The following is a 288,358-nucleotide window of genomic DNA, read 5'->3' on the forward strand; positions in this document are numbered from 1 at the left end:
TTTTCTCTGGAGTTTTTCCTCAGTGGATGTGAGGGTCTAAGGACAGAGGATGTTGTTATGATGCTGTGTAAAGACCTTTGAGACAAACTGTTTGTAAAAATGGATAATAAACTTGCCTTGTCTTTCCTTACAGCCTATAGTTGATTACATAGTTAACATTAGCCTTGGCTAACATTAGTGTTGAGCTAACTCAATATAATAAGCCAAAAGCTAAACAGACAATGTATATTGTGTTATGAGAGCACAGAGAAATTAAAATTCAACTGGACCAGAACATGCATGCTTCCAGTCCTTAGACTTGAGTCTTTTGTAACCTAAGTGAGAACAACTCAACTCATGACCTTTTGTTTCCCACCTGTTTTCACTCTTTTCTCACTGGCCTCCAGGGCTGTGATCAAAACACAACTAGACATAGACACACTTTGTGAGACACTGCAGTACACAGAGGAAATTGAGAAAACACACATGGAGCCCCAAACATATATTATCTGATTTTAATATGGTGCTCTCATTAGTTTTTATTTTATTCTTAAAAGAAAACAGTTTAGATAATTGCCTCTCAGGGACTCTGTACCGTGTTAATCCCTCACTTGAGTTGGAATCTACGTCATCCCCTAAAATGAAGTTTGCCTGATACATTGCTCCACTATGTGCAGTCAGAATGCAGTGTTAGTGTGTTTCATGTCATTTGCAAGCACAAGTAAAGACAGAACTTACTGCAATCAGCCCCTTGCACAAAGTATGTGTTTATAAATCAGCATGGAGAAAGATACATGCACAATGCAGACAAGATGAGAGCAACAGAACAGCTAGCAGCTGGTGCTGTGGCCAGTCTGTCTGCTATCAGGAGGGAAGAAGGAAGGAGTGTGATATGCACACTGACAAAGGAATGCTAGTTTTTCCTTGTTGAGTAGTACAGACTGCTAGTTGACTTTTGTCTTTCACCTCTAATCTACAGTATGATCGCTACGTAATAGATATGCCCAAATAGCAAAGATTATCTGTAGGGTTTGAAAATAAAATCCAGGCATTAGCCTACTGCACAATGCAACACATTTAATATTTTTTTTTCTTACTTAAATGTCCATTGGACCATTTTTAATAAACCAGATTTCATTATCTCCTACAACACATTCTATTATAAACTGAACCATTTTTAAAGAGGAGCTTTAATTAGTTTCTGAATCCTCCCCTTTCCTGCACTCTGTATTTTCTTGTGCATAAATGGTCTACAAATATGCAGGGCTCAAAGTAGCCTATGGACATAACTGTCATGGGGGAAAATCTGAAAAAACAGACTGTAAAGAAAGGTGGATGCAGGATGTGAAACTCACACTAACTCTCACCTAATCCAAAAATGGACAAAGAGGTGGAACATGTTTGGAGCTGAGACTTATATATAATGTAAAAAAAAACAATATGGCTTCATATCATTGTTGCACAGATGATACGCAACTTCATCTCTTTATTAATCCAGACGACCTCAGCAGCAGTGACACTCTGCACAACTGTCTTGCTGCTATTAAGTACTGGATGTCACTGATGTTTCCTTTAGAAAAAGCATTTCTGCCACAAATATGACTACAAACAGGATTCTTCAGTGTATTGGAAGCTTTGACAATTAGCTTAAAAAGGTTGAAACATGTAGAGAACAAAGCATTTTCTTTTGTAATGGTTTCATGTCCATCTAGACAAATGTATTTTCCAAAAGAAAGTGGAGAAACAACATCCCTGTTTGTGGATGGGCAGCTGGAAGTCCGAGCTGGAACCCATTGGAACAAGGTCAACACTGGTGTTACACTGTGGAAAAACAAACACGCACACATCTGAAGCATTAATAAATTTTATTTCAGGTAAAACAACATTAAACAACATTTACAGAAGGACATTACATCTTCCATAATAACATTACATACAGGTTGTAACAAATAATGTAACAGCTACTCTAGTGTATACTATATTGTTTCACTTGACGAAGTGACTGATGACACTTCTGTTTTCCAAACCACATGTCAAATGATGTATTTTCAGTGAAGCATACAAAAAAATAAATAAATTGTGAGAGAAGTATTGTTAAAAAAAATTGCAAACATTAGATTTGTTGTTCACACACTGGATCCAACCTATATGCCTTCTACCAATACCACTTCTGTCCACATGATAAACAATGTCAAAAATAGATGCCTTATATTTATATTCATCATATATGTATATTCATACATGATTTCTATTAAGGGAACAATGTCCATTTGCAACCCTGTATACAAACATAGTGGAAGCATCACTGTTTCACTTCATTCAAGGCGTGTCACCTTATCAATTTCCACCTTTGATATCTACATTGATATTGTCATATTCCCGTCACAGTGCTCAATGTGCCATCCACCATGTTGTTCCTTCACTGGACTTTGATTAGAAATATATGAACAACATTCAAGTCTGAGCAGAGCACCTCAGGAACTCTGCCCACACAGGACTCCTAAGTTTTATACAAGACTGTGGGCTGCCAACGCTCCACAGACATGAGAGTGTTTGGGGGGTGGGGGAGCGGGGGGCATACCAAAAATAATTATATTGAGCTGGTAATACTGCTTGCAATCCCTTAAAGCCACACGAGGCTGGACACAGTTCAATGGTATTTACTATCTTCTGTCATGCCGCTTTACTGGCATTACCCACCCACCCCCATTTTTTTTTCTTCCTGCTGTACAATCACAGCGGGGGGATGACACTGAAAAGCCACAAGATAACTAACTTCAAGTACAGCATTTCTACAAATTCTCCTCACTCTGTTTTAAATGTTCAAACCGGGGGCCATATTGTTCTGCACTGTATCAGGCAGAGTAGGATACAAGTGCATAAAAGTGACCATGCACGCTGGAATGTAATGCTTTACTTTTTTTTTTGTTAAAGTGCATTTTCCAAACAACATTGGGGAGGTTTTAGCACATGATGATTTCGTGTTGTTGCCCACAGCCACTTTGCTTTTTAAAGCCAAACAACAAACTTAAATTCCTTCCTTTTTCTTTAACAGTAGGTTTGGATTTTGTGCCATATTGCTTGATGTTATGGTTCAATGTGATGAAGAAGTCATCCCCTCATGAAGCAACTACACTGTAGAAGATAGTGGGCAAAATCCACAGCCACTGTTCTATGGGAAGACTAATAAAAAAAATCTATAGCCAAGTTTCCTTCCGGTAATTTTGAAAAATACATGGCTATATGCCGATTATGTTTATTTCTGCAAGTCAGGGTGAAAGGATATCTCTTAGCTTCATTTCATACTGTAGCTACATGTTGCTAATTCAACCTCAGTTTAGTGTGTCCTGCCTGTGTCCAATTAGTCAAGTCAAAGTGTTTTAGTTTTTGGCCGTTACAGGGGAAAAAAAGATGCAAACAAAAACTCACAATGTTATATACACCCTTTTAGAAAAAAAATGTTTAGAAATGTGGGGAAAGTCAAAGGTTGAGTAGCTGCAATGTTTCTGGTGTAACAGCTCTGTGCTGGGCAGATGACAACTGTTGTTGTGCACTATGAAAGATGGAAGAGGGGTGAGAAGTTCACCCAGGTGTTGAGTTTACATCTACAGTATATTATACTGTTCAGAGCCAGACATCAGCATCTGCCTGCTTCCCTCTTCAGCCGCCACACAGACCCACACTGCTCTGGCAGAAAGGAGCGTCACCACGGCGACAGCTTTAGTACATGCAGATGAAGATAAAGATTTAACCTGTCTGACCCAGACTGCTGAAACCTAAGACCAGATGTATTTCAGCAGAGACGTGCTTACAGTGCAGTCATTCTATGAAAGTGTCACTTCCTGATGGGAATGGAGCAGAGGAACGATGACATCATAGAAACCCTTCTGAGAACGTGACAAACTACAAAGCAAATGTCAGCTGCAGGGAGGCGAGGAGGGCCTACTGGAGCTGATAGGACCACATACAGGCAAGACATCTATATACGTGTGTGTGTGTGTGTGTGTAGTAGGGTTGCAAAATCCTGGGAATTTTCAAAGTTTCCATGTGAATTAACGGGAATATATGGGAATAAATGGGAATAAATCCGAAATTTACAAAATTGAAGGTTGGCCATTAATAAATAATTAGTAATATTTTACTCAAAATTCATGTTTTTGTTGTTCAGTAAAATAATTGATTGTTCATACAAGAATTAAAACTTAATAAAGTTCTACTCACAAATAAATCTGTTGAAATGTCATATTTTTTAATTGTATTATTTTGCATGGATGTCTGCGTATGACAAAACAACATTTACATTTATGTTGGGATATGATACATGTTTGTTTACATTACCCTCAATTTCCAGTTAATTCCCATAAATTCCCAATAATTGCTATAAATTCCCATAATTCCCATGGAAAGTTTCCAATTTGGAATATCTCCAAAATTCCCCAGCTTAACTTCCCATGGAAAGGTTCTGGAAATTTACCGGAAATTTACTGGAAATTTTCCACCCCTTTGCAACCTTAGTGTGCAGCAATATAAGTGTCCACAGTTCCCGATGCTCAGTGGTTTTACAGTTGCAGCCTTGTCTCATTAGCTGATCAACAGTGTCGGGCCAATATTATAGTTTCAGTTGATATCAAAGAGGAAGCTATTGTGTTGATAGTACTTCACAATTATTAACATAATATGTCTAAGCTGAGATATTCAGATAATATTCACACAAAACATCAAAAGAAAACAGTATAAACATCTCTGCAGATGTAACATCATAAACCACTGTCATGGTGTCAGAGACAGCTTCAAACACGTACAACATGTAGGATGCAGAGGGGCATCGTGTTGGTGGTGGTGGAGGGGCTGATCAAAGTTATTCACCACCTAAATCACACACAGACACACACACACACACACACAGCACAGCACAGCACTTATCCCTACAGTTGCCCAATTCATTAGATGAAAAGCCACAGATTGGACATCTGCCTGATGGACTGAACAGAAAGCTGCAGTTGTTGACACACATCAGCTGATTGTGGCCAGGAAGGAGGATTGTCATGGCCACGCAGCCTATTGCCTTACTGTTTTCACCTTTTGTACATTAGCTCATTTACATGGATGGAAGCACCAATGCTTAGCTATTGCCCGTGTTCGATACACTCACACTCACACATACACACACTCGCTTACAGCTGTTGTCCATTACACTATTGCAACTATGTTCCTCTGCACACCGGTTGCTGCTGTCCCCCTGTTGTGGTGCGTGTGCACCGTCAACATCGCATCATTTGTGTCAGATGCAACACACAAGTCGCATCAGCCACATCTGGTTCCATCATGGAGGTCCTTTGGACATTTAAAGGGGAATTCTTATTACTACTATCTTGCAATTTTGGCCATCACTCCAACAGATGAAGAAACATTCCAGTAAGAAAATGTTAATGTCAGTGGAGGTTGATTCATGCATGTGTCATTAAGCGTTGTGTGAACATGCAGCCCAGTGGCCAAGGACTTGAAACTGAGACGATGTTACCAGAATGACAAAGCTTTTCTGGTTTAAAGGTTTGACAGAATAATCTACTCATGATTTAAAAACTTACTGTACAAAGAATCATCATCATCTGCAACTCCTATCTTTGACAATGGAGTCTGTTTTATATTTCTATTCAACAAGGTACAGCAGTGGTGTCTTGGTGTTTTCCTGCAGTACCTGCGATGGCCACTGGGAGGGAAACGGCAGCAAGGCTCAAACAGGAATAGTGTTTCTGTAAAGATGCCTGTAAACGGTTCTGTGAGCCTTGACAAAGAAGGAACATCGTGTAGGAAGCAGGTACAGGAAGTTGAGATAACATGTGAACATAAAGGAGTTTCTGTGCATGTTACAGCCTGGTTTTACATGTTGCCCTTCATCTCAGCGATGTGACATGTCAAAGTTTTGATACCTGATGGGAATGATGGTCAAAGCTACAAAACCAGGCCGGGAAAAACACATTTCCTTTGCTAATGTTCAAACATGTGATTCTAACCTGTCCAGGCCACTGGCAAATAAAGAGAAACAGCTGACTTCATTAAGAACTACTAGCTACTATTTACTGCTAAGATACTAGATGTGCACTTTACTTGTTAACTCTGATATGAAAATGGTGACAGTCGCCTGACAAACACCACAGTCAGTCAGCTGCTGCCATGTCCCAGTTATTATCACTATCATAGCTTCAACCTGTAAAGCAGATGCAAATGAGCCACTTCTCAACAGCTGCAGCAAGCACCAAGAGGATATGTCCCACCACCGGAGAGCCCTCCATTATTATTATTATTATTATTGATGTTTGCAGTTCCACAAATTAACCTCATTAAAAAGAAAATCCCGCTCCTCTGAGCTGACTGGAGTGTTTTTGTGTCATCGATGTGTCTTTGCTCGTACAGATGTGTGTTTGTTGCGTGTCCTGGCTGAGCAGAAAAGTGGTGAGTGGTGAAGTAATATTAAAACTGTCCATTATATAGTTTCTAGATACATACAAATATACATTCTTAAATAGGAGGCTAGTTACGAACACAAGACACAATATGTACCAATAAAAGTCCTTTTGTTTATACTGTGACAATGATATATGAGTTATTGGAACCTTATAAAAAGTAAACAAAATTTGCAAATGATAGACTGAAATCTTACACACCCCTCATAATCGCTCTCTCTCACACACACATACGCACACGCACGCACGCACACGCATGCACAGCACACACACGTACGCACACACACGTATCTTGAAGGTAATAAATAAAGAGAACTGTGGCTCTTTCATTTGTCTGGATCCTCAAGCTCAGCATCTTCTTCTTCTTCTTTTTTTTTTTTTTTTACAACAGCCACCTGAAACACACAAAGAGAAAAAACACAACCTGTCAGTAACAATCCAGACATTCAGCAATGTAACATCATGTCCCTGCAGCTGGAAACCAACAGCTGGCTGATGCTGCTCTACAATAACATGACTTGATGAAATCACACAATTCCAGGAAGATGTTCATTTGGTTATAGGCAGAATTTTGGGTTATGGTGTATCCAAGTCTTGTACATTATTATATCTTGGTGTCATTACGGAAAATGTTGTGTTGAAAGATGATAGATACATATTGAAAATTATGTTAGTGGCCTGTAAAAAGGCAATTACAAGAAAATGGTACAAGACAGACCCACTGTCACAGGAAGATTGGTTGAAAGTTATGGAGGAAATACATATTATGGAACAACTGACTTATAAAATAAGGACTCAAGAGGATCAATGCTGCCGGAAGTGGGAGAAATGGACTGAATACATAAAAACGACAGGACAAGGACCATCACATTGACATTGAAAAAGGATCAAACTGTAGAAGCATGGTGATCCAACATGTTCTTTTTCACATTTTTGTTTTTTTATTTGTTTCACCCCACCCCCTTCCCCCTTGTATAATGGTAAATGGTCTGTATTTATATAGCGCTTTACTATACCTTAACGATACCCAAAGTGCTTTACAGTACATCGCATTCACCCATTCACACACATTCACACACTGATGGCGGAAGCTGCCATGCAAGGCGCTAACCACGACCCATCAGGAGCAAGGTGGGTAAGGTGTCTTGCCCAAGGACACTACGGCAGCAACCGGGACAGAGCGGATTCAAACCGCCAACCCTCTGATCATTGGACGACCCGCTCTACCACCTGAGCCACTGCCGCCCCAATGTTTATGCACTGCTAAAGAAAAACAATAAAAAGAAAGTATAAAAAAAAAAAAAATGACTTGATGATGTACTAGAACATTAGTTACAGTGCTGATAATCATTACACCCCATGATGTTTTGCTCTCATGTCCAGTTAACGGAATAAGTGACTATTTAGGATACAATATATAAAATAATAACAATATTAAATTCTATTTTTATGTTATTGTTATGTTTTTCAGCAGGCAAGGCAGGTTTATTTGCATCAAGTCACTGAAATGAGCTCCACCTCTATCTGTAACATCAAAGTAATAAAGCACAAATGATTATAAAAATTCATGGATATAGTACAAATACATTCTTCTAAAGTGCGACTAACAAGAACTTTTGCTCTTTGTAGATGAAAACATTTTGCAGCTTTCGCTTTGAATCTTGAGTGCAGGATTTTCCACAATCTGGTATCACAACTTGTAATAAATGTACAGCAGATAGAAGCACAGACAGAGTGGAGGAATGGGAAGGTAAAGATGAGGATGGAGTTGGGAGAGAGAAGGATAAAAGGAATAGCTGGGTAGAGGACAGGGAGGAGGAGAGGAAGAAGCAGGGGAATGAGGGGAGGAGTGAGCAGAAAGAAGGAGGAGTAAAGGAAGAAGGAGGGAACTGTGGATTGATGAATAATGCATCTCCTCTCTTCTACCACTGCTTCATATTCCGTCTCCCTCCTTCTGTCCCAGTGGAAGCAGCTCTGCACGCAGCACAAATCTAAAGTGATGGATGACGAGCATCTCATTGATCTGCTGCTGCTGTAGCTACAGGATCTGTGTGTGTGTGCATACATCCATGTACATGTGCAGCTGGATTGTGAACCCAAGGTGAAATCTGAAGCAGGAGGAATGATGAACATTGTATAATGAGTCAGCTGTGTTTATGAAGAACAGGTCAGAGAGAGGACTCCACAGACACATGTGTCTGTGGTTCAAACTAAAACTACAAGTCAAAGTCTCTCAACCTACAGGTCTGTTCCCTTGCCCCCCCACTTCTCAAAATGACTGGAAAAAATATTCTAGAGAAGACCTGATGATGACTTCATTATAAAAACAGAATGCATGTCAGAGCTGGTAGGAAAAGAAGAAGAGAAAATTAATGTGCAGCTAAAAAAAGCCAGAGCTGATATCAAGACAAATTTATGCATCAGAGTTATTATAGTCCACAGATACACAGTGTCCAGCATTGGGACCACTGTTGTTCATTATATATCTATATCTAAACACTACTGTATGTGCAGATGATAACTTTTAGATGCAGTGAAAAAAGAACCGAAAAGGTCAAAAGGTTTGTTTGAGGAGATTAAAACAGATTGAAATGAAGAAGATAAACTCCTAGTGAGGAAAAAGGAACAGTGACTGATATGAAACTATCATTTATGAAATAAATCACATAGAAATGATGTCTTGGCTCAAATATCAAAACCAGTTGCCATAATGTGTAAAGTCATAGATCTTCATGATACACATAACACCGTTCCTGTGAAGGACCACAGCGTCAACTCACTATCAAGGTCAAGGACAAGGTCACTGTAGCAGAGCAGCAGTGTGTGTGTGTGTGTGTGTGTGTGTGTGTGTGTGTGTGAGGAGATACACTAACTATCTACACTGTTATACAGCACAAAAGCTAACAAGGATTTCACAGTTTTTATGGGATGTGATGTTGCTACCAAAAGATGTAGGTTTCCACCGTGTGTATGTGTGTGTGTGTGTGTGTGTGTGTGTGTGTGTGTGTGTGTGTGTGTGTGTGTGTGTGTTTGTCAGGGGATTCCACTTGGAAAGCAGATGGAGCTGGTGGGTGGGTTTTGTGAGGAGGATTTAGCAGGCGTGGCCAGCTGCTGGTCGTCCTTTGACAGAGCCAGACTCACCCCCCTCCCCCTCAAAAAAGACAACAAAATCCTTAAAATGCGGTGTCTTGAGACTGAGCAGATACACAACAATAGAAAAGTAACCGTGCTAAGAAAAGCAACACAACCATCTGCTATAGCACGATGCAACAACGGTTGCATTTGATTCTCAGTTGCATGTGTTTTGACAACAATTTCAAAAATGAACAGATTTATTACAATGATATTAAACCTTCAGGAGGTGTTTTATACATGTATATGTCTCTGGTCTGGTCTTTGTGTTGAAGCTTGCTGACAGTGTTATGAACAAAAATTCAAGTCCAGTAAAATGCTACAAATACACATTTCTTTTAATTCTGTCCTTTTTTTATTTTATTTTTTACATTCATATAGATTAAAAATGTCCACTTATATGCAGACGACACTGTAATTTACTGCTCTGTGCTACTGATGAAAACTGTTATTATATTTACAGCCAACCTTAATGTTGTACAGCACAGAATAAATTATTTATAAATAAATTGATTATGATTGTGTTCTAATCTACTATCTGAAAGACAGAAAAAGCTTCAGTTCAAAACTTTTTTAATATTAAAAAACAACTACTTCTTGATGATGCACATGATTGTCTTCAGAAAAGAATGTCTCCTTCCTCAGTCCAACTGTTCTCCACTGTGTTTTCCAGTCATGCCTTTTACTGTTTGGTTCAATAATTCACTAAATCACTAAACCAAGATTTCTCTCTTCCTCAACTTTGTGCTTTGATGCAAAACACTGATGTGCACGAGGACGGTGAGACAGAGAAGAACAGAATGAAATAACATTCAGGATGCTGACCGGTGGACGTGCTCCAGTTTCAGTCATCTATCTATTATAAATCAGCTCTTTTCTTCAAGCAGACACCCAGACACACATCTCTCCCTGTTTTCTGACCGATCAAAGAGCGATCGCTATCAGGAGCAACACTGGTGGAAACATTAATAAGCCCCAGATGGGCGACATGAGCTCTGCAGACAGCTGTGCAGACAGTAGATCAGTAACTGTTCAGTTTGAGGAAGGTGAAATCCTGTTTCTGTCACATTGTCTTTCCAGCCAGCAGAGCTGTCAGGATCTGTGGTGGTGGAAGGTGGTGGACTGCAGCTGTCCTGTCTGATCCTTATATTACATATCACTCACTGAACACCCTCAATCAGGAGCTACTATTAGCTCTTTTGTAACAGCCCTGTATGCAGATACAAACAGTAGCTGGATCTAATTTACATAATTGTTTTCCATATTTTTTTAAAGGGATAGTTCAACATTTTGGCAAATTGGCCCATTGCCATAATCGCTATAGTCATAGCAGTAGGTTCGGTGTAAGCTATTTTTAGAACAGCGGAGCGGAGCGGCAGGCTGCTCAGAGCTATGCTATGGAGGCTAAGGGAATTTCTTGGTTTCCCTCATCAAACTCATCAAATACACAATCCAACAACTCAAAAATGCTCTGGTGGACAAGTTGTGACCTGCACATTCACCACGCTATGAGATAATAACACAACGTTACCAGACAGAGTTGTTTTAGAGGGAAATTCATGCAAAACCGCTGATGCGCGTTCAGGGACAGTTTTTCAGCAAGCAGACTCTGTATTTACCCTGTATTTACCTCAAAAACGGCTCAGTTTCATAACGTTCCATTATTATCTCATAGCGTGGTGATTGTGCAGGTCACAACTTGTCCACGAAAGCGTTTTGGAGTTTTGGGATTTTGTATTTGATGAGTTTGATGAGGGAAACCAAGAAATTCCTTTAGCCTCCGTAGCATAGCTCTGAGCAGCTCACGGCTCTGCTCCACCGTTCTAAAAACAGCTTACACCGACAATTAAAGGTAATGAACCTACTGCTATGACTATAGCGATTATGGCAATGGGCCTATTTGCCAAAATGTTGAACTATCCCTTTAAGGTGAGACACTACAGATATCACCATAACTTCCCAAGTTTATTACTTACATTAAGACAATTTTTTTGTGTTACAAGTTTTGTCAAATTTTACGTTTAAATATGTAAATGAGGCAATATCTAATAAAATACGCGCTAATTTGCATACATTTCCAGAACCAAAATCTGAACAATGGATAAAACCACTTTCAAAATTTTTGTTTTATTTTGTTGACATATTAGAGTCAGAAGTTTTTACAGAGGAGGATTTTGGATATCTCTTTTTATCACTCTGTAAATGAGAAAATACTGTCACCAAAAAATTTTTTAGTAATAAAATGTTGTATAAATCAGACTGTGAATGACATATCAACAATCCCCTCTGTAAAAACCTTTAGAATATAGACAGGAATAAAACTGGAAGCTTTGGTGTCTGTAAGTGCTGCTGAAGTGGAGATTTCTAGCTCAGAGTCTGAGGAAGAACTCATTTAGAGAAAACAGCCTTTAAAGACTTGTATTGGAAAATGCCATAGATTGTTAATTGTCAATCGTACTTGTTGCTGATACAAAGGAAATGACAAAAAGACAAAATGAAGTGAAATAAAAACCTTGGGTGGATCTTCTACCATTTCTTTCTACTATTCTGAAAGAAGACATGTTAAAGGACAATTCCGGGCAAATTCAACTCTGGGGTGTATTTTCCTAACATTTTAGGTCTAAAAGAAGCAATCCGAAGATTTTCAGTTCAATTGCTCCTGTTTTGCGGTAGCTGCATCTGTCCCCGCATCGCCATAGCAGCGATGAATGGAGCAGATTGAAGTTCTACTGCTTAGGCTGTTTCCAGCCCTCAAAGCCGCAATTTTTTTTTCCACAGACAGCGTCAGATGGCGACTCAAACATGCACCCAGAAGTTTATTTACTTCAAGCAAGCCGGCATGTTTGTAAAACTAGATCTAATTCAAAGTCTCCCAGAGTCTCGCGCGAGACCCAAGTTGCCGTGCTCGGTGTGTTCAGGTGCAGTGGGAAAGCTACGCTGCGGAACTTGCATCCGCTCCCATTCATCGCTGCCGTGGCGATGCGGGGACAGACACAACCACCGCAAAACAGGAGCAATTAAACTGAAAATCTTCAGATTCCTTCTTTTAGACCTAAAATGTTAGGAAAATACAGCCCCGAGTTGAATTTCCCTGGAATTGTCCTTTAAGGAAGAAAAATAGCATCAATGTTTTTACCTGTAGGAAATCCAAACCTTCCTCTAGAAGTGGACTTAATAAACAGCGTCTCCAGTGAGCTGTGACCAGGTGTGTACTGTCTCTACAGTAAACTCCTCATTAACAGGAGCAGGGAGGTCATTAAACGCTACAGCTGACCGTTTCCAGAGATCTGACACCGCTTGTTGGCCTTTTGGATTTCCTACAATACTCACTAAGTGTTTGATAAAAAGCCATTAACAAATAGGCTGCTTAGGTTTATTTGACAAGGAGAGCACCTTGTTTGCTCTGGATTCTCAGGTAATCCAGTCTGGATTTGCTCCTGGCTCTGGGGCTCTAGTGCTCGCACTAAACCCTGTAGAAAGTCTCTAACAGCCCAGTGACACAGAGAGGAACGAGACAACAGAAGGATGGAGACATTTAGAAATGCAACTTCATCAACAAGCAAATATCTATTCAGAAATAATATTTCTCATAACTTCATCTTTTGATGTTTTAGCTGATCTTTAGAAGACTGCAAGTCTACGTCACCAACACATTTTTTATGTCATATATCAGATGTTGTATTTGCAGCTGCTTTGCAGATATCACTTTGAAATATAAGCACCACTAATTTGGAATTATATATTTATACAGATATTTATGATGTGTATTTAGGGTATATATTTATATAGGTGTATTATATTATTTAGGATTGATATAATTATTATGTGTGTATATAGTATATGGTATATATTTATATAGGTATTATGTATTATGTAGTAGTTACAAACTGAAGAATAGTTAAAAAAGGGTGGGAAATTAAAAAGTTTCTTACTTCTTCCTACTCCTTTTTCGAACAATATGCTGTGTTTTGTTATGTCTTGGCTCTATTTTTATTTTATTTTTCTTTATTTTGTATGTACAAATAGTTACATATATTTTTTTATACATGTTCGAAAATAAAAATACATTCATTCATATACTTTTAAGAAATGAAATACAATTTTTATTGTGTTTTCATAAATTTTCTTTCTATCTATCTATCTATCTATCTATCTATCTATCTATCTATCTATCTATCTATCTATCTATCTATCTATCTATCTATCTATCTATCTATCTATCTATCTATCTATCTATCGAAATAGTAGACTAGAGGGTCAGAACCAATGGTGGATGGATAATTCCATTGTAGTAAGAGGAGAGTGGTGGTGGTGGGGGGGGGGGGGGGGGGGGGGGGGGCTCTGCTCACTGACCTCCACTTCAGCCACTTTAGCTGGGAAAGTTGTTTTAGCTTCACACTCACGGCTCACAGCCTTAACGCGGCGTTTTTTGAACAGCAGCGCAGTAGGCCGCCTTCGCCTCGCGCTGCACATGCTGGGTTAACATCAGCTACATGACTGACTCTGATTTGCTTTTTCAAGGCTGGCTGCAATATTGTGTTTGGATTTAAGATGTCAGAGTCGCTACGATAACTCAGGGTGATTACGTTTGACCAACTGTCATGACAGAGCTGCTCCTCCCTCTATGTTCCACATCCAGGCAGCACGGAGAGGGAACATGAACAGTCAGCTCCACAGCTCTCAGACCTGCCACTTCTCTCCTCTGACACGCACACACACACACACTTTCTTCTTGGGCCAGAGTTTCTGAATATGAGTCTTTAACGCAAATGTAAACACACATGCACACACGCACACAGACACACACACACACACACACACACACACACACACACACACACACACACACACACACACACACACACACACACTGTTCTGTAGCAGACAGCCTACACTATGCTGTTATTCATGTGTTTCCTATTACTCCATGTCCTGGCAGATCTCTCTCTGTTTCTCCACAGTCAGCAGTTAATATCTGGAACCACCCAACCAACTCTGCACAGCCACATCAACTCTGCACATCCACAGCCATACATTCAACACATAAGCACTAACTCAGCAGAGTTTGCAGCTGTGAAAGTCCTAGTGCAGGTGTAAGATGAGCACAGATTCCTGCTGCTGTTGTCATGATACTGATACTAAAATTAGACCGTCGTCCTGTCCTCATTAACCCTAATTTGTCTAAAGAGAAAAATGGGCCACGTTGTTTTCTTGTTTGTTTCTGACAATAGATTACTTAATTTGTAACATTTATGTCTCTAAATCTTTGATGTGATGTGCAGGGATCTGATACTTTGACAGGTAACATGTGACCTGATCCATCAAAATGAGTCACAGTGACCCAAATTTCAAAGTTGAGATTTTGGTGCCAATGGAAAGATTAGAAAATAAGCTTTAAAATGATACCATAGTCAAAGTCATACATTTGATGGTTTTCGAGATGTGGCCATTTGAATTACGATCTTTCACTCTCTTATTCTGTTCTAAAACCTGAGAAAATTGCAGTTAAAGTTTTTCCCAGTGACTCTGGCATCTGTTCCTGTACCACGTGATTACACGCACCCTATACGGCCCCTTGTTGTCATAGATGCACCATTCAATGACCGTCGGAAAGCGGAGAATCCCGCAATTCAGATGCAGTTTGCAGCTCGTCTCTATCATGAACGGTTCAGAAGATATTTCATGTTTTGCACCGAAGCAACGCTCATTTTCAGAGGGTTTAATTTGCAAGTCAACTTTAATCGTCATTTACGTGCCTTTTCTCAATTATCTGGACTGTGAAACTTTGGGAGATTGTTTTTGAATGTCATTGCTTTGAAATTAGGGTACATTTTTTTTTTTTTTTTTGCTATGGGTTTTCCAAATTATCAGCTGATTATCTAAAAATAGAACGTTGCGACATCCGACTCATTTTGATAGAACGGGTCACTGCTACATTGTCTAGTACAGTGGTTCTCAAAGAACAGAGATCTTTGAGGCTGTGTGACTGTTCTGTGTTTCTGTGATGAAAAACATCTACGAGCAAAAATCTCACCAAATTGGGACCTTGATGTGATAAAGTTTGAGAACCGAGGTCTTGTAATTCCAATAATTACTGACCACTATGTGAGAAAAAGCAGAGACTAATGATGAATCCACGAAGGAGAATGTGAATCTCTCTCCTTGTTGCATTGTCCTGTGTGAAATGTCCTCCTCCAGTCCAACACTTGGCTCCTGAACCAGACTTTCTGCTGGTTGGACTCACATCATAGATGACATCTATATGAAATGTGTATTTTCTGCAGGAATTCTCCCATAAAAGTCAGAGTGTTGAGTGATTCCTACAGATCTGTGTTGCTGGCAGGGTAGACGAGGTTCTGACATTCCCCTTCAGCCCCAGAGCGCTGATCTGCAGTGACATTATGACCCACTTTAAAAAACATAGTGAGTTACAATCTCACTCCGAGTGTAGTTAAAGCGTAATCTGCACCATCCCTCAGCTCAGCCCTGTTCTGTTGTGAGGAGTAATGAGTGCACACCGAGGGTCAAAGAGTGGAAATGTTCTCGTCCACCAGCTTTCAAACACACCCATTTGCTTTGGGTTCGCCAGTTTCCCACTCCATAAATCCTTACTTGGGGGGGGGTTAGGGTTATGTTTTTCTTGTCTGAGCCCTGGCTGACTTCCCCCTCACTGGAGTTTATGTAAGGTGATGGAAACACTGTGGAGAGGGTGGAGCATGCAGATTAGAAGGAATACAGAGTTAGGATGTGACGGGGAAAGCAAAAATAAAGGAGAAGTGCATTTGTAAAGTGAAAAGTTAGAGATTTAAAGACAGAGGATGAGGAGGAAAATCTACAGCAGAGGAGTCACCTGCCACTCTCACCCAGGTGTTCCTGCTAGGGTCATTTCTGCAGCATCTACAAACCAGCAACACCTTAAAGGGATAGTTCAAAATTTTTGGTAAATTGGCCCATTGCCATAATCCCTATAGTCATAGCAGTAGGTTCGTTACCTTTAATTGTCTGTGCAAACTGTTTTTAGAATGGCGGAGCAGAGCCATGAGCTGTTTAGAGCAGGGGTGCCAAACTCAAATATGCTGCCAGAATTTATAAATTGGTACAAGTCGAGGGTGGGACTGGTTGTTGTTTATTGAGAACTTATTGAAATTACCAATTAGCACATACAGTATTGAACCTAAAACTAACAAAGCCTGTAAGTTATTGCATATAAAACAACATTAATCATTAAATAAAAAATTAAAAAATCAGTTGCATTCATTTCTAATGACTCCATCTGCAGCTTTCCATCATTTTTAATAAATGATGCACATGATTAACCATCAACCAATATCAAGAACTTTGACTGATAAATAGGCTACTATCGATTAATATATATTTTTTAGCTTCTATGACGTCAACTTATGGGAGCTTGCTGACACATGCAGTCATATCAGTCATTCATTTCACAGCAAGAAGTTACACAGGAGGACATATGAATTAAGCACTCGCGGGCCTTGAGATTGACACATGTGGCTTAGAGCTACGCTAGAGGCTCATGGGATTTCTTGGTTTCCCTCATCAAACTCATCAAATACACAATCCAACAACTCCGCAACGCTCTGGTGGACAAGTTGTGAGCTGCACATTCACCACACTATGAGATAATAACGGAAAGTTCATGCAAAACCACTGATGCACGTTCCTGTCAGGGGCAGTTTTTCGGCAAGAAGTCTCTGCATTTGTCTTGAAAACAACTCTGTCTGGTAACGTTGTGTTATTATCTCATAGCGTGGTGAATGTGCAGGTCACAACTTGTCCACCAGAGCGTTGTGGAGTTGTTGGATTGTGTATTTGATGAGTTTGATGAGGGAAACCAAGAAATCCCATGAGCCTCCGTAGCGTAGCTCTGAGCAGCTCACGGCTCTGCTCCACCGTTCTAAAAACGGTACTCCTAAAACTATAGGGATTATGGCAATGGGCCAAAATGTTGAACTATCCCGTTAAGAACATGTTAATAAAAAGATTAAGGCAATACCCTGTTGTTTGAGTCAGAGTGTGTGTGTGTGTGTGTGTGTGGGTGGTGTGTGTGTGGGTGGGGGGTGGGGGGGAGGGGTCAGGAGAGCATGGAAACTGAGCTGGATATTACAGCTGGGAAAAAGCAGGTTGTATAGAAACAGAAACTTTTTCTTATGGGCTAATGCAGAGTGTTTAGCTGTGTGTTTTGATCCTTCTCTGGTACACAGCGCAGCATGGGAACGTTTGTCTCTGTAGGGAGGGCATTCTCAGCACAGTGTAAATCAGCCTCAGTACAATGCAGCTTTAATGAAAGGTGTGGGCTTATGTTTCAGTCCAAGGCTCTGTGCTGTGTGTTATCTGAGCAGTGGAGCTGCTGTCCTGTTGCAGTCTGGGTGTGTTTGCTTCTCTCTGTAAGACTATGTTGACAACACAGAGAGTCAGTCGGCTGACACCACCTTAACCCCCCCCCCACCCCCCCCCCCCCCCCCCCCCCCCCCCCCCCCCCCCCCACCCCTTCCCCACCTATCTCTGGAAGATGGTGGTGTTGGAGGAAAACTGCAGTGCACTTCTCTCCAGACTTTTATTTCAAAGCCCACTGACAACAACTCAGTATCTATCACAGATAATAGATCTTTTAAAGGGATAGTTCACCCAAAATTCAAATTTCACTCATTATCTACTCACCCTCATGTCAACTAAGAGCTGTGAGAATTTTCAGAGTCCTCCGTCCCTTCTCTGAGTTACGGGGGGGTCTGCGCAGCAGTATTTGTCCATGGATACCAACTTTCTTCGTCCAAGAAGACACACCAAAAAACATCCAAATACCTCCATAGTGCTCGTCTGTAATGTCCCTCTTGTATTGAAGCCCCGGCATGAGAAATTGTTCCGAAAAAAATTAAATAAGTCTATGTTTTAAGCTTGTTTGTAGCGGAAGCTCCCAGTGTCTCAGTTCACTGCTCTTCCTGTGTCAGTGCTGACCGGCGGAACAATTTCTCATGTTGGGGCTTCAATACAAGAGGGACATTACAGACGAGCAGTATGGAGGTATTTGGATGTTTTTTGGTGTGTCTTTTTGGACGAAGAAAGTTGGTATCCATTGACAACCATTATATGGACAAATACTGCTGCGCGGACCCCCCCGTAACTCAGAGAAGGGACGGAGGACTCTGAAAATTCTCACAGCTCTTAGTCGACATGAGGGTGAGAAGATAATGAGTGAAATTTGAATTTTGGGTGAACTATCCCTTCAAATGTTATTCTGTAACTGAATGAAATATAAAATATGAGAAACAAGCTAATTGGTATTGTTGTGGGTTGCTTATGTAAGTTGCATTACAACATCAAGACACAACCTAACAGTATGGACTAGTTGTTTAGTTCTAATCCCATATATACATGTGTGTATAGGATTGAGGACTATAGAATGATATTTGAAAACTTAGTGTACTATTTAGATGGTTTCTCTGGAAATGACTTACTGTAGCTTATGGGATGCTGTTATTCTATACTGTATATTTGTATCAGAGAGAGGAGATACTAACTAAAGAGAAAACGTGAAGGCAAGACTCAGCAAGTGATCCACTGCCTGTAGACCTGAAATCTGGATCTTACCAACTTGGAAACAAATCCTAACTGGAATCAGGTTTCAAAAACCAGCTATATTATCCAATTTTGCACATAGTCCACACAAATAAAGCCTCTAATACTATACTATCAGTTTATGTTAAAGTCATTTCATGAAAAATGGCAGAGTTCCTTCTGTTATAAGCCGATCCTGATTTGGACGGCAACTGGGGGAGAGAAAAGCAGTTTGGAAACTTAATTACATGTTCGGGTGTTTCATTTGAGGGCAGTTAGCTTTGTTGAGCCAGCTGAGCGTTGGCCAAGCCTGTGGCAAAAGGCTCTATTAAATTCATCATAATTCCCACGACAGCTTCAGCAGTTGTTTCAGGTTGTTTGCGAGGACAATCCGTGTGTGGTGTGTGTCTCTCAGAAAACGTGTGCCAAGAAAAACAGTAACAAGACAAAGTCTGAAGTTCTGCTAGTGTTCATCACGTCCTGCAAGATTAAAAGACTGGCCAGACCCAACAACAGCTGATCTTTTAGCCAGAACCTTACCATGATCGCGAGGTTTATGGAACTGGATCTGAGTCTGTCCTTGAAATTTCTCTTTGTAAGTGGAAATTGGGGATGATGACCATCCACTTTATTACATTTGATAGGCGATGGAAAGTGATGAAATTATCCAAAAAGTGTGTGCACAGGAAATGTCTAATTCTGCCCATTAGATGGACATAGTTTTTGCATTGGAACTTTTAACTTGGAGATGGTGCAAGATGAGCAGTCAGGAGGTTTGGCTAATGGGTGGACTCAGGGGCAGAGTGGGGCACCAAAATCTACCAGGAAAATTCTGACCGCACCGGCCCACCATCGGTTGATAACTTTCACAGTGATAGGCTAACGCATTTACCATTTCCCATGAGGCTTTGCGCCATTCTACATTAATTTAAGAACAAACAAACAAATTAAATTGCTGGTTATTTTATATTTGTGGTCATGAAAGTTCTGTAACATCTGAACAAAAATAATTAGATAAAGATAGGAGGCTAAACAAAAATCATTTAGTAGGCTGGATTGATTAGTGTCTGATTCACTATCGCAACCATGAGTGAGATGTAGAGAGACACGAAGTGGTATAAATAATGGTTGGACTTCCATTTTGAGTATTGAAGTAGAGCTTGGAGATTTTCACGGGGATATGTGCGATTATCCATTAGTTTTAACTCATGAACGCCACACGGCCGCGCAGGGCAGCTTGTGGGCCGGTTCACTTGAGCTCTCCCGGTCGTCCCGATGGCCACTCCGCCCCTGGGTGGACTAAATGTTGGACTGGACAAGGTTTTGGCAAAGGCAATAAAAAAGGACAGGATGTATGTATCTGGTGAACGTTGTGGTTTGACCTCAGAGTAGATGCTGCTGAGCATCAGTGAATCTAATGAAGTGGATGTTTCAGGTTCTCAGGAGGTAGTGGTACCTCTGGATCTGCTCCACTGCCCTATCAGTCAATTCAATCATGGTAAAAGTGATGGTTCATTCATTGTCTGAGAGGAACAGAGGGACTTTATTATGGATCTGAGCCTATGATCACATCGCATCTCCATTTCCATTGCAAAACACTGATGAACCAATGGGAGACGGGTTGATCAGTGCCTTTGCTAGCAAGGACGTGAAGACATTTACCAACCTTTACCAAAAAAACAAAACAAAACAAAATGTTAAAAACAACCTAGTCAATACTGTTGAGTTACAGTGCCTTGGCTCTAGAACAAAGATTGATTCAGACTGATCCATCTACACTCCAAAAAAGCATCTGCCTGCTCTTCATAACATCATCTAGGGAAGAATTAAGTGCTTTTCTATGAGCATTTAAAACATTAAAGCCTGGACTGTGTATCAACACTGCACAGTTTGATCTCTTTGACAGGCTATTTATACAGGAAGGCTTAAACCCTCACCCAGCTGAGGCTCCCAACGAGGACATCCACACACCACGCTACAGCTAGCCTAATCTTTAGCAAAGTCAATCTGTCATGAAAATGATTGTCAAAAAAGAGGTTTGTATGACTTTAAAAGCCTGTTTTCCACCCTGCTCAATCTCTTTTTCATTGTCAAAAACATTTCCTGCATTTAGACATGAAATCCCCTCATGCCCAGTGGCAGCTGACCTCATATCAGCGGTGTAGGAGTCATGTGAAGGGACACTGCAGGACAGGTTCATGAAGTTTGGTGGGAGGGTAATATGGAGGGAAACATCCCAAAACAGTCTTTGTCTGTGCTGGTAGAAAACATCATGTGTCTGATGCTTACAATGTTCTTCCCCTCCACAAGAGAAAACCAAATTAACCTAATTGGCTGCCGTCATATTTTTAGCTAAACTATGCAAGAGCGTGTTTGTCTGAGGTTAAAAATTACTCCAGGGTAAAACATTAGACTCTTAACTTCTGACATATTGATTTGAGGGACATTCTGTACAGGGACTTGGGTAAATCTTTGCTAGATAAGAAGACAGTCTAAAGGTCTAAAGAGTATAGAGACAGGGATTAGAGGCTTGTGGTTTTTTAGATCAGAACTTGTAGTGCTGCTGAAGGAACTCACTAATTCTGACAAGAGGAAAACAAATAACATCATCAAATATTTATACTCAATTGAAGACTTTGCAAATTCAAATTAAGACAAGTTAATATTTCATAAGGCCTGGTAAATCTGAATGCAAGAGGTTTAATTCTTTTTCAGGCTGTGCAGGGACAATTTATAGCGCTGAGAACCCAGCATGTTGGAAAAGAAGTAAGCAATTTCCAAACCAGAAAATCACACACTCGACTTGTACACAACAAGTATCAAGATCTGTTGGTTCCCTGGGGTCATATTTTTGTTTTAATGGGAATAAACCCTCTTGATTTTGCTGAACTAATAATCATTAGTTCCACTACTGCAAAACCTGTAAGAGCAAAATTATCTAAATGTTTCACCCTGCACCAAAATTCTTCTTATTTTGCATTTCATGAATAGATTAAAGTCCTATCCCCAGCTACAGCTACTTAGTGGAAACACTTTGGTTCCTTTCTTTGACCTGCTCGTGTTCAAGCTCAGTGTTCTTGTATCTTCATATCGCCAGCTTAATTTGCTTCAAGTCAGCACTAGCATCAGCTGGACAAGGTGGACATTTTGCCGTCCAACTTCTGCCACTTTTATTATGAGAATGGGTTAAAACACAATGATGCTTTCTTGGTACCATAAAGCTTTGAGATGTCTGTGGAGAGAACAGTCTTCCTGCAGCCAGCAGCCTGGGTGGACGGCCAACTGAAGAGCCAAAAGACCAGTAGCTTCATTTTGAGCTCTTGAGCTATATACTGTATATATACAGTATACATACTGTATATATACAGTATGTATATATATATATATATATATATATATATATATATATGCAGTTCTCCCACAAGATTAAAAAATTTAAAAAGGCAAATAGCCTATTAACTGTCTTGATGTCCACTTTTTCTCTTATTGATTTGTTTTTATTTGCTTTTTATTTTTATTTCATTTATTTTTCTTTATCTTTATTTTGTATTACAGTATTATTTTAATCTTGTATATATTTTCATACCTGTAACTTTCTTCGTATAACATTTGAGGTGTGCTTCTCACTCACAAGTTTATTTTCATTATTTAATTTATTTATTTAATTTATTTTTTCATATTGGCAGCACGATGGGGATGGGTGGGGGGAAAGAAAATAAGAAAAATGTTGTATGTTGAATATCTGTGATCAATGTTCATTTCTTCAAATAAAAACATGTTTAAAAAAAATATTTATATATATACACACACACACACACACATATATACACATATATATGTGTGTGTATACCTTGTATACCTTGAGGCAACAAGTGCAGGATCAGATCATTGCAGTGGTGTTTTGGCAAATGTGGTGTCGCTTTCCTGTGAATTATAGCTGCTCCTGAAAAGACTGGGTGTTGCCCATGGAACATGGTTCCCATATCTTATTCCAGGGAATGTTTCTTTGGAAAGCCACCCTGACATTCTGTATTGTCCGGCTGCCTGGAGATAGTATCTACAAGCTGTTTTTCAACACAAACACTAATTATTTGTATAAAAACTATGAGAACTACTGTGTAAAGCTGGATTCTGGACTGAAACAATACGAGGTTAAATGAGCCACTGCAGCAGTTATAGAGCTGTAAATTCAATCAAGACTGAACTCAGTAAACAATATACAACAGCAGCCACATTTCCATTATTACCATTCATGGGCCTGCAAGCATGAATCCAACACTAAACAGGCTTTCTAAGCATGTTAGTCTTACTCCATCCCAGAGAAGGGGCTGCTGTTGGTGGCTGTGAAAGCTGCTTTATTGAGGCCTAAACGGCTGCATTTAGTGACAAAATCAGCTTGAACATACCATTCTATTTCTGTACATTCTCCTCTCTCTTCCTAATGGGATTATAGGGAAATAGAGACAGAGGGGCCACGGCACATGAAGCAAATTTAGGTGTTTAGGATGAGGGAGTGAATGTGAGTAAGATCTGCATAAATCCATGCGTGTGACTGTCATACATTCGCATACTTGCTTCCGTCTGGTGTAGCATTGTGTGTGTTTCTGCATCCACACATGGGCCTGCATTAAAATTCATCATCAGTGGGTGAACCTGGGGCTCTGTGCAAACATCCACTTCTACAAGGAAACCAGCTGCACATGTGTTCACCCAACGGGGCTGATAGGGCGTCTGCAGCACTGTGCATGCTCAATATGTTGTATAATTAGAAATGTAGGGAGGTAGAAGCAAATCACCATTTTAAAAGGTCGGGTTAGAGCTCCACAAACCAACTATGAGGAAGTGTCTTCCAGAGGAATGATGCTCATTGCTCCAACAGACTTTATTAGAGGGACTCAGTGGCACCGTGACAGCTTCCCACTCAATTTGTCACTCACTTATATATTTACATATTCAGTCCAGCGGATTATACTGTACAAGCTGTACAAATAGTGGCTCTCTGGCTGCGCGCTGCATGGCCTCCAAGTTCACACAGGGTTCAGACACACTGTGGTCTGGAGCAGCCTAAACAATAACAAATAAAAGCAAGACACGCTACCGAGGCACCGGAATGCCCGTGAATATATCCACACAGGGAACAATTCTATTGGCCGGTACGTTTGCATTGCCCAATAAATGGTGTGGTCTGGCTATTCAACAACCATCTCCCTGAAAAACTGGTGTTTTTCTTCAGTAAGAGAAGGTCAGTAATCCAGCAGGAAACACCACAGCACACTCTAACATGCTGCCATCAACACCCTCACATGTTCTCCCCACAGAAAACAGCTACTGGATTTACATTACATTCATGTTCTGTCCTTATTAGATTTTCTCAAGGAGAGGAGAGAGAGAGATGGGATGGGGATGGTCATTATAACTCGCTATGTAATTAGGCAGCCTACCCCTCCTCCTCCTCACCAGCTGTACATTCCATAATCCATATTCAATTGCAGCACTGACACAGACACAGAGCTATGGAGAGCAGAGAGCAGCACTGGCAGGGCTCAGCCCTCGGTGCTGGCCTCGGTGCCGGCCTCGGGGCTGGCTGTTGTGGGGTGTTTGGAATGATTTGGAAGGGTAGGGACTGTAATTTGAAGGACCACTGGTTTGGATAATGAGCTCTGTGTTCCTCTCGGTTACAGATAGAAACACAGGCAAACACAAAAACAACCAAATGAGAGGCTGAAAAAGCTGCTCTCCATCCAGATCCTGGCTGCTTGTATCTGACCTCCTCCTCCTCCTCCGACCGTACCAGGGAACACACTGTTACAATTAAAGAGGGGAAATTTAAGGCATGTGATTCTTTTATAAATTCTTCATCTTTTGTCCTTACATGGTTTCTGCAGGAGATAAGTTCAACGCGCTGCTGCTGTTTGGCCTCCGGTTTACAATTCTGTGTGATGAAGATTTAGTTCAGCACCACCCCCTCTGGAGAAGACTATTGTCAAGTGTATTAATTAGCCTATTTTGTGTAAGTATAACGATCTGCATAGTTTAGTTAATTTACAGGGTATGCATGAGAACGATGGAGAAGGATTGCAGAGGTGGAAATCTGCTTGGGAAATTTGTTTCATATTTACATAATTATTTAGAAGCTCCTGCTGATGCTGAAACTGAAATGTTAGGCTTTAATTTATTCCAAAAGGCTTGTGTTTGCTCAGGGATTGAGCGCAGGGACTCAGCTGGTTAATCAAGCATATGTATAATTCATTTTCCAGGCATGGGGTCTGGCACTGAGGCTGTTAAGATGAGCATTTCTAAATGTAATATTTTCACTTTCTCCCACTGAAGTTGGAGCCATTTACTCTAAAGACTTGGACTATATCAACAGTGCCCGACCTAAACAACATGTAATGGGAGGATTTTCCAGAAGACGAGGATATGGCTGCACCCTTCTCCTCCTGCCTGCTGCTTCATCTCCAACCCCCCCGCTGGGCCCCCACCAGTCACTCTGAGGCTACTTACACAAACAATTAGAAGATATTTTTGGTTTCCAAAAAGGAAAAAAATATCAGTCAGTAATTGTGCCTTCTGTTAGAGCAGTCATTCTGCTTCAAGCCTACAGCTCTAAGACACACACACACACACACTGAGCTGGGACTGAGGAGTGAATAATCCCTCATGGTCCATGACAAACCACCAGAGATCCCATTTACACTTAAAAAAAACTAATTACCACACAGCAGTGGTGCAGTGTGCAGGAAGAGGAACTGTACACTGGGCCGTCACTGATAACAGCTCAGACACACACACACCAGCTACTGAGCAGCTGTCCATATTCAATCAACATTAGGATAAAAAAATACCTGTCACTTCATTTTCAATTCCTGAATGAAGAAAATTAATTTCATTTTCTTTGTTGGATGGTGGTTCAGCTTGTGCAGTGATGGTTTGGACACAATAAGTGATGGAAAGGTCAGCAGCAGTATGGCCACATCTACATGAAACAACCATGTCACCTACATATCACACTCATATGTGACGACTTCTCATCACATGAACATGGTCACACACTGTCAGCTCAACCGTTTATGTTTTCAGTAGATGTGTGTGTGATGCTGGAAGGGAGAGGTGTGAAACATGGGTGAACATGTGTCAACAAGGTGGGAACAGATAGGCTACAGAGTGAACTTTTAAAGGGATAGCTCACCCAAAATTGAAATTGGCTCCTCCGTGGCTTCTCTGAGTTACAGGGGGTCTCGGCGTAACAGTGCATGTCCATATGACGGTTAAAAATGGATACCAACTGTCTTCGTAACAAAAAGACACACCAAAAAACATCCAAATACCTCCATGCTGCTCGTATGTAATGTCCGTCTTGTATTGAAGCCCCGAAATGCGAAATTGTCCCGAAAAAAGCTTGTTTTGTAGCAGAAGCTTCTCGAAGCTCCTCTTCCCGGTTCGTCAAATTTGGACGAACTGGGAAGAGGAGCTTCCGCTACAAACAAGCTTGAAATATAGACTTATTTAATTTTTTTCGGGACAATTTCACATTTCGGGGCTTCAATACAAGACGGACATTACATACGAGCAAGCATGGAGGTATTTGGATGTTTTTTGGTGTGTCTTTTTGTTACGAAGACAGTTGGTATCCATTTGCAACCGTTATATGGACATGCACTGCTACGCCGAGACCCCCTGTAACTCAGAGAAGCCACGGAGGACTCTGAAACTTCTCCCAGCCCTTAGTCCACATGAGGGGGAGTAGATAATGAGTGAAATTTCAATTTTAGGTGAACTATCCCTTTAAATTAAACCTGAGCTGTTTAAGGATTTTATACAAAATAGTTCCTGTTTTATGTTAATATAAAAATGAAACATTTATTGGAGGATATCTGAAAAGGCCTGCAACCTAATAAGCTGACTTCTTTCATATTTAAAAGAGCTATTTATAAATGTTGCTATTACTTTTGCTCTTCTCTCCATCGTGTCTCTAACCAACGACTCACTGCAGCCTCCAGTTTGTCCTGGAGATGTAGCTATTATCATCTCTTCAAGTATTAAAACAACAGTCGCTGAAACTCAAGTGACAATCACCAACACCTGCTAGGAAAACATGTTCAGCAGCAAAGAGAACTTACCAATACAAAATACACATTTAAAACACATTCTTTGCTAGTCTGATAGTCACAATGAATTGACCTAAAAGAATGTTGGACAGTTTTTCTTTTCAGCAGTTGTTTCTATCTTCCATATATGTCACACTACTGTAAGTGACATGTTTAATAACTGTTTAATGATGTTATCCATCTGATGTATTTAATCATCTGATTTAACATTCGTTGAAATAGTGCATCGGCTGAAAAAACCCCACCTCCTATGTCCTAGCTACGGACGCCATGATGGACAGCAAAAGAACAGTGAACGTCAATTTAATTCAATGGGTGGCGGGCGCGTTATAGTTTTGTGACATACCATGGTTGTAGGGTTTCCCCTCCTCTTCCACTGAGCTGGTTCCAGTGCTGGTTCGGAGCCAGAGCCTGACTAGCACCGGGTCTTTGCTTTTCCACCGCTTAAGAACCGGTTATTGGTTCTTAAAACTGGTCCCAAGCATCAACTCCTTGCTGGTCTAGAGCTAAGAACCGGGGGCTGGCCACTGGCAGCGGGGTTACATGAGCAACAGGACCAGTGCGAAGATATACAGACACGTTATTGATGCTGTTTTAAGTTAGTTTATCTACAGTGTATAGTTGATGTAAACACAGTTGAAGCTAACTAGCTGAGCTACATGCTGTAGCTAACAACAGCTAACTCTCGTATTACACATAGCACCGTCACAACGTAGTCGCCACCGGCCGATCGCGGCGATTACAACGAAGACGGCTTCCTGTTTTCTTTTATTTTTCAGCCGAGTTTAATCAGAGAATGATCACTAATTATACAGACGTCGGGTCAGGACTTCAACACCCACGGGTCGGACCAGGTTTTAATTTCCAGGTCTGTTAACTGTAGTTACAGTAGCAGCAGCTGCTGTATGGGGAGTGTGGCACTGACTTGATGTTACTGTAGCTCCTTAGCTACAAGTGGAAAAGCAAACACAGAAAACTGAGATATTCTACGGCGAGTAACAAAAAAACAAACTGAATATTGCAACGGATGAGTAGATATTCTATTTTAAATAAGTGATAATGCTGTGAGGTTGTAATGTGAAGTGATCGAGCCACATTGTTGGACGGCACCCATACAGTCTATAGACAGTACATTATCACTGAGTACATTATCACCTCTCACGTCACGTGATAATTGTGACGTAGCTGCAATGGGTCAATATGTTCTACAGTACAGCACATTCACAAAATATTCAATTTGTTGACATTGTTTCACACTGGTGTTTCATGTATTCACATCCTCCAGTCGACGGTCTTTACATGAGCCTGTGGCAGCAGGGGAGAGAGCCAGGCAGTGGAGGCTGAGCCGGTGCAGAAGAAGTGTTAATCTGCATTAAAAGAAGCCGAGCTACTCGGAGGCATAGCATGTGAAAAAAATGCTAACTATTCTCTCCTTGGATCAGGAAGTCAGCTAAGCAAATAAACAGGGTAATAACATAACGGCATAATCAGATTACCCTAGATGGAAAAAAAAAGAAAAGTAGGCCTGGTGGGTTTTTAGCTGCAACGGGGTGAGGACGGTAAAGGGTTAATAAGCTGCCAAACAACCCTGGGCTTCACTGGAGCCTGGACTGTGCTGTGTGGGACCCAGAGCAGGTCTGGATGGGGGGGGGGGGCTGGACCTCCCTGTGTCCCACTGGGACAAAGACGGCTCCACCTCCCCCCATTATACCACTCCTCTCTCTCAGAGTGCTGGGGCTTTATGTCTGTCTCCCAGGTAACACACACACACGGTTGCAGAAAGACAGACAGACATGCATGCACACTCACACACTCACTCACACACACACACACACACACACACACACACACACACACACACACACACACACACACACACACACACACACACACACACACACACACACACACACACACACATACACACCAATAGGGTGAACAGGGGACCTGTCGGGCCAAGCTGCCAAGAGGGGTCTTATGTTTACACTTATTTTGAAAAAACAAACATGGAATATAAAATTGACTTTTAAGGTCTTTTACCATAATATTACTGAAAATGTGACTTTTAATTATTTTTTAAAGAAATTGCCAAGAGGGGACTTGGATCTCTGAGCGACATTTACCTATCAAAGAGTGGACCTCCACATACTGCAGTGGAGCTGTCTGCACCCATTCATTCACCTAACGACCCATTCATTCACCTAATGAGTCCTTGTTCACAACAATGACTTTCTCAGTTTCTTTCAAAAATGGATAATATAACTTTAGAGTTAACATTACTTATTTTAAAGTCTCTGTAGTACAAATTGTATATAAATATATAATCATGGCCACATTTGAGAGTGAATATTTTTTATTGAATTGCATGCAGTTCAGAAGTAACATGACTGCATGCACTAATATCAAGTTCTGCAGTATAAGCAACAACATTTACTTTAAACCGGCTTTAATATAGATTAATTCTTTTTTCTTAACAAAGATAATTTGCTCGTCCGTCTTTACTCATCCATAAATGCGTTGCCTCTGTCATTCTTAGCAGTCCAAGAGGGGATCTACTATCATCTCAATTTTAAATAGTCAAAATGCTGTAGACATTTGGTTTCAACCAATTAATAGGAAATAGGAATGCATTTTATTTATTGTTTCGCATTGCAGAAAAAAGGTCCACACTTGGTTCATATGGAATGACAGGGGTCCACTGTTGGCTGGTACATAATGACACAGGTTCCCACTTAGTTAGCATGGAGTGACATACACACTCCATCATGTATGAATATGAAAGAAATAAGCAAAAGTGATCATTCTTAAGATATTTATTTTTCATCAAAACTTAACACAAACATTTCTAATAAAGTAGCACCAATAATGTTTTCATTATTTTTAAATGTAGGGTGTACTACTGCAACACACATTTCTACAGTCTATTCATTTTTCCCCTACAAGAGTTTTATACTCCTTGACTGCATTTTTGTTATAGGAAAAAATATTTGAATTAAAACTAAGGGTTTTAGGTCATTTTAATGTACTTGCATAATGAATCTGTATTTATGAGGATGTATTTTATTTACTGTTTTACATTACAGAAAAAGGTCCACACTTGGTTTATATGGAATGACAGAGGTCCACTGTTGGTTGGTACGGAGTGACACACACACTCCAGCATGGGTGGATAAGCAGAAATGAGATAAATTGCTAAGTTTTAAGATACATTTTTAATCTAAATTTAATACAAACATTTGTAACTATTAATACACACAACACACACACACAAACACATGCAAACACACATATTTAAACTAAAGTAGCACTGGTGAAGTTGTCATTGTAGTTTTTTTAAAACATGGAATGTACTGTGAAAACTCAATGGCAACCTATCAAGATACTTAAGGGAATATTTCAGTTATTGACATTTATGGCTCAACAATAAAACATGTATGGGAAAATAAAGGAGGCGCTGGGGGGTCATCAGTTTGTCTGAGATACAAGGGATAATTCTTCTAGAGGATGGATTAACCTCAGTCAGTACGTTTACATGACACTTGAAAAAACCGAATTATTGCCTTAATCCGACTATAACTGGACAACTGAAGTGCATGTAAACACCTTAGTCCGACTGAAATCGGAGTTGAGAACTCCGATTAAGACACCCAGATAATGCGATTGGAATTCGGTTTTCTCCGTCATGTATACACCTTACTCGGAGTATAACTGGACAACGCATGAGCGCATGCTCCACAACCGTAGAGACGGCACCAAGTGGAGCAGAGAAGCCGCCCGAACCCCGCAAAGTAAAGAAAAAAACCCAACATCAGCACCGATTCAATGCATTTCACACAGCGCGACCAGCAAGAGTGTTTTATTAAAAAAAAGAGAGAGAGAGAGAGAGAAAGGAAGCCCGTATCCTATTCTCAGCGCACATCCAGCCCAGACTGGCGCGTCTGGTCGGGAACTGCAGTTGAGAATTTATTATTAAGCTTACTAAATTGTTTATATTCAGTTTTTTTACGAGGTGACAGAAAAGTCAACAGGACAGGCGGCGTATTAACCGGCTGAAGCAACGGGTGACGCCGCATGCGGGGGCGGACCCCGTCAGTTATTCAATTTTTTCAGTTGCATGTATATTGAGACAAGGACAGAAGTCCGATTAGACGCCAAAATCGAATTTTGAGCATAGCTCGATTAAGCTCTGCATGTAAACGTACTAAGTAATATGATATACCACTGCAACACACCTTTCTACAGTCTGTCAAGTTTTTGACTTAATGAAGTTTCATACTCCTTGACTGCATTGTTGTCATGGGAAAACTACTTTAAATAACTAAACTCAGGATTCAACATGGTCTGATGGCCCAGAGCCACAAAGTGTTATTCTGTAGTCACCTAATGTCCCATATAGATGAAGCTCTGTGGTGGCCACCTATTGTCACTCTTCTACTTTTTAACAGCACATGGTTTCAATCAATTTTAATGTACTTGCATTCTAAATCTATATTAATAGGGATGCATTTTACTTATTGTTTTACATTGCAGAAAAAAAAGGTCCACACTTGGTTTATATGGAATGACAGGGGTCCACTCTTGGTTGGTGCATAATGACACCCACTAAGTGCCCACTTAGTTAGCATGGAGTGACATACACACTCCATCATGTATGAATAAGAAAGAAATAAGCAAAAGTGATCATCCGTAAGAGAAATGTTTCATCACAGCTCCACGTTACACTTGTTCCAGGCTCTGCCCGTCGTTTTTCTCTAGAAATAGAAACTTTTTCCAACTTTTTTTTTTATCTCTGTGTAGCGATCGCACTCGTCTTCTCCTTCTATTTCACTTCTTGCTCTGATCTACAGTCTCATTCGTTCTACACATCCCAGAAACCCCAAAATTACTCACAGTGTGGGAGACAGCGTCCCCATTTACCAGCCGCAGAAAACTGCGTTTGACGTATACAGTATGTACGTCAATGGCACTCAATGAGTTAAGTGGGAGGTACACAATAAATCTAATTCTAATCAAATTTATTTTGAAAACAAATAGTAGAATGGCAATCTGATTCAGTGAATTTGTTACACATTTGGGTTGCTTCCTAATGATTTTTTGATGTTTTAGTACCCAGCTAAACACAACAACAAGTGTGTATATTCCTTACTATCTACATTATGTATGTGCCTTGTAGGCACTTTACTTGCAGTGTTTTATAAATCTGAATATTTTTTGTCACATCACATCTACCCCGACACTTTAGAGCGCTTCTGTCTCTGTCTTCTGACCTGAACACGGCATGTGTTGTTTGGGTTAGAAACATGCACATTTGCAAAGGAAAAAAAGCAAAATCGATAAGCGGAATCATTAAGCAGGCACGCACACAATCCCAAGGAAATGATCACGTGGGAACCAGTTCTGAAGAGGAACCGGTTCTCAATTCCCACCCATAGACTTCAGTCCATGATGTGGACACAAAAGCATTCCTCTACATTGAAGTAGTGAAGTCATCAACACTCATGTATTTCACAGATCCTAAATCCTGGTACACACATAAAGATTCTCTAAATTTCAACCAATTTTTTATCTGTGAAAGACCCCACACGTGAAGATAAAAAATCTGTGATTGAACAGTTTTGATCGTATTGTGTGTGGTGTGCTGTGATATTCCAAACACAACACACCACGCACATTAAGATTTTTCGGAGTCGTGACCCTCCGGTCAGAAAACTCAGAAAGAGATCAGTATTGTTGTACTCTTTCGGGTCTATTTCCGGAATGGACAATGAGAGCGATGTAATTTTTTTAAATGAAAGCGGGACACTTCAGCCTTTACAACGATACCATCTGTGTGTGTCTGTGGCTTCGGAGGCCGAGCAGTAAAGCGGCTGTGAGCGGCGGTCACATGATCATTTAAACATGGCTGCTCTATTGCTGGCTGTTGCTGGCTATGATCGCTACCGTCTTTGCTATCGGCTATCAGGAAATCTCCCGTGTATGCGTGAATGTCTGTGTGAACCTCATGTAATGCCAGGGCTGCACCGTGGCTCTCTGTGGGATTACCGGTGTTGTGTCGAGAAGTGGCTTGCTGCGAGCAGCATGCAGAGCTTGGCACTTCTCAGCACAACACCAGCTTTCCACATGCAAGATGACTTTTGATTTGTAAATATTGAACATGTTTAATATTTACGATTATCAATTCAGCGCCGAACGTTTTCTGAGGCGATTGTTGTGAGAATTGTGACTCTTAACACACCACACACTACAAGAGAATCTCATAAAATAATCTTAAAACCTTAGGATAATCGGCCGATTTTTGTCTTTGGTCGGAAGGGGGAAGATCGGGGCAAAATCAGCCCGATTATCTTTATGTGTGTGGTAGGCTTAACTCTACCTCCACTCTCCACTCTAAATGTGGAACTGGCTGAGAAGTGAGTGAAGTGAGTGAGGGCTTTAAATCTGTGCCAGACGACTTGTGTCAGTCCTTGACTGTCGGCAGTGTGGGGGATGGTTTCTTGTAGCTGACGATGGTCGTTAGCAACTCTGAAGGGCAACCTGGAAAAGACTAGCATCCCTCAGCCAAGATCTTATATCCAAATCAGACTAACAGACAGTGGAATTCCCCAGTCCTAGGTTGGCCATGTGCTACACACCTATGGACTTCTGTGGCAACTGTAAAGAGTGGGTGTCCCAGCAATAATCCACCCTGTCAAGTCTTTGATGAGTTTTGTAAAGGTGTGTGATGCCTTGTGATCAGTATAATATTTTGTCAGCCTTTATATGGTCAACCATGGTGTGCCAGTAGAAATGTTTCTGAAATTAGGATTTATCAGATTTCCAGAGATACAGGGGATAAATCAGCTATAGTGGATGGAATAACTCCAAAATACCCACTGTTGAACTACTGCAACACACATTTTTACTTACCAAACTATTAGCTCTACTGGAGTTCATGTATACCTGTCTGCATATTTTTGGTCCACAACAAAAGTTAAAACTAAAACTAAATTTGTGTTCTTTTTCCTTCTGTATATTACACACTGTATCACATAGTCATACACATCTATAGATGAAATTGGTGTATGAATTGAAACCTAATTTAAAGTTGTCAAAAGGTACAGGATTGGCACAGGGTCAGAGAGTTTATATTAAGTGGGAAGTACACAATAAAAGCTGTATTCAGTTCACACTGGTGCTCAGCAGAAATGGGTCTGGTTGCTTTCAGGATGTGTAGATTGTACATTCAACAATCCCATATTACCTTATTCATAGCATCTGAAGTGGATTATAAACAAATTCAATTAATTGTGTTCAGAAGATGGTAAAACATTATCTAATTTATTTATATTTTTAAGTAATTAATTTGTTATTTTGGTTGTTTCCTAATGATTTTCTTTCGTTTCAGTACTAGTCCGGGAGCCATGGGGTTGAACCTTGTTTCGTCTGATAAAGTTTTTTTCTCTGCTGTTTCTTGTAGCTGGGGGGTTCCTCTTCAAAATCCAAGAGGGTGCCTGGTGATATCCCTTGAGCATTTTTAAATATTAACCCTTTGATGCCCAAAGCGCCAAAATCCCAGTATAAATACTGTAAGCCCCGATTTAGTTACTACAAATAGTCATGAGTGTATGATATTTGGTAGGGAGTATCATGAAACATAAGGGAAAGTAAAAAAATAATTTTCTGGGATCTGCTGCCATGCTATTAAAAAAAATCACCCACAATTTCTCCAGAAAGACAAAAAAATTACTGTCCGCACGACAAATTCTTGTCAAAAATGACATTTTTCTCAAACATCACTGCTTCACATGTATATAGAAAACTTCCCAAGTTTGTAAGCTTCAATTTGTGCCCAGGATGACCTTTCTATCTCAAAAGTTGCACTTGCTATGGCTGGAAATTGTCACTATACCCCAGATCAAACAAAACGGAATGTTTGGTCTGATGGTCATTCCAAGTGTCACTTTCCATGGTTAATGAAGAAATCGGAATGTCAAAAGGTCAACAGAGATTGAGGGTATGTATTAGGCTAGGTTTTTATTTTGACTCTGATTTATTTTATTATTATTATTATTATTATTATTATTATTATTATTATTATTATTATTATTATTATTATTATTATTATTATTATTATTATTAATATTATTATTCATGTATTTAATTATTTAGATTTGATTCTGCAAAGGCAATGCCTACAGATACACCACATTTTTAGATATACATGTAACCAAGTCCGTAATATTAACCATTTTATCAGTGACAGGGTGATTAAATTGTTTAATATTTTTGGTGAATTGACAGTTTATGCAGGTACCACATCTAAAATTACAAGTCTGCTGTGTTTGTGACTTTAGGCTGGTATGCTTTGACTATTCTGTCCTTTATATTTCTTCCTCTTTTAAAAGTGACCATGGGTGCGTCAGAAAAGTCCTTTTTAAAGATGAGTCATTTTGGAGAATATGCCAATGTTTTAAAATTACACTTTTAATATTTTTAGTGTTGGGTGTGAATGTAGTGCAGAATACAAGGCTCGGTTCAGATTTTGTTGATTTCTTTGTTTGTAGGTATGCATCTCTGCCTTTTAGGTCTACCTTTGTTTCTGCATTCACTAGCCAATCTTCTGTATAATTCCTCTCTCTAAATTTAGTGAGCATCTCATCTTTACTTTTGTTATACTGTTCTGGGACAGCACAAATTTGTTTTAGTCTGACAAGTTGACTAAATGGCGGACTTCTTTTTGAGAGGAATTGGATGAAAACTTGCAGCATGAAGAAGTGCGTTGCGATCTGTAGGTTTTTGGTAGAGAGAGGAAGAGAGGACATTGTCTTTTTTAGTCACATTAATATCAAGGAAGCTGATTTCTTCAAGGCCTCTAATTAAGGGTGAATTTTTTAAACCTGCAAAACTGTCATTCAAAAACTGTAAAAACTCTAGGAGGGTAGATATAGGCCCTTTCCATGCACCTTGTGGGTTGGTGAAGTTGCGCCAGAGACCACTCTGTACTTCAATAACTCTCTTTTGCTCAGGCATCTGCGTGGCATTTAATACCAACAACAATTACGCTCTCTTGAGCATCCCACATGGAAGCATGCACACAACATTGTGCATGTGTGGCAGGACAGTAGCCAGGGCGCATGACCGTCAACTGTCACATCTCTAGTCCTCTTTTCACAAGCACGTCCTTGTGCTCCATGCAGGCTGCCACCCATCAGGAATCCATGGACCCACCACTGGTGCTACATGGATCCTGCCAACAACGCTAGAATGTGGCAGGATGAAGGAGGTCCCGGGCGGGGTTTGAACCCCAGTCTCCCGGGTAAGAGTCATGTGCGATGACCATATCCCTTTGGTCGAATGGTCAGCACGCATGACTCCTTACCTGGGAGACTGGGGTTCAAAACCCGCCCAGGACCTCCTTCATCCTGCCACACATGGCAAACCATGCACTTTACAGCTGCACTTCTTGGAGTTGCATGGGGTTTTACTCTTGCAGCCACACCTGATCATCTCTAGAATGTAGTCTGGGACAAGTTTGACATCTTCTCGTAGATGGGCTGGGATCAGTGACCTGTTGCATGAATCTTTTTTTATCCAAATTCCTCTGGGTTCAGTGGTGACATACAGGTTTATATTGAGATTTCTGATCACAATGCTACGTATCTCCCGATCCGTTACCTCCGGTCCTACATCGATCCCGCCCCCTTAATTCATGCCTTGTTCCTCAGTTCTGTCATGAATTTGCTGCCTCAACTGCTGGCCCTCAGCAAGAAAGGAGATCTGATTTCAATATTGAGGATTTCGTCCATGTTTTTAACAGTTCTTGTACCAGGATCTTAGACACCATAGCACCTGTCAGGGTTAAAAGATCAAAATCCTCCCATTTACCATGGCTAAATGAGGACCTTAGGATTCTGAAGAGGCAGTGTAGAAGATCTGAAAGAAGGTGGAAGAAAGACAAACTCAGTGTTTCCCTGGCATCCCTAAGATAGCTGATGCTCCTTTATCAACACAGAGTCAATGAAGCCAGAACCAATTACTTCTTCAATCCCACTGCCAGACAAGGACACAACCCCAGGACTCTTTAAACTATGAATTCTCTAACCCAGCCTCCTCCTAATGAACCTTGTGACTCCTCCTCCGAGAGATACGAAGAATTCTTAATGTATTTTACCAACAAAACAGTAAAAATCTGGCAGCACCTCGGAAATGTAGCCATGGAAACTGAGGCTGATGTTGGCCCTTTTCGACGCCCAACTCTTACCCACTTTGGTGAAGTTTCTCTGTTCAGATGCAGTTGAGAACCACCTGCTCCCTAGACTGTATCCCTGCATCAGTTGGTCCTGATATTTTAACTTATTATAAATTGCTCACTATCCACTGGTATTTTTCCATCTTCCTTTGAACATGCCACTGTTCACCCTGCTCACCAGGTGACCTTGGTGCTCTGGAAAATTTTAGACCCATTTCTAAGTTGCCAAAGATTTAAGAGAAAATTGTATACAACTAAATTCTTTTATAAACCAGAATGATATGTTCGAGAAATTTCAATCCGGTTACCATGCCCATCATAGCACGGAGGCCGCTCTGGTCCAAGTCACAAATGACCTTATGCTTGCAGTTGATTCTGGAAGGTACTCCATCCTAATCCTCCTTGACCTAAGCTCAGCTTTTGACACAGTTGACCATAATGTGCTTTTAACCAATTTGAAAAATGTAGTTGGTGTCAGTGATGCGGCTGTGGACTGGTTCACTATACTTTTATTTATTTGGGAGGGACAATGCATGCTAATGAACATTTCTTCACTAGGAATAAGATATAAGCAAGCCAGAGTGTAGCCAAAGGCTAATTTCCACCCGTTGTCCCCAAGAACATTAACAGGTAGCTCCTTCTCCATTAGACTTGGCGAGGCCTCCTCTTCTCACTCTCCCCTCCTCTGCAGAATCCCCCAAGGGTCAATTCTTGGTCCCCTTTTATTCACTATTTATATGCTCCCCCTCTGACAAATTATCTGCAAGTTACACAACATTAATTTCCATTGTTACGCAGATGACACACAGCTCTAAGTCCCATTAAGTCCCGGATCTTCCAATGTCCTGTGGTAGTCATGTGTGCTGACCATTCGACCAAAGGGACATCCCTGTAGCCAAGAAGCCAGGGCACATGATCAATTGGAGGCATAGTGACAGGACCATCAATTGTCACAGTCCCATGCATTCTATCCTGCCTAGCTGAGATCAAATACTGGATGTCCTGTAATTTTAAATGGCTCCAAAACAGAAGTTCTTTTAATCACTCCTCCTACCCTGCTAACACAACAAACCTCCTGTCAAATCTGGATTCATGATTAGAGAACATTCAGAAGGAAGCTTGAAACCTGGGCGTAATAATTGACTCCGAGCTGTCCTTTGACACTCAGGTAACCAAAGTGCTACAGTCATGCTTCGCACAGTTGAGACAGCTCTCCAGGATTACTGTAAATTTTTTCTTTCCCCCTCAGACCTAGAGAAAGTCCTCCACGCTTTTATTTCTTCTAGGCTCGACTATTGTAATGCACTCTATTCAGGTTTTAGCAGGCAAAATTTACAGAGACTCCAACTGATACAAAAGGCGGCAGCCAGGCTTTTGACAGGTTCTAAAAGAAAAAACAAGCATATCACTCTTGCAGCCCTTCACTGGCTACCTGTGAGTTTTAGGATAGATTTTAAGATTTTGTTGCTTGTTTTTAAAGCCCTAAATGGTCAGGCTACAGCATACATATCTGAACTTGTATCTCCCTATGAGCCTGATCGCTGCCTGAGATCGTCCAGCAAGGGCCTACTTGTTGTCCCAAAATCCCGTCTTATCTCAAAGGGTGACCGAACATTTGCAGTCCGTGCTCCCCAACTTTGGAACTCTCTCCCCTTGGATCTCAGGCAGGCAACCTCAGTATCTTCTTTTAAATCCCTTCTTAAAACTCACTTTTATCGATTGGCCTTCCCTTTTCCTACTGTAACTTGATTGTATAATATTTGCTGCTAATTTTATTGTACTCGTTTTTAAATTGTTATATTTCCATTTGCTTACTATTGTTGTAAATATGAAGCACTTTGTAATTTTAATTTCGATAAGTGCTATAGACAATTATATTATTAATATTATTACTTCACCACAACATTGCCTGAAAGTGGGGCCTCTTAACATTCTCAAGAAGGCCTCTTTTGCTGGTGGGAGAGCAGCTAGGTTTGGAGCAGACATATGTCCTTTTCCATTCTTTTCCCCCCAGACAAATAGCCTTGTGTGTGACCATGCTGTGTGTGTCTATGCTCTCCTTTATGCCATAACAGGCAGAGATGAAGGCAATGGCTTAGTCGAGGACTTGCTGGAATGGTGCATCTATGTTACCAATGGCTGATAGCTCGTACCCAGCTTTTAGGACATCACTGGCATTCCCCATGGAGACTTAATGCAAATCTAAAAAAAAATCTAAATCTTAATGCGAATTTGTAAAGCAAAGTCCACACTGAAGAAGTCACTCCAGGTTAAAGTCTACAAGAGGAATGCTGGTGATGCAGATGTCACTGTCATTGATGGATCAGCACTTCTTTGGACCAAATAAACCTGCCACCAGCACTGAACCCAGAGGAATTTGGATAAAAAAAAAGATTCATGCAACAGGCCACTGATCCCAACCCATCTACCAGAAGATGCCAAACTTGTCCCAGACTACATTCTAGAGATGATCAGGTGTGGCTGCAAGAGTAAAACCCCATGCAACTGCATGGAAAGGTTTCCATGTGGGATGCTCAAGAGAGCGTTATTGTTGTTGGTAATAAACGCCACGCAGATGCTTGAGTAAAAGAGAGTTATTTGCATTGTCTTTGCAGAATCAAATCAAAATAATTAAATACATGAATAATAATAATAATAATAATAATAATAATAATAATAATAATAATAATAATAATAATAATAATAATAATAATAATAATATAAATCAGAATCAAAATAAAAACCTAATACAATCTCTGTTGACCTTTTGACATTCAGATTTCTCCATTAACCATTGGAAAGTGACACTTGGAATGACCATCAGACCAAACATTCCGTTTAGTTTGATCTGGGGTATAGTGACAATTTCCAGCCATAGCAAGTGCAACTTTTGAGATAGAAAGGTCATCATGGGCACAAATTGAAGCTTACAAACTTGGGAAGTTTTCTATATACATGTGAAGCAGTGATGTTTGAGATAAAGTGGCAGAAAAATGTCATTTTTGACAAGAATTTGTTGTACGGACAGTAATTTTTTTGTCTTTCTGGAGAAATTGTGGGTGATTTTTTTAAATAGCATGGCAGCAGGTCCCAGAAACTTATTTTTTTACTTTCCCCTATGTTTCATGATACTCCCTACCAAATATCATACAATCATGACTATTTGTAGTAACTAAATAAGGGCTTACATTATTTTTACTGGGATTTTGGCGCTTTGGGCATCAAAGGGTTAATATTTAAAAATGCTCAAGGGATATCACCGGGCACCCTCTTGGATTTTGAAGAGGAACCCCCCAGCTACAAGAAACAGCAGAGAAAAAAACTTTATCAGACGAAACAAGGTTCATCAAAAAATCAGGCTTTGGCTCCCGGACTATACCCAGCTAAACACAAGTGTGTATATTCCTTATTATCTAGGTATAACCTTGTGCATGTTGTAGTAAGCAATGTGACTTCATTACATTTACACACAGTTTTCTAAGTAGAGTTGAACATTTTTAATGGGGTTTCAGTCTATGATGTGGGCACAAAACATTCCTCTACGTTTAAGTAGTTAAGTCACCAGCACTCATGTATTTCACAGATCCTAACTTTAAGGTAGAGTTGTTGAACTGGGATCTGAGAAGTGAGTGAATGGAGTGAGAGCGGAGTGAGTGCCAGATGACCTGTGTCAGTCCTTGAGTGTGGGCAGTGTGGGGGATGGTTTGTCGTAGCTGACGATGGTCGTTAGGTATTTTCAGGTTGGGCTTCAGAGTTTCTACCTTCTTTCAGCCAACATCTTATATCCAAATCAGACCGACTGAGACACAGGTATTCCCAGGTCTTAGGTTGGCCATGTGCTACTACGCACCTATGGCCTTTGGTGATTCAACTTCTGTGGCAACTGTAAAGAGTGGGTGTACCAGCAATATTCCATTTTGTCTAAAGAATTGTCAGTTCTTTGATGAGTTTTGTGAAGGTGTGTAATTACCTGTTATAATATTCTGTGACAGGGCCTTTATATGAGCCACCATTGTCTGCTAGTAGTAATGCTGTCTGAGAACAACAATTAACATGGAATAAGAAATTCGGATTCATCAGATTGTCATGGATACAGGGAATATGTCAGTGTGTGGACGGAATAACCCCCCAAAAAACCCTGTTAAACTACTCATTAAAAGGTATTTAGAAAATCAAGGGAAATAAAGGAACGCATAAATATAAAAACACATGCAAAGCCTTACAAAGCCTTGTAAAGGACAATTAGGACACAGCAAGAACTATATTCCTCAGACACGGTCCACACCACTGTCAACTTTTTTTATTTGTGTTGCAGCAGTTCAACATTGAGCTATTTGGGGTTATTCCATCCACACAATGCCTTATCCCTTGTATCTTTGGTAATCTGATGAATCCTAATTTCTTGTGCCATGTTAAGTAAGATGTTGTTCCCAGACAACATTTCTGGCAGAGAATGGTAGCTCATAAAAATGCTCTGTGACTCTATATTGCATGTACCCATGTTTCAGTCAGTCTGTTTTGAATGTAAGTAAGTGGAGTGAAATGCACACTCCATCATGTATGAATAAGAAAGAAATAAGCAAAAGTGATCATCCTTAAGAGAAATTTTTCATCAAAACTTAACACAAACATTTCTAATAAAGTAGCTCAGATAAATACAGTGGGGCCAGGCCGTTAAGTGCTTTAAAAACAAACATTAAAAGTTTAAAATCAATTCTGTAAGGGACAGGGAGCCAGTGAAGGGAGTTAAGAACAGGAGTAATGTGCTCATGTCTATTAGTGTTAGTTAAAAGACGGGCAGCAGCGCTTTGGACAAGTTGGAGGCGACTGAGCGAAGACTGGGAGACGCCAACATAAAGTGCATTGCAATAGTCCAATCTAGAACTGAAACATTTTGACTGTGTGAATGTGTGTGGCAATAGTTTAACATAGGGATCCTCTCAATGAATTATCCCTTGTATCTCTGACAAACTGATAATCCCCCATTCCCTCTGTATTTTCCCATATCAAATTGTTGTATATCAGTACCTCTTTGATGGTTTACTTGTACATAATATATCATCGTAGGTTGCCATTGAGTTTTCACAGTACACCCCACATAAAAAAACACGACATTACCGTTGCTACTTCATTATAAATGTTTGTATTAAGTTTTGATGAAAGTTTTGAGCTTTTGAGGTTAATCCATCCTCTAGAAGAATTATCCCTTGTATCTCAGACAAACTGATGACCCCCCAGCTCCTCTTTTATTTTCCCATACATGTTTTATTGTTGAGCCATAAATGTCAATAACTGAAATATTCCCTTAAGTATCATGGAAGGTTGCCATTGAGTTTTCACAGTAACTAACCCTAACCCCATGTTTAAAAACAAAACTACAATTACAACTTTACCAGTGCTACTTAAGTTGAAATATGTGTGTTTGCATGTGTTTGTGTGTGTTGTGTGTATTAATAGTTACAAATGTTTGTATTAAATTTAGATTTAAAATGTATCTTAAAACTCAGCAATTTCTCTCCTTTCTGCTTTGCTGGAGTGTGTATGTCACTCCGCACCAACCAACAGTGGACCCCTGTCATTCCATATAAACCAAGTGTGGACCTTTTTCTGTAATGTAAAACAGTAAATAAAATACATCCTCATAAATACAGATTCATGATGCAAGTACATTAAAATGACCTAAAACCCTGAGTTTTAATTCAAATATTTTTCCTATAACAACAATGCAGTCAAGGAGTATAAAACTCTTGTAGGGGAAAAAATAATAGACTGTAGATATGTGTGTTGCAGTAGTACACCCTACATTTAAAAATAATTACAACATTATTGGTGCTACTTTATTAGAAATGTTTGTGTTAAGTTTTGATGAAAAATTTATCTTACGGATGATCACTTTTGCTTATTTCTTTCTTATTCATACATGATGGAGTGTGTATTTCACTCCATGCTAACTAAGTGGGCACTTGTATCATTATGCACCAACCAACAGTGGACCCCTGTCATTCTATATAAACCAAGTGTGGACCTTTTTCTAAAACGTAAATCAACAAATAATTCCTATACAGATTTATGACGCAAATAGATTAAAATTAATTGAAATCACATGCATTTAAAAAGTAAAAGTCTGACAATAGGTGCCCCCAACAGGGCTTTATCTATATGAGATGTACGTGGCCAAAAAGTAACTTTTTGTGGCTCTGAGCCATCAGGCCATGTCAAACTGTGTTTTCCCATGACAATAATGCAGTTAAGTAGTATAAAACACCAGTACAGTGAAAAATTAATAGACTGTAGAAATGTGTCTGGCAATAGTTTAACATAGGGACTTTGTGAGATTAATCCTCTCAATGAATTATCCCTTGTATCTCTGACAAACTGATGATCTCCCAAACCCTCTGTATTTTCCCCAACGATAACAAATTGCTGTGCCAATACTTTAATATCAGTTACTCTTTGATGGTTTACTTCTACATAATATATCATCATAGGTTGCCATTGAGTTTTCTGTAATATAAAACATTAAATAAAATACATCCTTATGAATACAGATTTATGATGCAAGTACATTAAGATTACCCTAAATCCTAAAACCCTCTCTTAAAAAATTTATAGACTGTAGAAATGTGTGTTGCAGTAGTACATCCTACATTTTAAAAATAATTACAACATTATTGGTGCTACTCATTATACATTTTTGTGTTAAGTTTTGATGAAAGTTTTCTCTTAAAAACTATCACTTCACACTCACATGATGGAGTGTGTATGTCACCATGCTAACTAAGTGGGGTCGTGTGTCATTATGCACCAACCAACAGTGGACGCCTGTCATTCCATATAAACCAAGTGTGGACCTTTTTCTGCAATGTAAGTCAACTAATAATTCCTATACAGATTGAGAACACATGTATATTGTAAAATTGAAACCCTGTGCTTAAAAAAACTGGACAAGCAACAATAGCAAGGTCAATTATTTTTTAATGTTTAATCAGAATTCAACAGAAATGATCTAAATTACCATTTTATTTAAAATTTTGTTATGGGTGATCAATTTTTTCAATATTTTAAAATGTCTATTATACCTAATACAGTGTTGAGTTTAAACTTAAGGCATCCATGAAAACAGAACCTTTATATTTTGTTACAAAGAATAACAAATTATGTTTCAAGGTACTGGTTTGTTCACTAAGGAGCCTGTTTGATAGCCTCTCTACAGTCTGAAAGGCTGCCGGGGCTGCAAGTCGTTCACACTATGGAGTGTAAGAAACGACGTGTGTGAATGAGTCGTTAAAAACCCTGCTCCAGCCTGCCGGGGCACTGCTGAATATGGTATTTTACACACACACACACACTCAGGTCCCCTCTTGGCTAAAGTTAAAAAAATTAACCAGAAGGTTTTTCACATGATTTTTAGTTGATTTAAAGCATGTCCAAGAGGGGACCTACAAAAAGTCCCCTGTTGGCTGCTTGGTCCCCTGTTGGTGAATGTGTAACGACGCCGATGTCCCCTCTTAGATAGGTACAACAGTGCACACACACACACACACACACACACACACACACACACACACACACACACACACACACACACACACACACACACACATATAGTTAACAACAGGCCCTGCAGTGCAGAAAGCGTAGGGCCTTGTTAGCCAACAACCAGGCGTGAAATCACTGCACCGTACTCCCACCACGATGAGTCAATCTATACCTCCTGTTTCTCTTTGTTCATGCCTGTGTGTGTGTGTGTGTGTGTGTGTGTGTGTGTGTGTGTGTGTGTGTGTGTGTGTGTGTGTGTGTGTGTGTGTGTGTGTGTGTGTGTGCGTGCGTTGAAGATGAGTGTGTTTGCTGGTTTCCCTCCAGGCCATGCAGAGCTCTATCTTTGACTGGGTTTGCTGTCTTTTGTTTAGATTCCTCTATAGCTTGGCTCTGACACACACCTCATGCTGTGCATCCTAAACACAATATCAGAGGATTAAGTTAACTTTCCCGACTTTAAATGAGAAGGTCTTTATTGAGAACATTTCCACACACCTGTTCCCGTGCACTACTTGAATCCGAGCATCTAACAGCTGAGTGAACATGTCTAGAATCTGAAAACAAATGGTTTATTATGGGTTTTCTCATATTGATAGATGATCATCAGGCTTTTGGAAGATAAACAAGATGAAAGCCAGTTAATTCTTCCTTTTTTTAACTTTGATATGTTTGGATCATTCTATCCCATGGTTCTACTTCTATAGCTTCTTTCATTTTCTTCAAAGTATGAGAGTCTAAAGACATCTTCAGTTCGCTAGCTGCTAACCAGTTAGCTGCTAAACTAACTTCCCTGGAACGCAACACTAAACCCCTCACTGAGGGTTTCTTTCATCACTCAGTCTGGATTTCCAACCATTCATAACTAACAGTATTAGTTAATAAGTATGTAATGGAAATAAACTTTCTTAGCATTAAAATTTGCTTCATAACACTCAGTTTTAGCTGTAATATCATCTGTTTAAGAAAAAGTAGCTCTCTATTTGATTGGTTTCAGTCTGACAGGTGAGTGAGGTTTAAAGGGATAGTTTAACATTTTGGCAAATTGGCCCATTGCCATAATCCCTATAGTTTTAGGAATAGGTTTGTTACCTTTATTTGTCGGTGTAAGCTATTTTTAGAACGCTCAGAGGTACGCTACAGAGGCTCATGGGATTTCTTGGTTTCCCTCATCAAATACACAATCCAACAACTCCAAAACGCTCCGTAGCGTAGCTCTGAGCAACTTGCCGCTTGGCTCAGCCGCTCTAAAAACATCTTGCACCGACAATTAAGGTAACAAATCTACTGCTATGACTATAGGGATTATGGCAATGGGCCAATTTGCCAAAATGTTGAACTATCCCTTTAAAGGTCTACGAGACAGTGATATTAGAGGAGTTTCAGCACTGGAAACCATACCAGTGTTATTTTACCTCTCCTCTTCTCTCTGGAGTTCTAATAACAACAGGGTGGTTTGTATTGGTTTGCGAGTCTCTCTCCTGATCGAGTGTTTTCTGAGTGCATGGCCCCGTCATTCCCAGGTAATGGGTATTAACTTATTGTAGCTTGGTAAAACACACAATACCAATGTTGTTTGGTCAAATGGTCAAATTAGACTTAAATGTTTAGGTCAAAATAGAAAAGGTTGGATGAAGGGTAAAGTTTCATTTTGACATCACAAAGTGAAAAAAAGTATCTTCTAGCATTTCTAATCAAACTACACATGTATGTGCCTTTTTAAAATATGGGGGCTTAAAGGGATAGTTCACCCAAAATTCAAATTGGGTGAACTATCCTCTTCCTGGTTCAAATTGGACGCTACAAACAAGCTTGAAATATAGACTTATTTCATTTTTTTCGGGGCTTCAAAACAAGACGGACATTACATACGAGCAGCATGGAGGTATTTGGATGTTTTTTGGTGTGTCTTTTTGTTACGAAGACAGTTGGTATCCATTTGCAACCATCATATGGACATGCACTGCTACGCCGAGACCCCCTGTAACTCAGAGAAGCCACGGAGGACTCTGAAACTTCTCCCAGCCCTTAGTCCACATGAGGGGGAGGAGATAATGAGTGCAATTAGAATTTTGGGTGAACTATCCCTTTAACTATTTATGGGTTATGATGGTTGTTAATGTCTGCAAAACCTGAAAACATATAAAGGTAAGAGGAACACCACATGATATCCAAAGCCTGACACATCACAGTCACACTGTTGCACTGGTTAACATGTTCCTTCATTATAAACACAGACACCATAGTTTATATTGACTCAATCCCACACACCCTCCTGCTGCCAGAAATATTGAGTAGGGTGCCAAATGTGTATTAATCCACAGCTGAAAATAGTCCCCAGCAAATAAATCTATAGATAAAATACATATACATACACGTCCTGCCTTCACTGATGAAACTGTATATTTGTAAAGGTTCATGTCTTCACTGACGTGTTAGTGTGTGAGAAGTGTTAGACAGACTAAAATATTCTTGTGTTTGGTATTCACATGCATGTTTTTGACAAGAAAATGGCGGTAGCCTTATCTTTAAGGGTTAGGCCCTTCTTTGTCACGCCATCTGGACCATACAGACATGACAATAGCTGATGCACATATTCCCCAACAAACTTTTTGTAGAAAATGCTGAGCGTTTGATTGCAAACAAAGCAGCAAATCCAGCCAACCCACATTCTCATCTGCAGATCCACAGTGTCAAACAGAAACCCTGTATCAACACATAAACACTTCCTAGTATCGTCGCTCTTTTATGTAGCCTACCACTGGAATTCTTTGCAGAGCCAAGTGAGCGCCAGCGCTTGCCGCATTGAAGCTGTGTGCCACTCGTTCTCTCCCAGTAATCACAAGGTTTCGGGGGCTGCACCATTATGCAAACTTATCCTGGCAAAGGGGAGGGGCCAAGGGGCTGCTTTGATAAGTCGAGCATGGCGAACATGAATGAGGCAGCGACAGGCGAGGCAAAACACACATTCATTCCTCTCACAATGCCGAGCAGCACTTTTAATTAAACCTTATCCAACATGATGAATAATGCAACAGCTTCCTTGCAATCCACTGTCTCCTTTCTGCTGCTCACCGCGCTGTGTTCAACCATCTCACCCAGTCACATGCATACATTAAGCAGAGGAATGGCAGGGGAGAAAGGCTGCGGTCTTTGAGGTGTATGGTATAATAAATATACAACATTTTTTTTATAGTTTTGCCGAAAGGGGAAAAAGTGTGCGTGGATAAATGAGCAGGGAAGGTTTGAATTTTCTGATTGTGCCTCAAACGTTTTGCTAGCTGCTGTTTTGTTGCTTTGTTGTGAACATGTCAGAAGTGACATGGAAGGAACTGTGTTGTGCAAAGTTTACACACGGCACGGAGGAGCAGGTAGAGTCGGATTCAGCTTCCAAAGAGCTCAGTATGAATCTCCCAGAAACAAAGTCCAACATAACATAACATGCCCCCCCATGGGAGAGAGATGGCCTCACTGCATCAGACAAGACCAGCTGCTGAGAAACACATCAGCCCCCCCCCCCTCTTCTCAACTCATGGACACAACCCTAAAGGGATAGAGAGTGAAGGGTGGAGGAAGGTTGAGAGGGCTTGGGGGGGGGGTGGGGGGGGTGGAGGTGGGAGGGGGTGGGGGCGGGGCGGGGACTGTCAATCAGAGAGAAAGGGAGCAAATGGGATATTCAGAGCATTGAAGAGTGAAAGGATTGTATGGGAGAGTGAGCCCATTACAGGGCAGACCGGCCGGGGCATGGGAAGACACGGAGAGGGCTGCAGGGAGGTGTGAGCTGGATTTACCCCCGAGAGGATCAGGGGAGGGGGGGCTCTGCCAGGAAACCTCTGGCCTCTGGGACTCCACTGGATCCAGGCAGACCACAGTGAACCAGGATGGCTGACAAGTGCAATATAAAATATGGATATTTGTTCCCTTCATCCTGCTGGTGTCCACATGCAGACAGTTTGGATTCTATATGTCAACAAGTTTTCAAAGCAAAGCGTTGTTCAGCACAAACGGACTCATTTAGCCCCATTAAACTGGAGTTTAACTTAACTTACATTAAACTTAAAGCAGAAGTCAGCGGAATGTTAGTGTTAATATAAGTCTTAAATAGTTGTATCTTCCGACAGCAATCACTTCTATAGAGTGTTTGGTCTGAAACACGGGTCTGTCAGTCACTCTGCTCTGCTCTGAGCCCAGGAGAAAACTTTCCTTGTATCCTACAAGTTTTATCCAATGAGGAGAGAGAACGGCATGCAGGGCTGTGTGTGCAGCCAAGGGATGCGCGTGAATGTGGTGACGTAGGGACGAGGACTGTTATGGTGCGTTCAAGGCAACTCGTAACTTGTGTTTTTCCGACCTGTGAAGTGGTACCAGTTCGATCTGGTACGAGTTCACGGGTCAGAAGTTACGAGTGGCCGTTATAGTGACTTTCACAGGTAAAACAGGTCGGAAAAACACGAGTGGGTTGCCTGGAACGCTACAAAGTCGTAAGTCGTGACTTGAAGCTGTAATTTACGGTTTCAAAAGCCTGCCTGGAACGCAGCATTAGCCAAAACGACCGGATCGCTTACTTCTGCTTTAAACAAAATAAAACAAAAATATTTTTTCACAAAATTTTAAAATGCTCTGGTTAAAATTACGTGAGTGTTGTTAGGGTCGCTTATGACCCAGTTATATCAATAAGAACAATAATGAGAGTTAAAACTGAGTGCAAAACCAACCCCTTCATGGATAAGGAGCCTAACAACGTAACCAAGAGATAAGAAACAAATGGGATGATAAATAATTGTTTTAGTGTCTTTTACAGCTGATTGAAGACTCGGGTCAGAGAGAGAGAGGGAGAGAGATGCCAGTTTTATCTTAAATGTGTTCCTGCTGTCGAGGGTGATGGCTGAGAAGAACAGAATTAGAAGTTAATGCTTGGTCCATTGTGCTCGTTTCTTTGGATTACGTCCTGATGAGTGTGATATACAGGGATGTGTGTTCAATTCTGTATCACAACTAACGATTATTTTGGTTGTCGACTAATCTATCGATTATTTTTTCAAATAGTCGATTAGTTACGATTATTTTGGCCGCATCTGTTTTGACTTAGGTTTTCCCTCATATTCTTGCAGCAAATGAAAAACCCATAAAACATGTATGTGTAACATAACTGTTTTTAAATTGTTGTTGTAATAAAACACAAATGAATGAAATAATACAATATTAAAGTCAGTGTTTCTTGTGACGGGGGCCTGATCCTAACCACTCTAACCCTGACCACTGACTGATGGCAGGGCCCTGTAGTAACACATTCATGAAAGGAGCAGGTGTTGTTCCATACGGCCTTGCATCAGATCAATGTTAAAAGTTGACTGGAAATGTGAAAATATTATCATAATCATGTATTATCATAAGACATTTATTCTACACATTTAAACACCAGCTATTACAAGAATGGATTATGTCGACTAATCGTTACAGCCCTGCTTGGGATGTACAAAGAAAATGTGCCTGGGATCATGTGTGCATGATTTTATGAATCAGATTTATTTTGGTATGTACGACTCTTTTCATCTTTACGCTACATTTCAGTCTGAATCCTACATAAGGCCGCAGATGTTTAGTATTCATCGACATGCGAGCGAGTGAAGACCGACCCATCCTGCCAGCAACACAAGAGCTCTTATCTCACTGCAGGGGCAGGTCCACTGGACACCACTTCAAAAGCCTTTTAATAATCATAATATTTCCTCTCAGTTGCTCTAAACAGGCTGAGTGCCTCTGCTCTAACACTCCTGCCTTTCATACGCTGACATTCGCTCCTCGCCACCCTCTGCTGCTGCAGTGTGGCCTCATATATACTGAGCCCTGTGTTTGCAGGCCACTTGCTCATATACAGGGCTGCAGTGTTGCTGTTAACATGCAGACTCCCCGGCGAGTGTATAATTTGTGAGTCGTGTCCAATTCGGATCGAGTCAGTCTCCTGCTGACTTCCTGTCTTGGCTCACCGATGAACGCTGGGAAAACAGATCTGGTGCAGTGCAGCAGTCACAAGATGCTCATTCTGGAGCCAACAACCAGTGTGAGACACTGAAGACTGAATCATCTGGATGAAATCTGAAACATTAAATGAGTCCATTTCTTACCAAAGGTCTTTTCAGTGCTCCAGCTCCAGAGTGAGCAAGTATAAGGATGTTGAAATCAATGTCATTACCATTTATCTGAGGAGAAATACAACTCAACAGGTTGGACCAGACTAAAGTTTGTGAAGGAAACACAATGGGAGTCCAGGAAGTCCTGTTCCAGTCTTCTGTCCATACGTTTTACATTTTAAAGGTTTCAGAGCTGTTTATAATCTGACAAGACTTTACAACTCTGGAAACTTAGCACTGTGGCAGCCACTTCATCTGACAAAAGCCAGGGCTTGTAGCTGTTAACATTACAACACAATAATCCAGTAAATGTGAGACTGTATGATGTCATATGGTGCTGCTGCAACAGCTGAGCCAGGATCAACAGAAAGCCTCTACAGAAAGCCCAATGGGCCGATACAATGGCAAGAAGTTGCCTCCATTGTTTTCAACAGAAACATAAGAGAGCTTACCACAGCACCATGACGACCAGAAAAAGCAAACTGAGGAAAATAATGTAAGACCTATATAGGTTTGGCAAGTTTTCCTCAATCAGTCTCCAAAAGCAGTGATGAAGCAGCATGAGCTCTAATGTATTATGTTGTCCTGCTGCTAACACCTTCCTCTGTCTTCAGCTACCAGCGGTTGTCATAACTACATGGTGACATCAGAGTAGGTGGGAAGCAGCTGTCTGCTTATGGTGCAGGCTGTTAGCAAGCTATAGGTGCTGGAAGTTCAACCAAACACAGCTACAGGACACACAGTAGATAGCAAGCCAAGTTGTGTTGGATTGTTTTCACATTGTCACCAGTCAGGGCTACCATTAGATAACCATTACATTTAGTATGAATACTAACCACCTTCAGATATGATTCCATTTCCCCTCAACCTTTCAAGAAACACAGCAGCTCCTCCTGAGGGACTTTACCTTTGGCTGGACAACTAAAGGCAGGTTGATAGTATTGTGTATTGTAGTATTGTGTCACGTCCACGGCGTAGGTATGCCATCGACGGGTGTGGCTGTGTGTTTGTGTGGTTTCAGAGGGGTCATATCCGAATCCTTGTTATTTCTTCCGGTCACAGTAAACAATGGCGACCGAGGTGGAGCGGGTGTGTTTGGAGTTGGAGCTGGTCCATTGTAGTCCAAAAACGCTTGTACAGTACCTTTAAAAAACTTTAAAAATGGCGGAGTGGCAGGACCTGTCGGGTGAATTTGGGCCGTTTTTTCCATGGATACGTCAGGCTCGGGCTCACCGAACCCAAGTTATGCCAATAACTACAACACAGAGCCTGTTGCCTACACCCACAGAGAACTGCCATTCTACCGGACTGGACAGCAGCCCACAGATTTATTAGCTTATACATTATCATTAAGTTTAGTTTAATAAGTTTATTTGTATCAGGGACAATGTACAAAATAACATTAGTGTCGAGATGAGAAAAGATGCTTTGTACTGGATTTAGCTTACTAGCTACTTTTCACCCGTAGTCCCTGAGCAGGTATAAGAACAATAGAAAGATAAAAAATTATCAATTTACATAACAGACCAGACATCCATACACATCACAAACACTCAGGTATAAAACATATTTCATATCAGAAGGAAATAGAAACATACAATTATTAAAATACTTCATTCTTTGCCAAAGTTAAAAATAATTTAGGTTTAAGATTAATGCTGACATGACTGGTTTCTTAGGATCCATTTTTTTGACTTCCCGGGAAAAAACGTTGAAGTCTGTACAGAGTTTCAGATTAGTTGGGAGATTGTTCCATGATTTGACAGATTTAAAAGAAAAAGCAGATTGAGCAAAGGCAGAGCTACCTAATTCAATATTGTGTATAATCACTTGCTCCTGATCTGCATGTACAAGACCACAGCTGTTTATATGAAGCTGTCAATATGACGGCTATGGTGGTTCGAGGAAGAAATACTCAGAAATTGAGGGTGTTTCATAGGCTTCAGAAAGCATCAAAATCATATATTTAAACAAAGTTATAAAAAAAAAAAACAACCGGTCCGACTAGCGTTAATGATATTGTGAAATTGTGGGCTCAGATACCACAGGCCGGGCTCTACCCCTGTTGCTCTGTGTCACATGATGTCCTCCTCTGACTTTTGTTTACCACCCCCACCCCCCTCTGCTGAGTTTAGTAAGTCTCACCTTCGAACAATAAATGTCCTGATTTAATGAACAAACGTACGGAGCACTTTAGCGTTCCCCAGAGGATAGACCCTTTTCATTCTGAGGACTACGACTCTTTCATTGAGTCTTGTGTCACTCTCGGGCTGAATGCTGAACACAAGACCAGGATCTAACGACTAGATCACCAACAACTCTGCAGAGCTCATTCATGCTCCCGGGGGGACCAGCTCCTTTGATAGCGATGACCTTCTGACCTTTCCTGCACCCTCAGGCCTCAATTTGCACTTGTGCTCTCATTACTGAAACAGCCCTGAAAACAGAAAGATCATCAGAATGTTGTTTGGAATAAACACTGAAGTCTCTGGGGACCACTGGAGGGTCTTTACACTTTGAATCTTGTTCATGAAAGCAGTACACATAAAGTATATACAATCTATACTGGCAAACTGACACATAGTATATGGTGCTGCTCTACTTGGTAAACAGGCCCACACATGTTCACACAGGCAGACACAAGCACTAGCCTGGACTTTCCTTGTTGCACAAAGCCTCCTTCCCACTCTGATGAGCCACAATGAGACAACTAGTTCATACTACAGTTTGACATCACAAGTAGAAAAATATGTTTCTAACCCCATTTTTCATTCTCCTTCACACTGAGAAACATCAAAGATACCACTCACATGTGTGTAATGTGATGACCCAGAGCTTTCCAGTGCTGCTGCTCTGATCAGTGAGCTGCCCTCAGCATCGTGGAGAAGGTTGGATCTTCTCAGCGTGAACACATGTTAATCAAATCTCTGCTCTGCTTTGAGAGAGGAGCTGATGGTTCAGCAGCACCACTGCATGAATGATTTAAAAAACCTGTACATAGCAACAGGATCGAAAATACTTCCCTGGCTGGTTCCAGGTGGAACAGTGAAATCATCTGTGTCCTCCTGAGCTGCAGCTAAAGGTTTGTGGTGGATCATTAGAATTCAGGTGGTGATTGAGCTTAGGTCTGCATTTCACTGACAAATGACTCTTTCTTTCTCTCTGTAGAAGTCATCTTAACATGTGCGTGACACTACAGCGTGTCTCAAAGAGTGAGTCAGTCAGACTCCCATGTTAAAAATCAATGACATAAAATAAACATATTGAAAACCTGAAACCAAAAAACAGTTTCGGACTCTACAACTGTTTATATAACTCACTTGTTTATGTTTCATGAAGCTCAAAGTTCTGTATAATTGAGGCCGACTCTCTTTGAGTGACAGGTATGTTCGCCACAAACCAGCATGCACTGCAGTCTCCACACAGCCACCTCTTTGCCTGATTTTGGATCAGTTCGGAGTAAGGGGCGGAGTCAGATACTGCAACTCAGTAATGTCATGGAGGCTCCCTTCATCTTTATTTACAGACAATACTGTATTTATGATACACACAAAGTTAAAGGGATAGTTCAACATTTTGGCAAATCAGCCCATTGCTATAATCCCTATAGTTTTAGCAGTAGGTTCGTTACCTTTAATTGTCGGTGCAAGCTACTTTTAGAACGGCGGAGCAGAACCGTGAGCTGCTCAGAGCTACGCTACGGAGGCTCATGGGATTTCTTGGTTTCCCTCATCAAACTCATCAAATACACAATCCAACAACTCACGCTATGAGATAATAACAGAACGTTACCAGACAGAGTTGTTTTAGAGGGAAATTCATGCAAAACTGCTGATGTGCGTTCCCGTCGGGGGCAGTTTTCCGGCAAGAAGTCTCTGTATTTACCTCTAAAACAACTCTGTCTGGTAACGTTGTGTTATTATCTCCTAGCCTGGTGATGCCTACAGTACATGGTACTCACTATATCTGGTAAACTAATGTGGTGCTGGTGTTGTTCAGTTACACTGCAAAGGTTTAGGAGATTCCATCAGTTCAGTGGTGAAACAAGGGGAACCTTCCTGTTGTACAGTCAGGAATGCATAAGTCATGTTCTGGAGGATACAAACTGGGTCACAGCACTGCACTGCTTCCTGCAGTCAAGTCTTCATAGTACCATACACCCTGCTGATTGCCCCTAGAAACCCCTCAACTCAAGCTTGTGAGCATATCTGTGCAAAGTTCCAGCTCCAACCATCAAGCACTTAATCCAGCCGCTTTGCTCAGAAACGTGCTGCTGCATTGTGAGACGGTGAAGGAAGCTACTGACATCCAGTCCTCGCATAAAAATCTGGACCATTTCCTCTCTGTATCTGTCTGAGCTCGACTCATTATCCCACTATGTTTGAAATGGCAGGCGGACAAAGTTAAACTCATTAGCATACTTCATTTGACACTAATTCACTCAGCTGAGACAAGAAGCTCCTGATCTGCTGCTGTAGAGGAGCTGTTGGCTGCATCACATAAGAAGGAATTTGCTTTTTTTCTCTTTTTGGAGGCACAAAAAAGGAAGGAGGTACATGTGCATTGCTCATTAGGGAGAGCCATATGGTGGAGCAAAAAAAAAAGAAAAGAAAAGAAGAGGGAGATGGTGTGAAAGAGATGCGGTACTTTGTCTGCATCTCTGGGAAACATCCTCCGTTGTGGAGATTTGTTTACAGCTATTTGGAGGAAGCCAGCAAACGGCTGTCATTTTATTTCTCACTCTCTATCCTGTCAGTTTCTCTGGGTAAATGTGTGGAAACTGAAAATGTGTTTTTCATTTCAACAAGGAACAGAGAGAAACTGAAGAGAGAGTGTTTTTATGTGCATCCAGCTGACTTTATGAATGAAGATTACACCAGCGCACACAGAAATATATCAACAACCTTCTTAATATTAGCATGACACACTTGATGTGAAGGAGAATGGATGGAGGGACGGGTGGATGGATGGATGAGCAGAGGGAGAAAACAGAGCAGTTTATTGTGACTAGAGGGGAGCTTATGATAATGGGAGTCAGATCTCCTCCTACATGTCAGCCTGATGGCATCTGCTGCCTCCACTGATCAACAAATTACTCATGAAATCAATTCCTGCTCCTCCTGGAGGCCTCCTCCTCCCTCCCTCCTCCTCCCTTTCTGTTCACCCTCTCTTTTCTGTCCCTTTAGTCTGTCTGCTTTCTTTTGTTTTCTCTTCACTCCTCTTTGTCCAGTTTCTCCTTTTCCCTCCTGCTGCGTTCTCTCCAAAGTTCCTCCTCCTCTCCTCTCCTCTCCTCTCCTCCTCTCCTCTCCTCTCCTCTCCTCTCCTCTCCTCTCCTCTCCTCTCCTCTCCTCTCCTCTCCTCTCCTCTCCTCTCCTCTCCTCTCCTCTCCTCTCCTCTCTGTGCTCAGGGTAGAATCACATTCTGATCTTGATCCTTCTCCCCTAACCCTCCTCAACCCTCCCTTTTCTTCTCTCACGATCCCTCTTTCTGTTCCATCTAACTCCACCTCTCTCCTGACCATCTTCATGCTTCATCACATCCAATTCACAGACCTGTCAATCATCCCCAAACAGAGAGCAAGTGAAAGAGCTGAAAGAACCTTCTTAGTTTAAACTACTAGCGCTGCTGCTAATGCTAATGATACAGCTCCAGCTGTAGCCACACTGCTTGACTCAGACCTGTGCTACAACAATTAGTACAACAATGACACATGCAGGCTGCTATTGGCTGAACAAAGGCCTCCAGCAGACCTTCATGCAGAGAAACACTGGCAGCAATATGAAGCTCCACTTGTCATAAGCAGGAGCTCAAAGAACCACAGCCTCCACCATTAATGAGTTACTCATGAGATTATCATTAAGCTGTGATTTTAAATGGTGACAGCTCTACTTCCTGAATGTTGCTCCCTTCACACACTCATCTTTACACACAGCACTACAACAACCAGAAGGACCAGATCTTCAGCTGTACGTTCCACTGACACTTTAACATGGAATATATCCAGAGCTAATATTTTGATATTATATATGTATTTACATTTTATTTTATTGTACTGTGTTCTGGATTTTCTTTGTATTTTGTATGTTTTCCTGTGAGTCATCTCTGTGAGAAGTGCTATACGGGGGGCAACCGCCATTCTGACATCCCACCAGTCCGACATAGGCCTCTAACTGTCTAAATGGCAACACTTAATTTTCTATCAAATGTCCCATCACCAAAATTTTTGCCTCCTATGGTCGGAATAATGGTGTTTTTTATCTTTTTTTTTTAAACATCCTGCCTTTCCGACAATTCGTTTAATAGCCAAAAGATTTTGCACTAGTTGGGTTTAGGCAATGATGAAAGGAGTTGGTTAAGTTTAGTAAAAAGAGCAGGTAGAGGCTAGACAGGCCAGATAGAGAGTCCAGATAAATAGGAGGGAGTCACCTGTTGAGTAACACACATTTTCTTATATATAAAGCCTTGTCGGAATGGTGGGACGATGGCATGTCGGAATAGCAGTATGTCGGAATGGTAGGATGTCTAAATGACAGCATGTAACCGTGCTATAGGCTACACATTGCATTTATTTAATCAAGTAGCTCATATAGAGTCTGTTCAGACAGACAGACTGATACACAGGGTTAGGACATGCTTGCTATACAAAAGGGACCAGACCTGACTCAGCTGGACTAGTTCATTTGACCTTACTGGAACCCGTAAAGATCTTCTTCTTCTAAGGTCCTGATAACGCTACCCAGAGGTTACATTTAAGCCTCAAATCCAACTCACCTCACCCTGTGTTTCTACCCCTTCAAAAACAAAGGGCAGGTGTTGATGTAGATCAACCAATAAAACACATCTTTTGCTGGTTCTACCCTCTTTTGTTTATTGTGAAATGTACTGAATCTGGACTGTTGCTAACAGGAGAACGTAGAAGTCAGTTCAGCTACATGTTCCGCCCCATTCGCCTGTATTACAACGCAATAATGACGCATCAGGCCAGGTGCTTTTTTTTTGTGAATGAATGCTCATGAGTCTGTCCACATGAGCTTCAGGCCTCAACACCCACGGGTCGGGCCGGATCGATGTTTTAATTTTCAGGCCCATTGTGAACTCCAGTGTAGACCATAAACCCTGTGTCCTGTCCATGTCTTCTCCCATAGTAACACATGAAAGCTTTGACAGGCGACATGGTCGGCCTATACTGTATCTCATATGAGAAGCTACTGCATGTTTTCACAATGATTAGCATTAGCAAGTTGATTTTATATTCCACACCAGTGCAAACTAATGTGGTCAGGCTCATCATCACACTGTATCAACACCACTACCTCCCTCTGCTCCTTGTCTGAATCCTCACACTGACAGTCAACACAGGAACACCATGTAAATTGTGAGGTCACATCCACTGAAAGTCACTCTGCTTTGGTCCAGTCCACCGAGCTCCAAAACATAGAAAACCTTGCGTGCATTTTTACATTTAAATGAACCATATCAAAACGATCCTTCAGACTGTGGGAGGATGCTCAGTGCTGGCAAATGACAGAGATACTGCATGATGAGTCAGGAGAGGGGTGAGGAGAGAATGATAAAGAGTAAAGATGAAAAGCGTGGAGCCCTGCAGCACATTTTAATCTGCGCTCTACACAGCATACAAAAAGTTCATATTGAAAAATGCACATTTAACATAAATATCTCTCCTCACAGACAAAAAAGCCTCCACAGCCTCTGCACAACACTGAGCTGCAGCTGCTGCACTCTGCACAGCCAGGCTTCATACGGGCCTGTGAGACAGAGGGGGACACGGGGACGGACAGGGACAAAAACACAGTCCAGCTCCTGTCTGCACAACGCTCCACATGAAATGAAAGCTGCCATCACCGCTGGGCTGTGCAGCCGTACAGCTGCAGCAGTCAGTGGGAGAGTGGAAACGGTTGATTTGATGAAGGCTCTCCATTTCTCAAGGCTATGCCTCCGGTTATCCCCCCCACCCCCCCAGGCTTACAGCAAGGATATACTTTAAATCACTTTGTCCTCTACCTGGAAAAACTTTCTGACAGGTCGTTTTGTGGGCCGCACAAATCTATTTCTTCACGCTACAGAGGCAAAAAAATATCTTTTCTGCCCTGGCTTTGTAAGCTGTGGACAGTAGAAAGACACTGGAGCAGGAGCACACCGGGGGACAAATGGAGCTTTTACTTTCAAGAGAAATACCTGCACAGCTCTGAAGCCTTCCTGCGTTTTACCTCCAGAAGCTGTGCCTGTGGATCAGGCTAGCAGGAGTGTGTATGCGCAGTCAGATAAATAGCTGGCAGCTCTCGGCCGTGGCTCCACCGTCCAGCTCCGCCTGCAGCCCTTATCTACAAAGTGACACAGCGATGCTTCAGGGCTGGAGTATCCTGTCTCCCACCTGTGATGGCTGACTGCACAGACGCTCCGCTAGAGAGGCTGCAGGTCTGAGTGAAGCCCGGCCAGGTGACACACGCCACACGCTCACACAACGCCACTCAACCACATGACATCAGCCCCAAAACACACTTACTCTCACATTCAAAAAGGTATTTGCTATCAGATTTAAACAGGTTTTCCTTCACTGTCATCTACAGTGTCTTTGAGTTTTCTATTCAGGGAAGTGCATGGATCGACTGTCCTCAACCTCCTGTTGTCATGCAAAAAAATAACAGACAATATTATTATTAAAGGGACTATGAGGAGTTTTGGAAAGCAAAGTGTTTTCACACTACATTTCCCATGAGCCTCCGCGTGCACGGTGAAATTGTTGGACCGGCACAAGATGGACGAAAGCGAAAACATTTCCTAATAATGTTTTCATTTATCAAGAATGAAAGTCGGAGGTTGGAAGACGATCAGATTCTGTCGTAGTTCCGACCATAAACGATGCCAACTAGCGATCCGGCGGCGTTATTCCCATGACCCGCCGGGCAGCGTCCGCAAAACCGAAACTAGGAAATGCTGGACGAGCCGACCACTAAATAATAATAACAAAATAACTATAAAGACAAAACGATATATTTATTGAAAATGGACCCATTAACAAGTGGTAACGTAGATTCATCCACATTAATATGAGACTCTTTTATAACCAAACGCAACCTCAGGGTCTCTTTAAACTCTTTCTATACTCCTATAAAAACAAAAATGATTGAATAACAGTTTCACTTTCTAATTTTAGGTTAACCAGAACTCAATCAAAGATGTTGTTGGTCACAAAGCACTAGTATAGGGTTTGTATGAGTGGTCATTTGGGTTTACTTTGAATCAGGAAATAATGAGGAACTGATTTACAACTTGATAATGTGTTGGTATTAAAACAGGATGACTCACCTGTCCCTAGACTTTAAAACCAAAAGGTCTAAATGTCTAAATAACAGCAGCTGCTTTTCACCTGGAAGTGATGAGGTCACCCCCAAGTTGGATTTGTGTACAGTTGTGTAACTACAGATATCCCACAACACCAAAGGCCAAGACACATTTACCTGGTTGGCTCTGAAATAAACAAACATCCAAACTAAACTAAATCTACCAAAGCCAAACACTAAAATAAACTATTGTGGCCACAAATTAGTGGCCATGAGTCCTATTTAAAGGTATAGTTCAACATTTTTGGCAAGTTGGCCCATTGCCATCATCCCTATAGTCATAGCAGTAGGTTTGTTACCTTTATTTGTCTGTGCAAGCTATTTTTAGAACGGCGGAGCAGAGCGGCGAGCTGCTCAGAGCTACGCTACGGAGACTAATGGACTTTCTTGGTTTCCCTCATCAAACTCATCAAATACACAATCCAACAACTCCACAACGCTCTGGTGGACAAGTTGTGACCTGTACATTCACCACACTATGAGATAATAACACAACGTTACCAGACAGAGTTGTTTTAGAGGGAAATACAGAGACTGTTTGCCGGAAAGCTGTTTTACAACGAACCTACTGCTATGACTATAGGGATATGGCAATGGGCCAATTTGCCAAAATGTTGAACTATCCCTTTAAAACCCACAGGCAGAAGCAATGGGGCCCACAGGCCAGTGGGTTCTAAAGTGTTAACCACTGACCCACTGTGGCCAGCTGAACTGTAGTCAAACGCCCCCATGTCAACATGTTAACTTCTGCTGTAAAGTTGGACATTTTAACATGGGAGTCTATGGGGACATGATGGAGGACAATCAGATAGAGGTGACTCATTTGTGACTGTGTTGTGTGGAGATACTGGCTGTTTTTCTGATTGAAGATACTGATGTTTTACAACGGTGACAGTGATCTAATGAAGAGCAGCACACAGGACATCTTTACACAGACATCCAGATCTGCATCCCAGCTTTGAGCCTCCGCAGATTTGCTTTCAAAATACAACTGACTAAATTCTTGTTTGGACTGTGGCACTGAGCTGTTGATTTTACCTCTTTCATGTTGCTTTTTGCTCCCTGATTGAATCAATGTTTTATGCTTTGTTATGTATTCTGACTGTGAGCACACTGTGTCCAATTCTTCATGCACTTGAGCCTGGAGTATGAGTGGAGTGTGTTGAGGCTCAGAGACAGGGCAGCTGTCTCCCACTTGTTGTTGGGACTCTGGAGTTGAACCGTGTGGTCATTGAGTGGATTGACGGAGCCGTTGCCTACCCTCGGCACCGAGTTGCATCAGCTAATCTTGTGAATAATGCAAAATCATGAATAAACATAGATCAATGCGCTGCAGTACTGTAAAGGAGACCTGCCTTTTTTTTTCTCCCCCCCTTTCCCCGCCTTTCTTCTCTTCTCCAGCCCTGCCTGCATTTTTTCCCCCTCTCCACTCATTCTGCTTTTCTCTTCTCTCGCCACAAAACACTCTGTCTTTCTTCCCTCTCTGCCAAACTCAAACACTCCCACTCTTCCCCCATCCTCTGTCACTCTCTCTCTGCGTCCTTTTCTTTCTTTCCCTCCCTGGCCGCGGCGCTGACAGACATTGTGGTGCTGTAGTGTTGCTGTGTCTCGGTGCGGGGCGAGTCAGGCCCGGCCTTCACTCTGGGCTCAATAGCTGCCTGGGTTTCCTCAAAGGCAGCCATCCAGCCAGCACAAAGCCTGCCCACTGGGAATAGACCCACAAAAGAGAAAGGGGCTGCTCGCCTTCTTTTGCTGCGCTCTGTCTGAAGCGGCCTGCCTCCACCACCTCCTATAAATAATACAACGCTGCCTCAACAAAAAGAAACTCCTTTATTCCCTCCCTCTCCACCCCCTCCCCCCGTTTCCCTTCTCCTCACCTCTTCTACCTCTGATTTTTAGAAAAACACTGCTTTAGGAACAGGATTATACATGTTCAGTTAAATATTATTTCAATAATGCATGGTCCTTCTTTGTGTGGCGCTCATAACACCATCACCCGTGCACTGATACGAGCGCTGTTACATGGAAGCTAAATGGAAACACTTGTTTCTAAAGGACTTGTTTAAAATCATGTATTTTGCAAAACCTCAAACACGGTCTGACCACTTTTTTTTTTCCAAAATGCTACAGCAGTTATACTGAGTGGCAGGTAACCATAGCAACAATATTTCTGGTTTCCTCAGTAGTAGAAGTAACTTAACCACAGGCTGCATTTCAGTAAGTGGTCATGGTGTGCTCGATGAGACACGCAGAAAATAAGGAGTGATGGGCAGACGGAGAGAGACTCTTCATTTAGATTTAGTCTGGGACTGACACGCTGCTGCAACACATGATGGAGAGGAAACCACACTGAATCTGAATTTCAATCTGAATCAGGTTTAAAGGGCATTTCAACATTTTAGCAAATGTAATATAATATAATATACTGTATATAAATATAATCCCTATAGTCATAGCAGTAGGTTCGTTACCTTTAATTGTCAGTGCAAGCTGTTTTTAGAACGGCGGAGCAGAGCCGTGAGCTGCTCAGAGCTACACTACGGAGGCTCATGGGATTTCTTGGTTTCCCTCATCAAACTCATCAAATACACAATCCAACAACTCCACAACGCTCTGGTGGACAAGTTGTGACCTGCACATTTATTTTTTCATTCATAGAGTTGTTGTCGAGTTGGCAATAGGCAAATTTGCCAAAAATGTTGATGTATACCTTTAACACCAAGTAGGTTTTCACATACAAGGACTCTGGCTTGCCTGGGTTTTTTTTTCACTTATAGTAAGAGAGTAATAAAGAAAGATGGAGCAAGTGCAGCAGGTCAGAGAGCTGAAGGAGAACAGGATGGAGCTCTGTAGTAAATCTGTGTCTCTGGGCAGAGTGGAGCCGCAGGTTCAGCTGAGAATTCTCTGTAGACTCATACAAGCAGCCCCCCCACCCACACTGTGATACTATATTCACATTTATACAGTATAAAGTCTCACTTCCAGCTGCTTGAAACATTTAAAAGTCAACACTGACTCGAACCGTGAGTCAAAGCTGTGAGAACCGTCGTATAATGTCTCCCGTAGGTCTGGCAGGAGTGGTGATGTCATCGGCCTGGGCTTCAGCCTTAATGATTTCAACAGAAACGAGCAGGTTTTAAAGAAGTGGTGGGGGTGGGGGTGGGGGAGGGGGAGGAGGGGGGGTTAATGAAAGAGCAGCATTATGGGAATTCAAGAATCCTTTGGAGCTTCATTGTGCTATAGACAGGAAATCTTTCATGTGCAACATGAACTCAGTGGATTAGCCCCGTTTTCAATGTTTAACCTAAACTGTCTCTACTACACAGTGTTGCCTGTGTAACAGTGTACAAAACACTGTTACACTCACATAAAAAACATATAAGTTAAGTAACAAATAAATACCGTAATAACAAATGTACAGAGACTGTGTTCAGGCTGGACTATTGTGCCTCATTTCCCCAAACACACCTGGTGAGAAACCCTGTTTAAACATGTGCATGAGTTACATTTGTGAGATTGTATTTTAAATGGCCATGTGTGTGTGTGTGTGTGTGTGTGTGTGTTGGTGTAATTTGTCAGTGTGTTAATGTGGCTGTGTGCACAGGGATTAGTGTGATATCAGTGAGGCTCTCCCAGCCTGTCAGGCTTCAGGCTCTGGACAAAGAGGCTGATTTCAATGTAAATGCAGCAGCTGAGAGGACACAGCTCTCTCAGTGGGGTGACTTCCACCACACACACACACACACACACACACACACACACACACACACACACACACACACACACACACACACACACACACACACACACACACACACACACACACACACACACACACACACACACACACACACACACACACACGCATCATAAATACAGGGCATTCAGCAACATCCATGTAGACTTTGAAACATCAGGGCATGAAGCGATAGCAAAGCTGGAGTTGTAGATCTCCAGTTGAGGAGTTGATGTGTCTGCTGTGTCCCTGCACCTGTCAGTAATTGCAGATCTAATCTGCTCGGCGGCACTGTGCCGTGGCCCTGTGCTGGCCCTCACAATCCCCACAGTCTATCATTAGACTGGCCATTGTCCCCACGCCTGGCCTCTGCACCTCTTATTACATGCAAATAGTGGCGCTTTATGTGAGCGCTGAAAGAGACCCCAGAGTCTAATGAATAGGACACCCTCCTCACCCACTTAAAGCCATTCCTCCATCTATTATTGCATTCTCCGCTTCACTGCAGAGAGCACAGATCTCATGGTGTCAGCCTTAGATAGTCCATGAGCCAGACCACCAATCGCAATCGAAAGGGTGGGCAAATTCTTGTTGCTATTTTATTATTCCTATATATGTCCAGATTATTAATTGGTATGATAACCTTCGCACAAGAGTAGCTTAACAATATTTATCATGCATTCACTATTTTGACCATAAAAATGCCATATACACCAATTATGGCCATTCTCCGATGTTGCACATTTCATAATTTGTGTGCCACTACTGATGATTTAGAGCGCCTTTGCAGTTGCAGAAAGGCCCTGCAGATAATATTTGTTTGCACCACTAGTTGGCGCTAATTCCACTGGGTGCATGAGGGAGCGAGGGGGAAAATCGGCTTTAATACTGCTGTTAGCAGGAAGTAGCAGAGGACTCTTGTGAAATCACATTATACAGGGAACATTTTTAATGGTTTATATATACATCCAAGGTTAAGAAGGCTAAGATGTAGTGAGTAAAGATGACATTAACATTATAGCATATTACATCCATAGGTTTAGGGTTATTTAGGGGGAACTGGGGCATTGTTCATTAGGCTGACTGCAGAGAGGAAGAAACTGTTCTTGTGGCGTGAGGTCCTGGTCCGGATGGACCGGAGTCTTTTGCCAGAGGGGAGGGGCTGGAAGAGTTTGTGTCCAGGGTAAGAGGGGTCAGCAGCTATTCTGGCTCTGGTCCTGGAGATGTACAGCTCTTGAAGAGATGGGAGGCTGCAGCCGATCACCCTCTGGGCAGAGTGAATGACATGCTGCAGTTTGGCCTTGTCTCTGGCTGTAGCTGCAGCACACCAGACTGACATGGAGGATGTGAGGATGGATTCAGTGGTGGCAGTGTAGAAGTTCACCAGCATCTTCACAGGGAGGTGAAACTTCTTCAGCTGCAGCAGGAAGTATAGCCTATCCTCTGCTGAGGCTTCTTGGTGAGGGAGCTGATGTTCTGCTCCCATTGGAGCTCCTGGGAGATGGTGGTGCCCAGGAAGAAGAAGGACTCAACCAGGGTCGCTGTAGAGTCACAGAGGATGACAGGGGGGAGGGCAGCTTGGTCCTTTCTGAAGTCCACTATCATCTCCACTGTCTTCAGAGCGTTCAGCTCCAGGTTGTTCATGCTGCACCATGACACCAGAGGGTCCGTCTCGCTGCTGTAGGCCGACTCGTCCCCATCAGAGATGAGGCCGATGAGGGTGGTGTCAGCAAATTTCAGGAGCTTGACAGACTGGTGTCCAGATGGGCAGCTGTTGGTGTACAGGGAGAACAGCAGAGGAGAAAGGACGCAACCTTGGGGGGATCCAGTGCTGATGGTCCGGGTGTCAGAGACATGCTTCCCCAGCCTCATGAACTACTACGTCTGTCAGTCAGGAAGTCCGTAATCCACCTGCACATGGAGTCAGGCACATTAAGCTGGGAGAGCTTGTCACGGAGCAGAGCTGGGATGATCGTATTGAAGGCAGAGCTGAAGTCCACAAACTGTATCCTGGCGTAGGATCCTGGGAAGTCCAGGTGCTAGTCGAGGGCCATGTTTACAGCATCATCTACAAATCTGTTAGCTCTGTAGGTGAACTGTAATGTCCTTAAGGTGGGTCAAGACGAGGCACTCAAAAGTCTTCATGACCACAGAAGTCAGAGCAACGGGTCTGTAGTCATTAAGGCCTGTGAGCCTTGTCTTTTTGGGAACTGGAACAATGGCTGAGGCCTTGAAGCAAGCTGGCACATGACAGTTCTCCAGTGAGGTGTTAAAAATGTGTGTGAACACCGAAGACAGCTGATTGGCTCAGTGCTTCAGGGTGGAGGGGGAGACTTATACCCCTTTCCCACTGGCCAAAAAACCTGTTTAAACCCACAAACGCACCGACCCGCGTCAACCCGGGACGTCTGTCTGACTACCCATTTCTCCGACCATACATTTCTTTATTTTTGAGTTCATTAGTCCGACCTCCCATTTCTCCGACTTAAGTAGCCCTAACCCTCAACCTTACCCTAAACCTAACCTTAACACTGTAGAATGGGTAGTCGGAGAAATGAGCTGTTGGACTTTTCAGTCGGACTGATGTATGCCCCCCCGTCGACCTGCGTCAAATGACTCGGCAAGCGACGCGGGTTAAAATCGCCTTCAATCGGCTCGGTTCTGATCGGCTTGCAGTGGGAACACCAGACCCGCCTCAACCCGCTAATTTATGTGATGACATTGGGTGTTACGTGATGCCACATCATCGCACCAGTCGCGTCTCACGTAGGCTACCAAAACAAAGCTCTGCTTGCATTCAAGACTGGGATTTGAAGATCAAAGAACACTGACCAAAAAAGATTGAAAAAAAAGAAGCGACAGTCTGTTTAACTGACATGTTGTGCCGCGGACGTCCATCATAAGGCGGCCGCGGCAGACTCGCTGTCCTCCGTGGCGGGTGGCTGGGGCATGACACGGTGTTTCTTGCACTGCGAATGAAAGCGGGGCGACTGGTTTATGCGGGGGTTAGACAGACAGACCCGGCTCATTTTGGTCAATGGGAAAGGAGCCAAATGCCGATTGTTAGCGGGTCGACCCGCATTTAAAAAACCTGCGTCGACCCGCTGATGTTAGTAGGAAAACGGCTAGAGTTTGGGCCTGCAGCTTTGCATGGGTTCAGCCGTTTAAACAGTCTCTTCACCTCCTTCTTTGATTTGATTTGATTTGATTTCTATGATGGAGAGAGGTGTGAGAGGTGTGGGGGAGGGTGGCACTTGGGTGTAGGTGATCCAGGTTTGGAGGAGCTGTTGCTGATCGATGGCTGGTGGTTGGAGGTGTGGGGGCTATCAGGTCTGTTCCATTGTCTTTCTAAGCGGCAGTAGAACTCGTTCAGGCTGTTGGCCAGGCGTAGGTCATTGACAGAGGGACACTTTAAATACTGTACTGGCAGTATGCTCCACATTATTTGTGACAGAAGGAGCAAGCTCTTCAGTTGATTTTAATTGTGTAAAAAAATATTTGTTTGTTCTTGTTATTGCATGAAAAGTAAAACACTCTAAAAACGTTGGCTATTTCATGTGTATGTTCTAATTTTTATCACATTTTCATTCACATATATCTGAGGTGAGTCTATTATTATTACACTAGGGTCTTGATAAAAGGGAAAAACATCCTTGAAGTGATTTAGGCACTGAGTGGTCAACAAACAGCATAATACCGAACAAGCACTATACACAGTTTTCAAGTTTCCACTCTACCGGTCCACCTATTCAACACATGATAACCACCACTAAGCTACCTGTTTGCAATGGTTATCATGCCAAACTGTTCACTAGAGATGTCTACCAAGTCAAAAAAACAAACTAGAAATTGCCCACCCGTTCGATTGCGGGAGGCCAATTTTGGGGTCTTGGCTCATGGACTATAGAAGAAAGAGCGCGGTGGTCGCTGCGACACAGATAAGTGTCGGGCAGCGAGCGGCAGCAGCTAACTGTCAGATATGTTCATTCTGAGCATACTGGCCAGACATGTTTCCAAACATTTATATGAGAGCTTTGCTTTCTTCTCTTCACGGTATTAAGGTATTAGAAAGTTATCAGCATGTTGGCCAGCAACACCTTACAGATAAACAAAAGTAGAGCTGCAACTAGCGATTATTTTCATTATCAGTTCATTTGATTATTTCAATGATTAATTGATTGTTTGGTCAATAAAATGTTTAAAAATGTCAATCAGTGTTTCTAAAACCACAAGATGACGTCCTCAAGAGACTCAGTGTATTGTCATAAAGGAACAAAGAAACCAGAAATATTCACATTTAAAAAACTACTCAAACCAATTATTTGATTATCAAAATAGTTGACAATTAATCGATTAATTGTTGCAGCTCTTAACAAAAGGCTAAGCTAGTAACACAGGTTGTGCAACATTTAACAACAAAGTCCATCATTCTTATTGGGGAAAACAATGATGTTGAAATAATTGACTCAGCAGATGAGTTCATGGATCATCTGCAAAATATAACAAGTACAGGAGTGCACCTTCTCAGCTGTCCCCTTGTTACAATTTGTTGCTAGGTGACACCTAGTGGTCCTGGAAAAGCATGACGTAACCAGGGAGACACGTCCGTGACGTGGTTTTACGAGGATGGACGAGGGTTTGATTCCCCACGTGAAAGCAGTTTATCTCATTCCTTTTATCCGCGATCTTTTCACAAAGTTGACCATATTATTTATGATGTAACCACGACAACAAAGATCTTCTAATTTTGAGGGGGAGAACTTATTTGAACACAAACTACAATCTTTCCCTAAAAACCTAGCCCAGCAGTGACCTTTACTATAGTAACCACGGTGAGGAGGCTTCAGAACGCCGTCGTTCACATGTTTTTTCATTGTAACCATGACGACCAAGGTCAACTATTTCATGAGAAAGTGGGTCGTATCAGATGGTTGGAACAAAGGAGCTGTGTGGTGGCTCAGGTAGAGACACTGAGCTCCTAATGGGGAAGTAAGTAGCACATCCAACATCCCAGCCATGTTCACATAACACAGCTTCAAAGTTTCACATCATTACAGCTTCACCTGAGTGTATTCCAGTTTGTCCTCATGTGTGTGTGTGTGTGTGTGTGTGCGTCTGCCTCTGGCATGCTAATGCGTGCACGTACCTGTCAGGCAGTTGTGTGCAGGTCAGGATGCTGTCCTCAGGTCAGTGTTTGCTGCCAGACGAAGCCTTCCCGTGGCTGTTCCGCCGCGCGCACACCTGTATGCTGTCGCCGCTCTCCGTCTGCAGCTTGACATTTGGTACGGTGAAGATAGAAGACACTGCAGGGGGACAGGACAGGACAGGGGGACAGGACGCCGGCAGGTTAGAGGAGGGGAGAGCATTTCCTCTTCTTAAAGAGTTAACACCAAAATATTTATTTGGAGTGAGAGAGAGAGACTTTGAGATTTATATTTGCATCATAAGGAGTAGTTTTCTTTAAAGAGATCTGAGCTCATTTGGTTTTTTAGAATATTAAGAGATTTCTAAACTAACACAACCATAATTTCCACTCATTTTCAGCTGCTCCAGTCTGACAGACATCACATGTTATCACCCCATACACCAATACATCCCCCGTCCTATTCATGCTTTGGAGAAGAGTTCTTTTCCACAGTTGTACCTTATTTTGTACATTTAACCAGTTTGTTTCTATGTTTATTCCTCTCTCACCTCCAGAAGTCTGATTTCAAGATGTGCAGTCTATGGCTCTGACTCATCTATGAAATAATCTCTGACATGCTTAGAAATTACGACTAATTTATCACAGAACAACGTAAACATGTTGCTTTTGTTATTAAACCATGTCCACTCCAGCTGTCTGCTGCTCCTCTATCCGTCCCCTTCACGCTCGCCGTCCAATACTGGAAACACACATCATCAACTTAAAGCAGAAGTAAGTGATCCGGTGGTTTTGGCTAACTTCTTGTCAGCAGATGGAGTTAGCAGCCCCCGCCCTCGTCCCCTTGGCTGCACACACAGAGAGGACCGCCCCTTTATGCCGTTCTCTCTCCTCATTGGATAAAGGTTGTAGGATACAAGGAAAGTTTTCTCCTGGGCTTACAGCAGAGCAGAGTGACTGACTGACCCGTGTTTCAGACCAAACACTCTATAGAAGTGATTGCTGTCGGAAGATAGAACTATTTAAGACTTATATTAACACAAACATTCTGCTTACTTCTGCTTTAAAGTCACTCATTTTCTTCTTAGGTATTTCTTTGGAAAATAAATCCTTATTGAGGTCTGAAGAACAGAAAACCAGAGCTCTGCTAGCTGATGTCATGATGTGATAAATCATTTTCCAGGACAGCTCAAGCTTTTCTAGGACATTTGACTTTTTTTTCTTCTAATTTTCCATGTGTTTTCCATGACTTGAAAATTGATCAATAATTTTCCAGGTTTTCCAGGACGAGTGGACAATCTGATAATGTTTTAAATCAGTGCAGAGTCTGACAGATGCTGGACGGCTGGATTTGATGTGAATTGAGAAAATGTCTTTAACTGTAAGAATCAACTGAAAGCACTCTGTTTCATGGTCAGCTCTCCTGTCACTTCTATCAGAGAACAGCTGCTTCCTGAAGGCCATGCTTGTTTCTGAGTGGCCACACTGTGACATGTTCTCCTCCACAGCTTCCCTTTGGATGAGCTCTCACAATACCTGTTTCACCGATGGATGGATGGATGGATGGAAACTATGAAATGCTGGGAAAATGTTTGTGACAGTGAATCTACTTGTATAACGTTTGTGTGTCTCTTTGCTATAGTATGTGATACAAATTCCGGGAATTTTCAAAGTTGGAAACTTTCCATGGGAATTAATGGGAATATATGGGAATTAACGGGAATATATGGGAATTAATGGGAATAAACAAACAAATAAAAAAAAGTAAAATTTTACTCAACATGTTTTTGTGGTTCAGTAAAATAACTGATTGTTCATACAAAAATTAAAACTTGATAAAGTTCTACTCACAAAACAAATCTGTTGAAATGTCATGTTTTTAAATTATATTATTTTGCATGGATGTCTGCGTATGACAAAACAAAATATTTACATTTATGTTTGGATATGATCCAGTTTGTCTAAATTAATTACCCCCAATTTCCAGTTAATTCCCAAAAATTCCCAATAATTCCCATACATTTCCACAATTCCCATAAATTCCCATGGAAACTTTCCAATTTGGAATATTTCCAAAATTCCCCAGCTTAACTTCCCATGGAAAGTTTCTGGAAATTTTCCGGAAATTCTCCACCCCTTTGCAACCCTAGATACAACTATTAGAGCTCCAGCCTACAGCACAAGTCCACCATTGAATTCCTTTGTTTTATGACAATGAACCACAAAGTTCTTGTTAGAAGAGAAATATGAGCTGGTAACTTCCAGAACTAGAGGCTCCTCCCAACTCACAGCTCTACGGCTCATTGATGCTTTGTTTTACACTAGGGGAAACAAAGTGGGATTAAAAAATATACTGTTAATGTAGCAAACAGATTGACACTGGCCCTGTTTAGAGCAGAGCTGGCCCTAGCTGGTCTCAGAGCAGTGGAGAACGGCCGCTCCGTCTCAACACATTCTTTTGTTTCACTTCCACACACATTAAAATCTTTCAGAGTCCAGCTTTTTTTCTTTTTTATGAGGCATTTGCTCCGACTTCTCGCACCGCCACACACACACACTCACACTCTCTCTCTTTCTCTCTCACTGAAATCAAATTAAAATTGTCACAATCCAATCCACAGAGCAGCAGCAGCAGCAGCAGCAGCAGCAGCAGCAGCAGCAGCAGCAGCCTCAGAGCTCCATTGTCTCAGTAATTCACTCATTGTTGCTGGGTAATCTGTCTGGGTATTGTCTGGGATAAATCCATCATGCACATGGCATTAGAGCTCACAGTGGGCTGTACATGCACACTGGTCATCCCAGCAGGGATAACATGGATGTATATGCTTCATCAGTTTATAGATGCTTGATATTGGAGGCCTGTTTATCTATGACTTGGCTGTGGGGGGGGGGGGCTGGGCCGCTCCCTGTGGCTCCTGATTACTATGCCACGCTTGTAGCCAAATACAGCCAGAGTAATTAGCCACTTCTTTATCTCACGTTCTTTTCTCATTTGCATAATTTTTTGACACATCCTTCCCTCCCACAAAAGTGCAATCTGCAAATCCACACACACACATGGATACTTTGTATATCTTCACTCTTGTCCTCGTTTTATGAAACAGTTTTAATTCACTTCCCTCAGTGGTTCTGTTGCTCTGCCTGTGTCACATGTGCATGCAGAGAAGAGAGAATCAGAGAGAGAGAGAGAGCAAGGGAGCAAGCATGACAAGAATCAAAATGAGCCATCTCTCTCTTCTCCCTCTCTCTCTCTCTGTCAGTGACCGCCGCTTTCCAACATGACAACCTGCTGGCTGCTGATAACAGGATTAATAATGCTGAAAAATCCTAATCGGGGGGAATTAAAAATGGAACTCTCCCATTAAAATGAGCATCATGTCAGAGGCAGCGGCTCAGGTCTGCTGAGCAGGATCCTCACTCCACTAATGAATAAGGGCTTAAGGGATTGGTAGTGTATGTATGTGTAGCCTGTCAAATAATATGGATACGCAGTCATCTCTGACATAATTCCATGCAATAACCCAGTTCTGTAGGATTAATTGAAATATAACCTGTAATACAGCCAAGTGGAAAGTTGTGTGTGAACGCCCCCACAGTGCACCAGCCTCTGCCACTGAAGATGTTGTGTGTTTCTGAGGTGCTGTGTTTAAAGAAAAAAGCCTCAGTGTGTGTTGTTGTTGTTCTGGGCAAACAAGGAGTCAGGAAGAGAGGGAGAGAATCAAACCGAGCGTGCGGCGGCGGCGGCCAGCAGAGGTCCGGCCGGGCTCACCGTCCCAGCGGCATCCGCATAATAAGACAGGCTTTCTCTGGCATGAACAAAAACAACCCCAGGTCACTGAGAGAGACAGAGAGGAGGAGGATACTGGAAGATCCAGAGGAGCTGAGGGAGCTCAGGAAGAAAATGAAACACAAAGGAGGGAGGGAGGGAGGGAGGGAGGGAAAGAGGCCTCTGGCTGTCAAGTTAACTCTATCATTATAAGAAAGCAAAATATGTGTAGCTATAGTTTTGACTCTTAATACAATGTAATTAGAGGGTAAGATTACCCAAATCTTCTGAAAACTGCTTCTATTTTTCTGCTGAATTGATTTTTTTTTTCATCACCAAACTTTATTAAGAAAGAAAATGTTACAAAGTGCACAGTAAGTTTTTCTGAAAAGCTGCAGACAAGCTGGCCGAGGTGGCCTTTCTCCTCAGACTGAATAAATGCTGTGTCTTCTTGTTCTTCACAAACTGACTGATGACTGAGCAGATGACAAAAAGAGAGACATCTACTGGACTGAAGCTCATTTCCATTAGAGTGGGTCGTTTGTAATTTACATAGATGTCAGTGTCAGTTGTCAGATGACAAATTAGGTGACTAATTGCAGTGCAAATGTTAAACATTAAAGCAGAAGTAAGCGGGATATTTGTGCTCCACTTGGTGCCGTCTCTACTGTTGTGGAGCAGCGCTCATGCATTGTCCAGCTTCAGTCCGACTAAGATGTATATGACGGAGAAAATCGAATTCCAATCGCATTATCTGGGTGTCTTAATCAGAGTTCTCCAACTCCGATTTTAGTCGGACTAAGGTGTTCACATGCACTTCAGTTGTCCAGTTATAGTCGGATTAAGGCAATAATTTGTTTTTTTCAAACGTCATGTAAACGTACTGGTGGTGTCATCATGACCAAAGTGTATCACTGCACACTTCACCTCATACAGTATGATGTTTGCCCTGTGAATCAACTGGACTTCAGTCTTTTAAATCCATGCATTGCCATGCAGCAGCATCAGACTACAGTGACTAGTGATCTCTTGGAAAGTGGCTCCACAGGATTACTGCAAACTTGGAAAATCATTGCATCATTTTAACCAGTTTTCCCCTCCAGCACATGAGGTCCAGGCTGTACGCCTCCCTCTCTCCCTCCCTCATTCTCTATCTCCTTCCCAGCTACACCCACACCCTTTCTTTCTTTCTTTCTTTCTTTCTTTCTTTCTTTCTTTCTTTCTTTCTTTCTTTCTTTCTTTCTTTCTTTCTTTCTTTCTGTCTTTCTGTCTTTCTGTCTGTCCTGTTACTCTCCACAGGTTCTCCCACCTCCATAGTTGCAGTGTATGGACGTGCAACTGAAAACCACCGACCACCTTTATGATCCTGTTTCTCTCTCTCTTTAATTCAATGTTGCTTTATTGTCATGAATGTCACAAAGACTCTGTTGGCAAAGCATAAAGACTCAAACAAAACAAAAATAAACTTCATACGTATATATAGAATAAAACTTAATGAAAATAAAATAAAGAATTGTACATCAATAAACAATAAACATCAGAAATAAATGAGGAACAGTCTTACATTGAAACATTTCTTGATGTGTGACATGCAGTGACATCTCTGGCCGCCCACCCTCTACCTTATAAGAGAAGGTCTTGACTTGCTGTATTGTAAAAATGCCTGCACATATTTTCTGTATTCACCCTGACAGCCCTGGCGGGTGGTGTTAAGAGCCGTGGTGGTGTGTGTGTGTGTGTGTTGGGGTACTTACTGTCCTGCAGCTCCCAGAGCCGTGGAGGAAGGTTGCTGAAGTATTCATGGTTCAGCGCTGCCTGGGCCGACAGCCGGTTCTTTGGGAAGCACTGGAGGAACCTGGAGGCCAGCTCCTCAGCATGATCCACGTAGCCCAGCCTGTCACACACACACACACACAGTCCATCAGATACACTTGACCACAGTGCACACAGAGATACGGAACACGTTCACTCATCCCTCCGAGATCCGACTCAGAGCTGCTGACAACAACAGAAAACAAGCTGTTTAATTATATTCAAGGTTTGCTGACTGAAGAGGATGCAGCACACACACTTACACCTACACACACACTGGGTCACTGTGAGAGATGCATTAAAGGAGACATATTCTTCCACTTTTCCACAAATTAAAATAGTTCCCAGGTGTCTTAAAGGGATAGTTCACCCATAGATAGTTCAAGCTTGTTTGTAGCGGAAGCTTCTCTTCTCGGTTCGTCAAATTTGGACGAACCAGGGTCTGTCCTCTTCCCAGTTCGTCCAAATTTGACGAACTGGGAAGAGGAGCTTCGAGAAGCTTCCGCTACAAAACAAGCTTGAAATATAGACTTATTTCATTTTTTTCGGGACAATTTCGCATTTCGGGGCTTCAATACAAGACGGACATTACATACGAGCAGCATGGAGGTATTTGGATGTTTTTTGATGTGTCTTTTTGTTACGAAGACAGTTGGTATCCATTTGCAACCGTTATATGGACATGCACTGCTACGCCGAGACCCCCTGTAACTCAGAGAAGCCACGGAGGACTCTGAAACTTCTCCCAGCCCTTAGTCCACATGAGGGGGAGTAGATAATGAGTGAGAGAAATTTCAATTTTGGGTGAACTATCCCTTTAAAGACATGTCTGTGACATGCTTTGGTCAAAACCCTCCAAGGATCAAACATCACAGCTCTTTTCATCCTCTCTAAACAGCCCTGTTCACAACGGCTGCTTTCAGTGTCTGTCCCTTTAAATGCAAATGAACCGCTGCTTGCCCCGCCCCCTTCTACTGGTACCAAGTAGGGGTGGTTCTATGCAAATTTGAAGACTAGTTACATCACTGGAAGACAACTGAGGGAACAGCTCGTAAAACCACATGGATTTCAACCTAGGGAGTCTGAAAATTACAGATTTTCTGTCAATTCTCACATTTTGGGGGCCGGAAGACAAGACAAACACCTAAATATATGTTAAAGAGCCTTCAAAAAGTGATATTTCCATAATATGTCCCCTTCAAAGCAAAAGCAAAGACAGCAAGTAGTGTGTTAATGTGTATCTGAGTGCTGTGGTTGTGGGAGTGTGTGAACTCCTGAACCAGTCCCACCTCACAGCTCCAAGGAGGAAGAAAAGACTGAAAACAAATGAAGAGCAATTCCTTCAGTAATTAAGGACTCGGTGCATTAAATAAACATGATGTTATTGAGCTGGGCCCGCTGGCTCTGACTGCTTCTCATGTTCTGCAGGCTTCTCATGGCTGAACTCTCTGACAGACTCTCCCATGGCTCTCAATAGGGATCTCAACTCGACTTATCGGCAGAGAGACAGGGGGAGGATAAATCTCTGCTCTGCTCATCAATGCCACTCAGCAGAGAGGCAGAGATAAAGTTAATGAAGTCCATCAGGGCCTCTCGCCTCACCTCGCCTCACCCAACAGGAGCAGTGTGTGCAGCTCCACGGCCGAGTTTAAAGGCAAACTATGAAACCTTACTGAGTGTTAAGACCTCCCAGATTACGGTCCCGTTCATATGTTCCTGAAGGCCGATGCTAACGCAGTATCTTTACGTTGAAGCACGTGATGCAATGTTGTGTGAAGCTATTTTTTCAAAAGGGCGCCTTTAACTTTGCGGAAACAAAATGCTGGTGAGAGATTGTTATCAGAATGGAGCTGATTATAGAGCGTTTGAGTGAAGGGTTCAGTACTTTGACTCTTCTCTAGAGTCACACTGCACAGCATCAAAGAATCTAAAGGGAAGGTCTGACTTGTGCTGAGTTCACTCAGTGATAACCAGCCTGTCCTGCTTACCTGACCTGGGGTCAGGTCTCATTTGGCAGGTGGACTGTGGCTACATCTCCACACTACACCAAACACTTTTTCATTTTAAACGCGTCTCTTTTCCCATCCTTTCCTCAAAAATAAAGACCATTAAAAATGACACAGTGGATGTGAATGGCCACATGCAGGGGAAGGCACAAGTAGTCATTTGCTTGAGAAAAGTATTTCAGTATATTTTTCTAGTATCTCTGCTTTACTTGAGCACCATTGATTTGGAGAACTTCAAACTCTGACTCCACAATATTTCTATACTGAAGTAGTTGTTACTTTGGCTTTTAGTCAGAGGAATGAATTATCTAGAAGTGTGATCTACTGTTCATCACAGGAGAAAAACCAATCAGAGCCAGCTCCTCCAGTGTCTGTTAATGTATTAAATCTCTGTTTACTTCCACATGAACAACTGATCGGTGGCTGTTGTCTTGTTGAATCGATTGTCTGTAAATCTGGAACAATACAAGTGTAGATGGAGATAATGTATTTCGGATTACTTAAAGCAGAAGTGAGCAGAATATTTGTGTTAATATAAGTCTTAAATAGTTATATCTTCCGACAGCAATCACTTCTATAGAGTGTTTGGTCTGAAACACGGGTCTGTCAGTCACTCTGCTCTGCTGTAAGCCCAGGAGAAAACTTTCCTTGTATCCTACAACCTTTATCCAATGAGGAGAGAGAACGGCATAAAGGGGCGGTCCTCTCTGTGTGTGCAGCCAAGGGATGCGCGTGAATGTGGTGACGTAGGGACGAGGGCGGGGACTGCTAACTCCATCTGCTGACAGGAAGTTAGCCAAAACCACCGGATGGCTTACTTCTGCTTTAAACTGGAGTAAAAATCTGACTGAACAAGTTTCACATTTGACCAGGAGGATCTATGTTCAGTACCCAGTTCTCTTTCACTTAAGCCATGGGCCTGTGAACTTTGTGATGTGTGTTATTTGACATGTGTTTTGAATGAATCTGTATGGACAGAGGACTTTTCTGATCCAGACTGACATGGTTGTGTAACTCTAACATTACACATCTCTAAATATAGAAACTTTCACTGACACAGTCTGTCTGGTTCATATGGGAAGTAGACCATATGACAAAGACAGTCCACAACATAAGATCATCACATCATCCACAGTTGAAACCTTAACTCTGAAAAAACGTGTGTCTGAAGTGTTAAACCAGACCAGACCTGTCTGTCACTCTGACCTTTGCTGTGGCATTTCCTCACAGTTATAAAGCAGTTGACTCCTCCTGTCATTACGGTGGATATTTTACAGAAAGTAAAACTAACATAGTCTATAAACACCTTCATTATCACTCAGTCTAAGCGGAGTGTCAGAATGGTGTCCAGCACAGTGGGGCCGTGACACGTCCAATGCTAAAATCAACAACATATCTGATACATAATGAACCTGCTATTGCAGGTTAGTTTCACTTTAGGAGAGAGGGTCTATTAACAGACATGTTTAAAGGGATATTTCAAAATTTTGGCAAATTCTCCCATTGCCATAATCCATATAGTCATAGCAGTAGGTTCATTACCTTTAATTGTCGTTGCAAACTATTCTTTTGCACGATATTTCCACGTTTCCCTCATCAAACTAAATACACAATCCAACAACTCCAAAACACTCTGGTCGACAAGTTGTGACCTGCACATTCACCACGATATGAGATAATATATATAATAATAACATAATTATGTAACATTACGACACATGAAGCAAATACTCAGAACTACTTGCGCTTTTGAAGTCACTCCACCCAACAGCCGCGTCTGGAATGTAGTTCCGGCTACGCATTTGCCTCTAAAACAACTCTGTCTGGTAACGTTGTGTTATTATCTCATAGCGTGGTGAATGTGCAGGTCACAACTTGTCCACCAGAGCCTTTTGGAGTTGTTGGATTGTGTATTTGATGAGTTTGATGAGGGAAAGGTGGAAATACCACGCACAATAGGCAATAGGCGAATTTGCCAAAATGTTGAAATATCCCTTTAACCTAAGACACTGCAGGTCAGATTATTCTTTGTTCTCCTTTGGTGAAGTTCTTTCTAGTTATTACCAGTGTTACAAATGTGGATAACACTTTACTTGACATAACACTGTCATAACCATGACATAACAGCTGTCATAAACATCAATGAATACTTATGACAGCTGTCGTTAAGTGTCATTCTGTAAGTTATGTCACTTTTGATGCAAAGTTGACATTGTTTGAGATGTCCTTGTTATGAGAACTTGACATAATTTTTAAAGTTTGGCAATTAGGTCTGCTATGACAGTTTAAATTGTCTTTATGTCAAGTTGTCAGAACAAAAACATCTCAAACAATGTCAACTTTGCATTAAAAGTGACATAACTTACCGAATGACACTTAACCACAGCTGTCATAAGTGTTCATTGATGTTTATGACAGCTGTTATGTCTCTTATGATGTACGTATCTTATGAATACCTATTCAAGTAAAGTGTTACCCAAATGTGAGTGGGACACGGTTGTCAACTGTCTGAATGTTTATTTAAGCAGGGAGGTGCTGATTTCAACCACAGCACCTCATCTGTAAACCAATGAAGCGCTCCACAGGATGTTGCTTAAGGGCATCTCAGTCCTGATAATGAGCAAAGTGCATTGGCTTGTCTTGAACGTTCGTCTCTTATATCCTCAAAGCTCCATAACATTTATACAGAATGAATTACATTAAGAAACTGCTATTTTAAATTTCAATCAAACTCAATATCTCAGAAGGTTTTGATGCCACAAGGCCCAGCATGCTCTGCAAGAGGTTGTGCTCAAAGCTCAACAGCAGACCAGCAGAACTAAACATCTCAGGATAAAAAAGTAGGTTAAAGCTGCACTTACTGTCTCTTTAGTTTGCAGGATGTATGTGATTAAAGGATATCACAAATAAAAGGGTCATCCTCTGGGGAGCATGATTGTGCTTAGTATATTTAATAGTCATTGTTCTGATGACAGCACTGGGGGAAAGCTGTAGGGACAGCATTAATATTGAGTCAGGTATCCCCATGAGTATGAGCATGTTGGCCTTTGAAAGCTGCTGATGCACGGTGTGTTCACATTCCTTACTGCTATTGCTGTCAACTAGCCTGAAAGAATAAGAGCACATCTGGGAGCAACATCTGCAGCCAGATCGATCATATCTCCTGAAGGTGTGGAGCGGCTGCAGGTGTTGACACATTCACAGCAGAGAGCTCCCTCCTCGGTGGTGCGTGGTGAGGAGGGTCTGGGAGAGGTGAGGCAGAGGAAACAACCTCATCGCAGCAGAGAGCGACCGACATCTCCGTCTGGTCAAAGCACAGACTGGAGCTCTTGTGGAAGAAAGCCTCACTAGTGTTTGTCCTGTGAGGAGCTGTCATCACGTCTGACTCATCTGGTGATTCTGAGTGTGTTCCAAGAGGAACTCAGGTTCAATGTACAGGAGTGGTTGACATGAAGCATATCAAGATTTTAAAGGGATAGTAGCATTTTTTTTAAAGTGGGGTTGTATGATCTACAAATACTTTAATTGCAGTAGAAGACTCTCTGCACTCCTCCCGTTAGCAACGCCAGCCCATAGCCCTGCCCAGAGATTTACAACATACATTGTTGTGAACAGACCCAAAGAAACGGTCTATTTTCACGACCTAAAAGAGGTTTTACGTGAAAAAAAAAACACAGTTCCATTGTTCGCTATAATATAATTTTTTCCAGCCCTTCAAAGTGCAGGAAAAACACAGTTTTTATTTGGACCTTCTTCGTCCAAAAAGACACACCAAAAAAACATCCAAATACCTTCATGCTCGTCTGTAATGTCCCTCTTGTATTGAAGCCCCAACATGAGAAATTGTTCCGAAAAAAATTAAATAAGTCTATATTTTAAGCTTGTTTGTAGCGGAAGCTCCCAGTGTTGCTCTGCCGGAATCTTGCGTGATTTGCGGAGCCGTGAACTGGGTGTCAATGCAAAACGCGCAAGATTTGCACTGACAGGCAAAGCAGTGAACTGAGCCACTGGGAGCTTCCGCTACAAACAAGCTTAAAATATAGACTTATTTAATTTCTTTTGGAACAATTTCTCATGTCGGGGCTTCAATACAAGAGGGACATTACAGACGAGCACTATGGAGGTATTTGGATGTTTTTTGGTGTGTCTTTTTGGACGAAGAAAAGTGAGCTCCGTTCTCAACCGTTATATGGACATGCAGTGCTGTGCCCGCTGTAACTCAGAGAAGCCACGGAGGACTCTGAAACTTCTCCCAGCCCTTAGTCCACATGAGGGGGAGTAGATAATGAGTGAAATTTCAATTTTGAGTGAACAATCCCTTTAACATTTAATGAACATCTCCAAACAGGGGTAATACTAATACTGAGGTAGTGGACATCAGTCAGTGAGACTCTTCCAGCTGAGCCAACTGTCAGGGCAGAGACGTGGTGCTGGCCTGTGATTAGCAGTGAGGAAGTGATGGTCATTAACATTCCACCTCACTTACTTTCTTCACATGTGTATTTCCTCCTGGACTGGAGCGAGGCCAGAAGACCAGGAGGGGCTGAGCTGTAATCCACTACATCTCACTTTACTCTGTTTATTGGTCATCAAATGGTTTCATTGATGTCTTTAAAGTCCATATAGTATAAAGGTAATCTATGTGTAGTTTGACTGTAAAGCAGGTCTAAGTATCAAAGCCTCAGTCCACAGAGAGATGCACACAGCCAGATGTAAGGCCTGTGACTTTATGATGTCACAACAAAGCAGTCCCTGCTCTCAGTTATTCTCCAAGCCCCGCCCACCCAGATCCACCTTCAAACCTTGCAGGACTTGGCTTCTCTGAATGTCAGATCTGCTCTTTTCATTGGACCTTTTACTAACTGCTCCTGTTGACCTATAGCTGCTAGAGCCCCAGAAACTGTGCAGTTGGATGGGCTTTGGATCTTTAAACTACAAATACATCTTCTTATCTACACAAACACTTCAAATGAAACACCAAAAGGGTTCAGGGTTAGGGCAACCATTATGCTATGCATGGCAAAAAATGTAAAATAATAAATGACCCTTAAACCCAGCTGAATTAAAGTGAAGGTTTTCCTGGACAGTCTCTCAAGTAACCTATACTAAAACTAATAATACAGGCCTTGAAGGGTGGTTAGGCGGCACGGTGGCACAGTGGTTAGCACTGTTGCCTCACAGCAAGAAGGTCCTGGGTTCGAATCCCGGGCCGCCCAGGGCCTTTCTGTGTGGAGTTTGCATGTTCTCCCCGTGTCTGCGTGGGTTTCCTCCGGGTGCTCCGGTTTCCCCCACCACTAAAAACATGCCAGCTAGGTTAATCCTCCAGTCAGTGCCCCTGACCAAAGGCACTGGCTCATAATCTGGAGTTGGTCCCCGGGCGCTGCACCGTGGCTGCCCACTGCTCCTCAGGGATGGGTTAAATGCAGAGAAAGAATTTCACTGTACTAGCTGTATATGTGACTAATAAAGTACCTTTACCTTTACCTTTAGAGGAAAACTATAGATTTTTATATATTTTTCAATTTTGCATAAAACATAACAATGACATTTAACCTACCTAACTTATCTAACACAAGTATTTTGAAATTATATTTGAATTCAAGTTATTTTAAATCCTCTTTGAAATGTCAAGAAGGTGATGGTAATCAATCAGCCCCAGAGAGAACACCACCAGGACTGTAAACGTCTCTACTGTCAATAAAGTTCAGCTAATTTAAATCAATAATTCTTCTAATCAAAACTAAAAATGTGTAGTAAAAAAAAAAAAAAACACTGAGGGAGAGAGTGTTGCTGCGTCATGGTCAGTGCCGATGATGAAGATTAAAGGGATAGTTCAACATTTTGGCAAATTGGCCCATTGCCATAATCCCTATAGTCATAGCAGTAGGTTTGTTAACTTTATTTGTCGGTGCAAGCTATTTTTAGAACGGCGGAGCAGAGCCGTGAGCTGCTCAGAGCTACGCTATGGAGGCTAAAGGAATTTCTTGGTTTCCCTCATCAAACTCATCAAATACACAATCCCAAAACTCCATAACGCTCCGGTGGACAAGTTGTGACCTGCACATTCACCACGCTATGAGATAATAATGGAGTGTTACGAAACGGAGCCGTTTTTGAGGTAAATACAGGGTAAATACAGAGTCTGCTTGCTGAAAAACTGTCCCTGAACCCAACTTGCATCAGCGGTTTTGCATGAATTTCCCTCTAAAACAACTCCGTCTCGTAACATTGTGTTACTATCTCATAGCGTGGTGAATGTGCAGGTCACAACTTGTCCACGACAGCGTTCTGGAGTTGTTGGATTGTGTATTTGATGAGTTTGATGAGAGAAACCAAGAAATTCCCTTAGCCTCCGTAGCGTAGCTCTGAGCAGCTCGCAGCTCTGCTCCGCCGTTCTAAAAATAGCTTGCACCGACAAATAAAGTTAACAAACCTTCTGCTATGACTATAGGGGTTATGGCAATGGGCCAATTTGCCAAAATGTTGAACTATCCCTTTAAAGGCAAAGCAGATTCTCTGGTGACAAATATTTTAGATCCCAGGATGAACCTGAGGCTGCTCCACCAGCTGGAGTTTTACACACATCACAGCACAGGCCTGTTGCTGCTTTAACATGTTCATCTCATGTTCTACAGCAAAGTTAGACATGTAGAGACTGCAGGAGAGCTGTCAGAGGAAGAGCATGTGATCTACAGAGTGTGAGCTAAGGTGTGTTAACTGTGACACACACACACACACACAGACAACATTAATACAGTCAATCAGAGCTTACTTATTCCATGCTTGTCTGAGCTTCTTGGCGCTGTACACGGTGAAGCGATCTGTAATGAAAACAAACAACAGAGTGTGTGAACTCCAACCCACCATCTGTTTAATGTACATTAGTCCTATCACATCAAAGACACCAGCTGCACTGCTCCAAAACGTCTTCACACACAACTCCTAAATGCACAACCTTAAATGCTGCTTTCATTCATTTCATCACATCACTAAGAGCAGACTCAATGTACCTGTTTAATAAGTGTCATAGTTGAGTCAGAAGCCTCCATGTGTTCTCATCTGTTTCTGTTTGAAATTGTTGAGGCCTTCAGTGCAACCAGTACAACTTTATTCTTTTTTTAAATTTTTTTTACACTACTTGTCAATATAATTCTAAACACAGATCACACCAGCAACTGAACTTCACTCATTTGCCACTTAGTTGATTTAGTACAACTAACCAATAACACAGCCCATAATCAGATTATACAGGAATCATGTAATTGTATTTTTTTTTAAACTATTAATAATAAAAGCAGGTGGAAACTGAGGTATTAATTAATTAATGTAAATTACAGTGTAGATATAAAAACAGTCAGAATTCTGTGCTTGTGCAAAAATGAATGTATTACAGTAATTAACTTGATTGATGTAATTATTGAAACTACATGGCTCTAAGTCAGTCATTTTTTAAAATTATTTACTTTCTATTTGTTTTCTACGCATATGTAAAACATACAACATAACACCATAACATGACAAAGGGAGGATTTGTTCACTAAGAGAGTCAAACATCAGCACATCACACATTCAAATATAAGGATGCTTCTTGAGAATATGGGAAAAAAAAAACATTTCTTAATAAAGGGTTTGACCTTATCTTTGTGATCTATATGAAATCAGACCACAGTCATTTTTAAAGATGACTGTGGGACAAGAACAAACCACCTGAAAAACTTGAGATTGTATTTGCGTTGTGTATTAGAAGTGAAATGAATGGGTGGCTCTTCAGTAATACTGTACAAGTTAAGCACTGCTGCTGAGCCAGACCACATTCAGCTGGCATCCTTTTAAGAGGCAGGGCAGCTTCTCCATATTTTCACAGCGACGTTTATGATGCAGCCCTGTTCTCTTAATCTGCGCCAAAACTGCCATGTGGACACACGGTCTGGCCCAGCTGCCAACTGACTGGCTTCCACGCAAGCTAGCCAGCCACCCAGCGAGTTAGTCCACCGCCTATACTGCCAGCCTAATCCCTACTAGCCAGCCACCCAACTGTCTGTCAGTGTCAGCTCTCAGCCTGCCAGCTCCCCAACAGTGGCTCCAGTTATCCAGTTCAGCAGCAGGGCTGGCCTGGAATAACCACCGGTCTCTGGGTGACAGAGGTGAAGGATGCCAGCCCAATACCCTCAAATAAGGCAGGGGAGAGGAAATAATAAGATTATAGGCTTGACTCCCAGCATGTAGGTTTGGACATGGAATTAACTGAGCAATATTATAGTGTATTATATAATATCAAGATGTTTGGAAGAAGTAGGACTCTTCCTGAATCTGGATGACTGGCCAGAATGAGCAGTTGAGGGAGAGCGACCCTGGTACGAGAGGTGAACAAGAAGCGGATTGGTCGGTCTGGCTGTGCTCCACTGACGCCATGTGGAGACGGAGAAACTTCAGGAAGGAAAACCAGATCCAAGCCTCACGTGGACCCTACAGTAGAGTCTAGAGGACCTCTGGAGGGCTTTAAAGAGGAACTATGCAAGTCCGGCTGCTTTTTTTCCTACTGTGTTGCTAACCCTCCTCCTGGCCATGTGCAAAGCTGGCGAGAAATCAATCAATAGAGTATTAGATAACGTCATACGATGTTACCGTGTGTATATTTGTGTAGTCGTATCTGTCTGCGTTACGTTTGTGTGGCGGTGGCGCAGAGACGAGAGCCGGGACACCGGGTCGGAGGCTCTGATCTTACAAGGTTGGTTTTCAGCCAAGAGACGCTCCATTCTCCCTGGAACTAGTTACAAGGCATTGGTTTAACCAGCACTAGGACTCTGGAGCTGTTTAATTATGATAATAATGTAGCAAAGTTAAGCTACAAATCCTGCATAGTTGCTCTTTAAGGTGTAGGTTTACCTAACAGGTGATGGTCACAAGTTAACTGGCTTTTATGCAAAGAACCAGGCCGTCTCCTAGTTTTACACTGTTAACTGTCCAGACACAGTTTAGCACTGTGCTTGGTTGTAGAGTAAATCATGACTGTCCCAAATCACTGTTCCTTATCCATATGGTTTTTTACAGGAAAAACTGCCTCAAGTCCAAATACTTGTATATAAGATGCTCAAACAGTTTTAATTTTTAAATATGAATTTTGAATATTTTAAAAACATTAAACTCAAGCATTTGAAATTTAAATTGACTGTAAGAAAATGATACATTTAGGTCATGTGTCTATAGTTTGTTAATTCTTGAAAAAACAAGCACAAAGGACGTGAACTGTATGAAAGATGATAGTTGTTGTTTGTTTATCAGGAATTAGTTTTCAACCAACCTTTTATATTAGCTTTGCCTGACTCCTCTGTCCTCTCTTCAATTATAAAACAAATCCATCAAGCTTAACCTCAGTCTCCACTAATAACAGTGATGAGTGTGATGATGAAGAGTAACTTCACAGATTAAAGTGGTGGAGCCATGAATGCAGCGCTATAGAGCCGGAGCTCTCATATCAATAAATGAGGCGGCAGAGCTGGAGCCAGATACGAGCAGCAGCGAGGAGGAATCTGTGGAACCTTCTCACAACCACAGAAATGTGAAAAATAAGTGGCGCCTCCACTGTGAGGTCGAGCCACACTGTCATGTCTGAGATCCAAACTTAAGTGATGTATTTCAACCATTGGAAAATATTACGCGTGTAGAGCTTATGGCTTAAATGTGATGAATCACAACCAGAGGAGTGATACGGTCTCTGGGTTTATGGAAAAGTGAGCAGATAACAGCTGAGTGTGGGAACGAGGCACTGGGAGGTTTCCACTCTGTTGTTACACTGCCATCTGCTGCTCAGTGCAGGAGCTGCAGCGTGTCAGCCTGACCACTCACCATCATACTGCTATTGTTTTGTTCCCTAGGAAATTAATGTAGTAAGATAAGAATCACCTCTCAGGTTAGAATTAGACTTTTGTATTATCTCATGTTACTCATGGTCAACAACGATTTAACCTTCCTCTTGTGTTAGAGTCACCACTGACCCGTCTTAAAGGAGATATCAGTGAAATGTTTTTGTTAATATAAGTCCTAATTAGTCATATTTTCCGTCAGCAATCACTTACATAGAGTGTTTCGACCGGAACACGAGTCTCTCCGTCACTCTGCTCTGCTGTAACCCGAGGAGAAAACATTTCTTCTGGGATACAAGTGTTATCCAATGAGGAGAGAGAACGGCATGAAGGGCTGTGTGTGCAGCCAAGGGATGCGCGTGAATGTGGTGACGTAGCACGAGGACCAATTGATGCCTGACAAGGGCGGGGGCTGCTAACTCATGGTGCGTTCAAGGAAACTCGTACTTTGTGTTTTTCCTTCCTGTGAAGTCATACCAGTTCGATCTGGTACGAGTTCACGGGTCAGAAGTTACGAGTGGCCGTTATAGGGAACTTTCACAGACAACAGGATGGTAAAAACACGAGCTACGGGTTACCTGGAACGCTACCAAGTCGTAGTTGTGACTTGAGGCTGTAACTTACGGTTTCAAAAGCCTGCCTTGAACGCAGCATTAGCCGAAACGGCCGTGAAGCTGATATCTGCTTTAAGGTTTTTAATGCATCAAAGTACCACATACATTTGTTTATTGCATCAAGGCTTTTTGACTTTGTCAGGAACCTCTATTTAAACAAAATAAAACAAACACTTTTTTTTTCACTAAATTCTAAAATGCTCTGAGTAATATTATGACATTTGTGTTGTTAGGGTTGGTTTTGACCCGGTTATATCAATAAGAACAATAATGAGAATTAAAACTGAAATCATAAGTGTAAAACCAACCTTTTCATGGATAAGGAAGTCTAACAACGTAACCAAGAGATGAGAAACAAATGGGATGAAAAAACTGTTTTAGTGTGTTTTACATCTGATTTAAAACACACCCTAACAGAAGAGATGGAGCAGAAAGCTGACACAAGACAAAGCTTATAAACACAGAATAATGTCCATCCAGTGAATTCTATATTTCAGCCTTCCAATGATCATTTATGATTACTGATGCAGTTTCAAGCACAGTCAGCAGATTAGAATTGTATTGCATGTGAAGGTGTTGTTTCTACTATAAGATCCTGTCTTTCCACCATCTGATTCTAATCATTGACCATGTGCTGTGGTTGATAAGGTGATAGTTAAATGTAACCACATCATCTCTGCTAACGTCTCACTCTTCCTGTGTTTGTTCAATCTGTGCACGTCATGTAAACAGATGCAGAGCTCGGAGGCAAGCACCCGGCTAAGCTGGCCGTGTGTGTGTGTGTGTGTGTGTGTGTGTCTCAGACAGCTGCACAGCTGTTCAACACAGTGTGTGTGAGGCTAACAAGGGCCAACTGTCGCCATGGCCACAGGATAAGAGATTACATTTGTATGTGTTGCATGAGTGTGTGTGTGTGTGTGTGAGACCATGAGGGTCACCCCAGTTGGTCTCTAATTGGCCACTGGAGAACGGAGGCTGGGTCACATAGCTTTGTGATGCCCCACACCATTATTCTAACCCTCTTTTGGCCGTCCCTGCCCGTCCCCTCTCCTCTCCTCTCCTCTCCTCCACTGCAGCTCGTCTTCCCTCCATCAGCACCAACACTAATCTGCAGCCTCTATTCATGTTCCCTGTAAAAAGCCCTAATGAGCTCCCAGAGGGCACAGCTACCCTGGCAGAGCTGCTGCTGCTGCTGCAACGCACTACACTGACATTTAGGTACAGTACACTGTCCCATTGCTCAGGCTGCTAAACAAGTGTGGATATGATGGATCACATGGTGATAACACTTCACCTCATGTTATTTTGAATAAAACATGACTCCATCATGTTACTTTGAGTAAAAAGTGATTTGATAGAGAATAATGACAACAGGCTCCATGCTGACATTTTATCATATTTAGATAAAACAAACCTTATTATAGAGGTTTGCATAACATGTTTGCATAAAAACAAGCATAATTTTACCATCTTTACTCTTCAGTTCTACTCAGTGCTGAGTAAAAGTTCTTTATCCATCTTCATATCATACACCAATACGCCAACAGGCTTGATGCTAACTCTTTAACAAGTTCTTTTTTTCTTTTGGAATGTTTTATTTTGAAGTTCCAAGTCTTGTCTTCCTGTCTTTTCCCTCCGGTGTCTCACCTGTGTCTCGTTTCCTCATGTATTTTAAGGGATAGTTCAACATTTTGGCAAATTCACCTGTTTCCGTTTTCCCTATAATTTCAGGGTAGGTTCATTACCTTGAATAGTCGGTGCATGTTGTTTTAGGATCGGCAGGGCAGAGACGTGAGCTGCTCAGCTAACGTAATGGACGGTACTTTCGCTTTTCCTTCATCAAACTCACCGAATACTAGAGATGCGCGGATAGGCAATTATTTCATCCGCAACCGCATCACAAAAGTCGTCATCCACCCGAACCAACGTTTTTTCAAAACCACACCTGCCTGCCATCCGGTCGTTGTTGTATATTATCTAATATGGACGATGCAAGGCGTTTTGCCTGTTCTAGAAAGGAGACTGATCCAATGCAGCAGAGACATTCAAAAAATGAATGCGTGCCACGCATTATTATCTCTTGGCCACGCATTAGTGGCCAAGAGATAATTATTGTCATTTCCATGAAGAAAGTGTTGACTGTTGTTGCCAGTGCCCTCAGATCAGGAGTGCGTTCCTCACACTTTGTGTGCGCAGTTGCAGCAAGTAGAACGATGTTTTTAAGAAGTAAAAAAAAATGTTTTAGAAAGACTAGGCCTATATTTTCGTTCGGTAAAAAAATGAAATTTTGAAAATGATTACATATTTCAATAAATATTGCCATCTGTCATGTGCAGACACCAGTGGGCAATTACTGCAGTGTCTGATGAACATTTGACTGTTTCAAAGAGTGCTGCTCGTTTTTCGTATGTGGGTAACAATATTTAACTATGTATATATTTTTCCTAATTGGTTCAACCGACACCCGCCCGAATCTAATTAAAATATATATTTTCATCATGTCATCCGCCCGACCCGCGGTTTATCCGCGAACTCCGCGGATGTGCCCACAAACCGCACATCTCTACCGAATACACAATCCAACAACTCCAAAACACTCTGCTGGACGAGTTGTGACCTACACATTCACCACGCTATGAGATAATAACACAGCATTATGAGACAGAGTTGTTTTCAAGGCAAATCCAAAGCTGGAACTACATTCCAGACACGGCAGCTGGGCGGAGTGATTTCAAAAAGGCAATCATTTGCCTTATGTGTCGTAATGTTACATAATTACACGTTAACCTACCCCTAAGACTACAGGGGTTATGGCAATAGGCACATTTGCCAACATGTTGAACTATCACTTTAACGTCAGTGTTTTCCCTTTCCCCTTTGTTGGATCGTCTACATTTGTGCCCTACGTTCCTCCTCTGTGTTTGTGTTGGATGTGGCCTTACTGTTCCTATGTGTTCTTTGTGTTCCTGCCTTTAGTGCTGTTGGTTTTTCCCCACGAGTAAAATAAAACACTTTTTTGTCACCGTTCCTGTCTACTGTGTCTCAGTCTGCATTTGGGTCCAGTTCCTTCAAAACCAGTAACAGTTCTTATGTGAAGATAAAACATTCACCACCCACACATTTTCTCTGGATTCATAAATAATAACAAATCTCCTCCTCCTTATTGAGAGATGTTAGTGTGTGTGCTCACTGTGTAGAGGACTACATCATGACACTGAAGGTCTCACCTGGTTTGAAATGAGGCAAGGAGTTAACACCTGGCCAGCTGTCCTCAGACGGGGTACCAAGGACCTGGAGGAGACACAGAGACATGGAGAATGTCAATGAGGGAAGCAAGAAAATAACAGAGTAGTTAGCATGACAGGCTAACTTAGTAGAAGGATCTGTAGTGTTGACCAATCAGCGCTGAAAGAGAAATCAAATGCCGTAGAGATGATACATATAATTCTCTGTTTGTGCTGCAGTGAGTACAGAGACTGGTCATGATTTGCAGTATGACAAACTTGAAATTCCAGCACAAAGACATCTCAGTGCTGGTGCAGCAGCGGAGATAAGTCGATCTTTTATGGAAGTGCTGGCTGAGTTCTCACGCACATAGCCTGGGTTTATGATGACAAAAGCCAGGGCAGCGGACATGCCTTCCACATGATCCATTACAGCTATGCAGCGTAATAGTTTCCAGATTGTGCAAGTCATTTCTGATCTACAGCGCGCTCCTATAGTGGAGTAGCTGCGCAAGGATGTTTGATTTATGCTCTCCGCTTGAGAATAACTCATGCAAACAGTGGATGGACGTGCGCTGTAGGATCATTAGAATAAATCAGTTTCAGATGACTGTGGCTGGCACAGCTGCATGAGACAAAGAAAAGAGAGAACAGAGAGGAAAAGATGAGTGTATCCCTGCTTATGTTTCCACAGCAGGTAATTGGTCTAACTGGTGATGGTCTCTCTTAGATCGCTCTCTTTCAGTCTATTTCACCACTACCAAACTATCCTCACCTTTAAACTTAGAAGGGAATTCAGGCACAAGTGGAAAATCAGTCCTGAGTTCCAAACAGCATCAGTGAACTTAAGCTAAATTATTCATGTAAAAAGTGTAAACTAGAAGGATGTAGGTCAGATGCTTGTTGAGCTTGTTGGCCTGCAAACGACCCAAATATTAGTCCTAATTTGTGTAATAGCAAAAAAGCGCCACTAGAGGGCAGTATAACACCGTGAGGTCAATCCCAGCAGGAACAATGAAAACAGGACAAAGAAACATTCATTTGAGCTCTGCGACTGAACTTCACCTCTGTTTTCTATTCACTAATCTTTGTTGTTTTGTTCAGCAACAACAGTCCAATATCAAATGTAGCGTTTCCCACACAACAAGACTGTGGCTGCAGAGGAAACCACAATGCAGGGGCTCAGATGAAGAGTTGAACCACTGCTCTCCATTACTAGTTGGTAATGTGCATATGAGAAATAATATATAATATTTCCCTTTGATTTGCCTATGCAGATGAATCAAAACATCACATCTTTTCTGCAGTTTAGTTGGTATAACCTTAAAGAGATAGTTCACCCAAAATTCAAATTTCACTCATTATCTACTCACCCCATGTCAACTAAGAGCTGTGAGAATTTTCAGAGTCCTCCGTTCCTTCTCTGAGTTACGGGGGGGTCTCGGCGTAGCAGTATTTGTCCATATAATGGTTGTCAATGGATACCAACTTTCTTTGTCCAAAAAGACACACCAAAAAACATCCAAATACCTCCATAGTGCTCGTCTGTAATGTCCCTCTTGTATTGAAGCCCCGACATGAGAAATTGTTCCGAAAAAAATTAAATAAGTCTATATTTTAAGCTTGTTTGTAGCGGAAGCTCCCAGTGTCTCGGTTCACTGCTCTTCCTGTGTCAGTGCAACACCGGCGGAACAATTTCTCATGTTGGGGCTTCAATACAAGAGGGACATTACAGACGAGCAGTATGGAGGTATTTAGATGTTTTTTGGTGTGTCTTTTTGGATGAAGAAAGTTGGTATCCATTGACAACCATTATGGACAAATACTGCTGCACGGACCCCCCCGTAACTCAGAGAAGGAACAGAGGACTCTGAAAATTCTCACAGCTCTTAGTTGACATTTTTGGGGGAACTATCCCTTTAATATACATTGACACAACCTGCCATTCTTCTAGAAAGGCCACCAGGTAATGATCAGACCTTTTTAATTGAAATGTTTCTGGCCAAAGGTTGACTTGTAGTTATGCTGTGTTCACTGTGTCAGGCAGGCATGTGACCTGTTGTCAAAGGAATTTTTTCTCAATTTCCTTGTGTTGCCTTCTCTTGCTGTGAAAGGTCAGCCCTCTCTCCCTCTCCCCTGTTTGTGTTGGTGTTGTTCCTCTGAATAGCTGACACTGCTCTACTATTAACCTGGCCAGACAAAACACGAGGCCTGAGGTGTCAAGGGTAGACACTTTAATACCAACAGCAACATTCAGTGACTCACAGATGAAAAGAGCTGACCGCTGCTCCAGTATCAGCTCTGCTCTGAACTGTTTGCCCAGCTACGTTGCAATCATATGCCAAATACATGGATTAACATCTCCTCACTATGTCAATAGAAGCCGTAACCCAGTTGTAATTACATTTCCTGTTCCAGATTAGTGATGGAATATAAATGGAATCTCTAGAAGACTGGGCTTCAATGTGTTCCAGCGGTGTGGCCTCCACCAGCTTCAACAAACACTATCATGAAAGGACGACTGAATCTTTTGCAGATGAGGCGAGGGAGGATGAAAGGTTGTGGGAATGTCATTGGGTGATGGTGATGGGGGGGCGGTGGGGGCGTGTGAGTGGATCTCAGTCTGGACCACAGAGTTGAAACGGGTCCTGCATTATTGATGGAACAGTTCGATGTCCCTTGAAGTGATGAGGAGGCGTGCGAGGTGGAGGGGACCGGGACTGGATGTGAATGTCACAACCTGTGCCAACCAGTAGCATGGCTGCACATCGACTGGCAGCTTCATCACTTCACAGAGAAGGACAGCAGTGACGGAGGCTCTCACTAATGATCAATGTGAAGGATCAGTCAACATACTTAACACAGTTCTGTTAAAAAAAACGCAGCTGAACAACTTTTTTTCTTACTAGATAAAGGTGTGTACATTACCCACAATGCAACACAATTCAGCGTTCAGTTAAAGGGATAGTAGCATTTTTTTTAAAAGTGGGGTTGTACAAATAGCCCTTAAGTACTTTAATTGCAGTAGAAGACTCTCTGCACTCCTCCCGTTAGCAACGCCAGCCCATAATAGCCCTGCCCAGAGATTTACAACATACAGTGTTGTGAACAGACCCAAAGAAACGGCCTATTTTCACGGCCTAAAAGAGGTTTTACCTGAAAAAAAATATACACAGTTCCATTGTTCGCTATATTATAATTTCTTCCAGCCCCTCAAAGTGCAGGAAAAACACAGTTTTTATTTGGACCTAACCAACTGCTGATCGGCGGGGCGCTAACCCTGGGCGGAGGGATACGTGAGTTGGTTAGGTCCAAATAAAAACTGTGTTTTTCCTGCACTTTGAGGGGCTGGAAAAAATTATATTATAGCGAACAATGGAACTGTGTATTATTTTTTCAGGTAAAACCTCTTTTAGACCGTGAAAAAAGGCTGTTTCTTTGGGTCTGTTCACAACACTGTATGTTGTAAATCTCTGGGCAGGGCTATGGGCTGGCGTTGCTAACGGGAGGAGTGCAGAGAGTCTTCTACTGCAATTAAAGTATTTGTAGATCATACAACCCCACTTTAAAAACATGCTACTATCCCTTTAACACAGTTCTGTTAAAAAACAACGCAACTGAACAACTGTTTTTCTTACTAGATAAAGGTGTGTACATTACCCACAATGCAACACAATTCAGCGTTCAGTTAAACGGTATATTGACAGAACTAACACAGTGTTATTCTGACCTTGTCCACATTCCAATACTTTACAGGCTACACTGACCCGTTCACACGCTCATTCCTGCAGTGCTCTTTCAACCACACTCCCACTCCTGGTTCCATATGTTGCCCATGGGCACTTCAGGAATCAAACTACTGATCTAATTAGTACACGTACCTGCTGAGCCGCTGAGTTGGACAAGGGAAGTAAAGATCAGGAGCAGAGGTGTGAAGGGCTCACATCCTTCTATTCTCACACCTCTGATTATCTTTATTTTAACATCTTCTATCTCCTGCTGTCTCTCAGATTTGACATAACTCCCTTACATAACATGTGGTTTCATATAATTGGGACAAAAAAACTTTATCAGTGCAAGTATAATTACATCAAAATTGCATGTACTGTCCAATCAAATTTGATGTTCTGCACAACAAACATTAGTCTTTGTTCTGCTGCTGTCTGGGTGACTGACTGTAGCTGAGCTCCTATTGTTCCGACTAGAAACCAGCCCTGGGGTAATCACTGTAATATTGAAAATCTTCATGGGATGTTCAATTTGATGGATGAACTGTACCATATGCTCTTCAGACTGTTAATTATAATACCCCCTCAGGCCAATCAGCATTTTTCAAGAAACTGGAGCACAGAAACAAAATAAAATCCCCAAGGTTTTGTCCTAAACATGTCACCAGCCAGTTCTAATGTCACAAGTAATATCTTTTGTTTGACTAAGAAGCAGTGGGTATGTGTTAGTGTCTTAAATGGTACATCAGCCATCATCAGATCCTAATGGCTTTAAAGGAATAGTTAAACATTTTGGCAAATTCATCTTGTGCCATAATCCCTACAGTATAGTCTTAGTAGGTTTGTTACCTTTAATTGTCGGTGCAAGCTGTTTTGAGATCGGTGGGGCAGAGACACAAACTGCTCACGAAACAGTACTTTCACCTTTCCCTCATCAAATACACAATCCAACAACTCCACAACGCTCTGGTGGACAAGTTGTGAGCTGCACATTCACCACGCTATGAGATAATAACACAACGTTACCAGACAGAGTTGTTTTAGAGGGAAATGCGTTGCCGGAACTACATTCCAGACACGGCTGCTGGATGGAGTGATTTTAAAAGTGCAAGTAGATCTGAGTGTTTGCTTCATGTGTCATAATGTTACATAATAATACGTTATTATCTCATAGCGTGGTGAATGTGCAGGTCACAACTTGTCCACCAGAGGGTTTTGGAGTTGTTGGATTTTGTATTTAGTTTGATGAGGGAAACGCGGAAATACCGTGCAGCTCGCGTCTCTGCCCCACTGATCTAAAAACAGCTTGCACCGACAATTAAAGGTAATACACTTACTCATAGGGATTATGGTGATAGACGAATTTGCCAAAATGTTGAAATATCCTTTTAAGTATAAGCCTGAGGGATTTATCCAATCATCTTAGACTGAAATCCTCACCTGAGATCTTCTTCAACATACAACTTCAATATACACTGTGTTCATGATCTCAAAGATTGCAGCTCCTGCAGACAGCTAGTTGAGATACTGTAGCTGTGTGCCCCCCTGGTTCACTCAGTCTCTCATGGATTCTTAGGTTTTTACTCAGTAGTGAGCAGTAAATTGAGATTTCAGACACTGACGTCACCACTGACAGCTGCAGAGCCTCTCTATCATTGTTGTCCTGTCTGTCTAATGCAGCACATAGCACTCTGGGGCTGTTAGCAGAGTGAACATCCCCTGAACTCCTTTTGTAATTCCACTGGGGGCAGTATGGTGCTTTTAATGGATGTGTGCATCAGTCCAGACACAGGTAAAATGGTGGTGGTACTGTACTGGGATTGATTCTGAGCTCATTTTCCATCCAATATCTGAATATTGGATACATGAAAAATTGCATCTTAAAGGACAATTACGGGCAAATTCAACCTGGGGCTCTAGTTTTGTAATAGGTCTAAAAGAATGAATCAGAAGATTTTCTTTGTAATGTCTCCTGTTCTGCAGTAGTTCAGTCTGTCCCTGCATCGCCACGGCAGCGTATAATGGCAGTGGATGGATCTTAGGCTGTTTAGGTTGTTTACATCCCACAAAACAACTTTTTTTTTTCCACAGACAACGTCAGATGCTTCAAACATACACTGAGGGGTTTGTTTACTTTAAGAAAGCCGATATGTTTGTAGACGGTGCTGTAACACAAATTCTGGCGAAGTCATCTGAAGCTGTCTGTAGAAACTTTTTTTAGTTTTGTGGGACGTAAACAGCCTGCTGTAAACAGCGTAAGATCTGTTCGCTCCCATGGCGATGCAGGGACAGACAGAACTACTGCAGAACAGGAGACATTACAAAGACAATCTTCTGAATCATTCTGTTAGACCTAAAATATTAGGAAACTAGAGCCCCAGGTTGAATTTGCCCGGAATTGTCCTTTACGTGAATTCCTGCCATAGACAGAGTGATGGAGCTGAGACACAGAATGTTGAAGGGGAGGACGGGGTGATCCATCAGTGAGAGTACGCAGAGAAAGTCCTGCTCAGAGGAAATGTCTGCCAGGTCAGAGGTCATGATCCCCAGCTCTGCAAGCACATTCTGGTGGACCCCCAAACCCCCCCCCCCCCCCCCCACAAGCTATGTTATAGACCACCCACAGAGTCAGACACAATCACTCTGCCTGACCTTCAGACAGGCTCCTCTAAGTACACTGAGCTGCTGGCCAGACACAGTCTTCACTGTGAGTAAGACAGGTGACATAGGAGATTCATTACACACAACGAGACGCCATTTAGTTATCTCCAATCCACAAGAAAAACTCTGTGTAGGACCATCAACTTTCAACATAGAGCCTTTTTTAAAGTAGACAAAGCTCCTCCTCCTCAGAAGCATTCACCATGACCACTAAACTCATCTTTATATTTCAAATGTGTGTTATACATTCATCATATGTGTCCCAGACTCCCAGTAGCTCATGTCAGACACAGCACACAATCAGGAGAGAGGAACCAAGGCTCTCACCTTCTCCTCTCATTGGCTGACTGTTTCCATAGTGATCTAATAAAAATATAGCAGATTTTAGGAAAACAGTCAGAGAAACCAGATCCTGCAGAGGCTGGTAAGTCCAGGTGGGAGGGGGGTTTAGTGACTGCTTTGCTGTGACAACACATAGACACAGAAGCTGACACAGTCCTGACTGGCTGCTTTTAAGGCTCAGTACAGGCTGTGTGCATTTCTCTGTGGACTGAGGCTTTGATACTTTCACAGTATTAATATAGAACCTAGAGCTGCTTTATAATCACACTACACATGGACATCTACCTTTATATTGTATGGAGCTTTAACACAAACATCTACCTTTATACGTATGGAGCTTTAACACAACCATCTACCTTTATACTGTATGGAGCTTTAACACAAACATCTACCTTTATACTGTATGGAGCTTTAACACAAACGTCTACCATTATACTGTATGGAGCTTTGATTACTTACTCCAGGTCAATTGGTTTGTGATTGAAGCTGTGGTAGAAGTACCTCTGTTATGTTTCTGTGCACCGAGGGAGTCATTTGCATTTTCAATCCAGACATGAGCACCAGTATTGGCCCCAGTCTCTCTCCTTCCATCCATGTTCTTACCTCTCCCCATCTTCTTTGTCCTAATGCTGACCATGGCCTTCATCTCCCTCTCTGCTCCAAAAGCCCCAGTCCCACCCCTCCACTGCTGTCCAACCCCAGTCACAGAGAAGCAGATTGGGGTCACCTCCAGGCAGGGGTCAAACGCATCAGAACCAGAGCCAAGTGGATCAGCTGTCTCCCGCTGTGAGCGTGTGGAATGTGTTCAGTAAGCCCCGACTATTCAGTCTGGCTTTCAGCAGATGGATGCTCATGTCACAGACACAGCGGCTGTCGGTGAAATGGCATTATTTATCTCCTCGGCAGCCTCTTGCTCTCTCCGGAGGGAAGATCAGCTCGCATATACACTGGCTTACTCCTCATACTACTGTAGAAATAAACTGACTTCTCTACAGAGGAAAGCTCCATCCAGCTCCACACCACAACCCTCTGCAGCAACCAGGCCATCAATACCTTTTTTTCTTTTTTTTTATACATAAACAAAAATTTGTTGCAGGTTTTTAAAATGTACGCCTTATGGTCTTAGTTCATGGATGGTCAGGAGGGTGTAAGTGGGATTCTTATTCTTTCCACACTCTCAATTCACTGCAGAAGGCTGAGGGGGATGTCATTAGGTTAAAATGCTGACCTGATGAAGGTGCTAGAAAAATTATATAAAAAACGAACAAACAAACTCTGCAACAAGGTGAAACTAAGGCAAATATGACTCTAAAACCACTGACATAAAAGACTAAAAGTCTTACACTGCCTGAGGATGTGATTATGACTGTTATCCATCACAAATTCACCAAGTAACATGACACTGCAGTTCCAGTCACATGACTCAGCATGAGAAGGATCTATGACAGGGCTCCACACTGCCCCTAAATGGAGCCATTCATTCTGCCCTAAAATGTAAGACAGTGCAAGCACATTTTTCAACTACATGCACTACATGTGCCTAAAGTAAATTTGCCTTTAAAAAAAAAAAACACTGAATGGTGAAACACTGAAGAAGTGACTCAAATGATCTGGAATCTGTCATTAGAGGTGGCAGGACAAGGTGTGTGAGGTTCATGAATGAAAGAAAATGTGAATATTTGCTTTGTAAGTTGATTAATTTTCTGCTTGGAGCTCTGATCTAAGACCAGTATGAGGGCTTGACGTCATGTCTTGAGACTTGGACTAGAAGTGGATTTAAGACGGATGAATGAAATGGATTTCATTACTGACACTGACATGTGTATTGCAGGAGGAAAGCAGCTTCCTCATAGAGATGTATTGGAACAGAATGAACTAGAGTTCATACAGTACCACAGCAACAGGAATATACAGTAAATCTCCTCTGCAAATATCTCCACTGCAGAAACGTCTCGTTCTGATTAATGAGCGTAATCTGATTATGATAATCATGTAAATTTAGCCAGGGTGTTGGTGTGAATAACAAGGCAAATAATACACACATGCATAAACAAAGCATGTTCACCTCTGCCTGACAGGCTATTTCCTGCAGATAGACCTGTCCATATTCATATCGTTCCTCTAGGGGACTAATCCAGTGTGAGCTGACAGGCTAGTTAACCAGCTCCAGCAAGCAGAGCCTCAACCACCACAACTTTAATCCACACAGACAGAGGAAGTGTTTGTGTGTGTGTGTGTGTGTGTGTGTGTGTGTGTGTGTGTGTGTGTGTGTGTGTGTGTGTGTGTGTGTGTGTGTGTGTGTGTGTGTGTGTGAGAGAGAGGGAGAGAGAGGGACAAAGCCATGTTAACACCTATCTAAAGAGAAGCACAGGCGTGAACATACAGAGAGGGTTGGTGAATAATTACTGGGTTTTAATTACTAAAGACATCAGCACACATCTTCAAGAGAGATCCTGAATAAATCAAAAGCCCGCGTTTACACCACACTCCCCCCAACATGTGCATGGAGTGCCGTGTGAAAGGTGATAAGCCCAGGAAATGGGACAGTCCTTGTGCTGTCAAGGACAATAACACAGTGGGCCCTGTGAAAATATCTGCTTTAATAAACACGTACAGAAAGGAAAAGCCATCTGAGGGTTTATTTATTTACCCATGTGCCACCGGAGCCAGATACACTGTTTAATTGTTAATGGGAACATTAGTGAGAGGGAAAGGAGAAGGTGCTTCTTCTTTTCCCTGTGTGGCCTTTAAGCAGGACTGTTGGCTTTAATGGATCTATCTATCTCTATCTATATCTATCTATCTATCTATCTATCTATCTATCTATCTATCTATCTATCTATCTATCTATCTATCTATCTATCTATCTATCTATCTATCTATCTATCTATCTATCTATCTATCTATCTATCTAAACTCAAACCTTTCTCAATCTACTTATTACTGTAAAGGGATAGTTCAACATTTCCGCAAATTGGCCCATTGCCATAATCCCTATAGTCATAGCAGTAGGTTCCTTTATTTGTCGGTGTAAGCTATTTTGACAACGGCGGAGTTGAGAGTCGTGAGCTGCTCAGAGCTACGCTAATAGCAAATGGTATTTCTTGGTTTCCCTCATCAAACTCATCAAATACTCAATCCAACAACTCCAAAACCAGACAGAGTTGTTTTCAAGATAAATTCATGCAAAACCACTGATACGCGTTCCCGTCGAGGGCAGTTTTTAAGCAAGTAGTCTCTGCATTTGCCTCGAAAACAACTCCCGAAACGTTCCGTTATTATCTCATAGCAATGAGAGCAGGGATAGTTGAAGTTTTCTGTCTGTCTGAACCAAGCAGTCCTCCAACCTGAACAACCCAAGAGGTCCATTGGTCATTTCACCCTTTCATATGATGTATGATATGACTGAAACACTGCACCTACAGTTCCACGCATTATGTATCCTGGTAGTCATGGTTACAGTTACATGACATAAACATGTACAGAACAAGTGCTCTGGCCTATCGAACTGTTACAACAACAGTCATGGTCATTGGTATTAGGTTTAGGCAGTAGTCTGAAGTAGGGTTGTGGGAAAAAATGGATTCATTTAAGAATCACGATTCTTATCCTCTATGATTCTGGATCGATTCATAAACTTCAAAAATAAATTTTTTATTAACATTACCTCCGTCTCTCTGCGCCCTCACAGGCTTCTGTACACAGCTGCAGCAAGCTGTGTTGTAAGATAGTTACTGTTAACTGATAAGATTCAAATACTCTATTGAATGTCTGTGACGAGGCTTGTGCCGATCAGCAACGCAATCGGCGATTTAGAGAACGATCAATGGTTTTTTGGTTGTTTTTTTTGCCGTTATAAAACACACAGACGCTGTGCAGCTGATCAGCCTCAGATGGTGTTAGATCTTCACATATTGAACTCTTTTTATACCAAGTGCAGTCAAACACCAGGCTGAAGAGAGAGGAACAGCAGAGCTCCTCTGTGGAGCTGCAGGTGAACCGGCTGGAGAGCAGCACCGTCCGATTTTTTTGTTTTTTTAGCAGCCCTATTGTCACGATTTTGAATCGAATTGTGACCCTAAGAATCGGAAACCAATCGAATCGTGAGACACCCAAAGATTCACATCCCTAGCCTGAAGACACTTGTCAAGGTGAGACAAAGATCCTGCAGAAACAGGCTTCATGTGAGAAGCTCTGACCATCCTAACCTTGTCCTGACATGGACTTTGGCTCTCTTTAAAGTCCACTTCTCCCTCCGCCTCTCTGAACTACCACAGCCACTAGATCACAAGATATTGTCTTAAAAATGTAACTATGGGTCATAATAAGCAGCTGAACAAACGAGCTATGGGCTTGTTTTTCATTAGAAGACAGTTTCATCCAACAGATCAACAGTTTATACAGAACTCGTCATCAAAACCAGCTGGGGACGGTGAATGGACATGATGTTGTAAACAACTAGATCATGATGACTAGCTGAGCTGATGTCTGTGGGGTCATCGGGTCAATCTAAAAGGTGTCTTCCTGAATAAAAGATCAGATCATCATCATCACATTCAGTCTCTCCAGTGATCTGTCTGCTTTTGGCAACGCTCATTACACCTACAGCTCATTCAAAACCTGATATTGGTAATATTCACATTGTCCCAGCAGACCAGCAGCCTCAGCCTCACCCTCACCCTCACCCTCCACCCCCTGGACCTCTGCCTCTGTTTTTCTACAACGATGCAAACGGCCCATTACCCTGAAGGTTTGGCTACGGGGAGAAAAACTCCAGACCACCTCCTGACATTCCAGCTCTGCACACGCTGCTGCTGCTGGCAGGGCGCCTCTCCTACGGTGATGGTATTGACCTTTCTCTTCCTTTCTTCAAACAAAATGGCCTTTAAGATGCTTCTGACTCCGCATAATTCATTGATGGTGCCCTTCTCACAAGTCTCTCAGGCCGTCCGTCCAGACTGTGACAGCTCTGACAGCCTGGCAGCAGACACACCGAGCTGCCGAGCAGCTGGGATGGAAATGTCAACATCAGGCTAACTATGACAAGTGGGCTAGTTTTGTGATCACGCGCCGCCCTGCCAAGCCACATAGCTGCACATTTCCATATTCATCTGTCTCTGCCTCCAGCTGACAGCTGAGTGTACACAAACACAGCACAACACAACACAATGCTGCATGTGATGTCAATGAGAAGTAGCAGAGTTGGTTTGGTGCTTCTGTGTTTACTCATTTATTATGTTCTTTTTATTCATATATGTATTCTGTTATGTAGAAAGTTACAGTTGGATGCATATACTGTTGTTTTTTTTCTACAACTTTCTCTCCTTCTACATACTGTATATCCCTATGAATTCTATTTGTTTACTACATTAGACCAGCTGTGAAGATAAATAAAGTCTGTATTTGTGATTTGAATTCCACTTCTTCCGATTGGAGATGAGAATAAAAGAAGGTCTTTGCAGGTCTGCAGGGAGGCAGTGTGCAGCTGAGCCTCCTCGTCAGTCTGGCCAGCACTCATCCCTTTGTTGGGCTTGTAGCATCATGGTGTGTGAGAGGGGATGTGGGATCACTGGGGGCTGCTGGCTCTTGGAGCTGTGTGCAGGAAGTCCCTCTTTTGCCTTCTGGCATAAAAGACAATCAATAAGAAGTAGTTTTCTTCCTCTCACTCTCCGTCTGCTGCTTCTCTACGCTTCATGAGTGATCCCTGGCCTGCGGGGGCTTCTTCCTTCACCTCCACTCATCCCTTCATCCAAAATCCATTCATTCTCACTCCACTGTTTTGTGTCTATATCCTTGGGCCCAGAGGCCAAACAGCAGCGAACATGCTTTGTCTCCATACTTGACTTCTTCCCTGGCTGAACCTCTTTCACACTCTCATCTCGGTAATTTTCTACATTAATTATTCAGGCCCCTCCAGTCTATGAATATAAATCCATTATGTCTGCTCTGCTACATTCTGCTTCAATTAGAGGACTGGGGCTGAAACTGTGTAGAGGGATGGCAGATCAGGAGATTAAAGGATTCATGAGACACCACTCCACTTTAAAATATTTCAGCTACTCATCCAATGTAGAGATACATATATATGTAATTACCTAATGGGAACTGTGCTATTGTTCACCAGGTTGGGCCTCCACAAATGGTCCCCTGGGACACCGGTCCATGGACTCAATACCATCATATTATTGAGGTTTCATCTCATTTAAACAGCAGTAATGTTCCTGGAGGAGGACAGTGATTTGAGGCCAAGCCTAAAGGTCCAGGGCTGAAAAATGAAGCCCACATCAAAGTGGAAAAAAAGGCACTTCCTCTAATGACCACTCAGTCAATCCAAAAAGAAACATGTTTACAGCAACAACTCACCTGTTACATTTTTATAAGACTTAATGTTCTGTATTACTGAGGCCGTGTCTCAGCTACACACACGTCACTCTTCTTCTTTGTGCATTTCTGGATCAGCTGGGAGTTAGGGGCGGAGCCAGACACTGCCCAGATAGTGGTGGTTGAGAAGCTCACTCTGAGTTTCAACACTACTCTTCAGAACCCACCAAGAGTCAACAGCAGCACGGAGGGGACAATGGAGCACCAATGTGCATCACGTGTGTAAAGTAAACACATCAGCCTGCAGCACTAACCCTGGCAGCAAACCAAAATTCATTCACTGCAAAAACTCAAAATCTTTCCAAGAATATTTGTCTCATTTCTGTCAAAATGTCTCATTTCTAGTCAAAACTATTCTCTTTCCACTTAAAAATCTATTTGTATTTAGATCATTTTCAATTGTTTCAAACTAATTTTCACTTGAAATAAGTAGAAAAATCTGCCAGTGAAAGCAAGTGTTTTGTGCTTATAAGAAAGAAAAACTTGCTCCACTATCAGATTTTTCTACTTTGATTGCTTGAAAGAAGTAAAAAGTGTCTAAAAACAAGTTACGTTTAATGTGATGAGTCTTATTTTAAGTATAATGAGATTTGTTTTGACTAGAAATTACATTTTGACTAGAAATAAGACAAATATTGTTGGTAAGATTTAGAGTTTTTGCAGTGTACCTGACACACCTGGATAAATGGGCCTGATTCACCTGCATGGTATACTGTATAAATACAGGTATAATTTCCAACGACAAAATACACAAAATCAGAGAATATGCCAAAAATATCATTGTGTGAATGATGAAGTGTTTATGGAAACGAGAGCCTATCTGCTGTCTCTGTGTATTCTGAATATCAAGTAAGCCTTCCAGCTAAATATAGATGAATCCAATCATCAGTCAAGCTGCTGATTTGAACCTCATTCTGTCAGTCAAACTTCTACTGTGTCACTATACACACACACAGCAGCTCTGCAACACTGTCAGACAGTCTGGGCTTACTGTAAACCAACTGTGACTGTGACAAGGGAGATGTGATGGGCTGGAAGAGGAAGAGGAAGAGGAAGAGGAGGGGTGAAGGAGCAAGCCTTACTTCTCCATCCTTGTTTCTGCTGACCTGTCTGAAGGTCTGGACTGTTTCATATCTCCTCCATATATTGGAAGTCGGCATCTAATGATTCTAATTTGTCCGGACTAGTACAACACATTGTTTCTGTGGATTTTTTTTTCAATGGCCATTAAAGGACTTCCTTTCAACTGATGCTCAGTGTGATCTTCTTCATGTTGTTGGACTGTGAGACAGGAGATCCTGTGGTAGTGCACTGCAAAAACTCAAAATCTTACCAAGAATATTTGTCTCATTTCTAGTCAAAACTAATCTCATTCTACTTAAAATTAGACTCATCACATAAAAAGTAGCTTGTTTTTAGACACTTTTTTACTTCTTTCAGGAAGATTTTCACTTGAAATAAGTAGAAAAATCTGACAGTGGAGCAAGTTTTTCTTTCTTATTACAAGCACAAAAAAACTTGCTTTCACTGGCAGATTTTTCTATTTATTTCAATTGAAAATTAGTTTGAAACAAGTGAAAATGATCTAAAAACAAGTTAATTTTTAGGTGATGAGTCTTATTTTAAGTGGAAAGAGTTTAGTTTTGACTAGAAATGAGACATTTTGACAAGAAATAAGACAAATATTCTTGGAAAGGTTTAGAGTTTTTGCAGTGTGGTGCAGTCTGCAGAGTGGGGGGGGGGGTTCTGCAATGGCTGCCAGGGGGACGGACACACACACACACACACACACACACACACACACACACTCATACATACACATTACACACACACTCAGACACTGCAGCATTAGTGACTCACCAGGAATATCCTCTCCAGCTGGTCCTGGATGTCCTTCATCCCGGGAAAGGCAGCCACGCCCTGGATCATTTCAATGAAGATGCAGCCCACTCCCCTTAAACACACAGAGAGACACACCTCAGCACTGGCTCACATAAACATGGAGTTGTGTAAAAGTAAAAAGTCCAATGGAAACGTCATCATTACAGTCGCTGGAAAACACAAATGAAATTGCGCTTCTTTTTTAATTTTTTTTTATGCAACAGCAGTAAAGACAACAAGCTTTAGTAAAACGTCTGTGAAGTCAGAACCTCCAGTTAATCAGAGAAAAAGCTGCTGAAGAGACCTTGACCTACTGCTGGAGGTCAGGGTCAAGGTCAGTCCACAGGATAGGAGCTGATTTGCTGTGTGTGTGTGTGTGTTTGTGTGTGCCATTGTATTACTGTAGCTCATTTGCCATAGTGTCTTGTCAGACAGTGTGTTGCTCTGTCTAGACCTTCTCTCTGAGAGCAGACAAAGGAAGGGATCTGAGGGACCATGTTTGATGTGTTTCAAGTTAAGAAAATATATCTCTGTAAAATATACACATTCCCACTGGGATGTTTTTTTTTCTGAATTACATAAATAGTTATTTTCAAAAGATCAAATCACCCCTTAGTGATAAAAAAATGTTGCTGCAATAAAGAAAAGCAGCAACTCAAGTGTAAACATCCTTTTTCCAATTCTCTCAGATTATATTGTTTGTTTACATCCTGTTGTTATGGCGATCACAGTGTAGAGTGTTACAAATGTTGGGACTCTGTATCAGTACAGTACAACTGGATCTAGATCTGATTGGTTCTTTTTAACACACTGAATCAGCCTCAGTAAAAACAGTTAATGAATGAACCAACAGGAGGACTCAGTGTTTACATGGACTTGAGTATCCATGATCCGGTTGTTGTGTTTGTGCATGTCAACATCATATCCCATGTTTCATGTCAGTATCATCATGTTTATCTTCTCTAAAGCTGAAACACGTCTTATAGTGTGTTGTCTTCTTTCTGAACAATCCTCCTCTTCCACTTGACTTTTTTCTCTCCTTTATTTTCACTCGACCTTTGAGGCCGTCCTCACAGACTCATCATCTCCTGCTGCTGCTGCAGACTGTCCACTGCTAAATGACACTGGTGGAGGACTTGAAGTGACCCACCCACTTCTTTATCTGCTCACTGTGACAGCAATTTGTCTATGTCCTGAATTAATGTTGTGCAGGCAGCATGTGGTGTAAAGAGAAAAGCCCCAGAGTAGCATATTTCTTTTATTCTCAGTGGGATGGGGATATGATGTCTATAGACTCAGAACAGCTACGGTTGGTTCACTTCATTACAGTATATTAAAGGGATAGTTCACCCAAAATTCAAATTTCACTCATTATCTACTCACCCTCATGTCAACTAAGAGCTGTGAGAATTTTCAGAGTCCTCCTTTCCTTCTCTGAGTTACGGGGGGGGGGGGGTCTGCACAGCAGTATTTGTCCATATAATGGTTGTCAATGGATACCAACTTTCTTCGTCCAAAAAGACACACCAAAAAACATCCAAATACCTCCATACTGCTCGTCTGTAATGTCCCTCTTGTATTGAAGCCCCGACATGAGAAATTGTTCCGAAAAAAATTTAATAAGTCTATATTTTAAGCTTGTTTGTAGCGGAAGCTCCCAGTGTCTCGGTTCACTGCTCTTCCTGTGTCAGTGCAAATCTCGCGTGATTTGCACTGACCGGCGGAACAATTTCTCATGTCGGGGCCTCAATACAAGAGGGACATTACAGACGAGCAGTATGGAGGTATTTGGATGTTTTTTGGTGTGTCTTTTTGGACAAAGAAAGTTGGTATCCATTGACAACCATTATATGGACTGCTGCGCGGAGCCCCCCTGTAACTCAGAGAAGGGACGGAGGAATTTTGGGTGAACTACAGTATCCCTTTAAAAATATTCTCTTGTATTAATAAAATACAATTTATCAGTACTGCCAAAGTACTGTACTGAGCAGCCTGTTTTCATACGACTACAGCAACACAACTATAGAACCCCTGCCTTGTTCTGCAGTGCAGCCAACCACAACTACACCTGTACATCAATCTGAGAATCTGAGCACAACCACAGCTGAGTGGTGAGCGCTGCAGCTCAGTGACTCCATCACTCCCTCCCTCTCCATGATGTCAGCTGGAAACCTGCAGGCTGCTGTGATGGATGTTTGTCATCGCAGCAAAACAGATCTGCACAACCTTCTGCTCCCTCGCTTCTTCATGGAAGACTGCTTCATAAGAGACCAGGGGTGAGTGCGTGTGTGTGTGTGTGTGTGGCCCTCGTGGGATAAAGCTACACCCTGTGGATTTGTCCACCTGAAAATACCCTTGAAGCAGACACACAACCCCCCCCTGGAGCCACAAACTGCTCTTTAATTGGCTGCAGGGGCTCAGCAGAGATCCCCCTGTCTGTCTGTCCTGACAGAGGGTCAGCCCATAGACTGTATGTGGGTCAGCCAAGCTGCAGCACGGTGCTGCTGGACAGAGGTGAGGAGGTGAGGAACAGCAGGGAGAGAACCACTGTTTGCCATTTAAAGTGCAATATTAATGAGTAAACAGCCTGGGAGAGGTGAAAGGTGAGGTTGGATACCACAGAGGATGAACTCAGCTGTAGATAATTAGCGTTAACTAGTTTTTTTCTTCTATTACGAAGAATCACCAAAGTCATGAGAGGTAGAAAGTGTATTATAGGCTATGGTATGAGAGGCCCCTTGCTCTCACACACACTACAATAGGCTATCCATAAAAAAACACTATACTCTCTTACACACACTATTATACTCATATAGCCTACACACATCACTATACTCCCTTACCACTATAATCTCTTACACACACAACTATTTAAGCAATATATCACTTCAGTCCGTGGTATGCTCATTATACCACAGCTAAGGGGCATTCTACGAAAAACCCCTTAATATAATGATCATATACCACGGACTGAAGTGATATATTGCTTTTATAAAACGGTTACCAATATTGGCAATATGAAAGAGGAATATGCAATCAATTTCATTAATGTTAGTTTTTATTCAACCTATCATCTAATAAAATAGCCTCACTGTGGAAAAAAATACCTACCTCTCCGGACGTTAGCTCTGCATGTCGTCTTTTTTTTTCAGGTGAAAGTCACTGCTCAGTCCCCTCTACCATTGTTAACCCTCCCCGGAGGTGAAAGTTCAGCTTAAACATGTGAATTCAACTACTTTAGTCTGTTAACGTCGTAAAACCGACTTTCTTTTGCTACCGACTGCAAGGGTACGTTGTCATGGATACATGACAACAACTTCCATTCATACCAGTCATATGTGCCTGACGCGGAGTGATAGCCTACGCTGTGATAAGGCTTTAGAATAGTAGCCGTGGTATACTCATTATATCACGGTTAACAACCAATCAGATTTCACCTTTCCGTTTTATAAACTCTCTTACACCACCATAATCTTTTACACACACCATAGCAGTGTGTGTGTGAGAGAGTATAATAGTGTGTGTAAGAGAGTATAGAGGTGTTTGTAAGAGAGTACAACCACTGTCACCACGATGTGGAAGTAGCCGTGAGAAGAGACGGTTGCCAGGTTGTAACCGCACGGTCTAAAACATGGACAGTCCTCGTGAAGGAAGGGGCTGTGTGTTTTGCATATATAGCTTTGTTCCTAAGTTGTAGTTTTCTGCTGTTATTAGAACAGCCGAGGTCCTAGACATATTCACAGAAGATAAAAGGTCCACTTCTCTGTGCTTGCATTCAAAGAGACGTGTCAATGCAGGAGCTACACAGATAAAACTGCTGCTCTTCTGAGACTGAATGCGTGCAGAGACCCCCGCCAGTGTGAAGGACATAACATAAAAACTAACAGGCGTGGGTGTTTCAATAATGTGGAAATCAGCACGACCTAAGACTCATCACGCACCATTTTTAATTGCAGTTGCAGATAAAGCTGCAGCTAGCTTGCCTTGCCTTGGTGTCAGGGTTAGGGCTAAACAGTGACAGTGTGCAGTCATGACTGAGTCTTAATCATTATTAATCACTTACATACATCACCTAAAAACCTGAGAATCCTTAACCAATAAATAGTAGTGTACTACTAAAGACACTACACAATGAGTGATTTTAGTTTCACTAAATGTTAGTCAAATTAGTCAAATTGAAAACTAGAATTTGGTCACTTTGTTACAACCGAGAGAAGAACAAAAGCAAAGGTTTGTCTGGAGGAGAACATCCTGCCTATACCTGACATCCACAGCTTCTTCATTTTGTGGACAAAAACAAAAAACAAAACATCAAAGGGATTTCGAAATCTAAAACAGAACAGATAGTTCTCCTCTAATCATTCAGTGTTAGGCTGAACAACAGTGTCTGGTACTGTGTCTGTCTGTTGACCTGTCTGAAATGTATCTGTGGTAAAAGTGAGCAGGGAAGGTGAGATGTGTACAAATAATCAATGTACAGTGAAGTGCAGGTGAGGGTCAGCTGCACACAACTGGGTTTTAACAGGATTCTGTCTCCTTCAAGTTCCCCGTAGAGCAGACACATCTATATCTCAGTGGGAGCGACAGAATAAACACACAACACACACTGAAGAGAATACAGAGGGGGGGCTCTGGGTCAGAGGTCAGAGGTCAGGACTACCCACCACATGTCCAGGCAGGTAGAGTAGTCGGTGGATCCCAGCAGGACATCTGGAGGCCGGTACCACAGGGTCACCACCTCATTGGAGTAGGTATGGCTGGGGACCGACTTGGCTCTGGCCAGGCCTGGGGGGGGGGGGGCAACAACAACATGGTTTCAGAAAACATTATCATTGAACGACCTCCAGAAATCAAAGCAGAAACCTGGACTCTGGTCCTGAATCTGAGGAATCCCCTGTATGAAGATCATATTTCAATTCAACACTGATGGTTTTGATGATGATAACTCGGGGCTAAAAATGAAATGTCATTAGAGTTGAATCTGAAAAAATGTCAGTCTTGTCAACTCTAAATGGTTCATTGCCTCTAGAGCAGAAATGTTCTCAGCTGCTTCATCAAGGCTCTTCCACTGGCCAATGGAGAGTATATGGGATGGATGGATGGATGGATGGATGGATGGATGGATGGATGGATGGATGGATGGATGGATGGATGGATGGATGGATGGGTGGATGGATGGATGGATGGATGGATGGATGGATGGATGGATGGATGGATGGATGGATGGATGGATGGATGGATGGATGGATGCAGATGGGAACACAGGACTTGGACACTGGAGAGTGGGGTTTGATTCCCACATGATAGTTAAGCTGTTTGTTGGGAGTTGGGAGACTTCAACAAAGATAAATAAAAAAGACAAAAAAGAAGACACCACATGTTAGACTTACTTTAACAGTAATCATGATCTTTAAATAAACCTAACCAAGTAGTTTTGTGGTTTGTGTCACATAACAAAGTCCACTGTACACTGTACAGTGTACAGTGGTGTTTATCATGACAACCATGACAACTGAGGTCTGCAGAGTGTTTAAAATGGACTCGCGGGGCATTTCAGAGACCTGAAGACGGAGGAATTAGTGTTTTTCATTAAGTGGCTTGTGTCTCTATGATGGCACTCCATGGTGAGGAGGTTTTAACAGACCCGTCAGGGGTCACACATGTCCACAGCTTGAGGAGCAAAGGTTTATCAGGATAAAAAAACATCCACAACCTCCACTGGGTATTTGATGTTTGCTGAAGTCTCATTAGACCTTTGAAACTTCCTTTTCCTCTGTATATGAACATAAAGTGAACTCCATGTTATCTGACCTGTGTCTGGACTGACATTGAACCGTGATGAGTCTGACATTATCTTTTCAAATGTGAATCATGATGGGAGACCTTTGTGGTTCCAGTGAATCTCAGTCAGATGGACTGCTGCGTCTATCTGACCTGCTTTTCCGTCCTCACACTGGGTTGGGCTTGGTGCAGCGCGGCCCTGCAGCTGTAACGGGCAAAGTGCTGCTTTTTAAAACCTTCTCCAGTGTTTTCACAATAACATCACAAGCTTGTCTGGCTTTTTCTAACTGCACTCTGGCATTTATCTGCACAGAGACACAAGCCCAGGTTAGTTAAGTATCTGCTGCCAGTCCTCCAGTGGCAGCTAATGGCAAAGCAGAGTGCAGATGCAGCCAGCTTTAATGAGGATGGTGGTATTACCTCTTTGTCTCTTCCCAAGTGGTCGGAAGGCTTAATTAAAGCATTTAGCTAAGTAAAAAAAGAGACTTCCTGCCCTGCTGCTGGCCCCCTGTGAGTGGGAGGAAGAGAGGCAGAGGGGGAGAACAAATGACATGAGGGAGGGAGGTATTTAACTTCTCCTTGTGTCTGAACGCACACAAGAGAAAGGAGTTGCAGCCTGCATTCATCACAGCCGAGCACTGTAATTTCTACACACTGATCTGAGGACCAAGAGACGTTCACACTGAGAGGCTATCATTTCCACTGCAGGTGCTCTCTGTGTGTGTGTGTGTGTGTGTGTGTGTGTGTGTGTGTGTGTGTGTGTGTGTGTGTGTGTGTGTGTGTGTGTGTGTGTGTGTGTGTGTGTGTGTGTGTGTGTGTGTGTTTAAAGGGGTGTGAGTGGGTGTGACTGCAGACAACATCCACTCATCATAGAAGAAAGAAAGTGGAAGGAGGCCGGCGTGTTTGTGACGAGGAGAGGTGGAGCGGAGAGGGAATACAGTCACACAACACACAGTAACACAAACCTGATGGTCTGTACACACAGTGTTGTGTCTGTATGTTTTCACTTAGCACTGAAACAATCACACACAGAAGATGGATACTAAGCATGTGCAAGCTGCTGTTAACAGGAAGCTCTGTCTGCTCTGTGGTGCTGCAGCTCCAGACCAGACTGTCAGTGAGTACAGTACAGACAGTATACAGTACAGACAGGGTCAGTCATGCATTAAAAGAATAGTTCACCCAAAATTTAAATTTCACTCATTATCTCCTCCCCCTCATGTGGACTAAGGGCTGGGAGAAGTTTCAGAGTCCTCCGTGGCTTCTCTGAGTTACAGGGGGTCTCGGCGTAGCAGTGCATGTCCATATAACGGTTGCAAATGGATACCAACTGTCTTCGTAACAAAAAGACACACCAAAAAACATCCAAATACCTCCATGCTGCTCGTATGTAATGTCCGTCTTGTATTGAAGCCCCGAAATTCGAAATTGTTCCGTAAAAAATTAAATAAGTCTATATTTTAAGCTTGTTTGTAGCGGAAGCTTCTCTTCCTGGTCCGCAAATCGCGAGACTTAGTCTCTTGGTCCTCAAATCGCGAGACTTATTACATTTTTTACGGAACAATTTTGCATTTCGGGGAGGTATTTGGATGTTTTTTGGTGTGTCTTTTTGTTACGAAGACAGTTGGTATCCATTTGCAACCGTTATATGGACATGCACTGCTACGCCGAGACCCCCTGTAACTCAGAGAAGCCACGGAGGACTCTGAAACTTCTCCCAGCCCTTAGTCCACATGAGGGTGAGTGAGTGAAATTTAAATTTTGAGTGAACTATTCCTTTAAGGTGATAGTTGAGGCTGATAATGTGACTGTTGGTGTTTACGTCATTATTTTCAAAGGGCTCCGTTGTTCTGTTAAGGCAACAACACAATCACTGACTTTTCAAAATAAAACAGGGCCACCATGGTCTCTAAATACACGTCATATATATAATCTTATCTATAGCAGTGTGGATGTAGTTTTAACTCCCCGCGTCTCCCAGCTCCTACACTACTTTGTCCCAAACACAGTGATACAACTGAACTCCCATCACTCACATATTGCTTACGAACACACGGTCTCGTGGTGACACTGCAACTTTTCCTCTCACACATTGTTTCTGATCCCTTATAGAAAAACCACATGAACAAATGTGAAAAAATTTGCACATGGGAATCATGTTATCTGCACATGGGAAACATGTGGTTTTGGCCAAATTGTATGTGAATCACATGTGAATTCCCATGTGAACCCATTTTCCACATGTGTTACCATGTAGGGCACATGTGGAAAATGGGTTCACATGGTAATTCACATGTGATTCACATACAACTGGGCCAAAAACCAATTGTGCAATGTGCAACATTTTTCACGTGAAGTTCATGTGGTTTTTCTGTAAGGAATGGGTTCGTTTAATTGTCAAAAAAAAAGAAAAGCAATTTCAAGGTGGATCCAAAAATAGCATCCATCTCCTGCTCACCTCCACTGTCACAACTAATGTCAGGATCAATTAAGTCTTAGCTGAAAGAAAGAAAGAAAGAAAGAAAGAAAGAAAGAAAGAAAGAAAGAAAGAAAGAAAGAAAGAAAGAAAGAAAGAAAGAAACCCAAACCCCCCTCAAATAAAAATAATAAACTGATAAATAAAACATAATAATATATCAGGCCTTACATAAACAAAAACATTGTTAGCAGGAAACATTCACTGTTGATTCGACTCATTTGATGTAATGAACTGACAGATGATACAGACGGCTGCCATCCTGCCAGCCTCAGCCTGTACTGCTTATTCTAAATGTGACATTCATGACAGAAAAACAATCACACAGTAATTATGATCTGTGGCTGCAGATGAAACCACAACCTCCACCTCCTGTGGTATCTGTACCTCCAGGTAACTGCTGGGGTAATAATACCTCACTATCTCACAGTATAGGGCGTGGTGGTGGAGAGAGAGCTAAACACAACTAAAATAGGCTCAGCCTCTCAGGGGAATGAGCTGCTCTTTTTTGGAAGTTGATGTGATTTTGAAGGCGGTTGCAGCAGACTGACAGTCAGACTCTGTGCTGCCAGCAGCTCTTTAGAAACCGCTCCACAGGGGGAAACAGAACATATTCTTCACTCTATGTGATTCATAGGCAGCATGTCCCCTTCACAACTGAGGGAACAGAATGCTTTGGAGCCCAGAGCGGAAGTCCAACCTGATCCATAGAGCCAGATTGTGTCTTCATTAAAGGGATAGTTCACCCAAAATTGAAATGTCACTCATTATCTACTCCCCCTCATGTGGACTAAGGGCTGGGAGAAGTTTCAGAGTCCTCCGTGGCTTGTCTGAGTTACAGGGGGTCTCGGCGTAGCAGTGCATGTCCATATAATGGTTGCAAATGGATACCAACTGTCTTCGTAACAAAAAGACACACCAAAAAACATCCAAATACCTCCATGCTGCTCGTATGTAATGTCCGTCTTGTATTGAAGCCCCGAAATGCGAAATTTTTCCGAAAAAAATTAAATAAGTCTATTTTTCAAGCTTGTTTGTAGCGGAAGCTCCTCTTCCCGCTTCGTCAAATTTGGACAAACCAGGGTCTGTCCTCTTCCCAGTTTGTCCAAATTTGACGAACCGGGAAGAGGAGCTTCGAGAAGCTTCCGCTACAAAACAAGCTTGAAATATAGACTTATTTCATTTTTTTTTCGGGACAATTTCGCATTTTGGGGCTTCAATACAAGACGGACATTACATACGAGCAGCATGGAGGTATTTGGATGTTTTTTGGTGTGTCTTTTTGTTACGAAGACAGTTGGTATCCATTTGCAACCGTTATATGGACATGCACTGCTACGCCGAGACCCCCTGTAACTCAAAGAAGCCACAGAGGACTCTGAAACTTCTCCCAGCCCTTAGTCCACATGAGGGGGAGTAGATGAGTGAAATTAAAATTTTTGGTGAACTATCCCTTTAATGATCTCCGATAACAAAAATCATTCACTTCTATAAATGAGTAGTTCATCATCCTGGAAACCACACTTCCTTCATTTGGTCTCCTCTCTGCAAGGCAGGTGAATAACTTCCCCAACTTCTGGACTGTGTCAGATTATTCCTCCTCCGTTGTGTTGCTTTTAAGCCGTTTTGCAAATATGTCAAGTTTAATATTTATGCACCAACAACTCACACAAACAACCCTGACTGCTTTTGAGTGTGCTAAATATTCAAATCCATTTCCAAGTCTGAACAGTGTTATAGACTGAACTAACAGCTAGCGGGAATCTTTAGTGACATCCCTCATTTGTATGAAGCGTTGGATAGATAACTAACCTGGATGCACGTGTAGCAACACTACAGAATGTACAATATTAGTTAGAGAAGTTTAGCAAGATGCTCTGACCATCTGTGAAAAAAAAATATTACCAACAGCTTTCTTTACCAATGTGTTCCTGTAGGTGTCTAGTAACAAGCTCTTAATTTATTTATTTCCAAATCCATTGGGAAAATTCTGGAGAGCTAATCTAAGTTAATGTCCCCAGAGGGCTCAGGTGTAAAAAATAGAGATGCACCGATTGAGTTTTTTCCGATCCAATTCGATACCGATCGGCCTGCTGGATCGGCCTCATTCATCCGATATCCGATCCAGCCAATTAGTCAATATTGGAGGAGATATCCCATCCGGGTATCGGATTGGTGCATCTCTTGTCAAAAAGAAAGAAAATTGAAAATTCAAATTTAAAGCCCCAGTATGTAACTTATTTGGCTTTTTATTAGCAAAAATCAAATATTGTTTTAATAAATACATATTTCACTGAAGTGGAATCACACCAGCATATAAATGAAAGCTTTCTGGTACCTTAGAATGAGTTGTTACAAGTCGTTACAAATACATAAGTGGGCGACGCACCGAACCGAGGCGGCCATGTTGCATCGCTATTTTGTACGTTGAGTGGCAGCGTGACCGTAGGTAACCATAGAAACTCAGCGGAGCTGTGGGCTCGGCCTGTTAAAACTGTCACCACTGTGTAGTGTGAGGAAGGACGGAGGCACTGGTGTTGCATTCAGGTGCAGTCAGGCAGACGGCCGTCGGCAAACCAACCGATGTCATTTTACTCCACCAGAGAAAGACGGTAAAACAATACCACATCACCATGACAACATATTGTCAGGCCTGTATTGTTTTGCCTCGTGCTGGCGGACCACTTGTTTACATAGACGCTTGTTTATCCTGTTACATGCAGCGTCTGTTGTCTGTCTAACGTCTGCCCCATTTCACCTGAATGCAACATCAAGAATACGTTCAGATGCAACCGCACCGCTAGATGGGGGGGATTCCTACATATTAGCTCTACCTTTAAGCTTGTGAGATGTCTAAGTAGGGTTTTAAGGGGTGTATAGGTGTAGGTAACAGCTTCAGTTTCTGCTGCATTCAGTCACACAGACCTGCTCAGCTGCTGCAGGCAGAGTCTTTAAGATCTGGGTCAAACCAAACCTTATTTTAGTTGGTTCATTCATTAGCTATTTTATCATTTCATTGAGGTTAATTACTAGATCTACAGTAAAGTTCTATTTGTGTTAAATTTTGGAGACTACATTGGCTTGTAACAACATCTATTGCACGTCTGTCCGTCCTGGGTGAGGGATCCCTCCTCTGTTGCTCACCCTGAGGTTTCTCCTGTTTTTCCCTGTTAAAAGGGTTTTCATGGAGTTTTTCCTCAGTCGATGTGAGGGTCTAAGGACAGAGGATGTTGTTACGATGCCATGTAAAGCCCTTTGAGACAAACTGTTTGTAAAAACGGGCTATACAAATAAAATTGCCTTGCCTTGCCTTGCCTTGCCTTCTTTTTTTAAAGGCAATACAGCAGTGTGTGTGTGTGTGTGTGTGTGTGTGTGTGTGTGTGTGTGTGTGTGAGCACCAGCTGCCATTGTCTCAGCTCATTTCCCAACACATAGTGGACTCTAATGAGCTCTGCATTACAGTCGTCCTCATGAAACCAGTCACATCACACTATGTGTTTTCTGCTGCTGCTTTAAATCCTGTCATTTATTTCAGTCTCAGGTTTACACACACACACACACACACACACACACACACACACACACACACACACACACACACACACACACACACACACACACACACACACACACACACACACACACACACACACACACACACACACACACACACACACACACACATCAGTCGATTAATTGATCTATCACACTTCAAAGACCATCTGCAACTTCCAACAATCCACACCCGAGGTTCACTCTCTCTCTCACACACACACACACACACACACACACACACACACACACACACACACACACACACACACACACACACACACACACACACTGTGGTGAGGTGCAGGGGGAACAGCAGACTGGGGACAGGTGGACAGGACATTCCTCCAGCTCCATTGTCACGTTACTTCACTCCTCACACATCATTATCTCAGCAGCTGTTACTTTACAGCACAGCACAGACACACAAACACCCAGGAAATAAACACACACATCAGTGGGCGCACATTAGCCACTTAGAGCTGCACTCATGGACTGGAAACAATAGCAGACTGTCAGTCAGCTCAGTGAAATCCACACATTAGACAGTGTCTGAGCCTGAGCTAGGTTCAGATATGGGATGCTTTTGTGGTAGTGTTTCCATAGAAACAGGAACTTCAGGTTTCCATTTAAAGAAAATTAATCAACAGTTATTGTATTTTATTTATTTATGTTTCATTTGTAAGGAGACCACATACTGTAACATTAAACATAAATGTCAGCATTTGATGCATTGTACCACAGTTAGCTTGAAGCTAATTTAATTGCGCAGCCTTGGCAGGTCACAAGCAAAACAACACACACACACACAGACAAAGTGTAGTATTAGTAAGTCAGTGTTTGTCGTATTTTTAAACTGAATTCATTATTTTGATTATTTTAAATTGCGTTTTTGGCATTTGGTCCAATGAGCTCCAGAATATGAATAAACTCAGGCTTTGGTAAAGAAGTGAAGAAAACATTGAGAGAATAATATAAGTAACGCTTCACGACCCTAGAACATGGGTACAATTAACAAAATAAACGGTATGTCCCTGTTGTTGCTTTGATTAGAGGGTAGGCCCTGATCTGTCCACAACTGCAATTACAATGTCAGAGGTAAAGGAAGTCAGGGAGGGGAACAGTGAAGGCAGAGAGAGACCATATCCACAGGTAGAGGCATGATGATGGAACCCAAGGCATCACAGCTGTTTCAGCCTTTCTGTTTGTGTTGCACAGTCTCCAATAACCATGTAGCCGCCTCACAAACTCTCAACACCTTCTACTGTACATCCCAAACAACTCCATCCAAACTACCATGGAGGTCTGTAGCAACCAATAACGTAATAATTTTGGCCATTTTAAATGTAATAAAGCCAATAATGTAATAACGTGCCGATAATGTAATAACATTTTTGAGCCAATAACGTAATAAGTTATTACATTATTGGCTGGTTATTACGTTATTGGCCTAGTATTAAAAAAACCTTTGAAAATGTAATAACTGGTGCCGATAATGTAGTTCTTGGGAATAAAAGGCTTTTTTGCAGTTTTTGAGCAGTTTGCTAATCAAAAATAGGTATAGTGGATGACATAGTCGTCATATTTATTCATCCAATATCACCTCTCTCTCTCTTTGTCTGAGGCAGGAAGTTATACATGACTGAAACATAAACTGGCTGGCAGACACCATTCAATACACAAGTTTCAACAGTCAATTTCCCTACGGGGACAAATAAATTACTACTACTACTACTAAGTTTGGTTATGTTTTGGAGGTTGTTATAGCCTTCAATGCTTACTTCTTCCGTTTGCAAACATATCATTACAGTAAGCATGGTAGGAGAGAGAGAGAGAGGTGAAAGATAGTACATCTTGGATGAATAAATATTACGACTATGTCATCCATTATACCTATTTTTGATTAGCAAACTGCACAAAAACTGTAAAAAAAAAAAAAAAAAAAAAAAAAAAAAAAAGCCTTTGTTTCCAAGAACTGCAGTCATATTTATGTATTATTACATTATCAGCACCAGTTATTACCAGCCAATAATGTAATAACTTTATTACATTTAAAATGGCCAAAATTATTACATTATTGGCTGTTATTACGTTTTTGGTTGCTACAAGGTCTCTCACAGGAATGGTTCTGTGGGTGAGTGAAGCTGAGCTCAGGTTTCTGGCTGCTGGCTGCTGGCTGCTGGCTGTGCTTCAGACTGTCAGCATGTAGCAGTGGCTCAGTGTGCAGGCTGGAGCAGGCTTTCAGCTGGTTCAACACACTCCCCGTCTCATGAGGCTCTCAAGTATGTGGGCTATGACAAACGCTCATCTGCTGCTTCATGCACTTCTATTACTGTTAGCTGTTTGTCAGTGAACTGACACGCAGCTCAGGTCAGTTTGTGATGAGCATGAATGTTCTCAGCAGCTTCCACAACCATCTGCCATTCGAATCCTTAATGATACATTCTATGTGTAGATGGATGGATGAAGTAGTTCTACCAAGGTGTTATCACTAAGTGTATAGTATATATACCCAATATGTATACACACTGTATATTTAGTATACAGTGTGAGCATATACATATATATATATATATATATATACATATATGTGTGTGTGTGTGTGTGTGTGTGTGTGTGTGTGTGTGTGTACGTATACAGTATGTGTATACAGTACATACATATACTAAATATCTATTAAACGTTTTGCATTTACCATGTCTCATCACAATCAGAGGTTTATGTTTTAGTTGTAGATCGTAGGTGATACAGAAGTAAATTAAGGATGTCACAATTACTTGTTTTCACAATTAATCGCGGTATTAAACGCCACAATTAATTGATCGCAAAGATTCCTAAAAACCGTCACTTTCCAAAAAAAGATTATGTATGAACCGTGTCGGCAGATGTGCACCAAAGTGAAGGTAAATGCACAGATACTGGTCCATTTACCTAACAAAGCTCAAACACACAGAGCTGCTCATGTAACCACTGTAATGAATGATATTCTATTTACTGTAGATCTGTCAGTACAACTGCACTTTTAATCTCTGCTTCTTAGTTGACAGAGTAGTGTTGGAGGTGTGTGAGTAAGAGATGCCTGATCCGCTCTGTGGTGGGTGTTTGCGGCCGGTGATTATGGTTCACACAGCTCCACTACACAAACAATATAAATCACCCCCCACACACTGCTTAAGTCGGCCCTCAATTAGTTGTGTCCTTGATATGAAACATGTGGGCTCCTCACAGCCTCATTTATGAGCTGGTTGTTTGTGCAGCTCATTAAAAAGTGAGTAAACCGTCAGAGGAGCAGAGGAAGGCATCTGGATCACTTCCACCAGCAGCAGCAGCAGCAGCAGCAGCAGCAGCAGCAGCAGCAGCAGCAGCAGCAGCAGCAGCAGCAGCAGCAGCAGGGATATGGAGCTCTGGACACTGTGCCCAATGAAAAAAACCTGTTATAGAGTCTCTGTGTGGACAGTCATGTAACATTTTAGTTTGATCAGATACTGTAAATGACCTTAAAAGTCACTCATGTCCATTTAAAGGATAATTTCCGTTTTTTACAACCTGGGCCTAATTTCTAGCATAAAATACAATCATTTACTCATTTTTTGGTGTCATTTGGAGTCGTTTTGACGAAATTAGCCCCAGTGGAGCACAATGCAGCCTCTAAATAACACATTATCCGCCGCAAAACTCGTTCATTTCGCCAATATGTTGTTATGATATGCTAGTGCTATTCCCCTCCGAGCCCGTGGTGGCATGTTATCAACATCCGGGGTCTGTAGGTTGACCTACTGACCTCTGACCTGGATGATGTCATCTCCGACCGCTGCCCGGCTCATTCTGATAATAATCATTCTGCTTCGGCATTCGGGTCCATTTTTATCTCAACTAGCCGGAGCTTTAGTGAGTCCAGGCTGCGGAGAGGAAGCCTGTGGAAGCTGAACTTCATCCAGCTGCTCATTTTGTTCTGACAAGTCAGAAACACACAGAAACGAACCGTAGCATTAGCGCACGGCGCGGATAATGTGTTATTTAGAGGCTGCATTGCGCTGCCCCGTGTTCTCGCATTATATGGATATACGCGCTGCTCCACTCGGGCTAATTTCGTCAAAACAACTCCAAATGACACCAAAGTTATCTGGGTGAGTAAACTGTTCGTATTTTATGCTAGAAAAAAGGTCCAGGTTGTAAAAAACGGAAATTATCCTTTAAGCACAGTACTCAAGTAAATTTACTCCGTTACTGGCCACCACTGAATTTAATAAATTTGTCCTTGAGTCCAGGTGAACAACAACAGAAGGCCACACTTACTGTGTATTTTTTTTAATTCTATAGATCTATTTGTAGCGTTCCATCCATGAAGATCCATGATCCCAGTCTGAGGGAGAGAACTAGTTAGTGTGGGGTCTGCCTCTGCAGCACAGGACTGGACAGAGTGATGGATCAGTGCACCTCTACAAAGGCAAAAACGCTGATAGGAAAAGACAGAAAGAAAATCAAAGACTGATGGATCCCAGTTCACTTCTGTCATTAGAACCCTCCCTTATCTCTGACTCTCTGCCCCCCCCCCCCCCCCCCCCCCCAGCCCCTCTCAGAGCTCAGCCACCCCTCATCTGACCCCTCAGCCCCTCCTTTGTTGACATTCTGACTCTGTCTCTCTCAGCCAGCGCCCCTGGCCTCAGCTGTCAGCCGTTAGTATTCCTGCTGCCAAGGCCTGGGACTGCAGGGAGCCCTGGCAGCCACACACACACACACACACACACACACACACACACACACACACACACACACACACACACACACACACACACACACACACACACACACACACACACACACACACACACACACACACACACACACACACACACACACACACAGTGGAGTGGCCATCACCTTCGTCATCTGGCATCCCTCAGGCCAAGGCTGTGTTTTGTGTTTGTTGATGAGCTCAGCTCCAGCAACAGACCAGGGGAGTTTTCATTCTTGCTCATTTGCTATTTTGTCCATTATTTCCCTCTCACTTCCCTCACAGTGATGTTTCCACACTAATACAGGGTTTGCATTATTGATGAAGCTGCCACCCTCCTCCTCCTCCTCCCATCTGTCTAGACTGAAAGATGGTGGGGTGGAAGGCTGGAGGAGATGGATTGGTGGAGGAGAAGGAGGGTTTAGGAAATGGGTGAGTGAATGAATGAGGGCTGTAAGTAAATACTTAACTAACACACTTACACACGTCTGCAGTAGAAGAACCAGGCACATCAATGTGCTCTGCCTCACTATCTTTCATTTCAACCTGTGACTTTGTAAAGGAGTTTGTGGTCTGATGGTGGCACCAGATCAAGGATCAAGGGAAGGATGAGTGATGTGGGTGCTGAATGTTGGACAGCTGGACCAACAGAGTCTACAAAGCCGACCCTAACCCCGGGACCAAGAATTAGAATTCAAGAAGTCCTTTTCAGATTATAGAGTATCTGTATACTATACTGCTGTCACTGGCAACCTGCCATCCTGGTGAAGAGTCATGACGTGGATCCACACCGTTACCTCAGGTGGAATCAGACATTTTAATGCAAATGTTCCCCAACAACAAGTGTGTTTTCTATTTCTACCTTAAAGGAATAGTTCAACATTTTGGAAAATTGGCCCATTGCCATAATCCCTATAGTCATAGCAGTAGGTTCGTTTCCTTTAATTGTTGGTGCAAACTATTTTTACAAATGATCTGCTCACATGAGGTGGACTGCTGTATTCAACAAAGCAATAGGAATGTTTTTTGACACTCAAGTTTTGGATCCTGTCACAACCGGCCCCCGGGGGCCAGTTCCAGTGGAGAAGCAGCAGACTGCTGGAAATGTGTCATGGTGTTTAATTGGAATAGCAGGAGGACATATCTGAGCTGAGCTTTATTTACCTGGCATCACTCAGTGGAAAGCAGCTACTGTTGCTGATTGGTATTAAACAAATGCAAACACACTCAGCATACCGGCTGTGTGAGGCTACGCTGTCGGTGATCAGCATGTAGATGAGAGAGGGGTCTTGTGTGATTAAATATACATTTTGTCTTTTTGTCAGAGTGTCAGATTCTGTGTTTGTCATCTTCCACAGTGACACACAACAAGAGCAACACACTGATTGTCATTCCCTCCACTCTGGGTCTGTGTGTGAGTCAGGCTGCTTTAATGTTGGCACCTTGTCGTCTGATCCTGCTGTTATTGTTGGCGGGGAGAGGTGGGGTGGGGTTGGGTGGGGGCGGGGCAGTATTCACTTTACACACCCCCATCAACATCTAACAGGTGCACGACAGGAGAGCATCAGTATCCAGGACACTCACCAAAGTCAGCCAGTTTGAGCTCTCCGGTGTCACTGATGAGCAGGTTTTGTGGTTTTAGGTCGCGGTGAAGGATGTACCTCTGGTGGATGTAGGACAGGCCTCTGAGCAGCTGGTACAGGAACAGCTGCAAAACACAAGGAAACAGAGGGCACTTCTTAAAGCTCCATATGGTGTAAAGGTAGATGTTTGTGTTAAAGCTCCATACAGTATAAAGGTAGATGTTTGTGTTAAAGCTCCATACAGTATAAAGGTAGATGTTTGTGTTAAAGCTCCATACAGTATAAAGGTAGATGTTTGTGTTAAAGCTCCATACAGTATAAAGGTAGATGTTTGTGTTAAAGCTCCATACAGTATAAAGGTAGATGTTTGTGTTAAAGCTCCATACGGTATAAAGGTAGATGTTTGTGTTAAAGCTCCATAAAAGGCAGAAGTTTGTGTTAAAAATCCATACAGTATAAAGGTAGATGTCCATGTGTAGTGTGATTATAAAGCAGCTCTAGGTTCTACATTAAAGCAGAAGTAAGTGATCCGGTGGTTTTGTCCAACTTCCTGTCAGCAGATGGAGTTAGCAGTCCCCGCCCTCGTCCCTACGTCACCACATTCACGCGCATCCCTTGGCTGCACACACAGAGAGGACCGCCCCTTTATGCCGTTCTCTCTCCTCATTGGATAAAGGTTGTAGGATACAAGGAAAGTTTTCTCCTCGGCTTACAGCAGAGCAGAGTGACTGACAGACCCGTGTTTCAGACCAAACACTCTATAGAAGTGATTGCTGTCGGAAGATAGAACTATTTAAGACTTATATTAACACAAACATTCCGCTTACTTCTGCTTTAATACTGTGAAAGTATCAAAGTCTCAGTCCACAGAGAAATGCACACAGCCTGTATTCAGAAACTGAGCCTTAAAACCAGCCGTTAGGACTTCCTGTCACTTTGTGATGTCACAACAAGCACACTCAGCTACGCACTGAGCTCTACCACAGGAAATTATGGAGCATTACCACAACCCTATGTAAAAAAAAAAAAACCTGGCATATATATTCCTAATGTAACAAATGTCCTTTTATGACCAATTGATTTCTGTCTGAATCCCCACCTCCCTGTGGTGGAAGATGAAACAGCACAGGTCTATAATGTAGGGAGGTGTGGGGGAAGCTGTTAATCACTGAGGTAGGACTGTGACTGGATTCAAGTGTAAATGAGAACAGACATGAAGCCCACGTTATTTACAAACAGCTTAAAGAAACGTTGTCTCCGGCACAACGGTGCACACACACTAAAATCAATACTGAGCCATGAATCAAAAACACCCCCTTCATTCTCTCCACTCAAAGTATTGAACAGTGATCAAACAGATGAGACGACAGCACACGTCTGATTTCACAGCTGACTTCCTGGGAGCTGCTGCATCGACCAGCCAGAGGCAGAAATAAATTAAACTGTCTGTTCCTGTTCCAGTTTATAAAAAGTGGCTTATGATGGATCGGATCAACAAGCGCCTGCTGCACGGGTGTGTGTGAGGATCTAAGAGGAGGAGAGGACAGACAGGGGACAAGGAGACACAAACAACAAACAGAGCTACTAAATAAAGACGATGTCTCCTGTTCATTTAGGGTGAAAGGCACAGGAGGAGGGCAGGCAAAAGTTAAAAATCACTTAAAGGAATAGTTCAACATTTTGGCAAATTGGCCCATTGCCATAATCCCTTTAGTCATATAGGTTTGTACCTTTAATTGTTGGTGCAAGCTATTTTTAGAACGGCGGAGCAGAGCCGTGAGCTGCTCAGAGCTACACTACGGAGGCTCATGGGATTTCTTGGTGTCCCTCATCAAACTCATCAAATACACAATCCATAACGTAACACAATAATAACACAACGTTACCAGACAGAGTTGTTTTAGAGGGAAATACATGCAAAACCGCTGATGCACATTGCTTTCAGGGACAGTTTTTCATCAAGCAGTCTCTGTATTTACCTCTACCTCCAAAAAATCCCATGAGCCTCCGTAGCGTAGCTCTGAGCAGCTCACGGCTCTGCTCCGCCGTTCTAAAAATAGCTTGCACCGACAAATAAAGGTAACGAACCTACTGCTATGACTATAGGGATTATGGCAATGGGCCAATTTTCCAAAATGTTGGACTATCCCTTTAAAGTTGAAGTGTATTTGATCTTATGTATACATTGTACCACATCCACCTGAGACCAGTCCTGTGTTTAATGCAGCATGGCTCCACGTGGAGGGGACATCAGGCTGCTGAGCTGCAGCAGAGGTTAGAGTCAAACTACCAACAACACATGGAGGGCCAGCAGTCCCACAACAAGATTAGGTGAGTGGAGCTGGGTCTGCTGTAACATTATCACCCCCACAGAGGCAGTCAGAGGAGACACAACATCTTTGTTTCTGTCTCTTACACAACTCACACTCTCCTCCTACAACACATCAGAGCAGAACAGAGGCAGGTCTTCATGTCTGACTCAGTAAGTTGGTCACCGTTGGACACCTCTCCTGCTCCTTCTGCACGGTGTGTCTTGTGTTTAGTTTTTCATCTGTCTGCTTTAGTAATAGTGATACATTTAGTGAAATAAGTGTACTGTATTTGCTGTAATGGAGGTGAGGATCAGTGTATTGGACTTGGAAGCACTCCTCCTCTTCCCTGCAGCGAAGTGAATAGTCAGGAGAAATATCACCAGTCTAGACTAGAGTGGAAACAGGTGATAAATGCAGCTATGGATGATCAGTGGAACTGGTGACAAAGAAAATAAATATTGATCATAAACTGCAAGACAGGAGAGAAACCGACATCTTAAGAAGTTAATGGAAGCTGGTGGAGACCAAACTAGAGGTAGAAACAGAGTCAATTTCAACTGATCAGAGCCATGAAATTAATGATAATGTAACATTGGGTCTGTTGGATGTGTATGTAAACAAGAAATATAAGATTTTTTTAAATAAATGAACTGTGATTACTGCTATTATAATTTAATTTGGAGCGAAAACAGTGTTACTAAACTGCTACTAATATCATGAATACCAATATTACCTTATTTTTTAGTATTTATACTATTATATTTTTTGTGTATCATTATGGAGTGATAGACTTCTACCTCAATTCCATTGTACTTGCAATGACAATAAGGATTTTCTGAATCTACAGTCTCCATCAGCTGGGACTGAAGCAGCGTCACCTTTCTCAGTGAACCTCGATGTGACTGTGATTGGCTCTTTTACTTTTAAATGGGAACCAACAAGATCCATTCTGTCACTCTACCTTTGCTCAAATTACTTCCCTATTTCTCATCTAGTGTGCATCCCGCTCATGTTATCACATTTGCTGACACCTTATGCAAAATCCTCTCAGCCTATGAATAACAATAAGTAGATAATTAATGATATGAAACTGCAGTTCAGTGTTTCACATGAAAAACCTACAGAACATTTAAAGTAAGAACAATAGTTGAGTCTAGATGCCCTCACTGACAAATACAAAAACAGCAAATTCATTCATACAAACACTCATGAAAATGCATCGATGCACTTTTTGCTGACGAGTCAGATGAATAAAGATTAAAATGCATTTAAATTTGCATTTTTACAGCCAATTATTTTACTGCTGAAATCAAACACAGTCCCTCAAACCTGCCTGCAGCCCATGAACCCAAACTGCAACCACTAAACAAATTCAGTTTTTAATATTATGCACTCTCCACAGACTGTGTCTGCGGCTGCTGGAACAAGCTTCAACAACAGAATCCTAAAACGCGCCCGCAGTCACAGCCGCATTCTACTTGTTTTGTTTGGTTTCTCCTCGACGTGTCAATCAACAAATAATGAAGCGAATATGATGCTGCATTCACTTTAACTCCAGCTCCAGAATTCCTCTCTCATTTCTCTCTCGTCTCACTGACAACACCGTCTCGGCCAATTAAGCCGATTGAAGTGCTGTGGAGTCCAATCAGGGACGGGCCCTGTCTGGCATCTGGAGTCACCGGGTCAACGGTTCACTATTCCCCCTCTCAGCGGGTGAGAGATGAACTGCCGTGCAGGAAATTAGCATGGGAAATGTGTGTTTACTCATGTATATCAAACATACCTCTGAAAAGCCCCGGCGCTGTAAGAAGTGCAACTTCACGGTGAAAAGGAAAAAGGCTCTTTTCTTCTCCTCAGTAAGCTCTTTAATTCAAACATCAGCCTTTTTCTTTGTCTGTCTGGCTTCAGATGGAAACGTCTCAGAGCCATTTGCATTCTAATACGATGGAAAAGTGAAGTGAGGTGCTGCTCACTGACAGTTCTCACAATAATAATAGTAATAGAGATAAAAGTGTATTTTTCCACTGGGTTTCATATGCCCTGTCTAAAATTGGCCAGATCAACACTTTACATTTCTAAACGGAGGTTTGCACCAGTCAGACAGACTTAGCATGGTCAGTGGTGGACATTTGGCCTGGTGACACGTCGGACATCTGCTTCCCAGACAAACTCACTCAACTATAATAAGTGACTGTGGGATGTCCATCTGGTTGAATGTATTGAGAGAAACCCTGTCACAGCGTGAGGAGTGAACTGGAAAATACAGACACCGCAAAGTGTCCGAGACAAAGGGAAGACCACAGAGCTGCACCGAGAACCATGTTAAACAACATACACCCATTTCTTCTATTTCATCTGCATCTGCCACAGAGTTGAGTGGCTTTATCCCTGAGTCAGCCACAGGGCTGGTCAGTCTCAGAGCAGCAGGCTGACTGAGGCGGTGCCAACCTGCACCTGCAGGTGGAGCTGCAGCCAACCAGCTCAGCTCCTCGCTGTGAGGCCACAGTGTTAATCACTGTACCACTGTGTCGCCCACAGCAGAAATATGGGAACTAGCCTCATTCAGTTCACTAACTTTACAAATGTGGACCCTATAGTTGATGAAATCCATCACTGATAAAGATCTGAAACATATACAGCTCCAGTTTCTCTGGTTTTACTATTTATAGGTATGTGTTTGAGTAAAATTCAATTTTTTTGTTTTGTTTTATTCTATCAATTACCGACAACATTTCTACCAAAATTGCCATTTGCAATATTGCCATTTAGAGCTTTATTGGCTAATGACTAAACTAGTCTAAATAACAAAAATATCAAGTCTTTTCAGACCTTGAATAATATTAATAATGCAAAGAAAACATGTTCATATTTATTCCACAAAAACACAGCAAGAATATTTGAACTCTGGAAAAGAGAAGAATGACTGTCGTACATGTAGAGATGCTTTTAAGAAACATTTTGTGAAAGTGGTCTCTCATTTCGGGAAAAAAATAAGAGAGCACTTTCACAAATGTTTGTTTAAAACATCTCTACATGTATGACAGTCATTCTTCTCTTTTCTTTTTAAAATATCAACACAAACGCAACTCATTCTACTTAATGAGACACCGATGAGGTCGTCACCTGAACCACATCTGGTTTTATAGGAAGATTATAAAAACCACTGCTGGGATTAAACATCAACATTATCCCACAAAAACTGATTTATAAACTCTTCCTGAGTTAAAATATTCTTGCTGTGTTGTTTAGGAATAAATATGAACATGTTTTCTTTGCATCATTATTATTATTATTCAAGGTCTGAAAAGACTTTGAGTAAGACGATATTTTTGTTGTTTAGACTAGTTTAGTCATTAGCCAATAAAGCTCTAAATGACAATGTTTTTTTTTTCAATTTTGGGAGAAATGTTGTCGGCAGTTGATAGAATAAAACAAAACAAAAAATTTGAACAAACCAGTAAACCCAGAGAAACTGATCATTTTGGGAGTGGTCTCTTCATTTTTTCCAGAGCTGTATATGTGCAGTTCTCTGAGAAACCCTAACCCTAATCATTATGATGAACATGACTGACTGCTGCTATGGAGAGGAAACAGCCCTCTTTAATGACCAATCTACATTTGAAAATTAGTGAAGTTTCCCATTAATGTTGAACTCGACTTCATCATTAGTCCTTAGCTGACTAAAATAATTTTAAGCTACAACGATTGGATGTTTCCTGCTGCAATGCGCTCTGGGACTTGGCTCCTCTCCCACAGTTCTTAAGTATACTGTTGTACTTTTGACTTCTTGTACTTTTTTTCAGTGCAGCATCTCAGTGTTTTTACTTCACTGGGGGGATTTAATGTCCAGCCAACTGATGGAGAATCTCCAGAATAAAGAACGCTGTTAAACTCAAACACTCCTGCATTCAGCAGACACGACCTTCTATGAGTTGTATCCGTTCACTGGGCCTGTCTGATGTGAATGTAAAGCTCACTGAAGAGAGAAACACAATGTGTAGAATCTGTAGTGAGAGCGTCTGTGTTGTGTTGTTGCAGTGTGTGTGTGTGTGTGTGTGTGTGTCTCTGTAATCATAATGCATTATTAGCTCGTAACGGCAAGAAAAATAAGCAGCACGGTCCCAGTTAAATCAGCCATTAACGTGATCTATCACCTCTGGGGTGACCCTGCTGCCTGCTGCCTGCTGTTTCATCAGCGCACCAATAAACACACTGCCATTCTTCTAATGATGAAATACTCACTGCCACCATCCCACAGCTAACAGGCCTCTCTATCAAGATAAGCACTGTGTAAAAATGTTTGGATTAGATTGGCTCTGTGTTCAATGTAGTGGAGTCTGGAGCCTTTGTCTGATACTCAGTGAACAGCAAAGCATGAAGCAACGTATCAAAGTGACAGCAGCAGGCTGGGGTTCATGTGTGGTGGTCTCACTGAGGACAAAAACAAAGAAAAACACAAAGTACAGAGCATAGAAGAAAAACAAACACATTGGTTCCAATGTGATGTTAATATGGGAGACGAGCTAACAAGCTGGGAGGAGTGAAGACTGACTAATCTGGGACAGAACAAAGCAAGATCAATAGTCCACAGCTCCACTGGTGGCAACACAAAAGTGCTGACAGACAAAACTACACTACTAAAAACTTTTCTTTCATTAGCAGACGTGTCAGGTTTATCCACTGGGAAACACACTCAGGAATCACAAGCAGGAAACTGATTTTCAATGTAATAACTTGTTTAAAATGAAAATGAAAACATGGATGAAAGTCACTGAGGGCCAGCAGAACTCTCCATGTTTTCTCTCTGCTGCTTTTAGGTTTCTTCTTTGCACCCCTGCTCTGGGATTTAACCTTAACATACTTTGTAGCGCCACGTTACGTAATAATGCCGCATTTTGTAATAATGTAATACATTTTCACCTCATGATGTAATAACGCAGCATGTTGTAAAATCTGACACATTTCGTAATAAAATTCTTGAAAGCAATATGTAACTTTGTACATATTGTAATAATTGGAATACATTTTGTAATAAGTTGTTACATACAGTAGTGAACCAAATTATTACATTTTCTATATAAAAAATAAAAAAAACTCACATTTTGCAATAAAAAAAACCATATAAACTTCACATGTGATTTTTCATGTGTGAAAAATTTTGCACATGGGAATCATGTTGTTTGCACATGGGACACATGTGGTTTTGGCCCAATTTTATGTGAATCACATGTGAATTCCCATGTAAACCCATTTTCCACATGTGGTAACATGTGATCACATGTGCAAAATGTTTCACATGTGAATCACATGTGAATCACATGTGAAGTTCATGTGGTTTTGTAATGCATTATCTAACAGCTTATTACAAAATGCGGCAAAGTTTATTACCTATGGCGTTGAAGAATTTTATTACAAAATGTGGCAGATTATTACAAAATGCGGCGTTATTACATCATGTGGTGAAAATGTATTCCATTATTACATAATGCAACTTTATTACATAATGTGGCGCTGAACATGATTAAAGGGATAGTTCAACATTTTGGCAAATTGGCCCATTGCCATAATCCCTATAGTCATAGCAGTAGGTTAGTTACCTTTAATTGTTGGTGCAAGCTATTTTTAGAATGGCTGAGCAGAGCCGTGAGCTTCTCAGAGCTACGCTATGGATGGGATTACTTGGTTTCCCTCATCAAACTCATCAAATACACAATCCAACAAGTTGTGAGCTGTACATTCACCACGCTATGAGATAATAATGGAACGTTACGAAACGGAGCCGTTTTCGAGGTAAATACAGGGTAAATACAGAGTCTGCTTGCTGAAAAACTGTCCCTGAACGCAGCGCTCTTCAGCGGTTTTGCATGAATTTACCTCTTAAACAACTCTGTCTCGTAATGTTCCGTTATTATCTAATAGCGTGGTGATTGTGCAGCTCACAACTTGTCCACGACAGCATTTTGGAGTTGTTGGGTTGTGTATTTGATGAGTTTGATGAGGGAAACCAAGAAATTCCCTTAGCCTCCATAGCATAGCCCTGAGCAGCCTGCTGCTCTGCTCTGACGTTCTAAAAATAGCTTACACCGACAATTAAAGGTAACGAACCTACTGCTATGACTATAGGGGTTATGGCAACGGGCCAATTTGCCAAAATGTTGAACTATCCCTTTAAACAAACCAAACTTGCTACAAACAACTAATTGAAACATCACTGCTTTAACAGCATGTGGTTGGAATAACTTCATCCAAGATGCTAGTGTGTCGTTGTTTTACCAGATGACAGTGTGAAGCCGCGCTGGTCTGATGACAGAGAGTTTCTGTCCCTGTCTGCATAGTGTAAATGATTTGGTTATTTGTCTGACTATCAGCTCTCTCCATCACCATCTGTCAGATCCAGGCTGGATCCTTCATACTGACCCTGACGACCAAAGTGCTACCAGGAGCTTCCCTTGTAATGTGATTGTGAGAGCGAACGCCGGCTGTTCTCTGGCTCATAGACGGGGTCTGTGGGTGTCAGGTTCCCATTGATCTATGGAGATGTCACCCGGCCAGGGCCCTTCAGCTGAATGCACATCATCTAATAAGAAGAGCACTTGAGCAGCGATCTGGATGAGGTCATACTCACTCGTGTTCAATTAGAGCGCCGCTGCTAACAAACTGCAGTCGAGTGCATACGGGTGAGGAAGTTAACAGCACTGCACGATGAGACTCTTCCATTAGATTCTACTCTGGGTTATCTGGATCATCACACACACTCACACACACACACACAGCTCTCTGTTACTTGACCAATAATCGTATTAACAGAGAGTGTTAATATGATCCAGAACCAGCAGAGCCACTAACAGCTTTTATGTTGCTGATTAGTAAATAGGAGGACGGTTGAGTGACTGACAGTGGATGCTGCTCATGTTCACATCAACAACTAATGTTACAGTTCATTGTCTCAGAGCATGTGCTGTCATACCACAGACCATCTGATGTTTTATTTATAGTCTATACGTCATATGAAGATGAATGAAGGATTTAATTATACAGTGAATATTCATGTGTTGAATATCTGATGATATTTAATGGTTTTGTGCGATATAAAATGTATGTTTGTGTGACATTATCTTGTAATTTCCCTTTTTAATTGTTTATACAAATGAGAACTGATATTTTGCCTAATTGTAAATCAACAGGAGGGTTCCCAGAAATAAAAGCAATTAGTAAAAAGTAATTACTGAACTCTTGCTCACTTGCTCACAAAAAAAGAATGAAAATGTGCAAAAAAAAATGCAATTCAGATGGATTTAACACAGAATAAAAACTAGTGAGATTATTTCATATTTTAAAGGGACAACGAGGAGCATTTCCACCACTAATAATAATAACAAAATAAAGATAAAGACAAAACAATATATTTATAGAAAATGGAGCCATTAACAAGTGTTGGTAACGTAGATTCATCCACATTCAGTTTCAGTTCAATTTATTGACAAGGGACAATGTACATTAATAAAACATTGTAAAAAACAAAAGCTAATTTTCATCACCAGTCCCTCTGCCTGATGATAAAAGGCAACCTTAAAAAATAAAAATAAAAATGAGAGTCTCATTAATATGAGACATTTTTTATAACCAAATACAAACTCCTCGTTGTCCCTTTAAATCAAACAACCATAATGGCATGGGATAATGAAAACTAAGCAACACAAAACTTGTCCTGAAATCTGAGACACACACACGCACACAGTTGCTCTGATGACATTTGAGTGTTTCAAATACATGTTGTATGTGTGAGATGGTAGAGGGTAGCACCAGTCATCCACATAGAGTTATTATTCTGATAATAATGTGAACTCTTTCTTAATATCAACAAACATCTATATTCAGAATAGGAGGAAAATAGACTGTGTAAGAAATACAGCCGACTCTTCATTCTAACACACACTTTCCTCACAATAACAAAGCACAGTTCAAAGTCAGTCACCGTAACCAGAGGTGATTTCAACTTCTCCACAGAAAGATCATCCCAGGTAACTGCAGAATGAATGTAATAAAGAGAACACTGATGACTGTGGTGCTGGTCATAGCTGCAGGCCTCAACACTCCGACTTCTCTCCCCAGCATTAATCATTCACACATCCACTTCTTTCACTCCACATACGCTCCACACCTAATTGAACCCACTCATAATTTGGGATCATTTATCTATATTCACTCCCCCTTAAGATACAATCATCTATTACATTCAGCAGCACGTGGAGCTGTAATACTCCAATACTCTGTTGAGCTTAATCAGATAGGACTGGAATTCCATTTTAGAAATGAAAGAGTTTCCAAATGTTCTCTCCAACACTTCTCTGGAAACAGATGGAATGACTAATAAAAGGAAAATTATTTTTGTTCTTCCCACATGAGTAAAAAGTAATTTAGAAAACGAAATAAAAAGCACTGACAGAAAACTATGCGAACAACTCCACAGACTTCACCTAGAATCAATCACAAAGCATCACATTTCTACCAAATAACATCCTGACAAAGATCTGCATTTATCCTCCAATGTTTAGATGTAAAAACTAAATCAATCAAGAGAAGAGAAACCAGAGGAATCACTCAGAACAGTCAGGAAATAGAGGAGATTTAAAGGGACAACGAGGAGTTTCTATTTGGTTATAAAAAAGTCTCATATTAATGTGGATGAATCTACGTTACCACTTGTTAATGGCTCCATTTTAGATAAATATATTGTTTTGTCTCTATCGTTATTTTGTTATTATTAGTGGTGGTGGAAATGCTGGTCGAGCCGACCAGTGTTTCCTTACTTTCGGTTTCGTGGCGAGTCATGAGAATAACGCCGCCGAATCACCGTTTATGGTTGGAACTACGACGGTATGTGATCGTCTTCCAACCTCTGACTTTCATTGTTGATGAATGAAAACATTCTTGGCAAGACGTCGGTCTTGCGCCGGTCCAAGAATTTCACTGTGCGCGCGGAGGCTCATGGTAAATGTAGTATGAGAACACTTTGCTTTCCAAAACTCCTCGTTGTCCCTTTAAGACACGGTCTCCTTTCCAGTTGTTTGAAAGTAACCTACAGGATATCCCCCTGAGAATAAGCCCTACCCAACAGATAATCTGCTTTTACCACACAGAGCTTCATGCTCCACAGCACACAGCACATCTCCTGAACCATAAAGCAGATTCCTCCAGCCCTTCTCCTACAGAAACTAAACCTCATTTTCTTCAGAATGGTGACTTATTCTTAAAGACAAAGGTATATTCCCCTCAGACGAACTGTGCTACAGTGACAGTCTTATCAAACCTGGACTAAGACCCTGGTCCGATAAGCACTAGAAACAATACTTCTACCCAGACAGACTCTTTCAAAGAAAGAACATTAGACTCTAGATTGAATGAATATTTAAAAAAAAGTGACAAAGCAAAGACAAGTCTGTATTTTCCTACAGACCAACAACTACTGTTATCACATATCACACTGGTTGACACTGCAGGATGCTGCCTCTGCCTGCATGGTGAGTCAACCTGCCTTCCAACAACATCATAACATAAACACATTTGAAACAAAGAACACATAATGCATACTGTGTCTGTTCTGATGATATTTTTTAAGATTGTAAGTTGTGATTTCTATACGATTAAATACCAGAATTGTTTCATAACACTACGATAGTGACGGCTTTTTCACAATCCTTTAAAGGGATAGTTCACCCAAAATTCAAATTTCACTCATTATCTACTCACCCTCATGTCAACTAGCCTCGTTAACCAGCCTCTCGCAGAAATGCATTTCCTTTCATTTCTCGGGAGAGTCTGGCCTCATCCCCCCTCTAAGCGTTGGGGTGGGCGGGAGCTGGGCGGGAGTAGTAGCAAAGACGGTTTAATATCTTTGGTAGTAGCGTTGACAGACAACCCCATTCAGCCAATCAGCAAGTTGGTGTAGTGACGGGGCTTTGCACCAGTCGGTCCCTGATTGGCCAACGTGCTGTGGCAATCACAGCGGGCGACGCTGATTGGCTCGGCCTTCTGAGGGTTTCAGTCCAAACGCTTAAAATGGGGATGAGGCCAGACTCTCCCTCGGAATGAAATGAAATGCACTTCCGCGAGAGGCTGGTTTACAAGGCTACATGTCAACTAAGAGCTGTGAGAATTTTCAGAATCCTCTGTTCCTTCTCTGAGTTACGGGGGGGTCCGTGCAGCAGTATTTGTCCATATAATGGTTGTCAATGGATACCAACTTTCTTCATCCAAAAAGACACACCAAAAAACATCCAAATACCTCCATACTGCTCGTCTGTAATGTCCCTCTTGTATTGAAGCCCCGACATGAGAAATTGTTCCGAAAAAAATTAAATAAGTCTATATTTTAAGCTTGTTTGTAGCGGAAGCTCCCAGTGTCTCAGTTCACTGCTCTTCCTGTGTCCATGCAAATCTCGTGTGATTTGCACTGACCGGCGGAACAATTTCTCATGTCGGGGCTTCAATACAAGAACTATCCCGTTAAGTATACAGTAGCAGCTGTAACATTACGTTCTATTGGCCAATGGCCACTGAGCTCAGACAGAGATAACTACATAGTAAACTAGAAATGCCAGAGTCAGTTTGATGGATTAACACAACCACTGTGTTAATGTAGAGTAGCTCAGTGCAGCAGGAACAAAGCCACAGGCCCTGAAGTCACATTATAAATCACAACTAACAAGTAGCAAAGTCTGCAGGAGCCAAGCAACACCTCACCCTGCTCGCTCTGAATAATCCTCAATTATTCATGTGAATCACAATTAGGCTGCTGTCAGGCAGCAGGAAAAACACATATTACTTAGTGTAAATCCTCAGTGGCAAAAAGGTAAGATGTTAGAAAACACATGTAGCCTCAACTGCTACAGCAACTTCCTGCATAACAGATCATACAGACACCTCCAACACCAACACACGGCCTCATTCACTCCATCACTGCCTCTCCCCGCCTGTTCATCAGTCTTACCAGTAGAGTAACACTCTCTAACTCTGACACTACGTCGGCCCCGACAGCTCCACTTGCTCCAATGTCTGAACACAGCATCAGCTACAGTAAGTAAGCTCTCATATCGCTTTCTAGGGGTGGGAGAAAAAAATCGATTCACATAAATATCACAATATCTTTTTTGACGATTTTTAAATGGATACATTTTTTTCAAAAATTGTTTTTTTTATTTTATTTTTTTAATTTTTTAAAATATTGTGCAATGTGCATTTGTTCGCCTTTTTTACATACAAAGAGTACAGGTTTTGAAAAGGGTTTAAGCTCACTTTATAATAGAGTATGTTAATTTATAGGCTCCTACAGTATTTGTGTGCAGATGTTAAAAATGCAGACTAAAAATTGAGAGAATCGGCAATATCGTAGAAACGCAATTTAAATCGAATCGCCATCCAAAAAATCATAGAAGAATCGAATCGGGAGAAAAGCATATCGTCCCAGCCCTATCGGTTTCATAATGTTCTTTAGTGAAACAGTCCTTTTTCATAATAAACTAAGACTAAACTAACTCCTGAAGACATATAGGTAGATTAGATTAGTGATGCTCATTAACACCACTGTCCATACCTCCATGGTGTTGGCTGACAGTCCTGCCTCTTTCATTCAGCTCTGAGTTACAGCCCCAAAATATACATCTTCACCTTCTAATTTCCCGAAATGCGAAATTGTTCCGAAAAAAATGAAATAAGTCTATATTTCAAGCTTGTTTTGTAGCGGAAGCTTCTCGAAGCTCCTCTTCCCGGTTCGTCAAATTTGGACAAACTGGGAAGAGGACAGACCCTAATATAGACTTATTTAATTTTTTTCGGGACAATTTCGCATTTTCGGGGCTTCAATACAAGACAGACATTACATACGAGCAGCATGGAGGTATTTGGATGTTTTCTGGTGTGTCTTTTTGTCACGAAGACAGTTGGTATCCATTTGCAACCGTTATATGGACATGCACTGCTACGCCAAGACCCCCTGTAACTCAGAGAAGCCACGGAGGACTCTTAGGAACCTTGAGTGCTGCAGAAATTCTTTTGTAACCTCCAATGAAGGAGTAGAACCATCTCAAGGAGGATCAGAAGAAATGGACAGCATGCGATGAGTGTCACAGCAAAGGGTTACTTTGTGATATTTCAGTTTTTCTTTTTTAATAAATTTGCAAACATTTCTACATTTCTGTTTTTTTCTGTCAAGATGAGGTGCTGAGTGTACATTAATGAGAAATAAAATGAACTTTTTTGATTCTCCCAGCCCTTAGTCCACATGAGGGTGAGTAGATAATGAGTACAATTTCAATTTTGGGTGAACTATCCCTTTAAATGCCCAATACTGTATGTCCGCACACACACACACACACACACACACACACACACACACACACACACACACACACACACACACACACACACACACACACACACTTTTCCTAGTAACTTTCAGTGAGGTTCTGAAATGCGAGGTAGCTAGCCTGTGTGTGTCTGACAGCTCTTACAGCTCAACGTCCACCACAGCCCATTGACCTCTGTGGAGGAGTTGTTAGTTGTTTCTCTGTTGTTTTCTGTAGATTGACATTTGTCACTCATCCCCACCTGACATTTGGCGGACTGAACCCAGCACTGTGATTGGTTGCTGCCCCCTGCTGCGAGGCCAGGAACAGGCTGGATGAGTTGCGTGTGCATCGTGACTGTAGAATACCAGGGATTTCATCCATGTTAATGGATTGGAGCGGACACGCCGGCCGTGTGACACACTTATGAAACGCTGGTCTGTCGCCTCATGGCTGCATCACATCACATGACCTACACATTCACAATCTCATGTTTTAGTTTGTTTTTTTTTCTCATATCTCATTCCAGCAACATTACATAAAAGTGGCACCTTTAGTTTCTGTGTCTGGGCTGCATCTGTAGATAATAAAGCCAGGTAGAGACACATTGAGAATATCATGAGCCTGAAAGCAGCATGGCTAGTGAGTCTGTACCTTGACGTTGTCTGGATGGAGTCCTCCAGGGTGTTTGTCCATGTACTGGCACAGGTCGGTGTGCTGCAGAAGGAAGGAAAAGAAGCACAATGTTAACACAGTCCACTGAGAACAAGTTATGGGAAATCAAACAGCATTTATCCTGGTGTTATGGTGCTGCAGGATGTGTGAGGGGACTCTGTCAATAACTGGACCAATCAGCTGCTCTCTGCAGACAGGAGGAAAGTGCTGATCTTCCCTGATGTCAACAAGATGAAACTGGTTTATTTGAGAGTGGCATGCAGAGCAACACTCTGAAACAACACTGATATTCATGATCCACACTTCAAACCTGCTCTCTGACCCTGTTTCACTCTCTGTGTTTTGATGCTCTCCTCTACATCTCCCTAGAACATTTCGCAGTCTCTTCCCCTCAGCTCTTTGTCTCTGTATTTCACCTTCTTCCCCTCGGTCCTCATCGGCTTTAAGAGACAGAAAATAGGAGGCTTTTTCCTGGTGTGAAAAGTCTTCTGTATGTAAAACAGCACAGACTACATCAACATCAAACCAGCGGTCCACAACATGTTGGCAGGGCTTGTGTGAGCATTTTAAAACAAGTACGTCTCCTTTGAAAGCTGGATCTTTGACATGTAATATAGCCACCAACAGGGGGCATCACACCATCTCATTAAATGCATTATTGATGGAAAGCTGAGTCAGCTGGTGCTGGAGCAGAGATCTGGCCTCCCTCAGCACTTCAGCATCAGAGATTGACCTGAATATAAATGTGAGCATCAGAAGGAGCTGATAAATATGCAGAGTGAACACAGGGGAGCTGGTGGGGTCTCCACCGGTCAGGGATCTGGATCTTCTAATATTAAGTGTTGACAGTGTTGTTGATGAAGTCCTTCAGGCCTCTTCCTCAGAAGGAAAACATGGAAGTCCTTCTACAGCGCTGTGCAGTGTGGACTAGTCTTGAGCTGCTCTTTAAAGGGATAGTTCACCCAAAATTGAAATTTCACTCATTATCTACTCACCCTCATGTGGACTAAGGGCTGGGAGAAGTTTCAGAGTCCTCTGTGGCTTCTCTGAGTTACAGGGGGTCTCGGCGTAGCAGTGCATGTCCATATAATGGTTGCAAATGGATACCAACTGTCTTCGTAACAAAAAGACACACCAAAAAACATCCAAATACCTCCATGCTGCTCGTATGTAATGTCTGTCTTGTATTGAAGCCCCGAAATGCGAAATTGTCCCGAAATCAATAAGTCTATTCAAGCTTGTTTGTAGCGGAAGGTCCTCTTCCTGGTTCGTCCAAATTTGACGAACCAGGAAGAGGAGCTTCGAGAAGCTTCCGCTACAAAACAAGCTTGAAATATAGACTTATTTCATTTTTTTCGGGACAATTTCGCATTTCGGGGCTTCAATACAAGACGGACATTACATACGAGCAGCATGGAGGTATTTGGATGTTTTTGGTGTGTCTTTTAGTTACGAAGACAGTTGGTATCCATTTGCAACCGTTATACGGACATGCACTGCTACGCCGAGACCCCCTGTAACTCAGAGAAGCCACGGAGGACTCTGAAACTTCTCCCAGCCCTTAGTCCACATGAGGGGGAGGAGAAAATGAGTGAAATTTCAATTTTGGGTGAACTATCCCTTTAAAGTGTTGAAAGTATTGAACATCTTACAAAAACTGTAAGAACAGATTCAGCCTAGTTCTGGAGCGCTCTGCTCCGCCCACCCCGGCTCCAGATCTGCGTGCAGCACAGTGTGCAGACTCACCACATATTCAAAGACCAGAGTCAGGGTTTCCTTGGTGTGGATGATGTCATGGAGGAGCACGATGTTGGCGTGCTTCAGGCCTTTGAGAAGAGACGCTGCAGACACACAACAGGGACAGAGTCAGAGAACACAGCACTGTGATCTACGCCTTCATTATCTGCATCATTAGAATTCAACGCAGGCGCTCCACAAGCCCCACCACATACAGGGGGATTAAAAGAACATCAGAACAGACAGAGAAAATACAGGCTGGATTTCCTGCTGCAACTTCTCACACTCCTTTGTCAACATGTTCATGATGAAACACATTGTTAAGAAGTAGAGCAGAGAGATGACATCCTGGGAAGATGATCAGCTCGCTTATTACTTCATTAGCAGAGCTTACAGGGTGTTACTGAGGAGGGAGGGTGTGATCAGCACACACACACACACACACACACACACTATGACTGTCAGATGTGATGTGATGTGAGCTGCAGGGAGGACTGTACAACTAATACACACATACCATGTATGCTACATAGTGGACTGTGGTTTACAGTGGATGGATATTAAGAATAACAACTAAACATTCCATCTGAGGATCAAAAATATTTTCTATCAAGACAAGAACATTTTAACTCATTGAGTGCCAGCCCTTTTATAAAATGGTCAGTGCCATGTGTCAGCGTTTTGGGGCATTTTGAGTAATATTTCAAGACCCAGAGAATATTTTGTACTATGACTCTGAAAACACCAAACAGTTCAAAGGAAAGAGGAGACTCTCTATTGAACTAGGGGAAAAACCATTTGTTTGTACCTTGTTCCATTCTTGATTTATCTTAAGTTGAATAGAGCCTGGTTGCACCAAAAAGACCACTTTTTGAAAAATGCATTTTTGTGAAAGGGAGACTCTCAAGAAAAACAGTGATTTATCCGTTTTAAATTTAGCTTCAAAAACATGTAAGACATCTGAACATTTCATTTCACATGTTTTTTCATTGTACAAAAAAAAAAAAACCTAAAATACAACAAGTAGGAGTCCTACTCTGCAGAGTGATGCCTGCTCTCCTCCTTCTCCTGCAGTTGCTGCCCCCTCACCCTCTCCTACCCACCCCCCTTCTTCTTCTTCTTCTTCTTCACTTTTTGCTCTGATCTACAGTCTTCTTCGTTCTACACATCCCAGAAGTCCCAAAATTACTTGTGCGCGTCAGCGTCCCCATTTACCAGCCGCAGAAAACAGCATTTGATGTATATGTACGTCATTGGCACTCAAGCGTTGGATTTTGATTGACGTACATAAACGTCAATGGCACTCAATAAGTTAATTAGTAATAGATGTCAAAATGGGTTTTGTCCATATTTCATTGTTTCTTTTAAAGGTCCAGTGTTTAGGAAGTTTTGCATTTACAAATGCGAAACTCTTGAAACGAGCTCTCTGGTTGGCTGGATTTCCCGTTCCGTTCTGCACTACAAACATGGCGGCGCAAGATGGCGACACTGTCTAGAGCAAGACCCTTGTACTGTATGTAAAAGAATAATTATAAGCGGTGGCGTGCACAGACTTTTTGAAGGGCAGGGGCGAAAAGGAAAAGCACATATGTGCCCCCCCCCCCCGTGCACACCACTGATTATAGGGCTTTGGAAACCAAACACATTTTATTTTATATATATTTTCGCCCCTTAGCCGTGGTATAATGAGCATATACCACGGCCTGTCGTGATATGTTGCTTAAATATACACACACAAACATATTCATGGGTAGTATATTCAGATTTTGCCAATAAACCTCACCAAGTATTACACACTGGACCTTTAAATGTCACATTACATTAATATTGAAGATTTTAGATTATGCTAAAGCAGGAAACAACAATTACAGAGACAAACTGCTGCAGAATTCTGTACTGCAGTTTTCATTAGGAAGAGAGCAATTTTATGAAGACATTAATGGGGTTTTCAGGAGGCTGCCAGTGTTATTAATTAGTAAACACCAAGGTATTTTCCAAGGGTGGGTGGGGGTGGGGGCGGGGGGGTGGAGTGACGGAGCCTCATAAATACATTCATCTTGAGTGAGTGCTTTAAGAGTGAGATAAGGAGATGAAAGGCAGGACTCCTCACAGTGAGCAGGAGGTTACTGCTGCAGTCAGGTGTCTCACACACACACACACACACTGTACCTGTGGTAATGAGCATGAATGAGTGTGTGTAGTTTTATTAAGCATGGACACATCCATACGCTCTCCTCTACTGTGGATATGTTACTCTGTAATGCAGCTCACATATCTGTGCTGGGAGCTTCCTGCTCACTAATTGCAGAATTAGTTCAATTTCAAAGTGCTTTTCTGATCTGCTCTCAGGGAGAGTCTGGACTCTCTGTGTCTTCATCAGACCTGGATCATACACAGATCAAACACAGAATGATCTTATCATCTATCATCTATATGCAGTATACGTTTCTTATACTTGAAATATAAAATACAATCATACAAATATTTAGTAGAGTTAAAAACAGCTGAAACATAAAAAGCAATTAGATTTAAAGGGACAACAAGGAGTTTCTCCAACGGCAGAACGAAAAATTCTGCGACAATAAAAAAGTCTCATATTAATGTGGATGAATCTACGTTACCCACACTTGTTAATGGGCCCATTTTCAATAAATATATTGTTTTGTCTCTATGGTTATTTTGTTATTATTAGTGGTGGTGGAAATGCTGGTCGAGCCAACCAGCGTTTCCTTACTTTCGGTTTTCGTGGCGAGTCATAAGAATAACGCCGGAGAATCGCCGTTTATGGTCGGAACTACGACGGTATGTGATCATCTTCCAACCTCTGACTTTAAAGCAGAAGTAAGCGGAATGTTTGTGTTAATATAAGTCTTAAATAGTTGTATCTTCCGACAGCAATCACATAGAGTGTTTGGTCTGAAACACGGGTCTGTCAGTCACTCTGCTCTGCTGTAAGCCGAGGAGAAAACGTCTTGTATACTTCCTTGTATCCTACAAGCTTTATCCAATGAGGAGATAGAACGGCATGAAGGGCTGTGTGTGCAGCCAAGAGATGCGTGTGAATGTGGTGACGTAGGGACGAGGACCAATAGATCCATGACGAGGGCGGGGGCTGCTAACTAACGAAGTTAACCAAAACGACCGGATCGGTTACTTCTGCTTTAATTCTTGATGAATGAAAACATGAGTCTGTCTTGCGCCGGTCAAAGAATTTCACAGTGCGCGAGGAGGCTCATAAATGTAGTGTGAAAACACTTGGCTTTTCCAAAACTCCTCGTTGTCCCTTTAAGAAGTCCCCTTGAGATACTTGGACTGTATCAAGATCGTAAATAGTGGGTGTGATGTGAGCCCAGTTGAACATGATCTGTGCCTGAGGTTCTCCCTGATCGCTGATAGACATCTCACCTTCTCTTATGGCTGTGAAGGGCGTTCCTTCTTCCTCTTGAAGACGAATCACCTTCAGAGCCACCAGCTTCCCATTCACCCTGGAAACAGCACGGAGGAGAGGACAGACAGAGTATGGAAATCTGCTGTTTTGGTGACATAATAAAAGATTCTATTAAAAACCAGTGAAGCTGAAGAAGAGTGAGGATTGTGAAGTCGATGAAATGTAATTTAGCAGCAGCGGAGTGAGACTCCGGTACAAGGCCACGGGATTACAGCTCACCAATCAAAGCTGTTGTAGTGAGGAGCAAAGCAAAATAACATCATTACTGAGAAGATTAGAGTGTGTGGAGTTTCACACGTTTACAGTGTGTGAACTTCATTTCCTGGGATTTAATTAGTAAAACCTGAAAGAAAAGCACCAAAGCATAAAAAAACCATTGAATCAATGCATAAAACAGTCACGCTAAAGAAATGTATTAAGTCCCAAACATGCATCAATCTATAGTCTGCAGCTGTTATTGCTTTTCCATTCCATTCATATTCTGCTCCAGCTTTTTGTCTAACTGTAATATTCACTGTCTGCATGAGTGGCTCTTATCTATCAAGAAGACAGAGTGGATTAGACAGTGATTTGACATGCACGCACTACTTACTTGCTCTTTCCTTTGTAAACTGTAGCGTATGAGCCCTCTCCCAGCTTCTCCAGCTTCTCATAGGAATCTGCTTTTCCAAACTTGGGGCTTGTGGGCTGAGGGGGAGAGAGAGGAGACATATGAACAGATGAATTCAGGATCTCTGACGACGGGAGATGTCTGTGAGTGATATTAAAATCTGGACACTGATTTTTCCCCTGATTTGATTATGTTGTGTCAGTTTGTAACTGTAACTTTGTTCTTCAAAAATCAAAAATCAAATATTGAAAAATAAATGAATGAATGTCAGAGAGGTGTGATGTCACTGTAGAGAAGGAAACAGAATTTCACTAAGTCTTCATGTAATAATGACTTTTAACCGCTAACTAGTCTAACTGTTACCTGCTTTGGGATTCACTGACACAGATGACATGTTCTATGTTTTTATATTTAGTACACAAAAGTCCATATCTCCATTACTCCATATAACCTCATGGATAGTTTTGGTCAAATATACAAGTAAAAGTTGTTCAGTTAAGTCTTTAGCTGAGTTAAAGTAGCCTACCAGAGTACTTGCTTTTAAAGGGATAGTAGCATTTTTTTAAAGTGGGGTTGTATGATCTACAAATAGCCCCTAAGTACTTTAATTGCAGAAGAAGACTCTCTGCACTCCTCCCGTTATCAACGCCAGCCCATAATAGCCCTGCCCAGAGATTTACAACATACAGTGTTGTGAACAGACCCAAAGAAACGGCCTATTTTCACGGCCTTTTATATATATTTTTTTGGCTTTTTGCCTTTATTGGACAGCACATAGTGAGATAGACAGGAAAGGGGGAGGCAGAGGGAAGGGGAATGACATGCAGCAAAGGTCTGCCCGACGCGGGATTCGAACCGGGGACGCCTGCGTTGAGGACTGTAGCCTCTACATGGGGTGGCCGCCTTAACTACTGCGCCACGCACGACCCCTAAAAAAGATTTTACCTGAAAAAAAAAACACAGTTCCATTGTTCGCTATAATATAATTTTTTCCAGCCCTTCAAAGTGCAGGAAAAACACAGTTTTTATTTGGACCTAACCAACTCACGTATCCCTCCGCCCAGGGTTAGTGCCCGCCGATCAGCAGTTGGTTAGCTCCAAATAAAAACTGTGTTTTTCCTGCACTTTGAAGGGCTGGAAAAAATTATATTATAGCGAACAATGGAACTGTGTTTTTTTTTTCAGGTAAAACCTCTTTTAGGCCATGAAAATAGGCCGTTTCTAGTGAAGCATCATCAGGACAGACATGTCTGACAGGTTGAGACATGAGTGAGTGAAGGAGCTGTCTGTTGGCTTCTGTCCTGTCATCAACACACTGTGTGCTACAGTATGTCACATTTTCAAAAGTGAGGAAAGTTCACACAATTATCTAAGAGCTCTGCTTCAAAGTAAGAGTCCGTCATAGTGATGTGGAGTCACATACTAATTGTCTGGAGGAAAAGTCAAGAGTTTCCAAAAAGATGCAAATGTATAGTTAGTGTGTCCTGCTGCTCTTTTATGGTGATTTCTGTCCAAGGACAAGAAACTGAATTGAATTCCTCCTTTGTCTTTTTTCCACATATGGACAACAACAGTATAACATTCATTTCCAGCAGTTCAGAGGTTGTTACTGTAAAAGCTATATGTTTTTCATTCTTTGCAGTTCTTTTCACCTGCTGACAACATGGAGGACCTTGTTGCTTTTTGCTTTTTTTTCTCACGTCTCTGGTTGTCAACAACACAAGCAGTAATAAATAATATCTCTCTGTACGTGTTGCTCTAGCGGGTATTCCATGTGTGAACTTTAATTCAGATACATCCAACCATTACTTTCCATGTTTTCATAAAAAAACAAAGGTCTTGTGTCAGGCCTGCATGTTTGGGTGAGTAATTTGTTGGATACTGAGGTGCAGTATAAACTCAATTTCTGTGAGTGTGAGAGGTGAGCCCTGTGTGGGCGGTCCAGTCCTCTGTGTGTTCTGGTCCTTCAACCTGGTGTATCTGAGGCGGTGACAGGCAGCTTTGTTAATCTCAGTCTGTGTCAAGTGGAGCTCACTCAGTCTGTTCCAGAGCGCCACATGAGAAACATGGCTGCCAAACTAAAACACACACACAGCCTTGTGATTCAATAGGAGCCTCCGACCTGGAGCTGAAAAGATGCTCTTTGTCTCTACTAGTGTACACTACGACAGCCTGGTTCTGACTTTGAACTGGGTACAATGACAAATCAAACACCTAAACATGAGAGGATGTTTTCAATCAAGCAACAAAACCACAACTAGGAAAAAAAGAAGCATCTTCACACTGATGTTTGTGAGGATGTGTCAGACTCTGTAGCTCTATTAGCTCCATCTCCTCCAGGAATTCAATAGTGGGACCAGCAAATCAGTAGTATTATCACACCCTAATGCCAATTATGTTATAATATTAGTCAGTAAATAACATGGCGCTCTTGGGTGTATTTAAAGGGATAGTTCACCCAAAATTGAAAATTAGTTACAGGGGGTCTCGGCGTAGCAGTGCATGTCCATATAACGGTTGCAAATGGATACCAACTGTCTTCGTAACAAAAAGACACACCAAAAAACATGTATGTAATGTCCGTCTTGTATTGAAGCCCCGACATGAGAAATTGTCCCGAAAAAAAAAAAGGCTATATTTCAAGCTTGTTTGTAGCGGAAATATAGACTTATTTAATTTTTTTCGGGACAATTTCGCATTTCAGGGCTTCAATACAAGACGGACATTACATACATGTTTTTTGGTGTGTCTTTTTGTTACGAAGACAGTTGGTATCCATTTGCAACCGTTATATGGACATGCACTGCTACGCCGAGACCCCCTGTAACTCAGAGAAGCCACGGAGGACTCTGAAACTTCTCCCAGCCCTTAGTCCACATGAGGGGGAGTAGATAATGAGTGCAATTTCAATTTTGGGTGAACTATCCCTTTAAACAACGCAGAGTGAAGTTTGAATTCTCATTGAGTCGAAGACAACCTTACATCACAACTCACACACACTGCACTGACCAAAGAATGGACTTTGAAACCATACGGTACTCTGACCTACCTCCATCAACTCTTAAACTGGAGAAATGTGAGGTTGGTAGCTGTAATGTGTTGATGACATCACATCATCTTATAATGATTTGATAAGAGAAGAGAAGACATCTCAAATTTTGTCTTCATTTCATTTAAATTCAGTTCAATTCAAACAACTTTATTAACCCCACAAGGGACAATTCATTTTGAGCAGCAGGTTGTCGTGGTTCATATAGCCTACATGGCCCACAATAAATAGTCAATACAACACACATCAGACCACATGGAGCTTAGAATGGATAATAATATAAAAGCTTGTGATAATTTACAAACCACATTGCTTAATAATTAAGAAAAGAAAATAATAAAAACCCTATGCAGAATTTAAAAGTCTGAGTGCAGAGGGGACGAATGATTTAGAGAAGCGATTTGTTTTACACATAGGAAGGGCATGACGGCCCTGAAGGCAACAGAGACAATTCACCCACAAGGACCTGGCTCTGGGAGGCTGAACTGCTCTCTGCTTTTCAGAGGATTTGCTAGTTGCAGAAGGAACTTAAGTCTCTTAGTTTCACTCCGGTAATCTTAGAGCAGGAATTAACAATACTAGTCAGACTGTTTCTGTCTTTGACTGAAAGACAATGAAACCAACAAATAAAGGAAAAACACATAAAGCTCTCAATAAATGTTGGATAAAAACGACAGAGTATAACAGGCCTGACAGAGAAAGAATTTAGTTTCCTGAGAAGATGAATTCTCTGTTGTCCTCGCTTCACTATAAAATCTGTGTTTACATCGAATTTGAGATGCTCGTCAAAAAAGCTCCCCAAGTATTTGTATGATGACACAATTTCAACAATTTCATTTGATATCATCATGTACAGAAAACTTTATCCAACCTGCCTGACATCTATTGAACATCTTCTTTTATGAAATGTTTAAATGTGACTCTGATGTTCAGTGAGTCACCATCCACTACGTCTGTTTGTACTGTAAACCTGTCCTGCTGTGATATTTACCATGAGCAGCAGGAAAAGCAAAGGTCAGCTCTGACGACCAATAAGAGGCCTGCAGCGGCCCCAGAGTCTGTGCTGGCTTTTGAGTGGGCAGAGCTGAGTTACTGTAGCTGAGTGACTACAGGATTCAGACCTATTATACCCACTGTGTGAAATGTGTGAGAGAGCCGGTTGTAACCCAACAATAAGACCATGAAAGGGACAATTTACACATTTTCATAATCATGGTAACAGTTCATTAGTGTCTGGCAGCGATGCTGGCAGGCAATCAGTCAAGCCTCATATCACACTTATTCAATCTTATTTGTGCACACATTCATTAGGCTGCTCACATTGGGAGCCCAATTAAAAAGGAGCCACATATGTATAAAAACCTGAAAATCGCATTTGCATGATTAAGAAAATGACTTTGTTTGTAAACAGGCTTCAATTAGGCATGTGAGGGAAAACAGGCTGTAAATGTGCTTCAAAAGCAGAAGAAGAGAAGAGCTCAGCTGGCAAAGCACAACACCTGAGAAACACAACAAGTCTGAGTGAAGTCAAGGCCAAGCAGTCAAATCATCATTTACTTTCATTAAAGGGCCCATATTGTGCAAAAGTGGTTAGATGTGTTCCTGTGGCTGTAGGAGTCTCTCCATGTTTCTCCTTCTGCTACAGTAAAAAAGGAACATTTACATTTTTTTCAGACAAGATGATCGTCTCAGAAACTATCCAATTTTTTTTTATTCCATCATTCGGACATCATCGCCCATCTCTATTTCTACACTAATGTCAACATTGGCACACAGCAGCGATAGTGAAAACCACAGGTGTGCATGGACGTGGTTTACACATCGCATTTGCATTTCAAGGTGCAGACACAGAAATGGCTCGTTCTCAGCAGAGCTCTGGAGAGACACTTTCAGATTGATGAGATTTAGAACCACAGATTGATTTGGGGGCAATGCACTACAAATACAATGTGGTTGGACCACTTAGCCCTCTGGTTGACCTTTAACAATGATATAAGGGATGTGGTTTTATATACAAATGAAATATTTCATCTTTTTTCTTTGATTTTTTTTTTTTTTGGTTTCTTCTGTGGTTGGAGTGGACACAGCTCCACTGCTCTGACTGCAGCTTGTTGCTCTTCTCTTCAACGATGGACGTTGTGGAAATGTTACTTTTGATGAGCAACAATGATGGAGTTAGCATTAGTGTGGCCGATGTTGTCTGGCCTGCCACACCGCGGGCGGCGATGCTAACCGTTTCACCAAGAGGTCAATGACCACTTGGCAAGTGGGTTAGCTCGTCTTTTATGGGTGAGCGAGTTTAAAGGACAATTCCTGGCAAATTCAACTTGGGGCTGTATTTTCCTAACATTTTAGGTCTAAAAGAAGGAATCTGAAGATTTTCAGTTTAATTGCTCATTCAGATGTATTCTCCCTGTCAAACTAAGACACACGTGCATTGTTGTAATAGAAGGAAAGCAGGCTGTGGAAGTGCTTGTGATGGAGAGGAGATTAACAGCTCAGATGCCAAAACAAACACCTGAGAACAACAGCAAGTAACTGGCACTTTGACAGCATTTGAAAACCCTCAGTCTTTAAATAAGTGTTGAAGCGTTACTTACTGTAACAGATACTTCCCATGATACACAATCAGATAAAAGCACTGATGAATCCAAGGAGAGCTACATCTACACACAGCTTTTTACAGCAGGGCAGGAAAATCACCAACATCTTCACAGAGTATAATTATATAACACATGACTGAATGAACAGAGACCAAACCCACTCCCACTCTACTGCTTCACTCCACTACCTGTACTAACATTAACATACATACATGATAGCAACATCTCTGACAATGTATGGGAACTTATTTGTTGCATTCATTCATTTATTCTTTCTTTCTTTTTCTTTTTTTTAAGTATATTTTGGGGCTTTTTTGCATTTAACTGACAGGTCAGTAGAGAGAGACAGTAAATGGGGAGGCAGATAGAGGGGGAATGACACGCAGCAAAGGGCCACCCAATGCGGGATTCGAATTGGGGCCGGCTGCATAAAGGCCCGTAGCCTCTGCTCCACCCACCAAGCCAAACGGCACCCCTGTTCTTTCATTTTTACTCTTATTCATTCATTCATTAATTTCTGTATTTTTACTTTGATTTGTTCACATCTTTTTCTACATGTATTGATGTATTTCTGTGTCTCTGTGTCAGTGAGGTGAGGGGTTCTGCTTCAGTCTGAAGCCGTTAATCCATCAGATGGATCTGGTATTAACACTTTAACTTGACTGGTTTACAGGAGCCATGTCATACTCCTCAGCTTTGAATTATTGAGAATTATTAAATATTGAGTGTTTCTATTTTAGCGGAGGCAGCTCTTCCAGGCTTTACAGCTCTGGTCACATGAGGCTGCTCAGCCAGTCCCTGGGCCTGGAGCTGCTGAGTGAGATAAACACAGCCATGAAGTCAGTGAGAGAGTGGGTAGGTGGGCTAAACCAAGTGTCAAAGCTGTTCAGCTGTCAAGAGCAGAAGATTGCTTATAGAGAAATGAGACACGAGTTAAACGAAGCTCCCCTCTTTATGTCGTTATTGTAAAATCAAACACTTTGTTCTACGATGCAAATTATTAAAGGCTCTGCTGTGTGATTCTAGTTTTTATTAGCCTTGAAATGAAAAGAGAACATTTAATCACAAGGAGGAAATTGAGAAATTTGGTGGAGTGGACCTCTGTGAATATTGATTGACCTCTGCCACACTGTGTTCGCTCAGTGGGAGGTGACATGTCATGTCGAGTTAGACCAGTCCACTGTGGGTCCACAAAGACAGACCTGCACTATAAAACATGGGAAGCCTAATCCAACTGTGGACCAGCTGCTCAGCCTCAACCCAAACAGAGAGCATCAGCAGAACCTTCCGTCCTCCTCTTCTCTGCTTTGGGGGAGAGTGTTACTCTCTGGAACTGTTTCCTGACTAGCTGTTTCTTGACTAGCAGCGACCTGTCTAGGGCTGCAACCAACGATTATTTTCATCATCGATTAATCTGTTGATTATTTAAAGGATTAATCGATTAGTTGTTTGGTCAGTAAAATGTTTAAAAAAAATTTAAAAATGTCAAAAATCAGTGTTTCCCAAATCACAAGATGGCGTCCTCAAATGTCTTGTTTTGTCCACAAACCAAAGAGAGACTCAGTTTATTGTCACAAAGGAACAAATATTCACATTTAAGAAGCTGAAATCAGAAAATTTTGACTTTTTACTTTAAAAAACGACTCAAACTGATTATTCGATTATCAAAATAGTTATATAGTTATATATATAGTTAATAGTTAATAGATTAATTGTTGCAGCCCTAGACCTGTCCAAACAATAATGTGACTGCGTTCAGCATCAGAAATCTTGTTTGCCAGTTCATGAGACATATTTTATAACCTACACAATACTCTCATCCCTATAATACTATATCAGTCAGGTCATCAAGATAATCACTTACTTTCTAAGGCTTCACACAGAGAAGTTTGGCTACTGTGCGGAATTGTAGACGGAGTAAAGTGAACACACACACACACACACACACACACACACACACAGAACAGTGCAAACTAAGGGTTTTTCCACACAGGCAGCGTTTAGGTCAGAGTAGGGGTGTACCCGAACCCAAATACATATTCGGAAGTACACGAATAATGCTTTGATCTCGAATAGTTTTGCTGTCCGGAGTTTCTCCTCATTATTCGGGAGCTTTTTCCTAAAGAAAAAGAAACGTTTGGATCAGCAACAGCAACATAACCAGGTGATTCTGGTTCACACTCCAACACAGTAGGTGGCGCTAATGCACCTTAACGTTGGTGTGCCGTCATAGAAGCACAACACCAGTAGAGCGCCAAACACCAGCAGGCAGCACTGAGTTTCAGTGCTGCCACCCTGTTTCATTTGTGTCTAGTTCACGTTAGGGTTGCTAAGAAACAGCAACTCCCTGCATGCATTACATCACAGTAGACAGGAAGTGCTCACCGATACTTCCAGGGTCACCGTTCAACAACTTAGCATTTTTCTCATAGACAATAATGGGAAAAGAAGCGGCTATAAAACGCTGGATCATTTTTTTTAAAAATGATTAGTAAGACTGGTTTCACTACCAGAATCTGATCCATTCAGTCCGATTATGTTTGGAAAGTCTAGAAGAGCCGCACCATTAAATTATTTTATTCCTGTTCTAGTTAGCCCAGAGCTAAAGCGGAAGTTAGCCGGCTAGCTCGGTGTAGCACTAACTCGGCTGAAGTCAGTGCGCCCACTTCCAGTTTCTTCCCAAATACGAATCCAAAGTTTTTTTTAAAAACCCGAATACGAATCTGACTAGTGCACTGGCTGTAGCTACACCCCTATAGGTCAGAGTGAGGTGCGTTTGGGTCGGTGTGGAAACAGCAACAGTCAGACAGTTGTTATGTGATGGTGGCCAGACCTCGGTCCACACCAGCTGCCTGCTGTGGGCCACAAGTTTGAGCTATAAAGGCTCCTGTAGCCACGCCTCATTTTCAAAACCTCTTCTTAGCAGAGAGTGACAAACGATATGAAATAAAATAACCTCGTAATCGTGTATTAGCCTACATGTAGCCTTACTGTTATTTTGACAATCAGGACTCATGTAAACATGACCTACAATGTATTTTTCTTTTCGGTGCAGCATTTTGGACCAGAGTGAAAACAAACGTGTGTGAACATGAACTGTAGCAGCTGAAGAAATGAAACAAGGTATCACATTCCCTTGGTGTGAGACCAGTCTGCCTGTGTTGTGTTGTGTTGTGTTGTGTTGTGTTGTGTTGTGTTGTGGTGTACAGGACTTACAGAGCTGGGGCTGGAGTGACGGCGCAGTTTGGGCGACTCCTTGCCGGCGGATGAACTTTTGGCGTTGATGCAGGCATTGTTCTCAGAGTGGACCCTCTTCACCTGGCTGGCGGGCTTCTCGAAGGGGTCAAAGCCGCTCTGCGTGCGCTGAACTCTCACCTTCTTGTCCTCAGGAATGGTATCCAGGGGCTTGATGACCGAGTCCGTTCCCTGGCAGCTGCGTGTGGACATCTTTGTGACACATATCTGTCAAAAAGAAGGAAGAGGAAGAAGAAAAGGAGATAAAAGTGAGCATTAAAGGAGAAAAAAAAATCCATCTGTGATTACCAGTGTTCAGCCAAAAACTGACTGTGCCCCCGTCTTGTGTTTTTCATCTGGCTGTCAGCCTGGGTCTCTCCCTCCCTGCAGAGCTCTGCTGCTACCTCACTGCTAAGATGAGAGTCTTTTATCTCCATCTCTCTCTTCTCTGATCAAAACAGCTCCAGCCTCCGTCAGCTCTACTGCACACACACAAACACACACACAAACACACACACACACACACACACAGCCGGCTGTCTACAGTACTTTCACACAATTCCACCATATCTCCGACACGCATCTTCACATCCACGCAATTGTGCTTCAGATTGTCTCCGACAAGCCCGCCGGGCACACGCACGGCCCTCCACGCTCCTCATCTATTTCCCCAACGCAACACAACACAACGCACCTCAGCAGCTGCTGCTCCGCCGTGCTGGACTGTGTCTGTCTACTCTACACAAAGGACGCAGGACGGCATGACATGTTTTGCCACAGCTCCCTTCAGATTAAATATTTAGGGCCGGGCTCCCCTGCAGGAAGAACTTCTAATTACTCTAATACACAAGCAGGAGTCATCTTGCAGCTCGCGGGCCTGTTCTTTAACTTGGGCCAGGTTTCATTGGACACACTGGAGCTTTTCACACAACACACACTCCCCTCACTGTGGCACTAATTTTAGATGAAACAAAAGGCCTGGGCTTTGGGTTTTAAATAGGACCAAACATAAATTTAGCATTTATTCATTTTTGCCTGCTGTCACTCTTCACTATTCAAAAGAAGCACAACAGATCTGACAGTAATTAGATGCTTATTTGTTTATTTTCTTTGTTAACTTATTGCGCCAATGCAATAACCTCCTGAGCTCAGACACATGGAACCTCTACACTTTAAAGGGATGGTATCATTTTTTTAAAGTGGGGTTGTATGATCTACAAATAGCCCCTAAGTACTTTAATTGCAGTAGAAGACTCTCTGCACTCCTCCCGTTAGCAACGCCAGCCCATAGCCCTGCCCAGAGATTTACAACATACAGTGTTGTGAATGGACCCAAGGAAACGGCCTATTTTCACGGCCTAAAAGAGGTTTTACCTGAAAAAAAATACACAGTTCCATTGATCGCTATAATATAATTTTTTCCAGCCCTTCAAAGTGCAGGAAAAACAGTTTTCTATCCCTTTAACTGATGCAACATAATGACAAACTGGTGCTGCTAGAAACTTGTGACAAGGAGGAAGGAGCAGCACAAAGTGGAGCTTCCTTTCACAGAGAGGGATGACGTCAGTGTCAACATGCTGAAGCTTCTTTCTGAGGGCTCTGCACCAGCACTAAGCCACCAAACATCCATTACCGAGGGAAAATATTACACTTCTAATAACATTAGTGCCACACAGGCACTTTGCAGATTTTCTTCATGGGCTGAAAAATCCTTGATGAAAACAGAGCTCCTGCACCTGAGTCACATCTTGCTTTTCTCCCTCTGCACCTCCGACTCAGATAATAAAACAGTTGGCCTGTTTTTTTCAGTTAATCAATAAAGAATCTGATTGAATACAGTAATTAGTGACATAAATATCAATCAAATCATCAATTTGTGTCCTCAAAATGTCCAGTACCCAAACTGTGTGGAAATCCATCAAATTGTTATTTCCAATATGTTCGATGTTGCCATCGTGTTTTTTTTCTCTATATATATATATATATATATATATTTCCCTTTTTTTTTTGTTACTTTTTACTTCCAATGCACATTTGGCAATACAAAAGAATCAATTCCTATAGTCTAAGAAATCATCTAAATAGATTAGCTGTTGCCAGACATTACTAACCAACAACCAGTTAACAAGACTGACACAAAGAGAGCTGGTTAAGACAGTTATAATGCAAGTTAGAATTGAAATCACATGGGGTTTGAAAATTTCACTCTAAAGAAAAGTCTTTCCAGGATTTGGAAACGTCAAAATCAAACATAACGCTGTCTTTTCATCTGCACACCAGAAACATTTCAGGCAGGAAATAAAATGGAACCCTTCCAGCAGAGGGAGAAACAGAAGAACATGTTTACTTCCAGGGAGCAGGAGAAATGGGCCAGAAGACACACTGGAGAAAGAAAGAGGAGAAGTATACAAAATGAAAGAGGAGTTTGAAGGCAAACATGGTAATGAGGTGGCTGAGCTGCCATAAACATGTCCTCAGTGACAGCAGATGGAACGGAGAACACAACAAACACCAACAGACACATACCATCATTTAGGACCTATCGCACCATCAGGTATCAGTGTGTGGTGTCGGGACAAGGTGTTCAACATGCCAGGACAACAGGAAGTTCACCAGAGTTCACTTCAACACAGAGCAACAACAGACAACTCTGCTCCCGAGTCTCCTATTCTTATGACTATTACAGTCCAATAATTATAAGAAAATGATGAGAAATAACTAACAGAAGACCAACAGCCAAAAGAACACAGCCAGTAACAATTATATACAATGTACACTACTCCACTACTGTACTGTGCTGTACCTGTACCACTACATTCATCTGAGCAGGTGCTTCAATACCACAGGCTACATATGATGTGCAAAAAAAAAAAATGACATGCAAAAAAAAATGAAAGAGAAAGCAGGGAAAGGCTCACACACTGGTCAAAAAATAGAATGTCCACTAAAGAGTCAACGGATGTCAAATGACATGTTTACTGGCTTTTAGGCCGACTGAGGATGGCTGTATGAGCCAAAATGTTTCTGTCTTTTTGTTTTTACACCAAGGTTGGCATTCCAATTTTTGACCAGTGTGCGAGCCTTTCCCTGCTTTCTCTACATATGATATGCAGGTTGCAATTATTTGGACAGAATGATTGCCATGTCAGGTTAAACAAATTTTTGCATTTAGAGCCTTTTAAAGGGGAACTATGCAAGGCTGGTCTCTTTCCCTCCGTGCTGCTAACCCTCCTCCTGACCATGTGCATTTGTTTTCAACCAAACCAGCAAGAAATCAATCAATAGAGCGATGGATAACATTATTTATCATACTGTATATCTGTTGTATATCTGTGTAGAATTACTCCAAAGCTGTTTAAATAAGATACAAATGTAGCATAGTTCCTCTTTAAATTATGAAGGAGCTTTTGCCAAACAATCATGTTCCTGAAAGTATGGAGAATGTGTTGTGTTGTAATATCAATTATACTTGATTAACTAAACTATGCAACCCTGATCATTTACCATCATAACATGACACTGGCAGGAGTCATTCAGCACCTTTTTGATACTGATGACACCTCTGTAATTGTACTGAGGTAATATCGGAAGTGAGGAACTTTCACAAAGTAAATGATATTTCCATCATGCCTAATGGTGTGGAGAGATGTTAGGTTTCCTAGAAAGTGTGCTTTCTGTGACATGACTGGATATTTCTCTCTGTGAATGATATGGTTTTATGAAGAGGGAACTGTTTTTCTGTGTTTGTTGTGGTCTTGTGTTCTCCGCTCATCCTCTGTGCTCCATTTGGAACTGGACACCTCTGTATGCTTCATTGTTGTTCTTCATTAGTGTTATAAAACACACTTGTGCCTGGTTACCGTTTCCTGTTTGCATGCAGGCAGGGGTCGTCTCCATAACACACCCCACATGCTCACTGCAGTGCAGCCATCCAATACAGCAGTAACACATCACACTACCGAGCCGTCCATCAGCTTCATTAAAGCTGGGGTGCAGCTACCACGTCAGACCGGCTCCTCTGGAGGGGCCGCTCAGGACCGCTGGCTCAGGTGGCAGCTCAGGTTCCCAGGAAACATTGTGACCACTTGGCTCTGAGCAGACCTGGTGTTGGTGTTGGAACCAGAGTCTGTGAAGGAAGCCGTCTAGCAAGAGAGCCAGTCTAGTGCTGCAGCTTTACTGACCAATCTCCACAGCAAACACTACAGCATCTTGGAGTTCAACAACATCAGTGCAGTAGGTTCATTACCTTTAATTGTCGGTGCAAGCTGTTTTTAGATCGGCGGGGCAGAGACGCGAGCTGCTCAGCTAACGCAACGGAGGCTCATGGGATCTCTTGGTTTCCCTCATCAAACTCATCAAATACACAATCCAACAACTCCACAACGCTCTGGTGGACAAGTTGTGACCTGCACATTCACCACGCTATGAGATAATAATGGAACATCACGAGACAGAGTTGTTTTAGAGGCAAATGCGTAGCCGGAACTACATTCCAGACACGGCTGCTGGGCGGAGTGATTTAAGTAGTTCCGAGTATTTGCTTCATACACGTTATTATTTCATAGCATGGCAAATGTGCAGGTTACATCAACAATTAAAGGTAATGAACCTGGACTATAGGGATTATGGCAATAAAAAAAAGTTGAACTATCCCTTTAACCCCTGAACGTGGAATGAACATTCCGCCATCTTATGTTCCTTAGAGTAGAGTCCCAGGTGTGTGTGAGCATGAATTCTCCTCTTCTTATTATTCTTTTCTGGTTTCTATTGCCTCCTTCATCACCTGTGTTTCTGTGGTTCTGACATCCCAGTCCACCACACACCTGCTCCTGGTAAAAAAAATGTCATTTTGTCTGTTAAAAAGAAGTACAAAACTAGAACTGAAAGAGAAGACAAAATGAACATAATCAAGCTAAGTAGAAGGGCTGGTTTTATTCAAGCGTCTATTTCTATTGCACATAAGTTTTCAGAGCTCTGCAGCACAGAGGGAAGGGAGGTGATTGAGGACAGGGTTAATGGCTGACACACAGGGCTGATAAAATATGAAAGCCCCACCCTTCAGCACAGCAGAGGTGAAATAAAAGCGCTGTATATTTCTTATACGGAAATGTTTTCATTCTCCACAAGGTTTAATAAAATGCTGTCAAACCAGAGCCCTGATTGGTTCTGCTACATAACCCTGGCAGGAAAAAGCATCTTGTAATGAGCAGACAGATGGATGAACGGGTGGATGCATCATCTACATTGTCAATATTGAATAAAGAAAATAAAATAAAAACATGTGCATAAAAGCAGAAGTGGTGTGTTTTACAGTAAAGGCCTAAAGCTTCTGCTGCTTGTCAGCTGTTGCATTAGAGTTGCAGCAGCAGCAGCAGCAGCAGGACAGAGACATGTCACCAGAAGACTCAGTGAAAATGAGGAGTGTGAATTCAAAAGTGGCCGCAGTCCACACGGCTGCACTGTGCAGACAGCAGCCGATGCTCCCAGCACCCCGCTGCATTATGAAGCATCAAACACACCAAACATCACCTGCAGTCTGGTATCAGGGCTTCTTTTAACACATGTACCACTCACTGCAATCAGTGGGATTCAGATAATACAGCCAAAGTTAAGGTCCATGGACTATCTATGTGCTACTAGCAGCAGCAACACTCTGCTGCCAGGCTTTTAACCCAACCACATCACTCCTGTTTAGCCTCCTGACACTGACACCCAGTGTGTTATAGACTCTAAGACTTTAGTGATCACTGTTGAAGCTCTTCTGGTTCTATCTGGAACCTTGAGCTTCATGCTCAACACTACCAACTCTGAGATCCTCAGGCAAAGGAGCTAAAAACTATGAAGGCAAACATACTTTTGTCTTTTGTCTTTGAAAATGCCTCAATTTGCTTTATTTCTCTTAAAGGGAAACTTTGGTGTTTTTCTGTATGTGAGTGATGGATAATACTTTTATTGAGGTGGCTGCAGTATTGAGCCGGGCAGGCAGCCTGCAGCCCAGCTAATGCTCTACCACGGGGCAAGTGGCTCCCGTCAAAGTTCAAACACTGACAGGCCCAGATAGTTACAATGAGTGTCTGACAACATACTAGAAAGTAGAAATGAACGTATGTCTCTACCTTGAGCACATCTCTTCTTTGACTGGCAGTAGTCAACCCGGTCAAAGTGGTCACAGCAGACCCTGTGGTCGGCACGGTGATGGCGTAGTGCATCGACAGGAGTGTCAGCATCCATTTAGCACAGCTAACTGTTAGCCCTAACTTGTGAAAGCTGCGTGAAGAGCAGCCCAACATTTTGTTGTTACAGTTTGTAAATGCTCCGGTCGTCTCTCTTCACCTCAGTCAGGTAACAGTACCTATTCCCCACCGGTGTTTTACCGCAAGTTATCGCGAGATTTCAGAACGTGATTTCTAGCGTGGTGAGATTTGGACACAGATCACAACAAACAGCGACCTCCTGCTAAAGGTAGAGACATACGTTCATTTCTCCTTTCTAGTATGTTGTCAGACACTCATTGTAACTATCTGAGCCTGTCAGTGTGAAGAACATGCAGGTTTACAGGGTGAACTTTGACGGGAGCCACTTGCCCCGTGGAAGAGTGTTGTGGGCTGCAGGCTGCCTGTCCGGCTCAATACTGGAGCCACCTCAATAAAAAGTATTATCCATCACTTACATATACAGAAAAACATATGAAAACAGGGCCCAGGTTGAAAAAAAACAAAGTTTCCCTTTAATATGACTCTGTATTGGTATTATAGAGGTGATTGTTTTAACTTGTTTTAGGTTTTTTTTCTTTTTGATTTTCATTTTGTGAAAGCAAGACAAGCTCATCAAAAAAGCAGCACAAGATCACAGCCTTTCGCTGTCACAAATCACAAGTTGCAAAATTCCGGGAATTTTCAAAGTTGGAAACTTTCCATGGGAATTAACGGGAGTATTATGGGAATAAACAGGAATAAATCCGAAATTTACAAAATTGAAGGTTGGCCCTCAATAAGTAATTATATTTTACTCAACATTCATGTTTTTGTTGTTCAGTAAAATAATTGATTGTTCATACAAGAATTAAAACTTGATTAAGTTCTACTCACTAATAAATCTGTTGAAATGTCATGTTTTTTAATTGTATTATTTTTGCATGGATGTCTGCTTATGACAAAACAACATTTTCATTTATGATGGTGATCTTATTCTTTGCTGTCTTAGTCAAGACATTTCTCATGTAGTTTTTGAAAGTGTTCTATAAATGAATGATATCATAATTATGGTTAAGAGGGACTTTGCAATCAATTTCCATTCATCTGACTCTTCATACTGTAACATTCTGGACACAGCTGTATCTATACAGACTATGTCTACTGATTTACTTCTACATACTACTACAGTGACTACATCAATGGGGACACATGAATCCTGCCTGTGTTGTTTCAACACATAATACTGGTTTATTATGGCTATTTGTGCCTATATGGTTTACTGCCATATAGGCTGATGGCTGATCATTGTGATGATCGTCCAACACAGATATGATGGTGTGTGGGAACATGGTGCAGTGCAGCAGCAGCAGCCAGCGGTCAGATCTTTGAACAGAGGCATGATGGTGGAAGCTCCAGCAGCCCGTTACTGTCCCATCATCCTCACTCACACTAACACGTGAGCTGAACTCCATCCCTGAGCAGAGAGCAGATTATCTGCAGATGATCTGCAGCCCAGACTCTCCCTGCTGCATCTGATCTAATCAATCTACGCATACAATGATGCTCACACACACGGATAAAGAGGCTTATACTATGACCTGGAAGTGGCAAACCATGATGTGTGTATTCTGCATATTCACGCTGTGATCTCTGTGGGCACAGGAGTGTGTTTGAATGGCACCTATTCACCATTCAAACATTCACACACCCTCCCCTGGTTCATATGGAGTGTTGCTCCGTATGAAGCAGCTTTGGGAGGTGCTGATGCTGATTTTTAAATCAGTCATGTTAAACACAACTATGATCAAATCACTGCTGTGCTCCTTGACCCATGCACCTTGTCATGTGACAAATAAAACTGGGCATGCTAGCTAATGCTGTCTGATACCACATGCCTTTAATGAAGACATTTATAGAAAATGTTCTCCATTATGCAAAGTGTATGGTTTCATTCAGAGGTAATGGGAGACTGGTAAGTGAGCAGCAGGTCCATACTGGATAGTTTGAGATGGTCCAAGTCAACTACACAGTGTAATGTGTGTGTAGCTTCAAACTGCATCAGCTAATTAGATCATATCATCCAATCTGTTTAAAGGGGAAGTGGAACAGCCAGCCAATTCAACAGAATTCAGTAAATGGATTTTCAGTGGACTTAAAAATTGTGTAACACAACGAATGTACTTATTATGACGTGCATCAACTTGTGATGCAACCTGGACACATCATCAGTGATACTGTAGGTCTTGGAGGTTTGTGGCTTCTGCTGAGGAGTTTCAGGTGTTTGTTTGTTTGTCATTTTCCATCTTGATTGTATCACTGATCTCTGGTTAAACAAGCTGGATGCTGTTGTAGAAACATGTAGGCTAAGTGGACACTCATGTGTCTCATCATCTGGATGAGAGGGGGGGCTGTTTGGTTAAATGACTGAGACTCATGATGAACACTGTTGCATTACTGTCAATGCTAATGTTAACATCAGATCGCTGCTATAGTTAAAGTGATAGTTCAACATTTTGGCAAATTTGCCTATCATCATAGTCGTAGGCGTAGGTTCATCACCTTTAATTATCGGTGCAAGCTGTTTTTAGATCAGCGGGGCAGAGACACAAGCTGCTCAGCTAATGCAACGGAGGCACACGGTATTCTGCTTTTCCCTCATCAAACTCATCAAATACTACCACTACCCACCGCAGTGGGACGGCTACGGCTCCTTTTCACTGACAGTTTATGAAAATAGAGAATTTTATTGTCTTTATCCCTGTGAAACTTGTTGTTATGCAGCAGCAGTAAAGTAGTAGTCTCCCTTCTGTCCCCTCATCCTGTGCCTCCTCAGTTTCCATTTCTGCTGTCTCTGCCTATCACTGTCACTGTATGTCACTGTCTACCAATGGAGGCAACCAACCTTGTGACGTCACAGGTTGTCAAGATGACCAAGCCCTTAATTTCTCCTCATAATGTGTGTTAGTTATACAATAACAAAGTATTATAAAGTACACTGAAAATCTGATGAATAAACGATGATAAACTGGCTGACTGTTTCACTTCCCCTTTGAAGTTAACTCCAGTACAATTAGGCTTGGGCTGATATTTAATGGTGATAAATAATTTGAATATCACAGTAATTCTCACTGTGAGAGATATTTTCCAGACTGAAAAATATTTTTGTATCACAGTGCTTATGCTGGACTATACTGAGGTATTCAAATTTTAATATCATCGAAGCCTCTGGAAAATTGTTCTTAAAGTTGCACTAGTCAATATTTGAACACACTCAGTAACTGTAAGAACTCTCTGTTATCTTTCAGCTCATGGTTTACACACAAAGGACCAAAGTTGTAGAGTAAGTGGATCACTTAGAGCACTGAGTTTTTTCCTCAGGAGTTGGTGGTTTGATAGTTACCATTCCATTGCTAAAAGTTTTAGCAAGCAGTGATTTTTAATTTGCAGAAAAATCTGATGAATGCAGATAATATATAAAATGTAAAAAATTCACATAAAAAGCACAAGCCTCTGAAACAAAACCAGTCAGAGTGACTATGCCTCCTGGTCGGGGGTGATGGGAAGGTCTGTGGCAGCATGTGGATGCCCCCCCACCAGCCCCTCCTCTGTTACCACAATGGGAATGCCCCACAAACAGAGGAAAATCTCAGCTCAGATACAATCACACCATATCGATCGGCCACATCGCCGGCCTCTTTAATCACCCCTACCCTCCTCTATAATGTACACAAGAACTCACATAAACAAACTGTGATAAACTGCACTGTTTTCCCATCTATCATGTATTCTGTGCTGCGCCACTGAGCCTCCATCCGCCCCCACAGGGACAACTTAAGATTTATCTTACAGTTGTCATACAAATGGCTAATGGACAAAGTGGGCAGCATCACAGTGGGCAGGCCCAGGATAATGCAACTATCTCCAGAGAAGTAGTTACTGATGACATTAGCTTGAATGATGACAAGAACCACAGAGGCCATAAAAGACTAATCAGCCATAAAGGCTACTTATGTGCTCTGCTAACTCAAGGCTATCGGCTGTGTTAACTTGGTCCTGTTCAGGGGCTCACCCGCTGGGTCAACGCATTTCCTTTCACACGGACAAAGCCTGGCTATCGGCTTGCCTCGGCCTCATCATGATAGTGAGACGATACATCAGAGGAGCCACTGGAAAAACACACCTCATCCTCCTCTCTTTCAGCCTACACTGTCTGGAGAGTAAAATCCTTTGTTTCGGTGTTTTTTTTTCAGTGGCAGATAAATTTGTGCATGTGTGTGTGTGTGTCTGCACTAAAAATAGCCGGTGCCTCCTCAAACACAGCATTGTTTTGTGCGATGCCTCGGCCAGAGATGGGTGAACGTGAAGAAACCATGCACTGAATACTCTGAGGTCAGAGGGAGTTCTATCTGCTACATCTTTGACCAGTGACAATGAAAACAAGGCTAACACATATGGAGAAGTGGAAACTCAACTGTCTCTGATGAATATTGGACAGATTCACAGCATTGGTTCAATGTCCTGCAGTGTTCCACCATGGCAAACAAGTTTCTTTTGAACCTTTGTGGTGATGCAGGTGACATATAGTGGCACTAAGGGGTTGCTATAGCTGCTAGGTGGACTACAATGGACCGCATTATAAAGCACCAGTGTTTTACCCTATACACACACCAGTGACACATCTGCAGTATTTTTTTGTTGAGTGTCTTGTCCAAGAAGACTACAACATGTGGAATAAAGGAGCCAGGGGTCGAACCACAGACCTCCTGATTGGTGGACAATAGCGATGCTGTGATCCGCATTTTTGGGCCGGATCCAATTACCAATCACAGGAATCATAAATCTACTGATACTGATACCGATCACCAATCACAGAATGTATGGGAGTATAATAATCCTCCATGTCCTGTATTTATGATCTAGCCTTGTGCACCACTTAAAGAAGTGAAACCATTTGTACTGGAATAAATAAATACAATCAAGATCTTTAAGTAGCTACCACAAACAACTTTGTATTTGTGTTAAAAAACTTAAGTAAACATTACATGTTCTGTCAAGAACAAGCCAATATTATATGGCAACACAAAACCAGTTCCATTTGATGGATCAAAACATATGTTAAATATTTTAATATATGAAATAAAATACAATTTCCTTTCCAAATCCAGCTGTTTGCCTCACCTGCAGCTGGAGATATGTGAAGATCTAACCTCCATCTGAGCAACAGTCAGCTGAGCCAGAGCACAGTGGACGTGGCTGCACAGCTGTGGCTGCACAGCTGTAGCAGTGTGTGTTTTATAACGGCAAGAAAAAAAGGGTCCAAATCAGCCGATAATGACGGGCAGCCGATCGATGGGAGCATCAGTGGACAAGCTGCTCTATCCTCAGCCACAGCTGCCTGAGCTGAGATCAGTGGTGAGAGCTGTGACTGAACCATAACAAAGAGGTGGTGGACAGTAACACCAAAACGGTTAGCTGAAAGGAGCTCAAATTCTCCACTTCAATATATATATATATTTTTTTTTAGTTCAGTTAACACATGGTGTCTCCAGAACAAATTAACCGAGTAAGATTTTTTTGCCATAATCCAGCAACCCTACTTATTGTGATGACAAACTGTGTCTCCACACAAGTACATGATTAATTAATGTGCAAGGTTTTATATATTTCAGGGGTCATTTTCTGATGAAATATTGTAATTTCTTTTTTGGCACACCCACCTACTTCCTCCATATCCTTGAGTTCTATTGGCCTGTTGTCAAAGCCAATGTGACTCCTCACTGCAAGTCACTCTCATTAAGTGCACCAGCAAAATAAAAATGTATAACTGCCTTTTAGTATTCTGCTGCTGTTTTTGAACACCAGCCTTAAGACACTGTGGATGAGTTTTAATTATCATATGTGGTGGAGTAAAATATCCCACAGCCACTGATGCCCCAGATAGAGGCTCTTCTTACAGCAGCGGGTACCTTGGTCCACTGCAGACAACACAACTAACTCAGACAGCAACTCATAGGTCAGGCTAACATTTTAAACTCATCATCAGTGAAATGGTGTAAAACATTCATTGACCAAAATACAAGCTCCCATCTTCCTTTAGACTCACTGGTCACTTCATTTGTCGTGGTTTTGTCTTTCACATGCAGAGGAACACTGCTGTTTGCTGTTTGCTAATGAACCAGAGAACACCTGTAGTGCAGGTGCCAGGTTAAGCTGTGGGTCTTTTCAAAGCTTATGTAACTACAGCTCCTATCAGTTTACATACATTTACTAACACTGACTGAAGCTAATGAAGCCACACTGGAAACATCCAGTCAGAGGAGAAGCTAAGCTAACAGGCTAACAGATGAAACTACAGCTGTGTAGCAGACTGTCAGGTCTTGAGATGAATGGGGGGATGTTTTCTGTCTTCATTAATTAACTAATTGGCTGTAGCTCAGAGGCTTCCAGCAGCTGGCAGACAAAAGTTCTTAGAAATTAATCAATACACCTTACACCTCTCTACATGAAAGACACTTTAGTGATCAGATTTTATTTACGTTAGGCTAATCAATAACAGTGGTGGAGCATGAAACACCCAGCAGCTAACACCCACACCATGTGGCCAGATCTCATGGTGACAGTGTCACTGATCTGTCTGATGACATTTTAATGCCAGAATGTTCAGAAGAAGTAAGAAATCTGCCCAATGTGTATTTTCTGTGACTGTGGAGTGAACGAATCATAATCATTATCCATGCTCACATTCCCTTCTTGTGTTGGAGAGAAGATAGGTCTACTCAGAGCTGAAACCCACAAGTTCATGCTCTCTTCTCTCACCTGTCTCTACTGTTTCTTATTAGAACATTTAGCCACAACACACACGTATAAAAACATGAGGTAACACTTTACTTGAATAGGTATTCATAAGATTGACATAACAGCTGTCGTTAAGTGTCATTCGGTAAGTTATGTCACTTTTAATGCAAAGTTGACATTGTTTGAGATGTTTTTGTTCTGACAACTTGACATAAAGACAATTTAAACTGTCAAAGCAGACCTAATGGCCAAACTTATGTCAAGTTCTCATAACAAGGACATCTCAAACAATGTCAACTTTGCATCAAAAGTGACATAACTTACCGAATGACACTTAACGACAGCTGTCATAAGTATTCATTGATTCATTATGACAGCTGTTATGTCAAGTTTTATGTCAATCTTATGAATACCTATTCAAGTAAAGTGTTACCAAACATGATTTTGTGTGAATTTTGAGGCATGACTGATTTAATTTATTTTATTGTATTTTTTACAAGGAGTGAAGTTCGAATACAACACTGATCTCATGAGACAAATATTATGAAGGAAAATAAAGCTCCAACAAAACAAAAAAAGGTATCATAGAAATATTCTGAGATGCAACAGTGACCTCAAATTATTCAGAAAGTGATAACAGACATCTAGCATTCCTGATGAGTAAGCATCTTCTGTTGAGCTCTTCACAGGAGAAGATAATAGACATAATTAGTCATGAATTTTCCAATTAGATTAGGTGTTAATTTGTAATGGCACAGGGGGCCACTTCCTTATTGTGAAGCTGATGGGCCGAGGGTTTCCCCTAAGAGCTGTTGGTCCAGAGTCTAGTGGCTTCTTCTGTGAATCGCTCTGTTTTACAGTGAGATGCTGTGTTATTGTGAAACTACAGGCTGTTACACAAACTGGACTGTGACTCTGAGGGCTAAGCTTACATACTGTAGTTCCATCTCCCATTTTCTACATTTCTAACTGTGCACCTCAGATTCCAAGCACAGCTCAAAGTCAGGGACCAAAACCAAAGAGCTTCTCTTATCAGAAGGACTTCCTGAAGAAGGTTTCTGAGGTCCAGCAGTGAGTGAGAGTGTTTGGAGGCGGAAACGTTGTGGCCAGTTTGCTGTTCTGCCAGATCGTCTACCTCCTGATTAGCACCGGCTGCCACTTTGATTAAGATGCTGGAGAACAGAAAACACAGGCATATAAAATGACTAACCTGGGTGACTTCCCAGAAGCCCTGGCTTCAGGAAGGCACACAATTACCTAAGAGAATGGCCATGGCCTCTTCAGACTCCACCCCATCGGCTTCTCTCTTCAACACCCCCCAACAACCCCCCCCCTGCCTTTGATCATCTTCCACATCTCTATCCTGTCAGCCTGTGGAACCCATAGGAGCACGGTCGGCAACATAAGGAAAACATTCCACTAAACAGAGCAACTTTTCCAACCCTTTGTTCTAATGCAGAAGTGCTGGTGGCGCTTTTCTCACTCTGTCTCCCATAAGACAGCTCCTATTCTGAGAATTCATTACAGCTCCTCGACACAACGTTAAGCTGGAAAAACATCCAGATAACTTCTCATTACTTCAGCCGGATTGGATGCTTCTCCACTAGCAGGAAACAAGTTCAGCATCCCATAGTTTTCATTCACAGGGTCGTCCTCTTTCTACTCTGGTGGTCCAGCTGGAACAATTATCTTTTTCCCACAATGTTCTTTTTGATAATTATCAACAATTTAAGAAGTTAGCTAACTGAACTGATTATAATAACAACTGGGAGATCTTTGTCACTGTACTTTCCCCTTTGCTCCCGTCATAATCACTGTGACTGCCAGCAAAAACCTCAGAGATCACTAGATGCTAACTTTGGATTCATCTTCAGGAAGTGTCTTTCAAAGCCTGAGGGGAACATGAATGTGAGAAGTCAATGGATCACCTGACAGTACTATCCCTACAGCAATGACACAAGCCTGACTAATAATGAATACCTGTCTGGACAGCCATTAGTCTGTTGTGCTGCAGAGCTCACAAACCAGACATTTCAATGTTATTGTCTTGTGTCATGTTGAGCTGTTTTATAACACCAAGGCCACCCAGTCCACATGAAATCAGCATAACAATACGGATGTGGATTTCACATCTAATTGGGTATTTACCGCTGACTCATTAACACGAGTGCCACTTAAGCAAACACCTTCATCTGGTAGCCACTTGATATGAATCACACACCGCACGCCACACACTCCGTCTCCAGGGACTTGTATCTGAATAAGAGCATTGTGTCTGCTGTTAGACTGGAACAATGCTGTAAGCCCTGACCCCCTACCCCGAGGACTGGCAGCACACTGGCTTTATTTAATGCTCAGGTATTAGTAATATTAGTAAAAACATGAGTACAACAAAAGCCTTAGAGGGTGTAGCACATGAAGGACAAGATAACAACAAGGTGGTGATTCAAGTCCAGAGCTAGAAGCTTTTTTAAAAATCTATACAGTAAGGGTTTATAACCACTGCAACAGAGAAAGACAAGTCATTGCGATTACTGACGCCGGCACAAATTTCGCGAGATTTGGACGGACCGGGAAGAGGAGCTTCCGCTGCAAACAAGCTTGAAATATAGACTTATTTAATTTTTTTCGGGACAATTCCGCATTTTGGGGCTTCAATACAAGACGGACATTACATACGAGCAGCTTCGAGGTATTTGGATGTTTTTTGGTGTGTCTTTTTGTTATTAAGACAGTTGGTATCCATTTGCAACCATTATATGGACATGCACTGCTACGCCGAGACCCCCTGTAACTCAGAGAAGCCACGGAGGACTCTGAAACTTCTCCCAGCCCTTAGTCCACATGAGGGGGAGTAGATAATGAGTGACATTTCAATTTTGAGTGAACTATCCCTTTAAGAGCTGTCTCACTGCAGTCTAGTCATCAAACACAGGTCAAAGTCTGAAGCTCCTGGGATGGTTCCTGGGATCCTTGAAAAGTTCTTACAGTACAAATGGGTTTTTGTCATGGAACTAGTTTTGTTCAACACAGACGTGACCTGTTTATTCTCCCAACTCCTTCTGACCTGCACCAACAACTATTAAAACTAGGTGTTCTAGATATGAATCCAAACATTATTCCTCAACTAGATGGCCCATTTTTTCCCCATTGGGTGAATTTAATGGTGCTGAGCCAGTCCAGCAAATTAACTCTACAAGAGCACAACAGCATGAAATGCCATGCATTGGACAGTGTGTCAAAGTCTGACTCTTACTTCCATCTCCGCAACTCTAGGCTATAGGTCAGATATAAAGAGGAAACAACACTGTCCTGCTGCCAGTGTTGAACAACACTTGGCACAAACTTGCAACTGTGAAGTAAAGAACTGTAAATGATCCATTACTGACTGAGCATTTACAGACCATAATGTTAGCCGCCTCCAAACACGATAACGTGTTTGTAGGAACAGATAAAACAAAGATAACCAGTCTCAACAGGACGATAACACCCCTTGGAGTGGATGCTCACCCAGAACCAGCCTTTGTCCCTCCATGGAGAGGACACTAGTCTGGATTTAGCCTTGTATCCTGACAACACTTCTCCTCTCTCAAACTCCTGACATCCTCCGGTGCTAGCCCTCCTTCCTTTTTCTTTCTCTTTTTTTTCCAAACAGCTTGGCCTGCTGTCTTCCCAAGGAGCTGCATATGGCCCTGCAGAAAGCCTTGCTATGCGTACACGGAGCGCTGCCACAGATGGTAAATGGCCTGTCCCTGTCCCTCTCTCTCGTCCTCCCCACAGTGCCCACATTCCATCCCTCTGGGCTGGAAAGACGAGCGTGTTGCAAAAAATTTGCCCAGAGTGGGACAGCATATTGGAAGAGTGAGCGAAAATGCAGCATAACATCCCATCCATTAGTCCACTAAACATCAGAACCCATTTCACCACCACAACGGAAATGCTACCTATTAGCACAGAGAGAGATGGTGCTAGTGGTAGTGGTGGTGTGTGTGTGTGGGGGGGGGCTGCTGACGTTTTTCAGGCAGGAGGCAACACACACTTTGTTGCAAAAACTGCAGAAAACACACACACACACACACACACATACACATGCACACACTACCTTCTCCCTGTTCCCTCTACTTCCTTCCTATTCCCACAGTCTCTCGTCACATCCTCCCCACTGAGACTCAGGTGGGCCATCCACTCTGAAGCTGTCATGCTAGCAAGAGAACTCACCACACCGCACACACACACACACCCACACATATGCACACACAAATAAATAAATAAAGCACAACACAGAGAATCCATGCACATATCTGCAGCACATATGCCGACATGTCTGCACATCTGCCGTCGGCACACTGCCTCGTACAGTGTTACATGTGAGTGTGCTGTGTCTGGGGAATACTATTCCTGCTCAACCGCACACACACACACATACACACTCACCAATGCATTCGAAGCAATAGCAGACGGGGGTGGCGGGGGAACGATATGGGATGCATGACAAAAAAAAAAAAAAGGCAGCAATCTCAGTTTGTCTCTTACCTTCCAGAAGGAAACAGCTCACCTGGATGTCTCTGAAGAGCAGACAGAACGCATTCAGGCCAACCTCTCTCCCTGCAAACCAGCTCAAAACATCTCCCTCCCACCCTCCCTCCTTCTCTCTCTCTCTCTCTCTCTCTCTCTTCCTCACTCTCTCTCTCTTCCCTCTCTTCCGCTCCCTTCACAAGCTGGAAATGATGAGATTGTACTATAAGCAGAGGAGGAGGGGGGGGGGGAGAAATCCGAGGCGGTGGAGGGTATTAAGAAGCTGTGTTGTTTCTGGCCAACAGCCCTGACAGACTGTGAGCTCATGGCTCCTGAGGGACAAGAGGAGGAGGAGGGTGGGGGGCTTAGGAATGGGTGCGATGCAGCAGATGGGAGAGAAAAAGTCTGCCTACGAGGGCATTCTGAAACCCTGGAGGACCCCGCTCAGCTGAAATGGTACAGCCCAGAGGAGTTTAAGGAAGCGAGCAGTGTCTGCAGCAGCAGCAGCAGCAGCAGCTAGCAGCTGAGGCTACACTGATGCAACACAGCATGAATGTATGTGAATCTAAACTCTGCTGAGCTCAATGACCACGAGCTGCTCTGGATGGAAGGTTGGAAACAGTTGATGCCATGAGATAAGGGAGATACAGACACGTATACCTGTATAAGCCTCCTAATTATCTCAAACCCCACTTTACAACTGTGCCACATTCAGTAACATCTTATTTTTCCAGCAGCAGCCTCTTTACCAGCATGCTCATGACTTTCAAACAGCTTCAAGAGAAACATGTAATATGCCTACACCCTTTGGTGTACCAGACCTCTAATCAGTAATGTCACAAAACAGCTTAGGATAAGTTTTGGGAAGTCTCACTATACAATGTTCAAATTATACTAGGCTTTAGGGGCGGGAGAAAAAATCGATTCACATAAATATCGCGATATCTCTTTTGACGATTTTTAAATCGATTTTTTTTTTTCAAGAAGCGATTTTTTTTTAATATGCTTTTTAGATTTTTTTTTTTTAATATTGCGCAATGTGCATTTGTTCGCCTTTTTTACATACAGAGAGTACAGGTTTTGAAAAGGGTTTAAGTTCACTTTATAATGGAGTATGTTAATTTATAGGCTCCTACAGTATTTGTGTGCAGATAAATGTTAAAAAGGCAGACTAACCCGGTACTCACAATACTGAAAAGAAGCAGGTACTATGTAGTTTGTACATGTTGCCATCAACTTGGTAACAAAGTATCGGTTTTCGTGACAACCCTAAATTTGTTCTGCAGCAAACCCATTGACCCCCCATGTGCACACAGATGTAAACAATACATCTAATATTGTCTTTTTATAGGTCCCATGGTGCCATGTGTAGTGTGATCATAAAGCAGCTCTAGGTTCTATATTAATACTGTGAAAGTATCAAAGCCTCAGTCCACAGAGAAATGCACACAGCCTGTATTCACGAACTGAGCCTTAAAACCAGCCAAGAACAAAGCAAACACTAGGGCTGGGACGATATGCTTTTCTCCCAGTTCAATTCTTTTACAATTTTTTTGGGTGCAGATTTAATTCTTCAATATTGTAGACTTTTGCAATTTTTAGTTTGCTTTTTTAACACCAGACCGTGTGAAAAAGTTGGATGATGATGATGATGTCTACAGACTATATCAGGAGCCTTACCCCCTCTCAATCGACGATAGAGGGTCAGGTTGCTAATGGGCACAAGCCTCGTCACAGACATTTAATAGAGTATTTTAATCTTATCAGTTAACGGTTACTAATCAGTTAAGGAGTGTCAGTTATCTTAATGTAGCTCGCTGCAACGCTGTGTACAGAAGCCTGTGAGGGCGCAGAGAGACGGAGGAAACGTTGATAAAGAATACATTTTTTAAAGCAGAAGTAAGCGATCCGACTTCTGACTTCCTGTCAGCCGATGGAGTTAGCAGTCCCTATGTCCCTACGTCACCACATTCACGCATTCATATGTGACAGTGAAGCCTATAATCTGATTTCATACAGTGTACATGAAGTGTCAGGGTTTGTTTGTTTGTTTTGTTGTTGTTGTTTTTTTTTGGGGGGGGCAATTATTGTACATTATGCAGTGACAGTGGGAGCAGTGAACTATTGACCTGCAACCTCCCTCATGACACTACAGAAGCCGTCACCATGGTGATCTCCACTTTGTGGCTAACCTGTGCAGTATACTGTAGGATCATGACAGTGGGGGGGGGGGGGTTCTGTCTTTACCACAGGGATTAATGCAAACAGCAGGAGCTGATCATCCTCTCCTTATGACAGCAAATGAACCTCATATACACACTAACTACACTACATTACACTAACTACACTCATCTCCTCACACTAAAGCCTGTTTCAGTCATATGCCTTTACTGCATCTCTCAGGTGTATTAAATCTTCTCCTGACTCTTTGTGGTGTGCTGCTTTAATGCTGTGCCACATCAGCAACCATATGGATCACAGTAAATAACATATGTGCCTCTTCCCTATTACCCTATTACAACTATTACACTGTATATATATTCAGTTACTGGTGCAGTATGTGGTACATGTACACAAATAATGGATAGATAATGTCATCAGGCTGCTGTCCAGTCAAAAACTCTCTAGAATATTGATTAGTGATTATGATCTTCCTGCTGTTGTTTCAGTATCTGTGTGCTGCATTATGAGTTGTTACTTACATAGGGATGCACAGTGGTATTTACTAGTTTGTGTACTTGATGCACTGAATATATGTACAAACTCACTCTCACTATCCTCGTGTCAGACAGGTGGAACTGCAACATAGTACACTACTTACAGAGAGGACCAGTGAGAATCTATCATCTAGACCAGGGGTGTCAAATGTATTTTAGTTCAGGGACACACATTCAGATCTGATCCCAAGTGGGCCGGACAAGTAAAATAATAACATAACAAGAACTCTAAGTACTTCCCTTTGTTTTAGTGTAAAGACGTACAAGTACATTATCAAGATGTTTACAGTTAATGAAATATTGTTTTACAAAACATTATGAACAAGCTGAAATTTCTCGAGAAAAATATGTGCAATTTCAACAATATTATGTCTCTTCTGTCTTCTATGTCATTTTCACACATGGCAAATTCATCTCACGGACCGGATTGGACCCTCTGGCGGGACAGTTCTGGCCCACGGGACAGACCATAATAAATACCCTGGTGTTGCGACACATGGAATAATGTTGTACAGCAATGAAACAACATGGCCCTGAAAAAACTGGGTGGTGGGAAACACCAGAGGTATGATATATTATTATCACACTATGTGCTGAGTACGGTAATACCACATTGATTACCTTTTTGTCAACATAATAATAATAAAGATGAAGTTTTCAGTCTGTTCATCTCATTGAAATCATTTTAATCAGTTCAAAATGGGATTATTAAACAGACTGACCAACATAGTCATAAATAGTACTCTTGAATTCTAGAACCAAAAACTAATCACAAATCATATTTAATCAATACCTGACATCTGTGTGTCAATACAATATTGCCACACAAAATATCACAAGACACAAGACTCCTCACAGCTTCCTTCATCACAAGACCAAACAGGTAGGACAGCTTCGTCCTCAACGTCTCCACCACCATGGTTCATTAATGGACAAACTAAAAGAAAAGCAGCCTGCTGCTTCAACAGAGAGCATTAGATGGGATCAGCTGATACTGGACAAGGCTGTTATATTTGGATTGAAAGATACTAATTAGCCTACACCAACTCCAGTTTTCAGCCACAAACCAGAGGCTAACTCTTGTTCAATGCAACGTTAAGCTGCTACTCCCAAAGTGTTTCTGCACAATTTCTTCACAATAAAAGCCTTCCAGTGTGTCAAAGGGAATCAACCAAAGGATTTTAATATAAAACACCTGAAGGAATAAAGTTTAACTGACAGGAGCTTAAAAATAAAAATGAAAAGGGTATTTATAGCAGGACAACAGAGTGAAAAGACAATGAGAATATATTTTAGTATATGCTTTATCTGGCCTTCTATCCTGTATTAGAAAGTAGCCTGTGTGATGATGATGATGATGATGATGATGATGATGATGATGATGATGATGATGATGATGATGATGATGATGATGATGATGATGATGATGATGATGATGGTATGACTGATGGTAATGAGACATTGGGCCCTAGTTTGCTGGCGCAGCGCAGGTGGCGCAAGGTAACGCAGCCGGTCTAATGCAAGTTTCAACCAGCGCAGCCTAGCGCAAAGTCAGATTGGGAGATTTGTAGATCGCGCTGCGCTGAGATAGGCGTGGCGGCGCAGCAGGGGGAGGCGTCACAGATTCAGCTTGGTGCAGTGGAAGTTTCGTGGGAAAATGTCTCGCCGAGGTTGCGCTGAAAGCTCGCCACCTCCAACCAGGTCTACTCTCAGCGCAGGGCGAAGCGCAGCAGGTGCAGTGGAAGTTTGACTGACTGACCTGCAGTGCACACACGTCACCAAGACCTCACAGGCAGATCTCCACAGTTCCAGACACATTTCAATGCAATAAATATCCACAATAACCACTATTTAATGCAACTAATGGAATCAACACGTGAATTTATATCTATATAGATTGTCCCGTCACATCTGACGTCAGATCAAAGCAGAGATCAAAGGCTGTCAGCGCGTAAAGGAAACTCCACCTGAATTAACACAGCAGGGACGAACTGGCACTGAAAAGCAGCTGTGGATGTCCCAAGCAGGACTGAGGGTGGATGACTGCATGTCGCTGCCGTGTTGAGATACGCACTGTGCCGTTGTGATGATCCCCTTTATTTATTTATTTACTTATTAATTCATTAGCGCATCAGGCAGCCGTAATGAAAAACAAAACACAAATCTTCATCTCTCTTAGTCCACCATAACAGCCTCGGTATCAGATAGTCAGTATATAGACGTATACTCAGCATCTCTATCACAGAAAAAAAGAGAGAAAAAAAGAGACGGACAGAGAGAGAGAGAGAGAGAGAGAGCGTCCTTTACGCGGATTTCATCCGTTACGCATGGTGTTTGTTTATGTTGTATTATACCTCTCATCTTGCTTACAGGGTTTGAATAAATGTGAGTTTCTTTATTAGTTTATTAGTTGTTGTTTCTTTCATTGGGCAGGGGTTCTCAGTGTATCAGATCAAACCTGATTAAGGATATTTGTATTATTATTAGTAAACTCATTATTGGTCACTCTGAGCTCGGACCTCCGGGGAAACAGCTGTTTCCTCCGGGGAGAGGTTCGGCCTCTGGCGTCGCTGATCCGTCCAGTCCAAGTATAAAATGACAAACTTGCAGCGCGCATCGCCCTCCGCGCAGTTAAAGGTGAGGAGAGGAGCTCATTTGATTGGTGAAGATCTGACTCGGCTGTGTCAAACCCACTCCACGCCTTTCTCTCCTCCTCCTGTCTCCCTCCCGCCCTCTCTCCTCCCTCTTCGCCGTTTGCGCCGGTGGGAGGGACGAGGGGAGGGTTTACGCTGGTCTAAGTCTGACTGCGCGGCCCACCAATCTTGCGAAATGGACCTGGTCCAGCCCCGTTGGCGTGGCGAAGCTGCGCTGCACTTAGACTTCGCTCGGTCTAAGAAACTAGGGCCCATTGTCCCAACACTGCATGGTTTCACTGCGTTAAAGGGATAGTTCACCCAAAATTCCCTCATGTGGACTAAGGGCTGGGAGAAGTTTCAGAGTCCTCCGTGGCTTCTCTGAGCTCCTCTTCCCGGTTCCGGGATGAGAAGCTTCGAGAAGCTTCCGCTACAAACAAGCTTGAAATATAGACTTATTTAATTTATTTCTGGACAATTTTGCATTTCGGGGCTTCAATACAAGACGGACATTACATACGAGCAGCATGGAGGTATTTGGATGTTTTTTGGTGTGTCTTTTTGTTACAAAGACAGTTGGTATCCATTTGCAACCGTTATATGGACATGCACTGCTACGCCGAGACCCCCTGTAACTCAGAGAAGCCACGGAGGACTCTGAAACTTCTCCCAGCCCTTAGTCCACATGAGGGGGAGTAGATAATGAGTGCAATTTCAATTTTGGGTGAACTATCCCTTTAAATGTGGACCTTTGTCATGTCTGAGAGGAGACTGGTGGATTGTTGAGGCTGAGCTTTTGGTTCTGAGTGTCATATCTGCCAATACTTGATGCTAAAAGGGGAACTTGGTCATGAACTCCAGATACAGCGGCTCATGTGACTGCACAGTTCCTGTATGGATGGATGTATTCTCTGAGTCCAGCTCTGTATTCATCATCAGAGAGGAGCTGCCTCCCAAACCATTTCATGCTCCGTCACGGCACAAATCATCAGATGGAGGAGACTTCCTTTGTTCACACTCTAACTCACGTTCTCACTCTCATCCCGCTTATTCCTCTCTCTCCCTCTTCCTCTCTGTCGTAGTGGATGACCTTGACTGACAGGCTTGTTGCCACAGAAACCAGACTACGCACTGTGCCTATTGTGCCCTGTTGAAGCAGGGAGGTGTGAAATCCACCATGAGATGAAGGAAGGGGCTGGAGGTAAAGAGCAGCACACCACGTCAGTTAAAACCATAAAAAAAAAACTGTAGAGACAATTACTGGTGTTTTAACAGGATTTAACCCTTCACACACACACACACACACACACACACACACACACACACACACACACATACAAGCGTGATAAAGAACAGTGGGGGGGGAGCCTGTAGGTCATTCATTATTCAGTGTTCAGGCAAAACTGTGGACCGGAAGCAGATAAAACACACATAAGACAGACTGTACACACACATACACACACTATGTACAGGCTGACTGTGCTGGCTTGGGGGGGGGGGGGGGGGGTGAGACAATGGCTGACTAGTGATGAGCAGAATAAGAATGGAGGAGAGATAGAAGAATAGTAAGAAACACAATCAGACTGTTTGACTGGAAACTGCCCATCACTGCAGTAGATTTTACAATGTAAAAAAAAAAACTAATGTGATGAACAATAAATGAGGGCTGTCCCGATCCGATATTGATATCGGATATCGGTCCAATATGATATCAGCCAAAAAATGAATATTGGATTATATCGGGCTGCATCTCAGATAAAAGCAGTAGTCCATTATTCCGCTCCAGCACTTCTGTATATGAATAGGTGACTCTGGTTCACACTCTAAAGTATGGCGGTAATGCAGTCATAGATTTTGACTTAATTTTGATGGCTCCAAATGTTTTTTTTAATATAATAAATAATAAATTGATCAGTTTTTTCTCATACTGTTGCTGACTGTTCTCTGTTTGAGTAATATCACTTGACAAAGCCTTTTCTAACATTCCACACTACAAAATAAATAATGAAAGTATGATTCGTGCTGATATCGGATCGATATCGGTATTGGTCGATATTCAAGGCTGCAATATCGGTATAAAAAAGTGGTATGGGGACAGCCCTACAATAAACGATCAATCCATACAGAAACCCCCCATCCATGTTTTTATTCCCCTCACATCCATCTCCCCCGGTCCTCCCCAGACCAGATGAGATATCCAGTCCCTCCAGTGTGTCTGCCCTGGGGCTTTCTCCCAGTTGGACACGTCTGGAATAGCTCCAACAACATCCCAACCCAGTCCCCTGACTCTGGATGCAGAGGAACAGTGTGTGTTCCCTGTGGAGGTCAGAGCTGCTGACCCCAGAGTCCACACACCCGGCACAGGAAACTGTGAGGGTGAGGGTCAGAGGCAGACTGGTTGTTCAGGCTGACCTGCTGGGAGGGGGCATGCTAATCCCTGCTGTTGCATACCCTTTAATACCCAATTATAGAAAATTAAAATTAGACCACAGAATGCATTTTTTACCCTCAGCCTCGGGGCAGCAGTGGGGTTCACTCCTCTCCTGTTTCAACATGACAGTGTCATGACATCATGATGGGGTCCAATCGCCACAGGCGCTCGTATCTCTGACTGTTCCTCTCTTGTTTTGTATGATGAGCGGTGGCTGCTTTCCTCCAGAGATGAAACTTAGAGCTGAGACCAGCTGAATCTGGGGTTGATCAGAGACACACCAGACAATCTGACTTGCACCGTCGGTTGCAGCATCATCGCCGTGTGTGTTTATCAATAGAAACTTTAAGCAGCAGCAGATTTAGCGAAGGCTGCGACACCATGTGACAGGTGAGGGTATAAACACAGCTGTATCTCACATGTCTAAATGTCTTTAAACGGTCAGAGAGGTGTTGCTCTAGGCTTTAGATGGCAGTTGAGGCGCGCAGAGTGGCGCAGTGGGTTAAGCAGGCGCCCCATGTGTTGAGGCAGGCAGCCCCGGTTCGAGTCCCGCATCGGACGGCCCTTTCCTTCGTGTCATTCCCCCTCTCTCTGCCTCCCCCTTTCCTGTCTCTCTCCACTGTACTGGGAAATAAAGGCATGAAAAAGTCCAAAAAAGGGGCGGTGCGTGGCGCAGTGGTTGAGGCGGCCGCCCCATGTAGAGGCTACAGTCCTCAACGCAGACGTCCCCGGTTCGAATCCCGCGTCGGGCAGACCTTTCCTGCATGTCATTCCTCCTCTCTCTGCCTCCCCCTTTCCTGTCTATCTCACTATGTGCTATCAAATAAAAGGCAAAAACGCCAAAAAAAATATATTTATTAAAAAAAAAAAGATGGCAGTTGAACTTCAGAAGAAGGTTTTTGCTGTTATGACGTGAACAAATCTAAGAATTTAGAGTGTGTGTTGCTGAAACATGTAATGTATAGTGTGTCACTATCAATTGTAAAACACGTTTCATTTCAGAAATACAATGAGAACCACCACGCGTTGTAGCGACTATATGAGATCACTTGTTTCCCCGTAGTAGATCAGCCGGCCACGGCAGCAACGGCTTCAGTCTCCATCAGCGGAGCCAAGATCTATTTCCTGGTGCTGCAGCCGTCGCAAAATCCGCCGTTGCTTAAAGTCCCTAATGTACATAGCCTAGTTAAACCCTGGTATTTGTATAAAGAGACAAAAGACACTTTGCTTTGAGAATCGGCGGCTGATATCAGCAGCCCTTACCAGTACCAAATACTTTGAAATAACCCTCTGTGTATTTACAGGTACAGTATTAATGAGACAGATTTAACCCCATACAGTAGTACTCGTCCATCCCTACTTCTAGTAGATTTCAAGTATCTTTTCTTATCTTGACACTCTGCCATGAAGCAAAGACCAGATGCAAACATCAGTCGGCCACATCACCCGGGTCTTTCTCTCTTTTTATGTAACATCTCACAACAGTCAACTTTCACCTGAACAAAGAAGAATTTCCCAGCTGCTCTCGCTCCAATATTAAAGGAGACATATTCTGCCCCCTTTCCACAAATTAAAATAGTTCCCAGGTGTCTTAAAGACATGTCTGTGACATGCTTTGGTCAAAACCCTCCAAGGATCAAACATCACAGCTCTTTTCATCCTCTCTAAACAGCCCTGTTCAGAACGGCTGCTTTCAGTGTCTGTCCCTTTAAATGCAAATGAACCACTGCTTGCCCCGCCCTTTCTACTGGTACCAGGTAGGGGTGGTTCTACAGTATGCAAATTTGAAGACTAGTTACATCACTGGAAGACAGCTGAGGGAACAGCTCGTAAAACCACATGGATTTCAACCTAGGGAGTCTGAAAATTACAGATTTTTTTTGTAAATTCTCACATTTTGGGGGCGGGAAGACGAGACAAACACCTAGGATATATGTTAAAGAGCCTTCAAAAAGTGATATTTCCATAATATGCCCCTTTTAATATTTGGGGACTCACAGTGGTTGTGCTGCAGCATCTTTCATTCAGCTGCAAGCAGACCTACATCTGCCTCCATAATAGGATTCATTCAGCTCAGTCACATGGTGGTGGAGGCTAACCCCTGATCCACATCCACACATGACCTGGAATAACTGTTGAGTGTCTGTGACCTGGATATGGCAGTACTGTGTTATTGCAGCTTGTTAGTCCACCTGTGGCTCTGAACACGTGCTGCTCAGCCGGAGCTTCACACTAAAGCCTCCTTTGTTTTTACAAGTGATTCAAAAGACTGGAAACACCAATTGTGTCGCTCTGAATTACCGGACAGATGATATTATATTTCTCAGCCACGATGGACGTTAGAGACCAGACTTACATGGAGTGTGTTCGGGTCTGTGCTCAGTCCAGCTTTTGATCTCTGGCCGTGTGAATTGAGAGAAAATTCTTATTAGATAAAACTTCAGTCAGTCTGTGGTGTGCCAACTTTCTGCCACAGCATAACTAACTCAGTGTGCAGAGGTGTGTGTTTGGCCTCACACACACACATCAGCTAATCATTCACCGCAAAGGCATGAAAGGAATTCAGCAGCTTCTGAACTGTAGATGATTCAGTGATATTATGTTAAAAATTAATCTGTAAAAATGTATCGGATTCCTTTTGGGAATGTGTTCCAGAACCTCTGCATGAAAAGAGGCAGTGGCCCCAACACCTACAGAACAGAAGCAGTTAAAGTCCCCCTAAACCAAACATTATTATAGTGTTTGGGTTCTGCTACAAGACATTTCTAATGCAGCCACAACTGATCATTTTAGATTTGAAAATGCAGTTTCAAAGCCAGAGTCTGAAAAAGTTGGATTTTTTTTGGGATTAATTTTATCATTAGTTGCCGTGGTCCAGAGGTAGGCTACATTTGCCACTTTGGATGCGGGAAACCAGGGTTTGAATCCTGTTGACTTTGCTCCTCCGTTTCCCCTGCCCCGTTAACGTGCACCGCCGTTACTTAGCAACACAGTGGCGGTGGGCGGGCGCGAGTCATGATGCATTTGCATACTCATGAATATTCATAGAATCTGGATTTTTCAATGAGGGAGAAATAGTAGACCTGTTTTTAGCCTCTTTGGGTTTCTTTTAAACAACTTTTTTGTGGGAAAGCAATTTTAATCAAAAAGTAGTCACAGCAGAGCATTTCTACAAATTTTAAAATGGACTTTAAACATAGTATGAATGGAATCTAAAACTTGAATGATGTAAAACGTAGCTTAGTGAGTGAAATAAACTCACTGTAGCCTACTGCAGGATTCACAGGGTTTAAACCATCAAATCAAATGCAGACAAATGACTGGAGTCAGACATCCCATCAGCTGTGTTCAGCCATGATGTGGAGAAGCTGAATGTCATTCCAGGAGTTCAACATGGAGCTGGAGGAGTCAGCATCTGCCTCAGGTGGCCATTAAAACGAGCCCAGTGTTTTCACACTGCCTGCATGCTATTATTGGCTGTACACTTTTGCACAAGCACAGACAAAACTGAGTAGTGAGGCACATTTCGTCAGACTCTTACAAGAGTGTGCAACACAAGCTACACAGACTGTGTTTGGGCCTGAGGACGACCTTGACTCCTCCTTGTGCGTTTTAAAAAGAAGCCACCTACCTCTCGAAGAAAAGCACCAATCGATTGACAAGGACAAAAGCGAATAACGCCACAGAAGCACCATATCCACTTCACACCACCGGCCATGACGGACACACTGAATGACCTAGAGCGGATGAAGCGCACAGCTGGCTGTTCTTAGTGCTCCAGCTGTTTATATGGGTTTCCGTGTCTATGTGTGTGTTTGTGTGCGCATGTGTGATTGTGTGTGTGTGTGGATAAATGCTCAGTGATATTCACACTCCTGCCTGTCCTAAATTCCTCTTAAACTCAAATCACACATCTGTGCACTGTCCTCCACACCTACTGTCTGAGCCTCCATCACTCTGCCATTGTTATTCTGCAGTGCACTCCACCTCAGGGGGGGCAGGCGATCAATGGAAGAGGAGAATAAAATACACACACACACATCAGAAATAAACTTAATAGAAAATACTGTGTCTCATGAGCTCAGCGCTACAATTACTTAAGACTCCTAAAACAAGAGGTCAGCCTGAGGGGATGACTTGACAGCTCGTGGTCACACAGCTCATCAGGCTGCTGTTTGTTTGCTGTGAGGGATAAACTGCAGCTTTGTGCCGCTGATGAGCATCAGAATGCAAATGAGTGCAATGATACAACCCGACGCACAAGAAACAAGACGGCGCTGCTGCAGAATTTAAAGAAGCACCATAATCCCTATTCATCACTAAGCACACTGCTCCGGGCGCTCAGATTAGCTCTTCCATTTCACTGTAACCAAACCTGCACACAGTGACGGAGCCTCGGAGCGCACAATGCTGCAGAGGCACCGCTTCTAAAGCTGGATTGACCTTGGCTTGACTCTGTACTTGCAGCTGTGCAGCTTTTTTGAAGTGACTCGAGTAAAGGAGAATACTTGTCTCCAATGAGATGAATGCAAAAGTGGAGCGGCGCTGTGTATTTTCTGGCTGATTGACATTGATGTAAATGATGACAGAGTGACAGAAGTCTGGACAGGATGAGGGTTCATGTTGACCAGCAGATGGCAACAAGTCTCCTAACACGATGAGCCTTCACATCAGTGCTGGCATCCTCAACACTCAGGTGAAAAAACATTTTGTGGTAAGATCTGTCAGTGAGCTAAAACCCTTCAGGAACATTTGGTTTATCTGAACAAAAACCAGAGCCAAGGATCTCCTGAGGGGCCAGTGAGCCGACAGAGGACTCGTCATATAACCTGGGACAGTCCAAACTCTCATTAAAAAGCCTCTGAAATCCCCTTTACCATGCTGCATCAACATTTAATAGAACCTTTCATGGAACACAAACTGATGCCCACTATACAGCTGTAGGGCTGTTTGATTTTGCCCAAAAATAAAATCCAGATGTTCTTCTCTCAAAAACCGATTTACGATTACGATTTTTCTGTGAAATGACAAACTATTTTAGGGGTGGGAGAAAAAATCGATTCATATAGACGATTTTTTTTTTCAAAAATCAATTTTTTTTATTTGAATTTTTTTTAATATTGTGCAATGTGCATTTGTTAGCCTTTTTTACATACAGAGAGTATAGGTTTTGAAAAGGGTTTAAGTTCACTTTATAATGGAGTATGTTAATTTCTAGGCTCCTACAGTATTTGTGTGCAGATAAATGTTAAAAGTGCAGACTAAAAATCGAGAGAATCGGCAATATCAATCGCAATTTAAATCGAATCGGGAGAAAAGCATATCGTCCCAGCCCTTTGTGTCTTTTAAATGGACCTGGAGTCTAATAATAAAGTCTGTCTGTCTGTCTGTCTGTCTATACTAAAACATGATGTCAACCGACTGCCGTCCACTGACTGGCCAGAGCACTGTCACCAGAAAAGTTGTGAGAGTGACGTCCGACATGAGAATCAAATCATTTTACAAACACAGCGACAGCAGCGACCACTGATCTGTTCAAGACTGTTGTTATTCTGTCTCATGAGTTAAACGGCTGCTGTGTAGAAAACAACGCTGTGGTCCGTCACCGAGGTGCAGACGAGTGAAGATAGAAAAAAGAGAGCGAGACGACGTGGCCGTAGCCGCGGTGATATGACGACCCCGCCCCCGCTGAGGAACTCAGCTGGGATGGATAAAGACCTAAACCCAGTGGAGTCGAGCAGAGCTGTAGCTGTGTTGTTGAAAAGGGCCATTGGTCTTTTTGGGAATGAAATCCTGGCTGGCCTTATAGCAAACGCCGACATGTTTGTTTACAGTGTGTGGGAAGAGCGCGATGGGAGGAAGGAGGCGGAAGTCACTATGATACATGAACAGGGGCTGTACCGTAATAATTACCCTAGTTAGAGTAAAAAATCAATTTTACGATTTCACGTTTTTAACACCGTCCTAGCTAAATAATCATGATTACAATTTTAAAAAGATGAATCGAACAGGCCAGTTTCAGGGTTTCAGATTCTCTCCAGAGCTCTCTTTATTTCTTCACACAACTTATTCAATCACTTTTCAATTGTACAAGAGTACAACACCATAACCACTGTCAAATAGTGTACACAATAATCCCCATCATCAGGACACACTGCACTGTTTTTCAAGTTGTTCAGATTCTGACTGTGGCACCAGTGGCTTGCGATGTTGAAATGCTGTCTGTCTGGATTAGTAATGATAAAGTTCTGCTCAATGGTTGGTGCTGAGAACGTGGAAGTAAGTAATAATTGAAGAATTTACAGTGATTTTTAAATCCAGAAATGTACAGTATGCCACAATGTCTGGCCTGCCTCCAGTCTGTGGCCTGGAAGTTGTCTAACTTGTAAAAACATTAGTCATGTTAGGCTAAAATTAACTTCATCCACAATCTCACTAATTTAGCTCCATGTTGCCATCACTCTTCCCTTGCATTTCAGGGACAGGGTTCAGCATGTGATTTCCAACTTTGTCTGGAATGGTAAAAGTCCCCAACTCAGAATTATCCCCAGCGCAACGACACAGAGCTGATGGTGAACTCTCACTGCCCAACTCTGAGCTATAGTAATTGGGCTTCACTCTGTGTCCTTTGATCAGCTGGTATGATAATAAAATTGAGACTGAATGGCGTACAATGGAAAATAATCTGGGTCCCAAGTCTGCTCTGGTCCCATCGGGCCTCATTGAATGGCAGTCTGGAGGGCAGAAAGTCTATGGAACGCATATTCCCCTTTTACAACCATCATCTGACCGCTGCCCGGCTCATTCTGATAATTATGACTCCACTTCGGCATTCAGGTCCATTTTTATCTCAACTAGCCGGAGCTTTAGTGAGTCCAGGTTGAGGAGAGGAAGCCTGTGGAAGCTGAACTTCATCCAGCTGCTCATTTTGTTCTGACAAGTCAGAAACACGCAGAAACGAACCGTAGCATTAGCGGTAGCAACTTTTCAGGTAAACATCATTCAGATGACATCATCCAGGTCAGAGGTCAGTAGGTCAACCTACAGACCCCGGATGTTGATAACAGCTAACCCCGGACTCAGAGGGGAATAGCACTAGTGTATCATGACAACATATTGGTGAAATGAAGGAGTTTCGCGGCAGATAATTGAGTGTTATTTAGAGGCTGCATTCTGCTGCCCTGTAGACTACGGATATACGCGGCTCTCGGCTGGATCTAATTTCATCAGAACGACTTGTAATGACACCAAAGTTATCTGGGAGAGTAAATGATCATATTTTTTGCTAGAAATAAGGTCCAGATTGTAAAAAATGGCAATTCCCCTATAAGTTTGGTCAATGTCAGTAGTGGTGTGACAAGGGAGTTTATTCCCTTTAATGACATAGGGACAGGGGCCTATACTCTCTGAAGAACTCTCTCTCTCTCTGGTTTAATACGGTATATAACATTCCATTTTTTATTTCTACCTGCAGTTGAGGACAGTCATGAAGACCTGCAGCAGACATGTCCAAACTGTCCCTAAAGGGCCGTGTGGCTGGAGGTGTTTGTTCCAACCAAGCAGCAGCAGCACACCGGACTTGACTCATTTAATCAACTGATCTCAGTCTTCAGAGAGTTGATTGGTCAAACTGTGCACTGTTACAAGGTTAGCTCAGCTCAGCTGTAGGGCTTTCAACATTGTAGCATTGTCATGTATATATTTTAAAGGGACAACGAGGAGTTTCGAAACGAAAAATTCCGTGACAATAAAAAAGGCTCATATTAATGTGGATGAATCTACGTAACCACTTGTTAATGGGCCCATTTTCGATAAATATATTGTTTTGTCTCTATGGTTATTTTGTTATTATTAGTGGTGGTGGAAATGCTGGGCGAGCCAACCAGCGTTTCCTTACTTTCGGTTTCGCAGCGAGTCATGAGAATAAAGCCGCCGAATCGCCGTTTATGGTTGGAACTACGACGGTATGTGATCATCTTCTAACCTCTGACTTTAATTCTTGATGAATGAAAACATGAGTCTGTCTTGCGCCAGTCAAAGAATTTCACGGTGCGGAGGCTCATAAATGTAGTGTGAAAACACTTCGCTTTTCCAAAACTCCTTGTTGTCGCTTTAAATCATTTATTTTATTAATTTGTTTATAATGCTACCTTATTTTGTGTCCCATACCACAACTAGTTGGTCATGTCTGTATGTGTAGATGTAGGCCTACATCTAGAAGTACTGTAGGTGTACTGTATTCATTTGCATCATGAGTCCCGTGTGTTCTCTTTATGGGTTTGATTGCTGCTTATGGAGATGCCTTTTCAAAATTCTAATGAACATCTGATCACAAAAAATAGTGGAAGCAGTGGAATGTTAGTGATAGCAGCAGTGTGACACAGTTGTGTATGTTTAACACAGTCATCTATTCAGTATATGAGTGGTCTTGATGATAGTGTGACTAACCACAGTCTCATGATCCTCCAGCTCATTACAAAACATTTTTGTTCTCTGAGCATCAGTGTTTGGGAGGAAGAAAATACACCAGAGCTGACATCATCAGTGACCCACCCAGGCTCAGAGAAACGTTAACAACAAGCCAACAGTTACACTGAGGAGAACATCAACTGTATCAAGTCAATCAGAGCCCATACCGGTCTGTAGCACTCCACTGCTGTCACAGCAGCACACTCAGCTCAGCGTGTTGTAGTGGGAACACCAGGGGCAGCAGAGAGGACACTGTTACTGGATTAGTGTTTTTGTTTGCTTGCTAGCTTGTTTGTGTCCTCTTTCCAGTTCGTCCAAATTTGACGAACCGGGAAGAAGAGCTTCGAGAAGCTTCCGCTACAGAACAAGCTTGAAATATAGACTTATTTAATTTTTTTTGGGACAATTTCGCATTTTGGGGTTTCAATACAAGACGGACACAGTCTTGTATTGAAACCCCAAAATGCGAAATTGTCCACAAAAATTACATACGAGCAGCATGGAGGTATCTGGATGTTTTTTGGTGTGTCTTTTTGTTACAAAGACAGTTGGTATCCATTTGCAACCATTATATGGACATGCACTGCTACGCCGAGACCCCCTGTAACTCAGAGAAGCCACGGAGGACTCTGAAACTTCTCCCAGCCCTTAGTCCACATGAGGGTGAGTAGATAATGAGTGCGATTTGAATTTTTGGTGAACTATCCCTTTAAATTCCCTTTAATTGTCTGTGCATGTTGTTTTTAGATCGGCGGAGCAGAAACGTGAGCTGCTCAGATAACGCAATGGGAGGAATATTACTTTAGCCTTTCCCTCATCAAAAATACACAGTCCAACAGCTCCAAAAACACTCTGGTGGACAAGTTGTGACCTACAGATTCATCACACTATGAAATAATAATGTAACATTACGAAACTGAGTTATTTTCGAGGCAAATGCACAGCCAGAACTGCATTCCAGACATGGCTGCTGGGTGGAGTGATTTCAAAAGCACAAGTAGTTCCAGGTATTTGCTTCAGCAACATGATTCTCTACTGATGTGGTGCAGCAAACAAATATTCTTTAAGTGTCTTGCTCCCATATATTTTCAGAGAAACCTAACCCTTTTCTGCTAACATTTAGAAAAATTAAATATACTTACTAATACAGAATACTTTACTTAAACATGTCACTTAAATGCCCCAAATGTGATTTAAAGCAGTATTTGTGGCAAAAGATTGCTGCCTGAAAGCACACATTTCAAGTATATCAGGAGTTAATTGACCCCAAAATTGCCCGGAAAAAGTGGAAAAATGTCTTAACTTGGCATGTAGAAGGAATTATTGAAGAAGTACAAAATCATATGTTCTCTGGCCTTATTACAGACAGAAGGAGAATCTCAGAACAGTTCAGCCTTGACTGGGATTGTGCAGCTATAAATGTGAAGCGCTGCATCTCAAATAGCTGTCCATTTGAGAGGGAAGAAGCCTTGAATCCTCAAGCTTTGGTAGTGCTAAACAGTTGAATGACAAAGTGCTTTATCTGGAGCAAGATATGGGAAGGTTGCAGCCTCCTGCAGATAGCAACGCAGCCACTGAGGATGAAAGACATCCTTTGTTGCCAGCCCAGATTCAGCAAGGGAGCCTGTCAACAAAGCAGCTTTTGCTTGGCTTTCTGCAGTAGGAGAAAAAAAAAAGTGATTGTCATACAGTCGCCTCACACTTGTATGGGCTTATTGTGGTGTCGCATGATGTGCAGACGCTGATTTCATTGAGCATATGAGAAGTATTTAATAGACAGAGCGGGTTCAGTGCCAATATGTGGCAGTTAGACACCAGTATATCACTTATCATTAACTCATGGAAAAGTCTATTCACTTATCACATGCATACATTTTCACTTCTATTTTGTTCCTCAAAATCATCAGTTTGCCAGAGCTAGGTGTCTGTTTATCATGATTAACAGTGCAGCAAATCATCAACATATTTTAGGGAAATCCTGTGTGTATAAATGCTTAACTTGTCACACAACCTTCCTATTAATAAAAATGGGCAACAATAAGACATCAAATAAATATAAGGTATTTCATATTATATTAATTTAATTATGAATGAACTGGCCCTTTTCTCAGTCATGTGCTTGTTCATTGTCATAAACTATCACTGATTTATTTAGCTGATAATGTGCAGTGGCATGCCTATATGCTGCTTGGTACACATACATCATGGTTGATTTAACGAGCTGCTTAATTAGCTGTCCATCTCTTCAGCACTGTGCAGTCATGTCAGCATGTGTTGCTCTGCTGATTTCATATTCAGACTTTTTCTCTTGAGTGTTTGCCACATTTCTGGAGCGCAGCGGTCCGGAGCCATCAACGCGTATCAGCCGTGTTTATGCTTGTTGCTTTGATTTAAATGAGGTTTGAATGAGTCGACAGAGTGCGCTGCCACATCATTCAGGGGTGATTAGATGCTTTAATATAGGCACCAGCTGCTGCACACCATTTAATCACTCAGCTAGTCCCAACTAGGCATGCACAATATGAGGAAAATTTGAAATGTGCAATAACACGGGTCAACTTTGTAATTTAAAACCAACCACAACCTAGAGGTCAACACAGGAGTGGGTCTGCACCGTCCCGTCCCGTCCCGTCCCACTCCAACAACACACTGACCTCCTGTCATCCCACTCTGACTGGGACACAAGCAGAGCTTCAGGGAGAAGCTGCTCAGTGTGTGTGTGCATGTCACCATGGATTTGCTGATCATCTTCATTATTTAATTATTTATTTATTTATTTATTGCAATGCAAGTTTTATGAACCAGCAACAACTATGCAGGATTTGGTGCACATGAGAAACTTTCAGGTGCTGAAACGTTTCGTTTTTTCTTTTCTTTTTTTTCTCCCATGTCCCTTTTTAATTTTATTTATTTATTTAAAAAGGACAATGTACATTAGTAATAACATCAGCTCTTTTCTCTTTTTAAGGAAAAGAGAAAGGAAAAAGCCCAAACTAAATGCACCAGGGTTAATAAAAGCTTTAAATTAATATTCTGTTCTGTTCAACTTGTATGTCACAAAATGCCTAAAAAATTAAAAGGCACCGTTTTTGGACAACGTTTGTACTGTATGTTCTTCAAGCACCGGTTCGGACACCGTTTAAGCATCAGCACCGTTTCAAAAGTACCGGTTTGTCACCGGTATGGGATAAAACCTAAACGATACCCATCCCTACTGATCGAGAGGATCGGGTTGCCGATCGGCACTAGTCACAGACGAATTAATGAGTGTTGGTTAAAAAATCTAAATGTACATCCCTAGCACTGATACTGACACATTTTCTCAAAGCTTGAAAAAAAGAAATAAAAGAAAAAACAAACGTATCTGTCAATGTTGGGTTCTGACCTGGGACTCCTTGGAAAATACATGAATGACTAACAACAGCATATATAAGGTTTTATGATGGCTCATCAGTGTCCTGCTCCTCTCGTCTTGGCTAGAAGAGGAATGAGGAAGCACTAAGGCCACAGAGCATCTACATTTTGTATCTGCAGAGGCTGTACAATTAGCACGACTGCACATTCTTTATGTGGAATGTAATGAAAACTGCAGGCCAGCAGGGGTCTAGACATTTAGCCTAACTACGCCCAAGATCTGCAAGGGTAATGAGCAATCAGCACGACTGCCAAGCAGACCTACTAAGCTCACAGCATCACTGTCAGGCTGCTTCACACTTTTATCCCCTTCCATTACCCTTCTTCTCTCTCATTTCCTGGGATAACTGTCCTCTATCACTTCCTCTGCCGAACAGTCAGGGTCCACTTCCTGCCTGCAAATACCAGCAACACTGTACCACCAAGCATATGGAGAAGCTCCACTGCCTTCAACATGATGGATGTGACATCACATCCAACGCCATCATCGCCACATGCCTCACGGCAGAGGCCCACCAGGCCAGCCCCGCAACTGCATTTGCATTTTAATATCTCAGCAATATTTAATCCATTAGGTTTCCTCAAGGGCCGATTAGTGGAGGGTTAATTAAAGATGTGATTAGACCACTCAAAATGTATAATGAGATGCTATCCCTGCCCCCGTGGTAACTCTCAGGGCCTCATGCTGACCATGAGGGCTGAGAGGAGCCTATAAATGTACTCTACGCTACATCTCCTAGAATTAGCTCCTCAGGACCCCGAGGCCGGTGTGAGGGATGGCAAGAGAAACCTGGCTAATTTACACAGATAGTGCTAATCCTCAGATTCAGGGGGGAAGTCATCCTGGGTAAAATTAAATTTCTCCTCAATATGGAGTCAGAGGCAGGTGTGGGAGGGGCTATGTGAGTGAGGACATGGAGGGCCCCGCGTTTCAGCTTCTCTTTCAATCGAGCCATCAAGCTCAGATTGGGAGAATTTCTCACCCCGGCCCCTCGCACACGAACATGCTGAGATTAGGCAGCGGCTGTCACAAATCAGATTGACAGAGGCAAATAAACATGGCCGGTGGCAACAACTTAGACTGTGACAGTCAGTCAGTCAGGATTAGCTGCTACAGTGGGTGTCATATGGAGGCAAACACATGCACAGCACTCAAAGTTAATGAGTTCACCGGAGATAAAAGAGTTGAATTGGACAGCAGAGTATTTTTAACCTCTTTTGAGTAATTTCATTTATTCAATTCTAAATTCCTGATCTTAACTTAAGCTTCACAATGCTGCTCCTGGCCGTAGGCTATAGAAGGAAATGGTGGAGTGTCAGTGACGGTCTGGAGCTTAAGTTTAGACTGTCAGTTACTAGTCAGAGCCATGAAATTTAAATTAGGTCAAAGGGAAGAAAGTTTGGCTGAAGAGGCGAGCAGCAAACACTGTGACTTGGTGTAATTGGAGACTTGTCAGTCACATATGTCCCTAAGACTCAGTGGTGCAGCCAAGCACTGAAGTTGGAAATGTATTATAGATAGCAATGGGAAGGGCCACAGTGTGTTTTTGAAGCACAAACAGAAAACTTTTGTTATCAACCAGTAAAGTTTGGCGAACTTGACATTTTCAGATTGCCCTAATCGCACGCAAGTGGTCCGCGGATCGGTTGAAAAAGTTAGGGGCGTGTAGCGTGATAACACTGGTGCACCACCGCAGCCGAATAAACAGGCAAAGAAAACTCAGCTGTACACGGGTGTAAAGAGTTCCCACATGAGTATAACAAGCGGCGGAACCCAAGTTTTGTTGAGTTAAGTCTGGTACACATAAAGATTTTCTAAATCTCCACAGATTTTTGATCTGAGAGACCCCACAACATTTTGATCGTGTTGTGTGTGGTGTGCTCCGATATTCCAAATACAGCACACACCACACACATAAAGATTTGTCTGATGACACACTAGAATCTCGTCCCCCACGCCAGAAATCTCGCGTGATCAAACATGATCTGACCTACTTTGTTGATGGTAGCCATGGAGACGGTAGCCACACTGGTTTGTTATGTGTTCTTCAGTCAGCTTGTTTCATCTTTATTGGTTACATTCAATTTCACGTCACATTCCCCCACACACAAGCCGACCTTTGATCCAAACGGTCACGATTGTCGATTGTCAACATCAAAAATAAATTGGACTACATTATTAGTGACAATGCTGCTAACATGTAAAAAGTATTCACTGTGTGCTTCCCCAGTGAACAAGAGGACGATGATGACGGAGATTATCTTGATGACCCTGAGCTCTGGTGTGACTTAACCCTGGAAGATCAGCAAACTGGAGATCTACAGTTTGCATAGCAATGGTAAAGAAAAGCTGCTATGGCAAAGAAACAGCGCTTGCAGTGTTCTGCGCACACTATTCACAAGATGGGATCACTGCCCCCTTTTCAGACCCAGTCTACCTCAAAGCAGCTGCCTTGGATCCAGCCTTCTCTCTGCTGTGGGTGGAGCTGGTCAATCACGACATCAAGGCAGAAGTGGCACAACGAGTTAAAGGTAAATATGCCTAAACTTGGTAAACTTTGCCTGTCTTGACCTGGGACTTGAGGGAAAAGATTTGAGACTTATTTGTGACTTGCAAAACAATGACTTGGTCCCACCTCTGCTGCCTGCACACACACAGTCCAGCCTCTGGTTAGCTGATCGAACAGCGAACAGCCCTAGCTGGTTTTAAACACATGCTCAAACAGTTAATGCTGCACTTAACACATTATGGAAACATTCATATCATTCTTAAAAAAGGAAAGAATATTATTTAGAATATTTTATATTTTGTTTATTTGAGAATATTTAATTTATTGGGAAAGTTATTGCCAGTAGTATTCTTTTTGTAGTATCTTTATATTTTGTATAATGTTACAATTACATTTCACTGAAAAGATGTCAACTGTTGATGTAAAACAGAAGTTCCTAATAAACAACAAACAATTGTATGTTTTGCATTTTGTTCCCATACTGTATCGACCTGTCTCGTATGGTGATTTTGGAGAATCATTCCACTGGTGAAGACCAAAAACAGAGTATCAGAGTTTGTCATATCTGATAATAGGTGCTCCTGCTTTCTAGGACATTTCTCAAAAGGTGAAAACTGCAAACACCCTGGAGTAAGCAAACACAAGAGCACACAGAAATGTCACACACACACGCTCACCATACAAAAATAAATCAGTAATCTCTGAGTTTCTTTCCACCAACATGTGCACAGCCACGCTCTCTCTCTCTCTCTCTCACACACACACACAACCAGCAGATATCTTCCTGCAGCTCAGGAGAGAGCAGGGGATGAACCCTGACTTACAGAACTGCTGTCACTGTATGAATTTCAAGTTAGCAGAGAATTGTACAACCCTGAGGTTTACAGGTTATATTTTTAAAGTCCTTCACACAGACTGGAGTCGGTGTGGAGTGACCTTTATACTGATCCATTCTGACCACAGACTGGTCATGACTTACATGTGTGGATTTTATTTTCCATTTAAAGTGAAGGTACAGCTCTCTGCCTATTCATTTACACTGAGGCCTGCTCTGCTCTCTGTGTAATGACTGTATTAGAGTGTTGCCATCTTAGCTGCCGACAGGCAAGATTTGCCTATAAGGATTCTATCAACACCCAGAGGAGCTGCACAGCTTACTGCCACAACATCACAGCACGATATATTTGGAACACAGCACTTTATTGTATACGCACTTTAAACGCTGCCTCCCAGCAGACCGGGAATACATTTCAAAGGTGTGAATGTGATGAGTGTTCACATATCCTCCACAGCATCCAAACACCATTTGGCATTCAGCACTACAGCTATATTCAGGAGATCACCACCTCTAAGCTGACACAGGAGTCAGAGGTGCTGCTGACAGCACGGAGCTGCCGGATGATTCATTCTCCTCTATACTAATGGTACTGATCAATCTGACGCTGATTGTCTCTCCATAGGCCCGGTGGAACCCAGCCAGGCATCAGCTGAATGCTACTCAGACTGGCACAGGATCAAGCATTGCAGCTGATGAAGAAGTTTACAAACAACAAAGTCAAACCAGAGTTTGCTCTGTGAGTGAAGTGGAAGAATCCGCCTCCGCCCCTCGCACTAGTTTCAGACTATTCCTGTTTATCCAGAAAGAGTTGTTTCTACAAGCAGTTTTATGTTCATCCTGGATCACCAGTGGACACAGCAAAGCCACGTTGTGCATGGCCACTGTGACCTTGACCTTTAAAGCAGTGGTGTGTGGTCAGGGTAAGCAAGGCAAGCAGCGCTTGACTAGTAAAAGAAAGAAAGAAAAAAACAAATAATACCGAACTATTATATCATATTGCAGTGGGAGGAAAATGCTGAAACAGAGACTACAGTTCATCCAGAATATCATCAGAATGAAACAGTCACAACATTTCACAGACCTGGCTGGACAATCTGGACACTGAGTGACAAACAAACAGCCAATCATTTAACAGCTCGCTGTGTAGTTGGGTTGCAGCGTCATCGTCAGGTTTATTGGTAACAGAACAGCTGGGGTGAGAACGTGAGGCTGAAGGAGAGCAGATTAAAAGGGGACACGTAGCTTGTCGGTACGGTAACGGTAACAGTAACAGTACGTCTGGCCGGACAATAAAGCAGCGGCGGCGTTAATGACGCAGCGCCAGGCCGCTCACCGTCACTGAAACACTTGATTGAATCTCTGATTAAATACGCAGAGCTGCGGGCGTCTTGTATTCCCCGCTGCAGCGACCCTGGGTTCGATTCCAGCAGTGACGTGCGGTGACCTCTAGGACAGGGAAGGCAGGCGATCACAGACGACGGGGGACGGGGGTATTCGGCAAATCAGCTCATCACGCAAGAAAGTCACAATAAAACATCCTATCTGTGCGAACCATTGTGCAAAACCTAAGTCTTAAAATGTGTGCATTGCAACACCTTCTCATCACAACCCGCGCCATCTAACGTTACAGTAACTTACACAGATCAGCTGTTATTAAAACACAACTCATCAATAACAGGATCGCAACAATGGACCAGGACCACCGCTCACATTACACAACAAACCGTTAACAAGTAATCCACACTCAAACCGAAGCAACAAGTGTGTGTGTGTGTGTGTGTGTGTGTGTGTGTGTGTGTGTGTGTGTGTGTGTGTGAGAAAGAGAGGGAGGGAGAGAAAGTAACTACGTCAAACCTGCTAGCTGCTAGCTGTTAGCTATTAGCTGCTAGCTGTTAGCTACCGTAGCTCAGGTGTCGGTCTCCCGTCAGGTAAAAGCTGCTGTTTATTTACCGTTTACAGTTATCCATCACTGCAGTTGAATTAGCCGCTAAACTGCTGGAAGCTAAAACCGAGGGGGCGTCTGTTTGTTTACAATTCATGAATGCAACGTGAACGTACGTGCAGCTCACGTTTAGTAGAGTTACGCCAAGGGAGGCAGCGTAGCCTCTGCCTCCCTCACCCTCCCTTGTCTCGCTCCAGCTGTCCTTTCAAAACAAAATGCGCAGAAAGCCCGGCCCCGGGGAAAGAAAAAAAAACTCAGACTCGTGAGCTGGTAGCGGTGACGGTGCCAGCGTGCCAATGCCGCCGCGTGCCAACCGTGGCACGGTTGCCGACCCCTGCTCTGGACTATATCCCTTCAGGACACTTGGACTGCAGTGGACCAGCAGTGTGGAGGAATATTAGATGGTTTTTGTGTAGTTTTATGGACGTTTTTGTGTCGGGCACTATTACTCTCATATAAAGTTTTGGTTGGACTACAAACCAGCCTCCTGGGTCTCCAGATTGAGGAATAAAAACTACTCTGGAGTATTCATCAGCATGAGGGTGAGTCAATAATGACTGAATTTCATTTTTCCTTTAAGAATTATATTAAATGGTTAACTGTAAATATGTAAACTGAATAAATTAAGCATTTTGATGCAGTTTTTGCACCGTTACCATATTTATGAATGTTTTCAATGCAGTAAAGCTGAAGATGTCCAGGCAGAGGGCAGCAAGATGCAGGAGAGAGACTCTGAGTGTACACACAATCATGAAATTGTGTCTTTTAGAGTGGATACTAGTTTATTAAACAACTTAATCAGACATAAGCACTACAAACCGTGTGTGAAACGCTGCAGAAGCCCCAGCTGCATGCCATCCACACCCCGAAAAGGCTCCAGCCCTGAAACAAAGCTCGCTGCACGCTTCATTTCCCCGCAGTGTGCCTTCTGAAAAGAAAAGTGACAAGTGGTGTACTATAACTAAAGCGTTGTCCTATCACATTGCTAAAGATATGGTCCCTGTTGCAACTGTGGAACAAGTCGGATTGCTGAAGTCCACAATCAGCTGGGTCTGCCAAGTCACCAACTCATAACCAAGTCTGACACATGCTGGGGATCAAGGCAGCAGATGATGGAGAGAGTCCTGAATCAGGAAGGAGCATTGGCTAAAGACAAAAAGACCAGGCACCTTGTCCCTACCTGGCAGGACTTAGAGGTCCTAGAAGCAGTCCAGAAGGTCCTGAAACCTCTCCAGGACTTCATGCTTTGTCAGGTGAGGAGTATGTCACTCTATCATATGTGAAACCTGTGCTGCACCTTTTTAACGAAAGTCTCCTGGCATGTGAAGAGGGTGATAGGGAGCTTTGCAAATCCATCAAGACCAGCATTGTTGATACCTCAACAGCAAGTATTCTGAACCAGCCACACTACTGACCTATTGGAGATGGCTTAATTTGTGGATCCAAGGTTCAGGGCCACCTACGTCCGCAGCAGCAGCACCGAAAGCTAAGAAGATACTGGCAAGCTTCTTCAAGCAGCGCACAGCCAATGACACTTGACCAACCAAGAGGGGGGCTATTGAAAATGAACTGTCAGGTGACACTGATCCCCTCAAGTGGTGGAAGGATCATGAATCATCATCTTTCCAGCTCTGAGCCACCTGGCAAACAAGTATCTCTTGGTACCAGCTACCTGTCCGAAGAGGGTTTTCAGCTGCAGTGGCAACATCTAACCAGCCACAGAGCATCTCTGAAGCCAGATGCCGATGACAGGCTGGTGTTTCTCACACAAAATCTGGAGGACACACTTGTCTGTCTTCTAATGTCTACCTCAAGACAGCACGACTGCATATCAAAGTAGAAAAAGAGGGAGAACATGTTTATTGAGTTGATAGCCTGTTTCCTGTGCAACTGGTTGAGACTGTTCAGATAAGAAATCACGTTAACAAAAAGGAAAAGGTAATCTCAAGCTGATGTTTAAAAAATAATTTTCTTAAACTGAGCACATTATTTTGTTCTTTCTTTATAATTGCTAGGGTTTGTCATATTTAGTTATTTTGTAATGTTCGTTATTTGAATCTGTGGATTTGTTAGAAAGGAGAAGAAAATCTATAATTAGATTTTTACGGAGCTTTGATTTCAAAAAAGGTACTCCTGTTGTTATACAGTATTTATGTTTACATTTTATTGTTATTTGAACAGCTGAGCATTTATTCATGAACCGGGTGAAGACACCTGTTTATTATTTATTCATTTGATTTTGCAACTATTTGCTGAAATAGCTGGTTTCAATAAAACTACTTGTGGCATGTCATATTTGGCTTTGACTTTGACTTTGACTTTGAACATTTGCTCTCACTTTGTGATATACGTATATATCGGGATATATATCGTATAGCGATATTCAGCCTAAATATATCGGGATATGACTTTTGGTCCATATGGCCCAGCCCTAATGCTCTACTGCACCAAACCTCAGCAACAGTAGGCTACAAGTAGGGTTCCTTCCAGCCCATAATACGAGGCATCAAACACCTGCTAGCTTTGCCTGGTTTCTATTGAAAAGAAATGAAAACTGAATCACCCACTCTGCTCCAGCCACTTCCTACTAATGTGGAAGCCCTAACAAGTCGAGTACCGAGTGCAGTAGAAAAGTCAGACTGTGATAGTTTGAGCAACTCAACTCTGTTCATTTCCCCATCAATACTCACTAGTTATAGTTAGAAACAGAGAGGAACACTGATGCATTCAGTAATCAACTTGTCAGGGCTTTCCCATGGTGACTTCTGTTTTGGTCTTTTGTAAATACAAACCAGGCAAAGCTACAGTAGCAGGAATATTCCAAAATCAAATCAGTCAAGTCTTGAGTCCAAGTGAACCTTTCCCTCAAGAAGTTCTCAAGATAGGCCTACTGCATTCAAAAGGCCTTTGACCTCTAGCCACCAGCAAAATGCAATCACTTCATCAGTTCCAATCAGCTCCAATCAGAGCAGAAGAACTCCATGTCCAGCTGCCTGTCACCAGCACCCAGCCATAAGAACATCCAATGCTTTCTATGAGACAGGACAAATATTTATTTTCTTCAACACCATTTCTCTGACCAAGTCAAGTTTAAGCTCATCCTCACTCACATTTCCTTTCCAGTACAGCTGACACTGTTAAATGGAAGTAGTTGATAGCATGTAAAGAGCTTATACGAGAAGCACAGTGTGAGGATATGTGTGAACTCCTGGCTGTGATCACTGCCAAATCATTCTGAGAGCAATACTCAATATTCTCATCACAGTGAGGTTGTGAGTGACTCACACAATCACACCCAGGAGTAGAAAAAGAACAAGAAAGCAAAGAAAGAGAGAGAGTAGAAGACGTCACGTGTTTCCTCCTGTAGAAGCTGCTCTTACTGCAAGGCTGCTAATCCTCTCATGTTAACATCACACCACTGGCTGCTAGTGTTGTGTCTGAGATATGACAATGAGGCAATGAGGGTGTGACAATAGCTATCTGGTGCATATTGTGTCTGCAATTCCACGCTGTGCAGAGGCTGGCTGGCCAGCAGAAGATACAGGGTCTGATAAGTAACCGGTGCTGGGGGCCATCACAACTACCTCCCTTCAACAAAGTGAAACCTCACTGGTAGAGAAGATGAGTCAGATTGAAAACTGGACTCCCACTCCTACAAGACTACAAATAATAATAAGTCAATACATTAAAGCAGAAGTAAGTGATCCGGTGGTTTTGTCTAACTTCCTGTCAGCAGATGGAGTTAGCAGTCCCCGCCCTCGTCCCTACGTCACCACATTCACGCGCATCCCTTGGCTGCACACACAGAGAGGACCGCCCCTTTATGCCGTTCTCTCTCCTCATTGGATAAAGGTTGTAGGATACAAGGAAAGTTTTCTCCTCGGCTTACAGCAGAGCAGAGTGACTGACAGACCCGTGTTTCAGACCAAACACTCTATAGAAGTGATTGCTGTCGGAAGATACAACTATTTAAGACTTATATTAAAGGGACAACGAGGAGTTTTGGAAAAGCGAAGCGTTTTCACACTACATTTATGAGCCTCCGCACCGTGAAATTCTTTGACCGGCGCAAGACAGACTCATGTTTTCATTCATCAAGAATTAAAGTCAGAGGTTGGAAGACGATCACATACCGTCGTAGTTCCGACCATAAACGGCGATTTGGCGGTGTTATTCTCATGACTCACCACGAAACCGAAAGTAAAGAAACGCTGGTCGGCTCGACCAGCATTTCCACCACCACTAATAATAACAAAATAACAATAGAGACAAAACGATATATTTATTGAAAATGGGCCCATTAACAAGTGTGGGTAACGTAGATTCATCCACATTAACGTGAGACTTTTTTATTGTCGCAGAATTTTTCGTTCTGCCGCTGGAGAAACTCCTCGTCCCTTTAACACAAACATTCCGCTTATTTCTGCTTTAAAGCTACAGTTGGTAAGTTGATGAATGTGAAAGTAAAGTCTGTGGCTTGGTCAGAAATTTCAAGACAATACATCAGGAGGGAGGGGGGCTGACGGTGTATCGTCTTGAAGTGTCCGACCAAGTCACAGTGTAGGAGCTGTGATTGGCTGCGCCTCCTGCTCCCTCTACATGACTGGTGGAGAATTGTCGGTTGCGGTGGATTTTGGCAAATAGGATTCCAGGCTGTAGGTGGAGCCAGAGGAGTTGGGTTTTGTCCTAAATTACCCATTTAATGTCTGACCATCAGAATATAGTGACAGTTCCAGCTAATATGACTGGATAATTGTTACCAACTGAAGCTTTAATGGGAAACAAGTACCGTAACTGTTGTCTCCAACAAGACTGTTGTGCTGACATCAGCAAAGCCATGGGCAAACAACCCATCATAATCCCACTGGCACAATGACTACTACCCTGAGGTTCTAGGGGGAAGGAAACATTCATTTCAACCATCCATGACCCTGGACACTTCAGACAACCACATTTTCATGACCTTAGTTCCCAGAAATGTATTTGTCTTCACCAAGAAACTCCTCACATTTAATGATTCTAAGCAGCAACTGGAAGCAGAGCTTCTGAGCTGCTGGTGTCTGTCAGTCTACAGCCGTGGTCCTGGCTGAACATCTGGATGGATCATTTTAAATAGGGTACAGACATACCAGACAATGAATGCTCATGAGTTCACTGATGACCTACATTTTCATCTAGTGACAAAAGGAGATTGATATTGTTAGTTCATGGTTTATAAAAAAAAAGATCTAATTTGGTAAGAAAGTTCAATTTGCCCAATATCTGCTTTATCAACCAATAGCTGAAAAACTAATGATGTTCCTGTCAGCCTGAGCTGTGCTTTAAGTTCAGTACAAAAGAAGCTTTCTCTCTTGTCTAAACCTGGCTCCTATTTCAGCTAAAACTGTTCTGATTGGTTTAGGTTTTCAGGCCAATTTATTCCTGGAGCAGTGTTGAACCACAGGTGACAAGCTCAGAAAACTCATCTTCTTCTGCCTCAGTTTTAAAGGTCAAGCTCAAAGGCTGCAGACTTCTTCTCTTGCAACATCCTCTGACTTTTCATTGTTGCACTCAGCATTGATTAGTCAAGCAGCAGTTTCTGTCACCACTGAAGTGGCATAGAAACCCCAACAGCCAAAAGCCACTTGCATAGACAAAGGCATAAGATCTGCATCGATCCTACACATAAATACAGATCAGGCTTTGTACCAGTGACTACTGGTGTAAACTTTGGCCATTTGAGACAAACTGTTTGTAAAAATGGGCTATACAAATTAAATTGCCTTTATAAGCTTTTCATTTTTAATCACTGTGTCTTGTCTCTTATGGTGACATGACCTCTGACCCTCAGTGTTTTGTGGAGGATGCTGAAGGATGGGGACAGATGACCTAAGGTCTAAAGTAGGGATGGGGCCGATCTGATCCAGTATCCGGCATCGGGTTCCAATACCAATGTAATTCACGGATCAGAAATTTCCGATCCAACCTGCGGAAATTTCCGATCCATGAGCCATGTCTGTGCTTTGAGGTTGTCTGCTGAAATGACTCCGCAAATGATTCCTGCCGGAAAGAGCACAAGGAATTTTTAGCCAGGGGGCAGAAAGATGAAAAGAGCTGGATTTGTATCTGTGCTGTTGAGATTAATATGACCGGTACTTTTTGTTTTTGATAGTGCAGGATTTCTGCTATATGTAATTGATTGTGGCGCACTGCCACGGCTAAATAAAAGCCGCCATGCCTTCAGAATGATGATTTTTTTTTTCAATGTTAACACACTGTATAGTTTAAAGTGATAATTTAAATATCTAGAAACGTGATACTGTGCTGCAATTAACTTTATTTTGAAAAACAAACAGCAGAGTCATTGTCTGCCTGTCTGGTTCTACTGCAGCGCCCTCAAGAGTGGAGGAAAAGAGACGACAGTCCAACCCTAACGATAACCAATACAGCGGCGACCCCTGATACGTTTCACTCTAGTCAATGTGTTTACTTCCACTAGCTCCGATGGCTGTCTATCTACTCTGTCAGACATCCAGTTAATTTTCAGGATATGGCGCCGGGGGCACTAGTAGTTCTACACTTCTTGGAATTTCATAAATATTGACAATCAATATGAAATATTTGTTTTCAGAATGGGATTTTTTCTTATTAACGGGATTTCCTGTTTTTCTGACTTCCTTTTCTGACCTCATACTTCCCTCAAGTTGCCTTTTGGGACAAACATACACACAGCCTCATATAAAATCCAATAATGCTACTAATAATATTAAAGCAAACAGAGCTCTGGTATCGGAATAGCATCGGTATCGGCAGATATCCAAATTCAGGTGTCGGAATCAGATCGGAAGTGGAAAAATGTGGATGGGTGCATCCCTAGTCTAAAGGGTCAAGATGGAAAGGTGAAGTGATCCAAGCTGAGTCGCCCTTCTTTATCAGGAGGAAAGACAGCGATCACCAGCAGACCAGCTCCACTCTGCAGAGTCAACTGCTTCCACCTCATCCACAGATCTTCCATCTCTGCTGGTTTGCAGGCTGATGGCTCTTAAAGCCTTTTCTCCTCTGGAGCTCAACACTTCATTGAGTTCATCAAAGTTTCACATCCAGACAGAGATTTTGTATCATTTATTATGTATTATGTATAATTATTTCAGGGCACATGCTGACACACTGATTAGAATTGTCAAAGCAACCATTGGTAATTAAACGTATATTTCCACGTTCCTGACCTTGCTCCTATAAGGAGGAGTGATGCTGTAAACTAGTGCTGCACCATTAATAGAATCGCAATCGCGATGTCACGCTGTGCGATTACGCAATCGCATGAAAGTCTGCGATTTGCGATTTAGCTAATGTAAGTAAATGTGCGACAGCGTGAGTCTGTAAACGAGACTATCTCTCCTGCAGTGCAGAGAAATGCATTGTAATAAATGATGGCAACGCAGTAGACATTGAACTGTTGCATTGTTGTTTTTATTGTCTGTCTTTCATGTACTTTTAGTCCCTACGGACCTCTGGATTGTGTCCTTAATAAAGTCTTATTATTATTATTATGAAACTACACAAAAAGTTACTCATTTTTATTTAATACAAAGAACATATACTGTAAGGAAACACTTATTACTGAAAGTGTGTATGTTTGAGCTGAGAAATAAACTCCTAAAATATGGTTATTTCCTGTGCTGTGCTTGATAATCAAGCAAATAGATTCATTACAGCATTGATTTACAATATCGTAATCACAATCGCAAATCACAATATTTTCCACCATAAACGCAATCGCACATTTTTATCAAATCATGCAGCACTACTGTAAACCAACCCCCCCAACCACCTCAGTGTTTAAACAGACAGTCAAGCTTATGAAAACAGACAGAGCAGATGCTGGTGGCATTTCTGAATTCATCAGGGCTTAATGGTCTGACAGACATGTTGGTTTAATATGATCAAACCGTGGTTCAGACTGTAAGCCAGTCTCAACAGGGACAACGCATCAATAATCACGTCAACCATCTTGTCCACTCTGATTCCTTTCCTCAGCTGGGGATAAGACTGAGAGGGACACAAACTGTTCATTCAAGCATCTGTTGTATGGCTTTAGTGTTAATGTACAGACTCAACATGTGTAACCACCCACCACCACAGGACTGGAGAGGCTTTCACATGCCCACACTTCTCAAAGTCAAAGTGCTCAATGTTTTGCTGAATAGACACTACATTTACAGGCGCACAAGAAACTACACAACCTACACAATCCCTCCTCAGTCTGCAGTCTTTGTCATGGACATGGTCACATGTAAAAACCAGGGAATGGTGAGAAGGACAAGTTTCCCCTGGAGAACTCTATCAGGGGAAATACCCGTCTTTAAGCCCCCACCACCATTACAGGATCTGTCATGGCTCCGCAGCAGCCATTTTTAGACACACACACACACACACACACAGACACACACACGAGTGTGGGGAGAGAACATGAGGCATGTGTGGATCCACATCCTGGGCTGACATCACAACATTAAAACCATGAAAACTTCACATTAAAACCTGATTTGATGGTATTCCATGAAGAAAAAAAATGCAACATGCAGCAGCTGCAGACAGGCCCCGCCCACATGATGACATCACTGGCAAAGAACCGCTCCACCACCGCTCAGAGGCTCATGGGATTTCTTGGTTTCGCTCATCAAACTCATCAAATACACAATCCAACAACTCCACAACGCTCTGGTGGACAAGTTGTGACCTGCACATTCACCACGCTATGAGATAATAACACAACGTTACCACACAGTTGTTTTAGAGGGAATACAGGGACTGCTTGATGAAAAACTGTCCCTGAAGGCAACGCGCATCAGCGGTTTTGCATGAATTTCCCTTTAAAACAACTCTGTGTGGTAACGTTGTGTTATTATCTCATAGCGTGGTGAATGTGCAGGTCACAACTTGTCCACCAGAGCGTTGTGGAGTTGTTGGATTGTGTGTTTGATGAGTTTGATGAGGGAAACCAAGAAATCCCATGAGCCTCCGTAGCGTAGCTCTGAGCAGCTCACGGCTCTGCTCCGCCGTTCTAAAAATAGCTTGCACCGACAATTAAAGGTAACAAACCTACTGCTATGACTATAGGGATTATGGCAATGGGCCAATTTGCCAAAATCCCTATCCCTTTAAATAAACACAGATTGTTTCTTTAAAACTTTGCATGTCGAGTGGTAAAAGAGATCTATGCGTATGACAATACAGCAACATATTCACAAAAAATGTTGTGGTGTCATTAACAGAAAACAGGAGGTTTTGGACTTTTGGATCGCACAAAAAAAATGGATAATTCATGCGCTGCAGTTGAAGAAATGAGCTGTAAAATGATATTTGACTGTCTTCAAAATGCTAATTTGAGGTGGTAAAACATGAAAAATGAACATGGCTCAATTTCTTTGGGTCTCTTTTAATCCTGTAGATGGAGCTGGATGATTCCAGGCTCACGTTGTGACAACAACAGACGAGAGGAGCAACATTCACGACATGGAGGCAAATAAATCCCAGAGAATTCAGTGATTTACACTGGAGCTAATGAAAGTATTTTGCCTTGAATGGATTCTCTGAGGCTGAGCCTGCAGTAATTAAGGAACACGTTTGTTGCATTCATTTTTAATTCTGAGACCAAACATATGAAATTATTCAACATGATTGGACTGGGAATGGATATTGAAGATCATGCATTTGACTGAGTGGAGGGAAAGAGAAGAGGGATTCAAAATGCGTAAGCATGCGTTTGCTATACGGCTAATTGATTTATTTGTGGCGGTTCACCACAATATCAACACATATCTCCATACGCTGATGGGATTTCTTCATATAAAACATGGATATTTAATATAAAGCTGTCTGTCACAGTCAGAGCAGCCAGCAGGAGCAGCAGCAACAGTTACTGTCAGCGTCTGTGCCTCAGTCAGGCTGCACAGAGCTGCACCTCACTACACCTCCATCACTACATGGAACCAGCCTTCACTCAGCACTGGTTATTTTGTGTAATTGTGCATGAAGTCAGAAGTCAACACATGCCTCCCTACTGAACACCCCTCCATCCCTCCCAATTCACATTCATTTAGAAATGTGCCATCCACAGGAGAGGGGCTGCCACCACACACACACACCTAGGGTTGCAAAGGGGTGGAAAATTTCCAGTAAATTTCCGGCAAATTTCCAGAAACTTTCCATGGGAAGTTAAGCTGGGGAATTTTGGAAATATTCCAAATTGGAAACTTTCCATGGGAATTATGGGAATTTATGGGTATAATTTGGAATTTATGGGAATTTATGGGTATAATTGGGAATTTATGGGAATTAACTGAAAATTGGGGGTAATTTAAACAAACTGTATCATATCTAGGGTTGCAAAGGGGCGGAAATTTTCCAGAAACTTTCCAAAAGTGTGGATAAACTGATGAAAGTGAGTTTACCATAAACTGGGGAATTTTGGAAATATTCCGAATTGGAAACTTTCCATGGGAATTATGGGAATTTATGGGAATAATGGGAATTTATGGGAATTAACTGGAAATTGGGGGTAATTTAAACAAACGGTATCATATCTAAGTATTTAGTTTTGTCATAAGCAGACATCCATGCAAAATAATAAAATAAAAAAAACATGACATTTCAGTAGAACTTTATCAAGTTTGAATTCTTGTATGAACAATCAATTATTTTACTGAACAACAAAAACATGAATGGTGAGTAAAATATTACTCCCCCCCCCCCCCCCAACTTTTCCAACTTTGAAAATTCCCAGAATTTTGCAATCCTACACACGCCTGGAGCAAAGTGTGTTAGTTATTTTGTTTTGCTGATTTTTCAATGTGATATTATAGAAAGGGAGGAAAGCCAGCACATTCAAAAATCCCTTTGAAGAGTTTTCTGACAGGACAGGTAGGGCAAGCACAGACGTTTCCACCCAATGAAACTCTTCGAAGGGATTTCTGAGTATGCTGGCTTTCCTCCCTTTCTGTTTTGCTTTAGCCGTGCACCTCCAATAGCGTTTTGCCCACTTCTTTTTTTTTCAGTGTGATATTATATCACACCACAGTCCCAGTCTTTCTGAGTGGTGCTGAGCCCAGGATGTAGTGACAGTGTTTCTGGAAAGTATAGGGGAACCTGTTTTGGGGAAACATTTTTCACTTTGTTCCACAAAGAACACGTGTCAAAGACCAACACAGACACACGTGTGTCAGTGTGCGATCTCACATGATCCAGATCTTGATCAAACTGGCCGTCTTCAGCAGTTTTGAGGTTGCTGTTACGTCTTGGAGCAAGGAGTGTTTGGGAGAGGGAGAGGTAAGGCCGGTGAGTCAGACTACATTACAATCCCTGTCAGCAGTAAAGTCCAGTAGGGGCAGTGTCCAAACAAGAACCATCTGCAAAACACTGAGCTCATTTCAAACTTTCCTTTGGCCGGTCATGTTGAAGCTGAGACCAACACCCTGTTTCGTCATCCAGACCCAAGACTCTGCTGCCCCACTGTGATGTCATCAACCCGCTGCATATTCCATCTTATAGGATTTCATCAGGGAAAGAACACTACAGAGAAACTTTGCTTCTCCTTCTCTCTGAACACAGACTCAGCCATTTTTATGGTTTAAACAGACGCATAGTTTCCTATTCACTGTGATGAATGATAATCAGTTCACCAGGCTCCGCTGGCAAACAAGCTCTCTGTCTCTGTCAGGCGCAACACAAGCTACAAATGTACATACACCGCCACCTCGTCCTGCGATGTGTTCACATGCCGTCCCCGTACATCATCAGTCTCTCACAAACATCCATGTTCCAGGAGCCCCCCCCCTCTCTCAGATTCTTTAAATTCTTCCTTAGCAGGAAGGCCCATTTATAGCAAATGGCCCGAGCAGATTCCCATGGCACTGACTTCTAGAAATGGTCTGCTTCACATTGTTTCTCCACAAAAAGTCCCTTTCCGAACATGTCTTCTTATCTAAATAAGCACAGAAAACTTCACAAACAGCCCCGTTGCCCAATATACTGTATGTGGCGTCTGTGATATCTGAGCTCCCACCAGCCTTTGCCAACAAAAATAAAGGCTTCTTCATGGTCCTCTCAATGGGAAAATCTTACATGGCAGCATTCCTCATCACCCCATCTACACACACCGCCACACTAAAGCTGAGGCTGCAGTTTCACAGCAACAGTTTCTCCTCCTGGTGAATATGAGACGGAGGAAAACAGATGGAGCTAAAAACAAAACAGTGTTAATAATGCCGGAAGCCCTTGCTGTTCTGCAGACATGATGCCACACTGTTCCTCTGTTCCTTTCTCTAATAAAAGCATCTGCAGCAGCTCAGACACAGTGAGGGGGTTGGACAGCGGTTGCTTCACCACTGAATGCTGATGTGGTAATTAACACATCTAATTATAACCAGTACAAAGGCTTCATTTATATCTGCCACTTTAGTTGGGGGAGTTTCTTACATCAGAGCCAGGACAGTACAGAGCTGCTGGATCATCTGTCACTAGAAGCTCATCATGTTATAGTGCTGATACATGTTTCACATCATTTCAAAGTGGTGTATGCAAGTTTTTACTTTTGCTACAAAAGTGTGGATAAACTGATGAAATGCTGTGAGTTTAGCATCAGACTGCATCCCTTTACTGCTCTGAACGGGAGGTGATAGGATGCCTCCTCCAGCAGACCTCACCTCCCAATGGTTCATACAAAACTCTATGTTCCTATGTCAACACTGATGTTGCCACCCCCATACAGTATGTAAGGGATAATGTATAGTTGGTCGGTTATTATGGAGAAATAAACCCCGACAGGAAGTATACTTCATGAAGGGGTTTATTTCTCCATAACAACCGACCAACTATACATTATCCCGCTTATTACACGGTTTACGAGTGAAATAATTAATTTGAAACATAATGTTGATCAAAATACGACATTCATCGATTTTTAATTGCATCATTTCTGCATGTCCGGTCACGGCCGCTGTTTTGCTGAGCCTCCTCCCGGTCGTGCATTTGAAGCCTTCGATAATCAATCAGTGGATCGATGGATTACCATACACGTGTTACGGCGTGTGTATTGTGTGTAGTCTTTTCTGTCATAAACAAGAGATTAACTTGACTGTATAATATCAATAATATCTGATGAATGTTGCTATATGGGATGTCGCGGTTACAGATTTTCTTGGTAGCCTACGATTAACTGTCAGAGAAATAATCACAACTATAATGATTATTATATTAAATCATTTTACAACACTAGGAGTGTAAAGTCAAATATAGCTAGTTGAAATACTATTGCATATATATAAACGTATATATATAATATATATAAATAATATATAATAATAATATACTAAATATAAAAGTATAAGTAGCGCTAACGTAAGTTACACACGCGGTTGTTGTGTAACTCTGTTTTTGTTCTGTGCGTGTTGCGCGGATCTGCCGACATGGTTCCGACGTCATCATTTTTGGAAAGTGACGATATTTAGGAACCTTTTTGATTAAATGGTTGTGGCGTTTAATACCGCGATTAATTGTGAAAACAAGTAATCTGACACCTCTAGTTGCTAAATATGTGTAGGTTATGGTAGATATTTAGATATTTATTTTTTATATTATAATTTAATCTTAACAATTTAGACCTACAATAAATATTTCTATATCATCATTTGTATTTATTTATGTTTTTCTCATTCATCGCTCATTCATTTTAAACTTGTCCATCTTCATATTCTGGGAAAGTGGTCACAGGATTTCTAACTAATAATCTCAACATAAAGTGACAGGCTTGGGGAAACATACTATGGTCTACAGTAAGTTTATATACCGTACATATTAGGTTTCATATGGTCTTAGAATTTTTATGTCTTTATTTCTTACATATTTAAGAAATGGAAGTTCAATTCATGAACACACACACACATTACATTTTTGTATGGGCAGAACAATAGACATATCTGCAGTATGCGCTAAAAACTATGGGGCCAAATAATACATCTGTCATTCATAAGATATTTTTGCCATTGCATTTACGCTGAGGCAAGAGCCAGTCTAATATTACACCACAGGAAAGTGCTTTTGGAGATACCGGCTTTGATAAGATTTGCATCATCAGTAATTTCACACATCACATGGAGTCTCAATATCTAAAGCTACACCAAAAGACCCTGCTGCTGTGGTAAATGACCTACCATGGTGTTAAGGCTACACTTATCAATACTTTAATAGTAACACTTGTCAGGGTTTCCCGCAGCGCTTTCCTGTTAAGGCGGCCGCCTTAACAACAAAGAGCTGCCGCCTAAACTAACGTCTTAAAAAAATAAAAATGTAGCGATATTCACAGCACACACACACGGCGGTGACATTAACGCGCGCCGCCACGTCTGCTCATAGCGCAGCAACAATGCAGCAGCGTCAGGCCGTCACTAAAACGCTCCGTGGAACCGAGACATGACACGGCGCGCCCGGTGTAAAAGTTCTCAGAATCAGCCCCGGTGACCGCGGTGCTGACGATTGGGGGTGAGTCGCGAGCGTCATATGTCTTGGTAGAGCACGGCCGCTGGAGCGACCCTCCGACAGTCCCATCGCTGCGTGTCAATCCCCCCTCTCACTTTCTCTCCGCGTCCCCGTCTCTCTCCAGCTGCCCTTTCAAAATAAATGCATAAAAAGCCAGAGAAAAAAACTAAGTAGGGGAAACACTGCTTTGTCTTTTTATGGTTTAGTAATTCTTTCATTGGTGTAGTAGCGTTCAGTTACCACGAGCGTAGTTGTGACCTGTTGTGATCATAGATGGCATGGCATATGTTTTTTATGTCCCTTCGAAAAGTCCCATGACCAGCCAAACTCCTAAAAAAAGCGTGATTTATAGTTCATAACATGGTACTTTTGGCATATGGCACCAGGGCCGTTGCTAGGAATCCTGGGCCCCCTGAAAGTATACTAAAGTGGGCCCCTGCCCCCTGACTTTTCCACTTTTACATTATCATTTCTTATTTAGCCTACTTTGTTTTGATGCTAATGCAGCATTACTATGAGTATCAGTCAGGGTCTTATGCAGAATAATTCAGTCATACAAAGATTAGACTACTGGGGTTTTTGTGGGCCCTACTGGGCGCTGGGCCCCTATAATGATCATCACCTTTCTCCCCTATACAACGGCCCTGTATGGCACTACAGGACCAGTTAAATATAAAACACAATTTTATACAATATACTGTATATAAGTAGGGGGTCCCCACTCCATCTCTCCATCAGTTTGGGGGTCCTTGGCCTGGAAAACGTTGAAGACCCCTGCTCTACACACCACAGAGAAGCGCGCATGCATAACAGCAGCGCGCATGGTGAAAGCAAAACTTAATACGGCGCACCGGCGCACCGACCCCCCCCCCCCCTCGCCAACAGGACAGACACCACCTTAACTAACACATTTTCTGGGGGAAACACTGCTTGTGATTGCTTCCACAGAGCTCAGAATTATCACCAAATGCATTCAGATTGCATCTTAGTGCCTTTTGTTTACCATTATGGGGTTTACAACATTAACAACTCAGATGCAGTTTCAGGGTTTCATCAAGCAGCTGTCCAGCAGCAGCTCGCTGTTTCCACTGAAATACGTTGTGATAAACTCACAGAGGAGCTGCCCAGTGGCAACCAGCAGGCAGGTACAGTTAGACAGCAGTCTGTCAACACAACACAACACAACACAACACAACACAACACACTGAGGCATTTATCAGCTAGAGTGCCAGGCAGCCTCAGCAGTTGCTGCATGAACAGGGGAGCTGTTTGCCTGATAACATGACTTGTGTGATGTCATCAATCAATGATGCAGGTTCAGTCTTAAAAACAGTAGCCTACCTCCTGTCTAACAGTGAGCTCCTACATTCTCTAATTCAAATCCCTGGTATATATTCTGGCAGCTTTATCTGTGTTTTATTTTTCAGTGTTATGTATTGCTGTTTTCCTTATCTTTTTTTCCTTGACTTATTCTTTTAATAATGCTTTAAAAACTTTTTAACTCTTTTTTAACTCATTCCCATTCTCCTCTGGGACTCTACACAATAATTCCTATTATACCCAGCTCGTCTGTCCACAAAATGGCAAAATAAACTTATTGAATCTTGAATCTTGGTGAAACTCTACAGCAAAGAAGCAAATGTAATCAACCTACTGTTGATGCGCTGACTGGAGCATAAATAATTAGGTAACACTTTACTTGAATATGTATTCATAAGATTGACATAAAACTGTCATAACCATGACATAACAGCTGTCATAAACATCAGTGAATAGTTATGACAGCTGTTGTTAAGTGTCATTCGGTAAGTTATGTCACTTTTGATGCAAAGTTGACATTATTTGAGATGTCCTTGTTATGAGAACTTGACATCATTTTTTAAAGTTTGGCCATTAGGTCTGCTATGACAGTTTAAATTGTCTTTATGTCAAGTTGTCAGAACAAAAACATCTCAAACAATGTCAACTTTGCATTAAAAGTGACATAACTTACCGAATGACACTTAACCACAGCTGTCATAAGTATTCATTGATGTTTATGACAGCTGTTATGTCCATCTTATAAATACCTATTCAAGTAAAGTGTTACCAATAATTCTTACTAATACTAATACATAGATGCTTCTATGCTCTTTTAGAAATTCAGTGTGAAAACAGTGTGTACAGTCGTCTGCTCTGACATGTTATTGGACCCTTATTGGTTCTTTGTCCTATTTTTATTTGTATCATAATATCAATTACATTTTATTGCTGCTTTAAACAGTACAACACAATACACATTCATTTTTAACTATATACAGGTATTGGGGTGGGGTGGAGGGAGCATTTTGAAGACTGATCCTGCATCATGTAGAGCAGCAGCACCATGACGATGGCAGTGGACTAACAACAAACAAAAATGTTCATGTACTGTGAGAAAGGAGACTCAGTCACTTGAGGACAGTGGACAGTGGGTAGGGACATTGGTATTCTCACTCAGAGGCAGTGTGCTGATGTCTCATTTGGCAGGCCAGAGCAGCAGTGTGATGGTGACTGACCCTGAGGGACGTCTCTGAGATGAGAGGGGGAGCAGCAGCGTGCTCCACACATGAATATATTACACACCATATGCACCCAGTTACAGGAGGATCCACATCCAAAAAAAACAAAAAAAAAACAACTGCATTGCAGGCTCTGACAACATCTGGCCAATAAGACCTTGATGAATAAATTTAAGTGAGAACTACATGGTGCAGCCCTGAAACTGGGCCAGAGATGTCACCAGCTCCCAAATATTCACTAATTTTCAACCTACCTCATCAAAGCCGCTGTCCTCCTTCTTGAAAGCTGCAAAGAGAGAAAAGAAGACAGAGTCAGACACCGGCTGCATTGACGTCTTTTGAAGACTGAACAAAACAAAAGCGTCTAATGGAAGAGATGCAGCTCTGCATGCAACCTTGTCACTGTGCCCAAATTTCATCTGGGATTCATTCTGGGCTCATTACAGAAGTGTGGGTGTTGGTTTAAACTGGTGACAACTCACTTTGTCATTAGGACAGAGGGTAAGAGAGAGAGAGAGGGAGGGAGAAATCATTTTATCATTAGTAAAAGGAGGTTTCCAAATTGTTGAGCCTGTAACATCACAGTTAGTTAATCCTCCACAAACACATAGCCTACGTTCAGATAATGTTTACGCCAGTGGTTCCCAACCTTTTTTGGCTCGTCACCCCGTCAATCAAGATGCGCCAGCTCATTTTTATGCTGCATTTTATTTGAACTCGATTTATATTCAAGAAAGTGAAAGAATAGAATGCAGTTGTTTAAGATTTGTGTGGTGTTTTTAATAATAATTTAAAAAGAAGTAATAATTAATTAAAAAAAATATTTTTATCAGTAATTTTTTTAATCAATTACAGGCGACCCCATCTGAATTCCAGACGACCCCACGTGGGGTCCCGACCCCAAGGTTGAAAAACACTGGTTTACAGTATGATATGGTGTCTACTGACAGAGATGTTGCCCTCACATGACAGAAACCACATTGTGTGGTTACAGTTATCTTGACCTTTAACTTTTTTAGAGCTGCAACAATTAATCGATTAATTTTTAAGAAAAAAAGTCTAAATTCTCTGATTCCAGCTTCTTAAATGTGAATATTTATGGTTTCTTTGTTCCTTTATGACAATAAACTGAGTCTCTCTTTGGTTTGTGGACAAAACAAGACATTTGAGGACGTCATCTTGTGGTTTGAGAAACACTGATTGACATTTTTTAACATTTTATTGACCAAACAACTAATTGATTAATTGTTCAAATACTAATAAACAGATTAATTGATAATGAAAATAATCATTAGTTGCAGCCAGAATCTTTTTGTAATCTCTTGTCCAACAGCCAGAGCCCATAGAGCCCCATCACCTTTAACCTTTGACCACTAAAACCACTTCATCCAAGTCAATGTCGTGTCAGATTTGAATAATTTTCATCAAGGTGTTGCTGAGATGTTTTCCCGCACCAGCAGAGTAACCCACTGACCTTGAGCTCACACATCACCGACAGTTTTTCCAAAAAACATCTGGGTATTTATTTTCAGGAATAAAAGATTAAATGTATTACATTTACTATTTAAAATAATTAGGTTGAATAAGTGCCAGTACCAGTGTAATATCCAAATGACAGGAGCTGTATCTTTTCTTTTCATTCTGTTACTCTATAGTCAAACCATACTCTCCAGGCAAAGGGTAACAAGTTTGTTTGGTACAAGGTATCATCATCATCATCATCATCATCCTCATCATTATCATAATCATCATCATCATCATCATCATTTTAACAGAAACTGGGATGCGTATTGTAACATCTGTCAAAAATAACCACTTTCCCTGGTGCGTTACAAATCCATAGTTGCTGGGTATGTGTTGCAACAGGGAGATGGCACATGACACTGACTGACGTCTGTAAAAGAAAAAGAAAAATACTGATTGATGAGGCTACAGTATGTGATCTGTACACTGGCCTCTGGTTCAGGCTTGGTATTGTGTGTGTGGTCTTTATCTGGAGTCTTCCCTGACTGTGATTACATCTCAATATGCAAATCAGCTGTGTGGGCCTGCACACCCATCAATAAAGCTGCCACGACCCCGGTCAGAGGAATGTGATGCAGGATCCTGAAACAGCATCCCAGGTGAGGGTCACATGATCCCCCTCACTGACTATGTTAATGTTCCTTATAGCGGCTGTGAAGCCACTTGAGAGGCTTTCTATAACATCAGTGTTGGTATGGGTGTGTGATGTGACCCATGTCCTGCACCTCTCACACACCCAGGGGAGGGCTGTTTGCCTCTGCAGCGGAGGGAGGGGCCGTGTGCAGCTTTCTGACAGGCAGCTTGAGATGGAGGTGACCCATCCTTCAGAGGGTAGAGGTTTTTATTCCTCTCTTAAAGGGATACGCCAATCTTTTTTTTTTTACGTGTCTTGCCTCACTCCTGAGTCCATGACAAGCAGATAGACACCATCCTTTCGACTGTGCGTGCAGTAACAAGGGAGATAGAGCCGTATCGCCGTAATTAGCTTAGCTCAAACACTGGAAGTGTATGGGTAGTGTTAGCCTGCCTCCACCTAAAGTCATCAGAGACACTCTTCAGCAACTCTAAATGGAAACCGGCGCCGATCTTCGTCTCAGAGCTGACAGAACTCTCCGGTAAGGCATCTTGAGCGGTCAAATGCCGCTAACGGGACGAGATCGGCAAAGACGGTTTATTTTGGTTCAAGCTAGCTACATCGAGGGTAGGTTAGCTTCCTATTTCAAGGTAAAAGCACAAATTCTATCCTCATGGTTTTCTAAAGGGCAACGGGTGTTTTATTTTGTGAAAGTAACCGGAAGTGCGTTGGTCACAACGGCTAGCTTGAGTAGCGCCGAATTCGTCCAAACTAAATTGTAAACAGCTGGTATTTAGACAAATTAAAGCAGAAGTAAGCGGAATATTTGTGTTAATATAAGTCTTAAATAGTTGTATCTTCCGACAGCAATCACTTCTATAGAGTGTTTGGTCTGAAACACGGGTCTGTCAGTCACTCTGCTCTGCTGTAAGCCGAGGAGAAAACTTTCCTTGTATCCTACAACCTTTATCCAATGAGGAGAGAGAACGGCATGAAGGGGCGGTCCTCTCTGTGTGTGCAGCCAAGGGATGCGCGTGAATGTGGTGACGTAGGGACGAGGGCGGGGACTGCTAACTCCATCGGCTGACAGGAAGTTAGACAAAACCACTGGATCGCTTACTACTGCTTTAACGACACACTGCTGATCTAAACGGCTACTTTCTCGCCTAAAAATGTTTGAAATGTCAATAAAGTGATATATTTACAGAGTTTAGAGCTAAAATGAAATCAGCTTCTGACTGCTGATTTCGGCTCGGGTAGGAGGCAGGCTAACACTACCTATACACTTCCAGCGTTTGAGCTAAGCTAATTACGGCGATACGGCTCTATCTCCCTTGTTACTGCACACACAGTCGAAAGGATGGTGTCTATCTGCTGGTCATGGACTCAGGAGTGAGGCAAGACACGAAAAAAAATGTTGGCGTATCCCTTTAAAGGTTGTCACACTGCACTGATGTCAGTGTGTGCACTCATTCACTTTAGCAGGAATATGTTTCTTCTTATCAAGAGAAACGCAAATCTGCTGAAACCAGGCAGGGGTGTGATCAGTAAAACCAACAGAGACACACAACTGAGAAATTGGTGAACTGTTGACTTCAATAACAGAGCTTCAACAGAAATAGGGGAGATCCTAAATAAGAGGGATAAAAAGAAACGTTTATTAGGTAATGTATATGATATCCTCATAAAAGCAACAAGTAATGAGGAACAGCGGCAAAAAAATTATCATTATTGGAACAAAGACCAAGAGATAGTGGATGAGAATGTCTACTACTAACATATCAAGTAACCACCTGTGAAAATGTACGTTTACAATATGACAAGAATATAGGCTACTACAGTAGAGACCTCATACCTATACCATAATTATTCAATTCAATTCAATTCAATTCAGTTTTTTTTGTCACTGTCATGAGAAACCATTTGTTTAACATGGGAGCGAGAAGCCGTTTTCCCTGTCATGTTGTATGCAAAGATAAGAAAAGATAAACTTATTATTATTATTATGAGTATTGTAGGCAAGGCAAGGCAAGGCATCTTTATTTATATAGCGCACTTCATACCAAGGCAACTCAATGTGCTTTACATAAAGACAAAACATTAAAAAAGAAGCATAAAACAGAATAAAAACAAACAAAACACTAAAAACAGAGCTAAAAGCAAGAGCAAATAAAAGTAAAAGAAAAGAAAATAGATAAAGTTTTAAGTTCTCAGCTATAAGCACGTGAAAAGAGAAATGTTTTTAACCTGGATTTAAAAGTGCTTACAGTTGGGGCTGATCTCAGTTCTGCTGGTAGTTTGTTCCACTTGTGAGCAGCATAACAGCTAAATGCTGCTTCACCATGTCTGGTCTGAACTCTGAGCTCCACTATCTGACCTGAGTCAGTATAGAGCTCTACTGGCTTTGTTGTAGTACAATTTTCAGAATATGTATGTATGTGAGTGTGTGTTTGTGTGTGTATGATAAATAAAAAATAATTGTGTTAAAAATAAAAAAATAAATAAAAAAACAGAGCCAGTTGGACAGGTGAGAGCCGGCTGCAGACAGCAGAAAGCAGTAGAGGTGGAGCTGAATGTCTTTTGGGCCGCTGACAAAGTTATTCTAAAAAACATCTCCATTAAACCTGGTTATTACAATGTTTTTCCACTAAAAGGTGTGTAATGGTGTACTATAAAATAGTCAGTGACCTTTAAGACTTCATATAATGTTAGATCCGATGCTTGATTGTAAGGAGAAATGACTGTAAAAAATCTGAATAAAAATCTATAAAATCTGAATTGCAAAAGAGGTGCCATTATACTAGTATATAAAAAAGGGCACACTGTTCTCCACATTAATTGCAGGGATTAATATTCTTCACAGTTACCATGACAAGGGAGTAAACAGCTCAGCATCGTGCTTGACTCTGACTCTGCAGCTTTGATTTCAGAATCTCCCTCGTCTCCCTGAAACTTATGGAGGGTATTATTAATCTCTAAACAATCATTTTTGAGCTATTAATATTCTTAATGATGATTATGTCGACTAATGAGAAAGGCGGTGCAGATGGCTGACAGACAGAGCGCTCTGGGGGAGCGTCTCACTGAAATGACTTATTTATGTCAGAGTGAATATTGGGGAAGCATTGTCAGCCCAGTCACTGAGCCGTTAAACTGCTGCCTCCTCATCCTCACACACCCTGTACACACACACACACACATTCCCCACAGACCAGCCAAACACTCCAGACAGCATCACCACAGCTTCAAACCACTACTCAATACAATGGATTAGACAGCAGGTAGACAATAAATCCTCTGCTCGGGTTAGAGAGGGAGATTTAGTGTTCCACAGCACAGGAAACACATATCTCACCTTGTGTCATGTGTTGCAATGTGAATAACTAAAAATTTACATTTTAATATATGATTATGGATTATATTTTTTTGGCATTCTAATCTGCACAGTATAAAATACTTAAGCATATCATGACAGGCTGTGCTATATGCTCATTACTGTATACCACGGCTTCGCGTCGGGCCGAATAATGGCAATATTAAAGTCAATATTAAAGAGGAATACGCAATCAATTTCATGTAGTCAACCAGAAATACATTATCCAATAAAATAGCCCCACTGTGAAAAAAAAAATAGTCCCACCTCTCCAGATGTTAGCTCTGCATGCCCTCAGCTTTTTTTTACAGGTGAAAGTCACTGCTCAATCCCCTCTACCATTGTTAACCCTCCCTGGAAGTGAAATGTGAATTCAACTACTAAAAACACAGACTTTATTTTGCTACCGACTGCAATAGTATGTTGCTATGGATACTAGGGATGTGCATTTCAGGCAAAAATACTATTCGATAATCGCGCGCGGGGGGGGGGGGGGGGGGTACTAATCGATTATTATTTGAACATTCGATGGGTATGCGTTTACGTCAACCCCCCCCCATGTAAAGCCGGGGTTCCACCGAGACATTTTTTGTTTGTTTGTTTTACACTGCAACATACAGTTCACGTCATGATAACTTCTGTATTTTGACTATTCAAACTTCCACAGTTCGTATACGTTACGGCGCAGTATGTCCAGTGACTCCTGTTAAATTGATGGGCTACATCATCAGTGTTGTTTGTAAGCCCAGCGGAGTGAGACACACTTTTTTTTTTTTTTTGCTTTTCCACTAGCACTCGAGTGCGACGTCCGACACGAGAATCAAGAGTGATTGAAAGCCGATTGAAAGCAGGTTCTTGTTCCTCTATTTCTTCTTCTACAGCTTGGCATCTAACCCGCCATACTGTATCATCAAACGCTACACTGCCCCCCTGCGGAAGGCGCCAGTAATACAACTTTTTTTTTTTCCAGATATGATGAACTATTCGATCAGATCGCCGGATTTCACCTTTCCGTTTTATAAAACAAAATAACAAACAAATGAAATATAAGAAAGTGCATATTACAATAACTTAAAGACAGAACAAGAGAGAGCAACATTACAAAGAACTGACTAGACATGAAAAAACAGAAATGCCATGTAGAAACAGAGACAAAATAATAAAAAAAAAAAATTTAGAATGAAAATAAATCCAAATTTTAAGTAACCTGAACACTCTGAGTAGAGACAGAGAGCTACAGCAGCTACAGTAGTGTGAACAACACACTCCAGTCATTTTGTGTAGGAGGTCAGCGATGCAGTCGCAGGACATTTCTCAGCAGGACCAAAGACTCCTCTGTAAGGGTCAGGGCATGTGCACGTGACATAAAAACATGTCTTGGAATAAGTGTGTGTGTGTCCTTCGATCACAACATACACATGTAGTTGTGCTGTAAATGTGCATTTGTTCTGCAGTGTTTTTTACTGAAACAAACTTGATTCTCCTTCTATTTCCAGGGAGCGTACATGAAATAATCGGAGGGCCAAGACAGTTTTGTCCAAATTTACATCAGGAAAAGGACTGAAAAGAGAGCAGCTCTGCTTTAAAAGCCTTAACACCTTATTACTGCCTCCACAGTCTTTCATACAGCAGCTCTCACTTCAACATCAAAGTTGCCAGAACCGTACTTTACTGAATGTGTTATCTGGAGAATCTTGATGAAATATATATTATTTATAGCCTCCATTTCAGCACATGTATTTCACCTGTACAGAGAATTACAGCAAGTAGCCTACAAAGAGCAGCTATGCTACGTCCACACATGATCCATATCCTCATTAGCACAAATGACTCTCTGAAGGGTGAAGCCTGGATCATGGCAACAGCCTTATTGTTGGGCCAGAGGTAAGACTGTAAGACTTCATGAATGCAACTATTAAATGACTGCCCCTGCATTTGATTATGTATTCACAAATACTGTCGATCCATGCATATAGGTACATTAAAACTAATAATATATTTTGAAAAAAATACATTTAAAAAATCATTCTGAATACAGATGTATTAACACTCTGATTCAGTTGGAGATGCTCTGTTATGTCACACAACAGTTCAGGGGTTTTCCTTAAAGCAGATATCAGCTTCACGGCCGTTTCGGCTAATGCTGCGTTCAAGGCAGGCTTTTGAAACCGTAAGTTACAGCTTCAAGTCACAACTACGACTTGGTAGCGTTCCAGGTAACCCGTAGCTCGTGTTTTTACCATCCTGTTGTCTGTGAAAGTTCCCTATAACGGCCACTCGTAACTTCCGACCCGTGAACTCGTACCAGATCGAACTGGCATGACTTCACAGGAAGGAAAAACACAAAGTACGAGTTTCTTTGAACGCACCATGAGTTAGCAGCCCCCGCCCTTGTCAGGCATCAATTGGTCCTCGTGCTACGTCACCACATTCACGCGCATCCCTTGGCTGCACACACAGCCCTTCATGCCGTTCTCTCTCCTCATTGGATAACACTTGTATCCCACAAGGAAAATTTTCTCCTCGGGTTACAGCAGAGCAGAGTGACGGAGATACTCGTGTTTAGGCTGAAATACTTCATGTAAGTGATTGCTGACGGAAAATAGGACTATTTAGGACTTATATTAACAAAAACATTCCACTGATATCTGCTTTAACTTTGAAAGAAAAGAGCAATTCTAACCAAACTCGTTTGGGGACAGCGCTCCTACTGAGCCACCGTACCTCTGTAGTACAGTACAGTACAGTACAGTTAGGGTTGCAAAATTCCAGGAATTTTCAAAGTTGGAAACTTTCCACGGAAATGTATGGGAATTAACGGGAATATATGGGAATAAACAGGAATAAATCCAACATTTACAAAATTGAAGGTTGGCCCTTAACAGGGAACTTAAATATAGTTGGGGAAAATATATTGTAGCATAATCTTGGCTAAAACAACCAGATTTAATGAGAAGAACTCACTGAGCCACACGCCGCCCCCGCTTTCATTGAATTTCTGTCTCTGTATTTAAAAAACCTTAACGTAGCCTAAAGTTGGACACTGAGTTTCTGCCACTCACAGCTGGGTGTCCACATCGCGCAGGTCACAAAATCACTATGAATGCTGGGAGATGTAGTTTATGGTCACCGACACCGTACGCTGAAACACTGCCAGAGCTCACTTCATATAAACAGCCAATCCTGCAACAGTCACTATGAATTTGATGTGATTCAGTCTCACGAAACCAATATAAAAGTTGTCAGATTAAATAAATATGGCTTGATCACAGCTTCTGTATCGAGTAATGAGCTGGAGCACAAACTGAACGGTGTGAAAGCTGCAACCAGGAGGCAGTGCAGTGAACACATCACGGAGCTGCAGCCAGGCACTTTGATGAAAAGTGCACAACGTTTCACGGTTTGTGGGTTTGCATCTGTGTCGTGTGGCGCCCATGTCGCTGCTCCATTAACATTACAAGTTTTCATATTTTTTTCTAACAACATAGCGTCCACTGGGCCTTCCAAAACGTGGTCAGTGTCCAAATCTGTTTAAATGTCCGGCCAGTCACTGCAGCATCTTGCAGTCTGACTAACTGGTTATTACCTACAGTATACTGTCATCTTCGTTCCACTAGTTTCATGGGAAACCAAACTGGGTTTAAACCTGGTCTATGGCTGGACAATCTATGTTCAGAAAATAAAACCATAATAGGCCTGGGACGATAATAAATTTTGCTGGACGATATATTGTCCCATAAATTATTGACGATAAACGATATTATTGACACATTCTTTTGAGAACAAATTAACCACTAATATAATAATAGTATTTCATAATAATGCAAGTAGACCCTTTTAAATGCGATAAACTTTTATTTCTCTTGAGTATTTCTTTTTAACCATTGTAATTGGAATGACAAGAACTTATATAGCTACTATCCTAAATAAATAAAATAAACAAAACATAATAAACAGTGCAGTGCAGCTCTTCTGTCCAATAACGTTATACACCTGAAGCTCCACTTTTCATTCAAACAAACTAATGTGACTTCCACAGATGTAAGATTTCATCAATGAGACTAGCATTTATCTCCTATAAAGTATTAAACCAGCCGGCGGTAAACCTCTAAAAACCTGCTGATAAGTTTTCTTAGTCGTTTTCTCCCCCAATGACGGAGGTTGACCGGCCCGTGAGCTGCTGCAGGCGGCTGCAGACTGTGGGAACGGGAAGCCCCGCTCCTCCTGCTCGCTGCTACCACATTAGCTCCAAAAACGTTGGAGGAAAACTCCCAACAGGCGTTATGTGGATAAACTGACCACAGACTGGGATCTAAACTGTGACTTTCTGGCATGAAAAAATATTAAAACTTTAAAAAGTGACGTGACGCGTTAACAGCGCTGCAGCAAGAATTACGGCAAAATAGCTTTTAGCTGCTTAGCTTTACAGCTAGCGCTGCCGGTTGCTGCCAAATGCATTCTGGGAAACAAAGATCCTGGATGACTGAAAAGAGGGTTCACTCCTTTCATTCTGCAAAACAAACGGCCCAGGTGCTGAGACCGATGCACAGAGTGAAGCCTCTTGTCATCCAGCCTGGTTGGAGGGAGAGACCAGGAAAACAAATACGTGCGCATGCACATGGCGATTTATCGAGGCCGGAAAAATGACCGAGTTCATTTTCATTTATCGTGCGATTAATTGATTTATTGATTATCGTCCCAGGCCTAAACCATAACAATTTTGTCTTCAGCTGTCTCCCGTTGAAAAGACCATATGACCAACATGCAGCAGTTAGGTGTATTTAATGAAGAGAACAGCATTAATGTGGAGCCCTGTTACACATAAATGATCTCAGGTACACAGCAGCATTAGCCCACCCTCTGGATGCAGATCTGCTGCAATACAACTGTGCACAGCCACCAGAGCTGATACTGATTAATCAGTCTAGCTCTACTGAAACACAGTAAACAACAGAAATGAGACAATACACTTCTTGCAGCACAGCCAGCCCAAGAGGGCTTTGAGGAAATAAGCAGCGACTGTAAACAGCAATATAGAGAATGTGAAGTTACGTCACGCCGTGGGACGTTGGGCGCCATCTTGGAGGATCGCGGATGTAAACACTTGCTCGTCCCCCTAAAAAAAGTTCCCCAAAGTCGCTTCAAAGTAATCATGGTGGGACAGTACTGCTGCGTAAAAAAAATGCCACAGTAGTATATGCCCTTATACCAAAAACGAGATAGTTCACGATGTCTGGATAAATCAGTGGAGGGAGTAAATCTGGGTCTTAATAAGTTGTAGTTTTTCTGTGTACCTTTGTTTCTCGTTAAATTTGAGTTTATCATGATACGTTCCTCCTTAGTTTCCCTTCCCCTTCTCCATTTCTTTTTTTTATTTTATTTTTGTCCGTCTTCCTCATCTCTTTTTCTTTCTCTTTTACTTCTTGCTCATTTTCCTCCGTTTTCCCCACTCTCTGTTTACGTTTGCGTTCCTCCAAAGATGGCGCTGACGTCCCACAACGCCAAAGCGGCGTGACGTCAGCTTCACATTCTCTATAGGAGCAACAAAGATGTTTAATGCTGGAGACAATGTGGAACCTCTATGGCTGATCATGGTTTGGGCCTGTCCTATGGAGGGAGGTGGCTACTGAGATTTAGATTTCTCTTTTGTTACTTTATCTCGGTGAAATACCAGAAACAGTCCTACAGGAGGATAAATACTTATTGAAGATACTCTTGGCGAGTAGTAGGAAAGCTAGAAGCAGGAAATGGTTGCAACTAGATCCTCCAACACTGGACCAGTGGCGCGGAATCATTCAAGATATGTCCTGTATGAAGAGACTTACTTTGGTTTAAGGCTTCAGTTGGAGAAATGAACTGAATGCTGGAAAACATGGATTATATGCACCTTGAATAGTGACATTATACCATGATGTATGTTTAAAAGAATATTTTGATTTTAACTATAGCTATGATGATCTCATGTTCTTTGTTACTTGTCAACAAACACCACAAGTTGCCTTCAGTGTGAAGTAGTGCTGTCAGTGTCAGTGTGTATACACACAGCAGAGGAGAGGGAGGAGTCAGACAGTTAGACCTGAGCTAGCATTAAGACCAGTCAGTCTTTATTATTGTGAAATGATCTGATTTGCATGAGACTGATGTATGAGCCAGTTTGAGCCTGTTCTGTGTCTGACTGTCTGCCTTCTGCAGGGATGTGCTGCTCTGCAGTAACACACTGATGCCACTGTGCAGCAACTCAGAAGCAGTTGAGGATGAATTGCCTTGCTCAAGAGCACCACAGCAGTAGTGAGAGAGGAAAAACTTGTGTTGGTCCACTTCACTGCCCAAATGTCTTCTCTTTGGCTCACAGCTGTTGGAGCAGGAGTTAGAGCTGTTGAAGGGAAATTTTAATTCTAAGTTGCAGTTACAAAGGCTGTATAATGGGACATGTGGAGGGAGAGTTATTTGTTGGCTGATCTGTTGATCTGTGGGTCAGCGGCCCAGCAGACCAGTGGTGCTGCCAGAGACTTTTGGATATATCTTCAATTAGAGCTGCAACAATTAATTGATTAATCGCACAATGATTGATAATTGAATAATCAGTTAGGTAGTTTTTTTTTTGTTTTTTTTTAAAGTCCAAATCCTCTGATTCCAGCTTCTTAAATGTGAATATTTCTGGTTTCTTTGTTCCTTTATGACAGTAAACTGAGTCTCTCTTTGGTTTGTGGTCAAAACAAGACATTTGAGGACGTCGTCTTGTGGTTTGGGAAACACTGAATGACATTTTTCAACATTTTCTAACATTTTCTTGACCAAACAACTAATTGATTAATCGTTTATATAATCAACAGATTAATCGATAATGAAGATAATCATTAGTTGCAGCCCTATATTCAATAAAATGTCATGAATAGGTTTTAAAATATTCCATAATCTCCACTCAGTCCACCTGGAGCTTCATCAGTAATCTTAAAAACACACCATGCCACATGTCAAACTGAAGTGCGCGGTGCAGAAAAGGCTGCGAGAGCCTGCATCCCTCCAATAAACAGCTCTGAAGCCATTAGAAGGAAAATATCCACAATGCATTATGTCGCACGGCGCCATAATTTGACATGTGAATGCAGATCTGCCCACTGGGACCGGTCGGATCAACACGGTTACAAGGACATACACAATGAAGCTGGCACTTGAACGTGCTCTGTTTAAGAGCGGAGCGGGGGCCGGTCGATGCCCTGATGTGTTGATTTAGATGAGGAGGAAAGACGGCCAATAGGAGATGAGCGTCAGCACAGCAGAAAAGTCAATGCCAATCTTTCTTCACCCACCACATCGACCCAAACTCGCTCCTGTTCATCTCTCATCCTTCCTTATATATGCTGCATCAAGCTTTCCATTCTCTACAGTACACACACACACTGCTGCAACCCTGAGCCCTGTGTGTGTGTGTGTGTGTGTGTGTGTGTGTGTGTGTGTGTGTGTGTGTGTGTGTGTGTGTGTGTGTGTGTGTGTGTGTGTGTGTGTGTGTGTGTGTACACTAGTAGAAGAGAGGAGGAAAAGAGGTAAAATGATGAAATGAGATATGATGGGTGAACCTTGACAACCAGCGCTGTGATTTTGTGTGTTATGATTGTTGTTAAGTCACTGTGTGATTATAATGATGATTATAATGATGATGATGCAAAATATCATCATTCTAACCTGTTTATCAGAGTCCTGTTTTACTGCTGCTTTCCTTTCTCCTGTTTCTTGTCTCTGGCTGACACAGAAACATTTTTATAAACTACACTGCCCGTCCAAAAACAAAAGTCACACACTCTAATATTTCGTTGGACTGCCTTTAGTTTTGTTTACGGCTTGCTGTGGCATTGTGTCGATAGGCTTTAATGTCACAACATTTATTTCCGTTGCATTAATTTTTCGCCAAGATCTTATATTGATGATGGGAGAGTTGACCTCTGCACAAAGTCTTCTCACATGGCCAATCCACTATCCTTCCACTTTTTAATATTGCATTGGACAGTTCTTAAAGCCCCAGTATGTAACTTATTTGACTTTTTATTAGCAAAAATCAAATACTGCTTTCATAAATACGTATTTCACTAAAGTGGAATCACACCTGCATACAAATGAAAGCTTTCTCGTACCTTAGAATGAGTTGTTACAAGTCGTTACAAATACATAAGTGGGCGACGCACCGAACCGAGGCGGCCATGTTGCATCGCTATTTTTTTTACGTTGAGTGGCAGCGTGACCGTAGGTAACCATGGAAACTCAGCGGAGCTGTGGGCGCGGCCTGTTAAAACTGTCACCACTGTGTAGTGTGAGGAAGAGGAGGCACTGGTGTTGCATTCAGGTGCAGTCAGGCAGACGGCCGTCGGCAAACCAACCGGATGTCATTTTACTCCACCAGAGAAAGACGGTAAAACAATACCACATCACCATGACAACATGTTGTCAGGCCTGTATTGTTTTGCCTCGTGCTGGTGGACCACTTGTTTACATAGACGCTTGTTTATCCTGTTACATGCAGCGTCTGTTGTCTGTCTGACGTCTGCCCCATTTCACCTGAATGCAACATCAAGAATACGTTCAGATATGCAACCGCACCGCTAGATGGGGGGAGTTCCTACATACTATACCTTCAACACAATTTTATTAGATTCAGCAAACTCCTTAGATGTTTTATTTGCTTGATGCATGGCAATAATTTGACCCCTCTGAAACAGATCAACATCTTTTCCATGACAACAGGATGTGTCTTCAGACATGGTTGTTTAAGAAATGAGACTGCATCAGTCAGGGTTAAAGAAGTTGTTGCCAGCAGAAACATAATCATCCATGCAGTAATTATCCAATGGGAGGCTCCGACCTATTAGCTTAGTTCAATCAAGGTGGTGACTTTTTTTTGGACGGGCAGAGTATTTGCAGAGGCCTCGAATGGAAAATGACTATTGAACTGAAATTCTGACTCATCACAGTCATAATGTCTGACAAAATAATCACAATATCTGCCATTTATTGTTGCTGTGTGCTGTGACGGTATGGGTAACGGATCAATATGTGTTGTTTAATGTATCAGTAATTGATTGATTGATTGATTGATTGATTGATTGATTGATTGATTGATTGATTGATTGATTGATTGATAGATACATGTTGTCCTTTACTTTGACTGTGTGATGAGAGAGAGACGGGACAGTGAGACAGACAGAGGGGACGACAGGCAGCACAGCTCTGTGTGCTACACAACACAACACAACACACTCTTCCAGGGCAATAACATCTATCCACGCTTTAATATCTCAGACAGTCCAGGTCAAATATGAGGACTGCTACGAGCCTGCTCCGTCCTGTTGTACTGGACACCACCAGACTCAGCACACTGCTGCAGAAGACCAGTTATACTGCAGGGACAGGATGCAGTCCGAGTTACAGACCATCATGGACAACACTGCCCGGGTCCAACAGCAGACTGGTCCAGCCAACAGACTGGCCTCACCTATATCATCTTTTATCTTAACTATATTTGAAACATTCAGTTTCAAAACTAATATTCTTTTATATCCATTTTTTTCTATCATATATTTCAGAAGCCTATAGGTCATTTTTCTATTTTACATTTATATTAAGACACTGTAAAGCAGCCTGATTTCCCCCTGGGCTCAATGAAGTATTCTGATGTCAGGTTAAACAGTATTATAACACACGGTGCTGGATTTCAGTTTCAGGTGCTTTTTAAATTCAATATTTAGAAAAAATATATATTCATCATGATATTCAATATCAGGTTGTAGCACAGTTAATAAACATATAATAACAATGTCACCATGGCGCTGCGGTTTTCTTGATGAAGGTAAAATGTGTCACAACATTGTTGAGCACCGACAGCATGGTGAGTGTTGTGGTGCTACAGAGAAGACCGGGGACAAGACCCAGAAAAAATCACCATCTTCATCATTACTTTTTTTCTCCCAGTAAAAATCAAAATGCAAAAACGACAATTCTAACTAAAGTGAAGAATTTATACTTTCAATTATAAAAAAAATACAGATTGTGCATTAAAAAGAACTGTTGCAGCTCTGGTTGACACAGATCAGAACCTGTGTTTTATTACAGATAGTAAAGTAAAGTCTCAGTCACAATAGCACTTAAAATCACCGAATATAACTGATAAGACGCACTGGTTTCATTTCATGTAGGTGGATGGATGATGGTTTTTATTCCTCCTAAACTGTATATTAATAATGAGATCATGCAGACATGACAGTGTTGAAAGTGTAAGCTGATGCAGTAAGTAGCTGATATCTCAGACACATCATTATCAGTTTATTTGTGGACTGATGAGCAGCCACACATCCAGACAGTGTGAGGCTCCCAAGTCCTCACTTTGCACATTTAAACAATCTTTAACTGTGACATTTGGTTCAAACAAGAAAACAAATGCACTTCTACACAATCATCCTAACAGTTGGTTTACAGCTAATCTGTTCATTTAGATCCTATTTGTGCTCTTTGTTTTATCTGACTGCAGCCTAATTAGCCGATTAATTGATCGCGTTTCTGACATCATCAGCTTCATTTTCCTTCTGATTTTTTTTTGTCATGCTGAGGTCAAGCACATGCTGATGACGGTGATGATGATGATGACTAGAAGTGGGCCTATAACGGTGATAGAGCCTAACATGGGAGAGTGCGACCTGAGGACCAGATGTGAACCACACTCCTACAAACATGTCCAGCAGAATACTTCAGTGTCTGCTCACAACTGTAGGCCTACCAACTTTTTTTCTCTTTTTTTTTTCCACAGTATGAATGTGTAAACACTAGCAGAGTGAAACAAGGCTGTGTGTTCTCCACAGCTGGAAACCTCACACTGAGTCCAGATCAGCTCAGCTCAGCTCAGAGTAGACAGACTGCTGCTGCTGCTGCTGCTGCTGCTGCTGCTGCTGGGTTAGAAGAACAAGGGGAAAGAAAAGAGGTCCCGTTACTCACCGATACTCCTGAAACTCTCTGACAAAGTTCTCCTCAACTTTTTCATTTTGCCGATTTTCTCCGCGGGCTGGGAGGCGGGCAGCAGGTCGCACATGTCTTCTTCTCCCTTTCTCTCTCTTCTCTCTTCTCTCTTCTGTCTCTCCGCCGACTTGAGGAGCTGCAGCGGGCTGATGTGGAGCTGATGTGGAGCTGAGAGGCGGCTGGAGGCTGGAGCCCTGCTGCTGCTGCTGCTGCTGCTGCTGCTGCTGCTGATGGAACACACAGGAAACGGAGCCTCGGCGCCGCGGCGGACACTTCTCTCAGCAACTAGTCCCACAAATTCACCTCCTTGAGATTTTCTCCAAAAATGCAACTCGCTACATTTCCACAGAGGCAACAAAAGTCCGCGTCGAAAGCAGCAGAAGCAGCTATACTACTGGACCTGGCAACCCCGGAGAAAAGCCCTGGCTGCAGTCTGACTCTGTTGGCTTTGTCAGAAACGAGCTCCTCCAGCCTCGGACTCGGACTTGTTTCTTCCCTCCCTCACGGTCCCGGTCGCTCCCTCCTTGCTCCACCGCAATCGAGATGTCATTTTTGGGATTCTCTCTCTCTCCGGTTTCGACCCCACAGGCCCCGCCCCTGGATGCGACGATTGGCGGGAGAGCCGCGCTCCCATTGGTCGCGGAGGCTGGCCGTCAAAGAGGCAGCACCGCCCTCGGTGTGTTGCAGGAGGAGGAATATATTTTCATTAAGGAGAGAGACGGTTTGTTGTCAGTCAGCAGCTCAGAGCTCCTCTCTCCTCTGACCTCCACACTCCAGCTTCTACAGGGAGAACACACAGCAGTTTATGTCAAGCCATTTGAACATTTAAAAGCCAGACTGGATATGTGTTGTAGATATCTGTAATTCAGTTTTGCCGAGTCAAAAAGAACATTTCAGATATCTGCAACTACATTCTTCCTATATCCACAATTGTCATTTCGGATATCCACAACTACGTTCTTCCTAGGCCAAATGATGTCATTTTTGCCATTCATGTGTATGGGGTTTGTCATTACAGATAGGCTATCTACAATTCAGTTGCAGATATCCGCTATGTGAATTACAGATATCTAGTACTAGTACTAATTCCAGTTTGAGATATCTACAATTTGATTCTGACTAGTCATAATTCCAGTTCAAGATATCTTTAATTCACCTCAATTAAAGATATCTGCATGTCCCTTTTCGGATATCTTAAATTAAGTTTTGACTAGGCGAAATGACGTTGTAGATATCTCAAACTGGAATTCGTACTAGTCGTAATTCAGTTACAGATATCCGTAATTCACATAGCGGATATCTGCAACTGAATTGTAGATATCTGTAATGACAAACCCCATACACATAAACGGCAAAAGTTTGTCCTAGGAAGAACGTAGTTGCGGATATCTGAAATGTTCTTTTTGACTCGGCAAAACTGAATTACAGATATCTTGAATAAAAAATCCAACTATTCAAAATGTAATTACGACTAGTCAGAAAGACGTTGTTGATATCTACAATGTTAATTCCGGAGAGTCAAACTTAGCTTTTAAATGTTAAATCCGCTTGCCATAAGCAGTAGACACAGTGGAGGCTGCTGTCTGTTTAAACACTGAAAAGGGCAGTTGTTGAACAAAATGCACAGAACTGTGTGGCGGTTACAGCCGACTGGTTCTGCTCTGCTGCACCTGGTCAGAGTAATAGGCGCTACAGCTTTTAAACCATATTAATAGTCAGTCTACTTCCTCATGGCCGTCTGCCACTCAGACCAAGGTTACAGTCTGATAGTCTCTGTGTGAAGTCTTTGGTAAAGATGAGTGTTTTGTTGGTCACCGTGACCTTGACCTCTCAGCTCATGTTTGAGTCCAGGTGAACCTTCTTACTGAATATGAAGAAAATCCCCAAAGGCGTTACTGAGATATCACAAGACCTAAACAAAAACTGCTTTGTGAGGTCATGGTGACCTTGACCTTTGACGTTTAGTCTCCAAAATCTGCTCAGTTCATCTTTAAAGGTCCAGTGTGTAAAATGAGGGTAAAACCGCGACATCTAGTGTTCAGATTCTAAATTGCAGCGCTCACTTGCTCGCACTCACCCCTCCCATCGGCAAAGTGACGAGGACAAAAAAACGGCGGCGCAAGATGGCGACACTCTCTAAAGCAAGACCCTTGCTATATGTTTATAAGAATAAGGCTACAAAAAACAAACTAATTGATTTTGATAGCGATTATACACTCAGATTTTGCCAATAAACCTTGACAAATGTTACACACTGGACCTTTAAATCTGTTGTTGCAGACTTGATGGAACACTGTCAAGGTGTTTCATCCACAAGAATGGGACAAACAGCCAAACAATATGAATATATAGGCTAAAAACTGTCATGATGATGATGATGATGATGATGATGATGATGTGTGGGCATAGTTTGTGGTTTTGTCATAATTATCCACTTTCCTTGAACCACCTCTGTTGTTTCTCTCTGCTCCTCGGCTCTGACAGTATTCAGCCTTTGATGACACTATTCAGCCACAATAATGTCACTTAAGCCTGTCAGTTAATTTACAGCCGTGTATATGTGGGATTAAAGCGCGGCTGTGGGATTAAAGATATCAGAGCATCCAAACCCTGCATCAATAATCCACATCCTGCAGCACTGAGCTCCTGAGCTGCGCTCTCTGTCTCTGTCATGTGTCTTTATTTATTTTTTTTGCTCGCTGGCATTTCCAATTTGATCATGTCAGTGCTGCAGTCACCACGGCACCCGCACAAGTAGTTCACAGGCATCGCACAAGCAGCGGTGCAGCAGTTATATACTGTACCATAACATGTACAGGGCTCACTGTTTGGATCTGGTCTGCAGTTAAAGACCAGCAGAGTCTGGGGGCCTCCTAATTACCCCCCACCACCCCTCTCTCCCTCAGGGATAATTGAGATAAATGAGCAGCCCTATTAGTTTGAATTGGTCCTTTATTATAGTGCATTGACTAATGATGCATGTGCATTTTACACAAACACCTCCAACATCTGTGATGTGGGACATCTAATCCGATGGTGCTCATGTTGGGATGCTGAGGCTGAAATAAAGGTGTGGTGGTGTTGCAGCAGATGGCAGTGAGGTAACTGCATGTGATGGTTCGTACACCTAGGAATCACTACAGACTACAGGAACACAGGATGTTACCTCTGAGCTTAGTGGGGATAGATTTAATACCAGTAGAAGCCAACCGACACAACTGCAAGAGCAACTCACAGAGCACACACACAGTCTCAGGGGAGACTAAAAACTTTTTCGGATGCACTTTCTTCGCAGACTTCGAAGTTTTAACATGGATAACACTTTTATGAGAATGTTTTACACTTGTTTTATCAAATCTGTTTTAACCTTCTCTTTTATCAGCTGGTTTGGCACACTGTCCTTACAGAACAAAAACAGAATTCAAAGCATTGTCAAGATCTGCACTAAGATCACAGGTACCAACCTGGACAACATCTCTGACCTGTATAAGACGAGAGCCCTTGCAAAGGCCCAGAGAATTCTGGCTGACATGTCCCACCCACTGTTTAAAGAATTCCCACTTCTCCCTTCAGGTCGTAGATTCGCTCTCCCCAAGTGTAAGACCAATCGGCATAAAAATTCCTTTATCCCTGCAGCGATAGCCCTCATGAATTCTTCTTCTTAAATGTAGGTGTATGAGTATTTTATTTTATTCTTTTTCTGCATGCACGTTGTGTCGTGTATGTGTTGACCACTGCTGTACAGATAATTGCCCCTTTGGGGATAATAAAGACTGTTTGAACTTATTTTTTCTTCTGTTCAATATCGTTTTTGAGTTTTCATATAACAAAAACAAGATAAATACAAATATAAAGTAATGAGCTGGAGAGACATGGATGGAACACTATGCATACCATGTGTAACAAAATGAAGAAGTACAGTTTTTGTTCCTTCACAATACATAAACACAAACCAGCATAGACAGACACAAAAACAAACAAACACAACCAACAAGAACAACAGGGGATGGGGCTATATCATACAAAATAATAATTTATGATACATAGAAATAAGAGTGGGGGGGGTGGGGGGGGATCCCCCTAACGACAGCATCCAGTTTTTACATTCCACCACAGCAGTGCATAATAACTCATTAACTATGTGTTGATCTGTACTGTATTTTCTCACCAGGCCCTTCAACACAATGGCAGCGAGTCTCGTACCAGTAGAAGTCAGGAATGGAGCAGATTCTATAGAAAACCTCGATCATACATCTGGACCTGTATGTTAAAGCAGAAGTAAGTGATCCGGTGGTTTTGGCTAACTTCCTGTCAGTAGATGGAGTTAGCAGTCCCCGCCCTCGTCCCTACGTCACCACATTCACACGCATCGCTTGGCTGCACACACAGAGAGGACCGCCCCTTTATGCCGTTCTCTCTCCTCATTGGATAAAGGTTGTAGGATACAAGGAAAGTTTTCTCCTGGGCTTACAGCAGAGCAGAGTGACTGACAGACCCGTGTTTCAGACCAAACACTCTATAGAAGTGATTGCTGTCGGAAGATAGAACTGTTTAAGACTTATATTAACACAAATATTCCGCTTACTTCTGCTTTAAGTATTCCATGGGTAGCATGTCAAAAAATAACCCCAGCTATTGTGAAGGATTTACAGTCCATCCACCTCAGCAGCAGTATGTTCTTCCTTGCACAGATTAAAAACGTATTTTGAAAGGCCTCTCCCTCTCTCATGCTCTGACGGAGGTGAGAGCAGAGAAGTGGTTCACCCAGGTCAGGTGTTGTGTTTCCTTATTAAACTGCTCAAATCCCTCATTCCTCAAATAGACCGACACACTGAGGAGAACCTAATTATTTCGCTACTGCACACTTCAAACAAGACACGCTCAACTGTCACCTACAGCCCGGCCTGTTGTACTGTCCTCGGTGCAGTCAGCAAGCAGGTCTCTACTCTCACTCCACAAAACACACGTGGTGATGCAGAGTGGTTTCATTTTCTGAATCATTTCACATCCAGAAAACTGATGTGTGTGAAACTCCAGGTCAGTGTTATGAATGAACTGTGTTTTATTTGGTAGCTTTTTCCACTGTGACTGATTTGACTAACTGTATTTGTACTGTACAAGAAGAGAGGTTCACTATTTGATTTCAAAATGTTGAAACATCTCCCATGGAAGAGGGACAGACATGATTTTTCCTCTCACTCAAATAGAAGGTGAGAGAAGGTGAAATATTCATCACTGGAATAAAAGACAGGTGATGGACGGAGACGCTGGAGGTGAAGGAGGTGGAGCCGGTCAACTGGTTCACCTGCAGGACCATGTGGTGGTGGGAGGGAGAGGGTTAGCACTGAAAGTCCATCCATCCATCCATCCATCCATCCATCCATTCATCCATCCATCTGTGTATCCATCCACCCACCCACCCACCCATCCATCCATCCATCCATCCATCCATCCATCCACCCACCCACCCATCCATCCATCCATCCATTAACCAATCCATCCATCCACCCACCGACCCATCCATCCATCCGTCTATCCATCCATCCATCCGTCCATCCATCCATCCATCCATCCATCCATCCATCCATCAACCAATCCATCCATCCATCCATCCACCCACCGACCCATCCATCCATCCATCCGTCTATCCATCCATCCATCCATCTACCCACCCACCGACCCATCCATCCCTCCATCCATCCACCAACCCACCCACCGACCCATCCATCCATCCACCAACCAACCCACCCACCAACCCATCCATCCATCCGTCTATCCATCCATCCATCCACCCATTGTCTATGCCACTCATTTGTGAGTTGTGGGAGAACAAACAAGGCACACACACTCACATTCACACCTAGGTAATTTAGAGTCTCCAGAGAGAGACCCAGAGAGAATGCAGGTGCTGCAAAGGGAGAACATGCAAACTCCACCCAGAAAGTCACCCAGAACCTGACCACATGACCACTGTGCTGAGAGTCACACAGTGATATTTAAAGAACCGTCTGGCAGGAAGACGATGGGCCAGAAGTTCAGACACTAGAAAACAACTGAGGATTTCGACAGCGTACAGGAAGCAGACATCGACAGAGTCAGAGCAACAAGAAAAGCAGGAAAGGAAAGTGAGAAGCACTTTTTAAGACCTCCTTTTAAACCTCTGAAAAGACATCATTAATATTGCTTAATCGTCAGTTTGATAACTCATGACTGTAAACTTTGGCTAAACACAAAGATTTTCATTTGATCTGCAGAGTCTCTGTGATCAGTGGTGACAGCTCTACTCTCCTACACTTACTTTATCACTTATCACAACATCTGCTTTTGTACAGGAGCTCTCCATCAGGAACAAGCTGGAATCACCTGATTCACTGAGTCTATCTTATTCCACATGTGAAGAAGTAGCAGCCTATTTTAAAAAGAAAACATGATCTTTCATTAAGGAGGTTTACCTGACCTTACTTTATGTATTTTCAGCTGAGTCTGATTCTGAATTGTTACATCAGTCTCAGTGCTGATGTTTTCTCCGTCTGGTTGAAGTGAAGCTACTTCATGGCTACAAGAGTCTGGGCTGGTGAAGATGTGACATTTTGTTCAGTTTTATTCATCAGTCTCATCACCACTGGCAGCAGACTGACAGTAACGACACACACATACTAGAATTGTAGTTATAAAGTTATGCAAGTGAACTATTGTGGGCAAAGAATGAGCAGTTGCTATTATTCTTTACACATACAGCAGCTGTGATGAGAAACTGTACGATGGTATTATTATTAAAAGTATCATTTATATGTACATGTAATTAATTTATTGCTGCTTCATGCTCCTTAAGTTTGATGTAGCAAAAATGGAAATGCTGGAAATTGTGCTGAAGGAGAGAATAAGTTCCACCCAGTATGTAACAGCAGTTCATAAAGACTCGGTCCAGTGCACCAAATCCATAATAATCATCTGCTGACTCTACTGTGTCTCATGTTTATGAGTTCACAGTAAATGAAGATGAACAGGAAATGACTCTCAATGTCCGTTAGAGCTTAATGTCAACATGGACAATGGAATTATGGAACTGGGACGTTTATGTTCAATCTGGAACTAGTGTTAGTAAGCAACAATACATGTGGATGTGAGCACAGTGACCTCCACTTGTTAAGTTCCCCAGAGGCAGAATGGAGATGCAGCACAGACTGTGGAGTCATCACTAAGACAGGTGAGGCTGTCAGTGGGTCCTGGGACTGAGGGTGATGGACTGTCCTGCCCTGTGTGTCCTCTGGGTGCTGCTGTCATTATGAGTCAGCATGTGGCTGCTGGAGGACGCAGCAGTGATGTGAAGTTTCTGCAGTGGAACGTCTAAGATTCTCCTCAGAACAGACCGTTGTCTGCACTTCATGTCTAGAAATGAACCAAACCACAGTGATAAAAGAAACAGATTTTAATTCATGTGTCAGGACACATCACTACATCATCAGTACAGTCACTACTGTTTATTTCATGAATCAATACTGTACGTAAGAAGTGCAAAGGCTGATATGAAACATCTAAAAAGCCAGAAAATCACATCATTAAACATCAGAAAACAAATGAAATTGCATAAAGTTTAAAAACAAGGTGCAGTATCCACCCAACACAAAACACTCACTGCTCATCAGGTACGACAAGGCAAAAAAAATAAATGTCAGATTTTCTTCAATCAGGACTGTGATTTGAAAAGAATGAAATAAAGACTGTTGTCAGGGTTGAATGATCGGGGACGGCGTTCTGTGGTTTGTCATGTTTGTGGTTCGTGTGAGAAAGAGGCAACGCTCCAAACTAAAACCAGAGGAAGAGCAGCTCAACACGGTGGACCTGCTCCAGCACAGCTGCTTCACTCGTTCTCAAACTTGCTGTACGGGTGGTCTGCATCTCCGATCAGACCTGCAGAGTGGAGACATCATGAAAACACATGAGCAGCATTCTTCTTACATTTCCCATAGATTTCCACTAGCGATTATACATTTTCTTAGTACGATTATTGCCATAGACACAACACTATGAATTGAATCAAATCAAATAGAGTCAAAATATAATTACATTACTAATGTAATTATATACACATAATATTTCAAGTATCTATTAATGCATGACCAATTATTGATCTCCCAAGGGAAATGTTTGAAATATTAAAGTCACTAATTGCCATCTATACCAAATGTTTAAGTTTATTAAAAGTTTATTTTAATAGTTTTTTTTATTTTAAATTACAAATTAAAATTCCTACCAACTCATTGATACATTATGAAAATTGAGGACAAAGAGTGCGCACATCCAAAGAGGGCTGTGTGCAGGTGCAGGATTAAAAGGTGTAAACTTTCCCCTATGATTTTGTATTTAGCAGGCAGCGTTTAAACGTTTCGGTTCTGAAGATCTTCAGATGTGATTCTGTGCAGGTTTCTTGTCCTTTTTTTTGTACATTATGTAAATTGACATTAACGTAATGTAACCCAGTTACTGTGTACCTTTACTTTGGTGTACAAAGTTACACACGCGGTTGTTGTGTCACTTTGTTTTCATTCGTGTGAGTTGCACTGATCTGTCTATTGAGAGTGAGGAGTCACGTGACGATTTGAGCAGCCAGTCGGCCATGATGGAAGGAGACGCTATCGGTTGCCAGGGGCAACACATCAGAACAGCACAGAGACGGACTAAATTCTAGCTCTTTTTTGCGCCAACAGATGAACAAATTACAAGAAAGAATAAGGAGAAAGTAAATCACTGGAGCAGTTTTTAACACAGCAGTGATTTCCGGCATTGTAAAACAGTAAATTACGGAGTAGACGATTTTGTTTTGCCCATAGACTAGTATGGCTTTTGCCACCGGAATCCTTCCATCATGGCGGAGAAGGGGGGCGGGGCTCTGACATGGATGTATTGGGATTCTGAGCTGTGACGACAACTCCTCACTCTCAATATGGTTCTAATGTCATCTTTTTCTGAAAGTGACAGTATTTAGGAATCTTTACGATTAATTAATTGTGGCATTTAATACTGCAGTTAATTGTGAAATCTAGTAAATGTGACATCCCTAATTTCCACACATATATTTGATAACTGACACCTTGTGTGAGGAACAGTCTGTATTTAAACACTACTTCCTCTGCCATGACTCTTTTCCTTTGAGAATGAGACCTGACCCTCATGCTGTCAGCAGCTCTGATGTTTGTGTTGCTGTATCTGGAGATACTAACTGCATCTGTAAACAGTAAACACACTTTGTTGTGAGCCATGACCTTTCTCATTTTAGTGCAGCGTTCCCTGGTCTAGATGACAAACCTGCTGACACTTGAACTTAACACTAACAACAGGTCTATTTGTTCTCACTTGTTGAGATCGTTGACCAAACATAGCCAGAAACCATTTCTTCAACCAATTCAATGATGCTCAACAGAGCCAGTGATTAAAGTGACCTGGTAAAGGTGAATCTATCACAGCCTGCACATCACTGCCCCCACAGTAGATGTGCTTCTTACACAGTTATTATAAACAGTACACATCATGTTTCCATCCTGTCTTCTCCCCTGGCTGCTTGAGTTTCTTGTTAAGGACCGAGATCTTAACTAACAAACTGACTCTGACTCTGATAACAAAAGCTCATCCAGTGATAAATAAATAAAACACTGTTCTTTGTTCAGAGACAGACCTTATCCTGCTGTTTCAGTGACCTGTAAAGTCCTGTTCACAGTCATGAGGGGTCTCACATGTGGCACCAGCGTATGATAAATTATGCTCACATTGATTTAAACAGACAGGAGTTGGTGTAACCTACACGTGACCTGCATTGCCTTGCTGGGGGAGTTGCGTTTAGTGTTGAATAATGCATTGCTGGCACAGAGTATGGAAATGAAAGTCAATGACAACGTCCTGGAAAATGTGAAAGTGGTTAAACAAGCGTCTGAGGAGGTTCACATCCAGGATCCAGCAGCGTGCTGGACTGCAGCTCCACTGGCTCATGTACTCAGTATCACATCGTCAACTGGAGTTGAATGGAGAACATACAGTGATATAATGTAAACCCGGGTTCATACGTACCATACTTCCGGCGGATTTCGTCGTGCTTTGCCTTTCTCTCCCCCTTCCTGTTAGAAAACAGAAGAAGAAAAACAGATGGAGGATCAATGTTTCATATCTGTCTTTTCACCTGTAACATGGTTCATCTGATGCAACCCAGTCTCTGAGTCCATCACAGATTACCACTGAGTCAATATGAAGCAAACTACAGCTCAGACTCTACATCAACTTGAATGTAAAAATACCAAATAAATGTAAAAAATATCATCACGATGACTGAGTCACTAAAAATGCAGGTGAAAATTAAAGCTGCTTCACAGCAGTGGTCGGGGCAATTTTAGGAGAATTTAGGCAATTCTGAGTAACAAGAGGCAAAATAGAAAAACAACTCACAACCTCTGACACCAAGAACCATCCTCTAACTCATTGAGCTAATTGGCTGGAAGTGAGATGAGGTGTGTGGCTTCTCAAATAGACTCAGGGACTCAAAGCCGGGCAGCAGTTGTCAAGGAAGATTTTAAAAATGTTCAAAATGTCAGAAATTCTGTTATCAAGACTAAAATCTGATAATACATAAATTGCATCTTGACAGCATGGGAATGTTGGTGATTTGTTTTTAATGATAAGTGTTTTGCTTCATAAGAGAAAATGTGATGTTTAAAAATGCCACTCTTACATTGACTGCAGTTGTTCCCATGATAGCAGAATTTAAAAAGTTCTAGAAAATTCAGTTTGAGATTTTAAAAAAAATCAGTTTTTGAGATAAAATTCTGATATTTGCCAAACTTCATCGACCATGAATGAATACCAAAATATTCTCATTTTTTTTCAGGAAGATTGAAAATGTATTTAGTAAGTATTGGATGGTATATGTTTACAGTCAAATGTTTTCATGCACTGTAGGCTCAGTTTTTCAAATAGCCGGGTGGTATTTTTGTGGGGGACAGTCTGAAGAGGCAGTGTAGTCAAATTTGGTGACAACTGAGCAAAAATTGTGGGACAAGAAAGGTTTAATAACATATACAGTTTTTGAAAAAAAACATAGTGATGGGCTTCATAATTTGTAATAAAAGTTTCTGCAGTATTGGGGCTACATTTTGGTGAAAGCTGCAAAACTGTAGCATGTGGAATTTTCAAATTTAGACGCTTATGTTTCACTTTGAGTTGATACTGATAAAGACAATATTATAATTGCTTTTGATTTCCAAAGATTAACCAGACAATGGAACCAGAAAAAAGACAATACAGAGAAAGGCTAATTACTCATTTTGATAAGAAGATCAACTGCTGAACTTAGTTCTTGTTTGATCTCCCACCATCAGTGCCACTAATAGAGTCAATCCCCCACGGTCACAACATGGAAGATGAAGAATCCAAAAGTAGAGGGAAATATTTGAAGGTTTTACATAAGAGTGAACAACCTGTGAACAAACAGTCAGTTCAAGTTTCCTCTCAACTCTCTCTTAGCTCCTCTGTAGCTGCTGTGTTGCCGTCAGAGCTGACCTGTTGCTCCGTCTCCTCGGCCCCACGCTCGCCTCTTTCTAAAGGGACGACAAAAGCTCAGGAGGAGGTTTTACACTCCGGTCCTCCGGGGGCCGTGACAAAGCGCTGGTGTTCATCAGTCAGCGCTTTATTGCCAGGTAATGATCTGTGAGGAGTCGTGGTGGCTGAGCTCAGGCTGCCATCTGTCCCCTCCGCCCTGCTGCTGCCTCGTACGCTGCTAATTGACATGTTCAACCTCCCTCCTGATTAATACAGCTCAGTTCAACAAGTGGGAGGAGAAGGAAGTGAGAAAGGGCAAGCAGCGCTGGTGTAGATGAGAGACAATGGATTCAATCTGAAGACCACAGAGAATCTTATTTTGAGGTTGTTCTCTTTGACTTTGGACGGCGTTGTATTTCTGTTTCTTTCTCAGACTTTGATCAAATAAAACCTAAACTTGCTGAGGCGGAGCTTCCCAAAGCGGTACAGGCTGAGAGCCGTCCTCACTGTGAGAACTCTCTAACCCTAACCCTGGTGTGACCCTCAACGTGCCTCTGCGCATCGTTCTGTTCCCTTATGTCATGTGGTCGATACAGGAAGCTGCTCAGCTACAGGGATCAGATAAGACAGTGTCAGCCTGTGTGCTTACATAACCACTAAAGTTTGTGATTGAATTACATTTTAAAGTGCACTGTTAATGCAACAATCTATTCAGTGATGTGCATTTGATTGTCAGGTTTAGCAGTGTGAGCTGGCCTTTCAGCAGCTCTCTCCTCTAAACATACATTTTATATATAAATCTATACTTGGTCTTCTCCCCCCGTATGCGTAAAACCTGCAGCCATTACAGCCTGCGATCCCACAACATCATACAGATGCAGGTCCCAATAGTCGGGACTGAGTTGGAGAAAAAGGCATTTAAATGTTCTGCCCCCTCAAGCTGGAACGAGCTGCAGAGGGATCTAGGACTGACTCAACTCAGATCAGTCCTAAAGGATCCAGAACGAAGATCCACTGACTCCTGTGCTTGCCCTCTGTAATTTGTAAATGTTTATACCGTTTGTATAATTCTATGTGGTGTTATTTTGCGCACTGCTTTCTTAGCCAGGTCACTCTTAGAGAGGTTTTTAAATCTCATTGAGTTTTACCTGGTTAAATAAAGGATAAATAAAATAAATAAATAAATACAGCTCTAATTCTATAAACGTCTGTGAGAGGCACGGCAAAAAAAAAGGTGTTATGGGTGTGTGTTCAAGTTGTCCATGTTGTTCTGATAAATGTGACCGTTTCAATATGCTTTCCTTCCACGCCAGAAATGGTGAAAACTGCATCACTTAGCACACAAAAACATGAAGGGTTCCTCCCCCTGTGGGATTTGAGGACAATTCCTCCAGACTGTTCCTCAGTGAGTCGACTTGCACTCCACTTCCACAGTGGCTCCTGTCCTGTCTGTTCTCAACTTCCCACACACAAACACAAACCTCTTCTATGTAGGTCACTGCGCTAAACTGTGACTTTGCAGATTTGATCATGCTCACCACAGGAGGAAAGCCTGACTCCACACATGAGAGAGACAGAGTCACAGAGGCTGGATCATTCAGCTGGCAGCCTCTACAGCACACACACACACACACACAAGTGGGACTCGGGTGTTCCCAGCACTACATTTCATAATGATAAACCAGTTACTGCCTATCTTTCTGCATGAATGCCCCGTTTACCAACATCACCAGGCCATGCTTGGAGCACTGGATGATTGCACTGGGAGCGCGCACACACACACACACACACACACACACACACACACACACACACACACACACACACACACACACACACACACACACACACACACACACACACACACACACACACACACACACACACACACACACACACACACACACACACAGAAAGAAGAGGCTGCAGCATTCCGGAGTGCAGGAAGTGGAGGGTGTACAGGTCTGACAAGACCGATACAACACACACAGTGACACACACTGGCTCTTTGACAGTGGTGGATCGTCCACAGGATGTAGCCCACTCTATTTATGAGCACATTACCAAAGAGCAGCTGCTCAGCCCTGACAATCCAATTGGTGTTTTGGGATGTGAGTAGAGGAAGACTGAGCTGAGCTGCTCCTCTGGGACACACACTCCGTGGAGCTGCACACCAACACCAGTTTCTTGATTCCCAAATATACAATTGACCCTTTGTTGAGGACCGTGGATCATTCCACTGGAGGAAACCCCTCTTATGGGATGTTCTCTGAGCTCGCAATGGGCAAAAATATCCAGAGAGAACAGCCTGAAGTCTAACCTACATTATCATCTTTTTAGTTCATTATGGTCCACATTTTGTTTCAGAGACATTTGAATCACATCAAGCATAAATGTAAAAATGGCCCTTTACTACTGGGATTCACTAATGTTAATGCTAAATATTAGGTAAAGTCTTCCTCACTGCCACAGACAGATCTGATGGGAAACATGAGAGACAGATCTCCAGCTGGAGTCTAACCAGTGACATCACAGTTCATGGTCGCCATTGGAAACTTAACCCCGTACCTCAGGAGCCCTCTATTAAAGACCGTATTAGGTTTTAGTGATGGCAAAGCCTGTTGTCTTCCCCTTTCATTCACACCTCCCGAAGAAGGATGTTGGAACATTTTAACACTTGTATCTATGAATGTTTGGATGTCCCAAAAAACTGACCATTCTGACTGTCTGTCCTATTACTTCCTGTAATGCTTTAAAGGTTATAGCTACAACTTTTTCATCAAAACGATTAGTTTTCCAAAAATAATACACCCACAGAACGTCTAGAGGGGTGCAGCATAAAAGTATTAATTTAACTGAATTTTCTTTTTTTATAGTATGTAAATAATTGTTGTATAAATTTTGATGGGTCCAAAATATTTACATCTGGATCGACGGCAACGTCGGCATGAAATGATCTCTGGACCAACAGCATTAGTACATTGATGTCACGTGAGGCGGAGCACAGGGGGGCCAGATCCTGATAGCTCTGTGGAGAAAATGGCATCGTGCTAATGCTAACTAACGGTCAGCCGGTACTGTAGCGTTTCCGGTGCAGACGTGATGCTTTGGGTTTGTCTGGTTCTTTTGCAGGTGAGTTAGTGTGAAATGATTCAGATGTGTTTCCAGTCTGCTGTCAACACCAGAGCTGCTGCTCGGTAAATACGGTCAGCGTTAGCTTAGCTTCAGCTACTAGCCTAGAAGAAACTTCAGAGACAAATGCATCCTTACGCTCTATCCTGACAGGGTATCAGGCTTTCTCTATAAGACCAATAAAGTTAAGTGTTGATACAAAGTGCCCAGCTACCATGTGCACAACAGCGGACACAGTGTTTCTGCTGCAGGTCATCAGAGAGCTGATGGATATCTCCTAGGGAGCAGTATATATAAATTGAGCAGCTCGTGTGTGACCAGGCTGAAAAGTTGCCTGGAGCCCAGAGTCATGTTTGTCTATGATTCCCTCTCCTTGTAGCTTTGCTCTGCACTCTACTCACTACACTACCAAACATAAAAAGACAGATAAAGACCTCTTCTCATAAAAGGAAGTTATTAACGGCAGAGAAACATCTTGCTCTGTGATGCCGTTATCTAAATAACCATGGCTATCATTTGCTGCTTGTTTCACTCAGGCCCGGGGTGAAGCTCTTACCGTTCTTCAGAGCGTTGTTTGATCTCCTCTCTCCTCCTGGCAAATCTCTCCTCATCTCTGTCAGGCCTGAAGACACAAGGAGGCACAGGCACACTGTCAGAAATACTACGGCTCATGAGGCCCAAGAGCAACCATACTCATCTGCATGGGCTGAATTACATGAATCTACAAATGTTATACACTTCATACACGTGCTCATGATTCATTCATTAGGTCTGCAGCTGGAGAAAAAGAACTTGGTGTATAATAAAGTGTGTCAGAAACCAATGACCAATCAGCAAATGAGCAAATACAACTGGCTGCACATAGATGAAATAAAATGAGGATCATGCCCACACTCACACACACCTCCATGACATCCACAGAGTCTAGAAAAACCTTGTCACACAGGACAAGAAGCCACCTGCTTCTCTATTTTTATAAACTTGTAATAATAATATTCACTTTTTTCATGTACAAATTCTACAAACATGAATTCTCATTTACAAACTGAAGGTACAGAACAGAAAATTACCACAATATTTGTAATAACTCCTCCATAGATTCTTGGTCAATGAGGCAACAATCAAAATGCCTGCATCTCCTTTTCTGTCATACTGATAGGGGGCAGTATTTATTAAATATTGGAGAAGCCCAACAGTGGAACACTAGATGACATTGTTAACCATTTTAAAAAGCATTTTGTTTAAGTTTAGAAATACATGGTGCAGTTGAATTGAAAGTGTTTCCAATACTACATTGATCAACCGAAGGATGACAGACTGACAGACAGCAGAGAACACTGACTGCAAGAACCATTTAACTTTATAATAATAACACTAACTGACTATTTAACCCATGAAGACTAAGAGGATGAAATATCTTTATATCTTTTATATTTCATGCATTCATTGTCATTCATCACCCTTGCTGTTGACTTGTGGTTGTGTCTCCTTGTATGGCTGACCACCATCTCTGGACTTACGTCATTTTATGTGTCTGTTCCTCTTGTGCTGCAAAACTAATTGCGCCTTGGACATAAATAATAAAGTTGTTGAAAAAATGATGAGAAACAATAATTTCAGAGTACCCCCCCCCCCTCTTTTTTTTCTCTCTATGTATTTGAACCTTTTTTCTCTTCCTCTCTTTTCTATTGTCTCGGTTCTCTGTTATTAGTTATTTATAATGTATTTTTTCTAAGCATGGTTGTTTTTTTGTTTTTTAAATCATTTTTATTCTGTCTATCCACAATTCTTTCAGTGGTTGTATGTGTTTGACCATATTTGGGCAGGGGTAGGCTATGTGTTGCGTGGATGTTGTTCCATAAAATCTAAAATTATCTTCCTGTACAGTGACTGTCTTATGCATGTTTTGTCAACAATAAAAAGACCTTTGAAAGAAACAAAGAAAGAAAGGGGGTGTGTGGGTAGATGGACGGATAAACAAATAACTAATTCATTTCAGAATCATGTATTTAACATAACATCTGAGGTCTGGCTGGTGGAGGATGACTGGCTGTGGCAGTAAAAGCTTTAACACCTAAACAAGTCACAGCTCTTTTCTGAGTCATTCACACTGTGGGAGACAGGAGGGACATCACATCACTGAACTCACCCTGACGGACGCTTCTTGCAGCAGCAGCAGCAGCAGCAGCACACAACAATGCTGATGAGGATGGTTCCACCCACCACGGCCATGCCGATGATCAGAGCCTCGAAGTTCACTGATCACAAAGAAAGACAAACAGTTGGTATCCTCACTCTTTACAGTCATAATGTCTACTCCAGTAATAGATTAAATGGGTTCTCTTCACTTCAACAGCTTTAACATTTAACTCGTTTGGCAATGGTGCCACCTGCTGATTTCTCTGTGGTACTGCAGGTTATTACACCGCAATGTTAAAACTACGTAGACACTGCACTTTCAGTTCCACAGAAACATAACTAAGACATCAAACGGGACTTGAGGCTCAATGTCTTCCAACAGCAGTGACTTTACTGCTTCATTATCAGTTCTGGTTGGTAACATATTAATCTCTTTGTCTTGTAAAACACTATAACAGTAGATATCAGGTCATAACAATGAGAGAGAACAGTTCCCTGATTCTTCATTTACAACCCTACTGTTATAATACTGGATACGTAGCTTGACTGGATTACATTTAGCATATTTCTATATTTCTATATACTATGATAATTAGGCCGACTCTCTTGTCTCATCAAGGGTTCTTGGTCTCTGTTAAGTCAACTGCTTCATCCGGTCTAAACATTTCTAACAAGAGAAGTAATAAGTATTTTTAACTTGCAGCCAAATCTACTTCCACTATTTTAATACTTTCTCAGATAGGTTTGCTCCATGTTTTAATGTAGGACTAGGGTTGCTTTTCTGTGTTAACATGTATGAAATATGAGTTTCAGGGTATTTGAAAAATGTGTAACACCTGTTTGAGCTTCGATTATTGATTTGGTTCACTGCTCTTACAGTGTTGAAGCCTGTAATGTGGTACAGCTACTAAGAGGAAAACAGGTAGAGTGAAACCTCTGTGACACTAATGTGACAGGAGGTAAGAGGAACAGAAAACTTTGGGCAAATACTTTCATACAATCAGGGGTCTTTTCAAATTGTCCCCCCGTTAAAACAATTCAGTATTACCTATGAGATCATCATATCCCTCAGCTACTGGCCTCCTAAAGTTAAACCAATGTGTATCTGACAGAGGTGGGTCATTTTAGGGCTTCCATCTGGTAAGTATAGTTAATAAAGTAAAATTATTTTTCAAATTTGCATATCTTTATATAACCTGTGTTTATTTTGCATGTTGAAGTCGCTTCACCGCACTGAAACATCACATCAACTTCCTCATATCACCACTCAGTTTCCCTGAAACTCATAACCAGAACTGCTGACACTATTTCTTTCAGCTGTTTCCCTCTACAGCGCTCTCCAGTAAAAACGTTAGTCATCCCAAAGGATCCATCCTGAAGGAACGGTGATTCACATCAAAATCAGACGGATGTACAGTAGGCCTACTTACACCAACACACTCCCCAGCGGGCCTGGGACAGCTGGCACACGGAGGCTGGAGGCAGCAACCAGCTCACTGGATATTCTGTGCAGTTGTTGGTGGCAAAGCACCACAGGCACTGTGAGGACAAGACACAACAATCAAACCTCTGAATGGCTTTAAGACAAGGATAATTTGGTGGATAGATACATTTAAAAACAGCATGAACAACTATGATGGTTGGTAGCTATTGGTAATCAATTTCAGGTATTGTTTATGGATTGTCTGTGTTTTGTTCTAGTGAACATCTTTAGATTGAACACAACAAATCATTAGGACATCAGCTTAACCGTAACTCTAGTGGAAAACCTTCTGTAGGTTTTTTGTTTTTGTGTTGTTTTCCTTTTTTTTGGATGAACTTTCTTCAAACCAGAGTTAGTAGAAAGATCAATGGACTGTCATCAATTAAAATACATACACATTACATTAAAGTTGCTCCCTCAAGAATGGAAGAAAAAACATCACAAACATACCTGCCACAATCAACCATGCTGTCTTTTTCTTTCTAATCACTTTAAGAATGGGATCCATTAGTTCTATCATAAATAGGCCATATGTAAATGAGACAGGGTTCAGCCAAACAAGGTCACTGAGCTTTTATAGACCCACAACACCACAGCAGACAAACCGTGACATCTCATTTACAGTCACTGCCTATCCGAGGTAACAGGCCTGACGGTCAGAGCAGTGATGTTGTTAGTGGTGTGGTTGGAAGTGGATGTGTGCACACAAACAAGGGAGGGAGCAGCAAACCACTGTTTATGACAGGTGCTGTAGCTACACTATCAAGGCAAAGGTCTCCTCCTACACACGCACACTAAAACGCTGCTGTTTTTCAGACTGTACAGTAGCCTACCTTGGCGTGTGGGACGCATGTGTCGCAGTTTTTGTAGGCAGAGCAGGCTGAAAACACAGAGAAACGGAAATGTTAACCACTCGAAAGTAACGAGAAGTCATGAAGGGAGTTTAACGGCTCAGCAGCTGTAAAATACAACCACAGAGTAGAGTAAAAACAACAATAAATGAACTATCTCGGTGACGTTAAGGTCAGTAAAACACGACCTGAACGTGAACTACAAACTCTGCTTTTCAAAGTAATGTTGGACTTACGAGTTGGAGGTGGTGCCGTTGTTTGGCACTCGCCCAGGCTAACGAAGCTAACGACGCACATCACAACTGCAGCAAAACACAGCGCAGTGCTCGGTGTTCGTCTCTCTACTGTGTGAGACGACATCGTTAAAAGCACAAAGTAACAACTGAGAAGAATATGTACGTCAACAAACACAGAAAAAGAGCTCCTGGTCGGTTCACAGCTGCTGCCCCCGCTCCTCTCACTCAGACTCTCTCGCTAATGTTGTTTTCTACGGCTGTCACTTCCTGGGTGTCTAGGGTTGGCCTGTTTGGTAAAATATTGACGTCCCGGGCGGGTGGAGTTTACACTAAGGAGCAAATACAATTGGATGAATTGGATTTATTTATTTGTACCTTTACAGTCTATGATTTTTACTTATGGTTTACCCATATAGCCTAGGCTACAGTCTATTACCCAATTAATATAGCCCATAGTGTAGGTTAGCTGTAGCCTGTCAAAAGAAGGCTGTCATAATAGGCTATCCTACTTCTCTTTCTCCTTTTTGATTTTTCTTTTTAAACCCACATCTCCTTCGTAATGTAATGGGCCGTGTCTTTATATTTTAACTTATTCCAGTAAAATTCAGTAGGTTTAAAGTAACATTTTCTTTTTTTTTTAAGTAGGGGACAGCAGTAAAGGTAGGACATAGGCTATAGCCAGCTTTTATAAAATGCCACAGGCTGCACTGAAATGGTCACATAGCCTATCCTTATTTTGAAGGAATTTAAAACATCCAGTCAAATGATGACTGAATCTGTCTGTGTGATCTTTAGCCTACAAGCCATTGGTAAAGTGATGAAGTTATCTATTTCATTGTGGTGAGCAAATGAGGACTCTTTTGAGTCAGCTACTCCACACCAGTAACACTAGTGCCCTCTGTTGGTCCTAAACTATGCTGAACTATCCTAACATAATTTGAAGAGCTACAAGTGAATAGCCTGAAGCCAACATGACAACATTCATCCAGCAGGTGGACACCTTGAGGCAGTCACTTTTCTATCAGATGGTAAAGGGACACACAAACTCATCACAGCCTGGAGTGGGATAATGTCATTGATCATTGATCATTGATAATCTTGTCCCATAAAATGTTTCTTCACTGAGACCCGGGATGTGATTTTAGATTGACAAGGGAAACCACACACTTTTAACGCCTGTGTTACATTGTGGTATTACTGTGTATTAGTTTATCGAACCGGGATTATATATAGATATATAGATGCAAATATGAACATCTGCTGAAATACCACCTACAAAATGTAAACAAATCCAGTGGTGAATAACAAAAAAAGCAACATTTTTAACTGTATAGAACTGATCCAGGACCAGATCACACATATCAAACACGCAGAGTGTCTATAATCTGACATTAGAGCAGTCTCAAGCCCAGGCAAACTTTTGTTCCTTCAAATTACAGGCTACGTATAGCCGATCAGGGCTCAGAGGGTTTGGGTCTGGAGCAAGGATGTAGCCTATGTAACCAAATCATAAGAATAAGTTCTTGTAATCCATCTATAAGAATAAGTTTTTGTATATACAGAAAGTAATGTAGGCCTCAGACCCCCCAGTTTTTCAAATTCTTTTGGTCATCGTTGAGATGGTTCTACACCTTCAGCTGAGTCAAGATGTTGACTTATTTATGATTTTGGAAGACAAACACCATAAGGCCTTACAGCTCTAGAACAAAATGAGATCCATGAGGTTGAAGGAACTGTAGGAAGAATTGTAGGAAGACACAGATCTGGGCAAGGCTGGAAAAATATTCTGCCGCACTTATTGTTTCTAAGTGATCTTGGCCTGCTTGTTCCGCATCCAAGCGCGATTGCTGTGTCCACATATGACCAAACGAATCGATCTTTGAGGTGAAACGCTGTTTCGGAACAACTGCTCCAAACGAACCAGGTGTGAGGTGTAAGAGCTCAGTGGCCTCCATTATTCTTACATGGAGTCAACCAGGCCAAAGAGTCAAAGAGGGAACCAAGAACCCAAAGGTAACTCTGGCTGGGCTCCAGAGTTATAGCCTATACCAATCTGGGCAATATGAATACAAATACGAATATGAATATCAATACAAATAAGAATTATAGGCCTATTAATTCCCAAAGTGAAATTCATTTGTCTGTCAGCTCATCTACCATTTTCAGAAGAATTAAAAAGCTAAAAAAGATCAGCCTATATCTCCATCCTGCAGTGGGAAGGAGCCGTATATGCCATAATAGCCTCCACCAGATCTCCAGATATTATGCCTCAGGATGTTTAGTCTGTATCCGAGCAACAACTTCATGGAAAGATTCACATGGAACTTCAGCAGTAGCCATTGGTGGGATGTAGCCAAGTATTGTTATTTTGAAAAAAGCCTATACTTTCTGGGTCTTCACCAGTATCTGCAGTCCATCACTCTGGTTGGGCAGAGAGTTGACATTTCCATGATGACTGATGGTAGAAGATGTATCCTACAGTACATCCCCACTTCATCTTTGCACTGGCAGCACGGCAACCATGAAAGCACCTTCATCTCTGCTGGAACAGGGTGGCGTCCTCCAGATCTGCTCCATTTTAAATGAAAGAAGCTCCTCTCCTGAAGAATCTCCTCTGCCCACAGGTGTTCATCAGTAGTTGAGAAAATATGACAAAAACACATAAAAGCACAACAAAAACAAAGCAAAGGTTGAGTAAAAACCCAGAGCTACTAGCTGGTAGTACCAGACTTTGCTGCTACCAGTTGAAGCTCAAATAATGTACAAAGCAAAGAATCAATCCTTCCTGGTAACATAAATGTATTAATTGACAGTGTAGCAGACCCTTGGCTTCAAAGAAAGATGATGGAGGGATTTGAACAGATGCATAAGTTTACAACTGCTGTTGCACTGTGAAAATTATAAATACAGAAAGAAAAAAAGGACATTTGATTAAAAAGGCTAAAGTGAAACATTTCATTAACAATATGTAGCCTACCGTATAACAGCTTTTCCCCCACTGGCATCAGGTCACTGAATTCCACTCACCTCTAACCCTTGTCTATTTTGAATGTGTATAATGTGTAATGCTTGATGTTGTGTCTGTCTCTGCCAACACAGAACTATGTGCTGCTATGTTGTGCCAAAAGCAAATTCTGCTGACTTGTTGTGCAGTCCTTAATAAATCAATCCTGAACAATTTCCTGGTACCCCATTCAATAGAAATTAAAAAAATATATACATTTATTAGAAAGTGTTTTACAATCATCATTAAAACTCGATCAATAACCCAGAAATTGAGGCTGCTAATCGTTTATGGTGTTGAAGGTGCCGTCTGGGGAACCATCTGCCTCAATAACAATGAAACAAACTTAACTGCAGCAACCTAATCGACATAATGGTACTGTACATAGGTACATAGTCCAGAGAGAAACTTACTCCGAAAGCCACAAATAATCCGAACAAAGGAGGAACTCAGCAGCACAGACGCGACGCCAACTCAGAGCAGATGAAGGACGAGGTGATGGAGATGGAGGCACAGGTGGAGTTTACGGGGCTCAATAGTCTCCTCCCTTAACACCTTGCTCCCTCAACGAAAGACTGGCCACTAGATGGCAGTCAGAGGTCATTTACTGGCATGCAGGCACTTTAGTGAAGGTAAAGGAGGGTCAACAGACACAACACAGGAAGGCTGAGGTGGCAGCCTACAACAATTTACTGTTACTCACAGACTATGGCTGTGGCCATAGTGGCTATAGCCTAATTTAAAAAGGAAAATATAATTTAAAGAAAGCCCATGTCCATACTAATTTGAGAAGCGTACATTTCAATTTGTGGAGTGACTTTGTGGAACGCTTTGGATAACAAAAGCAAAGGAAGCGGAGGTGTCGAGTTTATGGTAATATGGTAATATGGTCCAGTACCGTACGGGAGACCGGGGACAGTTGCAACAGGGGATGGTTGCAATGTCATTTTTCTCCAATCAGGAACAAGCTACAGTAGAGTGATGACACTCACACTGCACATGCTTAGTTGGATTCCAGCCCTTGCAGAGATAAATCAGTTGAATTCAAAAGATGCTCCAGGATTTATTGCAAAAAAAAACTGTTTTTGAGGTATGGAAGTATTTTTTTTCTTGAGCTTTGTTTTTGTCAAAACTGTTGTCACTCTTTTTGTGATTCTGCTCAAACTTATCTGGTTTAAAGGAGTTATATGTTAACTTTTAGCTGATATGATTAGTATCAAGAGCACTTTGTTTAGCTAACACATGGGGTTTTATCACGGCTGACAGGACCGGTTGCAACTGTCCCAGTGCAATGCATGAATATAAAAACAGACCACAAAACAGTATTTTGACATTACTAACAACTACTAACAATTATTTTATTCAATGTAGCTATTGTTATTTTGTGTGGTTATTTATTAGCCTATTTATTGTCTTGTTCGAAATAAAGAAACATTAATTTTCCTGCTGTTGCTGCACAAGATTTGCCACTGGAGGGATAATGAAGAAATTCCGGAATTGGATGCGTAGACAGTAAAAGCTGCTCCTCCAGTTAGTTTGTGGTTTGCTTTGGGGACAAGACAGCCAGAAGCTGCGGATCACAGAGTTCTTTGTGGTTCGTAGGGGGTTAGGAGTTCATTTAATTTAATTTAATTTATTAAGGACTGCACAACAAGTCGGCAGAATTTGCTTTCGGCACAGCATAGTGGCACATCTGCATACAGATGTATTAGTTTGAGTGGATGCAATTAGGGCAGGCTTCAATAAGGGAGCAGCATCGTCTGTAAGCTTTCGTGTAGAGGTGTCGTCTGGGGTATCGCTGTGGGAGGGGAGAGGGGGGTCTGAGAGGAGGGGGTGAGTAGTCAGTTGGGTGGAGGATGAATGCTGAATCACACCTCACACCTCTGGTGGTGCTGAGCTATGAGAGAAAAAATGCAGACAAGAGAAAAAAAGAAAAAAAAACCCATCAGCCTACTGTACCTGCTGATAACAAGAAGAAGAGGGAGCAGACATATTTTTGGTTAAGGGAATGGAAGCTTGGGGTGAGACAGAGTCTGTGACATCTATCCTAATAGTTAGTGAAGTAGCTACTTAGTCTCAGATGTCCTGCGTTAGAGCAGCAGACAAGAGTTTCCTGGGTGGTGTTGGGCATCAAAAAGCAGAGGAAACATGTGGTACAAGCTTAGTGTTAAAAAGTACACCCCCCACCCCCTCATCTGCGTTTCCGGTCTGGTTGATAACAATTGCTAAATAACTTGAATTTGGAAGTCACGGTCACTACCGTAACCACCAGAACAACCTGCTAACCTCAAAGGATGTTGAGTAAAAAATAGGAGCACCTCATTCTTCCTGTGCAAAAAGTCGTGTAATGACTCTCCTAGTTCCTCTACACATCCTCTGCGGGAGACAGGCCTGCAGGACCTGACAACAATAATAAGACATCAATACACAACAGTGCAACAAATGGTTCAAATGTCACTGTGCATGGTCAAAGTGGCCATCTGTCTCAGGAGAATGAGTCACTGTCAATGTAAACCTTATCTTTCACAATCTCAGAGGAAGCTTGTGGTTAAAGAGTTGAGAAACAGTGTCATTTTCTATGTTGTAGTGATTTTATTTTTGTTATATGAAATAGAACATGTTGTTCGCAACAGAATTTTGAGAGATATGCGCTTTTGCAAGTGATCTATGGTGTTGTGCTGAACTGTAACACTGTTTTGCCAAATGATCTTAGAGTTTTGAGAATGTAATTTCTGTTTAGAGAAATGAGCCAAACCAACTGAGAAGTAACTTACAGTCACTGTTGGAACAATAGATAGATAGATAGATAGATAGATAGATAGATAGATAGATAGATAGATAGATAGATAGATAGATAGATAGATAGATAGATAGATAGATAGATAGATAGATAGATAGATAGATAGATAGATAGATAGATAGATAGATAGATAGATAGATAGATAGATAGATAGATAGATAGATAGACTTTATTGATCCCAAGCTGGGAAATTACAGTGCAGCAGCAGCAGCATTGCACAGACACACAGTGACGATAACAACATAAGAATATAAAGAATAAGATTATAAAAAACAAACTATACATAATAAAATAGCAAAATAAAAAGAACAAACTATACAATATACAAGATAGATAGATAGATAGATAGATAGATAGATAGATAGATAGATAGATAGATAGATAGATAGATAGATAGATAGATAGATAGATAGATAGATAGATAGATAGATAGATAGATAGATAGATAGATAGATAGATAGATCTTCACATTTGTCAGTGCTGCTGTGTCTCCTCTCACAGGGAGAAGATGACGTGCTGCTTCCTGCTGCTCCTCACACTGACTTCCTGAGCTCCTATCAGGCAGTGGAGAACCACAGCATCACACTGGAGTGGACCTTCACCACCAACACCCACACTCAGTGGGAGCCCAACAGTATCTACTGTGAACTGACCACTGATGATAACAAGACAAAAGTCCTGTATCTTCTACATGAGGGTGTTGAAGACACAAAGACTCAGGATGAAGAGTTTTCAGGACGAGTCCAGTGTGACAGAGATGTCCTCAGAGAAGGACGATTAAGACTAAATGTGTCCAGACTCAGGACTGAGGACTCAGGACAGTACTGGTGTCGGGTCGTCACTGAATCCCAGAGTGGCTCTGAGGGATGTCACCTGAACGTCACTGGTGAGTGGATTCAGCTCTGTTTATGGAGGGTTATCAGTGTTGAACAGACTCTGCTGCTGAACTACACCTGATGGAGTTGTCTGCTCAGCTCTATCATTTACTAACACTGTCATTTATGATCACAACATCGAATAAACTGCACATGGAAACAGACATCATGACCTTCACACACAAACATCTTAACCTCCTTTGAAATACTATGACCTGGACAAATGAGAATATGCACCGGCTTACCCACACAAACATCTGTTCTGTCCTGTTCTGTTTGTCACATGTAGGCTATTGCACCGAGAGAGATTTTTTAGATTTGATCTCAAGAAACTTCCTGGTAAAAAAATAATGGTAAAAAAACAAAAACAGTTGACATTTCAGTTTTGGACTTGAAGTATTTTTATGTCTTTTACAGCAGCTGTTGATGAACCAGAACCGGAGATGCTAGAACCAGAGACACCAGGCCCAGAGACACCAGGACCAATGAGACCAGAGAGTCGGGGAAGGATCGGCCTCTATCTTGGACTGACAGCAGCAGTTTCACTGGTTCTCTGTCTGCTGTCCTTTGGTCTCTGCCAAGGGGGGAGTTGTGGGTTCTCTTCAGCGGCCACTGGGGGCTGGGACCAGAAGAGACCAGTTCTCCATTGACCCCCGTGTTAAAATAGCCGACTTTACAGCTTAAAAAAACATATTTACAGCCTGGTACATTTCTTGTTTTTGGTCTCTACCGATAGTTTCCACCTCTGTGGACACAACCGTTTTAGTATTGTTTAGGCTTAAAATTCTTACATAAATGGGGGCGTGGTTACGTTGAGTGACAGGTTCACATAGTTACCGGCCGTTAGCTGGTTGCTTCCAGTTCAGTGGGCGGGTTCTCAGCCGGCTAACCACCGCACCTCTCCAAATATGGAAAGTAGACTCCCACTAAAATCCAAGATGGCGCAGTTCAAATACCCGTAGTAGGATCACAAAACAGACTCCCCCAAACCAATGGGTGACGTCACGGTGCTACGTCCATTCTTTTTAGTCTATGGTCTCTGCCTAGCCTCGTAAACCAGCCTCTCGCGGAAATGCATTTCATTTCATTTCTGGGGAGAGTCTGGCCTCATCCCCCCTCTAAGCGTTGGGGTGGGCGGGAGCTGGGCGGGAGTAGTAGCAAAGCCGGTTTAATATCTTTGGTAGTAGCGTTGACAGACAACCCCATTCAGCCAATCAGCAAGTTGGTGTAGTGACGGGGCTTTGCACCAGTCGGTCCCTGATTGGCCAACGTGCTGTGTCAATCACAGCGGGCGACGCTGATTGGCTCGGCCTTCTGAGGGTTTCAGTCCAAACGCTTAGAATGGGGATGAGGCCAGACTCTCCCTCGGAATGAAATGAAATGCACTTCCGCGAGAGGCTGGTTTACGAGGCTAGTCTCTGCCAGCTTCATTTAAACAAACGTAAGATAGAAAATGTCAATGCACAGCTGTGAAGTCTCTCTGAGTATCATTCCATCTGATCTAACTGGACTCTGTCTGAACCACCGTCCTCTGACATAACAGACCGTGAGTGAAAAAACCAAGAGACACAATCCAGGACTGTCTCTGTTTCATCTAGGTTACTGTTTTTGAAACATTAAGGGCTACTGTCAGTATAAATAAAGTTTCCATTTGAAGTGAAAAATTTAAACTTTCGGTAAAATCCCATTAGATTTGGAGCTGTGACATCCACACACTGTTTAGTGTCTTTGAGACTCCTGTCCTGTTGCTTCTGTCCAAGTTATGTCCTTGTTATTATCAAATCATATTATATTTTTGATGGCACTGTTACACTGTTCTCAGGTTACGTTTATAATGTGAATATAAATAAATGTAGTGGAGTTGTTCTGTCTCTTCTGTGTGTGAAAGTCTTAATGTCACATGTCAATGTTTATCTCATATGAAAGTCCCAGTAAAGACTTTGTAGTAGCAGCTACAGTCAAAGAAACAAAGAAACTGAACATTATCAATCAACTGTGCTAAATGTCTCTTTCTATATGTTACTGATGAGAAAGAAAAAACTGCAGAGTTTTTAGGTCGATATTTAACCTCTGAATATTCATGAGGCTGGTTTAGCTCAACAGCAGCTGCTGAGGTGGACAATGAACATTCATTAGTATTCCCATGAAAAACACATTCACTTCTAACATTATTATTACACCCTGTAATGACTTTGTTGGATGGATAAATCCTACAGTGTTTCCACCAGGATTTTTTTAAGGAGTAGCAGCAAGGCCCTTTTTTAAATAAAGTGCTCAAATATGTCAAATGACTTGGACACACCCCCTAACCTCCTAACCAAAACCACCAGGGAGACCAACATCACACACTACTACGACGTCCGGCACACGGAGAAAGGTATTTGTTAAGAGGGAAAATACATCAGGATAAAAATGTCCCTGCTCACATTAGAGTTATTAATTTCAGCCCAAGCCTGAACCCGACAGGACAGGTTGGTTCTGTCCATCAAGTTACACTAATTGTGAAGAAATTCTGCAGTGTCTGGGCAGACAGTGAACTCAGCCTGTCCAGGACTTCCTCTATTTGTTAAAATGTATATTTGTGACCAATGGGAGAAAGAGGGGTGGGGCATGGCATGATGTCATCAGTCAAAGTTAACCAGGTCAGAGAAAAAAAACGTGATGACTACAGGCTTCAACTCACACGTGTCGTCAGGTGTACTAAAGGATCTTACATTTCCTGTTATCATAATTACTAATATGTTCCATGAGTTAACTTGTATTGAACCTACACTGTGTATGTGAACATGACTGACGTACAGATTCTGTTTTCTGTCCAAGAAGCTGGTGAAGATAGAACAAAGAATGTGAGGAACTGAAGAAGTGGCTTAGCAGCATAAATAACTACCTCTACTGGACAGCATCCTCCTCTTCATCAGGACCAGAGAGAGTGGCAAAGTGGACCTCCATCCTTAATCATGTCCAAGACATCCACTCCCATGAAGACCCTGCTTTCCCTCAGTGTTTGCATCCACAACACACCTCCAGGGACAAGAACAAATGGTTGACAGCAGGTATGTATACATGTATACATGCTACCTACTTTTGTTGGTTCTGCCAGAGACCCATCGTTTTTTATTACCCTTTTTTGTTGATGCTTTGTTTTTTTTCTGTTGGACTGTGGAGACCCCTTTTATGTTTTTGCCTTTTCTAATAAATACCCTTTTGTTACCTGTTACCAGGTGATTTTGTCTGCAATTGGGTCCAGTTCCTCCTGTGTTTCTCCCATGACCTGACAGCAACAGCACTATTGGGTTATTGAACAATCTTCATCCTCTCTGTTTTACAGATTATGTAGAAGAACTGTTGGATCTCATCTTTGATAAGGTGTTCCCGGATCCTGTGCCATACTTGGATGAGGTCCTGAAGATCCCAATCCCAGTAGACCTGGAAGCAGGAAGCAGGAACTGATGTCACCTACGTCCCATGGTTAAAATGACTGGTCTGAATCCCACGTACCACCCATGTTTTGTTGTTAGTTGGACTTGTGTGAGACCTTGATGTTGGTGGTGATGTTTGTGTTCAGACAAACTTGATACTGATCTTCTTGGGGCAAGAGTACAGTCCATCAGGTGAGCTACAGGGGCAGCAGTAAACAGTAGGCCACATTTTTATAAATGACCTGGATTAAATGATGGCTTTGAAAGTTTGTGCAGACCATGGCCATGAGGTTACAAGTTCTTTTTTCTTGTAATCACCTTTCAACTATTGTATCTTTGTCCACATTACTTATTTAGAACATACTTTGGTATGGACATAAGGGATTCCATGATGTTTCATAGTGGTTTGACCTTTCCATTATTTTCCATCTGACAAAACTAGGGTCTGTCTCATTGGTTTCACAAGTAGCTTATTGTGTTGTTGGCATCCTGTCAACTCAGTCACATCAACACTTTGCTGACAACACTGCACAGCAGCACTGTGAATGTTGTGGAATGAAGCTTTCTATATCCTCTTAGGGGAATGGAAAGTATCAGAAATCCTCCCTCAGTCATACTATAGGATGAGGGAGCCCTCTGGTGGATGAATGGTTAAAGTGCATGCCTCTTAGCCCTGAAATATTAGGCTACATGAATATATGTGACATACAGTGTATCCTGCATGACACGTGAGTCAAGCTACTTCATACTGAGAACATGAGTGCCCTCTATTGGTCCTGAACTACCATAACACACTGTCACAAGCTCAAAATACCATGAGGACCAGAAGTGGAAATAAAAACTAAACACTGGTCTGGTCCACACTCTGTGACTTAACGCTTAAGAAAATAGGAAATATCATGAATATGTGGCTTTAATGTTATTTGTCTATTTTGGGGAGAATTCTCTTAATTTTTTATTAATGGCAAGGCGAGGTAATTATATTCGTATAGCCCATTTTTACAAGCAGTTTGTCTCAAAGGTCTTTCCACAGCATCATAACAACTTCCTCTGTCCTTAGACCCTCACATCCACTGAGGAAGAAACAGGAGAAAGTTCAGGGATCAGGAGTACAGGATCAAATCAATTAGAAACTAATTCTCTAAAGGCAGTTTTCATATCAGGTCTAGACCCTCTCTTCATATTACTACTGTATATACTGTAACACAGTTTTTTTCTCACACACTCTTTGAATACTTGTGTCCTTCATGCTTCCACTAGCGTGCAGCCCTATCTTCCACTCGTATTCAGACTGAGTCTGTGGGAAGAGACAGTCACACTGATAAAAAGTGAAGCATCCTCTTGAAATATAATCCACTGAACCCTGAAGCCAGGCTGTTTGTAGGTCACTTTGAAACCTTGAATGCACCGGTGTCAAACATTTTAAAGGTGTACAGAAATGGCCGTTTGTCCTGTTTGTCGCGCCGAGTTGTCACGAGCTGCAACACGAGTTTACCCGAGTGAGGAAAACGAATTTGATTGGTCGTTATCGAGCGGGCGGGATATTCAAAGCTTGGGGCGAGCCCGAGCTCCGTGTGTGTGTGCGTGTCTCAGACGTTTGAATGACGGATGACGGATCCAATATCAGTGGCTGGTGAATCGTGTACAGGCTGACGTATAATCCGTGCGCCTGCATTATCCAATGCGAAAAAAAAAATACACACTTTCATCCCGGATTTACTCAAAAATAGAATTTTGCACAAAGTTTGGCCTACATCGTCTGAAAGATGAGTTATCACATTAATTTTATGACCCAAAGTGGGCTCAAATTCAATTTTCTTTTCTGTACACCTTTAATATATTGAGACTTTGTCAGTTTGATACCACTTTGCCTCATTAGACCAATTATTTGGATATAATCACTTTTATCTATTCGACACATTTCACATCTATTTGTGATGCAGCAAAAGAGACAGTTAATTTAAACATGCAAATACAGATTTTTAAGATTATATTTGATAGTTAATATATTTAATAAATCACTAGATATTGTTGTAGATGTATGAGTGTATTAGTGTGTGAAAGATAAATGTTAAAAAAATATATGTGGTTACAACTTAAATTTTTGTAACAAAATAATGAAATAATAAGATAATAAAACTTGTCCATTATACATGTGTAATAGTATAGTATTATACATAATAAGATAACATTAATATAATATATCTAGTATAATATATTTAATGATGTATGTTTTGTGTGTGTGTATGCATGTGTGTATATATGTTCTTTTATTTAAACATAATGGGACTGCACAAGGTACCCAGGAATGTAAAATGTAATTTGGGATTAAAAGGAGTAGATATACAGTAAATAAGTATTCACTTCATCCTACTCATTTTGGGACATGTTTATGTTATTTAAAGAGATACTTTCCAACATGTCATTGATTGAGACCATTTAACCTTTTGCTTTGTTTTATTTTCACACGTCTGTTTTTTTTAAATTATTATTATTATTATTATTTTTTTTTTACATGTCTGCAATACATTTTTTTCAAATCAAAATCAAATAAAATACAGGTATTTAAAAATGTTTAAATCTCATATTTAATCATTTTGAATTGACATTGTGGATAATCTTCACGTTAAGTTTTTTTTTCATTAAATTATTACAACCCTAACAGCACAGTATGTGGTCTGTACAACAACAGAGTTAACATTACATCATACAAGTTATATTCAGTGATAAAAACATCTGACAGATGATTATGATAAAGAAAATCACTGATAATGGAAAATGTATATATACATTTTGCAGATGCTGACATTTTCCATATCCATGATATAATCTACATGTTAAGTGCAAGTAATGATGAAGTTTCATTGAAAATAAAAATCTAATCCCTAAATTAAGAATGATTTTTTTCATTGTGTTGTTGAAACAAACAAAAAAGAGAAAACCCAAGAAAAACCATCAGTGTCAGTGCAGACAAACCTAGTCAACTGCACAACATCATGGATGAATCACACTAAACACTCCTGTTTACTTGAGCTCACACAACTCAGCTGTGTGTCCACGAGAACGTGGAAACCAGAATCCAGCATGTAGAGGCTGAGTGAAGGTGGTCTGGACTCTGTGGAGGAGAGTCATGGTTTCAGTGACGCTGTAGAAAGACAGAATACCTGCCCTGTGATCCAGGTACACTCCTATTCTGGAGGACTGAGGGCCTGAGACGGAGGTACTATTACTGTTATGTATGAATATAAAACCACCACTGTAGCAGTTTAATGCCCAGGATTTGTCATTATTTCCAAATGGACATTCATCATTGGTCCCTGCTCTCTGGATGTTCTTGTAGGAAACTGCTATATAAACGTCACCACTCCACTTCACCTCCCAGTAACAACACCCTGCCAGACCCTCTGTACTCAGGACCTGATCCCAGTAAGTGAATCTGTCTGGATGACTTGGATATGACTGGTCCACACTCATCCAAGTTACTTTTCTGTTCCTGTCACTCAATGACAAAAGTCTGTGTGCTGTGTTTGAATCCAAAATGATTTGTTTTGAATATCTCCAGAACTCAGCTCTGGTCTGAGGTTCTCTCTGCAGCAGTAAAACTTCCACTCTAGTCATTTTCACTGAGACCTTTGACCCCTCCTCATTGAGAACAGCCTGCAGTTTGTCTCTGGCCTCTGACACTGCTGCTGTCACTTCCTTAAAATACGTCTGAGATTGTTGAGTGATGGTGAGTAAACCTGTTGCTTCACCCAGATGTGGCAGAGAGGGGTAGTTGTTTAGAAAATGGAGGTGGTCCTCTGTGATTGACAGCTGCTCCAGACCAGAGTCTTTCCTCCTCAGCTCAGTGATCTCCTGCTGCAGCTTCTCCTCCAGCTCTTTGACTCGACTCACTTCAGATTCCTGTTGAGATCTGATCTGCTGCTTCACCTCAGACCTTCTCTTCTCAATGAGTTGGATCAAGTGGGTGAAGGTCTTCTCACTGTTGCTAACAGCTTCATCAGCAGAGAGGTTGATGGCCTCCGCCTCCTGTTGAAGCACCTTCACATCTTTCTCTCTGTCCTGGATTCTCTGTTTGATCTTTTGCCGACTCAGCCCGAGCTCCTTCTGTTTCTCAGCCCTTTCTGCTACAGCTGTTACTGCGTCGTGGCCTTTGTGTTCATCCATGGAGCAGAGATGACAGATACACTGCTGATCAGTGCGGCAGAAAATCTTCATTACCTCGTTATGGCGAGGGCAGATGTTCTCCAGAAGTTTAAAAGAGGCTTGGACCAGCGTGTGTTTCTTCAGTGGAGCTACGTCATAGTGAGGCTGAAGGTGCTGCTCACAGTAAGAGGCCATACACATGAGACAGGACTTGACGGCTTTCAGCTTCCTCCCAGTGCAGAAGTCACAGGCCACGTCTCCAGGTCCAGCGTAGGAGTGATCAGCTGAAGCAGCTTGCAGTCCTACGTTCTTCAGTTCCTCCACTAACTCTGCTAACATGGTGTTTTTCACCAGGGCTGGGGTCGGTGTGAAGCTCTGTCTGCATTGAGGGCAGCTGCACGTCTTCTTCTGATCATCTTCACCCCAGTAGTTTTGAATACAGCTCATACAGTAGCTGTGTCCACAGGGAATAGTCACCGGCTCCTTTAGAAGATCCAGACAGATGGAACAGCTCCGCTTTTCTCGTTCCAGCTGAATCATTTGCTGCGCCATCTCTCCTCTACAACCGTCGTCAAAGTCAATAAGTTTCTCTTTCTGTTTCCAGAGAAAAGCTGTTCTCTGAGCCACACCAGCTCTGACGCGTCACTTGTTTCCTTCCCTGTGTAAAGAGGGGAGGGAACAGTGAACAGGAAGAACTCTGATAGCAGGGGGAGGAGGGAGAGGTCGTCGGGCTGGTTTGTGCCAGGAAGAGGAGCAGTGAGTTAGCAGAAGAGTCTCTACACATGGAGCCTGTGTAACTGTCATAAAGCAGCTGGTGATTGACTCAAACTCAGGGATCAGACAGGAAACCAAGTAAACTTTAATTAACCAAGTCTTGAATGAAGCCTGAGCTCAGACACGTGGTGGAATCTAAGTTGATACGACATGCGCTCTTATTTTGAAAGAAATGTATACGAGGTACCTGGAAGTGGCTTGTAGAGGAGGCAGCTTCACATTGGGTTAGCTGAATGTTCAATGTTGTTGTGACATACCTGAGAAAAGGTATGGAGGTTAACAAGAATGAACCTTCTGCTGGAATCATTCACGTTAACACGACACATGTGATGTCAGTCAGTCAAGTAGATCAAACAGATGAAGAGCAGGAAACAAGAAACAAACCATCAAATAATAATAAGTGCAGACTAATGAAAGGACAAAGACAACATCTGTTTGTCACTAAAGAAACTTTGATCAGCTTTGTGTTGACATTATTGGTTTTATAGTTTTCAGTACCACTCACTTTACTCCCAGAATATCAATATAGTGATCAAATATGTTAACAAAAAGTTTTTTTTTTTTTTTTACACCCATTGACATATAATTAATATTTCCTCTAATTCAGAGTGTTTTTGAAAAGATGTGAAGCTCAGTTCTTCCTAAAGTGTGATTGGGGACCGCCTGTAAAGCTTTGTATAATTCACATTTTATTTCTGCATGATTGTTGTGGAACATTTAAAAGTTGTGTAATAAATCTGAAAATGAAACAGACTGTTGAAACCTTTTCTTCAATTGTTCTCATTAGTTATACTGTCAATATTCAGTCAATAAGTCACCTCCTCCAAAGTTGATTTAATTCCCATCATCAGTCTCTTCATGAGCTCATATTTGACCCAAACGTCTTCAAAAGTGGACTGATGGAAAAGAAATGTATAAGGAAATTGATTTTTGTGAGTGATTTTTTTTATATATAAAGAACGAGACATTTGCTGTTCAAATGTTGACTGTTAAATTATTATTATTATTTGCCCATGCAGTAATCCGTCTTGTCACACACACACACACACACACACACACACACACACACACACACACACACACACACACACACACACACACACACACACACACACACAACTACTGTAAGTAAATCTCATATTCTCTCTGTACAAAGACAACAAAGACCTTGAAAATAGTTTGTTCTTGGTCACATCAAAGTGAAATACTTAACTTATTATCCATCTGATTATCGACCTCTGGTTTAGACTGAGGGCAGAACATGTAAACATGTAAAATCACTGCTCCTCCCCGTGGACAAAAGAGGCATTGCAGCTGGTTTTCACTCAGGCTGCCAACCAAAAGGTCCCATCATGGAAACAGGGGAACGTTTGAGTCGCTACTACTGTACAGGGACTTGGAGGCAAGGCAAGGCAAGGCAAGGCAATTTTATTAGTATAGCCCGTTTTTACAAACAGTTAGTCTCAAAGGGCTTTACATGGCATCACAACAACATCCTCTGTCCTTAGACCCTCACATCCACTGAGGAAAAACTCCATGGAAAACCCTTTTAACAGGGAAAAATCGGAGAAACCTCAGGGTGAGCAACAGAGGAGGGATCCCTCACCCAGGACGGGCAGACGTGCAATAGATGTTGTATACAGACAAGACAACAGTTTACAGTTTATGTCACAGAATGTGCGAAATATGGAAATGTTAGCAGGAGTTGATGAAGGCAGTCTCTGGTGTGGGGGGGGGGGCTCAGGGAGAGCTGGCCAGCTCGATGGGAGGACTGGATGGTAGACTGGTCCATGGGAAGGGAGGGGAGGCCGGTCTAACAGCAGGGGAAAGGGTGGGAGGGGGGGGGGCGATGCAGGCGGCGGCTGGTGCAGAGAGATGGAGCTCCGGTGGATCTGCGGAAACACAGAGAGAGATGGAGAGACATATATCTATCTTTCAGGTGAGAATGATGTGTTACTGTCAGACTTGAAGATTTGAAGACTTTATTGAGCAGTGTTCCTCTTCATGGTTTTGTTTTGGAGCTGACTAGTTGTCCTAATTTAACTTAAATAAGTGATGTTGTTGGTCATCCATTTGTCTGTTTATTGCTAGAACGCATTTATATTGCTCAGACTCAGACTCTTCTTAAAGCAGAAGTAAGCGATCCGGTGGTTTTGGCTAACTTCCTGTCAGCCGATGGAGTTAGCAGTCCCCGCCCTCGTCATGGATCTATTGGTCCTCGTCCCTACGTCACAACATTCACGCGCATCCCTTGGCTGCACACACAGAGAGGACCGCCCCTTTATGCCGTTCTCTCTCCCCAAGGAAAGTTTTCTCCTGGGCTTACAGCAGAGCAGAGTGACTGACAGACCCGTGTTTCAGACCAAACACTCTATAGAAGTGATTGCTGTCGGAAGATATAACTATTTAAGACTTATATTAACACAAACATTCCGCTTACTTCTGCTTTAAGCAGACAGTGTTTAGTGCAGATGCCAAGGTTTTATTGTAATTGTCAATCATGTTGTCATATAATCTGACTTTTATACGTCATAGTTTGGGTTTAGTATGATGTTCACAAGCAAGTGGCCCAGTTGTCCCTGAATAACAAATGTTCAAATCTACATTTTAAAAGGATAATTCATTATTATTTATTATACAGGATCCTGTGATATTAGACACCATCTCTGAAGCAGGAAACAGAAAGAGCTGCAGCTTGAGAAACAGCTTTCTTTTACTCTGAAGAAGACTCCCTCCCTCTGAGGGAAAGAGGTTTCCAGGTATTTATCAGAGAAACGGCCTGTTAGCTTTGACTCCTGTCAGCCTCTCCATCCCACCGCTGCAGGAATGAATGACTCACACTCAACAAACTGTGACCTTTTGTCTCACAGCTCATCCTTGGGTTTTATAAATGTATCTCTGAATGTGAATTATCATCTGTTCATGCCTACAATTCTGAAAATGCAGCAGTAATATACAAGAACGAACATTTATACGCAGTACTTGACATTGACCAAAAGGTGGTGGTAGAGGCCTGCAGGAGGAAGCCAGTCCTCAGTCATAATCTCACAGAGACAGACAATGATTCAGTGGGAAGACAGGAAAACAGTGATGATTAATTTGAGCAGCTATTATGTGCAAACATGACCACACTCTCCTCTAAAATGCTAAAATGCTCTAAAATTGTCTTGTCCACATCATCTAGCAGCAGTTCACTCACCAAAGTAATAGTTCAGAATGTATAGCACTTCTCTCTCTGTAGGGGATGCTTCAATGCTGAATATAGTATTTAACTATTAATAATCTTCAAATGGCTTTCAAAACAAAAACAAAACTTCCTCACTGTCTTATGGTTTGACTCTCAATACTTATTATAATAATCCACAGCCAAAGAATCCTATATGTGATCATGCTGCTTTTGCATCTGTTCAAAGTTTCCACTTTCACTCTCATACCATCATTCCCAGCTGGATGCTTTAGTGCTATGTCTTGTTCCCTAGCTCCTGTGTGCTGCAGGTTTAATCATTTCTTCTTATTAATATAATCAGTGGGGTGTCTTCTGTTTTCTAAAGTCTGTTTAACCAATTCCAATATTGATTTCATTTTCGAAGATAACAGAAAGTGGAGGGAATACACACAGACATAAGTTTGAGTGCAAAACAAACGTATTTTAGTACAGTATGTCTGATCAAAAAGCATCAATCATAAGACCTGAGACATGAGTCAGAGAAGGACTGTACAACTGTTCGGCTCACACATCTGTACATCCAAGATGCATTCTGTTGTCACCACCATTCCTCCAGGGACAAGATAATGATCCAGCATCCAGTCCAGAAATCCATCACAGAAGCCAAAAGCCAGATACCTCCCATCATACCATGGAAACTGCTGCTGATAGAATAGGGCCTGAGCATGAGGCATCCCACACCGAACCTTAATGAGAGCACCTTTACTCTAGACCCCGGGCCTAATGTTGACTTGTTCTCAAGAGTCCTGCATGTGGCAGAGAAGTGGAGCTGTCCTTAGCGTGGTTTCAGAGGACACAGCTGATCCTTTCTAAAAGTTCAAATACAGAACCATATGTGCCTTTCATAGTAGTCTTTGGTCAAACCAGGATTTTATGAGGAAGCACCACCAACCAACAGTGCTACTTCGGTTTTCAACTCTTGCATGTCAATGCGCCATCCTTCACTGCAAAAACTCAAAATCTTTCCAAGAATATTTGTCGTATTTCTTGTCAAAATGTCTCATTTCTAGTCAAAACTAATCTCTTTCCACTTAAAACTGTTTGTTTTTAGATAAGCAAGTTTTTTGTGCTTGTAATAAGAAAGAAAGGTAACACTTTACAATAACCATAGTTTATAAATGGTAAGTAGACCATTTATAAATGGTAAACAGATCGTTTACTAATGTTTAATCATCATTTATAAACATCATATAGACCAATTATAAATGGTAAATAGATAATTTATTAATGTTCAACCATAATCTATAATTGGCAAATAGGTAGTTTATTTATGTAAGTTAATAGTTAATTTACCATTAACAAGCAATTAAATTATGATTAATAATGTTTATTAATTATTAATGGACTATTTATTAAATGTTTATATAAGGTTTAAATGTTGGTTGTAAAACATCTATAAAGATTAAAATGTGTATCAGTGGCACTTTGTAAACGATTAACAATTGGTTTATAAACCATCTATAAACATTACTTAGATGGTTATTGTAAAGTGGCGACTTATGTTCATAATTATTTAAATGATTAATATGTTGTTTGTACTGGAAATCATCAAGTGACATTTATTTGACTTCTTTTAATGGTGATCTATAACAGAGTGATTATTTTTTGGAAAAGAACAGGGTCTGATCATCGTATTGAACACATTTATGAACAGAGTCAACAACATGCAACACTGTACCACAGATAAATATGGTGGTAGGCAAAAATGGTGGGATTACAACACAACAATGACAACTTAATTTTGTTGATTAAATTTGAATTGATGATACAATATTCAGGCACACTGCACTTTAAAATTAAAGGGATAGTTCACCCAAAATTCAAATTTCACTCATTATCTACTCCCCCTCATGTGGACTAAGGGCTGGGAGAAGTTTCAGAGTCCTCCGTGGCTTCTCTGAGTTACAGCGGGGCTCCGTGCATTTAATTTTTTTCGGAACAATTTCTCATGTTGGGGCTTCAATACAAGAGGGACATTACAGACGAGCACTATGGAGGTATTTGGATGTTTTTTGGTGTGTCTTTTTGGACGAAGAAAAGTGAGCCCTGTTCGCTACTGTCATATGGACATGCAGTGCTGCACGGAGCCCCGCTGTAACTCAGAGAAGCCACGGAGGACTCTGAAACTTCTCCCAGCCCTTAGTCCACATGAGAGGGAGTAGATAATGAGTGAAATTTGAATTTTGGGTGAACTATCCCTTTAATTTTAAAGTGCAGTGTGCCTGAATATTGTATCATCAATTCAAATTTAATCATCAAATTTAAAATTACGTTGTCATTGTTGTGTTGTAATCCCACCATTTTCGCCTGTGGTACAGTGTTGCATGTTATTGACTCTGTTCATAAATGTGTTCAATACGATGATCAGACCCTGTTCTTTTGCAAAAAATAATCACTCTGTGATAGATCACCATTAAAAGAAGTCAAATAAATGTCACTTGATGATTTACAGTACAAACAACGTATTAATCATTTAAATAATTATGAACATAAGTCGCCACTTTACAATAACCATCTAAGTAATGTTTATAGATGGTTTATAAACCAAATATTAACCATTTACAAAGTGCCACTGATACACATTTTAATCTTTATAGATGTTTTACAACCAACATTTAAACCTTATATAAACATTTAATAAATAGTCCATTAATAATTAATAAACATTATTAATCATAATTTAATTGCTTGTTAATGGTAAATTAACTATTAATTTACATAAATAAACTACCTATTTGCCAATTATAGATTATGGTTAAACATTAATAAATTATCTATTTACCATTCATAATTGGTCTATATAATGTTTATAAATGATGATTAAACATTACTAAACTATCTGTTTACCATTTATAAATGGTCTATTAACCATTTATAAATGGTCTATTTACCATTTATAAACTATGGTTATTGTAAAGTGTTCAAAAACAGGAAAGGACTCATTTTTAGTCCTCTAATAAATTTTTGTACTTTGGGGAGCTTATACAGTGTTGCGAGTCCTTTCCTGTTTTTGATTATCGTTTCCCTGGACTCAGCACCTGGCTGCATTTCTGGATGTGCGCGAGCCTTTTTTTGTTCATATTGTAAAGTGTTACCAAAAACGTGTCTAAAAACAAACTACTTATTATGTGATGAGTCTTATAATTTTGACTAGAAATTACATTTTGACTAGAAATAAGACAAATATTCTTGGTACGATTTTGAGTTTTTACAGTGTTGGACAAATGAAACTATGTAAACTCCCTGCTAACAGATTATTTCCTCTCCACCTGTTAGTCTTATCATTTTTCCTCACAGGAGCATCATGTTTCTGTGGACTTGCAGAATCTTGTATCTTGAAGCAACAGTCAACACTGTCACACTTTGTGTCCCGTTACAAACGATGCCTCCTCCGGGCTGCATATCACTGCTTTCCTTAGATCTTTCACTAAAAACTTTTTACAAATGGAGATGGCGTGCATTTTTGGACAGTCTCTCCTCAGAGGCTCTCACGGTGCTGGAAATAGTTTGTGTGAAGAACGAAACCAGTTCAAAGCCTTTCTTTCACACCTGCACACATTGGGCCAGTCACCCTGTAAGGTGGGTGTGATTGTTCGTGGTCTGCATTGGAAAGTTACTGAAAATTGAAAGTTGGGGTTCAGATGCTGGTGAATTTTTCTGCAAGCATTTTCTGGTCAGCATACTGAAGACATAGGCAGCCCTGAGATACCAAAGACAGGAAGGAAGATGTCTGATAATGCTGAAAGCTTGTTTAAAACTCCTACCCCCACTTGATTCCACTTTGGAGACAGGAGGACTTCATTACTTTGAAGTCCTTGGTATTTCTCCTAACATGAACAGCAGGAAGATTTAGTTTTAGGCACAGTACTCCAACCTAAAGAACCAGACAGGTCATGCCTCCCTTGAGGGTCTAAGGACAGAGGATGTTGTTATGATGCCATGTGAAGCCATTTGAGACAAACTGTTTGTAAAAACGGGCTATACAAATAAAATTGCCTTGCCTTGCCTTCCCTCTGATATGACTCATGAGAGTCTATAGGACTATTCAACGTTACTACTTCCTAAGGATCGGAGACAGTGTTGTATTGTATTCGTTAGAATATACTTGCAAATGAACAGCAGCCTTTTGATACTAATGGACCTGATGAATCCAGTATGGACTCTCTTCATCCAGGAACTATTTAAAGGGACAACGAGGAGTTTCTCCAGCGGCAGAACGAAAAATTCTGCCACAATAAAAAAGTCTCACGTTAATGTGGATGAATCTACGTTACCCACACTTGTTAATGGGCCCATTTTCGATAAATATATGGTTTTGTCTCTATGGTTATTTTGTTATTATTAGTGGTGGTGGAAATGCTGGGCGAGCCGACCAGCGTTTCCTTACTTTCGGTTTCGCGGACGCTGCCCGGTGAGTCATGAGAATAACGCCGCCGAATTGCCGTTTATGGTCGGTCTAAGAATTTCACGGTGCACGCGGAGGCTCATAAATGTAGTGTGAAAACGCTTCGCTTTTCCAAAACTCCTCGTTGTCCCTTTAAGTTACATATAAAAAAAAAGATCTCCGCCCACACCAACACAGGACCACTCACATTCACTGAGCATGCATTTAATCAGAAGGCAGATGATCTACTCTGCAGTTGATTAGCTGCACAAAATATTGCAAACAGGGGCCAGCAAAAAGAGATGTAGCATTAAAATGCAGAATTTGACAATGAACAATAGCAAAGATAATCAGGAACACTTCTAAAGTGTGATTAATGCTTCTATTGTCACCACTGGTGGTTCCAGAGGTCCATACTGCATCTTATTCTTTAACCCTGGACTTGTCAAACTGTCAGGGGTCCAGTCTCAAATGTGTCTGTGGTTGAAAACAGTAGATTAGTGTGGACAGGTGGTGAAAATGCAGCAAAAGATGAGAAAGTGAATGAAAAGGAAAACATAGTAATGTGGAAGTAGGCCAACTGGGTCTACTGTGGATCCTAGGAGCTTCTCCACTGAAAACAGCTGCCTATTACATTTCAGGTCAAGACACCAGTGAGAGTGAACCACAGCAGTTATTGTCCTGATGAAAAACAATGAGCTGAAAGTCATTACAGATCTTCAAAAACCCAGGGGGAGCTGCAGGGGAAAGTACAAGACCAACATTATTAGCGACCCTTCTCACATTGAGTTTTTATTTCAATCATAGACGCTCTAAAGTTTAGGAGGAACTTTTAAGCGGTTTTCTATTCAAAAGTTTCAATATATCCTCTGTGTCTTTTCTTTTTTTTCTCTTAAGACTTCTGATTAATAGAGTAGCCTATACAGTATAGTCAATCTACAGAAGTACAATAACAAGAGGACTGCTCTCTACCTAAACAATAGTTTGGCACAAGCTGTTTTAAGCTTTGATCATGAATAAACTGGGTATTTGCATGAAATACACACTTCTCAGCCCCAGGTTGTATTTCTCAGTTTCTGAGTGTCTCTCAGTCCTCCGTCTATTCACAAGCTCCTCATTTGATCAAAATGCACCACATATCTGATGGTACATAATTAGGATAGAGTGAGCACATGTGTGTGTGTGTGTGTGTGTGTGTGTGTGTGTGTGTGTGTGTGTGTGTGTGTGTGTGTGTGTGTGTGTGTGTGTGTGTGTGGTCCAGGTATTACTCATGTTTAGGGGATCTAAATCTGTTTACGCAGTAGTATAGTGGGGGTTTGTCTTCCTTATGGCATCAAAAACCAAAGAGGTGTAGATATGCTGACAGGTTTTAAAGGGACATTGTGTAACTTCTCTTGTTATCTATTCACGAAAATCGATTATTTGGTTCTAAAGTCTGTTTTTCATTAATCAGTAATCCCCCCCCATCAACAAAGTGAAGTGTTCCTTTCAGCTCTGAATGAGCCGTTCATATCATTCATATCTCCATGGAGCGGGTAAGCTCGGTGCTGCTGCCATGTGGTGTCTCCATGTTTTTACGTTCAGTGGCAGCGTGACGGTAGGAAACCACGGAAACTCAGCGGAGACACCGGAGCTGTCAGAAAGTCACCGTGGTAACGCAGTGAGGAGGAATGGAGCGTTACACTGATGCTGCATTCACCTGCAGTCGGGCAGACGGCCGTCGCTAACAAACCAGATGTCATTTTAGTCACAGAAGTCCAGAGAAAGCCGGTAAAACGTGGGTCAGGTAAACAATACCACATCGCCATGACAACATATTGTCACGTGTATTGTTTTGCCTCGTGCTGACAGACCACTTGTTTACATAGAGGCTTGTTTATGCCGTTACGTGCAGCGGCTGTCGTCCGTCTGCCGTCTGCCCAATTTCACGTGAATGCAGCATGAAAAATACGATTGAGTTGCTTGTGATATACAACCACAACGCTAGATGGGAGGAATTCCTACACAATGTACCTTTAAAGTTCAAGTAAGTTTATGGTTTAGGTTCAGGGTTTAGGTGTAGTATGGTGTAGACTGGAGTTTATATGTAGGGAATTAATGTAAATGATGGACACGTGGCTGTGTGTGTGTGTGTGTGTGTGTGTGGAGCTGGGGGGTAATAGAGGGATATGAGGTTGATCATGGTTCAGCCACAGACCTCCAGAGTCTGCAGCACATTCCCAAGTCCACACTCATCAGCATGCACACCACGTGACACATCCCTCTCTCTCAATCTTTCTTCCCTCTCCTCCTTCTCCTCCTCCTCCCCCTCCTCCTCCCGCTCCTTCTTTTTTCTCCTTGCTGCTCTCCCGTTGTGTCTCCCTCTCTCTCCTTCTCCTCTGGCTCAGTGGTGTGTTTCCAAGAGATAAGACCCTTGCTCATTTCACACATGAGCAGAGTGGAGTTGGGTAAGGCTGTGTGTGTGTTCATACTGTGTGTGTATACCTGTGTTTGTGTCTGTATGTGTGTGTGTGTGTGCGTATGAGTTTGCACGCATATGTATACGTTGAAGGTTAGAGAAAAAGAGAGCAAGTACAGATTCTGACTCCAAGTTTTCTCCACTTGCTGCTTCGTTCCTTCAGCTTTCTGAGCAGTTGACGCGCCCATCCTGCAGAACTGTGTGTCAGAACGTGACAGTTACTTTAATTTCACTGTTTAACAGTCAATTCACTTCACTTCAATAATTCTGGACCAAATCAGACTCCACCATTTTGCCAACTGAAACATACAAACAGAGCTCATTGAAAATGTTGCTTTGAGGAAAAAGTGCAAGTCAGGTCAAATAGTCAGTGGATCATCAAAGTGACTACAGTACATGGTTCACCCTCAGGGGAACATGAATGTCTCTCGGGTTACAGTTCAATCCATGCTACAATAGGCCTTTCACTCCAACCCACAGAGGCTGACTTATTAATGGCATCAGGAACAGCTGGGGCCACCAATTCAATTCAATTTAGTTTATTTGATAGGGACAAATTCACTTCCACTCGTTACAAACAAGTCAATATGACGTTCTGCATACAGAGATTATAGCTGGTGCTAGTTTCCAACTTCCATCCCTAGTTAGACTTTTGGTAAAAGAAAGAAGGTAAGAAAAGAGACATCAAAATTACATACCATTACTGTACAATACATCTAAAATCATTCCAAGTCATGACCCATTAAAAATGCATACAGCTCTGATTTTGTTTCAGCCAGACTTCAACATTTTAATCAAAAATCCTAATGTCTCGGGTTAGTTTTATTTTGGTCGGAAGTGAGTTCCACATCTGGGGCCTTTATAGAGAAGTCTTTAAAGGAAGTCTTACGACAAGATATTTTACAATTACAACTTGGTACCCTGGCGATCCTATCACTATTTTGTCAGCTAAAAAAATTGCACAAAACATCTGGTGCCAAATTCTGCAAACCAAAGTCAATACAACTCATTCCATTTGGAGAATGAATGTCAGTGTAGACAGCAGTGGTGGCTGGTGTAGTTTCCTAATTGGGGGCTATACTAATCTATACAGTAGAGCGTGCTCCCCACTTTTGTGAACAGTGCAATACTACTACGATTACAAACGTTGTAAAAGACCAAGACCACACATTTAGCTTCTATCTCACCTCTGAAGATCAAGGTGGTTGGTGGTGGTATGTAGAAGTCTGAACAACATCACCTCAGAGTTGTATCTATCTATCTATCTATCTATCTATCTATCTATCTATCTATCTATCTATCTATCTATCTATCTATCTATCTATCTATCTATCTATCTATCTATCTATCTATCTATCTATCTATCTATCTATCTATCTATCTATCCATTCCCTAGGGAGGAAACACCTGACCAATCAGTAACTTTAGACAACACAGAACATTTCAATATATGTTCTACTGTACACATTCTAATCACTAACTTTATAATATTTATCTTGCTCATCTCAAAAATATATACATTTATTTCAAAATAACTTTCATTGTATTTTTTAAAGTGTTATTCAAGCCAAGGTAATGTGAGGAGTGGTGGGACGGTCATCCACCGTTCATCATCATCACCATCTTCTTATTGTGAGATCTTCATTACCATCTGTTTACAACTTCTCTACCACATACCTCACTTGTTTTCTTTCCTCTTTAACTATCTAATTGTAAATTTGTGTTATATAAATAAAATACACCTGACTTGATAACTGTTTCCCTTCACTCCCATCACAGTTGCCTGACATTACAATGTAACTATCTGCTATAATAAACTGCTTGCCCTGTGTACACAGACAATTACTGTAATAGAGTTGTATTTTTCTCAAATACACAGACGTATCAGTTGTCTGTTTATTTCATTTTTAGTTGTAGAGAGCTGGTCTGGAGTCTGCCTTTTGTTGCTTTTGGGCCAATATAATTGTAAGCTTCTGTTGTTGTTGATGGACGGTTGCATCTTAGACGTCACAGCCTCTTTTCATTGTTGTCTAGAGGTAAAACACATCACTTGGGAGAGACAATCCACTTTCATTTGGGAACTAAATAACATTTCTCCACTGTAATTTGTTTCCACTAAGCCCTTAAACTATGTTTTCCTCTATTGCATTTATTTGCTCCATTAGTTCTTGTGTAGAGTAATCGTGAAAAATGACTTACCTCACAGTTAACTGGTCTCATCAGGACCAGCGAGAGGACAACGCATGACGAGGGTTATCCATGCAAATACAAGCTAATGAAGAGTTGCTCCATCTTCGGGGGGGTGGGGGGTCTTTGTCTCTGCTGCTCAGTCGTCTCTGAGAGTAGTTTGGCGAGAGGACAGGAGCTCACAACACTGTTCATTTGCTCAGACAGTTGAGTCTCCGGGGACCAAAGAGGAGGCGTCAGTGCCGGGGAGCTCTCAGACAGATTTGAGAGGTCTGCTTGGCCCGTGCTACAGTTAGCTGTCTCAGTGTTGGCTCACATGTACCGGGCTGCACCGACTCTCACTGTCAGAGAGCTGTTTCAGAATAGGCCTCCTCTCATGTGCTAGCATCTGCTAGCTTCATCTAGCCGTCTCTCAGCTGACCAATGTATGTTTAGCATCTTTTTCTGGTAACACTTAACAATAAGGGTCCCTTAGTTAGTACATTATTAAGCATTAATTAACTGTTTACAGATATATTAACAATCATTATTATGTATTACTTAGTATTAGGAAACACATTAATTATTTTTGCACTTTGGTCCCAGTGGACCAAAGTGCTTTATAAATAAAGTTGGTATGGTATGGTATGGTAATTAATGTAGCCTATTAGTAAGCAGTTAATTAATGTTTACTACTCCAAGTTAGTTAATAAATTATTAAGTAATAATAAAAGTTGAATAATGTAATTAGTTATCATTATATATGCATTACTCAGCATGAATTAACACATTAGTTTATATATTAATGCTTAATAATGTACTAACTAAAGTTAATTAAGGGACCCTTATTGTAAAGTGTTACCTCTTTTCTTCATTCAATATTAAAATTCAGTTCTATTAAACTCTAGAGTTATATTGACTAACACACTAGTTGACCAACCGACTGAAATCTGAGATCACTTCTTTGTGTTATAATTATTCTGTGGTCAAATGAGCAACAACCTCCTCCTAGGTGGATGAGGTAATTGCTCTTTATTTATTCAAGACCTATTTTTGAATTTCAATCACTGGTAATGAAGGTATTTTACACATTTTGTTTGTTAACTGTACCACACATCAGGGGAGTACAATAGAATATAATCTTGAAGATGGATTATTACAATAAATAGGCTACTATACTCAACGTAAGAATATTATAAAGTGGACAAAGAATGAAGGAATGACACTGGATTATATAATGTTCAACATGATAATTAAAGAACCCACATCAATGTTATTATCAGAGTTGTACGGGGAAAACTATGATAACAGAGAACTTAAATGTAAGCTCTTAAGGTTAATGTGTGCAGATAATGCAGTTCTGGCCCCGGTCTGAACCCTGTGCTCACAGGACAGACCTGGAAAACCATATCTCCTAGAGCAGACATCAGGTCTGAGGCCAATTTGTATGCAACTTATGTGTGATTCAAGTGCGAGCTTCAAACTTGAGTTGCCTTCCCTAATAGGGCAAAACAAGCAGGTAGGAGTCATTGCTGGTGGGTGGACACTGGGTATCGCTGAGAGTCTGACATTTTCCTGACAAACATAAACTTCGCTCGCTCAGGGCTGAGGCAGAAAATAGCAATCCAATCTTGGGTTATATTAAGACGCTCTGCTGTACTTACTACAGGAGTGTCACACTGAGACCTGTCTGCTCTAAGACGGGAAGAGGAGTATAGTGCATATCACTGCAATCACACACCCACGGTGAATTATATTAAACCTGTGTGGTTGATGTCAAATAATACATTTCAGCAGCTCTGTGCTAACTGTAAACGCTGCCTCCCCCTGAGAAGACTTTATATTACCCCTCCATTTGGTAATTATGTCACTTATATAAATGCGATGTATGAATCACAATGATTTGATAAAAAAGTGAGTGCATTTTCCAGACATTATAATGTATCTTGATTAAGATATCTAACTTTATTAATCTCTGTTTGCCGCTTAGCTAATCTTTGTCTGTTGATGAACAGTTTACAAAACACTGCAACTTGTGGTAATAACTCAAGGAGATGTAAACGCCCAGGTGGTCCTACAGAAAGACATAATAACCACAATATTGCACTATCAGCAGAATTAGAGCAGTGGGAAACACCACACAATTCTAATCAACAGAGTCTCTGAATTTAAACCTGCTGGTCTCCATGTTGTAGCCTAATCTATTCTGATACAATTTATATAAACTTTAAATGATTAATTAGAACCATCGAACAAACTACAATTTTGTAATCATTTTGGTATAGCTACTCTTGATAATTCAAGCATTTCTCGTTTGCCTTGAATTGCATTGAGACAGAATAACAATATCCAGATTCTTCTTTTACTCATTTTGCCTTTTGTTTCAGAATTTTGCTCAGTGAGAATTTCCCACATAAGCGTCACTGGCATCACCATTAACAGAACAACAGTAATGGGGGCTGAGAGGATGTAATTACAGTGGTAGAATATGAATTATGGTCTCATAAATCATGTTAGTGGGCAAGTAATAATGCACACTATTGAAGTGCCAACAAACAATAGTCTAATTAGCCGCCAATTACCTGGTTAATAATGCTTTTCCGGGGCCAGGCTGTTGACCTTCCACTGAGATGACGCTCACCATAATGGATCTGTTAACCGAGCAGAGAGTGTCAGTGTGGAGGACAGCCAGCACCCACAGGAGGAAACTGTCTTAAACAATATAACTCATCTGTAGGAAATGATTGCTTTTCTGTTAATTGGAGATGTTACCTGCAATCCCCTAACCCCTGAAGACAATATTTCACAATGATGGAAATGTATCCATCAAAGGTCAGTGCATAAGGATAGATGTCCGCGTGTAATGCTCCAGGGTCCATATTACAGTAATACTGTGAAAGTATCAAAGCCTCAGTCCACAGAGAAACTCAGAAACTGAGCCTTAAAACCAGCTCACAGGACTTCCTGTGACTTTGTGATGTCACAACAAAGCAGTCACCAACCTCAGCCACACCCCAAGCCCCGCCCACCTGGACCCTCATTCTAGCTTTGCAGGATTGTTTCTTCTGATTGTATTCCTGACATCTTCAGCATTTTTATTGGATCAGCCAGAAACAGTCACCCAATCAGAGGAGAGGCTCAAAGCCTGTTATTATAGAGCTCCAGAGAAAAGCCTCAGAGAGGAGATGTAAAACTAACATTTCATATGACTCAACACTTAAAATAAGACTTTGGACAAAATAAAGTATGGCACCTGTAAAGATAGTGATGTGGTAAACTTTATGCTGAAGCACTGATTATTGGTCAGATATTGTTGTATTGAAACAAACTGACATTTTAATGATCCGATGACTGATTTCTATATAACAATATTATCTTGTTAGTCTGTGACTTCTTTCATTCAGTAATTTGGTTCTCTTCCTCAGTATAGATATACCAGCCATGTCGTCATTGCACTTTACAGTTCCAGTGGTCTGTCCTGCTTCATTTGTTCACCTTAATTTTTTGACCTTTATGAGAACCTGTGTTTGCCTTCGTGCTCCTTGTCCACCTGCCTTCTCTAACCAAAGAACTATTTGACTTTGACCTACCTGTTTTAGGGGGTTTGCTTTGGAATTCAGAAGCATTAGTCTTCAAAGATATAGCAAACAACAAGACTGAGAACGCCCTTGAGCAATATCACTATGGTAAATGATTCAGATGGTGTCATTTTAGAGACTACACTGAAAGTAAAAGCCGCAATGTAGCATCACTATAACAAAAGTGATCACGCCTGTGATTTCCAGTAAAGATGAGAGGGATAACCAAAGATAAATGCTAACCTAAGAAAAACACCACAGCTTCCTCAGCCCTGTCCTGGGTTGTGTTTAATGCAACATGGCTCCACACGGTGAAGAGCTGCCTGAAATAGAAAGACACCAGACTGTGATTGTTCATAAAGCAGGAGAGGTACATCAGCAGGCTGCCGAGCAGGAGCTCAAACACCTGCAGCAGTGGCAGCAGGAACAGGAGGAGTCCAACTACTGTACCAGTGCAGTGCTAGGTAGTGAAAGAGAAGTGATATCTGAGGCTTCTTCTTCTTCTCCTCTTTTTCTTTTTCTTTTTCTAAAAACATGATTTTACATATGATTTTAATTGGTAATTACTAAATTCAACTCGGGGCTGTATTTTCCTAACATTTTAGGTCTAAAAGAAGGAATCTGAAGATTTTCAGTTTAATTGCTCCTGTTTTGCGGTCTGTCCCCACATCGCCACGGCAGAGATGAATGGGAGCGGATGCAAGTTCCGCTGCTTAGGCTGTTTACATCCCTCAAAGCCACAATTTTTTTCTCCACAGACAGCGTCAGGTGGCGACTCAAACATGCACCCAGAAGTTTATTTACTTCAAGCAAGCCGACATGTTTGTAAAACTAGATCTAATTCAAAGTCTCCCAGAGTCTCGCACGAGACCCAAGTTGATGCTCGGTGTGTTAAGGTGCACCGTTTGTGTCATAAACACAGGAATAGTGTACATTTTTTTCCACAGACAGCGTCAGGTGGCGACTCAAACATGCAGCGAGAAGTTTTTTTTACTTGAAGCAAGTCAAGAGTTGATATTCCTGTGTTTATGACACAAACAGGAGACTTTGAATTAGATCAAGTTTTACAAACATGTCGGCTTCCTTGAAGTAAATAAACTTCTCAGTGCATGTTTGAGTCACCATCTGATGCTGTCTGTGGAGAAAAATGCAGCTTTGAGGGATGTAAACAGCCTAAACAGACAGACACAACTACTGCAAAACAGGAGCAATTAAACTGAAAACACATGTGGTAGTTGTCAACCCCCCCTTTATGTCTTTGATTTGTTCTATTAGCATTGACATACAATGCTGTGCAACAATTTTAGAAACTAATAGTGGAAATGCCTTATAGAACAATTCTACAGTGTGCATTTAAAAGAGAAAATGCACTAAATACACAGCACTGTATGTCATGTCACAGCAACTATTATGAGGTTGAATATATATATATATATATATATACATATATATATATATATATATATATATATATATATATATATATATATATATATATATATATATATATATATATATATATATATATATATATATATATATATATATTCATCTGTGTGAAGGCTTAGGAGAATGTGGGAACATGAGGGCAGACTATAATTGTAGCGTGGGCTTGTACCATTCACACATTCTGTTCCTTTGAACCCTGTCTGGTTCCTTTGTGTTGCTCTATTCTCCAAACAGATGGTGAAAAGAAAATTCTCTACCTGAGTGTAATTACATATATTTAAAATATGCATGCATCACGCTATCATAATATCCTATCATCGCAGTCCCTGATGTGTCTCAGCTTTAACATCACCGATCTTCCCCTCACACACCTTCTCCCTCTCTGACTGACCGGCACACCGAGGCCTGATCCGGCCCCTCGGCCCCTGTTGCCGGAGGAAGAAAAAGAACGGCTGCTTATTAATTTGTTTTTTAATTGAATTTCTTCCACCATCTCTTCACTTAGTTAATCCTTGCACTGGCCTGTGGGCAGATGATTGGCGTGTAATTACCGGCTGCTGGCATGTGTGCTTTCTCTGAGCTTCTCCTCTCATTCTGCTCAGCGCTACCGCAGCAAAATCTTTTTGTTGATCTATCTCTCCACCCCAGTCTGCACCTATTTTCCCTCCTCCCATCACTTTCATTCTCCTATCTACTCCCATACCCATCACCTCCCCACTCCTTGTGCTCCAACCCTCTGTGTTCTTCCACCACACACTGCAGAGGGAGTTTAAAGGACCAGTGTGTCAGATTTGGGGACATCTATTAGCAGAAATTGAATTTAAGATTTTGAATTATGTTTTCATTAGAGCGCAACATGAGTCCCTATTATCTATAAGGAGCCCAGAATGAACAACACTGGTCCCTGTAGATGGGCTCTCACATTTTCATATTATGTGAATCCCACTAAAGGGGAGAAGTGAATAGGGTAAAAAAAATAAATAACAGATATCACCATGAAACTTCCCATGTTTATCACTGACATTAAGGCAAATATTTTTTGTATCACAAGTTTTGTCAATTTTTATGTTTAAATATGTAAATGAGGCAATATATGATGAAATACGCACTAATTTGCATACATTTACAGAACCAAAATCTGAACAATGGATAAAGCTACTTTCAAAATTCTTGTTTTATTTTGTTGACAGATTAGAGTCAGAAGTTTTTACAGAGGGGATTTTGGATATCTCTTTTTATCACTCTGTAAATGAGAAAATACTGTCACCAGCCCTAAAAAAAATCTAATTTTGCCCTGTTTTTAGGAATAAAATGTTGTATAAATCAGGCTGTGAATGATATATCAACAATCCCCTCTGTAAAAACCTTCAGAATATAGACAAGAATTAAACTGGAAGGTTTGGTGTCTGTAAGTGCTGCTGAAGTGGAGATTTCTAGCTCAGAGTCTGAGGAAAAACTCATTTAGAGAAAACGGCCAAATTCCATAGATTGTTAATGTAAATCGTACTTTTACGATTGGTTGTGGATACGGAGGAGATGGCAATTTTTGGAGCCTACGTCGTTATTCAGGATAGAGAGAGCTTTACAATGATACCTGACATGACATTGGTCAGATAACAAGCACAGCTCAGCATGTCACAGTAGCTGTTAACTTTTGGTGAATTTAGGAGAAATCTACTGATGAAAAAGACAAAATGAAATAAAACAACCTCCTTAATGGGGATTTTCTACCATTTCTTTTGACTTTTCTGAAATAATACATGTTAAATAAGAAAAATAGCCCAAAATCTCAAAATTGATCAGTGCATGAAAAAACTGTTTTTGCCTGTAGTGTCTTGCCTAAAGGTTGTCCTTCATGCTTGAGAAATGAGGGTTGGTTGTCATTTGCAACCTCACCACAAGATGCCACTAAATCCCACACACTGCATTCTGGTCTAGAATAGGAGTATGTAGCACAAAACACCCCAAACACACACACACACAAAAACAAAAAAACCAACCAAAGAAACAGACACAGATTCTTTAATTCAAATCAAAGAGACATGGAATGAATTTTCTCCATTTTGTAATAATTTCCCGTGCTGGTCTATCGAGCATGGAATCAGTCGGAGCAGGGGCTAAGTTAAACTCCTCCATTCTTTGAGGACACATGTTAATAAAACAGCCAGCAGATAACAGTAATTACCTCTCAGTGGCTTCTGCTCCTCACTGGGGACGCACTGTGAGAGAGGGGTCTGCCTCTTCTCCAGCCTGTATGTCCAAAAGATTAATTCTGTTTTTAATTAGAGCACACCCTGAGTGATACACCAAATGTAGCCTTTCCGTCATCCCCCTCGCTTCTCTCCCCCTCTGCCTCCTTGCCTCTCTGTCATCACCGTATTTGCATAAGTAATTAGAGATTCCTATTTGCCTGCATGGTCTCGCAGTTTAAATTGAACGTGTTGATCTCTTTTGATTCCTCTGTAGTTTGAGGCTGCCTGTCTTGTACAATTAAGATAACGTGCAGGGAGGGCGGTAGATGGTGGTGGGGGGGGTTGGAAGCCTGCAACCTCCTCGCTCTTAAAGTGTTATCTGTTTTGTTGTAAACTCTCCAGAGCTTTGTGGAGATTTAAGAGGTGAGGAGTGCAGCTTATGCATGCTGAAGCTCCAGGGCCAGCAGCAGCACTGCAAGATGAAGAGCAAATTTACAAGTCAGAAAAAAAATGTACTGAGTCAATCTTAAGAAAAAAAAACTTTCCTCTTGAATTAAAACACAAGCTCAAACATCGTGTATAAACTTGGCCTTTGAGTTGTCCCAGTGCAATAGCTTTATCACCCCTTTGTAGACATATTACCTAACATTTATGAATGATGAAGGAATTTGTGAGAATAAAGAGCAATACTAGTTTAAAATAAAGGTCAGTTATTTAAGGTCGGCAGATATTCTACATCTGTGACATGGAAAGTGCACAACATGTATTGTGACAGTGACTTTTCCCACAGTGGATGGAGGTAAAACTTGTTGGAATTTCTGACAAGAAACACTATTCAACAGCAATGGAAAGAATAAAAACACAAGTAAGCCTTGGTGCTCTGGAGTAATAACGTAGAATGATGAGGACCTTCTAATGTTGTCTCTTTAGCCAGTGGTATTATTGCACCTAGCTTTGTCTTTCCCTGTCAGCTGGTATCCAGCTTGTTAACATTAGTAACTTTTGGATTTTATGACTATACATTGATATTTGATGGCTCCAGTAGATTGAGTGAATACACATCAGACACTTCACCATCCTATAACCACTTGACCTCACTTTTACAAGGTCAAACATGGGATTGTAATGTCACCAGGCCTGGGGGGATTTCAGCTTCACCTCAGTCTTCATCAGGAGCTGAATCAGTACAGACTCCCACCACTCCCATGCCAGTGTGTGGACAGACACAATGAGGAGAAAATTCTATCTATGCTTTATCCATCAACTGGCCCTCAATCATCCACTACCAGTAGCAGCTCTGCAGTAGCAAACACAGCTCTGGTTCCCTGTGTCCAAGAATCACAGAATGGCAACTCTTGTCTGCAGAGGAGATTGCTTTAGAGCAGGCAGCGGTCTGCAGCCTTTACTGCCCTTCTGTCACCAAACAGAATTAGTCTAGAGCAGCAAAACCTGTGTGACCCTTAAAATAAAGATGCCTGTACTTACAAAGTTTTATATATTGTACTGAATATACAAAAGGGTTTTGTGTATTTATGAATTTATAGAACCACTGTTAAAAAAACTTTTTTCATTATATTATTTTTTATGTTTTGTTAAACAGTTTGTCTCAAAGGGCTTTACACAGCATCATAACAACATCCTCTGACCTTAGACCCTCACATCCACTGAGGAAAAACTCAGAAGAAAAAACAGGAGAAGGAGAAGGAGAAGGAGGAGAAGAAGAAGAAGAAGAAGAAGAAGAAGAAGAAGAAGAAGAAGAAGAAGAAGAAGAAGAAGAAGAAAAACACATTGTCTTGCATAGGCCTCCTTTGAAATAAATTAAACACCAACTATGCAAGTATATATCAGAGTCCTTCTCATATATGTGGAAAATAAATAAAATGAAAAGAACCCACTTTGAAAAAAATAAAACAAATAAAGTCCATTTCACACTGATGTCATCCCTGTTTTCTTTTAATTTTTAAAGGACAGTGTATTACCTGTTTAATGTGATTCTGTTTCTGAACATCACTTCTCTATATGGTGCTGTAAGACGCAACTTTGATCTTTACACAGGCGACATCTTCCAGATCGGATCAGATTGACAGACCTTTGAACTTAGACACCCATATGTCTTAATCAGCTACATTCATTTCAAGATTTGGTTGGTTGAACGTGTTCAACAGGGATGGGTGGATGTCCAGAGGCATGACAGGGAAGGATAGTGAGTTTTTTTTCCCTGAATGGAGTGTACATTGCAATGATTACAGGTTGTGCATAGTCACATCTGTACATCTCTGATGAACACTGTCGTCTTGTGCTCAAAGCCCAAAACTTCCTCCAGCACTGCACTCTAGAGACTTATATTCAGCAGGTTGAGGTGAATTGTTAAAAAAAAGTTTTTTGATTTTTATTTTATTCTTCTAAGGTGTTTCTATGTACACCGTTTTACATTTTAATTTCAACAACATACATACAACATGTCCACCAGAGTGTTTTTGAGTTGTTGGATTGTGTATTTGATGAGTTTGATGAGGGAAAGATACCGTGCGCCTCGCAGAGCTGACATCTCTGCTCCGCCGATCTAAAAACAGCTTGCACCGACAATTAAAGGTAATGAACCTACTCCTAAAACTAAAGGGATTATGTCCCAATTCCAATCCGACCCCTCACAGACTCACTGACTTAGAGGTGCGTTCACAGGAAGTCTGTGAGTGTGTGAGGGCTGTTCCGTTGTCAGATCAAGTCAGTGAGTCAGTGAATGAGCCCTTTCTGCCCCCTTACCGTAAGTCAGCACTGATGCTGACTTTGGGTAAGGGAATTACCCACAGTTCATAGCATTGTGAAGTCAAATACAGGGGATGCTGTCGGAACGCGAGCGTTTAAAAAAAAAAGAAAGTAACACACGTAGTCAGAGAGAGCTCCGCCGCCCTCTTATTGTTAATGGACAGGAGCAAAAGAAAAAAAGAAAGAAAGAAAGAAAAAGAAGAAGTTTACTGTCAGTATTAATGTGTGCAGTTTGTGATTATTGATGATGATTTGATCAGATCTGATCCAGGAGCATCAATATGCAACTTGTGCATATTGAAAGTACCTAAATCATCGGTCCAAGACCGAAGTCAACAACATTTTGTTGTCAAGGTAACGTGTCGTGAGAGTGGGTAAGTGCTGTTCCATTCCATTCCATTCCAATGCCCTTCTTTTTTTTTCTTAAAGTATATTTTTTGGCTTTTTTGCCTTTATTTGACAGCACATAGTGAGATAGGAAAGGGGGAGGCAGAGAGAGGGGGAATGACATGCAGGAAAGGGCTGCCTGACGCGGGACTCGAACCGGGGACGCCTGCGTTGAGGACTGTAGCCTCTACATGGGGCGGCCGCTTTAACCACTGTGCCACGCACCGCCCCTGAACAATGCTCTTCTGATGGGCAGGCTGGATGTGGACATGCCACATTTCCTCAGCCTTCTTAGGAAGCCATGTGAGACCAGGTGAGATCTTTGCTGATGTGGCGTTTAAAGGGTTTCACCCTCTCCACTTCTGTCTCACTGGAGTGTATTGGGGTGTGCTGTTCCTTCCCCTTCCTCCTTGGATCAATAAGCATCTCCTTGGTCTTATCCACATTTAAGAAGAGATTATTTTCCTGGCACCAGGCCACCAGTCCTGCTACCTCCCTTCTGTAAGCCGTCTCCTCTCCCGCTCATCAGTCCAGTGCTTTATGACACTGTCAGTCTTGGAGGCCACACTCAGTCAAAGGTCAAGTTTATTTAAATAGTGTGAATACAACAACGTTATCTAAACACACTTTACAAAAAGATAATTTATAGACCATTACTGTGTAATATTACCATATGCATACACATACCTGTGTGTCCCTGCTCATAGTTCTTATGTCTGATCTCCAGTTTCTGACTCTGACTGACTGGAGTCTGAATTATCACACCTGCAGGTGGACATTCCCAAACAGCAACAGAAAGGCTCCCTGACAGGAAAAGCAACGGCATCCGGAATGTAGGATTCAGTCACAATCTTCAGCACCTATAGTAGGGCTGGGCGATATCTCAATATTTGAATATATACCGATATATTTCTAAATGAGATATAACACGGGACAATATCGCTTGTATCGATATAGTTCATTTTGCATTAAAATCACAATATGGGCTGCAAGTTCGCACATATTTCTCCTCTCCCTGTGTACATGACAAAAACACACGTTAACACTGCTCTCTCATATTAACAGAGTTATACACACTCAGTGTTGTGTGGTAAGGCACTGGTGGATGTTGCAAAGCATGTGTAGTGATATTTGAGCATTATATAGAGGCCAAAGTCATGGTTAGAAGAACTGTCCCCATTACTTTGCTGTTTAACTGCAGTGTAGCGCAGCTAGCAGGAGGAGAGCTAGGTCCTGGCTGCACAAATTTTTCTCTGACTTTTTCCTATGGTTACACTTGGGGACCTAGAGCTGTAGAGCGTTACTTAGAAAATGGCTGGAATTGTCCTTTAACTGTATTTTTTAAAAAAAAATGTAATTACCCCCCCCAGCTGCAGTCTGCAGTGCCTCTTGGCTTGTGTAATGACTGTGCAGGTTGTGTCTGGCCTCCTTGTAAACCTCCCCAGACAGATGCAGTGGAGCATTGGACTGCACTTCTCCAATGGTCCAGAGTTTCTCATTGGAATAGCCTCGATCTTGGAGCATTAGGTGGAACATACACTGCTGTAGCCACAGTTGCCTCTCACAGACACACACCTCAG

General features: G+C 41.8%; 3 protein-coding genes across 3 annotated transcripts; all 3 read right to left on the reverse strand.

Moving 5' to 3' along the window:
- Positions 1 to 6,311: 6,311 nt before the first annotated feature.
- On the reverse strand, positions 6,312 to 230,297 carry cdk14 (cyclin dependent kinase 14). The gene is made up of 15 exons (XM_083990071.1): positions 229,770 to 230,297; positions 213,576 to 213,607; positions 153,792 to 154,037; positions 144,906 to 145,000; positions 144,271 to 144,350; positions 140,875 to 140,969; positions 139,108 to 139,170; positions 123,799 to 123,922; positions 110,335 to 110,455; positions 105,650 to 105,743; positions 90,681 to 90,744; positions 83,749 to 83,797; positions 74,913 to 75,052; positions 69,396 to 69,552; positions 6,312 to 6,838 (listed from the first exon to the last, which is right to left on the reverse strand). Exons 1-14 carry the CDS (start codon positions 229,861 to 229,863, stop codon positions 69,437 to 69,439), a joined length of 1,413 nt encoding a protein of 470 aa, XP_083846197.1. The 5' UTR covers positions 229,864 to 230,297; the 3' UTR covers positions 6,312 to 6,838; positions 69,396 to 69,436.
- Positions 230,298 to 237,204: 6,907 nt separating this feature from the next.
- On the reverse strand, positions 237,205 to 249,408 carry LOC310998947 (pituitary tumor-transforming gene 1 protein-interacting protein). Its single transcript, XM_083989211.1, has 7 exons — positions 249,155 to 249,408; positions 248,901 to 248,947; positions 248,015 to 248,123; positions 246,595 to 246,703; positions 245,002 to 245,067; positions 239,853 to 239,899; positions 237,205 to 237,701 (listed from the first exon to the last, which is right to left on the reverse strand). Exons 1-7 carry the CDS (start codon positions 249,276 to 249,278, stop codon positions 237,652 to 237,654), a joined length of 552 nt encoding a protein of 183 aa, XP_083845337.1. The 5' UTR covers positions 249,279 to 249,408; the 3' UTR covers positions 237,205 to 237,651.
- Positions 249,409 to 262,276: 12,868 nt separating this feature from the next.
- Positions 262,277 to 263,950, reverse strand: LOC310999162 (tripartite motif-containing protein 16-like; the record flags this gene model as incomplete). Its single annotated transcript, XM_083989486.1, has 1 exon — positions 262,277 to 263,950. The coding sequence occupies one exon, from the start codon at positions 263,948 to 263,950 to the stop codon at positions 262,277 to 262,279; it is 1,674 nt and encodes a 557-aa protein (XP_083845612.1).
- Positions 263,951 to 288,358: the final 24,408 nt, after the last annotated feature.

This window comes from Trachurus trachurus, assembly GCF_905171665.1.
Source record: "Trachurus trachurus genome assembly, chromosome: 16".
NCBI classification, from domain to species: Eukaryota; Metazoa; Chordata; class Actinopteri; order Carangiformes; family Carangidae; genus Trachurus; species Trachurus trachurus.

Coding starts and splice junctions, on each gene's coding strand:
- LOC310998947 (XM_083989211.1), bottom strand. CDS start 249,278: ATGTCGTCTCACACAGTAGAGAGACGAACACCGAGCACTGCGCTGTGT. Junction 246,704..248,014: donor CCGCTGGGGAGTGTGTTGGT/GTAAGTAGGCCT, acceptor CTTTGTGATCAG/TGAACTTCGAGGCTCTGATC. Junction 237,702..239,852: donor CGAAATCCGCCGGAAGTATG/GTACGTATGAAC, acceptor TCCACTCTGCAG/GTCTGATCGGAGATGCAGAC.
- cdk14 (XM_083990071.1), bottom strand. CDS start 229,863: ATGTGCGACCTGCTGCCCGCCTCCCAGCCCGCGGAGAAAATCGGCAAA. Junction 110,456..123,798: donor GCTCAAACTGGCTGACTTTG/GTGAGTGTCCTG, acceptor CCCCCCCCCCAG/GCCTGGCCAGAGCCAAGTCG. Junction 69,553..74,912: donor GCTCTGGGAGCTGCAGGACA/GTAAGTACCCCA, acceptor GTCCCCCTGCAG/TGTCTTCTATCTTCACCGTA.